Source organism: Dermacentor albipictus, chromosome 2 (genome assembly GCF_038994185.2).
Source record: "Dermacentor albipictus isolate Rhodes 1998 colony chromosome 2, USDA_Dalb.pri_finalv2, whole genome shotgun sequence".
Taxonomy (NCBI): Eukaryota; Metazoa; Arthropoda; class Arachnida; order Ixodida; family Ixodidae; genus Dermacentor; species Dermacentor albipictus.
In genome coordinates this window covers 31851865-32080084 of record NC_091822.1, presented here as the reverse complement: position 1 = coordinate 32080084, position 228220 = coordinate 31851865, and the positions used below count along the sequence as shown (strand labels likewise).

Sequence of the window (228220 nt, the reverse complement as noted above, 5' to 3'; positions counted from 1 at the left end):
CAGGCCCTCCACGTGGCGCATACCTTGTCTTACATTCTGTACAAAGTTATTCGCTGAAATCTTGAGAATGACAGCTCATAAGCAAATGTCATGAAACAAAACGCCGACAACGCATGAATTTTATGTTTTTGTGACATAGCCACGTCTGAACTACATCCCGACGCCGCCTTTAGCCAATTCCGACTGTCTCTCCAAGAGACAGCCCACAGTACAATCTGACAGACCGCCGGCCTTTATAACAAAATATTATAATGCACTCCCAAACATAAACAACATCCTAAGAAAATACCACCCAATATTATCAAGTAACGAGCGTCTGCGAAAAGCATTCCCGGATGTACCCAGGGTTACCTATCGCCGAAACAAGAACTTTAAGGACACGTTAGTGCACGCAAAAGTCAGCCAACAGCATTCCCCCGTAATAAAAGCATGTTGTCGCCCTAGGTGCGAAACCTGCAGGCACCTTCAAAGTGACATTAAAATTAAAAGCACCGCAAATAGTTATATACATGAAGTCAAATCTAGCTTCACTTGTACAAGTTCGGATGTGATTTATATGCTTGAATGTTCCTTCTGTAAGAAACAATATATCGGTGAAACAGGACAATCAATGAACGTCAGATTGAACGGACATCGCGCGGACACAGCTAAAAAGCTTCCCAAAGCCGTCGCCGAGCATTTCAACCAACCAGGTCATAACTTTGATGAACTTAAACTCTACATCTTACCGTCAAATTTCCGTTCTGAACGAGAAAGAAAATACAGAGAATCATACCTTATCCATAAGATCAAGACATTGCAACCAATAGGCATAAACGTTTCAAAGGGAGCTTTAGAATCTACTCGCTATGCCAAACTTCAAGCTATAGGCAACAGCACTTAGTTTGATTTCTTGGCGTATCCCCCCTCCGCTTTTCGTTTTCTTTCCTTTTTCTTCTTTTTTTTGGTCAGCTGGCGTGTCAGACGCCCTTGACACGCCGGCTAACGCGCGTGCGTTGACAGACCGGGGTGAGTGGGAGGGGGGGGGGGGGGGGCTTTGACCTTGTACACAGCGTCGCCTTGACGAAGACAAGTCCACTTGTCGAAACGTTGGCTCCAGCATTCACCTTGTTCCCGTTCTGTTCAAGGTAGTGAGAGGGGGCACGTGGAACATGTCTGATGTGCGTTCTCATGGATTCCACCGTAATGGGAGTTTGCATTAGATGGTCCCGAGCAATCGCAATAGTTGCCTCTGTTATTATTTTTTTATTATTTAACATACTGTTAGTCCCACTGGGACTGTTACAGGAGTGGATCTATCAGAAAGATACAAGAATACAGTACAGTACAGTAATAGACCAGTTACACATCAAGCGGGCAACAATACAAACAGTATACAGTACAGTACAGTAATACGCGAGTTACACACCGTGTGGGCAACACAATATCAATACGGTCTGAACATGATCGTCAGGTGTGGATTGTTGACAAGACTGACGAGGCTGCGAGCTCAGCGAACTTTTTTAAGGAATCCTGCGCAGTTATAGATTTATCTAGCCCGTTCCTTTCTCTTATGGCTCGAGGGAAAAAGGAAAAGTAATATGTGTTGTTAGCACAAGAGTATTCATTAATCGTAAAGTCATGCTTGTGACGTGTTTCTCTAGAACGATTAAAACTAATGTAAGTAGCAGGATCCATGTTAAATGCGTTATGAATTAATTGATAAAGAAACTTGAGTCTATGGAGCGTGGCGCGGCTTGATAAGGTGTCTAGGCTTGCGTAGGAAAGCAGCTCTGTGGGAGAATCAGTGCGCCGGTATTTATGGTAGATAAAACGAACAGCTTTTCGTTGAACTGATTCGAGCATGCGTACATCTTTTTGCATATATGGAAACCAGACGACGTTTGCATATTCTAAGATTGGACGGATAAGGACTTTATAAGCGAGTAACTTGGTATCTGGAGTCGCAAAGCGCAAGGTGCGCTTAAGGAAGTATAAACTGTTCATTGCTTTTTTTGTAATGTTTTGTACTTGGGTTTTAGAGCTGAGATTATCAGAAATAATCACACCAAGGTATTTCTTTTCAGTTACTGTTCTAAGAACGCCGTTGCAGGTACCGTAAGAGAAATTAAGTTTTGTTTTCTTATTTGTGACAGACATCACTACAGTTTTTTCCATATTGATTGACATTTGCCATGTATTGCACAACTTTATGACGTTGCCCAAAGCTGTGTTTAACCTTATTTGGTCTGCATGAGTGTTTATTTTTTGGTAGAGCACGCAGTCATCCGCAAAGAGACGCACCTTCACATCAACGTGATATGTTATGTCGTTTATGTATAAAATGAACAAAAATGCTGCTAGCACAGAGCCCTGCGGCACGCCAGAAATGACCGGAACGATATCACAACCATGGTCATTGTATTGCACATATTGTCGGCGTTCTGATAAGTAGCTGGCTATCCACCTCGTAACGGGACCATCGCCAAGTATTTTGTTTAGTTTGAAATTCAGTTTAGCATGTGCCACACGATCAAAAGCCTTTGAGTAATCAAGGAAAATTATATCAGTTTGACTTAGATGATCGATTCCCTCTGCGAGGTCATGAAAGATTTTTGCCAGTTGGGTAACAGTGGACAACCCTGCTCTGAAGCCCTGCTGGTTTTGGTGAATGATGTTTTTAGTCTCAGTATGTTCTTTAAGAAATTTTAATAAGATGTGCTTAAGAATTTTACAACAGGTACATGTGAGGGATATAGGCCGGTAATTGGACGGGCTCGTTACGTCGTCTGATTTGTGAATGGGCACAATTTTTGCTACCTTCCATTCAGCGGGCAGACAGCTGTCCTGAAGTGACTTAGAAAATATGAGGTAGAGATATTCACTGATTGGTTCGGCATAGCGCCTATGAAAGCAGTTTGGAATTCCGTCAGGACCACAACTCTTTCTTTCATCAAGGTTCAACAACAGAGAAAGAATCCCAGGTACACTTATGACCGGGGCGCCAGAAAGTTGTGTAGACTCATTACTATAGCACGCTAATGGTCCTAAAACACCGTTATCGGCGGTGAATATCGACTGGAAGTAATTGTTAAATGAGTCAGCTTGCTGCTTTCCACGTGTAGGCGAACTAGCAGTAACATTCTTTCTGTTTAAATACCTCCAGAACTTGGCCGGCGAATTTTTAATGAAGTTGTTAAGTGTAGTGCCACAAAATCGTTTCCTAGCTTCGAGTATTTTATTCTTTAATTGTTTTGTTAGTGAAATTATGTTTACCTTTAGTTCTAAGTTTGGTCGTTGCCTATTTCGTTGCCTTAACCTATTAATTTTTCGTTTCATGTGGATTATTTCTCGAGTAATCCACGGATTGTGCTTGCATGTTGCCTTCTTTTTCAAAGGAATAAAATTTGTGATGCAATGCATGACGTGCTCTTTAAATTGTACCCACAAGGCGTCAACAGTAACGATACTCTGAGCATACAAATCATAAAAATCATTAAATTCATGAATAAGATACGTCATAACAGCCGCGTCGTTCGCTCTGTTAAATGCGCGCACATATTTCGTCGGACCGCGCTGGCGACCCAAGTTTGGCAAGAACAGCGTACACAGTACCGTTTCATGGTCAGAAATTCCTTTTGACACTTCAACTTTACAATCATCTATTCTGAAGTAGTTACTAACAAACACCAAGTCTAGTATAGAATTGGATGATCCTTGCGCACGAGTAGGCTCTCTAACAATTTGTACAAGTTCTAAAGTGAATAGGATACGATACATGGCATTACTTGTTGCATCAGTTGAGCTTAATGTATTCCAGTCAACTAGCGGACAATTAAAGTCGCCAGCTAGTATGATCATAGAGCCATAGACATATTTATACATGTAATCAAACAGAAGATCCAAATACACAGTTTCAGCATTTGGTGGCCTGTAGACCGCGCCCACATTAACAGATTTACATTTCAAGTGAACTTTGCACCAAACGGCTTCTACACCAGGAATGTCAGGCATTTGCGTAAAGGGTAGATCACGTTTTAAGACTGTTGACGTGCATCTCGGCTAACCAAGGCAAACTCTGAGTGCTTGAGCTTGTGCTGCCTGCATAACACGAATGTTTGTTTTGCAGGTGTTGTTCAGTACAGGTAGACTATATCTTAAGAAACCGAGAAAGAGAGCTCTGTAGAGTTTCAGCATTGCGTCTACTGAGATCCCCCACCTCTTTCCTGTCAACAACTGGGAAGTAGCTGTCAGGCGCCGTTTCATGTAGGCTACGTGCGGGCTCCAGCAGAGGTCTCGGTCAATAATTACGCCAAGAAATGTGTGGGTTCTGACATTGAAAATGGTGCGCCCATTGATTTAATTGACATTAGGCGTCATCGGTTTGCGAGTAAATGCCATTAGCGCGCATTTTTCTGGGGATATGCTGAGACCTTGTTCACACGAGTAGTTCGCTGTCAAAGTTGCCGCTCTTTGAAGCCGCGCATGTGCCTGAGGACATGTGACTGCCGAAGACCAGACACAGATGTCGTCATCGTATATTGAAATTTTGATGGTAGTTGGCAAGTATTCAGAAACTCCAACAAGAGCGAGGTTGAATAGCGTCGGGCTAAAAGCACCGCCTTGAGGAACGCCCCTGCTGGTATAGCGTCGCGTAGTTGGGCCGTCGTCACTAACACATAGAATGATCTTGCAGATAGCTAACTTGCAATCCACAAAAAGACTCGACCGCCTAGGTCAACTGTCGCAAGAGCATCGAGAATGGCATCATGCAATACGTTATCGTATGCCCCTTTCACATCCAAGAATAAAGCTGCAAATAAACCCTTTCGGGACCTTTCGTGCTGGACATATGAAACGAGATCAACTACATTGTCGATGGAAGAGCGGTCACCTCGGAAACTAGCCATGAAATTCGGATACATCTTGTAGTATTCAAGGTACCATTCCAGGCGGCCAAGGTTCATCCGTTCCATTGTCTTTCCTACACAGCTGGCCAGCGCTATTGGGCGTTAAGAGGTGAGCTCCAGTGGGGATTTGCCCTGCTTTAAGAGTGGCACCAGGCGGCTTACTATCCATTCGTCCGGAACATTTCCCTCCTGCCATGTGAAGTGGTAAAGACTCAACAGTTCTATCCATGCGGATTCTCCGATATCGCACAAGGCTCGGTATGATATACCATCTGGACCCTGAGATGATGAGCGCCTGCAGAGAGCTAGTACCGCTTCGAGCGCCTCTATTGTAAAAGGAAGGTCCATGCGGCAATCACGGGAATGGGGTACGTCAGCTCGGGCTGCAGGATCTGGATGAGTCGCTTGGTCTGCGATCCGCGCACAACAGCGTTACGCGACATCGATGTCTTGCTAGGAAAACCGCTAGCGACTTGAATGGATAACGCCATTCCGGAAGGCAAAGCCGACCTTGCACTGTTTTCCAAATGCGAGACAGTGGCTTGGGGGGTTCGAGTGTCTGGCAAAACGTTGCGCTACGTTCCGACGCTAATCTATCTATATGACCCTGAATCTTCTTTTGCATCCTCCTGGCTGTCCTAAAGTCATGGATTGATTTTGTACGCCGATATCAACGTTCTGCCGGGCGACGAAGTGCTCTAAGTCGCTGTAATCCTATGTCGAAGTCGTTTGCCGAGTAAGAGACAGTCAGTATGCGAGTGGCGTTTTGCATCGTATTTTTAATTGTTTACTCTAACCCCGAGGGTAGGCCCTCGCGGCAGGCATCTTCCATCTCAGATTTGAAGTTGGCCCATTGAATCGTCCGAATGGTATTCTGTCGGCCTGATCTAGACGACAAGCTTTTGATGTTCAGATAGGTGGGAATGTGATCACTCCCATGTGTCTCAATGTCTGGAAACCGCTTCACACATCTGGGGAGAGAGTTGGAGACGAAAGCAAAGTCGAGGCAGCTGCCGTATGTCACGTCTCGAAGAAAGGTGGGGCTACCATCGTTCAGGAGAGTAAGGCCATAGTTGTAGGCGATGCTTGCTATTATTCGCCCTATTGCATTTGTCCTGGTACTTCCCCATGCTGGATGGTGTGCATTGAAATCTCCTATGATGACCCATGGGGCGGGACAAACACTCAAGGTATCCGCTAATCTTTTAGCATCAAAATTGCTTGAAGGCGATATATACACGCTTATGAGAGAAAACAAGAGTTTGTTCTTTTTAACTGCGATGCATATATATTGATTGTCGTCGTGCAGCAGAATTGGTTGCAAAACATAGGTGAGTTCACGACGAACAAAAACGATGATTTTGCTGCATGCACCATTTGTTCATGACATGATAAATTCGTACCCTGACAGTATTTTTGGTTTCGACAAGTTGGGCACACAAATGACGATGTGTGGAAACACATTGGCGTACACAAAGTGACGAGAATCTACAAGAAATAGTAGCTAGCTTGTTGGAATCAATGCGTCGTAAGATTTTTTTTTATTGTCGCTTTCCTATTCTCTGGTGTCTTCACGCAACTGCAAGTTCAGTGAAGACTCCGTAAACCAAGCTACACGCAGATACTTAAGGACATTTTTGGCGCTTATGGCTTTCTTTTAACTGTAGTTTTAAAGCAGGCCCTTACCAAAGTCAACCTTGCAGATAGCTTATTCTTTTTCCAGCGTGACCTCGTTAGGAAATTTCTTGTTTCGCGAGAAGCGCTTATTTTAATAAAGAGAAATGTGCAGCTCGAAATCCCAGTGACATTTCTCCCGAAGCTTCATTTTACGAACTGTTTTCTCCGCGCAGGCGCTTTATGGCTAGGTCCACGTAAAACTTTAATTTCGTAATGGAGAGAACAGTGCGCCATGGCCCGATATCGCGGCTCCTAGCCTGTCCACTCCAGGCCGTAACGATAGCCAATTCCGTCTGATTAACACCCTTCACTGGAAGCGAATAGGGTTACACTTTCGCTCGCCTGAATCTCACCGTGGCACAAATGTTTGTGTGTTATCTCTGTGGACTTCTTGAGGTTGGCTCTCCAAATCGGGGTATAAAACGTAGCCTGCCTAGCTTATGGTAGCAGATGCAGCTCGCCATGTCACATGATTGGATTCGTTTGGCTTCAGGCCACATATATTAGCTTCAGGCCACATACTCTTAGTTCCGAGCCGCTCACACTTTGAAACGACTGAAACGCTAATTTGTGCACGCAAAGGGGTCAAAGCGCTTAATTCCTTCCTGTTCAATGATATCTGCAGAACCAAAGTTTCACTGCAGGCCAGATGCAAGAAAAGAAAACGTCTAGCCTGAAACGAGCTTCAACGTCAAAGCATTACTAAGCACTATTTCTTTATATTATCGACATATTGCAGCAACAAAATTGTTTTCTTTGCTTATCGTAGCCACTACTTATCCCGTTTCCTATTGTTAAAACTACCGTTCCACTCTCTCGCCCTGCTGTCTTCAGTTTGTGGGAACTTAGGGCACAGGGTAGGCCGTGTAGCTCTAATGTATTTAGAAGCATATATACGACCCGCTTTCTCAGCAACTAACGCACTTACTTCATTTGCGGTTCGTTCATTTCACTCTCCATTATGTATTCCTTTCACTGAATCAGAATCCAGATTTACTGACTTGGTAACAGTTTTGCAATCATTTTTTTTTCAGAGCAGCCTTCCTTTTTCAAAGCGAAAGCGTTGAAAAAAAAGTGACACACTGACTTTTCAGCAGCGAGTTTCTCTGCGCAGAGCAAGACACTGCAATGGCCTGCCCGTCAAAGTTGCCGCCATCATCCACCCCCTTACCCTCAAGCGGCTCATCGAATGCATCACAGTGTGACTTGTATTAACTTTGTTTCCCATTAGCCGCCCAGTGCCTCATGTAATGTCTCAACAATATACCTTTCAGGAAATAAATAAACGAACAAATGAGATGACCCATTACGCGAACATTACACGACGTAGTCGACGTGGCCAAAATATGGTCCAAAAGTGGCTGGCAGCACAGAGTAAGAACAACTAAAAATTCTCAACTTGATGCCAAATTTCGCAGGGAGGTTCCTGAAAACAATGTAAATTACATTCTCTTCAAACAGAAATATGGGTACATACATATAGAAAAATGTCCATATAGGTAAGTATACCTGGTACCGAAGCTTTCACAAAATCCCATACTTTCAAAACATGGCGGTTCATCGGTGGTTCATGGGGCCTAGCGCTATCTGTGTGAGGAGGGAACATTTCCGGCGGAAGGAAGATATTGTGACTCCGTATCCGTTAAAAACAAAAGTGACTCCATTTTGTTCTCGAAGGCGCCAAATTTGTTTTGATGGCCTGGTATTAGAGCTGTATATTCAAAGCCTGGCATTCGACTTGATGGACGTTTCCAGGATTCAGCAAGGCAAGCGATGCAGGATAACGCCAGCCGTACGGCTGTTGACATCTCAGCCCTGCACAGAGCATAATTTCTTCAGAAGCCGACGAAAGTTTTATGTGTAGAATGCTGCTCCCATCGTTTAACGCCAAGCCCCTCTGCCAGAGAAGTCGCAAGAAAACAACTAAACAACTGTCTGGCGGTCATAACTCACTACTTTTGACTGAACAGTTAAAGAAACGATGTAGCTACTTGCGTCACAAAATGCAGATTAACGTCGTCAAGAAAAGCAACACAGCTTATGACTGGGGCGTATTCTAGCAGATGAACATTACGAGCCTTCCTATCTGCACACTGCATTGCATTGCAAGTGATAGCGACGTCAAAACACCTTCGCGCCTTACAATGGGTGCTGAAAAAATGGTATTTATCGATAATAACAAAATAATCTAGAATAATCTCTTCTTTACTCGTCACACACGTAATGATTATTGACTAGGAACTATAGTTTCGTTGAGCGAATCTAACTCTGTCTCGCTTTAATTAAAAACGAATTTTTTTCTTTCCCAATGTTTGTTGCCTCCAAACATAGTCACGCTTCGATCACAGCTCCCATAACCATCCTTGCTGATATCGGTAACTATTTGTGCTGAACCGCTTTTCGCTAGAAACCTCGCGACCCATTTGAATCGAGCTTGCACAGCCAATAAAAGCACTGAGGATCCTGCTTGAATACAGCATTTCATGACCAGAAATTGCATGTGCTGAGCATTGAAATGTTACAACAAATGCTTTTAAAGTATTTCGTCACGTTTCAGCGCAGTATTTATTCGCATTGGTGGGGCAAGCCAGATGCCAATGGGTGGGATGAGTGCGGCAAGATGGCAAGATGATTACGGCAGTAAGATTGTTGCTGGCTGAAACTTCAGTTGATTTTACGTTTTAAGCGTCAAAGAACGTTGGTTCTATTGAGCCTATATACTGAATATCAGCATGTGTGGTCCCCTGTGTCTTCGGTAGGTGGAAATGTTGGTGACTGGTTTAGCGTGTGATCTCATTTATTTTCAATCTGTCTTCTTGCGGCTTTATGTAGTCGCAGTACGTTCTGGTAATAAACTTTTCCTTTCGTTTAGGGAGACGTATCACTGTGTTGCTCTTTTTCACATTGCTGTGCTCATATCTGGTGTTCATTGCGGAATGAAAGCGTGTTTTAGTGTCAAACATTAAGCACTACTTAGTCCGCACGCAGGGAGTAATCACAGACAGAATGCTCAGGTTTCTTTAGGAAACTTATGACTTAGCCTAAATGTCAGCAATGATAATTTACAAGCATGTTAGAAAGTATACCAAAGCTTTCATAGAGAGTGTTTTGTCTTTTCATTTCCCGCGTGATCACTATCTATATCTCTCTGCATAACAACAATGGTATCAGTTATTGCTAACGCTGCCGTGTCTCTTCCATACCGTTTCCTGATCTCGCAAATCACGACCTACCTGATGTACATTACGTTGTTGATAACGCATTGCAGTAATTGCGCCATTGTGCGTCTGTATGTAGAAGGTTGGATCCTTCAACGTTCGGCATATACCACAAGTCAAAAATTTCTGTTTCGCTGCAACTTTCATAGAGTAAGTGATAACGCCCAGAAAGCAATACGCAGTATGCCAGACCAGAAGCATATTCTAGGTCTTGCTTCATTATGATAGCTACACTCGCTTCCACCTGTGAGGTGCGATGTAACAAAAGTAATGCACGCGTGCATGACAATGCAAGAATAAGAAATTTTAAAATTGACAGCGAACCGAGATTTTAAGTTTCCGCTCTCTACCATAGCGTGCCTCTACGTCTCCCGACACAAAAATTGGAGGACGCTTAAGCTTCGCCTTCAAGAGTGGAACGCGACAGCGTTCCCGTCGACCCGCCAAGGGGTGTAAGACAATGGGCTACGGCGCAGTGACTACGCGCCCCGCGTCAGACGCGGTGAGCGTCGAGCAACGCAGCGTTCGGCGCGGCAACGAAATGTGCGCCTGAGCAAGCGACGCACGCCTCAGCCTTAGAAACAGCTCGTTGCTAAGGCAACATCGCATTCACTAGAGACTTTTTTGTACCGCTTTGAAGCATCGTACTCGTGGCTCAGTGGTAGCGTCTCCGTCTCACACTCCGGAGACCCTGGTTCGATTCCCACCCAGCCCATCTTGCAAGTTGTTTTTATTCATGAAGTGCCTGCTGGTATTTATCGCTCACGGCCAACGCCGCCGACACCGACGACACCGGCTTTTCTGCGACACGAGCTCCTTAACGCTGTCGCGTTAATAAGCAGGCGCAACCTGACGTGTCACCACCCGGCATGAAATGGCGCGGATTGGGGCGCACCATGTTTTCTCGCGAAGCGTAATTATAAAGATTTTTCTCTCGCCAACGGGGATTTGTGATATGTTCCTCGCATTTCGCTGCGACCGCTGAATGCAAATTATTATTCCATGTTGAGTTCTTTGTGGTTATTCTATTAACATATAATTTTGCGCACCCCTTTCTTTAAGTGCGCTACGCTTAATGCGGCCTATCTAATTTTTGGCCTAATTATGATTCCTGCTGGCCCTATTGGACTACCATGGTTCATTCGTGAATATTCAGCGGGACGTTATTGAAGTCCAGCTGCTCATTGTTTCTCGCCATAAAGTTTCGGACTTTTTTGTGGCTAAAGTAAGTGATACCGAGGAAGATGATCGACATCATACAGAACCTAGCGTAATTGATTATCGGCTCATTTACTGCCGCCTGAGACATTGCAGGATTCTTTAGTACTGCCACCCGGGTTCTGGGCCACACGATGAGCCGGTGACAAGTTATCGCAGTGACACCGAGCTGTCGTAGTGCTCTGAGTTCAATGGAGCTGTCTCAAGCAGTGATCGCAGAGGGAAAGAACTAAAAGATCAGCGAAGACGTCTTTTAGAAAAATAAGCAAGCCACGCGCATCATCCTCTTAAAACAGTTGCACCCTTTGGGAGGTATACTTGCCTCACAACAATAATACTCATCTGTCTTTCCCGCATTTCCATTCTTTAACTCTGCGAGCTCGGTAGTCGCGACTCACGAAGGGCATGCGCGTTATCAACATGAAAGAGCGTTCTCGACCGGAAAGTAGCGAGCGCAGTGTTTTAAAGAAAGGGAAAAAAAGCAAGGCAGATAACGCTTCTTGTTATGTGGTGAATGTACAACCCAAAGGGTGGAACGGTTTTATGAGTGCATCTCAGATGAAGTAGCCACTCCCACTTGTTCATAAGCGGAACATTTCCGCAATCTCCAGGACAAGCACTAAACTTTTTTTCACTGACAGTATCTCTTTTTGGGTGAGAGATGTGTGTCGTTTGACAGAAGAGACAGCCTTTTACTCACTACAGAAAAGTAGGGAAATTTATTGGCACAAACGTGGACGTGATGAAGCAGCTGGTTTGGTTCCTGTTGACGTCATCTCTGACTACCTTTCACCAGGGCCATACATACTCGAACGGAAGACTGTACTTTGCTCCTGTTCCTTACATAACAATAAAAAACCGATTTACACAATTACGAAGATCTTTGCATGGAAATGCAACAGCAGATTGCTCTCAAGAAAGTGCTTAAATGTGTTCGTTAGTTTCTTCACACATCGCAAAAAAAAATCGACTTCGTAGCCATTGCATGGGAAGAGCAGAGCGCCGACAACCAGATCGCCCATTCCTAAGGGAAGTCACGCTTCTGTGCCTGAAAGGTAAGGCTCACAAGTCGGGCTCCAGGATTTTCATTCGTGCTGGTGTTTTAGTTAGTACATTAGTTTTCAGTGTCCGCAGGTACCACATTTAAATATAGCGAGCATTACGAGCTCCGTTTATGTGGCAATGTTGTCAAGGCATTTCGTGATTAGTGCAAAGTGACAAAAACTACAAGGTAACGTGTACAAACTGGTTCTGATCAGTGGAGCTAATTGAAGCATTTAAAAAGCAGTATGTATCATTATGGTGCAATTCATTCCAATAAAACAAGACGCTCCGTCTAGAAAGCCGAAATATAACTTGCCAATGATAGACGAGGATGATTGGACTGAAGCTCTGGACGCCTGATTGCGCCACGACGGCTGGACATTGATCACTCTCACGAGGGAGTTCAGCCAAAAGACAAATTGAAATGATTCAGTGAATATAAAAAAAAATCGACCAGCCAGCAATTCTTCAGCCATATAAAGGCACGCAAAGAAACATTGTCAAGGGGGAGAGAAAGCGTACAAGGGTACCAGTTTATTGTGTACCCAGAAACACTTTCAAAGTGTTGCAAGAAGTATTCTGTTCCCATCATGAAGCACATGACATTGCTCGGTTTATTACTTGAAGGGCTTGATAGCCTAGAAATAAATGTGACCCATTTCTCACCCACTGGCCATGAAATGTCACACAATACGGACAAATAGGCCGCCAACATTTAAAAAAAAGAGCAGCCAACATGTTTGAATTTCACCGCAAACAAAACGGATCTGCACCATGTGCGAAGGGAGTCTTTGGCAAAGAAACAGCAAACACTGATCATTAAAATTCCGCAACACATAAGCCCAGTCGATCAACAACTCTTATTGGTCCGTACGTTCCAGGGAACTCGTAATACAAGAAAGTAATTTAATGTGTAAAAAAATGATTTGCAACCTTTCATTATTGATGTGCTTTTTCGAATTCACGCAACAATTTTCTTTCAATAGCAATTAGAGGCACACTCCAGGCGACCTTTACCACCGCGGTGTTCCGTAAAAAGTCGCAGTTTCGCCGGAAAGTCGAAGCATCCATTGCGATAGCAAATAGACTGCTATACGAACTGAGAATAGTAGCTATATTGGCCGTGTAAACTTGTGAATTGCAGGAGGGTTGCAATCCGGACCAGCCGTTCGTTGAACGAAAAAAAGCAGTCCCAAAAGACAGAAGACAAGAAGAGAGGTTCACAGCCTCTATTCTTGGCTTTTGTCTTTTGTGGCTGGTTATTTTTCCTTCAAACTTGTGAACATTCACGTGCTATGTAAACTAACAAGCATGGTGCCGCGCGTGCACGTAAACATGAATACATCTCACTCGATCACCGTGGACACTCGCTCGCAAAACGCTGGGGTGAGGAAGAGTGACTGGAGCAGCGTGCCAATTGACCTTCGTGCTGCTTTTCGCTTCAACGCCTACTAAGCGGCGAGAACCCTGTGCACACGAAACCATCATCCCTCGGCGCACTTAGACTCTGCATCGACCGCAGATCGCTTTCCACATATGGCCCCCGGGGCCGCGCTCAACCGTGCCGTACGCAGTCGCCGTCGGGTTAGAACGCCGCCGGTGGCTTGCGCGCGCTGTGAGACGCCACGTCTCACTTCGCCTTCCTGCCTTGCAAGCGCGAGATCGAGCCGCCATGTTCGGCTTACACTACCACGCTTTCCCTCGCACCCAGAGCGCACGGCGCGTGGACACGCTGTTATCGCACTTGGAATTTATAAGTAACATCACGGCGATGCTGATGGCGACGGCGGAAGTGCGCTTGAGAGTATTGGTATAAATACTATCGCAATAAAGTTCCACATGCGATAAGACCACACCACTCACATCTGCGTCGTTTGCTGTAGGGCGAGGGAGAGCGTGCGAGGGAGAAACTATAGAAGAATGGTGGCTTGCCGAGGGCCCAGTTGTGTAAGCGAAAAGGAGGCGGGCTGATCGAGCGCAGGCTAAGGGGTACGAAAGGAGGCAGGTGAGCACGCTGGCCCTGCTGCTCGGGGTGCCCGTGGCTCGGCTGTGCACAGAGGCACTGCCATGCTTCATCAAGGGCAGCAGAAAATGGCGCCCATTCTTCTTCCCAATCTCTGTCCGCGCGCGGCCATGCGCGGCCTATCGGAGGTGATTTGGGGACAAACAAGGCTTGTGGCGTCGTGCGCGCAGCCTTCTCGCGCGCCTGTCCAGCTAGGTAGCGTGATCGCAAGTTTCCAAGACGCGTACAAATTACGTCAGCACGAAGCATCGAGCTTTGTGCTGCGGCCACTCTACATCACGCAAGTGATGTCACAATGAGTATCCGCTGCCATTTTGCAAAACCTGTGCCCGCGACACCATGCTTCGTATTTGGCTTGTAAGCGACTGCGTACTACAACTTATGCAGCCGAGAGTACTACTAACCTTATATCGAACAGCTGTCTAACAATTTCCTATCGAAATTGATCCCTCAACTTTAGGCGAAGCGGTCATTGTTTTGTCTTGGAATCAAAGAGTTGTGTACCAAACACTCTATTTAACCAGATGCAATTGAGCGATATAAACAATGAAAGGTGCTGGAAATAACGCACACTTGCTACCGTTACGCACACTCATAATACCGTTCAGAAATAAACGTCCGTACTCACTCTGGAGCCTGTAAATGATAAATCTCTTTTGAAATAATCTGGTCCACAATTACAATAAAGATAACGAGAAAGTATGTTACAGCACCTCACGAGGAAAACATTAAATTGTTACAGTGTTCAATTGGCTGACCAAGATGCCTGTAATTCTTCAGCGCCGTACATTCGGGTAAAGGTATGCCAAAACCTTGACGAGTTACAAGCTGCCTAAATAAACTTTATTTATAGGTTACGTCAATTCTAAGCTGCTGTAAACAAAGACAGGATACTCGTGGACACTCGAAAAGTGGCGAATTCATATTGAATGCTGCGAAACTGTTGAGCGTAAGTTAATGACACTGTGCGTTTCTTTGAAATGCATAGCGTGTGCATGGCGCAATAAAATAAGCCTATTAATCCGCACGTACAATAACTGCTCAGGAAAAGTTCCCTTGTTAAATTTATAAATTTCGATGCTTGTCCACAACAAAACGGTTATGGGGCTCTAGAACCAACCAGAAATGACCTCTTTTTCATGACGATTTTCCAATGCGAACTCTAGTAATTTGTTCCTCCTTGTAGTTGAGCAGAAACCAATATTGGACAATTTAGAATATCGAACTAGAGAGTACAAATCAATTAGAAATTAATTAGCATGCAATGTTTGACTGGTATTCGTATTTTTCAATTATTCCAACAACCCTAGTAAGAATTCAAACGAAGCAATAAAAGGTCAGGAAATGATAAGCAAATCTTTATAAACATAACTCTGTCACTTGGTAATTTTGTTTACGAGCATGTGTAGCTATAAGCTACCAAACTGTCAGGTACATTGCTTGAGCACCTTTCTTGCCCCTTAAAAGTACCGCTATACGTCCTTAAAACTTCCTTCAATGAATAAAGATATCTGTGCAGGCATCGCTTCTATACCGGCTCTGGTTGGGAGTGGCTTTCAAGAAGGCGTACACTATATTGATTGGAATGACCGACAGTGCTGCATGGGACGCCTGCGGCGTGGAAAAGAACATAGAACATTTATTTTAATGCAAAGAAGGGGTAAGGCGTGCAGACACGGACACAAGAGAAGTGGACAAGACTTCTCTTTTGTCCGTGTCTTAACGCTTCTTTGCATTATGAATCCTTACCGACTAGCTCAGCTTTCTGTCGTTTAAAGAACAATTATTGTGCCATTGTCATCGATTTCAGTCGGAAAGACAAACATTGTATATAGCATTGCGACGACTAGACGATCGGCCGCTGTCGTTGCAGGTGCTACTTGAGGACCGTCCCCACCGTTCGTCGGCCCACAAAGTTAGGAGGGCACGTCTGTCTTTATCGAGGGCAACTGGCCTATCACTCAGGCCCTCCGGGTGCGCGCGCTAGCCCTCACCGCGGCTTTCCTCTCTCTCCCTATCTCTCTATTCCTTCTTTCCCGCCCCCAGAATACGCTAGCCAATAAAATTTTCCCTACACAGTATGAGGCTAAGTGCCCATGGCGCGGAGAGAAACCAGATCTATACCACATATCATGGGCCTGTCAAAATATTGAGTCCCCAACTACCTATAAAATTAAAAACCTGAGTGCGGAACAGTGGGAGAGTATGCTTTCCAGCGTAAGCTTGAGCGGCCAAAAGCGCCTAGTAGAGCGAGCTCGCGGGTAGACCATACTCAGTGGAGCCTTGGACCAGGGCACCAACCCTGTGATTGCAGACAGAAGAATCAATCAGAAGAGGGAAGAGGCCGTCTGAAGCCGCGAAGATCTCTTTTCTAGAGCCAAATAAATGTTTTCCGATCCGACGCTAGCCAACCAGACGCATTTTTGGCTAACATCCCTGCCTTCTCTCTTTATTTCCTCCTCCTCCATTCAAGCATAAAACTCCCACGTTACGGCTGCGTGCTTCACGATTCGACATACTTGAAAGGTAGTTCCATCGAAGGGTGACATGTCTTTTTTTACTCTCAAGGTAATGTCTCCTCAAATCAAAAGATAAATATTGGCTGGGCTGTATTTGTAAATTACGCATGCATATCACTAAAACGACTCTATTATCGTGAAAAGATATTTCGTAATGCAGAAAAGGCGCCAAGACGAAAGTGATGAGCCCAACGAGAAATTTCCAGCTTTCGCACGCCCTGAGGTCATCAATGTTTGCGACGTGTGTTCGCGGCTAGTCAATTTTTGACGATAAAAATGCACATGATTGCATTTTAAGTGAGCGACAGACTCAATATACCAAGCTTTAACAACATTTAGAGTCACAAAATGTCCCAAGCACTAAACAAAAGAAGATTGAATTATAGGACACCGCAATTACGTTGCGCGCCTTGGTATCGGCACCGAATTAAAAAACTTCCAATTTGACCTTCGATTTCACTCCTTCTAAACAACCTACTACCACGAAAGTAGTAAGTATAGATTTTTGGATCACCACTTTATTCGCAATATATACTTTATTTCTTGTCTTTAGGGCCCCTTTAGCGCAACGTACTTGTGAGATTCAGAAGTACGCTGTAATATGACGTGGTGCAGTATAGCTTCCTCATTTCCATTTTTGGAAGCATTCAATTAGGCATCCGCAGCAAAGGCTTAAGGCTAGAAGTGGGCAGGCATTCTCAAAACATTTTTGCTTTGTGTGCGTGTGTTTGTGAAAGTAGCCTTATTGTCTTTTGTTTGCACACCCGCCACTTGTTATAGCGATCACTGTGATGACGAAAAAAAAATCGCAGTGGTTAGAGACAATACCAAAAGGCATTGGGTAGGAGAAGGAGGAGATCCTTACACATGTGTTTCGCTGTATATGTAGTGTAGGAACATTCATATAAGAAGGAAAGGGCTAGAAACGTTCGTCTTGCAAAAATTAAAGTTTTCTTTTCATGGCAAGGCAGTATGCCACCATTGTGGGATTATCTGTTATGAAATTTACTGCATGCGATATTTTTAGGGTCCACTTCATAAATCCTTGCTACTGTTGTCCATAAGCTGTATTTAAGCTGTCTATCTGACTCTGGTATTTTCGCTCAATTCCTGCAGCCCATTGATGGTCAGTTGCCGGATCTCCTGCACGGATAGCGTCAGGCCGATGTGCCGCTCGATTGCCTGCCTCACTTCGACGGCCATAAGAGAGTCCATGCCAAGTTCGGTGAAACAAATGGCGGGGTTCAGGCTTGCTGGCTCCCTGACACCTGCAAAGCCAGTAGAGAAACAATAGTGCACTCTTCATCTGGTAACCCTTACTGCTAATTTTAGCGCCAAATACCTTATATTTATTTGAAGATCCCTTGGTAATGTATTCTGCATAACAACAGGCTGATGATTATTATGAACATATATTTTAAAGGTTACATGACACGTTATTTTAGCTTAGTTTAGGAGCTTAGTAGTTTAGTTTTAGTTTAGGACCTTAGAAGTTTCGAGGTGCTCCAAAGAGGTCACGAGAAAAACATACAAATTTCTTATATGATACTTAGGTGGGTGACCACTGCGCTGTCAAAACTTTTATATTTTATTCTATAAGATACGGATGAAGGCAAGAAAGGGCTCAGTATGGTAAGATAGTTAAGCAAAATGACACACAACGAGTTCGTCAGCGCCTCACTTGTCGCAAGGTTCATTTGGCAGTTATGTTGGGAACGCGGAGTACGCTGTATTCCAGTTATCCCTAAGACGTAGAATAATTGTGACATACAGACATGCGTGAGACATTCTGCTCGGCTGTTGCCGCATGAGCGATGCGATTGCAGGTAGTATCTTTTCGTGTACTCAGAATATTAGACTATGGCGCACATAATGGATGACAACTGCGATCAAAATCCCAGCCGCCACAACAGGATCCGCCAACTCGGCCAGCCAAGTTTTCTTATAGAAAAGTAGCCTCCTTCTGAAAAGGATGAGCCAAAAAAATAGCTGTTGCGTGTAATATTAGAAACCGAAGTTCTCCGAAGCGACAGCCTTAACATTTTCTCAGTTTCTTCGTGGTTTGGACTGTTCTATCGCTTATCTTCAGGATCGCTCAAGAAGATCCCGTGACTGCAATTTGTTGTCTTTTGAGAGCTCAGTTGCCTATGGCAACAAAGAATGGAGGGGGGGGGAGCGAGAATAGTGTTCCAGGCGATTAACGCTCGCTTCGTACTATACCTCCGACCGCCAAAAATTATGGTTTAGAACGTCATAACTGCTCAATCGTCTACAGCCTTATTATAAAATATGGCAGCAGAACCAATCACACGATGACCGTCGACGATGATTCCGGATATTGATTGGCTCTTCAACCGCCCGAGTAGTGGCAACCACAGAAATTATCATATCTGGTGCATATTAAAACCGATCAGTACACGGCAACAGGAAACAATAGCCCTAAAAGCGAACGATAGAAAAGTACAAATGAATAACAAGTTGTATATGAAGCCAGCTTGCGGTGATGTTGCTTTGTCACCCTTCGTCTTGTCTAAGTGAGGTTGATTGAGCACTTCAAGCGCAAGTTCTCTTCACATTCTAAGGGAGATATATGTTCTGAATCATCTTGGATTGATTGCGCCTATCTTATCGGATAAGCTATAATCAGGAGTGATTGGCATGCGCGCCGCCACAAGTGCTTTGTCACCACAATCTTTTGTTGCAGAAGGTCATGGAGAATAATTGTCTGGCTGCGCCCACAATGTGGACAGATCTTACTCATAAAGAAGGAAGACGCCAAGCCATTAGATAATTGAACATTCATGTACATATTTATGTTAAAAATTCATTCATTCTCATAGAGTCACGGTCATAAAATATCCCTTTTGAAGTAATTATGCCCCGATGTATTACAGTTCCTCGACTTGATTTCATGAGAGATGTTTCACTTTATCATGACCTGCGTTTTTGCTGTTCAGTATAATGCATGCTAAATCGTTCTTCCTGAACATGCGGAAAAACACAATTTTTAGTTAAAGCTGCGTGTTACGATTTGCCTTGTCATGTACACGTCAGCTTGACGCGCAGATATGACTTTTCATGTGACCATAGTGCATTGCTTGGAGGTTACGGAAAATATTGCTGTGTATTTTTATTGCATAAGGGGCTTGGAAATGTCGACCACCTGCTGTGTCACTGTCCACGATATGCCCCAGAAAGACAAGAACGTGCTAACGCCCTCCAAAAACTGGACAATCGGCCGCCGCTTTCTGTGCAGTTGCTGGTGGAACACCGCCCCCATCGTCCGTCGGCGAATAAAGCGGTGAAGGCGCTTTTGTGCTTCTTGAGAACGACGGGCTTGTGCGAACGTCTGTGACTAGTACTGCAATTTCTACAAGACCACACGCGTCAGCGAACTCACCGCTAATTTCCTTCTCTCCTTCCATCCTCTCTCTTCCTGCCATCTTTGTTTCCCCTTTCCCATTTCCCCGGTGTGGGGCAACCAACCGGACATTATTGCGGTTAACTTCCCAGCTTCTGCTCTTCTCTTTCACCCGCTCCCTCGAAATATTGAAGCATAGCAAAATATTACATATTTGTAATAAATGGTACATTATCAAACGCTTCTGAGTACCCTCTACTGCAGCAATTACGTTGTAACGATGACAACTAACTCTACACCTTTACTAGAACTTACAATAAATAAAGGTCACAATGATTCCGTTCGTTTAGAAGCGCACGATGAAACCGAAAATCTGAAGGTAATAATGGCTGCGACATTAAGAGGTTGTCCGTGTCTTGCACCATACTCACTAAGAAGATTCCTAGTCTCGTCGCTTGATTTTTTTTATTTATTTACTTTTATTTTTGTTGCGCTGTACTCAAACTTCCGAAATCAGAAACGGAAATTCTGCTATCAGGGGGCGAGCTAGTGCGCTTTGGTTTGGGTGCAATCCGGAAGCACTTTTTCATTCGTATTTCAACCTTAGCATGGGGACGTTCAGAAAAGGGGCACAATTTCACAGTTTTGTAAGCGTGCAAATGAGCAGTTATTTGGTAAGGTTTACAATAGTGGTGCTTTGTAAAGGAGCAACACTTAGCAATATTTTCAGCCGTAAGCATTTACTTGGGAATCTTCACTGAAGTAACCTGTAGCAGATAACACGTACCCTCATTTAACTTAGATATTAGTCAACCCTTTTGGCAACCATGCGCACAAATTGTTGGCATTGGCCACTTAGCCATTTGTTAGATTTAACCGCAACTTACTAGCGTCACTGAATGGGCAACATGAAGGCGGATACTTGTGAAGGGAGCCGTATTTTAAACATTTGGTTGGCGACGTGAAGCAGGTAACGTCCACGTTGGCGGCACTTACTCGTAAATTTTCTGCTGCGTTCTGCCATTGTTTTGGTGAGGGTTAAGACGCTTCCGTGGGTAATGTGTCGCAGCCACACCAAACAAATCCGCGCTGCATGGCGTGGCGCGTGCATTACATCCACGGAACTTCATGCAGTAATTACCAGGGGGAACTCTGGCGTACGTGTCTACGGGAGCTGCAATGGGGGCGGATCAGCCAGCATGGGCATTATAGGAAATAAATGGATTTTCCTAAAGTTCGTCCTTCTGGTTTCAAACGGCTTCATGATTTTGGAAGCTCGTCATTTTCGCGAAAGTTCTGCATAACAAATCATTAAATAAACATTATTAAAACTTTCCGACGGCAGCATTTGAAAACAATACCGCAAGCACAGAACCTCGATAATGAAACCATTACGGCATGGAAGCAGGCATCGATAAGTGACAAGTGGCAAGTGCCCTTATGAATTCATCGCGGGCAAACCAATGCCTTCAGTCGCTTGACGCGTTTCGATTTGGCCACGTCGACAAGCTGAACCGCTTCAATTAAAAGCTATTGTACGTGTTCGCGGCGTCCTCTGCACTTGGAAAAGTATAGATTGCTCCGAAATCTTCAACAGTGAAGGCACATAAAGTGTAATAAACAAAGCCAGAAGAACGCATGAATGAACAAGGCAAAATCCACGCACTTTTCCTCATTCCCATGGGGGTTGAACGATTTCAGCACAGAGTTCACTCTAGTAATTATTGCAGGAAACTCTACGGATGCAGTGACTCGCGCCCCGATAGGAGTCATTTTCGTAACTGTGTTGATGCCTCAAAAGCGGCGCGCACACACACACAACACACACTTAGCAAGCACATACGGTCACTTCGCCGAGCGTAACATCGCGGTTAGAGTGATGAAACAAAGCGCAACTCAATTGCAATAGAAACGAGTGCCAGGGCGACTCCCACACTTCCGGGCAAGAGTATCGAGCTGAGCAACGCAGAAATGCCTTTGCACACGCATGGCTGGAGCTGTACAGCAGCGGTACTCTTTCACAAAGCGTAGCCAAATATATTTTAACACTATTGATGACACATTTATACGAAGCTCGATGCCTTCAGAGTGACCAACTCAACAAGTCAGTCTGCCTTACCGAGGATTCGTGCGATCACCTCGATGAGGTCGCACTTGTTGCTGTCGTCCTCGGTGGATAGGTCTGCCTTAGCGCAGCTCGAAACGACAGGATGATTCTGGTTCAAAAATCGGTCCATCAACTTGATGCACGAGCTGATTCGCTGAGGCGTGGTACCGCCGATAGTGGCGTCGTCGCCCATTGCCTCGTGGAACGCGCCCACATCAGCGATGGCGCCCCACTGGATAGCCAGCCCTGCAGTATTCAACGTCGCTTAGATGCCGCAGTTCCAAGATAGTCTTAGCCACTTAAAAAGAAAGGTCAAGACAGGCACGATTGTTACGCGACACATACAGACTTCTCCGGAGACAGATGTTGCAGGTGATGGAGAGAGATAAGTAATGCAGCGGGGTATTTTCCGTAAATCTATAGTAATGGCAGGGCAAAAATTCTGTTTTGTATTTACTGGTAACAATTACCACACTTCATACTTCTTACCAAGGTTTCGCAATTGTGTATTCACTGGATCACTGCTAATAATAGTGGTGAGGAGTAGTCATGAAAAAGAGTCAACGACAAAATTGTAGACCAACATGCAAATCTCCCGATACAGCTTTCTGTTGCTCGATACATGCGACATAAGTTTTTCCGAGCGTGAAAGTAACCAGCAAATGCACGCAAAATTGCAGTGTGACTGGCCGCTCAAGGCCCTTTGGTTGCATTTGCGGGCTTCTTTCACGCTCGCAAAAAAAAAAATATGTAGCACGCATTGAGTAACAGAAAGCTGTATGGGGAAGTTTTCATTTCGTTGTACAATTTTCTTAGTAATACTTTTCATCTAATTTTATGTTTGAGAATATAATTATTTTGGCATTATCTAATAAGGCGGAATCAAAAAAGTATTTGGAGTATCTCGAAGCGACAGTAGACAACATTAGCTTGGTTCTGTCCAGCTACGTGGCATTCCCGTAATTTTAAACTCTGGCTAAAGTTAGCTGGGATACCCCGTATAAACTCGTCTGCGACAAGAGCTCTCAAGGAAGAAAGATAGCTTGTTGTTTAGATTGTAAATATTTGTGTGGGATATTGTTAAGAGGATGTTGGGAGTATAGATACATTGTATTTACAACGTATATAAAAGCAGAGTCAATGGGGTTAAGATAGATGACCAGCAACAGCACGCAGCAGCCAGCGTCTCACGATCATCTTCTTCCTTTCTTTTCTTTTATCCTTCCCTAACAATATAAAAAATGTGTGCTCGAGTCATCACTACATTGAAATAACTGAAGTATTTGATGTATAAAATCATTTGACTCCTCTTAATCCTGCTCAGTAGAATTATTTTTACGCCGTCTTTAGCTGAAGCGCCGTCGCTTCAGTGCGACTGCAGCAGTGTGTTCCTAGTCAGCTTGGCTTTAAAGGCAATTTTTTTTTTCACACGCTGTTTTTATGCGGCGGCATTGCTTTGAGACAGCTCTCAAACGACTTCACTAGCCTAGCTGGAGTGATGAAGAGGCGTTCCAGTAAAACACGACAAAAATACCGGTAAGCTATCAAGGAACGAAACCGTTATTCATTCAATGCCTGCTTCTTCTTTCTATTTCAGAATTAAGAAACGTTCAGTAATTTGTAGACCTTCCACTGGTAATATATGGCTTAGCGCTCTCCTTCAATCTAGGCTCTTTGCGGACCGAAGGGATCAACTATAGCTTGCCGTCAGCTGAGAGCAAACGAGACATGCTTTCTATCCTGATATGTGCTGCACCCTGAGCATAGGGTTGATTTTACAGAGTTGTGTAAACGTTACTCACAACTATGTCAATGACCTTTGCTCGCCTATTACTCAATTTGATTGACAATGCTTCTCGATTTGGTTGCATAACTTGCACTTTTCTGTTAACTATCTCCACTTATCGCCTGTGGCGTACCAGCCAGTTCTCGAGGGGGGGGGGGGGCGAACTGCGCACCATGTGACCTTTCTCTCATATATATATATATATATATATATATATATATATATATATATATATATATATATATATATCGAATTACTACTGCAAAATGTCGCAGTTTAGCCCGAGAGGCGAAGCATTGATTGCGATAGCAAATTACAAATTAGTAGAAAGTAAGCAAAGTAGTTTTATCGGCCATATGAACTTTTAAACACTCGCTGTGAAAGCGCTGGAGTAAGGAAGCGCGGCGGAAGCAGCAGCGAGCAAAGTGACCTTTGTGCTGTCTATTGGTTCAACGCAAACTGAGCGGCGAGAACACAGCACATTCAAAGCTGCGAGCCATCGACCCACTCAAGGTGTGCCCCCAAAGCTGATCGTTTTCAAGACAAAGCCCACGCGTTTGCCCGGGCTTTGTCTTGAAAGCAGTTGCTGCCGAACTACGACGCCCCCCCCCCCTTACCTCCCCCACCCCAGTTCCTTGCGCGCGACAGAAGATGGCGCGCTTCCTCCCCGCTTTGCGCCCTTGCGCACGCGAGATGGAGCGGCGATCGTCGGCTCAGCCTTGCGCACTTTCACTTGAACACACAGCACCCAACGCGCGGCGACGGTGTTATTGCCCTTGGACTTTAAGCGGAACAACACGGCGGCGGCGAAAGCGAAAACGCGCCTGGAATCATATCAGAATAGTAAGGGAAAGAGCCTGGAAATGCTCCTGCCAGTTATATCTATATTTAAAAGAAAGAGACCCATTTATCAATCACACGTGGTGGCCCGAAAAATTATTTGAATCTGCATTTGCTTCTTGCAAGTATATAAAATCTCAAGAACATGAAGGAACAAAAGTAAATGAGTGCCTCACAGAGGTCCCGGTTCCCGCCCAGTAGCAGCAGTGCAGCTCACATTAAACGCACATTTGCGACAAACAAATTTAATAATTAGGCAAATAATCGTACTTGTCTAATGTTACAGCATAAATGCATCGCCAGTTTAGGTAATGGTATTTTCGAGGTTATACGCAACGAAGTATTATCAACAAAAATCAATTGCAATATTCATAACAAAAGACAGTAGATGTCGGCGACCTTGGAGAATTACAACCCTATTTCCAGTAAAGCCGTTTCATTCCAACAGCTGCAATAAAAGGTTCCGTTTCTTAAAATTATATCGCATACCCTCTTGTTGGAAATATTTCAAAAGCCAGTAACTCATCAACACCTATGTTACCTCACTGTGACATTTACCATCGTTCACAAACTTAGATGGGCTAATTCGTTGCTGGCTTGATGATTTAGTATAGTGTCCTCCCGCTCTGCCCCAACGCCACTCAATTCCCGCTAGATTTGTTATCAGTTGAGTTCAAAGTTTCTCAAGGGAACAGCAGAATTATTCGTTCGTAGAACACATTGGTAAAGTTCCAGATCGCTTGAATGTGTATTTACTGAAAAGTGTCATAATTAGACCCATGTTTTCGAAGTTTACCCACAGATTGCCCATAAGGTCCCCTTTATTTTTGCCTAATATAAACGAAACGTCTTGTTTAGTTCCTCTAGGACATCGCTGAAACCAAGCTGTAATGTGTTATGATGCCTGAAAAATAGGAAAATAAAAACAACGGCTCAGTAAGTATTGGCTATACTTCAAACTGTACCAGGAACGCAACAATTTATTTGCACATTGCACTTACCATGACTCCCCCTCCCTTTTCCACAAAATGTAAACCTGTTGTAACCTACACCTCTCAGCACACTGAGGCGCATAGCTGATAGCGGCCATATCATACGCTCTAAGACTTGAATAAGACATTTTCACAAATGCTGTGCTTCATAAAACCGCATTAACCTTCACACAGATAGTTTCCTTAGCGTACCACCATGTTTTGCTGAATTTCGTCTTGGTGGTTTTTATAGCTCTGCCAGAGCAGTGGGTCCAATTGTTCCTGGCTCGTTAGACACGCTCTCGTACGTTATTTATTGCGAAAGCTCCAATTAGCCATCTATTTTGAACCTCACCTGCACATCACCCATTAACTTGACCTTACAGTCACCGAACTTAACGAAGTGGCCTCCTTTAGTTCAATGAGGACACCAGACGAAACTAATGCATCACGCATGAAAAAGTAAAAAGATGAATGCTCAGTAGTAGTTGGTACCGCTTCTAAATGTGCCAGAAACGGTAAAACTATGCGACACATTGCACTTAAAACGCTGACAATTCAATAATTAAATTGTGGGGTTTTACGTGCCAAAATACCGATTTCATTATGAGGCACAACGTAATGCGCAACTCCGGAAATTTGGACCACCTGGGGTTCTTGGACGTGCATCAAGTTTTACACCTTTCGTAAAGCAGACGTAACGCTATAGACCACTTGCATACACATCGTACGAGAAAATACGCATTTAACTCGCGCATTTGGAACATTGCCTAAGCATTGCCATACCATGCCCCTAATTTTCCTCCGATGTAAACAATAGGCAATTTTTAGCTGACCGAGGATACTGGGGAAACAAACTACCCATTTCGTATGATACACGAAATCACGAGGAACAACGGGGGTTTAGTAATTATGTGCAATATTTGAATTAACAGCAGGAAAATGAAAGTTTCGCAACGCATTGCGCTTAGAATTCTCTTGATAAACGCGATACCATTAAGGGCTCCGTGTCTCAGAAAATCCGGCGTAGGCATCCCGCGTCCAGCGTCGACCGTCTTTTCGCGAACATTCCAACCACGCACACCCAATCACTATCATATCACCAAAGCTGCTCATAGCTTCTGTTTCATTCCTTACAAGGTTATTCCTCAGCATTTTGAGAATGACAGCCCATAAACAAATGCAATGAAAAAAAATGGCTGTGGCTTAGCTAAGGTTAAGGCCAGGATGCGAAGCATACTAGCCTTTATTTTAGTTGTTGAACCACTGTTTAGCCTGGTGAACTGCTGTTGCTTGGCTATATTTGGTTCGGCTAGACGAAGAAACAACTCATGCAGGCGAGCGCACGAGCTGAGACCCGGCTATGTAGCTACGCGGCCGCAAGCGAGCGCACGAGTTGAGCCTCCACTTTTGCAGCTGTTATGACGTCATATGGTAGCTACGCGGCCACACGCGGCGCAGCAAGGAAGAGCGTGGTTCTGCGGCTAGTATGCTTCGCATAAAAAAGAAACACCGACAACACATACATTTTATGTTAGATCTTCGCAGAATGAAAGATTAAATGTGCGAAGCCAATAACAGGAGATGTGCCCACGCAAAAGACCGCGTTTCTGCCAGAAAGCTCGCTTTCGTGCATATCGTTCGCCGCCAGCGTTTCCCGGTAAACATTACGGTTACGTAAGCTGCAGTTGCCCGGAAGCTTGAAAAGCAGTCAGGGATCTTTGCTGTTGCGTTCCACCCTTAATGGCAAAGTTTAAGCGTCTTCCAACTTCTTTCATGAGAATTCAACCATCTCTCGTGCTCTTGTTTTAGGAGTCTGGGAAACATTTCGATAAGCGGCAGTATGACAACCTGGAAGGCTTGAATGAGTAACTTGCTACAAGGACTGTAACGAACCTACACTGAATGACTATATGTCGCGGGTCACTCACAACATTGCATCATATTTCGAATAAATATATGCACCGTGCCCCGCATATTTTACCGAGGATACCGGGGCGAGAAAGCTAAATGGCATGTATAACGCATAAAAATTGGTAGAATGTGACTGTTCCGTAACTGTTTTCAGTGCACATAAGCAACCTACACAATGCAAATTTTCAGTAAATTTCACCAAAAAGAGGGCTTCCTTTTTTTTCAAAATACGAAATATATGCTGTTTTTCGTACTGCCGGTAAACACGTAATAGTGTAGCTCTTACTTAGAAACAGCCTGAAAATGAAATTGTCAAATTCAGAAGTGATATGTGCCGTTAGAAAACATTCAAGTTAGTGTTCTATTGGTATCTAAATGGCAATGCACGTTAGACCAAGCTCATTTGCAGGAACATATCTACGATACGTCGTGACAACAAAATGAAATTCGACAGCTATACCTGTAAGACGTTGATTAGATTGTTGATTATGATAAGATACTGGGACTGCAACGTTACGTAGGCTGTCTCTGAACGAAGATACATGCTTCCAGCATCTCATAATTCACTTATTTCGTGCCGTCAAGGACAGAATCGCTGGGCGTCGTTGATTGTAATATTTTATGCTTACCACACCCTCACCCGCAGGTTAAATGTAGCAAGCTGATTCGAATATGGATATAGTGGTGAAGAAACTGTGGGCGATACAAGTTGCGCAAGCTGATATTTGTTACGGCGGGAGCTGCCCAGCGCCAGGCATTCCCCACAATGCGAGCGTGCACGGTGGATCTCGCGCGTCGTCCGCAAACAGGGTGTCCCGAAAAGACACAAAAGACAATCCTCGCTGACCAAGCAGAGGACACGTGATAAAGAAAAGCATTACTCATCTGGTGAAACTGCCTTTCCCTAATGCCTTCCCTTTCTCTATCTTTATCTCGCTCTCTATCTCTCTGTCTGTTTCTCTATTAAGAAAGAATATTTTGCTTCAGCTGTACATTTGTTCGACTTTCCAGCATGCAGCCTACAGTGGCCGCTCTCAAAGGGGGGAGGGCAAATTACATACTTTGCCCCCCCCCTTCCCACTTATGACAGTGGGGGGGAGGGGGCATGTGCACCCCTTGGCTCCCCAGTAGAGACGCTTATGCTTACCGCCCCTCTCGTTTGGTCTTTCGACTGCATAATACGTTAAGTACAAAAATAACTAAAGAAATCAAGCGTCAGCTAACAAATGAAATACGCAGTTCAACGTTAGCCTTCTGCTACGATAAATTTTGCAACATTTTAATGGTCGCCACGTAAACTTACGGTACTATGCGATCTTGCATATCGCCAAAGCTCTAAAGGCAGGTTAATTTTTTCTTTGATTAAACAGAAGTTGGATATTGGAGTGCACCAAGTCTGAGGAAGTTACATCATCTGCGTTGTCACAAGCTACAACACGAATATTCTACTACACCTCCTACTACACGAACGTAAGCTAACCTATCATTACAGTGAAGCGTCAAGCAGCGACGTATTTTCGGCTACTTTAAGAGCACACGTCACATTCTTAAAATTCACGGGACCAATTCATTCCATCTAGGCCTAAAGCCATGGCGGGGATGCGTCGTTAAGGTAATAATTTCGCGAATGATATAGGTCTCAGCGTGGCACTCATATAGTGCGTTTTATTGGGCTATTCTTTTGCTTCGCCAGCAAATAGGTGTCAGAAATGCGGATGACTTACCGGGTAGCCCACGTGCAGCACGCCGCTCGCAAATGCGTTCCATTGCTGAATTAGCGTAGCCGTAGTTTGTCTGTCCGACGTTGCCGACACCGGCAGACAGGGATGAGAAAGCGACGAAATGGTCCAGTTCAGGGCACGCCTGGCGCGAGATTTCATCCAGGTGTCGGGTCCCATCAATCTTTATTCTGAAGACTGTCTCAAAGGCCTCGGCTGTCTGGTTTTCAAGGAGCCCGTCGCGGAGCAGCTGCAGAGAATGCGACACTTTGCAGGCATGTGAACGAGGAAGGGGGGGGGGGGAGGGGGGCATTATTTGTTGAATTAGGTTTCGGTGTATCAGGAGAGAAATAGAACTTCTCTTCCGTAATAAATATATAATAAACGCTCTGCGAATATTCGCTACCATTGGCGGGTTCAACCAGCACCTGTCCTCGTGTCTTTATCAGATCTGTAAAGCAATAATATTCTCATTGACTAATTTGTTCTCCTTCAGTTGCATTACTTCATGTCTTTGGTTAAACAATGACAATGGCACTTTGCACAAAATACAGCGATATGTAACAAAGACTGGAAAATCCCAGTCGCATGCACAGCTTCTCCAGCTGCTGCAATTAGATAAAGCAAGAGAAAACCATAATGTACTTGTCTTCCTGGTAAACGTGTGGGCCGTAAAAGAGAACAGAGCAGTACGTCTCAGCGTGAAGCCTTCCTGCAATGTTTATGAACACATTCCACTTTTTGGGCCATTTCTCGCTTTTTCGTAGCACAGTGCCAATCAATATTGATCGCCAACGAATCGGGCCGCATTACAGTGAACATCTCTGTAACATTGTTCATGACGTATGAATGTCGAAAAAAATAAGCAATGAGATGCTATTTTCCTTAAACTCGTACATGTACTACATGCAATATTTTGGTGGGTCATTCACATTTAGCGGCTTCAGAAGTACCTTATTCTGCAGGCGTTTCTGTTCTTTTAGAATATACGCAAACAAACTTTTAGCTGTACGCACGCGAGTATTTCAAATGATCAAACTGCCAAGAGAAAGCGGTGAAAAAACTACTTTCAAAATATTAATAGCTGAAGAAAAGTATGCCCACACATATTATTACCGTGAAATACACCAGACCAATAGAAGCATTTCGACCTTGTTTCAGTGCCATAAAGCAATGAAACTACTTCTTTCTGGAGCACCCACCCGTGGCGAAATTCACTAAGCTGTGCTATACGAACTCAATTTCTAAAGGTGCAACAGAAGTGGTAGTGCCTTTAACTTATTACGTTGTATAAGAACGAAGAGGAATCAAAGCTCCGATTAAACGACAAGAAATGAAATAGGTGTGGCCAACTGATAGCTTCATCGGACGTCATGCACATGTAGTTGAGCCTATATTCTTACGGCAAATCACTGCACATCCCCATTCGACAGCTTCCGCGTCCTGGATGTCTGCTACAACGCCGACAAGCGCAAGAACTGTCGCCTGTCACCGCGCTGTCGTCGGAGCAATTGCAGCGGAAGTGTCACACATTCTTCCCACATCTCGGCTAGATACAGGACTGATGGTCACATGGTGACATATTTTGCGCAGGAAGGGACGCTCAGTCGGAGCAATCGCCGGCCATGTCTGTGAGGCTAACCCCACCTGCACACATCCCCACCAGCACCGTATTACAAAGCTACTAAATGTCTTTCTTTCGATACTCATTATGGAAATGAAAAAAAAAAGATCCATAATATATAGTACTATGGCCTCAAAGCAAGACGCCCAGCACCCGTACGTTCGTGGCTGCGCTATGTGATTGCGCTGCCCACGGTTGCAGGCGCAGTTCTAACGCCGCGCGTAGGCACAATATCCGCTCTGTCGGCAGCCAGTACCGCTGAAGGTGTTGGACGACGATATCGTCCACCGCCAACCGACAATGAAACACGCGCTGTCTTCGCATGGGATCACTGTCGAGGGCATGGATAGCTGTAGAAGCAGCCCTAAAGACATGCACAACGAATCCGTGGCTACCTACAAGCGCAAATTATGACAGAAAACTTCAATACGTAATATCCACAACAGCAAGTTTCGCCGCCTGTCAAACCTTGACATCGTATCAGCATTCATCGCTTATTCTTGGCTTCTCCTCAGCTGAGAAAGCACGATGATGCCTCGCACCAAGTCAAGAGCTTGTTTTGCAGATACAGGCCGCCGCATTACGACAGAGGCGAAATGCACAAGGCGCGTTCTCGTACATTTTGGAGACCGGTAATAAATCAATGGTTGGTGACTTCAGGGCATGGAGCCCCTAACTACGATGTCTGCCATAACCAAAGTGGCGCCTCATAGAAGCCAAGGTTAATCAGTCAACATCATCCAGATGCTGAAGCACCCGTCAGAACACTGTATAGCACCACACACGAAGCAAACAGTGGTTCAAAGTCCCAGCTGCCTTCGGGTCAAATCGGTTTCAGTCGTCGATCTTGCGACAATAACACACTTTGTTCAAAGCAGTGACTGCACGTATAGTATGATGCCAAGGTGGAGGTGGTGGTATCCAAGCGGTGCCCGAAGCCTCTCTCTAAACATGTGAATGCACCCTCGCCGTACCAAGTCAACTGCAGCTCTAGCGTAACAGTCCGTTAAGGTTCCGGAGGAGTAATGGATGTTGTAAAACATCATCAACGCATTTTTATGTCCTCTACAGGATGAAGTTCTCTCCCAGCGGTCTCTAATTACCTCTAACCTTCACTACGTGATTCCAAATTATGTCTGCAAATTTCCCGATTTCGCAACCCAACCTTATTTACCGCCGTCCTCGACAGTGCTTCATTTCCCCTAGCACCCACTCCGTATTTTTAATGGACTAGCTACTATCTACCCTATGAATTACGTGGCATGCCCAGCTCCTATTCTTCCTCAATTTCCACTACCACTACCCCCGTGTGCTCTCTGATCCACACCGCTCTCTTCCTCTCTCTTAGCGTTAGGCCTAAAATTTCTCGTTCCATTGCTTGCTTCAGTGCTTCCTGTTTTGGAGCTTCATTGCTAACATCCAAGTTTCCACAGCTTATGCTATTGCTTGAAGAATGGAATGCTTGTACACTTTTCTTTTCAATACAACAGCGGTGAGCTCTCTATCAAGTTTTGTTAATGCCGGCCATATGCACTCCAACCTGTTTTCATTCCTCTGTAAATTTCCGTCTCATGATCAGCGTTCTTTGTTAGTAATTGACCTAGATAATCTTCCTCCTGCACACACACTAGAGCTGACTGCCGATCATGAATTCTTGTTTGTTTGACAGGTTATTCAACAATAGATTTGCCTTCTGCCCCCCCCCCTCCCCATATTATTCTTCAGCCTACTCTTATCCTTTCGGTCAAGGTCTTCAATCAATTGTTCCAACGTCTTCCCAGCGTTACTGAACATGACAATGTCATCGGCAAGCTGCAGGTTGATCAGATATTCGCTTTTCTTCATCGCCCTTAATCCTTCCCAAACAAACACCTTGAACACTTCTCCTAACCACACAATTATTATAATTGGAGAGATTGTGTCTTATTGCAGGACCGATTTCTCGATAAATATTTTTCCACTTTTCTCGCGTGTTGAAGCGGCAACTATCTCTGAGGCTGACTCGAAGCCTGAGACGATGTGGATACGTGTGCTGTGGCTGAACGCAAATACGGAAGTTACACATGAAAAATAATTAGAGTTGTGAGCTGTATGCTACAAGCACCACGGCCTTGATGGGAAGTTCGTTCAGGGCTACAGCACAATTCATGCCATATTCTCTTACACCACTAATTGCACACAAATGGGATGCTGATGATTGGAGGTTAGTGGCGCAAGGGCCAGGAGGGGCTGAAGAGCGCTGAGGCAATGATCAAGACTGCCATTAATAAATTCATAATAATCATGGAGACGTGAATGAAACACAGCTGTATATGGGCCTAAAGAGAAAGAGAGAGATAGCAAAGAGAGGAAAGGCAGGGAGGTCAACCAGACGAGCACCCGGTTTGCTACCCTACACTGGGGGAAGGGAAAGGGGGAACAGAAAGAAAGAAAGCGGGATAGAGGGAACACTGTCTGCGCACGCAGCAAAGTGCTTGGAAATCAGTCCAAGTCAAAGCAAGTGCTCCGTCGATACGTTAGGCTGCCGTCAATCTTGGTGGTTCATAGCTGATGATGCACGTTGAAGTTACCAGTGATGACCAAGGATCCGGTGGGCGTCAGCAGTACGTTGCAGTACGTGGCAGTATATTTTTAAATATTCGTTGGAAAGTGAGTAAGTATATTCTTATTAAAGCTATAGACAATGATACATGACATATGCTATGAGAAACGGAGACTATGAAAAGGTTACCTGCTAAAATATGTTGCTACAGGTGGAACTACTGCCTCACCAAGGCCTTTAAGCACAAGGGCCCGGAGGCATGTGCCATACAGGTGGCTATTATCGCAGCGACAGTTCATCGTAGCTTCGTCCGAACGCACTAATTAAGTGATCAAACTGTTCGCCGCCGGGAAAGCGCACGAGGCAGCATAATTTGAGCGACGTAAATTCTGACATTGCTGGTAGATAGCCCGAGTTTTAGTGACCGCGCTTAGCGTCAACCATGCTTCACATTCTTCATGTCGCAATGCTAGGCCACTGTTGCCGGCTTTTAGAGCGTAGCATTCAGGCGTCATTTCCTGCGTTGGGCGTCGACATGCCTCGGCGTCGTTCCTCGGCGTAAGTGGGTGAACGAGCCCAGCGAAAGATGAAAGGGAACGCGGAGTGCAGCAGCAGATCAAAGTAGAGAGTTCGAGGAGGAAAGTGGAGGAGGAGGCTACAAGGCTACCATGAGGAGGAAAGTGAAAGAGGATAGTATGGCGAAAGGGTGAACAGGAAAGCTGAAATAACGTACGTTTGGGCATGTTGGAGTTCCATTACTGCACCTAGCGCACAACGCAACACCACAACAGAGTTAAGACCGACGAAGATATCGTCTGTCTTCATCGGTTTTCACTCTGTCCTTGTGTTGTGCGCTAGATGCAGTAGTGGAAAGCAGCGTGCCACACACGACTACGATACGGCGCCATAGTATTTTTAATTTGTTTGTATGGGCGACGCGAATTGTGTAGTACTTTATGGAAGATATAGGCAGGCGCCAGCGATTGCACTGGAACCGTCGACAAGGCATGTATAAAACCCGACGCACTTGTCCTCCACATGAAATTTTCGACGATCGGCGACTTTGCTCGCTGCTATAGTTGTGCTTGAGTGTTACTTGTTTCGTAACGCTTCGTTCCGTTTTCAACGTCCCGCACGAGGCACATTGTCCGCGCCAGCCAATATATCGCCAATTGAAAACACCTATACAGCTATGCTTTAATTCCGCATTAAGGAGTATCGTAATCGTCGGTGAATATTTTCTTACCACCATGTTGACGTGACTACTATGCAACACGCACGGACCACCGTAAATATCTATCGCAGGCTGCAAGAAAATTATTTCCCTGAATTCACAAGAGTCTATGAAAAGTTTCTTAAATAAGAGGAGGAAACTAAGGAAAGTACATTTCGCGAAGCGACTGAAAGTTGTTAGTGATGTCTTTTCAACCGGGACTGATGTTAGTCTAGTGTTTGAAATAAGTATATTCAGCGAATCATAACACGACGATGGTTGTCGTCTGCTGTCGCTTTTCTTTGCTGTCTGGTCTTCTCATAGGCTGCTGCCTCTTACTGGCGTTGTGCATGCGAAACAATTTACCGACATCTTCATGAGCTGTGTGTGTGTGTGTGCGTGTGTGTGTGTGTGTGTGTGTGTGTGTGCGAGCGCGTGTGTGTGTGCGTGTGTGCGTGCGTGCGTGTGTGTGTGTGTGTGTGCGTGCGTGCGGGTGTGTGCGTGCGTGCGTGTGTGTGTGTGTGTGCGTGCGTGCGGGTGTGTGTGTGCGTGCGTGTGTGTGTGTGTGTGTGTGTGTGTGTGTGTGTGTGTGTGTGTGTGTGTGTGTGTGTGTGTGTGTGTGTGTGTGTGGTCAATGGTGATACATTTTATTCCACATTTGTCGCTTTATATGACATCGTATTGACATACCGCTTCATGTCACAGTCAGTATTGGTATCCGTCGTACGCATACGTTGGTTCACACCGTAGGCCACACAACGGGGAATACCGTGGGCACAGACACTACGTGGCTTCGACTTAGGGCTGAATTGAAACTATGAGCTATATAATAGAAGGCTGAGGCTAACAGCAGGGAACACGACAGCAAATAGTTCAACAGCGACAAGTATTGATAATAAATTATAGCATCGAAGCATTGGAAAAAATAATCATCCACAGCCCTATGAGCAAGACTACGACCAAACTAGAAAAAAGCACGATAAAAATGCTCAAAACACATAAATGACAAACTTTACGTCTATCAGGGATCGACACTACACTTCTATTTGCTTACATCCAATACAGTGTCATGACGAGTAAGAAAATTCAGGCTGTTGGCGGGCATACAGAAACACAGCCTCTCAGGCATTTGACAAAAGTTCGCCGCACACCAATAATGTTGCTGCTTTCCACATCGGCGCACACTCAATACAATTACACAATTAGGCAATTAGACAACTCAACGCACTTTGACACAACGAATCAAAGCGCTCCACAAAGATAGAAGCGCGCGCCATTGTTGGCTACCAATTGTGGCCTCTGGCCAATCGCAAACGCGCCTTCCAACGCGTACCTGCGTCCGCTCGAGCCGCACAGTCAGATACAATTATGTTCGTAACACTGCTACATTCCCATCGTAGAAATTTGTCCTTAAGTTGTCATCTGCGACAGCTGTTTAGGTGTTGTGAATCGACTTACGCTTAAGATTGGCTGAAGTACTTAAGTTCGCAACTGTACTTACCTACGTATACGCATTTTTTTCGACTACCGAACTCGTCTTTGCTGCGGCAGGCATCACAAGCTTGTTGATGTTACGAACACTCTCAGCTTTGTAAATACGATTTTTCTGTAAAAGCTTTCTTACGCAAAATTTGTTCATAAGTTCGCTTTACGGAATTCCGCCCCAGGAAATTAACCAGCGTTGAAGCGCAATGAGAAAGACTGCATAATAAAGTGGTCCTCAGTATACTTGTAGCACCTCATGATCATTGTTTAAAATGCAACTTCACTTTCGGTGGTATCAAATAATTATGACCGGCGGCTTTCAAGAACGATATTTACTTATTCCCTATAACGAGAATGATGCACTTTCTGTATGAATGCTACCAGCAGATAATATTTTCTTAGCGCAAGCTTTATTGTTGCAGAACGTACCAATCGCTATTCCTCTTGAGATACATGACTTTCCTGAATCGGTGGTCTCTTGAAAACGAAACAACTCGGTGCTCATTTTATGTGGAAAATTCTGCTTATCTTCTGCTTAAATTACTCTAATGTGACTTTTCACAACGAAAAATTTCCAGTTCTTCCTCCGCGCCCGAAGAACACCACCGTTTTGATGTATGGGTGCAAATTATGGGTTAAGTAATAGTGTGCAACTGATTTTACATAGCCTGTCAATATTTTTCTTTGATTCTCTGAGCCCACATATCCCTTTTTTCGCTTTTAGCACCTGCAATCGCTATTTTGTGGTGCTAGTTTATGTTTCAAAGGACCGTTTCTTTATTCTCTGCACAAGAACTTGCTGCATTGGCAGACGTTATTGTTAACTGCATTGAGCTGGCAATATGATGTAGTGAACAAGTACTTGCATTGTCAACATTAGTGGAGCTTTTCAGCTCCTCTCACCATGTGCGTGACACTGGCAGCAACACCAGATAAAGTGATCACCGAAAGTATCGTTCGTCGGCATTTTACGACCAACTCCTTGTCACACCGCAGACGAGGACTCAAGACAGCAAGGTGCAGAATTTTCAGAAACGCGTACTGCATACTCCAGCATGAAAATACTTTTGGCTGTAGATTGCGCTAAGCATGCCTTAGGCGGAAGGTAGAAGCGTCTGCTGCGAGTTCTGTTCACTGTGGTCACCGTGGTCCTTTCTCGGCGTCTGCGCTAGTTTTGTAGCTGTACATACTCACCAGCATTTCATGTCTCTTGTAAAGGCTGAAATAAATGAACAGCAATGCGTTCTGCGCCTCGGAAACGAACTACACCCCTCATATAAACATCACTCGCTCTCTTTAATAGATCTCGTTAAGTATTTAACAGCTTGCCTGGCGTATTTTGTGCTTTTCTTTGTTTATCCGCTATATGCACCATAGTAATATTGTAAGCCGGAAGGTGAAATCTGGCTAGGAAATATATGGCGCATGTGCTCATAGAGACAGAAAAAAATGAAATAAGCGTGTTGACTTAGGTCTGCGAATCGGCAAGAAGGTAACCTTTCTATTTTCTAGCAAGCTATTGCGAAAATGTGGCTTCTACAATATGGTAGTTTTCTTTCGGAGTTGACAAGTGAATGCTACGTCAGTTCGTAATTATCAAAATGGGCAAGAGACATTCTATACTTAAAACAGTTGGTGATTTGCGAAATTATTGTGCCTATTCCAGCCACCATCGCGTGTAAAATCAGGCTTTAACTGTCTGTTTTAGTTCCCAAAAAGTTCTTCCTCCCTTCTCTCTCTCTCTTCTCCCAAAAGTAACTTGTGTTGAGACATAAGTCCTGTCTCTAACAATAAGATGGCTCTTAGTCATTTGTGCCTTTGTTAGAGTAAAAGTAAAGACTAGGAGGAAAGACTCCAACGCGGAAAACCTAACTTAGCTGTCTGGGTGTGCATGATCAAGTGTAGGAATGATTCTGCACTTGCCAAATTACGCTGCTTCGCGCCAATTATTACCAAATAAAAGCCACAATAAATGTGCGGCAGTGCCTCACGAATATGAGTTATGCGCTCAGGATCTCATTCTGCAGGTTCATTTAGGTGTCAAGTTACTTTGCGGAGCCGTTCTTGCTATTGCGATTGACTTACATTTTGTGAAGCAAGAAGAACGCAAAACGAAAAAGAATGATTGCCCAACTCACAACACGCTCTCGGAATACAATATTGCACCAAGAAGGTTTCACAATAAAGTGGGTCTCTGGCACCTCAGTGTACAACATAATGTCGTGACAAGGATAGAGACTCTCCGATTTGACACAACGTAAACAAAAGCTCTACTTCTGAGGAGGTCATTCCGGTAGCAGTTGAAGCAAATTGGAGATATCGCAGTGAACATCACGGGACCAACACCATTTAGACATTCTCCGATTCCTACTGTTCGCAGGAAGACTACGAGGATAAACGTTAGGAGAGAACTGAGTGCCACAGAATAGCTTTTACAGTGTGATGTTGCCTGAAACTATTAGGCATGACATCAGGCGTGAGGAGTCGAACATAGAAAACACAGTTTAGAAACAAAAACAAGAAATCACAGGTCTGCATGGCATACGCAGCACAGTCACAGCGCAAGCTGGAGGTGCGGCTCGATCGTAACTTCATTTTCGACAGCACGCCCGAGAGAGTCTTCCCGTCAACGTCTGTACGCGTCGTTTTCACGAGAAGGACCTAAACTGCCCGCTTGACGCGGATGGTGAGCCGCGGCTTGTGCTGCTCTCTGCAAAACAGCCTACTGAGCCCGAAGTTGCCTGGCTGCAGCCGCGCCCATACCGCCACGATTCTCTTCTTCAGCTGCGGTTCGTACCTTGCGAGGAGGCGCCATAACGTTTACTGAATACGAAACACAGGCATTAATACTACAAGGCGCACATGACTCATCCCTTGATCTGTGGCAAGACACGATGATGTTGATGATAGTGATGATTTATTAGCATCCCTTTTGAAAAGGGGCGGTGACACAGTCACCTAGCCCGCTTGAGTTAACCGTGTCCCGCTACATGAAGCGTGCAGCTGCTACGTGCAACTGCTACATGTCCGGACACCTGGTGGATTACATCGCAATGTTTGCACGTATCGACTCTACGCGGCGTGCATGTGACATCGCATAAGGAATGGAACGATACGGTGCTAATGATAATAATTATGATTTGTTGGCATTCCCTTTGAAACAGGATTGTCACAATAAGTCACCTAGCCTGCTTGATTTTATCTGTTATGCTGTGCATGTTTTTCACTCACGCATTTTTTGTATACACCTTCTTATTCGTCTTTTTTTCTTCCTGAAACTTTATCTATCTTGTACCATTATCCATAAAATTGCAAGATGACGTGCCGCCTGCTACAATAATGTGCAGATTCGCCCGAAAGGCGAAGTGTTGATTGCGATAGCAAATTAATAGACAGCTATACGAAGTGAGCATGGTAGTTTTATCGGCCGTATAAAGTTGGAAACAGCAAACTGAATTAACAAGTATGGTCTCAGTGTGCACAAGCAAACATGAACACATCACACTCGATGAGCGCCGACACTCGCTGTCAAAACACCCGCCATTGTTGCTTAGTGGCTATGTTGTACGGCTGCTAAGCAAGAGGTCGCGGGATTGGATCCCGGCCACGGCGGCCGCATTTCAATGGGGGCAAAATCCGAAATCACCAGTGTACGTAGGTTTAGGTGCGCGTTAAATAACCCCGGTAGTCCAAATTTGCGGAGTCCCCCACTATAGCGTGCCTCAAATCAGATCGTGGTTTTGGCATGTAAAGGCCCAAATTTTAATTTTTTAACGCGACAACGTGAAGGAGTTACTGTCGCAGAAAAGCCAGTGTCGTCGGCGTCAGCGGTGTTGGCCGTGAGCGATAAATCCTGGAAGGCACCTAATAAATAAAACACATCTTGCAAGATGGGCTGGTGGGAACCGAACCAGGGTCTGCGGAGTGTGAGCCGAGAGACGCTACCACGCAGCCACGAGTTCGATCGTTCAAAGCGGTACAAAATCGCCTCTAGTGAATGCGGTGTTCCCTCAGAAACGTGCCGTAGAAAGTTACACTGCGGTGTATATTGGTAATTATGACCATGTAAATTACAGAAGTCGCAGTTTCACGAGTAGCGAAGTAGGTTTCCGCTACATTTCTTTTGCGCTCTGCGCACAAGCAAAGCCATCTTGCGGCAAAGCATCTGCGCAATGTACGGCGCTGCCCCGACACGTGGCGCGCCACTCGTCCCATGATCGTGTCCGCCTTCATGGCGCGTCGCGGCCCGGCTCTCCATGCCGATCGCGACGAGTAGGCGGTGCGAACGGGGTGCGATAACGCTATCGCGTTCCGCTCTTGAACGCGAAGCTTAAGCGTCCTCCAATTTTTTTATTTGCCAAAACGCTGGTGTGAGCAAGCGCAGCAGCAGCAGCGAGCAAAGTGACCTTCGTGTCGTCTATTGCTTCAGCTCAAGAGCGGCGAGAACACAGCGCGCACAAAAGTAAGAGCCATCTGCAGATCCCTTTCAAAATGCGGCGGGCACGACCGCGCGCGGTTGTGCAAAGCACGCACTTGTTGGAGGAGTCGAAGCCGCCGCCCCTATCCCCCCCCCCCTCCCTTCTGCGCTGCCTACCCGCTTTCCTCTGGAGGGCGAGATTTAACGGGAATCGTCAGTTCCCCTGGCGCCCGGTCACGAAATGCGCAGTTGCTGTCGGAGCGCAACGCCGCCCCCCCCCCCTACCTTCCATTCCCCTCATGGTTTTTAGCACGACGGAAGACGACGCTTGCTCTCTGCTTTCTTTCTTCGCACGCGCCAGATTGCGCCGCAATTGCGGCTTCTGTCGCTCACTTTCGCTCGCACATACAGCACACGACGCGCGGCGACGCTGTTATCGCCCTCGGCCTTTATACGGAACATCATGGCTACGGCGACGACAAAAATGTGGCTGTAGTATACATATAATTGCTATCCCAATAATATGCAACTGCAATAGAAATTTTGCACGTATCTACGCTAAGTGGCGCGCATCTCACGTCACGTGGCAATTGCAAGAATGCGATGCTAATGATGATGAGGAGGAGGAGATGAAGAAGGAGGGTTTATTGACGACCACTTTGAAATTTGGCAGTGATTACCAGTCCCCAAGCCTGCTTTATTTAATTGGGTATACCGTACACGTTTTTGATTATAGCAATTCGTATAGATCTCGACAATCTCTTATTCCTCAAGATGTGTCTATGTACCTTGTACCGCAAGGTAGGAAATTGTGACATAGCGTGCCACCTGGTATAATAATATGCAATTGCACTGCAAAGTGCGCGTGTATCGAAGGTACGCGGCGCGCATGTCACATCGCGCGTAGTGTTCCTGTATATGCTCCCGCAGGGTGCATATACATGGGAGAGATTGTTACATGCGAAAGCTGTCGACGATCTGGTCATACGTAGCTTTGGTTGGAACTGATAATGATAGCTATGGTACAAACTGTGGGTGACTGCGGCGACCCAGTTGCAATGTCTCCCGCTGTTGGATCGAGGAGGGTGTCTGCGGCATGCACTTTAAATCGACTGATCATGTTTTCATCGATTTTATCACACCATTAATTGTTATCAAACATGTGCATTAAATAGAAGCGATATGGCTCATCGGTGACGTAATCATTGAAGTTGGAGACCATATCTCTTTCCAATCATGATGCAGCGGACGCGTGGAGCTCGAAGAGGCGAAACCAGTCTTCCACGGGCCCGCCGTCTGCTGATCCGGTGTATCTAAAAGGCTCGCGGTGATGTGGTCGTGATGCGGGTGGGTGTCGGTGGTGGAGCAGTGTACTCGGTGTTCACGGCGCGGCGTGGAAGTCTTCCCTGTGGATGCGCGGTGGATGAGGGGGCATCCAGGTCTTCATCCTGTCGGCTTGTGTGACGCGAGCAGGAGGTTGCGGACGAAGACAACGACAGTCGCCCGAACATTGCCTTTATTCCTCGTCTTCCATTCCTTCCCCTACTGTCATTCTGTCTGCCATTACATACATACACATATATGAAACATACGAACAATTATTAGGCACACATTGTAGGAACGATTGCTAATCTTATAACATCGCCAATGATCGACAAGGAATCGATTCGACGCCCATTATTAAAGTTCAGTTCGAAGAAATATTTTGCAGATATAGGGGACAGGTTCGCTAAACGCAGGAAATTGCTAGCTTGTATCAAAATTGCGAACCTTATAGGATAGGTCATGGCCATAAATATGATCCCGAAAATTTCTATACCGCGATGGATAGAAGATCTTTCATGGCATAACCCCACTCGAGACGCACAACACACGAAATAAACAATCGGATGTAAGGAGGCCAGTTGATGGAGGCTTTTCCATGGCTAACATAGAATGCTTAACTAGTATGGAGATGCACATAATTTATTGTGCGAGGATGGATACCGTGCGGGACAGTTATGTATATGGCATTAGCCCATGATAAAGGAACGAAGGCAGTGACATGGCGGAAACCAAGTTATCGTCGATTACTACTGCTAGTAAAGCGTGCAAGGTGTCTAGTTGATGACCCATGATGGAAATTCGCAGAGCGGAGGCAAGACAAGCACAATAATGGCGGAGCCACGAAAAGCGCTGTCCTCGCGAGTTTTTCTGGTCCTTGTCTTGCACCTGCGTTGTGAATTGGCGCACGACTACTACCGCGACAAGCGAAATGCTTCTCGGATAACGCCTTCAGTGAGATTTTAACGAATATTAGTTCTTCTACATGATATTCTCAGCCTGTCAAACAAGTATCTGAATGATTCGACGGTAGAATGTAACTGAATCACAAACGTTGTCCGCCCTTTCGATACTGTCAAAAGGCTTCCAAAGATTACTACTTGTATCAAAAGCTCCCTTGTACACTTCGCATATTACACGACTTCCAGTACATCTTTAGATAAAACAACATCCACCGAGAGCGACCTCAAAGTGATGAAAACGATAACTTAGGGAATTAGTAAAAAAGATTTCTCACCTTAGGATTGTATTTAGACCTCCGAAAGCACTTGACCGTGTTGACCATGTATAATCACTCTTAAAATGAACAAAATCATGGTCTTATGGATTGGCACTTGAGCTTGTTCGGCTCTATTTAGGAACACGCTGCTGGTTTGTTGATATTATGTAGAAAGAACCGTCGAGAAAGAGTGATAACCGGTATGTCACACGGTAGCGATCTCAAAAGTGCTATTTCGTTATGTTGTTATTATAATCATCATCAGCCTATTTTATGTACACTGCAGGAAGAAGGCTTCTGCCAGCTATCTCCAGTCACCCCAGTCTTGCGCTAGCTGATTCCAAGTTGCACGTGGAAACTTCCCATTTTCAACAACCCGGCTCTTTTTTTTTTGCAGCCCCTGACTGCGCTTCCCTTTCCGTGGTATTCATTCTGTAACTATAACGGCTACGGCACAGCTTTCATGGAAGGAATGAACTTGGCCGGGCCATTTATTGCCCTATGCATTACATAGCCGGCCCAGTTCCATTTTTTGCTAATAATCTCAGCTGGAATATCGGCTACCCTCTTTTGGTGTCTGATCCACACGGCTATCTTCCAGTCACATAAATTTACGCCTAACAGTTTTTGTTCTACCTTCCTTTGCGCGGTCCTTAACCTCTCGCAGGCTGCTTTGCTCACCTACGAATTTCTTCCTCATATGTTAGTACAGGTAGTGTGCCACAATCGTACGCTTTTCTTATCAACGACGGCGATAAACTCCCGCTTATAATTTTGTAATGCCTCCTACATGCACTCTGACGCAGTTTAATAAACCTTAAATGCTTTTCAGTCCGCTTGTCGGTAACGTTCAAGTGACCTTGAGTGAAAAGCCACAGTCGTTATCGGGGCAAGTTGCGAGAACAAAACTAGATTATCCGAGCAACCAGTCAAAACGAGAAAATGGAGTCTCTGGCCCCCAACCATTTCTACACGACCGCATGACATACGCTATTCCCTGTCCAAACATGTTGCAAAAGATATTGCTTCCGAGTTTTTCGTAATGCTTCTTAACAATATCACTCAAGCTCCAACTTCTAGTGCGCTGAAGCTTGATTGGTTATTTCCAACAGAGACGTTGAAAAGGCAGATACGGGGCACCACACACTTAATTGTCATCTTTTGGCGCTGAGACAGGGTTGCCTGCCTGTGCTCTTTTAAACACCCGCGATCCGTGAGTTCCGCGGCGAAGGTTTGTCGTCACATCGAAAGATGGCACCACGCTGCGTGGCGTCTCCTTCAGGTACTTCTACCCTCCGCGGTGGCTTAGTGGTTATGGCGTTCCGCTGCTAATCACAAGGTCACGGGATCAAATCCCGGCTGGTGCGGCCGCATTTCGATGGAGGCGAAATGCGAAAACGCCCGTGCCCCGTCCATTGGGGGCATGTTAAGATCCCCTGGTTGTCAAAATTATTCCGGAGCCCTCACTACGGAGTGCCCCATAATCAAATTGCGGTTTTGGCGCGTAACACTCCAGAATTCAATTGATTATTCTTCTACAGGTGAAGTGCGCTGCGTCTCCGTGGCGTGTATCGCCGCGTTTTGTGCCGCATTCAGCCGGTTTTCCTCTTCTATCCGAGCGGCGTCCATATGGACCAGTGTACAGCATGGCGTAGTGCGGTGTGGTTCGGTGTGGTGTGGTGCCGTGTGCCGTTGTTAACATGAACTACACCCATTTTAGTATAGTGACTAATATCATCTCCAACCGATCTGGTTTGCCGGTTGCCATTTCATGCTTACATATACTCTCGATTACAGGAGAGCCACCAATTTCTTTTCTTCTGTAAATTTTCTTCCGATGCTCAGGGTTGCCTCTGAGTGCGCGACCCAGACAACCGTACTCCTAAAGATATTCGACAGTCTGACTGTCGATAAATAATTCTCGTTTTCTTACAAGCATAATATACACTGCATTTGTCTTCTGCAAGTTAAACTTCCACCCCACATTGGTAAACATTTCTTTTCTGTAAAGGTCCTCAATAATTTCTTGCAATTCATCCTAAGCATTGCTGAACAGAACCATGTCATCTGCAAACAGAAGGCTGTGAGGATATTTGAAATTAATTCTGATCTATAATTATTGACAGCCATAAGGTGAATGGCACTGGTGATATTTTCTCTCCTGGCCTGACCTCTTTTTTGATAGGTACTTTTCCCCTGTAATTGTGGAGAATTATTGCAGCTGTAGAATCTTTGTGGGTATATGCCAAGATATTCTTGCATGATTCCGGTACTCATTGGCTGCGCAATACTTCCATGATGCTTACATCTACGGAATTAAATGCCTTTTCACACCCTTTAAAACCTATAGAGAGGCACATAGAGAGGTTCATTGTACTCCGCAGATTTCTCGATTGCGTGATTCATGATATGGATGTGATCCATTGTACAACAGCTCCAGTTGATCAATCAATATTACAATAACAACGCTAGCCAACTCCTGGCTTATGTACGAATCGACCTGGATTGGTACACAAGCCATAAGCGTAAACCTACCTGGACAGCAACACTTTATAATGTCCACACCTAATAATAATGACACATGAGAAGTTCTTTTTTTGTCATACGCATTATTCCGTTTCTTGTAGTGTAATTCAGGATTATTTTCCTAGAAAACGTAATTATCTATACCAAGAAATTTTAGTGGTTGTGAAATTTACTTTGTCATTGTCCCTTACAGTGCTTTATGTACACGCGTATGTGTCTTCTGGTTAGTAGCACCAGCCTGTCGTTGTCGTTTCATGCGACCACAGTCACGTCAAAATGCTACAAAACGACTTTAAGTGCAAGAAAACCTGCCTAGCAACCTAGATTTCGCCTCTCTCTATGAGAAGCCTCGTCACGCGGGTATCGGGTGAGCAACGTCTTCCTTTCATACATGCGACCGCGTGCGTATATGGGAAACAAATATGGAATTTCACTGGCGATTGTCGTCTGAAATGTCTTAAAAGAGATTCTTCGCGCCATGCGCAGCCAACGACAAAGAGCTCGGCGACAAAGGCGGCGGGAGTCGAACCGACGAAGATGTGGCCAAGTGATCGCGACTGCAGCAAGAAAGAAAATAACTCATGGCATTGAAACGTGCCAACGAGACTGCCGAAGAACAACAGAAGCGATTGTAGAACGACATATTTCACAAGTGTGCCACGTGCGTGGCCAAAATGACTGAACAGTGAGGACCTCGACCAGCTGCGGACGTTGCAACCAGCATGGCAAGGCCGAGGAACGTCTGTCTTTGACATTGCTGCGGCGGCCATCTTGAAACAAGACTTCATCGACGACCAGTTTGGCTTTGTATTTTCTGTGTATGTGAAGCTATCGCACAAGCAGGACTTGGGCTGCGTCATGTCCCCCGTGTACGCGACCTTCGCTTTTGCGTTTTTCGACGTTGAAGAATTCTCGTCGGGTTCGGTGTGTAGAATGTGTAGGACTTTACTTGCGCAAACTAAAGTACCGTTGTACCCTGCGCGCAATGGGCATTAACACACGCCCACGCCTACACAACTACGTCCGCTCAACTGTATACTGAAGCTTAAGATTTATCCTCACATATCCTTCGTGTAAGTGCGAAAGCTGCTCTACAGCACCGGCCAGTGTGGCGGGAAATCCACGAAACAGTCTTTGAGCAAATCTGCAATCCTCCTGCTCGCTCCTGTGTCCACCGAGTAACCCTGTATGCTTTCTGCAACCCAGTGTAAACGACTACGCGTATCATGTCTGCAATAAAACAACATTCTATCAGCGACATCGTGCCTGCAAACGATTAAATTAAGAACCGGTCAAATAATGGCGTAGCAATGCCTAACTTAACTGGTACAAGATAATGACTATTATGATCATTGAAAATGTGCTGTCTCACGATATTTCGTGCTTGGCGCAGCCAATTGGTCTAATTTTTGCAGCGAAACTGTATATGTTTGTACAAAACTATCAGCAAAGTTTCGGCGTCTGTGCGTGCAAACCTTCACGTCAAGAAAGCTAGTGTAAAAGTAGAGTCTAGCCTTGTAGGTTCATTACCACAAGTGTCAAAGTCGAGTTATTCATGACCCATTGTTCTCGGCGCGGCACTCGTTCGCCGCCGCTAGGGAGCGCGCCGCTATAGCAACCGTGTGTGTGTAAAAGCCGTAATAAACATACACGTACAGGCATGTATCGTCCAATGCGTGTTCGTCTATAAAGTGACGACAGTGTCGCCCGGCGATTTTATCGGCAGTTCTTCAGCGGTTCCATGGGGCGGACGCGTGTCGTACGCACGGAAGAGGAGCAACGTGTCCCTCTAGAACGACAAAAGCAGTGACAGCGAGAATGGGTGGGCCGGCGTGGGGAAGCCGCTAAGGCCGAACGTGCATCCGTCGATGAGCCTGGACCATCTTGCGTTTCCGACCTCCGAAGACCCACAGCGTGCACATCAAGAACAGCGGCGTTAGCAAAGCTGAGAATCTCCGCAGCGGGACGCCGCTAAGGACTTTTTACGCTCGAGCCGCCCATCGCCACAAGCCGCACCGCACGCGGGCGGTGCGGCATCATAACCGCTGCCAACTACAGATTAAGTGTCCGCAAAACCTTTATGGTGGAACCCTCCTCTCAATGTTGGATCTTTATCAAGCATATCAACAACTGAAAGTTGATGAAGAAACTGCAGCATTGCTCACAGTGAACACCATAAAACGGCTATTCAGGGTGGAATGCCTCCCGTTCTGAATTTCCGCTGCCCCAGCTATCTTTCAGTGCGTGAGCGAGACAAAGATACCTAGAATTCCAGGGGTGAGTGTTCACATTGGCGACATCGTTGTCAACGGCAATAGTGCAAATGAGCACGCACAGCGTCTGAATCAGGTTCTGTCGAGGCTAAGTGAGAAAGGCTTACGCCTCAAGAAAGATAAGTGCAGGTTCAGAATTACGTCAATTGAGCTTCGGGACATGGAATTGACAGCAATGGTGTTCGTAACACCGAGAAAAAGGTTGAGGCTATACTTCAAGCACCCAAACCATCTGACAAGAGATCCCTAAGGGCTTTTCTGGGCCTTATTTGATTTGACGACTGCGTTTTGAAGAACAGAGCGATGGTTGTGGTGGAATTCGATAGGCCCCTTGAGAAAAACACGCCCTTGAAGTGGAAGAGCAAGCATCAAGCCGATTTCGAGGCGTTTAAGGAGATGATGGAGCGACGATGAGGTCAAAGAAGAGGTGAAACGCTTCCTCAATCGGTTGGTGGCGGTGTTCTACGACATTGGGACACAGAAATTGGAGCACCGTCTACAAAAATACGTAAAAAAGATGGCAAATATGTAGGAAAATAAAGCAAGGCATCATCTTCCCAGTGATGTAAATTTATATGAGAATAAACAATGTTGCAATGTTGTCTATTTTTAAAATTGATGGAAACCTTATTTCTGGATCAACCATCGTAGTTTGGTTGACTTGATCAACGAAAGGAGGGGGGGGGGGCTCTTACTAAAAGCGTCCATAAAATATGAAGCGTGCGTCTGTACGAACAAAATTACTTTCTGAAACCTAACAAAACTCCATAGGAACGCATGCGCCTTTCTTAGGAATGACGCCTCCGTACAGAAAAAGCGGTTGTTAATTGTGCAGTTCTGTGTCTTCTCTGCTTATCACAAAAACACGTAGGTTTCGTTTGTCTTGAATCTTACCCTCAGGCTTACATACAAGAATGATTACTTACCACAGCTAGGATGAATATGCCTCCTATGGGTCCCATAGCTGTCGCTTCTTCAATAATCTTTCGGGCACCGTCTTCCTCGGATGCGTCAATCTTGCTCACAATGACCTTGGCTCCAGCCTCTTGCCAGCGATGCAGACAAAGTCGCTGGTACCCTGTACGCACTCCTGACCGGCCGGTGAGGAGAAGCTTCCGACATCCGCGGTTCACCATCCACTCGGCCAACTCAAGGCCGAAACCGCCCAGGCCACCAGTGATGACGTACGACTTGTGCCCGTAGAACCAGGTGCGTGTGGTGGCCTCGACGATGAGCGGTCTGGGCACTTCATTTTTCTGAAGGGTTTTCTCCGGCAGAATCTGCGTGCATTTGACACTTTCTTTATTTTAGATTGCCGAAGCTGGAGGAAGCCGTACGGGTAAGCTCCGATCTCTTTTAAGAAAAGAGCCGTGAAGTACACACATCATAAACCGTACGAAAACTATTGCTTCGAATGCAGGACATTATGAGGGGCGAATAATATTAAAGTGTCCCCGATGGAGCAAGGACCTACTGTCACTTGTACGTTATGCATATGCGCGCATCCACCTTCTTAATAAAGGAGTTTTTTTTTAGCTCTTCCAAAAAACAGTGCAATTATGCTACGAAGCATACCGAAGCTCACGCAAGTAATGGTGGTTTTACTGCGACACTATGTGATCAAACTTTATATGAAGTCCTCCATAACACCAGGTGGACCTTCCACAAGACGAAGTTTGTTCAAGTCTGATATTCGAAGTCTGATATTCATAGTAGCGTGAACAACATCTCCTGACGCCATAGCCCAACTCCTTGCCTTCAAGTAGTGCTAGGATACCTAAAAAATTATTAGTTTGCGCTCTATGATGGTAATACGGCGCCGGCAGTTATGCGAGGGCTCAATTACGCTTACCTCCGGCGCAATCTTATTAGAGCCAACAATATAGTGTGTGGCACCAGTTGTCATGATAACTAACCTGTGGCGCGACAATTTATGTCTCAAGTGCATTTTAATAATACTGGTGTTACCTCCCGGCCTTATAAAAATAACGAGAACATGCTAGCCCACGCAGATTTGCCTCGTAGTAAGGAGCGCCTGTTGCGGCTAAAAATGACGTTGATCACGTCAAAGTGTTAACTGACAAGGTATAAGGAGCGCCCCTTTTTAATTAACTATACAATGCATTTCAATAATATTTGCACTAATTGAGAGAAAACATCAAGATATCTTGGCTGAATAAAAACTCCACTCACCTCGAGCACAATTTTGCCTACTTGTTTTCCTGAAGCCATAAACCGGAAGGCCTCCTCCGCTTGGTCATGTGGGAACACGACGGCATCAAGTGGCCTCACGGCACCCGACGCGATTCCACCGCGGATGAGTTCTGCGACGCGATGCCTTTCTTCAACTGCAATGGCGTCATCGCCGTTTAGAAGTTCCACCAAGACCCCGTGGAAACTGACGCCTTTCAGGAACACAGACATATTTAATGAGGAGCCATTAGACATGTCGACTTTTCCAATCACCAGGAAGCGGCCGTGTGTTGCGAGGCAGCGAACACTGGCCTGGAGCTTGTCTTCTGCCAGTGAGTTGAGCACGAGGTCCACACCTGGTGAAAAGGTGGGGCACAGGGTACGGCCCAGTGGTTACCACGACATGAAAGTTTAAACAACGTTGTGCTCCCCGTGCCCGAATCTGAACACTCAGCGATTCCTAGAGATTTGACTGCATTTGCTGTCGCATCCTTAATTCTGCCAGAAACATAAGTTATCCCCGGTTAGTGAACATGCTACAATCCTATACAAGATCGCCCACCTGAATGCGACGAACGTTGGCATGGCGATAATTAGAATACACTCTCCGGTAAGTTATTTCGTGATCCCCAAGATGCAGCGCAGCAATACCGGAAAACGGAGAGAACGCGCATTCCTTAGGCGTATCGCTGCATATGTGCGCACGTTTGGGCACTTTTCGTGCACCTGAACAGTGTGCCGACGAATACGCGAGAAAAGTAAAAAGACTATGATATGCGGACATCAATAGCACGATAAATACGATGACACAAGAAAAACCACAACAACAATGGTGACCGGCTGAAAGTGGTGCTCGCTGGCAACATCTCCTGACTCAATATCTTCATTTTTGCTAGAACAAACAGCGGTATCCTTCCCGGCCATAGGAAATTACGTAATCCAGATTACTCTGTCGCATCCCACAATTGAATGTTCATTTGCGTATGGCGCTGACAATGTCCCATGTATGTCATAATTGTAAGAAAATTGAATGAATAAACTGCTTCTTTTCATCCTTCCAACGATATCCAAACTCGAGAAGAAAATTGCTACGCGCACTTACACACTAAATGTATGAGCATTCTTAGAGCGACCTGAGCAAAGCGACATCACAGCCGATCGGACCCTCGTGCTATTGGCCTCAAATGGAGAGCAAAGGATGCTCGGCCTTATATGCAAAGCAGCATTTCAAGACGCACAAAATGTCATGGCTAATTATGCAGTTCTATGATTTGCTTTTCCGGGCACAAGGCATTTATTGATAATTCGGGCACAAGTCGCGTACGATAACATTTAAAGTGTTGTGCCTTTCTTTTTACTAGCTCCTTCGTTTTGCACTGTATTGTCGCTTTGATCACCTAAAGAAATAGCGAGATACAGGCCAATTACTTAGTTGACGGAGAGAAGAATGCTTCGCTATAAAAAAAATTAGGCGAAGCAGTGTAAAATATTGAGTTGCTATTCCTGATTAATTTCTTCCTGCCAGTTGTGCAGTCTCACGACTCATAATAAACACGATGAATTCTGGTAACTTAAAGAAAAATTGTACCTTACCTCTTCCTTTAGTTTCTCGAAGTACTTGTTTTTCAAAGGACAGATTCTGTGAACTTGCGATGTTTCTTGCTTCCAGTTTTGGGTAGCGGTGAATTAGATATTCTCTCTTCTCATTAGAACCTAAGCGGACAGACAAAAAACGACTTTTTATTCACTTTTTATGAAAAAGAAGAAAAAGAATACTGCGGTAACTGCAGCACTCTTTAAGTGTTTCCACCTTGGCTGGGAAAATCTACGCTTCTGCAGCCGAAATGCGACCTTATTAGCGCTTATTACGTTGCAAATAATTAAAAAGCTTCGCCAGTAGTGTAAGTGTCATTCGTAATAAAGAAGCCTGCTGTGACGCCACAGCGTCAGCGAAAATTATGTAGTCGTGAACGTGACTGTCTTCGGATTACTGTGTTCTCTATCATAAAAATTCTAATTCTTCCGGTTCCCAAGAGCTGCAGGACGACCTTAACCACGTAACTGAGTGGCGTTCTAATTGGTGCATGCAACTAAATTCAAATAAATGCAAGGTCATGCGAATAGCTCGCAACACTGCCACGCACACGTACTTTATTAATGGTGCATCTGCGACGTCAGTTACCTCTTACAAGTATCTCGGCCTTCACATATCAAATAACCTCTTATGGCACTCGCATATTGACTATGTTAATAATAATGCTAACCGCATGCTTGGTTACTTGCGCCGAAATTTTAGCTCTGCCCCTTCTTTCCTGAAGCGAACTCTTTACAAAATTTTAGTTTTCTCCAAATTGGAGTATGCTTCAGCCATTTGGGATCCGACTCAGTCTTCATTAGTTTCTACTGTAGAAAGTATTGAGAAGCGCGATGCACTCTTTGTCTTATCTAATTATTCTCGCTATGCAAGTATCTCTTCAATAAAACGAACTCTTATCCTACCTGATCTTTCGTCACGCCGCAAATGTTCCTGTCTCTCCCTTTTTCACAAAGTTTTTCACTTGAGCCCCCGTTTGAAAGGAACCCTTCTTGTCCCTCCGTCTTATATTTCGGCCCGCACTGACCACAGCCTTAAACCGGGGTGCTATTGTGCCGTACAAACCGGTACAGTGACTCATTCATCCCTAGGACAAGCACGGACTGGAATCGCCGTCATGCATCAATCGTACTCATCACCGACTCTATCAACTTCAAGACCATTGTTCAGAAAACCTTTTGTTAATAATTTTTGTAATACTTTCTTGTTTCTATTTTTACTGCATTACTTTTGTTTTTGATTCTACTCCTTTCTGTAACGCCTTCGGGCCTTGAAAGTACGTGAAATAAATAAATAAATAGTGTCGGATAACATTAGCAGTGCAGTCCAGCCTGTCAGATCACACACTTATTGCGGCTGCATCTACGGAAAGCTTATAAAATGCTAGTATAAGACGTGTCCTTTCCAAAACAAAAGAACACTTACTAGACTATATAAAACACCAAGCATTCCTGCACTGGCTGTTTTCTGTTCAGAACATGTTATGCTGTATTCGAGCAAGTGCTCTCTGCTATAATTGCAGCAAGTATGGTCGACAATGCGCAACACTTTCAACGCCGCTACGTCAAGGCGAGACCATTGTAAACTTAGAAAGTACCACTAAGAATATTCATACCTTTCTGAAAATAAACTGGGCAGATTACAGAATGAGTGTTTTAGAAGGCCTAATAGTATTGCATCTCCTTCTAGCTGCACCTGAACAGATGTGCGTCGCTAAGCATTTTTTGCCTGTGCAGCATCCACGCATTCCAAAATGCTTGCCGACGTGCACATACGTTCAGGTAAAAAACCCTCTAACATACCGACGGTCGTGAAGACGATGCATCCCATAGAAAGTGCGATGGAAATGGCTGCCTGTCCGATGCATCCACTTCCTGAATGAATGAGCACCGATTCTCCAGGACGCATGTGCCCACGCACGAGGAGGGCGTAGTAGGCTGTGGCATAGGCCATCGGTATGGTGGCTGCCTGCTGAAGGCTCCACGCTTCGGGCACTTCCCACAAGACGCTTGGGTCCACCGCCACGGCAGTGGCCAAGCCCTGCGCTGCCAGAAGGCCCATGACTCTGCGCCCCCGGTGGTCGAGGCCAGAGAATTCCATGCCAAAGAGCAAGTCACCAGTGGCGAGATCACCTACGAAAACCAATGTTGGAACTTGGGCGAATGAATCAGCATTCTGGAGCCGTGAATAGCGCTGACAATAATTAATTTAGTGCTGTATGTAGTGTATAGACATAGTGGCACTAAACTGACGTGGCCGACATTGTTCATTGCAACTATACGCCCATGAACATATTTCTGAACAAACGAACGGAGTAATCCGCTACGGTGGCTTCGCGGCTCTGGTGTTGCGCTGCCAAGCACGAAGTCGTGGGATCAAAGCCCGGGCGCTGCGGCCGCATTTAGATGGGAGCGAAATGCAAATACATCCGTATCCCGTACATTGGGCGCACGTTAAAGATCCCCTGGTGCTAAAAATGAACTCGAAGTACTCCACTAGGGCGTGCCCCATAATCAAGTCGTTGTTTTGACACGTAAATCTTTAGAAGTAAATTTAGTGGATGGAGTGAAAACAATAATTATTGTCTATTTGCATCAGTCACAATATAATCCATTACCATGTTGAAAGTTTGCTTTAGCAGGGGCAAGTAATACACGTTTTGCCACATCGAGAACGGGGAGTGGACTGGCTTTATTCTAAAGTAAGAGCAGGTTTGCCGAGTGGGTGTGGTGGCGCCCCAGTCGAGCAGCCACCTCGCCTACACGAAAGAGAAAACGGCGGAATCAACCCTCCTTGGAGGCCAGGTGAGGTAGCTGTATTTCCCAGAAGTTGGGACAACATATAGTGCGAGACGATCGCTGCAAGTCCCCACCCCACTTTATAGAATGCCGTAGGCTTAGGTGTGAATGCTGGAAGCAATGACGAGATAATACTCGAGTTAGGCTGGTTTCCCGCAGTCACATGACACTGGCTCTTTGCCGCGTACGCCGGGTGTCTTCCAACCGGGAAAATCGGGAATGCTCAGGAATCTTGAATAGTCTGGAATTACTCAGAAAAACCTGAGTGAACTTCATTCAACTGGAATGGAAGTCGCCCTAATGCGGGCTCGAGTAAAAGAAAGAAATCGCAACGAATTCTCTTTGACGCCATGTCGATGGCTGGAGGAGTTACCACTGCAGTCAACGATCGATTTTCTGGACGCCTAATTTTTGGGGCATGCTCTATTAATGCGGAAGGCTTCGCGGCACCACTACGTACGCCGCAGAGTGTATAAGAATGTCAGAAATTTCGCACGCAAGAACCCTTCGCCGTTGAACTTTCCGGACTTTTTTTCCCGCGACGGCAGGTCCGAAACGGCATTATCCAAATCCAATGTCATGGTTTTGATAATCTCGCCGCCTCGAACCCGAGCTCTCGCGCGTAGATCCGCTGGAAACTGTAGCCACCACCGCGGCAACACAAGGCCTAGCTGCTTCAATGTTCGCTATTAAGATTCTTGCCGTGCGGTGCGGTATTTTTATTTAAAGAATTTGCCGCTGCCAGCAATGGCACCGACTCCGCTTCTCTAATCCTCGCGATTGGCTTCGAATCTTAGAAAGCGCGGCACGATGCATAATGCCAGTCCCGGAACGGCAGCTTCGCCTGAGAACAGCAATGTTACTTGGTGAAGCATACGTAAAATACTGCAGTGCAACTTAACTAGCGTGGTAAAGGGAAGTTGTCACGGGACACAATACACATTCCCTAATTATCTGCGCAAGCACCTGCCGTCTCCTGTCCCAGTACGAGCACTGATATGCCTAACAAGTATACTGGCAGGCCTTCAGAGCTTTTTCGGAGGGGTCTGTGGCGATTTCAGCCCTTAAGGGCAGTAAAAGCATGCATCCATTTTTTCAGACTGCCCGAATTTTCGGATGTTTTCGCGGCCCCTAAGGAGTCCGACAAATCGCACGTTGACTGCACAACTTACCAAGAGGATGATTCAAATTGTCCTTGGGGTGAACGCGCGGCGAAACGAGGACGAGAACAGAAAGGACTATCACATTGAGGAATTACTGGGAAAGTAACTGTGCTGCCTCTTTTTTAAAGGAGCTTCAGCTCAAAATGCAGATTGTTCGCTGACACCAAGATACAGGCGACCCTCCATCAAACCAAGATAAACTCTTTGAAGTAGCGAAACGCAACACTGAGCAATTGTGCGCGTGTTGGAAGTATGTCAGGTCAGTTGAGGTTGACTTTCCTGCAGCTGCGAGAATCTCAGTTGTGACCAAGTTCGACCTTAATACCAATGAGCTTGCTGCGGTTTATTAGAAATGGCTCATCTCTGAAAATATTTGCTTCTGTATGCATCCTTTTATTCGTATTTGACAATGTTCGACTCAATTTGCAATGTGCTTCACGATTTCCTTAAAAGATTGGTTATTCGCTGTGCACTTCCCTAACTCCTCCATTCAGTTTTCTTTATTTAGTAAAATAAACAGTACTCCTTACTATTCAAATTGAATTAATTTGTGTTTTTTTATTCGTAACATACTATAGAGTGGCAGCATCGACCTACGTGGTGTCAACCCGTCTTGACATAAAACAATGCCATGTGTCACTCATAGAATTTCGCAAAGGAATTCTGGGGATAACCTGGTAACTTCTGTAATTTTAAAATGCCAACTTGGTAGACACCCTGGTACGTCAGTCTTCAAGGTTTTCTCTGAACGCAAAACCACACGAAAGGGGCCTTGGTAGGTAGGAGTCATGGTGGCTTGATTGAGTCCCGCCGCAGAAAGACGTGCGTGGTTGTGTCCATTGTCGGGGAACTAAACACAAACTGCCCGCGTGCAATACGTGGGATTGTAATTCGAAGTTGGTCGAGCCATGAACGTAGGATAAGTGCTGCGTGGGCGCTGGAGGAGTGCCTTGCTGGGTGCCGATAAACTGGCCTGAAACGCGGATTACTGACCCATAGAGAATCTCGGCTGCGCTGACTCAAGGTCACACTTGCTTGTTCGCAGCCCCAGTAGTACTAGGGGTAGCCTTTCCACCGAGTGCTGTCCGTCGACCATCCACGCCATTGCTCCATGGACGGCAAGCCGGGATGTTATCAAGAAGCGTGCCGAGCAGTCTCACCAGGGCAGAAAACGAGCTTTGGAATTGTCTTCCATGGTCAGTAGTTATTTGCAAAGGACAACCATACCGTGGCACCCGCGTAGCAACACATTCGGCAGTGATGTATTGTAGAGGCGTCGCCTCGGGCCACTTCGAGTACGGTGGACACACGTGAGGAGGTACCTGAAACCTCGGCTGGGTGGAAGAGGCCCCACGAGGTCTAAATAGACGTGATCTAAACGGCTCCCTCATGGTTGAAACAGCTGCATGGCTGAACGCGTGTGCCGAGCCACATTCGCGGCTAGACAGGCTCGACTGCTTTTTGCCCAGCTTCGAATATTTTCGTTGATGTTCCTAGCCAGATGAAGCGGTCTGTGATAAGCCTCTGTGTTGCTCTGATGCTGGGATGGCTTAGCCCGTGCTGTGAATCAAATATCGGCCGCCAAAACTGATGGGTCACGAACGGGCGAGGCGCTGCCTGCGATGTGTCGCACGTGACGAATATTGTGTAGGGAAGCAGTACCTCTGCAAGCTGGAGTGAAGAGCCTGTTTCCCGCAATTACCTCAGCACGGGGTACTTTCGCGGGGTGGAGGTTATAGCATGGAAATCCACAGGGCCAGCAGGCCACAGCACCGATCCGCGATAGTGCCTCAGCAGCCTGATTTTCGTTCTCAGAGATATGGCGGATGGCCGTAGAAAATTCGGAGAGAAAAGAAACTTGCCGAAGCTCATGTTCTGAGTACGAGGAACTATTGTTCCTGAAAAGGGAGGTTAACGGCTTGTGGTCAGTCAGAATGTAAAAGCTATAGCCTTCAAGAAAAAAAATAGAAATCCTTGACAGCGCAATAGATAGCCAACATCTCCTTTCCGAAGGTGCTGTAGCGAGCCTTTGTGGGTTTGATGTGCTTTTAAAAGAAACCCAGCGGCCTCCAGTATTTGCCAGCATGCTCTTGTAGTACTGCACCCACCGCCGTGGTTGACGCAATACCATAAGGTGAGTTGGGGCGTCGGGCAACGGATGAATCAGCAACACTGCAGTAGCCAACCGCATTTCGGTTTCCTGAAAGGAGCCTTCGTGCTCCGAGGACCAGTCAGTCAGTCGGTATTTTATTTTCACTTAAGAAAAACATCTGTGAAAAAGGAAAGACGGCGAAAAAGCTGTGGATACTACAGCTTGCCTCACCAGTGTGAGGCAGGCTGTTTTTTTAGAGTCATGACGAAGCAGGTCGGTAAGCGGCTGAAGAACTTGCGCGCAGAATGGTATGAAGCGCCTATGAAAATTTATGAGCCCCGGAAACTCGCCCAACATTCGGGAGTGGGCTGGAGGGGGAATTTCTCGTTTGCTCCCACCTGTGATTTCAATGGCTTGATGTCATGGGGTGAAATGCGATGGCCTAGGAAATCATTGCGTGCAACTCCAAAAATGCATTTCTGGGGCTTTACGACCAGGTCATGTTCATCCAGTCACTCAAAGAGAAGGCAAAGGTGCTCTCTATGCTCTTGTGCTCTTCGTTTGCAGGACTAGCGACGAGAATGTCGTCAAGGAAGACGAAAATTTACTGGAGTCTGCGCGTAACCTCGTCCATGAACATGTGAAAAGCTTGCGTGGCATCCTTCAAACCGTAAGGCATGCGGGCAAACTCAAATAGGCCAACTGGAGCAGTGATTGCTGTCTTCAGAATGTGACTGGGTTCAACAGAAATTTCGTGGTACGCGCTCATCAAATCGATCTTGCAGTGTATTTTGGTCTCTGCGAGACGAGCGCCGGAGTTATGTGTGTTGGAAAGGGATATTGACCCGGAGTACCGACGGCATTCAAAGTTCGGTAATCACCACCAGGGCGCCAGTTCCCACAGTTCTGTTTTAGAACTAGATTAAGAGGTGAAGACCAACTCCTGTAGGAAGCACAAATAACGCCCAGCTGAAGCATGCGTTCAATTTCACGGCGGGCGGCTTCCAACCTCAGTTCAGCGAGCCTCCATGGCTGGGCGGCGACAGGTGGGCCTGTGGTGGTGATATGATGCGTCACCTTGTGTTTTACGGACAGCGCATCGCTTTGGGGCTTCGTGGGTTGCGGGCGCTCAGCAATTATCTTGTCGTACGCTGAGACTGGTCGAAACGTACCTATTTCATGTAAGGTGAGGTTGAACTGCAGGCCAAGTACACTGAGCGGTGTGACGTTATACTGCAGGCGTCTATTCCGAACAATAAGATATAAATTGAAATGGCGGAAGACGTCCGCTCCCAGTAGGGCGAAGCTCACCTCGGCGATAACAAGCACCCATCTGTGCAAGCGCCGGAGTCCCATGTCTAGCATTATTGACCGGACCCCATACGTCGCGATGCCTGTGCTGTTCCCTGCGTGGAGCGTGGGTATGTATTTTCCGATCTGCTCCCGTGGCGGCAACGATGGACTGCTGGGCTCCGCTGTCGACGAGGAGGAGGGTGCCGGTAATGCGGTCGACTACGATGAATAGGCGGCTCGCGCGAGGGCCGATGTCGCTTGCCGCCGTTACCAACTGCTGGTGCGTTTCCCGTCAATGATCAGGGCCGGGTGCTGCGACTTGCTTGCTGGCGAAAGCCATGATGGCACCTGCACAACTGCCGCTTCGCGTTTCTAGATGCGCTGCCGGACTGTGAAGGCGAATGGTTGCGTCAATGTTGGTCGCCAACGTTGCCACCCATTGTGAGCTTCTCCAGTGCGCTGTTAAGGCGGTCGACTGTTTCTTCAAGGCACGACAGTGGGTCTCCTGGCTCTGAGACTGTCGCAGCGGGGATAGGTAGCTGTGCCGCAGATAAGCAGTCGCATATGCGGTCAGCGAGTTCATACAGGCGGTCAACGCTCGTCTTGTCGCAACCCGCCAGAACCATGAGTGCGGACTCTGGGAGGCACCGTAAAAAGAGCAAGCAACGGTAATTGGTCGCCGAGTTCCTCGAAGAGGAGCCTATTCTGTAGCGATGGCTCAAGGCACTACAGAACCGTGTGTTTGAGGTCTTCATATTATGTGGCAGAAGGTGTACCCGCTAGCAAGTCGTCTATGGCATCGGCAATGTCGGAGAGTAACGCGGTCTGTGAAGGGATGCACCGGATTAGAAAACGGGCTTCGACTTGCATAAACAAATCTCGAGGATTCTCGGGTCAAAAGCTGGGACGCTGAAGCTCTGTGGCGATGACAAAAGATGTAATCGTGACATCATCTTAGTCAGCAGGAGTTGGAGCACCGTCGTCTTTGACTAGTGGTATGGTATGGTATGAAAATCTTTATTCGGGTCCTTCAGGTCGCGCTAGTTTCCTAGCCCGAAGCGGGCCGCTCCAACGCCGGCACCGAAAGGCCTAAATCCTCGGCCGCATCGCGGCCCGATAGACTGCCCATATCGGTTCTTCCTATTCAGGACTACGGAGAACCGCGTCCCAAAGCTCTTTGGTGTTACCCTTGTCGTTGCGTAACCCAGAGCACCGGCAGAGCAAATGTGCTAACTCTGCTACGCTACCGCATCGCTGGCGAGTGTATGAACCCATGGGTTCGGGAACTATTTTGTTTATTATTAGGGGATTGGGATATGTCCCCGTCTGCAAGAGCCTCAGGGTGAGAGCATGGGGTCTGCTTAGCTTTCTATGCGGATACGGATATGGTCGCGAAGTAAAATTGATTCGTGAGTTCGTTGTATGATAGAAGATGATCCATTTAGTACCTACTCTCCAAGCCTGGCTGTCCAGTTACCACGCGGTCTACAAGGCCTCGCGCAGCGCCGTGAGCCAATTTGACATTAGGCGGGTCTCCATCAATTTCTCCCATGTGAGCGGGAAACCAGACGATCGTATGCGGGTTAACTTCCTTGCTGCGGAGGATCACCAGGGCCTGTATGGGAACGGTGCCTTCGGCAAAGGCTCCCACGGCAACCCTCGAGTCACTGTGTATTCTGGTTCTCTTACCATACAGGAGTACCAGGGCGATGGTGTTTAAAAAGAAAGCGTACGTGTCATGGGTCACCACTTGTTGGGAGCTCGGTTCAGCAGAGGCGAGAGCGGTGAGTAAACTGTCTTTATTCTAAAGTAAAAGCTGGTTTGCCTTGTACCTGTGGTGGCGCCCCAGTAGGGCAGCCACCTCACTTCCAAGAAAGAGCAGGTGGCAATGACCGCCACGTGGAGGCAAGGCCAGGTAAAATGAATTCTGTTTATTATTAGGGGATTGGGATATGTCCCCGTCTGCAAGAGCCTCAGTGTGAGAGCATGGGGTCTGCTTGACGAACGGTCACTACAACCTTCTACGAGACCTGCACTGGACTCCAGAAATGAAACATGTAGCATTAGGTGAGCAGGGAGTATCGCCCTACCGATAAAGAGAAAATTTGTGCACGCATTCAATATTTAGCATTTTCAGCGATAGATATTCATGTAAGACCTCGTAATGTTGACCCGTGTACTTATTTACCCTGTCTATGGGGGCTGCACTTTCCCCGCCAACAGTTTTGTGTTACCACTCAGCTTAAGACGTGCCGGCATGATACGGAACTTGCTAGAATGTTATCGTTCATACTGTGTATGTCCTCTTCGAACTTAGTGCAATCAGGACGATGAGCAAAACGAGAATAAGTTAAAAGCGAGAGGCAACGTTTCGACAAGAGGACTTGTCATGTGACTTCCTTTGACTGACAAGTGACTTGTCTTGTTACTTGGCGACACGTTACTTGCCTTGAAAAAGACAAGACCACTTGTCGAAACGTTTGCTCCCGCTTTTACCGTGTTCTGGTTTCGCCCATAGTCTTGATTTGTCATCTACCGCTTTCCCCGCGTTTTCCACAGTGCAATCAGATTGTTGCGCCACACGAATTGCGTAGTTTTCTCAAAGGCACCAGGGCACTCGCAATGACGCTGAAACTTCCGGCAGGTCATGTATAAAAGCCCACACGCTTGACCCGCACATCCTATTTTTGACGATGGATGGCCGACTGCTCTCGCCGCTATCGTGGTGCTTTGACTGTAACCTCTTTTTCTCGGCACAGGTTCGCTCCATAAAGAGTTAGTTTCGTGATTTAGTTTTATTACATTAGAAATTATATGGGCATTCCAGGCGCATTTTTGCCGTCGTCATGTTCCGTATAGAGTCCAAGGGCGATAACACCTTGGCCGCGCGCCGTATACTGTTTGTGCGAGTGAAAGACTGCCAGGGTGAACCGACGAGCGCGGCTCAATTTCACGTGCTTAAGAGAGGAAGCGCGCCGTCTTCCGTCGCGCGCAAATAACCCGAGAGGGGGGGGAGGGGGAGGAGATAAAGCCTGCGGGCTTTATCTTGAAAGCGATCTGCTTCGTGGTCAGAGTCTACGGAAGCCGACGGCTCGTAGTTTTGCGTGTGTTCTGTTCTCACTACAAAGTTTGCATTGAAGCGATCGACAGCACGAAGGTCACTTCGCTCGCTGCTGGTGCCGTGCTTCCCCACGCCGGCGTTTTGACATCCAGTGTACGCGGTCACCTATGGTGATGCGCGCCTGTTTGCCTGTACGCGCTGACACCACGCTTGCTAATTTAGTCAGCAAGCTACTCTTTATAAATTTATACGGCCGATAAAGCTACTATCATTACTTCATATGGCTGTCTACTAATTTGCTATTGCAAATCAATGTTCTCCCTTTAGGGTGGAACTGGAACTTTTTGGTTAATGTGTGTTTCACCGTCACTCAAACTTGGCAATATTTTTACTTTTCTCCAGCAAGCTATCCTGCCACTTTCATCGCATGTTCATCAGTTCGTGGCACATTACATATGAAGAACAACACTTTCGCGACAATAAAGGACATGACCAAAATAAAAGACACTGACGGAGCGCTGCGTCATGTCATTTCTGCTTCCATGCCGTACTTTTTAATGTTTGATTGTCACGCTACCCTATACCAGAAAGCTCAGATTGCAGCACTATTGCTCAACGGCTTCAACAAATTTGGTAAAAGCTGTTTCATTTGCGATCGGAGATGGAAGAGCTTCTAAATGAATTTTTATTGCGATAGGAGATCGCCCACCACGCCCCAGACGCTGTGGGGGCGAGGCAAAGTTTTAGAGGGTGAGCAAAGGGCAATGACTTGATGCTCGCCGTCTTTCCGCGCGCCATCTGTTGCATGTGACCTAACCATGCTAGGCGAAGAGAGCACACGTCCAACCCTCTAGCCCACCGTAGCTACGCTAGCTGGTCAGGACGGTTGAGAGCCATGCTAGCCATCAGACAGGCAATCTGCGGCGGCTGCAAGGCCTGAGCGTGAGACGAGATGTCTATTGGCTTCGTGCATGCTGTCGAGTGCTGCAGGTCGCGTAATATCATGTTTCCGAGACATAGGGAAGCGACAGTCAGCACGAAGCGTTAGCTTCCTGACGCCGGCGTTCTTGATTATCTGTTGTTATGGCAGCGAGCGTTCGTGGTTATTTTGTTAGATGTATTCATGTTTTCCTGTACCCGCGTGACTCCATGCTGGTCAATGTACTTCGCGAATGCTTGCTGCAATTTATCCGATTTCGTGTGCTTGTACAATACTTAGCAATCGCTATCAATGCATCGCGTTTCGGGTAAAATTTCGATTTTCTTGCTGCAACAAGTGAGTGTACGTATAAGTCCACCCCACTCTGAAATGGAAAGACTTACCGGGAAGAGCATCAGCTGAAAGTTTACCAGTGGCGAGCATGACGTCACGATAGTTGAGGGCAGCGTAGTAAACTGTGCAGATGGTCTTAGTAGTTGAAGTGGAGGAGAGAGCGTATCGCAGCGGTGACACGTACCAATGTAAACTGGACAAGTCACCACGCATTTCCATGTCGAGGTAAGCAAGCTCTGTGAGAACTTTTGGATCACCACCTAGAATAGGCAATAGAATTACCTAGACAGCACCGTCTATTTTCATGGCTCAGTAAATACCAATGTAGATGCAGGAAAATCATGGTATAGAATGCAGAAAGCATTTAACTTTCTCACTAAATTTGGGCAGGTAAAAAAAACATAGAGAATCTATATCGTTTTCATGAGCAAGGACCTGACAACTATTGTGCGAACCAGATTGTCGCAGAGGGAGTTTTTCACTAGCGGTCTACAAAAATTTGTCAACACCGTACTTACGGAAGACAGAAAAGAATTGTTTTTGAGTTCCACGTCGCACAGCCATATCCTGGTTGCGGGAGACGCCATAGTGGTGGAGGTTTGCAATTATTCCCATCTTCCGCAGAATTTTGCGTTAACGCAAACTTAGCACCTGATCATTTTCGTCGAAGCAGAATGCGGCGGTTAGATCAGGTAAGCTCACCATAAGCTTAGCTGAAGCCACCATGAAAAGCAGAAGTACAGCGCGAAAACGGAGCAAGAAAATTACAGCAGAAACCAGCTCAGCATAGTTTTCTATATTAGCATGGTTATCATTGAAGCAAGCTTGCGGCCACCGTATTGTTAACACTCAAACGCGTCGCGTATACGACGTGTACTGCAGTACACGTCTTATACTAATACTTATACACGCACTGCAATACACGCCAAGCTCATCTTATTTTTATTTACTTATTTAGTGATACTGCAATCCCAGGAAGGGATTTTCGCAGGGTGGGGCAACAGATACAGATCAGAGATCATCGCTTCTGCTTTCGTATAATGACGACGACGATGATGATGATGATGATGACTTATTGGCATCCCTTCTGAAACTGGCCGGTGACAAAAAGTCGCCTAGCCTACATGACTTATGCTATGTTCAGACTACGTTCGTAAGGCGCCGATTTTTCGTAACATGCGTAAGCGGAAGCGCAACAAGCGTATGCGTCTAGTTCAGACTGCGGACGTAAAGGTACCAACGTGCGCAATTCACGCAAAAATCGTGGATGAGAGTGTTAAAGTGTCGGCAACATTTACGACTGTGATATTACGACCGTTGCGACACAGCCAATGACCGATAAGCGTTCAGTTTTCAACAACCGGTGACGACATTTCCGTCCTCCCGTCTGCAGACAGCTCCGGGCGCGGGAAGTGCCATTCCGCCATTCCGTGCGCACGATTAGGCTGGCTGTGTTCGTGAAAACTTGTGCAGTGCGCCTCGCGAGACTGCTTTTGGGGAACCAGCGCTGGCCAGGAGGCGCTACGACATTTTTCATGCGTTACTAAAATATGCTGAAACCGTCCGATAGGGAGGCTACGAAGATGGCACGACATATTTAGCGATAAGAAACGTGCGCCTGTATCAATGTTTGTCTAGCCCGATGCGGCCAGCCAAGTTCTGTCCACGGCCATGCGCGCTGCGTAGAGCGCATGCGCTGCTACGTCCTAGCACGTCGGTTCCCTGCCGTTTGAGGAGCCGTGAAAAGTGTGACTCAAGACAATCGGTGAATTTGCCGACACGAAATCACTGCGTGTGCTACTGGAAACTGTGTCTACCGCTCGCTAGACTGTGTGTTACGGCGCTGCTGTCGGCACGCGAAGCTTCAGCGCTGGTTGCCCTTAGATCATCTGGTTTATCCGCCGAGGAAATCGATGGCCGCAGATGCGTGCTCCGAACTTCGATGAGTGGTCTCACTAGGTTTTCAAGGAAGCGGAACTGCTGGGGCGACATGCGCATGAAGTTACGAAACATCACAGCGTCACCAACTCGGAGCTTGGCGAAAAGGTTGTGAAAATCGCCGTCCACGGCCCTGTCGAGAAATACTTCCCGCTCCCAAACCCTTCTGCGTCACCTTCGTCGTCTTTGTGCGATTGAATACGTGACTATAAGTTTGTTTTGAGCGTGAATTTCTTCGATCTCCGCCAGCGCTCGCATGTTGACAGGAGCCATATTGGACTGCTGGTCACGTCGATTCTGCAGCTCCAAATTTGATTGGCCTGTTGTAAAAGCCGTAATTTACGCAGCATTAAATGTGAACAAAGGTGTCGGCTTAACTGCCGTAACTTTTTTCACAGCGGTTACTTTCGATACGCCGAAAGAGTTGTTACGCGCGTTACGACCGTAGTGTGAACATAGCTTTACTCAGATACCCTATACATGCTTTTCAATTTAGCATTTTTGTATACATCTCTTCAACCTTTCTTTCTCTTCCTTAAAACGCCTGTCTCTATCTTGCGCCGCTACCTATGCTTGTTACGGATCCGACCGCATCAGTCTCTTCACTGCCTTTTTCCCACCAATACTTCTGAACACGCAGTGCCATCTCGCGACTCAAGCGTGAAGTGCACGCGTGGTGCATGTCTAAATATGCGTTTAGACATGATCGTCTGAGTATATATATTTTGCTCGTTCGATTTACACAAAAGAAATTGTAAATGCCCGTATTTTATCATATCAATAGCGACACATGCGCAATAACACATACCCAATTACCGAAGTTGGCATGAAAAAGGTTCAGTTAAGACCGGAACATATCCACTATCAGATATCAAGGGATCAATGTTTCTCCAATGGTTGGTGTGCAACCCGGTTTCCTTAGTATAGCAGCCTGACACTCTTCTATAGACTGCTCAGTTGCCCAAGTAGGTGTGAAGGAGGTTAGACGTAGATAGCTTGACAAGCACATAAGGAGACGTACCTTCAACTAGATGAAGTCTCCAAAGAGTGCTAATCACAATAAAAGACATAGCGGAAGCGCTCGTTCATATTATTTCTTTTTTTTTTATTTAAGGCCGTTAGCATTCTTAGGGTACTTCGCGAACTTTCGGGAGCTTACTATTCATGTTTGCTTCTATCTAACCATTTCCCGCAACCTGGCTCACTATGTGGTACATGGCTGAATGATTAGAGCATCACACTGCTCAACTTAAGGCAGGGTTCGAACCCTGCCGTCGGGCGAACTTGAGTCACTGAGTATGTGGCAATGTGTGCATTTGTGCTGCTCTTCAACCAACTCTTTTATCGCCGACATCGGTTACTGTAGACGTGAGACTAGGTACGTGCCGCGAGTAAGTAAATGTACTGTGTGAAATTAAACACAAAGGCGTAGTAAGGGACACGGACGAGCGCTTGCCTGCATCCCTTAGTACGTTCTTGTGTTGAAGATGGCGCAGCAGATATATTTCCTCACAGTAAGAACCAGCTCGCCCCACAGAAAGTCTTATTGGATTTATTGGAAAGTGAACAGGATTTAAAACAAGTAAAGCGCAGAAATGCCAACTAGCTATATATATATATATATATAGTCACATCATGAGGAGCCATACGTTTGTTGGCGCCTTATGATATGACTAATAAAAATCGGGCCCCTCGGTTACTCCCCTTTCTTCTCCTTTACAAATAGATATAGTGTTCTCGTACAACGGTGAAATTATGTGGCTCGATTTCAATACAAGATACAAAACTTATTTTACGAAGGTGACGGAGTGTCTGAAGCCTTCTTTATGGATTTAAAAACTTTATTTAATAGATAGGAAAGACAACGGAGCGGGAAGGGTGGGTACCTAGTCGAGGACTCCAGTAGCTGGTGCTGTACGCTCTGCCGAGTCTAAGAGACCCTTCTGGGTCTCCTTCCGCTTCGCCACGGGTCGGCCCGATATTTCACTTTCTCCGGGATCCCACCACAGTTTCATTTCCACGGGCCGTGATACGGACGTAAGCCGGCCAGGCTACCCCTCTGGGAATATGCTCAAGTAAAACGCTTCCTTGGGCTAGTTGGTTCATGCTTGAATGTGTAAAGAGCAGGGCGCAAAGATCAGGGCAGAAGAAGAACACGAACGCGTGCCGGGGGTGCATACGGGGGCTAAGGGTAAACAGCTTCAATGTAGAAAGTTCGTTTACATTTCTCCGATTCTAAGGGGAATCGAACCCAATATCGACATCTTTGCACAGCGCGAACGACGAGGACTGCAGGAAGAACACAACACAAAGGCTTCCTTCATTCCTCGTCTTTTGCGCTGTGCAAACATGTTGATATTGAATCACCAACTCGCCCAAGCTTCCACCTTATGGAATCGAACCCACGCCACACGGCCGCCACAAATGCACTGGGTATGCGCCGCTGTTCAATGCACTTCTCGCCAAATTGAGGAATTGTGTATATGCCACGGGGGTGTGTGGCAAGCGAGAGAGAGAGAGAGAGAGAAAGAGAAGTAAACTTTTTTACAGGCGTATTAGTTATTGAGACCGCGGTAGAGGAGCTAGCATCGACGCCACGTGGCCGCGACGCGGTAGGCCCCCTCTGCCAGCATGACTCAGCATCTTGAGTCATCAGTCTTACTAGTACGCTCCTAGGCGTCCTGCTTTGGAGCTTGCCAAGAAGTCGTTCTTGTTGGGGGGTTACAAGGGCACCCCTAAAGTATGCGGTTTTGTCTATGGTTAGGGCTGCAGTGTCTGCAGTTAGGTTTAAAGTCTTGCTTGGAAACTTCAGCCAACCTTTCAGGGCTTAGCATGGAATCAAGTCTGTACCCGCTGTACACTTGCGGCCTGCTCCCGGGAGAAAATAGTGCTCGGGAATGGATACACTTTGCGCGAATTATTATACAATTGAGTTAATTCGTGATACATGAGGATAGGTTCAAGCCATCCATCCAGGTCTAGCGATCCCACCTCCCGGTTATTTGCTGCTCGGGCAGCTACGTGACCTTCTTCTCAAATAGCTACATGCGCTGGCACCCATATTAGATGGGCAGTGTCCCGAGTTTGAGACGTCTCCGGGAAGTGGGGCCGATTCCTCAATAGGGTTGCTCCCTATGGCCACTTTTGAGTCGGACACAAGAAATTTAACATGAGGTACAGACGCGCCCATGGGAATTGCGGCCTCTTCCGCCTCCACAGTAGAGGGAGTTTTACCGTGGTGGAGAGAAACATTTTTATTGGGTGAATGTAGTTTTGGAGAGGCGTCCTCATTCCAGAATGCCTTGAGCTCGGGGCGCGTCCTGGGCCCTCACAATCAGCCGTTGCTGATCCTCGAGGTCGGAGCTCGCCAAGGCTCTCTCCCAAAGCTCGTTTGTGTGGTAAGGGTTTGGAGGATTTGATGATGCCGCTCTGCAGCCCCCTACTATGTGCCTGAGCTAATGGTCTGACTGCAGCCATGAACGGCAGCGATTGTGCAACGGCAATCACCGGCGCAAGCGGCGTCCACGTATGTGGTCGGTCTCGCCAGAGAACGTCCGCCCTGGCTTTAGGTCGATCCGTGTTGTCCTTTCCCATGTTTTGGAGAGAGGGCTAGTGGCAATTTTGGCGCGGATGTTACTAGGAATTCGGCAGTGACATGGGATGTCTAAAACGGGATTGTATCCTAGGGCGCAGGGTATTTCCTTTCCTGCGGCAGTTACGGATAGTCTTATCATCTGTTACCATTTCTGTGCTTCAATAATTTCCACTGCCGCGTTGTGAATGCCAAGAGCTAGCAGCCGATTACTGTTGGTCCATTTTGGCAATCCAAAAGCCTGTTTATAGACTGTGCGCATGAGGATGTTGATCTTGTCTAAGTCAGCTTTCCTAAGATGCAGATATGGACACACGTTAGCTATCCCGCATATTAGGAAGGCCTGTATTGGTTGGTGCGCTTCTTTTTCTTTTACACCATGCCGCCTACTGTACACCCTTCTGAAGAGGTCATTTAGCTGCCTGGATGTCGTCTGAAGCCGACTAATGATTTCGTGATTTTGCGTGTTTTGTTGAACACATAGTCAAAGTATCCGAATGCTGGGTACTGGTGGGACCGGATTTCCGCCTACTTGTACGCGAATGTGAGAAGGCATGTCGGAGTCTGAGCCCGTCTTACTTTTATTCCGAATCATGAGCAAATGGGGCTTTTTCGGCGAGCAGGTTAAGCCATTTCGGCGTGCGTGCTCTTGGATAATACACTCCGCCGCCTGCAACCACTCAGTGATTTCACCGTCTGACTCAGTGAACGCCCAGACCGTGACATCATCGGCGTATATTGCATGTTTGATGCGGAGGATCGTGTCAAGGCGGGTGGATAGATCTCTTATAGTGACATTGAAAACAAACGGAGAAAGCAGGGCGCCTTGTGGTGTGCCCCGTGTTCTTAGTTCCACGGTGTCGCTTTTGATCTCCCTCGTATGTAGAGTAACGATGTGCCCCTTGAGGACAGCAAATACCTATCTATAGGGCCTATTGCCAATGTCCATTCCAGAAAGGTTTTCGAGCACCACCTTATGCAAAGCGTTATCGAGGTATTTCGAGTATTCTCCTCGTCCCACGGATGGGTGCCCGATTGACAATGTATTTTTGAATTTGCCAGAATGAATGAATGTATGGTGTTTATTTGTGCAAGGACCGGGTACGGCGAAAAAGCGCCAGGTCCATGGTGATGAGTTCGCAGTGTAGTTATGAATTCTACGAGGTTGATGTGACGTGGCTGTAAAGGGGCGTTATAAATAGTCGCTCTAGAGTGCGTAAAATCTCTCTGTGATAAGATTATGTCGATGTCAAATGATATGTTCGATGTGCAATAAAATCCATCATGAAAGAATGATGCAATATAAAAATATGTTAGATGGTAAAATTACCTGGAGCACTACTGCCTCGCCAGAGCCCTTGAAACACGAGGGCCTAGAGGCATGTGCTATACGAAACAGCTGTCACAGCGGCATCCTCTGAAGAGAGGAGACGCTACGAATGTGTAGGGCTAATAACATGTAATACAACATCTTTCAGGAAACCTAGAACTGCATTGGTGTCAAAGAGCGGGCCTGCGCCGAGTAATATTACAGGATAAAGGGGGATGTGCTGCCTGTATGCTAGGAAAAATGTTTCTTTCTCTCAGACTCGGCTTCACGACACTCCAGGAAGACGTGGAGGACGGTCATCCTCTCCCCGCATCTACCACAGGTTGGAGGATCATTTCCAGTGAGTAACAAGTTATGTGTGCCAAATGTGTGTCCTATCCTGACACGACAGAATAGGACATCTGTTCGCCATGATTTTGTTACAGAGGGTCAAGAACCTAACTGTGGCTTGATCACGTGCAGTTTGTTATTTATTTCTGCGTCCCACATGTGTTGCCAGTGGTTTTGTAGTTTCCTTCTTAAGAAGGGCTTCAGGTCTGTGACAGGGACGGAAGCAGGAGGATTAACTGCATGCAAGGAAATTGATGTGGCCAATTCGTCCGCTAGAACGTTACCCTATATGCCCCTATGGCCAGGCACCCAGCATATAATCACATATTGGTTAGGTATATATGGTTTACACAGGACGAAATAGAGTTCATTAATTACTGGATTTTTGTGCGCACAGAATGAAACCAAGGCCTTCACAACACTTAGGGAGTCCGAATATATAACTGATTTTTGGAGTTTCGATTTCCTTGTATGCTTCACTGCCGGCAATAGTGCGCGGGCCTCAGCCGTAAAGATACTTGTTTCTGGATGTAGTACATCGGATTCCGAGAACGATGGACCGACGGTTGCACAGGATACTTCGGCATGCGACTTGGAAACATCTGTGTAGAACTCTGTGCACGAGTGCTTGTACTGAAGTTCTAGGACATGCATTCGAATTTCGACCTTTGGAGCGTGCTTTGTAACTTTCAGAAAAGAAACGTCACATTCTACCACCTGCGACTCCCAAGGAGGTAAGAGCTTGGTTAGGTGCTCGAGGTGTGGAACATGGATTTCATCGCTAGGCTCCTTCACACGCGGCGAGAAAGGCTCTCTTATAGAAGGACGAATGCGGAAAAGTGCAGCACACGTCATATCGGTAACGGTATTAAAACATGGATGTTGAAGATGAGCGTGCACTTTAAGGAATTATGTAAAGCTGATGTATATCTCTGTAGGTGGAGCGATAACTCATTCGATTCGCCATATAAGCTTTCGCCCGGGCTTGTTCTGAAAGCGCCAGTGGCTAAGCGGATACCTAGATGGTGGACAGGATCCAGCATGCTTAGCTTGCTCGAGTCGGCAGAATTATACACTACGGCAGCATAAGCCAATCGTGACCGAAATAGGCTCTTGTAGAGATTCACCAGACACTTCCTGTCACTACCCCATGTAGTCTGGGTTAGAAGTTTCATTATATTCATTCTTTTTAGACATTTTCCTTTCAGATATCTAATGTGCGGAATGAAAGTGAGTCTATAGTCAACTATAATAGCTAGGAATTTGTGCTCTTCGTTGATAAGCATTTATTGTCCACACAGAAGTAAGCAAGGATCCGGGACCAGGCTTCTCTTTTTTGTAAAAAGAACACAATAACTTTTGTTACGATTGATCTTAAATTCATTTCTCTCTGCCCGCATTGACACTGTGTTCAAGCCATGCTGTACCTGTCTCTCGCGCACTGCGAGATTACAGGATTTGAAAGCTATTTGAATGTCGTCCACGTAGACAGAATAAGAGATGGCCGGTGGTAATGGAGCACGAAGCGTGTTCATCTTCACGGTAATGAGCGTGCAGCTGAGCACCCCTCCGTGGGATACACCAGTTTTTTGTGTAAATGAACGTGCCAGTACATTGCCGACTTTTACCCGGAATGTACGATTGGATAAATAGCTTTCTATTGGGTTTAGCATATTACCATGGATGCCCATTCTGGCAAGTCTCTCAAACTTCCGTAACGCCACGTTGTGTCGTACGCTTTCTCCATATCGATGAATATGGGTAAGAAAAACTGTTTGTGCACAAATGCTTGACGGATATTTCCTTGAATACGTACAAGATGACCAGTTGTGGAGTGCCCTTCTCGGAAGCCACATTCATAGGGGTCAAGCATTTTGCTCAATTCAAAGAAATAAATGAGGCACCAATTAATCATTTTTTTCTACTACCTTGCAAAGGCAACTTGTGAGGACTATCGCGCGGCAACTAGCCACTGAGGAAAGGTCTTGGCCTTGTTTCGAAACAGGGACCACAATGGCCTCTTTCCATGCAGTTGGAAGGTATCCTACAGCCCAAATGGTGTTGAAAATTGCGAGTAGCGTAACTTGGGTGCCATTGTGTGAGTTTTTGATAATTTCATACATGATTCTGTCAGATCCCGGTGCAGAGCTCTTGCATGCGCTCAGGACAGCTCTCAACTCGGCAATACTAAAAGGACGGTTGTCTGGTTCATTCTGTCGACATATTGTTATGAGTGGCTTACATTCTTCTATTTGTTAATATTTGAGAAAGGATTGCGAATAATGGGTTGAACTTGACACGCTCCCAAAGTGCTCCCCAAGTGAGTCTGCCTGGTCTTGCAGCGTATCGCCCTGTGTGCTTACCAAAGAGAGTTAATAGGTTTGTCGCCTTTTTATCCTATCTACCCTGTTCCACACTTTGGCCTCATCCGTGAACGAGTTGATACTCGACAGAACTTCTGCCAACTTTCTCTTCTGGCCTGTCGGCGGGTTCTTCTGCCTTGGGACTTTACTTTCTTAAAGTTGATAAGATTCTCTGCAGTGAGAAAAGCGCGCAGCAACCCCCACGCTTTGATCTGTTTCTTACGAGCGATCCTATATTCGTCGTTCCACTACAGGACACGCCATCTGCATGCCAAGCTACTTACATCAAATGTGCATTTAGATGTGGAATCTATAATGAAGGCTGTAAAATACTGCACAGCAGCATCAACTCCTAAAGACGACATGTCATTCCATGAGATACTAGTTCAGAATTTCTCCCAGTCGGCTGTATCAATCTTCCACTTAGGAGCCTATGGTGGATATTCATTTTCTTTATATGTTCTTAGCAGTATGGGGAAGTGGTCGCTCCCATAAGAATTTAACATAACTTCCCATTCGAGTTCCGGCAGAATAGACGAGGAAACTATGCTGAGATAAATTGAAGAATAGGTTCTGTTTGCGAGACGGTAATATGTGGACTCCTTCTTATTCAGAAGGCAGGCACCACAAGGAAAAAATGAAATGTTCAACAAGACGACCTCGCGCATCTATACGAGAGTCGCCCCACAGGCAGCTGTGCACATTGAAATCGACAAGCGCAACATAAGGTTCTGGCAATTCATCATAAAAGACTGAAATTCATGTTTGTTTAATTTGTAATAGGGAGGTATGTAAAGCGAGGAAATGGTGATGAGTTTGTTTAGGAGAAGAGCTCGAACCGCCACTGCTTCGAGAGGCGTTTGTAGCTGTAAAAGCTGACAAGCAATGCTTTTATGGATAACAATGGCAACACCGCCCGATGATGCGAGAGCATCATCGCGATCTTTGCGAAACGTTATATACTGTCAAAGAAAGCTTGTGTTTTGATTTTAGACGTGTTTCCCGTAAACACAGCACTTTTGGATTGTGTTCGTGGATGAGTTCTTGCACATCATCAAGGTTTCTAAGACCTCTGACGTTCCACTGAATAATTTGTGTATCCGTATTGGAAATAAATATGTGCTGTGTGTACAAAAACAGAAGTATTAATTAAAAGAGATTACAGAGATTAGATTACATAGCTCTTTCAAAGCCCCATGATGGGGGTTTTGCCCTTTCTGGTGCGTTCGAGCGAGCCTCACTGCTGCATAGGCGCTTGGTGCGCCGTGAGGATAGGTGTAGTGTCCATTGCCTCTTGTGATGTGCCAGACACGCACTCTTGCGAGTGAGAAGCTTTCCGAGAAAGTCCTGTCTCGGAAGGCAAGACCACTACACCCACTACCCCGGAGGTCGATGGGGCTCCCTGAGGGATTTGGCTGCGCCAGCTGTTGCCAGCGCTGGAAGGGGCCGGGGAGGTTGGGGCAGCCTTGGCTGCGCCCACCTTCGGGGTCGATGGTCCCTTCTGCTGGGTTGGCGGAGCAGCGCGAGCTGCAACCGCCACGGGGGCAGGTGGCGTAACTGCCGATACGCTGCTTGTGGGTCGGACAGCCACTGGAGGCCGTCGTCACGCTGCCCCCTGACGCGCCACTTCGTCAAAGCTGTTATTTGGCAGGTGTGCTAGCCGCCTGCGTGCCTCTTTGAACGATATGTTTTCCTTAACTTTGATTGTGACTATTTCTTTTACTTTTTTCCATGATGGACAGGATCGCGAGTACGCGGCGTGATCCCCATCACAGTTCACGCAGTGGGGAGCATTCTCGCAATTGTCAGATAGGTGCTCTTGGGCACTATATTTAGCGTACGTCTGGCGGCCTCGGCAGTTCTGTGAACTCTGGCCAAATCTTTCACACTTAAAGCATAGGAGAGGATGTACGGTCCGACTCAAATCTTGCCATCTCCTTACCATCTCGCCTGATCTTTATTCTCCTGACATTGATCACATTTTGATCACTCCAGCCCTCCAGTAGTTCAGCTTCAGTCAGTTCCATGAGATCAGCATCGTAAATGACTCCACGGGTGGTGTTCACTGTGCGGTGCGGTGTGACCGTCACAGAAGACTCCCGAAAGATACTAGGTTATAGAGTTTTTCGTGCTGTTTCTTATCACGAGGTTCTAAGAGGAGGTCGCCACTTGCTAACCTGGAGACTTTATAACCTGAGCCATAAGCTTCACTAAGCGTCTTTGCAACCAGAAAAGGTGGGATCATTCTCGCTGCCTTTTCTTTTTTCTCTGAATGTATTACATGAAATCTTAGAAAATCGTCAATGTTTCGGCCAAAAAACATGAAAACTTCTTCAGTGCGCCCTCGTTTATGAGGGCGATCAATACATGCAAAAATTCGGCAGCGCCGCCAGCCACACACCATGGAGCGCAACAAGGGGACGCTGCAGGACCGTGAAAAGACGGCCTGCATGCGTCAGCTATACGACACTACTATAACCAAATCTGTTATAACCAAAGTTGGCTCTCCCACACAAGGTGAACCCTTGCCGCCAAGGAGAAAGGAACTAAATAGAAGAGAGAAGAGACAGGGAAGCCCAGAAAGTGAGAGAAAAAGACGAAGATTCGAGGAGGGAGAGACAGGAAGAGGCGACTGCCTATTTCCCCCGGGTGGGTCAGTCCGGGGGTGCCGTCTATGTGAAGCAGAGGCCAAAGAGGTGTGTTACCTCCACTGGGGGCCCTTAAAGGTGCAAACAACCAGAATCGACTCAACCTCCAGGATCCCCCTTTCCCCACACACGGCTAAGCCGCGCACGGCTACACGCGGGATGGTCCAACGCTCGTGTGCTCGGGTACGTGGTGTCGCAACACACTTGAATTTGCCAGAGGATGCCCAGCTTAAATAATTTAGGCTGAAATCCAATCATGGTCGCCAAAAGAGCTGGTTAATTTCTGCGTGATTGACTAGTGTGTTGACGACCACATGTTCCATTGTCTTCTTTAAACCGGAGGTCAATGAAAGTGCATCAAGCTTTCCAGGTTCAGTTCTTTCCTGGGTTTCGGTATGATTACCTTGGCATCCTTCCATTCTTGTGGGAGGATGCTTTCCTGCCAATGTTTGCTGAATACTTCGGTGATGTTTGTAATTGGTTGATCTTCCAGAGATTTGAGCATGTTGTTTGTAATTTTGTCCTTCCTGGCGGCTGATGTGCGTAGTAGGTAGAATGCAGGGCGATCCTCCGCCTCCATGAATTCCTCGTATAAAGCTACATTTCCCTCTCAGTTATGTTCTATGTACACCAGGCACGCAACGAGGGAGGGAGGGGGCGGGCTCCCCGCCCGCCTACCGAGATTAAGTGGCGCACCCCCCCCCCCCCCTCACTGCCCACGTCACCACTCCTCACACACACTCCTAAAGTGCCGACAACTCAGTCTATTCGGTGGTCAACCTTTTGCTGCCTTTTGCAGCGAACGCTGTATGTGACTTGCCTTCTGTAGTTTTTTCGGCGTCCGTCAACAGAAAAAATCATCATGTGGGCCGATCCTGACGATGTGCAAGAAGGGTCCAAGCTCAATAGCACATACCCCTGTGGGCTCCAGAACCTGAACTAGCCCTTCAAAATTTTCGGCGTGGGCCCACCCGAAAATGCTTAACGCATGCTTCACCTCCACCGCGGGTCCACCCGGCATTGCACTACCGTCGGTATGCGCCCACGCATGGGGAGTGCTTAACGCCTGCTTCACCTTCACTGCGCCCGGCATTGCACTACCTTCGGGATCAGCCCACGTAAGGGGAGTACTCAACGCCTGCTTCACCACCACTGCGCGTCAGCCCGGCATTGCACTACCTTCGGAATCAACCCACGTATAGGGAGTGCTTAACGCCTGCTTCACCCCCACTGTGGGTCGGCCCGGCGTTGCACTATCTTCGGGATAGACCCACGTAAGGGGAGTTCCTAACTCCTGCTTCACCTCTACCGCGGGTGGGCTCGGCATTGCACTACCGTCGGAATTGGCCAACGTATAGGGAGTGCTTAACGCCTGCTTCACCTCCACCGGGGGTCGGCCCGGCGTTGCACTATCTTCGGGATCAGCCCACGTAAGGAGAGTACTGAACGCCTGCTTCACCTCTGCCGTGGGTCGGCCCGGCATTGCACTGCCATCGGGCCGACCCGCGGCGGAGGTGAAGCACTTTGCTTTTAATTTGAGAGCTTTGACTGTCGTCAGCTCTCACTGCGATTCCATCTTCACAGAGTCGAATGGTCGGCAATTTTTTTCACTCCTTTTTGAATGGTGGTAGTTATCGGCATCTCCTGGGGTGGGAAGGGCGGTTTTCTCATCGATTCGGTGTCCGCGCGACTAACTCGTGATGAGTTCAGTTGTCCCCATCTATTTCCTGCGATACATTAGTGGATCAGGGAGGCACTTGTAGCCTCACCCACATACTGTCACCATCTGTTCAACAATCATGCGCATCGCTGTTCGTTAGTTCAACCTTCTTTGTTTAGAGTGATCCAGGGACGAGGAAAGGGATTCGGTTCGTAGTCAGCAGGTGTGTACACTCGTGGAACGAGTGGCGGCAGGAGAAAACGCCAGTTGCACTTAACTGTTTCTTTTGCTCCATTATTTCCTCTATTAACGGTTCACCGCGACGCTGGCAGACCCGCGATATGGATTACATAAGGTGGAAAACAAAATAATGCGAAACAGCGTCCATCATAAGGCCCTGCAATAACCGTTAAACCCATAAGCAATAGGACTGTCACTTATCACCTCGTATGGCTTTTCCCTAATTGTATAGCACTTTTCGTGCAAAATTGGCAACTGCAAACAAGAGTCGCAAGGAGTATTTTTTTTTCTCCAGATATCTATCGCCTTCGTTTAACCATACACGAAAGTATTTGTATTCGTTTACATGAGCTGTAACCTTACTCGAGGACGCTACGAGCAGCGCCGCTCGCGGCAGCAAATGAAAATGTTGCCAGGCAGGGCGTTTGCGTACGTGATTAAGTCTCAGTTTATTGTTCATTGAATATACATATTTCGTTGTTAGCAGTATACAGGCGAGAGTTCCCAAAGTCTGCTGCGGGACCCTCGGTTGACAAATTAAGCGATGTGCTGAGGGAAAGAGCCAAGGCAACAAACAGCCAAACAGGAAGTAGAAGCAAAAACTAACAAATTTAACCATTGTTTGTGAAAATATTTATGGATCAACATTTTTTTATTTAAAAAGGAAGTAGAGAAAATGCCGCCGAAAGCGGAGAATAATTCCACGTATTTTGAGTGACGCTTCTACCGTTATCAGTCGAGCCGCCTCATGTAGTCATTTCTCTGCTGTGCTAACGTGGACGTTTTTGCAACTTTCCGCGGTGGGCAGAGTACGTCTAGAACCGCAGTGTCCTGCTCTCTACGCGGTTTTACGGGACGGGTGACCACGCATCGTTAAGCAACTTCCTAAATAAGAACACTAGTTCGAAAATCGGAAGAGCAGTAAGTGAGGGATCCAAAATAACTGTGATTGTTCCGCAAATATACATATTTCTTTGTAAATCTGCCAGAGTTAATTCATCAAACGCTAATACAAATCTTTATTTTACCTTTTCGCTTGCTTAGTTGTTCTTGGCGGTGTTATTCCGGCGCTTCTGTAATGTGCGAGTCCATTTTGTGAGGTTCCTTGTTTGCCAATAAATGAGAGGCGTACCTGTGAGGTACACCTTATTTCAATTCTATTTTGTGGGTTTACGCGTCTCTATAGCGAATAGTGGATATTATTAACCTTTGTACTATTAAAGGAACCTCTCCTTTCATTTGCATGGAATAGTTACCTTGGGTTGCCCCCCCCCCCCCCCCCCGAAAAAAATCCTGGGTACGTGCCTGATATACACGTTGTCCTGCTTATCCCTGTTGAGATAGCGTGCTGCGAAAAGATCGATTAATGCTGCGCCATTTTCAGGTAAAGTGAGCAGAATTTTCTTGATTTTTTTTCCGAAAGGAGCGTTTTGGGTGATCCGGGTTAAGCATGTGCTTAAGGAGGGTCCATGGGTCCTTCTTTCCCAGGTTACCACTGATGTTATCTCAAAGCTGTCGATATTGCATGTTGCTTACTTGTTCCCATAGGCCTGTATTTCTTTCTCCAATTCTGCAAGTTGTTTCTTAAGACCGTGGTTGAATTTGTCGCCCATCCGCCTACTCAGAAGGTCCTAGTGTTTCTCCCATAATTTTGAGCCCTGCTCCTCAAGAAGTGCCTCCACCGTTGAATTTTCGGCATCTTGCGTGAGCTCCTCGGTCTATACGCAAGGACGTCTAAGATGACTGTGAGTGACTTGCGATTACGCACGTATCGGAAGACATCCCACTTGGTGTGCCTAACCAGTTGTGTTTTCCTGTTATATCCTTCGGAGGACACGGTGATGGTAATCGCGGAAACGAGCCTCGGCGCTCGCACACGCAGGCGCGAAGCACTTTTCGTCTCAGAGGCCGCACGCGGACTTCTGGGTGGCGCCACTGTATTGCGCAGCTGTTTAAAAAGAAGCGCGAAGGAGGCGCCCAACTGCTGCATGGCGCATTTCTAAGCATACGCACGCACCGGGCGGCTGTGCATTTCGGAGGCCATGGTTTGTGGTGGCGCCTCTAGGTGGCGCCGAGTTCTCTTAGGGGCGCGCGAAAGAGGAGCGCTGGTGCATACACGTCTCATTAATAACTCGTTTCGGTGGCTGCAATAAGTTGTGTTGTTATATTGATTTTTTTGCTAAACGCATCGCCATTGAGGGTCATGGTGAGATGGATTCTGCCGAATGGCTTTGTTTTTTCGACTATCTATCGCAGGAGACTTAACGCACTTTTCAGTGTCTATCTATCGGAGTACATAACCATTCGCCTGCCAAGTGGAGATGTTGAGCTGAGGGAACCGGGTTCAAAACAAACCGCCGGACCAACACGTTATGTGGCACTTTGTATGTGTCACTGGCTATGTGCCACTTAGCAATGAGTCTCTTTGGTGTCATCTTGGGTCATTGGGTACCGGTCATTGATTATGTAACGCTGTTCAATGACAATCAAAAAATACCTAAATATTCCTCTGGTGCTGGACGGAATCAAACCTACGTAACTAATTTTGAGAATATCTTGTCTGGGTGTATATTCAGGCGCTCTCCACATGCGAAATTTCAGGCAGTGCCGCTAGTTAGCGCGATGTGTCCGGCGCAAATGACACTACGCAATTTAGCGACACTACAGCATGTCGCTGGAGTGCTTCAATGCTAATCACCATTCATCGTTAGCTTGGTTCTGCCAGAATTTGTTTTATTTTTTTGCGATCACACACAAAGTCGACGCCACTAATCATCTAACAAATCCTCTAACTTTGGCATGCCAATTTAATAAACACCCTATTCAGTGGAAAAATTCGCGTAGCGCTCCCCGAACCTTACCGTACGCAGAATATGAGTCAAATAAAGTTAACCTTACCATTTTAATCGATTTATGGACGGCTGTACTCTCCGCACATATCAAAAAACCATTTCCCTCCACTCCTCCACTCATGGCATTGTATTTCGCTCATGACACAACTGAACATTAGCACGGTTAAAGGGGAAGGCATCTACATAGAAAAACTAAGGAACATTCTAGTAGGTACTTCTCTGGGCCATGTGTGTGCGTTTTTTTCGACGGATAGTTGCCGCTATATTCTTGAACTCCATCCGACTAGAAATATCGAGTGGAGGTGAATACTTTCATCCAACCGGAGGACTCTCGGGTGGACGACCCAGGGATAATCGGCTGCCGGTCACGACACCGCAAAATCGCACGCAAGTTTTCCACAAACTAATTGTAAAGGTTACCTCGTCATTCGCAGTGGCCTTTCATGGATGATTCCTGCTAGCCCCCCTGTAGTTGTTTTTGCTGATGGTAGTACGACACCAGCATCGCTGGTGTGCAGATATTGGGAAAGCTTCTTTAAACAGTGTCTGCAGGTTTTTTTTTTCAATTGGCAACTTCATTATTTGTAACCATCGCGATACAAATATTTTTATCTTCCATGAAGGAAATGCCACATGAAATTGAAATGCTAAAGATTCATTGTAGTTTGGGAGACCGAATTATTTTAAAATATCGGAGTCCCAAGGAAACGCTCTAACGTCGCCTCTGAAGTCACGACAAGCAGTTCATCCGGCTGTCTGGTGCAGAGTTTCGTGTTAAATGTCGCTGAGATGAAAGCTTGAGGTAGTTGTTTATACTTTTGTCATTGTAAATCACTCTGAAAGGCATGGACTGTATTAACCTGCAAGACACACATAAGCACTGATGCGTTCGATGTAGGTTCTTTTTTTTTCCTAATAAATAATACATCTATGCTTCTGTGTATACTATACTATGTTACCTGCGACAACCAAAAAAGAGAAATAGAATAATATCCATTACATTGAAGGAAATCCGATATCTATTCTCCTAATTTCACTGAAATATTGCCAAGAAAGTTAGAAACTGACAAAGAGCATGTTATGTCCATTGTACACTATCCAACAAAAATATCGGCAAGAGAGTAGTGTTAAAAAACGCTACGACAACGCTTTTTTTTTTTGCTGAAGGCGGCAGAGTACAAAACATACGTGATCAGAAAGCTTCAGGTGGGGCAGTTTGCCTGGCGCTTGAAAATTAAGGACAATACCAGTGAGAATACCTATGCTTGACTTGTAATTGTAGACAGCTGAACTTGTACACTTTATACATTCTGTTTTCCGCTTGGTGTCTTTTTTTCTATTTTTTCTAGGTGAATTACCCCGTAAGACATCGAAAACTCATCAACCTTTAATTGTGGTTTAATAATGGCCAAACTTATTGGCACGCGTACTTGTTTATCCTATTCCTGCGACGATTTCTGACAGGCGATTACAATGTTATCACATCAGCACAATAATCGGTCTTGTGCATCGGAGCTCTCTCGAATGTTTTTTTTCCCGATTCTATAGCAAGATAGACTCACGTTTCTGTTGAGGTCGCTTGTGCCGCGCGAAGAATGTTGTACATTCCCGAGCGTACGTGAGGATCACCAATAAAGCTAGAATGTGCGATAAGTCACTTATGAATACATAGGCTCGTATGAATACAACGCTTGACCCGTAGATCCCGTTTCGACGACCATCGACTGCGCCCGCCGCTATCAATGCGTTGATTATCACTCGTTTTCTTTCGTTTTTTTTTCTCTTCACAAGCATGCGCAAAAAAAGATAAATGTGGGATTCACAGTTTTTCTACTTTTTAATACTTCACTGTCCCTACAACGTGACAATATCGAAGTACATTTTAGGGGCATTCTTCTAAATACCCATGTCAAGAAACAGGTGTAATCATTTCTTCAGAAACGTTGCTCACGTTTAGTTTCTGTGATAATAAAATCTATGGTGAAATAGCCAGTTTAACGCAGAATGTATTGCAGAAGTAATCATTCAATTACTTGCAGAAACGATTTAGGCAAAGTATTACCCAACTTGAACTAAAACACAAGCGACATGTCTGAGGTCGCTGTCGCTCTTGTCTTTCGCCTGTGAATGAACGGTACACGAATGATGTCCACTGGCGAAGCGACAAGCAGACCGCGATACGCTTGGTGATCTGTCTCGGCTAGCAAATGTCGCTAATAATGGTGGTGTAACATCTAATGAACACTTCAATTTACCTGGTAATGCGGTAAGTGTCGTGCAGACGACATGTCACATGGCACTTGTGTCTAGGAACCAGAGTTTCAAATACAACTTGTTCCCGATGCGAGAATTTTTGGACCTAGTATGTTTTGTGGACCTGTACTGTTAAACATAGGCGGGGAAAGTGACTTAAGTCTCCTAAGGCTCCTAAGCAATCTTCAAAGAGCACTGACCAGAACAGTGGAGTAGCCATCAATTTGGGGGGAGGGGGGGAATGTTGTCGCACGCCGTTTTCTGCCAGGTATCCCTGGTAAACAGAAATTTTTGAAGGAAGGCGAGAGTAGGATATGACTACAGCCCTTGAAAGTGCCGCAGATGAGTTTAAACAGCCGTAGACAGTTTTCTTTTATACTGCAGCACGCTCACCTCCACTGTGAAACAACTACCGCGCTTACCTAACTACAATATCATACCTTTCTACGCTCTTGGTTAACAGCAGCCTCTAGCGGGTGGTAAGGTTCACTAATAATAAAACGTAAGGCGTGCTTGAAAGCTTTCCTAGCGTTTACAACCTCACGATAGTGGAAAAATGACGAATAGTACCACTTACGTTTGAGTGGGCTTCCCTGTCTGAAGGATCCCCACTGCCCGTGACGGTAGATGTTCATGACAAGGTCCTTCACCAGTATATCATTGTAGTCTGGGTTTCTCGGGCTGAAGTCAATTTCTTCTGAATCATTGAAGCTTGCGTTGAACAGGCATCTGCGAGAAAATACCGAATTAGCAGCGCAATGTTATGCTTGGCTAGACAGCTTCACAACTGACACAGTACGATACTTTGACGATGATACAATAATTCGAGGAAGTCGCGATGGAAACCAGTCAGCTTTTGTAAGCAGCCCCCGTATGTATTGTTCGTACTTATTTGGCACTGTCGACCATCGGTGGACTGACTTTTCTAAAAAAGGAAATGTGGTATTCGAGAGTAAAGTTGTTGAGAAAATTTATTTCTATAAGGCGATGCTTCCTTTAAGGGCCTGCTTCCTCTTCCGAAATATACTGTCAGCTAGCAGGACGCATAATAAGCTCATTGACACTTAACTAACCGAAGCGCGGATCAATCCCCATTCGCACACTCACCAACAAAAACTGTTAGCACGGGACGGGTAAGAATAACAGAAGTTAGCAAGGATGATACGTGCGTCTCGTAATGATCGGTTTACTATACTTAGCTTCGCCGCAGCAGAGTAAGGTTCTGTGGTGAATTGTACAGATGGTCTGGAGAAGAAGCGTAGTGGCCGTCCAATGACGCATGCCGAGAGCTAAAAGGGGGCAGAGTCACCAGTAGCAGTGCCTAAAATTTTTTTGTGCTCTGACAGGAGACTTCTAATACGTGTACTTGGAGGCATTTAGACCAGGCTCTGACGTAATTGTAGTAATTTGATTCCCTGATTCACCCACCACGCGCGCCATGCGCGCCATGTGTTCGAGACCGTAACGCAGCCTAGCCCGCGTTTCTGCAACTTGCACGCTCGCACGCGCCGTTTCCTTTCACAACTGAAGGACCTCGGCCTCTAATAAGTGCGCTGACAAGCTTTCAAACCTGTGGCTATGGTGATACAAGCTTCTGTATTGGAACCATGGCCACGCTTTTTTACACAGCGCGAAAAGAGAGGCATCACGCTCGGAGAGCTTGGCACGAGCCTTCCCCATGCATCAATTTGATGGGCCCAAGAAGGATGATTGCTCAACGAAAAGAACCGAATGGCAGCCGCGCAGGAAAGCGCTATCTGACCTTGCTGGCAGTCACAGAACATCATTGAGCGCTGAAGATGCAACAGGTACAGTGGAGCTTATCCTTGCATTGTTCGCATCTCACGAGCACCATTATTTTGCTGAATGTGATAGAGAACAAAAATTCAGACCAGGTACTTTGCTGGGGCATATTCACGCACTCACTTGGAGGGGTATTCGCCATTAAATTCTTGACCGCTGTCCGACTATACACAGCAAGCAGACACTAATGCTTCCTTTAACCGGCTTCGGGAAGTGATAGATATGGATCACGGCACCGTTATGATCGTTAATAGAAAACCGCAAAATCCAGGTGAGAAGTGCTGCCTGCAGCCCTTCTGGAGCTTTTTGACCATTTCTCGCAAGATGTTGTTTCATTTTCTGAAACATGGTTTTACTTTTCTTAATGTTGCTGGCTACAATATTGAAATTATATGTGCGTGCTTGTGCATTTAAGGAAATCGTGCCAGATCCCATTAAGGTCCCACACACAGGGCCCACAAGGTGGTGGAATCAAAGGCTCACGTTGCAACAGCCGAATCAAAAATAGCTTTAAAGGCCGGCCAATACACCTATTAGACATCTAGGCGCTATATCTGTGATCGGAGACAGTGCGTGTAATTATGGAACATGTTCTAGACCCCGTGACATTGCAAATACTACAGGACACTTGACTTATCCTACGTGACATGCGCTTCCCTGCACTTAAAGAATGATTCACCGCAATACTTCGCGAATGTTTCTTCTCAAAACAGCAATGTATTGCGGCAAACTTGCGTGTAAGAAGCTTTTATTGCTCCTTCAGTGTGTGTACATCTTGTATCTTTTATCCAAGTTGCATCCCCTGCAATGGCCGTGTATGCAACGGTGGCATGTCCGCCCAAGCACGCGCTCGCGTTTTATCTTTTGCGGCTTGCACTGTGAGGTCACAATGATAAACTACTTACATTCTTTAAGCGTCAAGTTGGACCTGCAGTAAACTATGGATATAAAGAATAAGCGCGCAGCAACCTATTTACGATGCCTACCTAAGGCGGCTTCCACCGGTCTCCATGCGAAGGCAGTTTGTCAAACCAACCACACCACTGATACCGCCGTCCTCGGCAAGCAGCCAAAGGTTATGGCCTGCTGGCTTTTGTTCCACTTCTGCAGCCTTGGCCTTAAGTACCTCCACCCAGTCGTATTTGGCATTGCTTACCCTGAGGAGGAATGGGTTAGCTGTCTCAGCTGTCACGACCGTTCTTCTAAACAAGAGTAGTGCAGATATGCTGTTCGACTTTTGGCCAATCAATTGGAATCCATGAGACCGGAACAGTGACTTAATTATTTCAATCGAGTGCACTGTGAAATTGCACTTTCCAATGGACGACATGAGTTTTTCTGCCACCGTCATAGCGGTACGGTGGAACACAATGGCAAAGCCTTGCTTTTTGCACAGTTTCGAGAACTTCTCAATCAATATATCGATGCTGTATGAACTCCAGGGGTAGAGGCAGGTGACAATCAGGTCAGCGTCGTGCAGTCGTTCATTCGAGGCTGAGATGTGATCCCACATTACTATTTTGGTGCCTTGTGGGACATTCTCTGGCATAACCTTATCCATGGTATGGCGAGCCACAGTGTAGTCGATATTTAGGAGCATATTGCTCATGACCAACAACGAAGACACTCGGGGGGCCAAAATGCAGTGAGTTCCCGGGGCTGTCGTCTCAAGAACCTGAATCGACTTCAGGCTAGTGTTCTCCACGACGACGTCAAGGAGGTGCCTAAATGGATCCTCTTCAGAGAGTGCTGTCGTCAGAAGGTCAGTTTCAAGTTCCTTTCTGTAGGCCTCCACTGCAGATTGGATGATATCCTCCGGTGAGGAAGCGGAAATCTTCACCTGTTCCTCTACGGTGGCAAGGACTCTCAAAAGGCCGTGGTTTCCAGCGTCATTATCCAGAAGCCTTCGAAGGATTTCTTCGGGAACATGGTTGTTCTGTTCCTTAAGTTCAGAGATATCATACTCATTGCTGCTGAAGTTCTTGAGAGCACGTGCGGCCCGGTCATTGCATATGTTCATGTATTCTTCAATGCATGCTTGCCTGTTTTGCTGGCTCAACTCATCGTCTATGTATGGTACAAACTTGTACTCGTTTATGATTGGCGTATTGTCTACGATGCGCTTTATTGGGATGCTTGTCTTTAATCCTTGCACAGCTACACCTCCAGCTTGACACGTGTTGAAGGAGACGTCGTAAACAACGTCGATGCCTGCACAAGAAAGCGTCCAAGTGCTACGTTCATTGTTTTTCCAGCTCTAGAATTTCGCACACAATTAAAGACAGTTATTTCCATGAAAAAAAACTACTTGACCAAGACTGCAGTAGCAAGCACAACAATTTTTACTGACACATTTTCTCCTATCAGGGAGGCTTTGCCGGCGCCACATATTTACAAACCAAATAACTTTGGGGGGCTGATCAGTACGCATTGTTCCTAAGCCACTTCACAAATGACGTTAATGGAATGTCATGCGATATTCTGAAAAAGAGACAACTAGCAGATAAGCGTTCCATGAGATGGCACAGTAGCCGGAGCATAGTGAAAACTAAAGGAGTAGTCGTAATTAGCGCGTGGTCATTTAGACGAGCAAGATTACACTTGGGCGAAGTGATGGTATAGGTGGTATGTAGAATCTATTGCAAGGGAAACATACAGAATAAGAGAAAGTCGGGAACGTGTCGTTACTGTCAACTGAAGTTCTATTGCATGTCACTGAAATATACATCACCGTGCAATATAAAATGAGAAAAAGGCGCCTGCCTTCGTTTGATAGTAGCGCTGTGTCACCTTCTCTTTATTGCCTTGTTTTTTTTCGTTTACGCCTAACTGTGCGTAAGAGTGCAGTACGTTACACGACGTAGCACCTCATTCATTGTCCCTCTGATGGCATATTCGTCGTGAGATCAAACGAATTTTCAAACAAACGGGAATATAGCGCTTCAGCCGTTTTTGTAGCAAACTATGAAGACCATCACGGTCTGGCGGACATTACTGTTATCGCGGTGTTCTGAGCTTCCGTGGAGCTTTTGAGTACGAGCCGTTATATCCGCTTTATAAATGCGTCTACGTTTATTGTTACGGTTATGGGAATCACTGTATGTTCTTTCGGCCTCTTAGACATTCCATGCATTTCGTGGCAATCGTGCGTGAATCAATAGAGGGATTCGGCGTGCGCACTGCCGATGTCGCATTGCGCTTTTCGACTGTCTATTCATTCACCTGCTCACAGCGAAGGCGTCCAATTTCGGCTATCCCGCTTGCGGAAAAAGGTATTCATTATCCGCATAATCTTCTGTCCCGGAAACTCTGCTAATAACTCTCCCCTGCTATTCCTAGAGCCTATGCCATATTTCAACACTGACTTGTCCCCAGCCTGCTTCTTGTCTACCCTGGCATTGAAGTCGCCCATCAGTAGAGTCTATTTTGTTATGACTTTACCCATCGTCGATTCCACGTCTTCATAGAAGCTTCCTACTTCTTGGTCATCATGACTGGATGTAGGGGCATAGACCTGTACGACCTTCAGTTTGTACCTCTTATTAAGTTTCACAACAAGACCTGACACCCTCTCGTTAATGCTATAGTATTCCTCTGTGTTACCAGCTATATCCTTATTATTCAGGAATCGGACTCCTACTTCTCGTCTCTCCGCTAAGCCCCTGTAGCACAGGACGTGCCCGCTTTTTAGCACTGTATATGCTTCATTTGTCCTCCTAACTTCACTTCGCCCTATTATATCCCATTTACTGCGCTCTAATTCCTCCAATAGCACTGATAGACTCGCCTCGCTAGATAACATTCTAGTCTTAACCGTTGCCAGGTTCAGATTCCAATGGCGGCCTGTTCGGATCGCTCAGAAAAGCGCCGATTCGATAAGCGAGAGAGGCGGGCGTACGAAGGTCTTCGGCGCGGCGGCAGAGTTCAAAGAGTGGCGGTACTTTCAAATTATCAAGGGATTTTACTCCGGCCTTGTCGACAGCACCACCGAGTTGCACCGGCACATTGTGGGTCGTTGCTCTAGCGAACGCTTTTCATTCTAGCCACACACTACTCCACGAGAAGCGGCCGCGGACATCGCAGTCGCAAAAGCTGGCTGTGCTGAAAAGGGCAGCGATCGCGTAGGAGCAGCAGCACAAAGTTTCAAGGCAGCAGCACTCCTTAGACTGTGCGGCGGCACGTCATTTAGCGGAGGCGATCGAAAGATCGAACGCATCTCAACCTGCCCGCCAAGTTCGTCGACGGCTGCGCTGGTACGCGAGTTGGCTGTTCGATTTCCAGCGCGGCGTTGGCTTGTGAAGTGCTGTGCTCGGTGGTTTTGTCGAACGTAGGGTGCCCTTACCAATTCCAGCTTAGAAGGTGGGGCACTCTCTCTGCCACTGCAATAGTGGCTCTCACATCGGCCACGCTGCCTTTGAGAGTGTACGAAAGCCGTCGTGGTTTTTTCGAAGTCATCCGCATTTCCCGGGGAGAGGTGAGTCAGGAGCAATAACTTTGTACATAGAAGAGATGGCTTTATGACGTATGCGCAAGAAAAAAATTTCAAACAAAATTAACATGTTATAGGGTGGTTTATTTAGGAGCGCCTCTTTAAATAGATGTGAAGGGAGAAATATTTGCCTGCAATAACTGTACCATATATGAAGAGGTTTCTTAGATGTAAAACTCTACTGACCATAAGTAACACATCTGCGCGCACACATACGCAATGATACATAATAACACGTACACATACGCGCAAAAAAAGCACGTACAAACGGATGCAACTACACCGGTGCGCACACATCACACGAATGAGTGGGTGAGCGAGCACTTGGTAGATGGTGCTTCAATGGCCGCACACCACTGAATACCGACACGTTGTTACGGCGAATTAGTTTTATTGTAAAATATTATTTTGCAGGTTACACTCAAGTTTTTCTTCAAGGCTGGGTGTTGTATACGCAGAGTGTGCCCATATGGCACGTACTTTCCCGTCACCGAGGACCATGGCAATGGCAGATCGAGCACCCGAAGAAGCACTTCGAACTGAAAAAACTGCTGTGTGCACTACAGTGACACGGGCCAGCCACTGACAACGAGCGGCTGCCCTTTGGCAGAGCCTGCATCGGCAGTTTCGATCCCGTTCAGACAGAAGTTTAAGCGGCGCTTTCACGGGAGAGTGAAGTGTGCCTTCTTCGGTAGTACCTATGCAAACGCACGTTACGAAAAAAAGAGCCCCAACAAAAAGGACTCACATCTCACAAAACTGTCCTGCAAAAGTCCTCGCAGGTTTTTCTCGTAACGCACGCATGCACCCGACGCTCGCGCAAATACGAGAAAGAATCTCTCATCGGCACTCGCCGTGCACTCCACCACCCGTTCCACTGGAGTTCACCGCCGCCGGTGGAAGGAAAGACGGTGGGGGTTCTTAAGATTTGACGTAATAGTTCTACGGAAACCCGCAAGGTGGAGAGAAGTAATTAATAAAGAGAGAATCAGACATCCACCCGTTTGTAGCAATTGCTACAAAGGAAACCCATACGGTTTCCTCGAAAGAAAAGACTCACAACTGAAGAAAAATTCCTCCAGCTCTGGCACTCCAACCCGAGACAACCGCCTTTCCGGGGCAGCCACTCCACCATCTGAGCTAACCAGGCAGCTAGCAGGTGGCAGGGCGAAGTCGAATTCGTCAATAACACGAAGCAAAGGCAAGTGTTTGACATAATAGTAGTGCGGAAACCCGCAAGGTGGAGAGAAGTAATTAATCAAAAGATGGACGGGTGGATGTCTGATTCTTTTTAATAATGGGTTCTTAACATGTTTGAAGCTGCTGTTAGTCGCGCCGGGACTGTGTTTTCTAGATGTCTTTAGGCTGGCTTTTCAGCCACTTATATTTTGAGAGACCAATGAGACCAAAGTTTCAGACTCGACTTATGTTGTGCCGTTCTCCTGCATACATAGGCACATCAGACGGAGTACTAACGCGAAGGTTACCTAAAGCATGTATTAGTATGGTGTTAAAGTAAGTGGTGGTGCTAATCAGTGTTGGCAGCACCTCGCGACTTCAATATGACGCGTTTTGTGGCGGCTTGCGCTCATAGAGTTAGTATATACTAAATCTAGAAGAAAAACTTAGCGAAAGAAGTCGCAACAGCAAAGCCATTGCCTTGTTGCTACGCATCATTTTTGTAACGGTAAAGATATCCGAAATAATATCCAAGAACCGGCATTAACAGGTAGCACGTGTGTACGGAGAGCGTGTAGAGTTCATTGTGTATATTTTTCAGGAATGTCGGATTGCTATTCAGAAAGTATTGGTGTGATAATTACAGTGCGCGAAAACATGCGTATTGAGCGAGGCGGGATCACGTTGAACGTCTCGTCCGAATCGCATCTCGTCGTCTACGAATGCGCGCCTGCCCTTAGCATCAACATAGCGGCACCGTTGCTAAACAAAATTAAATTATGGGGTCTTACGTGCCAAAAACACTTTCTGATTATGAGGCACGCCGTAGTGGAGGACTCCGGAAATTTCGACCACCTGGGGTACTTTAACGTGCACCTAAATCTAAGTACACGGGTGTTTTCGCATTTCGCCCCCATCGAAATGCGGCCGCAGTGGCACGGATTTGATGCCACGACCTCGTGATCAGCGGCCTAGCACCATAGCCACTGAACAACCACAGCAGATGCACCCTTGCTGCTGGAGTTTTGAACGCATGGGCTTTATGATGAGCTTTGCCTCTAGAATTGTTCATAATATCTGCGCTCGGGCTCTCGGTGATCATGTTTCCCACCCTCCTCAGACATTGTCGACACCACAGATCAGCATACGTGCGAAAAGCACGATGGGGCGCTGCTTCGTTGCTTCCATGTATGGCTGTTTGTCTGCTTGCGAGAGGCACCGTACGACACAGCGTCGCACTTTACTGCATGCCAGCGATCTCTGAGGGCTGACACGACGTGGCTTTACATCGGACGACGTACGAAGAGCCAGCTCGCGCAGACTGCGTGGGATGTGCAACCGCGCGGGGCCCGCTCCAGGACGGTTATTCTCCGGTGTCTTAGCACTGCCGAGGCGGACGTTTCTGTCACCGCTCAGAGCGACATAAAAAAACTACTGCAGTTTGTTTCTTGCATGAAATAGTAACTAATGGACTAAAGTTGTTTTGAAAGTGCGAAGCAGCGCCCGGTACTCAAACATGGGTGGGATCGGGAGATGCGATGCGAGAGCATTTCGGCCTCGGCGACAGACACCACATGCCGTTGCCAGAGCGACGTGTTTTGCACGATTTGCCCTTCAAATTGTCGGCGTCGAGAAAACTAGATGAATTTATTAAAGCACGACATAACTGTTGAAACGTTAGTCGTTTTTTTTTGCAAAAACAAGCGCACTACTGAGCAGCTGCATGGGATCGCAAGCGCTGTCGGCTGAGGCGCCAAGCTGGTGGGCCTGGCCAACACCACCTAGATAGCACAAGGCATGTTTACTCCAATCCATGACGTCACGCTATCTGGCCCAAAACTTCCATTTACAAAGCTGGCGTAATGAGAGCGGTCACGTCAAAATCACGGTTGCCTTCTCGGGAGCATCCCCTTTAGACTGTGTGACAGTCGAGCCAGGTAACATGACGTCATGGATCGGATTGAAACAGCCTTGTACTATCTAGGTATTGTTGGCCTGGCTCGAGCGAAGACTGTCTTCGGTAGCATACGTTATTAGTAAAGGCAAGGCGGAGAAGACCAGGACTCACGAAGAACACAAACGACAGGAGCGGTGCCTTGAGTCCTGGTCTTCTGCGCCTTGCCTTTACTAATTCAAGCATGAACCTACTAGCCCAAGCAAGAGTTTTACTTGTACGACATTAAACGGCGCTCCATTGTGAACTGTTTCTCGCTCGAGCGGCTTTATAGAGTATACTCCTTTAAAAGGAGCATCGCGTAAAGACTTGATTTGTACTTGCTGACGATGAAGACACCTTTGATTCTGACTCCGACGACATGGTGTAACAAGCTTGCCGCCAGCAGACGAATATTGCTACTGTGAGCTTTTCAAGGTCACCAGTTTTCGGATTCACGAGATCGCGCGTACAGTAAGTTGGGACCGTCGCGGTGCAGCGCTCGGTTCTTTTGCTTAAGGGCTCCGTGTCGCAGAAATCCTGGCGTCGGACGTCGTTTCGTAAAAACAGATTTTCGAAGCACCCATACCCAGACCCTCCATGCGGCGAATGGAAGTTTGTGATATAATTGAATTTCTCAAGCTAAAATGCGTACAAAAATCATGAAGTACGGCTTAGACTCAACCTGCAGGCTTGAGAGCGTCTGATTGTAATTTGGCCATACGAGAAAGGATAATTCCGTTATGCGATCGCTCAAAGAAACCGCTTTTCCAGCGTTTCTACCATTCATAAGCCAGCCACGGCGTACGTCATTTGCGCACGTCGGCGCCCCACTATCTTCGAGGCCATGGAGCGGCGTGCCTAATTACTTGCAACACCTCCAGCTGGCGTTCGCCTCCGTTGCATCGCGGCCCATGCAAGAAGCCACGCTTCTACCGGAAAGACCGTCTTAGTGCATAGCGTTCGCAGACAGCGTTTTCCGGTAAACGTTACGGTTACATACGCTCCAGTTGCCGGGAAGTGTGAGTAGCAGTCAGAGATATTTGAATGCTATCCTTTTCCACTCCTAAAGACGAAGCTTAAGCGCCCTCCGAATTTTGAAGTGAGGTTAAAATTTACCCTAATTAAGGGCGCCAACATTATTTCGATGTCAGGTTGGAGCAAATATGGTGTCATTCCGTGATTATCAGACGCACACCTGTTCATTAAAACAGAAAAGTCAAACAAATATTTGACTCAACCTGGAGCATGGACGAAGAAAGGGGACGGTATGAGCGCTATATACATTGTCAACAAGATTTATTTGACGGTGGAAGCCTATGTATATATATATATATATATATATATATATATATATATATATATATATATATATATATATATATATATATATATATATATATATATATATATATATATATATATACCCACAGAAAGACCCACTGAAATCGACACGTGCTTAACGGCAAGAATCGAGCACCTGTCTTTTTGTTTGTATACGAACTGCTGAGTAGTGATAATAAAGTACAGTTTTTTAATGTCAGCCTAACCAGTCACCCTTCAAATGTTTGTTGGAGGTACAGTCCATGAGGATAGAAATACTTTCTGCCCTATAATTCTATCCACTCAGAGACTGTCAAACGACTATCGCGTCTCGGAGAATTCGGTGTGCACTAGCGAAGTCCTGTCACCCTATGCACTCAAGCTTTGCGTCGTAAATGTCGCGGCTCTAAAAGGCATGTTTTCTTACGTCGTCGCTAGTACTCGGCGTGAGGGAGAGGCTTGTCGAAAATCTGAAGGATAGCGAACAAACCGTTACGAAAAACGAAGGAAGAAAGTTTAAATGCCGAACGCAATACCATATATGTATAAAACCTCCCACAACGTGAAGGAGGTGGCCAATAATTACGGGACAGACATGGTATTCTCGATTCCTCGAAAGCTAGCTAGCCTCAGCGCTCGAATCGGTAGAAAAAAAAGGTTCCGTAACGTGGAAAAGTTTTGCAGCCTGTTACATTCTTGTAACACGTGAAGGGGCAAGCCTGCTTCAAGCGTGCTTCAAGCATTAAGGTATGCGACCGGAGGAGTCAAACTTCTTGCAAGACATAACGAGCCGCACTGTGAAGGAGGCTATGGCGCTGTAGGTCGACCTGCTCAAGAACGTATGCACGCACCTCATGCACTACTTAACGGTTATTTCGGTTTTTTTTTTCTCGTTTCTTCATTCATACTCAGCCATTGCATCTTTGCTTGAGCCATGAGCTCGAACTATGACCCATTCTTGATGATGATATTTTTCGCTTCAATGGGCTAGACGCCGCTTTTATTTTTTGCGTATGAGCCACTGCAACGAACCGCTTAAGGCTCGTTGCAATGACTTAAAAAAGCACAAAGCATCCAACATATACAGTATAACCGTAGTAGTTTATGAAATCCTACTGACATACGGCGAAGTCTACCGAAAGCAGACGGGACCATGCTTTAAGGAGTGCCTCGGTGAGCATAAGTGCTTTTTAAGACAAAAAGGCATCTTTTTGTTTGCTGCGAAGCGTTCTCAAAGAAACCATGTCATGCCTGTGAGCCAAGATCAAACGAATTCAAAGTGCTACTGAAGAGTCGCGATAAAGCAGCCCGAGAGCCTACAGAAGCATTTTATACTCAGAAAAAAGGACATATGTGCATCTGTGATAGATCAGTGGTTCTACGCCGAAGTTAAGATGCACTTTCTAGGTTCTTGTCCTTAAACAAGTGTTGATTTGAGTGGGTGCCGTTGCGCATGAGTAAAGACACATGTATGTAAGTGCCTATCATCAAGTAAATATTGTTCACAGTACAGCGCTCGTCCCGTCCTCTTGCTTTGTCCATGTTTTATGTTGCTCTTGTTTGTATTTACAGCATATACACCAACAAGCCCAGCTACAAGTGCTGCAGAAAGAATTTGGTTGTCACTGGTCCTCTCAGATTTCAAAGCCCGTAGTAATCCGCGCTATATATTGTTGACGAGCGGGCCATGCCTTGTGAGAAAGGCGTCGGTATTGTGCGGAACGCGGTGCCGAACGGCAGCGTCGGTGGCAACCGATGTGAGACTTCAAAGCCGGGCGTGTCGCTGTTTACCGCCTTAGAAGCAGCATGTCTTTGTTGTCCAGCTGGATCTTCAGCAGAGCTTCGGGGTTCCATAGATATTTTCGGATATTTCAGCGGCATAAGAATGCTTAAACTGGTTTAGTTGCTCATGTTCGATGGTTTAAGCATAAAATATTTAGTCAAGGTATAGCTCGTTGCCAACCGAAACCTACATCTACATTTTGTAAAAACGATGTTTCAGTATTTTCATAAGTGCTCGCGGTAGAACAACTTTCTATACCGCATGTATGCAGAAGCACGCGCAATGTTGGCAGCTTTGTAACGCTGGATAACGTTCTGTAGCTATTCTCAGGGTTCTCATCATTTCAGATTGAGCGTGGTTAATCTGCGCTAATCATATATAGTAAACGTAATCTCCCTTGAACTTAGATAAAAGCCGAAGCTAGAACTCAATACGAGACAGTCACTCCCGGAAGCAGAGATGCTGAGCAGTGCATTTAATCTTATACTACTCTAGCGGGGATGTTTAACATACCAAAAAAAAGGCTAAAATTGCGCATGGGCATACTCACCGCTTCCTTGAGCTTTCTCAACGGCAGCGGAATGAACATTGGGGTCGATGCGGCATGACTGGATCTTCGCCGGCAGCTTGAAGATTCTCTTTGAGCTGGAAAGGAGAGTCATCTGGAGCATGGTGTCAATAAATGACACCCAGTTACCGTCCCACTTGAGCTTGCCGCATGGTCCTGAAAAATAAAATTACGACAGCCCCGGGCTTTATGGGAATATAATGCGAAGCATTTGCCTCACAACGCGTGTGACGAGATGTTCGAGCGTTTCAGTTTGCGTATACCTCACTTCCGCTATTCGTACTCGCTAAAAAGCTATCGGAAGAAGTGCCACGCATAGACTCTAAGAATCCGGTCTTATATAGCAAGATTATGACGTGAACTTCCCCAAGACCGTGTATTGTAGAACACGTAAAGCCATCTCAATTACTACGCATAAAACATCAGTGCAATGACACGGCCGATCTGGAGTACTTCCGTGCGCTCTTTCTTTACCATCGGAACAGGCATTGACAGTACGGTGTGTTGGCAGCGAGAGCTACCCGCCGTGGTTGCTCAGTGGCTATGGTGTTGGGGTACTGAGCACGAGGTCGCAGGATCGAATCCCGGCCACGGCGGCCGCATTTCGATGGGGGCGAAATGCGAAAACACTCGTGTGCTTAGATTTAGGTGCACGTTAAAGAACCCCAGGTGGTCAAAATTTCCGGAGTCCTCCACTACGGCGTGCCTCATAATCAGAAAGTGGTTCTGGCACGTAAAACCCCAAATATTATTATGGCAGCGAGAGCCAACTCTATGTGGCAGCACTGTCGCCATGATGGTGAAGGTAGATGGCCACCGGTATGCATTGAAATGTGTGCCTTACGACGCTTCGCTGCTGGCAGTTTCAGCCGAATTATTGTAGTACGAGGCTCTAACTGCGGTGAACTGATAATATATTGCCTTCCAGGGACACATTTTTGCATGAAACTAATGGGCAGAGCATTCATATTTTACGTGAATGGCGCACAAAATGTCATTCAACAAAGAACTGGTACTCAGTCACACAGTCTCTGTTTTGATACGTCTTTTTTATCGTTGGGTGCGTTTCCCTTTCATTACGCCGACTCTCTCGGCATTGGCGTTGCGGTGCTCAACTAATGCGTCGTTAATGTGTACCACATTAATAGTTATATGTCATTACAAGCACCATATAGCGTTATAAATTTTAATGAGGAATGAAAATATCCCCAATAAACTGCCCACATTTACCGGATGGTGCATGTTGCCTAAAAAGTAAGTAAGAGCGCTGTCATCAACCAGGAAGAAACGCGATTTACTTGGGGAGCAGCGATATCGACGGCACGAGCGCGAGTGTGACGTCGACAACGCTCCTCACGACGGTACCACTGTTCGCATTACCGTTGGCAGTGATCGTGAGATTGGTTTTGTAGGAAATCATCTTTAGTGTCACGTTGGTAGCTTAGCGTGAGGCAGCGTGCATTAGGTTGTACTTATCTTTATTTTATTTATTTCGTGCCCACAGCGCCCATTCAGGCATTACCGAGGAGGGGTGCACAGAAGAAAAACAAGCACAAAAATTGCAGGTTTGCATAAATTCGTGGAAGCGAAAAACAGAAGTGAATAAAAATATTCCGACTCTAAAATAACCCGGACCTTCTCGTATCAGTTTCATTCACTAAACATGCCATGACAGTATTCTGCTTCACCGCAGTGCTTTTGCTGTTAATGGCAATAAAAACTGTGGCTTGTGAAGCAGCATGGTGATCTTCCGAACGCGGTGGCGCTTGGTGGCGTAGTGTATTTTCTTTAGTTTTTTTGCTATAGTAACCGTCCCGAATTTAAAAAGGAAGAAAGAAAAAATGGGGCTTATGAACTGCAGTTTGTAAGCCCCAACGCCCTCTTCTGTAAGAAGAAGACTGTGTTGGCCTGGATAGTGAATGAAAGTGATGCGAAAAAGCCTAAATTATTTTAGAGTCGCAACACTGTTGTTTACTTTAGAACCTAACGCGCGCTACCTCACATTAAGCTACCAAAGTGACACTAAAGATAACTTCCTGCAAGACCGATATCACGGTCCCTGCGAATGGTAATGCGAACAGCGTTACCATGGAGAGGAGCATTGTCGACGTCACACTGACGCACGTGCCGTCGATATCGCTTCTCACCAAGTAAATTGCGTTTCTCGCGAATTGATGACAGCGCTCTTACTTACTTTTTCTGCAACGTGTACCAGTCTGTCCACATTGGCACTTTATTTGTGATATTTTCATTCTTCATTAAAGTTCCTAACGCTATATTGTGGTTGTAACGACATATGCTTGGCACGACTCCGGTTCTATCAATCGCATCCCACTTGAGAGAACTCCTAACGGAACGTGGAGTTCAGAACACGATATATCAGTGTAAAGGGAGCGAAGAACTAGTTGAATACGCGGATTGCCACTGAAGTAGTGTTGCCTATCGGCCGCACTGGGCCTATCCCTAAGGTGGTCGCCACATCACGTCTCAACTAGTTAGTTCCTAGCATTGAAGAAGAGGGAAACTACATAGGTAAACTAGCGTTCTCACTGTTGAACAAATATCGGGAAATTATTCCGCAAAATGTCACCAGGTAGCTGAAGCTGCCCGTGTAAGGCGGTATCATTGGGCGACCCGACCATGTGTGTGACATCAATGGTATGTCCGGTGGCAGTACGAGTGATTTGATCAAGCGAAGCTTTCTTTGCTTCTTGCTCTCACTTTGCAGGAGTAGACAGCTGCTGTCTCGTCAATTATACAGCTAGGGCAACTGAATCCTGCAACTCGGCATATGCCACTAGGTTCGTGTCCGAATTGAGAACTTGGACCGCCAGCTATGTGCTACAGGACATGTGAATGTTCTTGGCCATTCCTAAAAAAATGGATATGTGCCACTAAATAGGTGCACGAATTGATAAGCACAACTAGCAAAAAAAAAGTGAGCAAGTCGGCATGGAAAACAGCCGAGTGTAACGAGGAAAGTCGGCTACACCGAAATGAAGACGTTGACAAGACAGCAGAGAGAAGTTAGGAGAGCAAATTGTCTCGTGCACCAGCTTATAAATTACGCTGTTTTGTTCTGCTGGAGCGGAAGGCGCTGCGACTATAAAACATGTTGAAGAATTTTCTTGTCATCAGTAAATGAAAATGTGCACGAAATTGAGGCCAACATTACCTCTTCCTGTAGTGCATCATTGGAAACAAATTTTGGTAATTTGCAGCGCACATTCTGCGGAGTACCTGAGGATATGCTGCGTTGTTACCTTGTGGTAACACCGCGCAACGCCATAGCTGCTATGTCACCGCCGGCAGGTCACACCCTATAAAGTCCAAGTTCAATAAGACGACGGATGCCAAGGAAAGGTTGCGAGAGTGAGCCGAGAAGCGGGATGTCTTAATGCGCGATGTCTTCCCGCGCACTCAATGTTGCACGCTACGTACTGAAGCACTCGCAAGTTAAGCTTGGTCGTTTCTTTACATGGGTGTCCTTATCGCTGAGTGTTCAATTTACACATCAGGGCCAGGTTAGCCCACTTTCATTTATGGCAGAATAAATATGCGACCCTACTATTCGAGCTATATACAAACATGTGCGGGCGTGTGCGTGTGTGTGTGTGCGTGCGTGCGTGCGTGTGTGTGTGTGTGTGTGTATGTGTGTGTGTGTGTGTGTTTGTGTGTGTAATATAAGGAGTGCATCGCCGCTAGTAATACAGTTTTGAAAGGTACCGTTTCCGGAAGTTTAAACAAAACTGGCTCTCTGCCCTCATCGTACCAAACCTGATATTTTCAAACCCTTAAAAGACAATTTGCAGAAATGCAGACGGCTAAAAATTGGCACGTATACTTGTTTATCTTTATCGGGTGGCAGCGTTCTATCGTCTATTTAATATTATCGATCAGCGCTGGGCGCACCTGTACCTATCGGAAGTTTCTCGAATGTTATCGATGGGTTTACCCCTTGTCTGTTGTAACGGAACTTTGTATAATCTGATTGCATGTATGCGCGAAGCGAATTGTGTAGCACTTTCTGGAAGACACGCAGGCACCAGCGATTACCCTGGAACTTTCAAAGACGTATGTATAAAAGCCGACGCGCTTGACCCGCCGATGAGATTTCGGCGATTGCCGACCGCTTTCGCCGCTATTGCTGTGCTTTGAGTGTAACTCGCTTTTGTGGGCACAAGTCCGAGCAATAGAAAGTTAGTTTAGCCATTCATAGTTTTACCGCTGTATTGTTCACCGTCGCTACTGCGTTACAATATAGACAACAGCGCAATACTTACTATGTATTTCAGCTTTTGTTGTGCCCTGAAATACGCCGTGGTACTCGTAGCCCCGTAGCCGGAACTCCTTGTAGATGTCTTCAGCTTCGAGCTCGTAGGCCAGCGTGTCGGTTGGCGTGGCCAGCGCTTCTTCGTCGAGGAGCTTCTCGTTCTCCGCAGCCAGACGAATGGAGCCGCTCGCGACCACCGTTCCTGCCTCGGAGATCTCGAACTCCCCGGATGTTCGAATGATGTTCACGAGATACCGCACGGTACCTTCAGTCAAGCGTGAAAGCGGATTCAGCTTTACGAATCATGCTAGCATCTTGAAGAACATTCATGTCGACACGCAACCGATGGTTTTGCAAATGTCTGTTTGTTGTCCTTTCGGCTTTTAATTACTTTTTCACACTGTGATTTTGCAACTTTCCAGCCATAATGATGCTATTATCATTTTCCCACCGAGTGAAGCAACGAAACGGAGTAGATTTTGCATTGGTGAGATATTATCTAAGCCGCATAAGAAAGGATAAAACTACAAGCTGCTTTTAAAGTGACAACTTTCTTTAGCGACTTCGCCCTATTTTGATGGACGTTGCCCTATCTCACATGCTAAAATCCAGGAGGGGGCAAAAAGCAGACGAAGAAATAGCAGGTGCACTAGTGGAGTAGGAGAGCAAGTTGCCTAATTGGTAGGATCACGCACTACACTCTTAAAATTTTCACACCCTTATGGGTGTAATGCGGGTGTATTCATCTTTTCACCCCTTGCAAACACCCTTGAAACACCCTTTTTCAGCGCAAAAGGGCGTTCAACAAGAAAACACCCTTGGAACACCCACAGTCTTTCTAATTTACACCCTAATTATAAGGGAGTAAGTGAACAAGCTTACAGTATATGATAAATGAACATTGCCAGTTAAGGCGTTGATATTGGCTGTACATGAAACGCGCGCTACCTGCGCTTGAATCAGGTAGCTGGAATGATTAGATCGGGGCACCTAGGCAGCAGCGCACTGGCTCCGAACAGTGGTCAAAAACGAAGTTTCCCACGAATGTTGATATCGAACGGATGACACTAACGCGCAGACTTTGCATAGCCAGATATCTGCAAAAGGCTTCATATGACCAATAGCAAAATATTTACAATGCTATCACTCAATGCTTAAAGGTGTGCAACCAGTTAGACTGGGAATGGTTAGAAGTGAGGGCTAACGGTAAATAGCTCACCAACTTACGGTTTGTAGATGACATTGGCATACTCAGCAACACTGCAGACTATTTGCAACAAACGTTTGAGGAACATGTCGAAGAAAGTGTAAGTCTGACTGAGAGTTAGTATGCAGAAGAGAAAAGTAATGTTCCGCAGCGTGGCGAGAGAACGAATGTCATGGTCGGCAGTCAGCCTCTAGAACCTGCGCAGAAATACGTTTATTGAGCTTAATTAGTCGCAGGGGCCTCTGATCAAGGAAATTAACAAAAATAAAATATTAGCTGGAGAGCTTACGGCAGGCATTACTAAATCATGACCAGGGAGCTTACTGCTAACCATTGCTTTCTACCGTTAGTTACGTATGGGGCCGAAACTTGGAAGTTACCAAAGAAGCTTTGGAAGACGTTGAGGACCGCGCAACGAGCGATGCAATGAAAATTATTAGGCATGATGATAATAGACTGGAAGACAGCGATGTGGATTAGAGAGCGAACGGGGATAGCTGATATTCTGGTTGACATTATGAGGAAGAAGTCGTGCTGGGCAGACATTGCAATGCGTAAGGGAGAGAACTGCTGGTCTATTGGAGTTGCAGAATGGGTGCTAAGGGAAGGGAAGCACAGTCGAGGACGGCAGAGAATAATGTGGACGTGATGGAATTGGGAAACTTGAAGACACGTGGAACCAGTTAGCACAAGACAGGGGTATTGGAGATCGCTGGAGAAGATTTCGTCCTGCGATGGACGTCAGAATAAGCTGATGATGATGATGACGTGACGACATCCATGCTAGCTTCGCGGCATGTCATTCATGTTATGTCATGCATGTGTGTCATGCACGTTCTGATAGCTCGATTTGCGTCGATTGCGCGGGGGGGAGGGAGGGGGGCTAGTAGCGGCGTAGCCAAGTGGGGCACGCCGGGCACTTGTAACGCTCACTAACAGTAAAATTTTTGCTGCTATGGCAATGGCCCCGCTCCTTCCCCCTCCACGGCCAATTGGGACCCCCCCCCCTCACACGAAAAAATTTTCTGGTTACGCCACTGTCGGGAGAGGGTGTAAGATTGCTCTAGACCCCTCCCTGTAACTTGTCAACGGAAACGGGGGACGGGAGGGCAGCTGCCGCCGGGCCGCAAACCTTAGGCAGCCCAATTACCGGCTGCATTTCCCTTTGCACGTGAATACTGCTCTAATGCCATTACACTGTAGGATCTGTGGCGGTTCGAGGGCATGCGACAATAAAAAAAACCCATACAGCCATCAGCAAGTCTTAGCTTGAGCAGATCTTTGGGAGCTGGGCAAGACTCTCACAAAAAAAAAAGCTTGGCACCCCTCTTACAGGCATTGTCAACTCTGGGTCCCACCGCTCACTGTACATTTCCGGTAAAAAAAAAAATCACACCGGAACTCCTCTCGGATTTGTCTAAGTGTGCGTAAGCATTGTGACTCTTCCTCATCTACACGCAGTCCATGTCGTTATCAATGTTATGAGACTTGAGCCGACAAGTATAAGTGACAGCGCTGCGGCGACACGAGCTGCTCTGGTCGGCGGCGCAAGCAAAGTACTGCAGGTGGCGGGGCCAGGCGCGCTGGTGACGTTCCGTTCGTTTTGAGCTGTTATCGCTCTTTAGCCCTCCTCATCCGCGCCGAAACATTATCAACCGTTCTCCGGCGGCGGCTGCTTGTGGCACGGCCGCGCGAACCGTATCTTGAAAGCGAACTGCATTGTGGACAGAGTGTGCCCACTGCTGAAACCTTCCCGCGCTGTGTTCGCACCGTTTACTTCGCTTTGAAAACAGACGCGCGTACACCTATCTTGAAAGTGTTCTGCGAAAAGCGCATAGTGCGGCATGGGCTGAGAGCTTCGTGAGCGCAGTGTTCTCGCCGCTTCGGTCGCGTTGAAGCGAGAGCTAGCACGAAGGTGAATTCACTCGCTGTTGCGGGTTCTATTTTGAAACGTATCGTGTGGTACGGACTGACGGACGGATGTTTTTTCTTGTTGGAGAAGTATAGAAATGCTTACGTTATAAAAAAAATTGCAGGGTTCGCGAATTTCGCGATAAGAACCAACACCAACCCACTCCTCGGCGCCCCGCGGAGCGATGCCGTCTTGATCGCCCCCTCCCAACCCCGGGAAAAGGGACACTACCTATCTCAGTTGAAGAAACGATGATGAAACGTTAACGACAAGAACGGCATCTCCTAACGAGTTCTCTTATGGCCTCTGAGATTTGCGCGCGCAGCTGGCGCGCGCGAACCTGGGAGGCCCTAATTGGCCGCTTAATAGCATAAAAAGACAAAGATAATGCCAAATGACACAGTTAAAAATTCAAACAAATAACTGATCTTAATTATACTGTTTGGGAAAAAGAAATAAAAAATTAGACAGCCGCAACACACGCCACTAAAGCCACCACCGCCGGCATAACGCGGAACCAACAGTTGGCAACCAAGGCCGATTCAAATAGGTCGCGAAGCTTCGGGCGAAAAGCGGTTCAGTACAGATTGTCACCGACATCAGCATGGGGGCTTATGGGAGTAGCGATCGAAGCGCGACTATGTTTGGAGGGAACAAACATTTGGAAAGAAAAACGCCTTTTTTAATTCAAACGAGACACGTTAGATTCATTCAACGAAAATAAAATTCCTAGTCAATTTTATATGTTCGTGATGAGTTAAAAAAATACGTTTAATTTTATTATTATTATTAAATGCATTTTTTTTCAGCGCCCATCGCTACAGGGGGCGTTGACGCCACTATCACTCGCAGTGCAATGCACGTCTTGAAATGGGCAGAAAGGCGCACTCGTATCACCTGCTGAAATACGCCCCCCTCACAATTTGTGCTTTCTTGCTTGTCGAAGTTTGTCTGAACTTGGTGACGCGGGTAGCTTCATTGCTTCTTAATCTGTTCAGTCAAAAGTAGTGAGTTGCGACCGCCAGATAATTGTGTAGTTGTTTTCGTGCGACTGCGCTGGCCGACGGACTTGGCATCCGACAATAGGATCAGCACTCTACACCTAGAGCTTTCGTCGGCCTCCAAAGAAAGTATGTTCTGCGCAGGGATGCGATTTCGACAACCGTACGGCTGGCCTTTTCCTGCATCGCTTTCCACGCTGAAAGCTCGAAACGCCCATCAAGTCGAATGGCGGGGTATTTGAATATATAGCTCCAAAGGAAGAACAACAAAACAAATTTCGCGCCTTCGAAAACAAAATGACGTCACTTCTGCTTTTAACGGACATGGCGTCGCGTTATTTTTTCTTCCGCCGGAAGTGTTCCCACCACATACAGATGGCGCTAAGCCCCATGAACCGGCGATGGACCGCCATGTTTTGAACGTATGGGCTCCTATGGAAGCTTCGCTACCAGGTACATTTACCTTGTTGGCAACATTCATTCGCGCGTCATTGCTTCGTTCGCTTCGTCTTCGCAACGAGAGCCGCCATCTTCTCGCGCCTAACGTTTTGTATGGCTTTGTTCTCTGCAATCCGCGCACGCAGCTCATCGGTGGATGCACGTCTGCTCGGCGTCGCAATGCGGCCTGCGTCATTTTTTGGTGTTCGTGCAATCGGTGTGAAGCATGTCGCATGTGAAATGTTTGGTAGAAGTGCCTCACGTCCAAGTCAAGCCGCCGTACGGGTGTATGGCTGTGCGCCCTGTTCTCGGAAGCGTCAACGGCTTTCCGGCATGCGGATTTCAGGTACGTGCAAATGCGTTTCGCCCTCCTATTGAGCTCCGGCGCAAAGCGTGCAATATTTCATGTGAAAGATGCAGTGCCCGTCGTCATGGTGTGAATTTCGAGCGGCAAACGAGAACTTTGGCATTTAGAGCACACCGCGGCTGCTAAGTTAGCGTGGAAATTGTTTTACGTTACCGTAATATGTTGCTGTCAGTCTAATCTGCGGCTTGTGGACAGCTAGCCCATTGACTTTTGCTTGTGGCAGCGATAAGTATATAAATGGAAGCGGTAATAATTTTCGAGAGCAGAGAGTTGTTTCGCTCGATGTTTGGTCGTGTTCATGGCGTTATGAAAGCTAGAAAACTAACTGGCTTTATCGTGCTTAGTTCCAACTCCAAGGGGCGTAGCGTTGGCGCTGTATATGCTTGTTTTCGGTGTCACGAGTACCACTTTCATGCTTTTGTTGCATGAGAGGTAGCTGCTACATGCCGTCTGGGCAGAATACAACAAAAGCAATTTCCTCACTTTCATACGTATGCAATGTGACGTAACAAAATTTCCAGCGTTTTATTCGGAGCGTAAATATCCAGTATAGTTTAGTAAGAAACTCGAATTCTGTCTTAGCTTAGTAGGCGTGAAACAAGTGAAACTCTTTCCTTTTTGAATTCGCCCGCAGATGCGTCATCGGGTAATTGACAGTAGCTTCGCTACGTGAGTTGTTTTATGCGCCAATATTGCCTGGTTAAGTATCCTGTTAATTTATGCCGACGCTCGTTCATCTTGATTTTAAGCGGTTACTATCCCCGAGTACCGGACGATGCCAAACTTGTGAGGTGTAGCAAACGCAGGAAATTCAATGTGGCGTGGCTGCAAGTTCCTGTTTTTACGTTTCTTGCATTCAAAGCCAACAGAGTATCACTGATTTATTTTCCATTTCTGCTGTACTTGATCAATCTAATGTGACAACTGCATTTGCTCTTTAATGTTCTCCATTTACTGTGTATTCAGCTTGGCTGCCGTCCTCTCTTCAGAGGATGCTGCTGTGATAGCTCTTTCGTATAGCACATGCCTCTAGGCCCTTGTGTTTCAAGGGCTCTGGCGAGGCAGCAGTGCTCCAAGTAATTTTACCATCCTGTATATTTTCTATTTTGCATCATTCTTCCACGATGGATTTTAATGTTCATACTATTTGTCATTAGTCATCGCCAGAATTTTATAGCACGTAGATTTTACGCACTTTACAGCGACAATTTTTAGGCTAGTTTACAGCCAAGTTACATCTTCCATAATACATCGTCAACATTACCACTTGTCATGGCCCTCTTTGGCCAAACGTGGCCCTTGCGCCATAAAACACCACACATCATCATCATCAGCTTGGCTGCCAGAAAGAAAATGCTTGAATTTCTTTCAGTATCCAAGTGACGAAATATTCCACTGACGGCCGTGTGTGAAACACGCAAGATGACAAAACTGATAGCAAAATGATATTTCTTTTATAGCGTTTGGACTCGACTTTTGGTGAGGCTGTCGATCGACCTTGGGCCTGGTGACAGCACACCCGACATCGCCAAAGTGCAGCCTCTCAGTTGAGTGCCCCCGAATGGACCATCAACATCGGAAACTGAAGCAGAGCCAGGTAGGGCCAATTTTTACTTTGGAACAGAATACTGACAGCTGCCTCTTTTTTTAAGAACTAAATAACATATTTACAAACCAATCCTTTCTCTTTGTGCAGCCTACATAGAATTGTTTTTTGTTCTTATACAGACCTTCAGAAAGCAGTTCTTCTGAACCCTTTTTGCATGCACAAATAAATAAAGAGGAGTTCACTTTCTGAAGAAATTGATGCACTGAAATGTGCGTTCGACACACAATGAGATGCAAGGTAACCAACAACTTTAAAGCGGTAAAAAAACAAGTTTGAAACAAGTTCTAACATCATAACCCGCCTTGGCATACGGATCTAAATATAACAGCAACAGAGGTGCATGCAGAGAAGTGTTTGTAAATGTTTTCAAGATATGTACATTGTCTATGAAATTGTTTTATTTACTTAGAGCTTCTTGGTGCCATGGCAGTGCAGTAAAAGCTCAAAATGATGCCCCTGCTCCTAATAAAGCACCTTTAGATATTAAAATTAAATTATGGGCTTTTACATACCAAAGTCACAGCCTGAAGTTTTGGGAACCTGGCCTTCTTTAATGTACACCTGAATATAAGTGCATAAGCGTTATTGCATTTTAGCCTCATTGGAGGGCAGCTGTCATGGCCTAGATTGAAGCTGGGACCAGCATGACTGAGCAGCATGGCATCATAGTAAGTGGGCTATAACACTAGGTCAAAATGAGAAATACTGCTTAGAACTACCAACTTCTTGGCTCACAAGCACTTTGCACTAAGTTAAAGGAGTATGGAGTACTGACAGCGACTGTTTATGTACCAATTTCTTTTTAACCTGACTCCATTATTAAAGTGCGAAGCTTCAATTAGTCAAAACCAGCCTAAATTACAGAACCAGCTCAAAACACGCACCATGTATAGCTGGATTTGGACATGAAATGGAGTCAATTCATGTCGCCGAAAATGGAGGTGGCAGTCACACTATTTCATGCATTTTGCCTAAAACATAGTCAATAATTAATCAATTTCTAAAATATTCTTTTCAAAAAGTTTTTTTTCAAGCATGAAAGGAGGAGCCAAATGGTGTTCAGGTGCACGAGCGGTTAGTTGCACGGCACTTGCATGTGTTCACTGGCTTCTTTCAAGCTTGAAAGAAACATTTGTTGCACCTATTGAGCAGTAGAAAGCTGGATTGGGAATTTTTCAGGGTGCTCTACAATTTTCGCACTGACACTTTTGCTTTGAATATAATATTTGAGCAGTTAAGTAATCGTTGCTAACTAATTACCTAATTACGAAAAATGCAAGAATTGGTTTCACTTTCTCAAAACGATGGCAAACGACATTACCTTGGTGCTGTCCAGCTACGTTGCAGTTGTACATATTTAAAGCTTGCATGTGTTATACAGACCACCTGGTAATTACAAGGCATATATAGAAGTGGCTAAGTTGTGTAAGCCAGCCATGTGTAGCGAATCATGAGAAACAGCCATGTTTCTTTGACTTAAGGGCATGATAAGATTGACATGCTCGACACCTTGTATCAGTGTGTTCTAGGCCTGTTCGTAGTTTAGCTACTACATAAACAATATTTCTCCACGTGTAAGCTCATATGCATCTTTCAAGTATATTGCCTCGTGTGTCCAAAATAAACCATCCTCGCGCTTCCTTCATTATGTCTTTATCTGTTGCTGTGCTAAATTTTTAACATGCAACTGCACAAATTTTCATCTAGTTTTCATGTTTCCTCGTTGTTTGGTGGCTTTATTTCTGAACAAGTTGTTTTCGTTAAACCCTGTTGCACACAGCAGTACACAGCATTTCTGCCTAGAGTGGAAATATTTTTTTTTTCAGATTGACATAAATACACCTTGCCTGGGCAATGTAAGGCATTCTACATAACACTGCCATGCAATAATGTTTATATTGTATTCTAGCATCATGCAGAACTGTTTACTTACCAGATTAGAATATGTATAAGTGTTGGAAGTAACAGAACTGGAAGAAGCCAGCAGATAATGAGGCCAAGGAAAGCATACAGGAACATGTGTTAAGTTTTTTTATATGAAGTATAGAAATGATAAATTCTGGGTAAGTGAAAGTGGATTAAAAGATATCCACCTGTGGGTGGAGAACGGACCCATAACCTTCACATTACACATGTGATATACTAACCACTGTGGTACTACTGCCGTGTTCGAGCGTCGACAATCTTAGGGGCCATTGTGGACGGTTGAATGCTGCCTTGGTGGCACAGTGGTTAGTGCATCGCATGCCTAATGCAAAGGCTGTAGGTTCGTTCTCCCCCCATGCCTGGTTGTTTTGTTTTTTTTACCATTTTCATTTCCCTTTATCATTTCTACATTTAAATAGAAAATTACAAATAAGTTTCCACGTGCCTTCCCTGGCATCTTCCAGCTGTGATTCAGAAAAATTTTGACCCTCAGTATCCTTTCTTCTCCTTTGGAAGAACAGGAGCTTCATTTTAAAAATAATGAATTCACCTTGTTCAGTATCTCAATGTGGTCTCAAATCTTATCATAGCATGTGTATTACTAAGTGAAGTTTTTGTTAAGATGATATAGCATGGGACCTAATTAGTAGCCTTTGTGTACAGATATATGACTAGTCTAATAAATAGGAGGATTTTAAGAAGCACTTCTAACATGGTCTGAGCATGTGTTTAAAAAAACTAATCTAGCATGATTTCAGGCATAACTGTTGCCCCTGAAAAATATTTGGATAATATGCATTGGCATTGTTTTTAGAGAGCACCAATACTGCTTTGATAGAGGTAGCCTCGTGGAACATGAAGCATCGCTTCTTGCTGAGTCAAGGAAATATTTGCATATCTGAGGTGCATGTGTCATAAGCTCGAATGCTGTTTAGAGGCTGCTAATAAGAAAATTACTTGACTTGCCTTCCAGAGATTGCTTCAGTAGTCTATGCTACTCCATCATAAACAATTTACCAGGGTGAACATTCACCACAGTTGGCTTTGCAATGTTTATGCAAAATACCACAATTGGTTACTAGACATGTGACTGCACTAAAACTTGGAATTAATGACCAGTAAGATTTATGGGACCAGCAAAACTTAGTTTATTACTCCAGAACAAAATGCGAGGCACTTCGGTTATTTCTGCCATAGAGTTTCTTACAGTAATTACTAGAGGGAACTCTGGCGCTGCAGTCGTACCACCATGGGAATGATGGGAAGCACATGGATTTGTCGGATAATCGTGCTTGTGAATTCAGACGTTCTTGTGGCTTCGTATATTATACGCTATATAAATATCATTGCCGTAAATTTCAGCGCAGTCTATACTCTTCGAAGTGCAGAAGACGGCATCAACACGCACAATTGCTATTAATTGCAACAATTGAGCTTGTCCAGGTAGCCAAATCGAAGGGCGCCAAGCGTCTCAAGGCACTGGTATGCCCGCGATAAATTCATCAGGGCGTTGCACTCGCTTGTCGTTACATGCCTCCGTGGCTTAATGGTTTCAATATCAGACTTCTGTTCTAGAGTTCCTGTGTCTGAATCCTGTCGTCGGACGATTTTCATGTTTATTTATTTATTACACAGTATATTGTTGAGAATGACTAGTTTACAAAGTCACAAAGCCGTTTGAAGCCAAACAGATGAAGTTTAGGCAAATCCATGTACTTCCCATAATTTCCATGCTGCTACAGCCGTTCTTGTTTGATCTCCTGTGGACACTAACGTCAGAGTTCCCTCTAGTAATTATTGTATGAAACTCTGATTTCTGCGCCTCACTCGTGCAGAAGCGGCACCACACCTGCTGCGTAAACATGCACTACCTTTCGGCCAAGTGCAGGGAATGCTGTGAACTCGCCCTGTACAAAGCCTGCACTAAGTAAAACGAATCACAACGTGCAGGTGCTGCCACGTTGAACTGGTGGAATGAGGAGTGAAATTCAGCACCTCCTGAACTAGTTCAGAAAGTGCAGGTTAATCTAGTGGAGATTATATAGTAACAGAAGTTGAGTGATTCTGCGTTACATTCACGAAATATACTTCATGATACTTTTCCATTTATTTCATCAGTTATTAAGAATCCCTTTTGCATTGTTGGACAAAACTACAGAATGCCAACATATTTTCTAGCATTCACTGGTAACAAACATGTCAAAACTTGTTCTAGTGTCTGGATTGCCGCTTTAGCCGTTAACCCCCAAGTTAATTCCGGAAAAATGCACCAAATTTTTTACGTACTCAATTTTTCGGCGTCATTCTCATTCTAAAAATATATTACTTCATTGGTCTCTGGTTAGAAATAACACAAAAATAAGAGCTGCTCTTGAGGGCAGCTTTCCCTCAATGCCGACTGTAACTCATCTTTGACAATACGAGCAGCATAACATCGGGCAGAAAGAGTGCAACTCGTCATTGGCGATATTGGTACTACCTCCAGTCACTAGTACAGCTTGGGATCAATGGTTAAATGTTGCGACTTTGTTGATGCCCAATTTTAATTCTGCAGCTGTTACACTTGGGTGTAGCATGTGTATGTACGTGTGCATGCATTAAAATGACTTCACGCTAGAGCAAAGCAACTGTAGTGCAGAGAGGCATTAGTCATCTTTATATATTTGCTTTGTAAAGATGCACTAAGTTTATTTTTTGCAGTATAGGCTTGGCGCTAATTGGCCAAAGATGCCCTTGTGCTACTAAAACCTATCAATTAATTCGCTTTTTGCAGTAGCAGGTGCTTATTCCTTTTTCAGGATCGATCTGTGAGTTTTAATTTGTTTTTCTTGAACTGTGCAATTTCCACTCACAGGACTGCATGTCATGTGAAGTGTTCCTTTTTCAATCAAGAATGTTGAGGTTGTGTTTGTGAAACTCGATTTCTTGCCTCAAACGAGCTTGTACAAACTGACCAAGCTGATAATTCTACCTGCTTATATATTAAATGTGTTGCGGTTATGAACCCTCATAATGAATGACACATAGTATAAAAATTTTATCTAATAAAACGATTTAATGAAATTTTTCATGTTTTTCGCGTTCGTGTTCACTTCTCTACTCTCGTGTCCTGTCTGCATGTCTCGCCTCTTTTTTTTGCATATTAAATATCGTATAAACTTAACCATGCTTTTTTACCACAATGCAGGGGGAAAAAGCTCCGGTAACACCATGCATTCAGTATGGTGGCCCAGACGTGTATGCAAGCAACCTCCTTCATGTGGACCAAGAACTACTCTGCAGTGTCTCACAGACTTCCATGCGAAGCCCTCAACATTCTCGTCTCAGTGGAATGGCTGCCCATCTATCTGCGTGTCCATCACCAAGACGGCTAGTTGTAAAGCTCCTGTACCCATTTAAGAAAGCTTAATGATTTTTTTTATTTAGTTTTCACGGTTGGCCGTAGAATCTTAACATTTTTGATGTTTCTAACGTTTTTACCTGGCACAAAGTGGCGCAATATCTTTAAACCAGTGTAATGTATTTAAGTGATGCTCACTCTAATGCCTATCTGGTTTTGTTTGTGTTTAAGAAATTTGAATGTCTGATGAGGTAACAGCATTTAAATTTGTCATCGTGGCTTGGTTCAATGAGCTGCTAGGAAATAAGATGCAAAACTTATCACATGCCAGTTGTAGCATTTTTGTATTCATGACTAAAGTATACACATTTCAAAAGATGGAAAGTGGGGAAAAAAAGCCTCAAGAACATAATCATCCTAGGATTGTCATGTCCTTACAACTCTGCAATGACTAATGCCTCATGCATCTTGGGAGCACAATGGTTGCAATGCCTACAGGTATACTTGATAAGAGACTAGCTTGCAAAAATTTAGTTGAGAGTTAGCGCTCATCCTGTCTGCTTCTAGTCTGTGTCCATGCCACTTCGCGCTACAATCCAAGGTCATGTTACTGTACCAACTCGCCCAACTTTTTATCCTTGTGTTAAAGACACACTCAGACTTGTTCTTACTTATGTGACCTGTTATTTTTGTGCTTTATAATAAGATGCAGTGCTTTTCGAATGAAAACGTGATATTTAGTAGTGAGGTTATTTGAAAAAACTGTTCTGCTTAAAATTTAATTGAGCAAGCCTGTGCCATTATTCGGTGCTTATGTCTTTGTATTGGTATGGTTTTACTCATTTTACTTTTAAAATGTGCAAACATTATTATGTAACCATTTCTCTTGAATGAAATAAATACTTCTGACATTTCGTCACAAATTTTACAATGATGTTGTTCAATTACGTAACCTTAGACTAGCTGATTGTTGTTCTGGTAGCTTAACTTACAATGCCTTTGCAATATTCAATGCAAGCACATGGTGAAAAATAAACTAAGTTATTGGGTATAAGCAGGTATCTTTCAGTAAATGGAGCATACATATATTTCAGGAAATAGTGCATGCTTATATATTGAACAGCAAGGACAGCTACACATGCTGTTTTGTTCGTAAATGCTGAAACATGATTCGACGTGGAAGCACTTTGTTCTTTGGCTTTGAGTGCTACCTTTAAGTCATGTGTCAAAGTAGTAGTAGAAGCATCCCGTGGCGATAAATGACAACTTTGATGAATAGAGGTGTAAAATGTGTGCTTAAAACGGCAAAAAACTGTTTGACAGGCAAACATATGCTTCTGTAGTACTGTACTTGTTACCGTCGCCAATCCATGCATTGCTTGTGCTCTATTGCATTCAATATGAGCTACAACAACGAGCTGTGGTGTCTTTCCCTCCTGGTTGAGCTGGTGTTGCGAAAATGTTTGACCAAGAAAAGTGGAGGTTTTTAATTATTTCTGAAATGCATGTAACTATGCTTTTGGCTGTGTGCTGTTTCCACGGGGTTATAAGTACTGGTGCACCAAGGTGCGGGAGATCCTGTGTCCTTAGTGCAGCGCGCATTGTTATTGCGCTCTGCATCCGACCGGCAGTGTACTATCACTGCAGAGGAAGATTACGAAAAGCATGGTCTGTGTGCCTTGCTGCAATGGTGAAACCTTCAATTGTTTGCCTGAAAGGGTCGCACGTTATGCTACCACATGACGGACCAGAAGCGCAATATGACGACGCCTCACAGATTCTGGCTCATACTGAACAAGGTAGTACCGTAGCTAAGGCTAGGCAGCATTCACAACAGCTAATCTGCCCATTAACTACATGGCTGTAGTGAACGCTAAAATACTTGCAGGGATAACACCCTTTTGGAAGCGTGTTGTCCATGCTACACCCATATTGAAAGGGTGGTGTCTCTGCTACACCCCATATAGAAAGGGTGTTGTTAGCTTTACACCCATGGGCGAGGTGACGTCATATTAACACCCCTTCTCTTGTAGGGTGTTAATTTGCACCCTTTGCTTGAGGTGTAGCAATACACCCAAAAAGGGTGTCACCCATGGGACAAGTCATTTACACCCTTAAGGGTGTTAAAATTTTTAGAGTGTAGGGAAGGAGGAGGTGAAGAGGGCCGCGCGTCAGCGGCTAGTACCCCATCCGCAACATAGCCGCGTCGATGATCAGTGTTCAAATTGGGGCGCGTTGTTGAGTTATCGTTAAAGCTCGACAGTATAGCCCAACTAGTACATGGACGCAAAGGAGCCTTATGGTGCAATCCAGATGATGCTACAAACGACGCACGATAAAATGAGCATCGAACTAAGATTGTTGATTGCACAACGTTTGTCACATACGGAATACCGTCATCTCGTGGGAGAAGCTACAGTGGGCAGTTTCGCAGGTGCGTGACTCAGCAGCTCTAACCAAGTGGGCGCATCGTCGCCGGATGTTTTTTTTTGTTATTGTTGTTGTTTTTTGTTTTTTAGGGAGGGGGGGGGCTTCGTTTTCAAAAGTTTCCTCACTTTGAAGATGCACTTATCCTCGAGAAAGAAATAATGTGTTGCCCACTACATACTGATGCCAAGAATGCAAAATAATTAACCTGCCTTAATACTCAAAGTGACAACATTGAGACATTTACCAAAATATGCGAGGAAAGGGGCTTCGTTAGTTCCAGAAAAAGAAACAAATTTTGCACGCATGCATTGCGGTAGTAGGGACCATTTGTTTTGTTTTACCGTGTTTTAAGAATTACCGTTTCTGTTTTAATACTGCGGACGGACCATGTATGAGATGTGAAGCAAGGGAGATGAAGCGTCATTCTGGTATCGGAAGGAAAATGTCTGTTACGAGTTAGCGCTGCCTGTTCGCGTCTTGTTCTTCCAGTGCGTAATTTACAAGTCGCGCTTCGCCGAAAAGCGTTCGTGCTGATTATAATAGCCATTGAAATCAAGTCGCAGCCATGATACTAGCTACAGGGGCCTTTGCAGTGGTGTTTCAACTGGGCTGCTGTAATCCCAAGGAGTTATGCTATGTTCTGGTATTTTACATTCTCGTTGGCAAGATTGCCACGTAATGTCTCTGCTGATATGGCTATCAGGTTTTGAGATTTCCGGATGCCATGGGGTTATGCAGCATGTTGCACAAGAAAGCTACCGCTGAATTTGACAACCAATTTCAGTGGTTTCTGCCGCAATTGGTTTCTGTGTATTCGAGCTACCTTCTTCTGAAATGTAAGACAAGGCCGTAGCGTTATTAGAGTAGTGTAGATGGAGCGTACATTGATAACACGCTGTCATTGTGCTAGCAAAAAACATCTAGATTATTTCTAGGCAAATAAATTACGCCAGCGTAACGCTTTCTCTCTTGAGCAATATGTTCAATGCTGAATTTAGGATATGCATAAAGAAACGGTGGAACTGCTGTTATCGAAACAGCGTGAACCAGTTATTCGTACGAAAGGTAGATACGAGTATTTGCAAAGCTCACTCCGTGCAATGAAAGCCATTTGTATGTTTTGTACTGAAGGCACTGGGCAGTGTACATGGTACTGGCGCAAGAGAAGAAGACGGCGAGAAGTGCTGGCTTCCCCGTTTTGATATAGAGCCGACCTGTTTAAGCCTACCGCTACAAAATAGAGCTAGTGCTGCTAGGCGAACACCCCCGTTGTAGTTTACATATTAAAAACGTATCAGTGTCGCCAACGTACATATCTCGTCTCGCATATGTCCTCGACGTGCAGAAGTTAAGGTATCAGTTTTATTTTGACATCTCACGAAGCACTCAGTAAAGCGCTTTTTTTACAGCAGTAATCATGCTGCTCACGATTCATCAATTTTAATTGATAAAGCAGCAATCTGCAATGATAAGTCACACTTTGTTGCACATTCGCGCATAGCTATTGTTGTGTTACCATTGCTGAAGCCATTGCGTGTACTGAGAGCTACGTAGCATATTTGCTGTAATTTTATTTGCTCTAGCCGCTCTTGACAACTGTACTTGTTCATGTTATAATATAAAGTTATTACATCAAACATTGCGTATCAATCTGCAATCTAGGGTTTGGCGCACTGACGTTTTTTTGTCTTTGTGAGTAGTACTGAGCACTACTAAGTTCACGTTCCGGGAAATATTGGATGCCGCATTACATAAAATCCGCACATGCGTGAAGTACTGGCCAATCTATAAAATGCAAGAAGGTTAAACTGAGCTATGAAGCTATTTAGCTGTGCGTAAATTAAAAGATAAGTACTTATGTGTCATTCTATGTCCAGACATAAGCACATGGTAGACAGAAGGTTTCTCAATGTGAACGAAGCTTCCAGACAGCTACAGCACGAAAAACCACGAGAACCGCGACTGACACAACATTCACAGTGATTAAAAAATGGATGATGAGTCAGAGACACATTAACACGAATGACCTCGGAACTGAGATTTCCATCAGACTCGCCCTGACACATCGGTCTCCATTATTGTTATACATATACGTATGCATATATATATATATATATATATATATATATATATATATATATATATATATATATATATATATCATAGAAGCCAACAAACAATGACACCAAGGACAACATACGGAAAATTACTTGCGCTTAATAAATGAGATTGAGAAACGATAAATTAGTGGAAATTAAAGTGGACGAAAAAACAACTTGCCGCAGGTGGGTACTGAACCCACAACCTTCGCATTTCGCATGCGATGCTCTACCAATTGAGCTACCGCGGCGCTATTTCCCCATCCACTTTCTTGGGTATTTATTTGTCCTAGTAGAACCCTGGGAGTGTTAGCCAGCGCCACCACTCACAGACCTTGGCGGTGGACGTGAAACTTCCTTTTTGCCGCAGGCATCACGAAAACGTGACGCCTGCGACAAATCAAGTTGCTTTTTCATCCACTTTAATTTCCATTTATTTATCGTTTCTCAATTTCATTTATTAAGCTCAAGTAATTTCCCCTATGTTGTCCTTGGTGTCAGTGTTTGTTGGCTTCTTATGATATGACTAATAAAAATCGGGCCCCTCGGTTAACATCCTCTCTTCTCGTGTATATATTTAAATATATATATATATATATATATATATATATATATATATATATATATATATATATATATTATTGGTCATGCAAACAAACGTTATGATGGGGTTCGTAAAAATACATGTATATGAAAAAACTTCAAGGGGGGAGGGGCATGCCAGTAACTAAAGCTGGCTTATGAACGTGCAAGACAGGTGTAACTACGAATTTCGCTTGCTAGCTGCAACTCTGTACCATGTGTTTTGTCACTGCTCTCTTCTCGTTTAGCACTTTGAAGTACTGAAAGGGAGTCATTACAGAACGTTGCTATTTTGGGAACATGGTATGAGCATTTGCAGAACACATGATAGGACTCAACTATTTAGCGAGACCACTCAATTAGGTGGTTAGATCTCAGCCCAATCATCTTTCATCATTCATTCTTACTCTTTTCATCTTTCTCATGGGGAGAGTAGAAGCTAGAACACACAAGCTCAGGCCACCTTCCCTAGCTTTTCTACAAAAAATCATTTATCTCTTCTACACGAACCACTGCATGGATCCACTCTTTGTGAATAATGTTAGTATAGGACACCGTAAAAAATGCAAGACCATGCTGAGATGTAAGAAACGGTTAGTGCGAGTGTGAATAATTCAGCCCCAGTTCTTTCGCGTTACCTGGTCGTCGCTTTCATACCACATTTCTGCATCTAGTATATTTGGTCCTGGTTCTCTTCGCATGAATGAACTATATCAATCTTCACCCTCGCGCTAAAAGAGAAAAATTCCCAGACTCACCTGTCTTAGGCAGAATGACGACACGGTGAAATGTCAAATCTTCTAGTACTACTGAAAGCTTCTCAAACGGCTTTCCGTAGCGCTTTGCCAGGGACTTCCAGACCATCAATATGTAGCCGCTCGCAGGAAACAGAATGCGGCCTTGAAGTTGATGTCCAGCCAAGTATGCGTCCCGTTCAGAGTCGTCGATGTCAACCTCTATGACTTCTTCGGAAAGCTGCACGGGCGATATGGGGCGTACCCTATTATATTTACACAAATCTTGTTCTAAAAAACTTGTTTTTCTTGTTGTCTTTAACAGAAAGTATGGCAATTAATATGAATATATCTTTTCAGTGAAATATCACCGACTTTATTAGGTGTACAAATTTACTCGTCGCGTACGTTTAAGAGGAAGCTTTAGCTCTGGCGCAACTCCAACGCGGCCTATTCAAATACATGTAAAACGCAAAAATGTTTTTCTGAGATAACCCCTCGACCAATCTTAACAAAATTGGTTGCATTTGAGAGAGAAAGTTGTATTCTAGTGACCATTCCAAGTGAAATTTCGATTTAGGGCCTTAATTATGTTAAAACGGTTTACGAAAATTCGCAAGTTTGAAAATAATAGAAGCACGAAGTGTACAAGTTAATAGCTCTGCATCAAGAACAGATATCGCGGTTCTGTAAACGGCAACGATTAGATAATTAAAACTAGACAAATTGATTATGTCGTTTCATATTTTACGTGAATTTGTTACGTCGTGTACAGGGGCTCTGCAAAAGCTGTAGTTTCATATTACTAAATTTTTGGTGATTCATGTATGACATACCAATTTTGTCCGCTTTAGATGTGCTGTTAGATGCAATTCATGGAATTGTGATATAATTTTTATTGCTCAGTTGCAGAGCTGTAAATTTGAAAGTTTCGTATTCTGAATATTTTCTGTTTTCGCCAGTTTTTAATAAAAATTGACGTCCTAAATCAAACATTTGAAACCAACAGACACCAGATTTTAAGGTTTCGTTTTAAGTGCAACAAACCTCGTCAATTTGGTGCAGTGGTTGCCGACAAAACCTAATTCTCCTTTTACATGTATTTAGATAGGAGCGCCCGACCTAAAGCTTCGTCTTGAGGTTTTTTATAGTTATGGTGTTGAAGCGTGCGTGGATAACTTTATCTGGAATCCGGTGATTGGGAGGCCTGGGCGTTGGGCCGCCTAGATGGCCACTGGGAGCTGCTGCCCCCGTACAAGTTTTACAAATTATTTAGGAAGGAAGCTTTGCTGCATGACTGCACGCTCTGCCCTTCAACACTGTGGCTCTACCAAACACAGTATAACAAAGTTTTCGAAAAACAGTCTAGCAAGGCCTCAATCTCAAGGCACTAGGCGCCATGAAGAATTAGGAATGAGCGCATTAAATATCAGAATATGAACGGAGAAACAAAAGTATTTGTTGTAATCGTTTGCAGGAGCAAAGTTCAATATGATGCAGACCAAAAAAATTGGAGGACGCTTAAGCTTCGCCTTCAAGAGTGGAACGCGACAGCGTTCCCGTCGACCCGCCAAGGGGTGTAAGACAATGGGCTACAGGACAGCCATCACTTACAAGGCGCCCCGCATCGGACGCGGTGAGCGTCGAGCCATATGGTCGAGCAACGCGGCGTTCGGCGCAGCAACGAAACGTGCGCCTGAGCAAGCGGAACGAACCGAAGAACTCGGTATCTCGTAGGGGGAAATGAATGAGGCACGCCAGCCAAACGTCGTGATCGGCACGGGCAGAGAGATAGACAGATAGCGATCTAAAGAAAGGAAGGACGCTGGATTCTGCCGAGGGAGCAAGGCGAAGCGTTGTCAGGGGAGAGAGAGTCCGGGCAACGACCTCCCTCGCACCGGTCCTTCCACAGCTCCAATGCGGGCGTGGCGCGCCATCTGTCGAGGCAGCGCCCTACATGGAGAGGAGGGGGTCTTCTGTGTTTGCCGCAAGATGGCTCTACGTGTGCGGAAAGCGCAGAAGAAATGCAGCGGAAACGCACTTCGCTACTCTTGTAATTGCGACTTCTGTAAGTTACATGTTCATAATTACCTGTATACACTGCAGTATAACTTTCCACGGCTCGTTTCGAAGGCAACACCGCATTCACTACAGGCGCGTTTGTACCGCTTGGAAGCATCAAATTCGTGGCTGAGTGGTAGCGTCTCCGTCTCACACTCCGGAGACCCTGGTTCGATTCCCACCCAGCCCATCTTGGAAGTTGCTTTTTATTTATGAAGTACCTGCCGTTATTTATCGCTCACGGTCAACGCCGCGGACGCCGACACCGACGCCGACACCCGACGCCGACGACACCGGCTTTTCAGCGACACGAGCTCCTTAACGCTATCGCGTTAAAACCTGCAGTACCCATCTCACGATGGCTTTTGGCCTTACTGAGACTAGCAATCAATCGATGTAGTGACATACCGTATTGCTTCATGCACTTTTATTGGCGATCTGTAGCAATCAATCGGAGACTTCTGTTGCTTAGATTTCGTTCACACTTGCGTGAACCCTGCAAATCCTAGAGGTGGCCCAACACATGACCTCTTGCATCGAGATCACGGAGCAAGAATCGAAATTTGCTGAGACGTTTTGTTCCTAGTAGCTATGCCAGTACTTTTTATTCGGTGCGCGCTTCTTCGGCTTCCCTGCCGTGGCTCTGCCTGCAGGGCGGCAACACTAAAAGCTACCGCGCAGTTTGACATGCGATCACGTGTTGGGCCGACAGGTTTGGCTACCAATCACGTTGCGGCATGCTCCCTCCTATCTTCTTCCTTCCTCCATGAATTAAAATCATGCACATTCTGCGTGAAATGCGAAGAACATTATCAAGTGAGCAACGACAAGAAAGTGTTTGTTGTTTACTGCAGAGCCGGAATTTGTGACTACATGAACTTTCGTGGCGTGCGTAGCAGAGAACATTCGGGCACTTGCTATAGGCAGATATAATCTAGAATAAAAGAAAAAAGGTTTGACCTGGGCCGACGTAGCAAAATCCTTCCATTTGGCAACGGTCCATTGCTGAGAGTGGTCCCAGCTGACGAGGTGCGCGATGTTCGGGGTGCCACGTGGTACAGGCAGGGGCACAGGCGGGTACAGCGGAGACGGGTCAAACTGCGCGCCCAGCGAGTGCAGCTGGCCCAAAGAGTTCAGGAAGAAGCTCAGGTTGTCCGCGTCCCGCTTCATCAGGCCAAGGCAAGTGGCGTCCGCGCCAACAGAGCGTCTCAAAACCGACTGCAAGAAAGGAAAGCTGGGTCGAATATTCCGAGGCACCTGGTAACAACCGAGCCTCAGCTGTAGAGGGCGTCCATGACGTTTTTCGCGCAAATATAAAAGACTTTGTCTCAACTTCGCGAATGCACTGCTCTAGTGAACACAAGGTGTTTTTTGGGCATGCGGATTTTCTTACCGACGACCAATGTATGCTGGAGGTACACAAACCCGCCGTGGTTGCTCTGTGGCTATGGTGTTAGGCTGCTGAGCACGAGGTCGCGGGATCGAATCCGGGTCATGGCGGCCGCGTTTCGATGGGGGCGAAATACGAAAACACCCATGTACTTAGATTTAGGTGCACGTTAAAGAACCCCAGGTGGTCGAAATTTCCGGAGTCCTCCACTACGGCGTGTCTCATAATCAGAAAGTGGATTTGGCACGCAAAACCCCTTAATTTATTTTTTTTGGAGGTACACAACACGCACTGTCACAAGCCTTAAGCCACTTTAATCAGCCCATTTAAGGCTAGTCAACAGAGGTATCGTGAAAGCCGTTCTCAACAATGCTCTTCACAGATGATGGCCAAACGGGATTGAAGCGAATGAACAGATGGATCGCCAAAGCTGTCCTAATGAAAGTGCTTTAAAAGTGATGGCCACACAATGTGAGAACTAGTGATAAGATGAATCGCGAAAGCAGTCTTCACCAGTGTGCTTCAAAGGTAACGGCCACACGAGATTGGAAAAAGCTTTGAAGCCTATTGGGGGCGAGCTCCTCCACTGGAAAAGCTGGCACTACCCTCGGCGTGACGTGCCTTTAGGGATCACGTGGAGACAGCGGCCGCGTCGGCGGCTTCGCAAGCGCTGAAGCGACCTAAAAGCGAAAGTTTAAAGTCCCACCTGCGCTGCGGTTCTGATTAAGTGGTGAGGTTTTACCGCCTTGGGTGTCTGCTTGACAACATTTGAAAGTACTATAAAGTACTATAATACGTAGTGGCTACTTTTGGAGGCGTGCAGCATGGTAGGCTACTCTTCGGTGCCGCGGTGCCGGACGTACGCATCGGAGCCCGGTGTCAGCCCTTATTCACAGGCAGCCGCAAAGCAAGGAGCTGCGTGAGGCTTGGCTGACGAAACTTAGAACCGGCAGACAGCCATCAGCTACAACTCAGGTATGCAGCAAGCACACACGCGAAGAAAATTTCTGCTGCGGCGCTGGGACTGCGCGATGTTCTGTGTGTAGAAGAAAACATGCACTGAGACGCTCGCCGGCACCCGCTGCCCGGCTAATGTCATGATGGTTTGGTCTACTAACTTGTTGATGCTAGATACTGGCAAGTTCACTGGAACGGGTAGGGAGCGGTAAGACGTACATTAAAGAAAGGCATGGCATATGATCATGTTTGTGTTATGAATTAATGCACTGGATTACGAAAAAGAAGCAGAAGGAAATTGTACGCTGAAAAGACGGATAAACATACAGTGCGACGCAACTTGAGAAATAATATTGAAATGTGCGTGAATTTAGAAGACAGAAAAAAAATTGAATTGTCGCGACGGCACATCACAGTCGTCGTAGGCGTCGAAGTCTCTATAACGAAATTATTTTTCAACAGTTCTGATAGTGCCCACGCAATAATGGTTGCTAGTGTGCTGTCAAATGCTCGTATGCTGCGGCCTAAAGCTCACGGCACGGTGCGACAACGCGCTCACAGCGAGAGCCAAACATTGTGCGCGGACGTGCATGCAGACGCGCGGTCCGTCCCTGCGAACGAACTCGTGCATTCGCTGCATTGAGGCTTCATTCTGTAATGCCCCATTTTGTTATACACACAGCCCACTATAAAAACATATTTCACATAGTTTACTCTCAGCGTTTGCCCACCTTTCATGCAAGAAGCCGGTTCGGGAGACTCCATCGCTGCGACCACGCGCAGTGGCGTTCACTGTACGTATTCGGTAAAGAAAAAGCGTCTCTAAACGATTCTGTGTTTTAAGTTTGCCCAAGATTATTATATCCACAGTAAAAACTTCCCTCGTGTTGAGAGTACCTACATAAATGTCCAGGAGGACTGCCGCGTGGTGTTCTTATTGAGTGCCGTAGGCGAAACCTATGGGGAGCACACCGCGTGATCCCTCATACTACGCAAGGGAGGCGCTTCCGACAGATGGCGACTCCGTAACTCCTCGCCGCCAATATTCAAAAGTTGGTATGAGCAGGATTCCCTGGGTGCATTTTTGTACTGCTTAGGCCACATTATCTCATATGTACCAAGAAAAAATGCCCCGCAATATCGACATCGAAACAACGAAACTAGCTATCATGCCTTATTTGTGCGGGGTGTGCCTTACACTCTAAAATAAAGTTGTATATTTAAAGAAAATTGGCAGATATGTTCTTTACGGCAAAATTATTTTTAATGCTCTCTGACAGAAGCCTGTTAAAAGAAAAAAAACTAATTTTCTGTTCTTCGTCTGCAGCCTATAAATCGAGTCAAACGCCAAATGGAACCGTTATAAATTATTGTAAATGCATCAAAAATTATAAAGTACCATTTTAGAGTTGTTGCTTCCATATGGAGAGTTTTTTGCATACCTCATGCACGACGCGCTATCTGCGGTACGGTTTTCATGCCTCACGCTGTATTCACGATGACTGTCCTTCGAGTGAAAGCATGGCTTCACCGCTCCGTATGTCCTTTCACGAACCTTAAGAGGAAGCTTTAGCTCGGGCTCAACTCCGACGCTGCCTATTGAAACACATGTAAAATGCAGAGACACTTCTCTGAGACAACCCCTGGGCCTATTTTAGCAATATTTCTTGCATTTGAGAGAGAAAGTTAAATTGTAGTGACTGTTGGAAGCTTAATTTCGATTTAGGGCCTGAAATTTCTTAAAAGTATTTTCGTAAATTCGAAAGTTCGAAAAGCGTAGAAGCATGAAGTTTACAAAAATAATAGCTCTGCATCAAGAAAAGATATCGCCGTTCTGTCAACGGCAACCATTAGTTCATTCACAGTGGACAAATTTGATATGTCAATTTATATGTTACGTGAATTCCTTACGTTGTGTACGAGGGTTCTGCAAAAGCTGTATTTCCATATTACTGATTTATTTAGATTCATGTATAACATAGATATTTTGTACGCTTTTCATATACTAGTAGATGCAATACAGCGAATTGTGATATCATTTCCCATCGCTGACTTAAGAGCTGTAAGCAGGATAGTTTCGTTTTCTGAAAAGTTGCAATTCTGCAAACTTATAATTACAAATTGGCCATCTAAATGAAAAATTGGAAACCAGCAGTCATTCTATTTAATAATTTTGTTCTAGATACAAAATTCGTCATATTTGGTGCAGTGGTTGCCCAGAAAACGATTTCTCCTTTTACATATATTTAGATAGGAGCCCCCCACCTAAAGCTTTCTCTTAAGAGGTGAGTGGTTTCATGCACATTAAAGAGAGCACACGATCTATTATATTGGTCGATACTTTCAGCGTGCTCGTGACGTAGAAAAAGACTGCATTGCGCAGAAGATGCTAGTACCGGAGCTGCGAAGATACGTTGTTATCACACTGGTGGCCGCAAATAATTGCTCGCCTGTCGTCTGTTAATCTGGGTTCCCGGCTCTGACAAAGTATGAGTAACTGTGTGAGTGATGGATCGCAAAAATCAGAAAGCAATGAACAAAAGTTTGCATAAACTGCACTGCAACAGAGCGTTTAGTAAAAGAAAAGAATGCGGCCTGTTCCATTGTTTCACGTAAACTAATACTGTACAGTTGACGTGGTGGGTCCACCACTTCACATTATCAGGACTATTTTCTACCTGTGCCATGTTCCTTGATGTTGTTGGAAAATTAGTTAAGTGTTATTTATTCGCAAGTTACCATGCAATAGAAGGGTCGCGTAATTGTTGTATGTGGTAAACGAGGTAAATATGTGGTACTCAAATACAAGGTGAATTTTTTCTCGGTTCCTGCTGTTCACCATTACAGTACACGAGACGCATATCACACGACACACGAGATCTCGAATCACAAGGTGGTCACGTTGAGTATAGTTTTGCCTTTAATGCCCTGTGTGCCTGCGCGGCATTTTCAGCGCTGATAGTAAAGGTGGTTCAGAAAACGCAATGATAGCACAGGCGTCCATAGGTTAAGAGATTTTGTTCAAGACTCCATGAGCTCTTTCATTCAAGAAGCGAATGAAAGGATATACGCCATTATCAACCACGATTTCCAGAATATCGCTATGTAATGCACCCGCGCACTAAATTCCGGAAAGCAAATGATTACTTATACGTTGCCTGTCCTACTTAACACATTGATCACAGATGATCTTCATGCTGCACATCATTCGTTAACTAGTCTGTGTAATTATTATTGCTGCTAGTGCTGGTCTTAGGCTGAATAATTTGTAGTTGATCATAATACTACCTTTACTGCATCATCTCTGTTATTATCACATATCTCATAAATGATCGAAGTGCCGTATTCTTTCCATACTGCTGATTTTCTGATATTACGTAACCTAAGTAACTTGCTATGCTTGTTAGTTTTTCGTCTGTGTGTTTCTTTAGTTTCTTTTGCCTTCTTTTTAGTTCAGCTTTATTGTTACTATTTCTCATGTACTGTTGTTCCTCCTGCTACTGCCATAAAACGGGTTTTAGGACATTGTCAAGCTGCTCTGGCTGCTTTTTTCTTCAAAACCTGTCCATATTCAAATCTATGCTGTTTATAAGAAATAAAGTACTTTTCTAACTTACTTACTTACTTACTTACTTACTTACTTACTTACTTACTTACTTACTTACTTACTTACTTACTTACTTACTTACTTACTTACTTACTTACTTACTTACTTACTTACTTACTTTACTTTACTTACCTTACTTACTTACTTTACTTACTTTACCTTACTTACCTTACTTACTTACATGCTTGCTTGCTTGCTTGTTCACCACTTACTTTACTTTACTTACTTACTTTACTTACTTTACTTTAAAGTTATAAGAAACAAAGTCATGAAAGGATGTGGATATTTGTTCTTAATATCACATTCTAGCTGGCTGCGTACTTAAAAAAATGGTACAACGAAAGTTGCGCAAGAATATTGTGAATAGGTGACATGTATATAAACAATAGCAACAAAACAGCCAAGACGGGGGGGGGGGGGGGGTTACACGTGCATTTAAATGTGTGGAGTCCCACATGGGATATTTCGTTTTCTTTGTCTTTATCGGTTGTTAGCTCCTTCAAAATGAAGCAATAGTCATTCTGAATGTGTTCTTTTCGATGACTAAGCGTATTTAAAAAAGAGCACCACAGACGCCTCACTACCCTGAGTTTCACACACCATCTAGCTTAGTGAACACTTACGACAATAACATGAAGCTTGTCAGTGCATTGTTGTAAGTATGCTTCTGCATTTTTTAAACAAAGGGCGACTACCAGCATGGAGCAGGGTGTGCGTCGTATGTACGTATATGTATGTTGCGTGTGTGTTGTATGTCTATGTGTGTGTGCGTGTACATTTTCTCCTACGACGAGCGCTGTTTGTTTCAAATTGCACGTGGTGCCTCTGACTGGCTACGTACTAATATTATGCAGTTACCTCAAAATAAATACTAGTTCGGCTGGAAAAATAAAACGTATCTGTAAGTGCCGCACTCAGATATGCACACACTACGTGGGTTCACTGAATGCACTTCAGGAAGAACCTCTTGTGCTACTGTGCCTGAATGAGGTATGTACGATCAGGCTGCTGCCATATGCATAATAAAGCACCACTCTTGATATTCAGGTGAGTCGCAGTATGACACCTTGAAAAAAAAGGTAGAGTTCAAACAAGCAGCACGGTCTTGCACCAAAAGTTGTCTCCATATTCGGGTGTCTTCAAGATTCAATTTTCGAGCAAATGTCTTCGCAGTATGACACCTTGAAACAAGAAACAAGGTAGAGTTGAAACAAGAAGCATGGTCTTGCACCAAAAGTTGTCTTCATATTCAGGTGTGTTCAAGATTCAGTTTCGAGCAAATGTCTTCAACAACGTACTGTCGAGGCTATTTTGAGCTATTCTGCATCCCGATTGTCGTATGATATGTCAGCTAATTTTCTTGTAGAGTAATAAGAAATTTGCGGTTGCTATTGTGTTTTCAGGTGACTTATTTAGCTATCAGATTCTTTTGCTTTCTAATAAAGGACTTTTATATTTTCGTACGAAGCCAGCTGTAGCCCGGCTCTTCTTTGTTGCATTATTTGCTATAGTGTTAGAGAGCTGCTGACTGCTCTTTGTCCCACGTGGATCCATCAAATATCTGGTTCCTTCGTTTATAGAAAGAACAAGCATTAAAACGAAACTTAAAAAAATAACTTTAAGGTGAGAACAGTTTTGCTATTTTGCCAGGCAGCGACGGCACACTTAAACCACTATCTGACTTTCCACAGAACCTTCCTTTTATACCAAAAAATGATTTGATTGTATTTGCATCACGAAAATGCGAACATCTCCTCAATGTGCACTTCACAATATGCGGACGCTTTGACATAATATATACGGTGCATCTAATATAATGGCTAAATAAAGCCGCGCACCGAGCTTGATGCTATTGTGTGTCGCAAAATTCTGCATGAATACATACGGTCACTAATTCAAGAACATTTAGCTGGCAGGGTCAGGACAGCTCAGTAAGTTCGCTATCAGTGCCTATTAAACGCAAAGCTGTGCGTACTTATTTACTTCATTTACCTTGGTTCGAAAGAGCATGCACGTTGTTCTGTTCTTCTTTCTTCACGTAGACTTGCGATCCATGGCAAGCGGTAGCTTATCTATAGCCTAGGAATTTGACTTTTAAGCTGTAATAACCACTGGAGGGAAGCCGATGCTGCTTTGCTTTCTAAACAGAAAGCGCATAAGCAGTTGAACCAGTAATTCTGTTGTCATATTTACCTGTCAAAAGATCTTTTGGTGTAAAATGAAACAAAAGTGCATTTTCTTCTACAATGTCCTAAATTACAACTTGTTTCTTACAGCTGCTGAGAGAAAAAGTACTGACCATATTAAACAGCAGTGCAAGAGACTGAGTAATATCAACAAAACGGACACACACACGAGCATTACGCCTTCCATAGTCTAATCTTTTTTTTTTTATGCGTAAGCATTGCTATGCCTACCCAACGAGCAAACCCATCCGTCTGTGTGTCCATCCGCCACGTAAGACGATCGCTTTCACGATAACGCAGGCAGCAGCGAGCGAATCAACCTTCGTGCTGCCTCTCGCTTCATCGCGAACTAAGCGGCGAAAACACAGCGCACACGAATCTATCAGCACACTCTGTCCCCACCGCACGTCGTTTTCATGATATGGCCCGCGCGGCCACTCCATACGCAGACGCCGCCAGAGGACGGTCGATGACGGTTGTTAATGGTTCGCGTCGAGAGAAGGCAGCGTCACCGACCACGTCTGTGTACGACGTCTATCAAACGTGACACTGTTAAATTACGTCACGTACTAGAGCACGCATCGGCCAGGGCTCATCCTCCACGAACCAGCGGCATCACCCAGAGCACCATCATTCAATTCGAAGATAAAAAATAAACGCAATAACCGGAACCAAACAAGGCACACTGTACGTAATAAATGTTTTATATATTTGCTTCATTTACAGAATCCCTCTTGTCATTTCATCCCACATCCACGTCCTCTGGCAGTTATCTACACATTAGGAAAGATTGCCCCAGTCGCTTCTTACTCGTCGTCTCATACTCGTGTCGGTGAACATTTCGGTGTTACACCCACGCTTCTCAGTTTCGCAATTATTCTGCGCTGTTGCCCGCAATCATACAAAATACAGCAGAATACGATGACTGAACAGCAGGTGATTAGTAGAAAATGTTTACGCAACATTTAGATATCACCCACGAGATTCTGTGCGTAATTGTTTTCAGTTCAGCTGCTGAAAACTCGTCATCATACGTGTGTCCTTTGTCTTTTTGCTCTATATGTTCAGCTTTTACCACAAAGAATAAATTTCGTTTTGAGACAAACTGCATATTTAGAAGATATCTGTTATATTGTAATGGTGCTGGGATGCACAACAGAAAATTCAAACAGGGCGGAAGTTCCCAGGAAAGGGAGGCTGGAAGTGGTAAACAGTGCTAAAAGAAGGAATGTCGGCTGCTGCCAACGTTTCGACAAAGAAAATAATTGTAGTCAGCGTGGTGACTGCCCTCACACAGAAAATCGCCCTTGGCAAAACGTTGGCTTCAGCGACATACCTAGTTTGGCCGCTGTTCACCACGGTAGAAGATTGTGTTTGCACATCAAATTTATGTACAGCGACACAAAAAAAGAGAAATAACAGGAAATTATAAACAGCAAACAGAATTTTTTTTTCTAACTCAAAATGAGTAATCGTATGTACCTATGCATTTTCTTTAAAATAAAGAAGACCATAATAATGAATAACAGGAGAACTCAGAACAAGAAACAAAACGTTTTTTCGCCATACAGAACATGTAACTGTCTTTAAAGGCGAAATTTCGTGAACGTAAAACAGAAAAAGCATGATAAAAACCTCAAAGATCAAAAATAGAAAACAGACTCAAACAGAAATTTTATGGCAAGGCAGCTGCAAGAAAATTGCTGTTCCAGGAAATATTTTTACAGCGCCGGCTCAACAAGGCAGCGGGAAGGGCGAGAGTGCCGGTAGTTTTCTCCGCCCCAAAGGAGGTCAACCTTTTATGTGGTATGGTCAACCAGAATTGCCTTCCCATAATCCGGGGATGCGAAATGAAGCATTCGGCACCTTTCACTAGCAGCATCGCAAGGGTCGTCTACAACGTTCTTTTGGGGGGCAACTGATCCAACGTAGGGTACACCAGGCCTTTCCTCATTGACTGCATCCGGGAGCATGCCAACAGAACTGTTTGTTGTCCCAGCTGGTATTTGTTGAAGGACGTGATTTTTGCCGCAAATTAAGACACACACACAAAGAAAGAAACAGAGAAACATAGCCACGCGTGCCGTCTTCTGTTTCTCCCTCTTTTGTGTGTGTCTTACTCTGCGGCAAAAAACCATGTCCGAGAGCAGGCCAACCGTGTGAAACAGAAATATTGCAACAACCTGGTTCTGCACTGCCAGTCACGTGGGTGCAGCCGACAGCTCAAGGAAATAATCATCCTCAAGAGGCACCCAGATCGGCTCACACGCTGGATCATCGAGACCCTCACCGTTGAGAAGCGAGGTGCCTCGCCGTGAATGCAGCTCCCATTGAATTGCCAGACAAGGAACTCGCGTATATGTGAGCACGCACTCCTCCTATCGAGACATTACTGGACCAATAGATGGCTCACGGGTTTTTGAAAAAAAGTCAAGTGGTCACTCACCTGAAGTAGGCAGTGGGGTGCAACCTCAACCAAGATGGCATCCTTGGGAACGTGTTGCACAGCTTCGAAGAAAAACACCGGTGATACGAGATTGTTTGCACAGTATTCTGGTGTGCATCTCTGAGCAAGAGACTCGTGCCAGCGGTGCGGTGGCAGTGAAGTGCTCAACCAACTCTTGCTGCGTAGTTTCGGTTCCGTAATAATCTGTAAGAGAACCCGAAAGAAAAATGAAGGCCATGACAGACATCGGACACTTCCTTCCTCCTTTATCAAACGGGCAGCTACATGCAAAATGCATGGCTAGTACTAGACTTAGATTGGGGAAGCTACAAGTATTGCATACATGTATCACTTGTCCGTAAGCCTAAAAGAGGTCTGGCTAAGTTGTCACGTTTAGTTGGTGCATTCCAGCTCTCCGGCCTGCATTATGTGACTAGTGACGAGCATTGCACTTGCTACTTGGAACCCTTCATACGTTCTCGAACTTCTGACGTTTATTCGTTCACTCTCAAAACCATTATGCCCTTTCGGCTGTATATTTGTCCCACAACAATAACTGTTACCTGCCTTGCTTGCGTTTCCTTTCTAGAAAACTCAGCGCTCGCTCCATTCCTGTCAAGAATGCTATGTCATGCGGATAACGCGCAAGCCGTTCGTGACTTGGAAGTAGCGGGCTCACAGCGCTAAAGAAATGAAATATGGGCAAGACAGATGACAGTTATTGTTGTGGGCTAAGATAAGCCTCAAGGGTGTAAATTTTTAACACTCTTTACTGGAATACCCAGTAAAAGAAGTAGTCAATATTCAGACGCCTATTCTTTATTCGAGCATGAATTTGTTGAATGTCTACGCCACTGACGGGTGCATGAGGAGACTGCAAGAGTGACCGTTTTTGTAGCCCAAATATCACAAATTTTGTTAGTTTAGGAAGACTAGCTCTGAAGACACAGAGCTAGCAGACTTCTAAACAATTGAATTCTCTCGACGCAGTCATCTGAGGTATGAAATCGGGCATTCATCAGCTGCATTTTACTAGGTATAGTCTTACTGACAAATCATTTTCAGTTCATAAACAACAGCATATTTCTGTCAAATTGATCACAAAAATTTTTAGCTGAGGAGGATTCAAACATGAAATTTTATCAAAAGCAAAATAAATTCTGCATTGAAGCATTTCACTTTGACCTGAAGAAACCATTTCCTGTTGACGTCCGTACTATGTCGTTTTACAATTAATCCAATGGCCGAAAGCAAATTGTCCTGACGTAATATCATGACAATGCTCATCACTATAAAAGCCCATACGTTCAAGAAATGTCGGTTCAACGGCGATTTAGGGTGCTTAGCGCCATCTGTATGACGAGCGATTCAATTCCGGTAGAATTTAAAAATAATAATTCAGTGACGCCGTAATCTGTTAAAAGAAGAAGTGGTGTCTTTTTTTGTGAAAGGGTCGAATCTTTTTTTTTGGCTACCCATCAGTAAAGCAACATTTTCGAATAATGCATACTCTGTTTCGATGGGGGACTGGAACTTGTGGTACGGAAAGCTGTACTATGAAATGCCAGTCGTAGGTGTGTCGCAGTCCCACCAATGCAAGGAATATCGCTTATTTGCCAGCCAAATAAAGATTTGCACGCTCTATTGGCCACATTGTCGGACTGCGATGCCCATCAGCCAGTGCAGCAGCATGAAGGTAGCTAAGTGAACAGTCATCTGTCATCTGGCGGTCCTAACTCACAACTTTCGACTTTACAAGTTGACCCATGATAATACACACCTCTCCTGCATAACGCCACCAGATATCAGACAAATGTTCACAAGCAGAAGAACACAACATGCGAAGTGGGCGTATATTATCCGATGAACTTGAGGAGCGCGTCTTTCTGCATTGCAGAAGGGTGTCATTGCATTGCAATTTATCACGGCGTGAATGCCCCTTCTTCAGCGGACGCTGAAAAGGGGCTATTTATTGTTAATGAAAAAGTAAAACAGACTGGCATTTTCGTTCCTTGCCACATGTATACAAAGTTGATTGTGAATTTATATTTATTTCAATGTAACAAAGTTGTATCTTTTTTTCATTACAAAATGTTTTTCTTTAACACTGTTTATTTCCTTCACTGCTAATTGCTCTTCGATTGCGGCTCCACCCATCACCAGCATTACTGCTGTCAGTGAGAATTGATTTTGGATTCTTCTTCACTTGGAGATTTGCGAGCCATTTTAATGTAGTGTACATCCCCGTCATTATCGTCATCATCAGCCTATATTTAAGTCCACTCCCTGCAATGTTCAATTACGCTGGGATGCGCTAGCTGATTCCTAATTACACCTGCAAATTTCCTAATTTCATCAGCCCACCTAGTTTTCCAACGTCTTCAACTGCGCTTCCCTTATCTTGGCACCCACCTTATAAATCTAATACTCCATTGGTTATCCAACCTACACTTTACATGGCCTGCCCAGCTTCATATCTTTCTCCGAATGTCAACTAGAATATCGGCTATGCCCGTTTGCTCTCTGAGAGGATGAAGAACATAGCCTGCGTTCTTCATATCCGCTCTTATCCTGTATTTTCGCACGACCTACGTATGACGAAAGTGTACTCTAATTACTCAAAATTACTCAAAATTAGGGTATACAAGAGCGGTAACGTTTATTTGGATACCTGAAACGCGAATCACCAATGGAACCAAGCCTGGTAACGAAAACCGCCGATACTGCGACGATCCTTGAATAAGCATTTGACTGGGGCTAGTTGGTATTACATTGTTCTGTTTACTTCACTATGCTTGATATGTGTGCCAGTATCTATCTGTCCTTTGTTTAACAGTATAGCGCAGTAAACAGAACGATTATCCTTCAACTGACTGATAGGATTTACGGCACTACGGCAACATTGTGGGCTATGAATCACGCCGTAGTGGGGGACTCCTGAATAATTTTACCAGCTGCGAATAATTCACGTGGACCCAATGCACGGAACATGGGCGTCCCTTCATTTCGACCGAAACGAAATGCCGCCATCGCGGCTGGGGTTTGATCCCGGGCCCTTTTGCTTATCGACGCAGTGGCGTAGCCACTAAGCTACCGAGGGTGGTGAGGGCTATAATTGATTGATTCTGGCGAGAGTTCTTGGTTTTCGCCTCCATATGAATGCAGCCGCGCTGCCGGGGAACGAACCCGCGACCTCGTTCTTTACGCCAGCGGCAGGCCGACGAAAAGTAACCTTGGAGAGATTCCATTGCACTGATGAATTCTTCACCCTTCCGTGCCTGTTTAGTAGTCTGCGACCATGCTTTCGCGTTGCTGTCGCATTGTCATTGCTTAGTGCTGGGCGTTTGACTCTGTCGTAAGGAAATTATTCACAAGTGAAATCACACTTTGTTGTCAACGTGAAACTAGCATTCGACACCCGTTCTCAACTGAACGGCAATTATCCTTTAATCTCTAAAACTCGCTGGCGGTCATAAATTTCTTGGAGCTTAACCTTTACTTTAGCGCTAATTTTCTTGTGCAAGTGAATCTAAAAACGTCTTCATCGAAAAAAATTGTGTTGCACCAAGCATACAAAGGGCGTCAATTTCTCAGCGGACTTACAGCAGCACGTCTTCATTCCTCGACATCCCTTTCTAAGACTATGCAATAAGACGGTTGCCAATCCATCCTAATAGAGACGAGAACTAAGCAGGTTGGCAACAAAATATGGCATTGTAAAATTTACCTGTGACTGCGTTCGCTCTTGTTCGATTATTGTTTTTGCCGCTGCCCAAATAATGGCCTGCTTTAAGTGATGCTATATGCCTAAGCAGCATCGGGGCTGTTGAGCCCTTCGTGGAGACGTCACCATGAAACAACCAATGTACTTGCGCCAAGGTATTCAACTTATGCGAAACGGTCATAGTGCTCGCCAGCACAACATTCACTTGCTTCAGTTACTACACAGTGAACTCCATCATGCATTTTCGAGGTACTAAACGCTGTTGACATTAATAGGTTACGTAATTAGAAAATACACGGGCTTGAGGACAATGAAAATTGATTCCAGTGACTATCGTAAGAGACGTTGGCCTAAAATGGCAAGCTGCTGCTAAGCTTGCTGACACACAGAAGCAAGAGGAAGCTGCGACGTGGCCAATTTGATAAGAAATAGTCATAAAACAAGAGCGTAACCACCATGGCATACATTTCAAGAAGACTACCTCAATATCTAGGGTACAAATATACAAGTACCAAGCGTGAAAGCTTTTTGAGCTGACTTGTATATAGGCAAATAAACTGGTGGAAGTATTAGAGAGTTAAGGTAAGTTCTTAAATAATTAAACAGAAGTGCGAGTGCGAGATAATTTGACAAAATAACGAGAGTTCCGTTAGTCGACTTGACTTTTAGAAGTCTACATTATTTTGGTAATTCCTGCAGGTCTTCGCTACAGTTGGTAAAGAAAGTTTGCCGATTAGGAGATGCATGGTAACAGCGAACCGTGCCTAATGAGTACAAATATGTTTTATTTTGGTTCATTTCACGTTACTCTTCAAATGTTGCATGAACCGTAAACAGCGCGCAGCCGAGATTATGATCACTGCAGGGAAAAAAGGCTCAATTCATACGGACTGCACCTTTTGCAGGACTTCCGTGAAGGCCGGTCTGATGCTCTCCATGCACTTGCTGTGAAAGGCCACGCCTGAGCTGTTCACCTCTCGGACGGTAACGTTTTCAGCCATAAGGTCTTCGACGAATTTGGCTACTTCTTCGGCTGCTCCGGATATAGTAACAGAGCCCTCTGCGTTGTGGCAAGCTGGCTGTACGCCATCTGGGCAGCGTCTTGTAGCCTCCTCCCACGATAGACCTGACGAAGCAGAGAACACGAAGAAGCGATCACGCACTTTCACGATCACGATCACGCAAGAAGCGATCACGCATGTCGGTGCCCATAGCATTCAAGTTCATAGAAGCGACATGAATTCGATCATTTTTTCTCTGATGAGCCGTAATTATGAACTCCTTGAGTGTTGTCTTCTAGTTACCTGTCTCATCTACAAAATCTAAGTTTGGTAATAATAAGGTCACCTTTACATACACTGTAAGCCATAGCTCTAACGCAATTACCAAGACAGGAGTTAATGTTGCTCTACGTAGCACTCAGTTAAAAGCGTAGGTGAGCTCAAATTACCGCAATGAGGGGCAGAGTAAACTACCACAGTCTGGAGGTTTGAAACACGTACTAACTTCGGCAAACGGAACGTGAACAAGATGGACTAAACTGGAATACATTATTTCGTTTTTGCTATGAAGGATTCGCGTGATGTCAGAATCGCTTTGGCTGGTTCTTTCAGCTGAGATAATCACCTCAAACACAATAGCTACGCGAATACGCTAATGAAAATGTGTCATTGGCATCTGTATTCCAATGACCGCACGTCCGCTAATAAAAGCACATATTATTCCCTCACTGTGGCAGGCTTACATTGTTGTTGTTTATTACTACTTATAATCATGGGGCAAACACATACGCTGTACATGGACAACCATTCCAACGTCTTGAAAACCGGGCAATAACACTAATGAATTTTAGCTGATTCATTCTCGCCTCATTTTTCACCTCTTTATTAACAACTCTGCAGATTACCGTATCTTCTTCTGTTTAATAGTAAGCTATCGTTTAATGCATTTTGTTTCTTTCATTGTTCCACATATTAGGGCAGCCTTCCTTTCGAATGCCTTCTTGCGCAAAACAATACAAAAATATCTCAGCGCATTAACCTTGTCTTAGCAAACTTATAGCGCAAACAAAACGAGAGACGAATAAAGCGACACAAAACACAGGTGCTCACAAGCGCTCGCAACAAAAGCGTCTCTCGCCTTTACTGCGTTAAATTTCATACGAAAATTAGGTAGCAAGCCAGCCCCCACCTTTCTAGCCGTGTCTTCTCTAAACTCCCGCACAATTCTGCAAAGTTTACACATCGCTTCCATGGCATTTCGCTTTGGTATTGCATCACCGTTAACGTTAGCTAGCCTGCTCGATTACATCCCACTGAACGCAATATAAAAAAATATTGAGAAGAATTACAATTTCACCTTTCATAAATTTGGCGTTCCTGTATCTCAATATTTCTTGTGCTTTCCTTCATTATCGTCCTATTAAGCTATCATGGCTGCTTATAAATTTGCATATCTATAGTTGGATGTATAATGTGTTTTTCCCTGCACGAAATTTCATATCGCACATGTGCATTTGTGCTGTTTATGCATCACCATGTCACTTGCCCTTGTTGGTAATATGCAGCACGATAAGTCCTTTTGTTCGCTACTAGGTAGTTCTACCTTCTTAAACTTGTTTATTTTGTTCCCTATGTCAGCGTAACATTTTGCTTGTTATCGCTATTTTCGTAATTTATTCACTTCTTTTCCCATTTCTTTCGTCCAGGTTGCAATTTTGTCTTTTTATGTTCATGCTATTACTGCGTGTTGCAATAATACTCATGTGTACGCAATAATAACAGCAGGTCCCCTTGAATGTTTTCACTTTGGGACCTCCTGATGCTTCATGAAATACGTCCGCGCGTTTATGCTTGTGCGAAACGTGAGTGTAAACTCGAACGTGTCACCTGCGCCGTCAATTACGGCAAGGCACTAGCGGAACGAAATTGCCCTCTCTGTGATATTATTCCTGAAGCGTTATTCTGGTTGATTATTTCTATTTCATGATCCAAGTACTTACGACAGTAATTGAAACAAAGTTCCATTTATTAGGGGCGACATGACAGTATCGAAATTTTGACGGCACCCGTCAGAAGCTCCGACGGCTGAAGCTTGTGATCGCGTGACGCAGCTGCAGTTCTTTGCAGCTGCCGTGACGCGGAAGTGTTGCCTATGGCAACGCCGCCTTTGCCTGTGCGAATTGAGAGGGAAGAGAATTGAGGGAGGCCACTCCTGTTCAAATGACATGGCGTAGAATTCGCGCACCCCAGTCGTGATCTTCTTTTGCCGGCAGTGGAGCTCAAAAACATACTCCATAATTGTACCGTAATAGATCGAACTATACTATGCAAAGCAAATGTACTCCATAATTGTACCGTAATAGATCGAACTATACGATGCAAAGCAAATGTAATTGACATATACATGTAAGATAGCAGCGGATTATACCTATTCAATACAACATTCACTTTTCTTGGCTATGTTGTTCCATTACCCCATTCGGTATGCATTAAAAACACATCAGGCCCTGCGATTCCCCTAATTATCCTCGCTCAATACTCGCTACTTGAACTTTAAGCCCCTGCGGCATGGCGTATGGCAAATGATACACTTAGCGCAAGTTCTCTAAAGCTGTGCTCGTGCTAGGTCTACCATTGCTGGAACGTTACGTGCTTTGCTTTGTAAATATATCTTCTCTATATAGATACTCCTAGTAACATCTTTGCTAGCAGTGGGGGTCAGCTCACTATAACACCGGGAACTGAATCTTCGCAGCGGACAGAACACCCCAAAGACCGACGTGTGTCAGCTCCAGATTGGGCTGTCATACAACAGGAAGACAGGAAGTGGATAAAATGCTTGGCAGAGGCATAAGTGAGCCCTAGTGCCAGCCTTGGGCTCACTCCGTACAATAGCTTGAGATTCTGCGCAGACTACCACATCTCAACCAGTTTACCAAGAAGGATGTGTATCTTCTAAAGTGTATTGATGACGATCTAGGCTGCTTGCATGGCACCAAATAGTTATCTTCATTTGACCTGCTCTCAGGATGCTGGCGGATGAATGTGGACCACCAAGACCGAGAGAATACGGGTTTCGTGACTGCTGATGGCCTCTACCAAGGTGAAGTGATGCATTTTGGCCTATGTAACGCCCCTGCCACTTTCTATAGCGCATCATGGACGGTTTTCTTCGAGGCTTCAAGTTAGCTACATGAACGTTGTTGTTTTTTTTACTGCTTCTGAAAACCCTCTCTCGTACGCCCACCGGTGCTTGATGTTTTTCGCTGTGCTCAGCTTTAGCTTAGCTTGTAGAAATGTCTCTTTGACCATGAAATCGCCGTACACGGGCACCTTGTTGACGGTGCTGGCGTGCAACCAGACCCTGACAAAGTCAACGCAGTATAGTCAGTTTCCTACTCCACGTACGGACAACGTGTGTGGGAAGTGATTTTTTGAAAAGGAGACGGAAGAGACGAGTGCTGCGCCGTAACTGTCTCTAACGTAACGTAACGTCGCCTGCAGTCTTCTTGGCCTATGCTCGTATTTCCCTCGTTTTGCCTAGAACTTCCCGGAAGCAGCCCGCGCTTTCACTGGAACTACTAAAGAAGGACGTCGTTCTCAATTGGAGTCGGGAACAAGCGCACGCATTTTTTTCGCTCGTTTCCATCCTAACCAACCCAACCCATTTCGACCCGTCAGGCCGCACAGATGTTCGCACGATGCCAGTGGCCACAGTAAAGGCGCTGTCTTTGCACAACAACAGTACGTAGTTTCCTACGCAAGTCGAAGGATAATTACTCCATTAAATAGCGCAAGTGTTTTGCTCTCGTCTAGGCCATCGCAATATTCTGACTGTACCTGCCTGGCGGGGACTTCTCTGTTATTACAGACCACCATGCACTTTGCTGTTTTTCCTCGCTCATATACCCCACTGGTCGCCTTGGCCACTAGGCACTACGCTTGCAAGAATACAAATTTTCGTTGTTCTACAAATCTGGGCGGCTTCACCAAGACGCCCACTGCTTGTTTTCATATCTAGTCGATCCTCCTCATACACCCGGAAACCAGTATCCTTCGTAATTTCTCTCACAGACTTTATACACATAGCTGACAAACAGCACCGTGACTCATCTTATTGGTCTATTAGAGACAGTTTCAATTTTCCACTTACTCTTCCCTACGATAAAACTTCGGTTGGGGCTAATTGGTACGTGGTATTTTGAAGGTGAAAAATTCAGAGCAAAACGCCGAAAAACCCACAAAAAACAGACGAGACAAGCAGCGGCGCTGACTAAGAACTCATTTATTCTGCTCGCGAGAACGCATATAAATACCTTTCACCACTTGACCACGCATGCTTGCTCAATGAAGGACACATAAATTCATATCCCGCTAATGCCGGTTACCGAAGACATGCGCGCAGGAAATTATATTCGGCTGAGTACAGAGACAAGGAGGTATGGCTGATACAGTGGTCTGCTTTTTCCTTTCTGTGGAAAACCCCCAAGGCCAGCCTCGCATGTTCATTTGTAATTCTGCTGAGAATCCTTCCCTACGTATGTTTGTGCTTCGCAATGACACCTTAGACCACGGCAACTGAAAAGAATAAAATTGCTACATTATTGCATCACAAAAGTCCCAGCAGAGATTCCGGGTTCAAAATTTCACGTCAAGGCATTGATTTCACATCAAAGCGTGAAGATCGGCATTTCTGTCAATCTGTGTCTGATTCATTTCCACTTGGAGCGTCAATGCTTCGAAGTACAGTGGAAGAAGCCTTCCGAGCATTGAGATTCGAGTGCACGTGCACAAGTTTTGGCACGCGATCCCGTGCGAGCCTCGTGCGTTACTTGGTGTCAACATTACCAAACTCGGACCAGTTTCTTTCACATGCCGCGGAAGAAGGGGGAATCTGGAGTACGCGGCAGGTGAGGGGAGATCAAGGGTTGATTGAAACAAAGTCCTTGCTACCACGTGGATGGATTCAGCTTCTTCGCAGACTACCAAACTCCTTTTTTACAGCGGATCATAAGAAGCCAACAAACACTGACACCAAGGACAACATAGGGGAAATTACTTGAGCTTAACAAATCAAATGAAGAAACGATAAATTAATGGACATAAAAGTGGATGAAAAAACAACTTGCCGCAGGTGGGGAACGATCCCAGAACGTTAGCATTTCGCGTGCGATGCTCTACCAATCGAGCTACCACGGCCCCGTTTGCCCACCCACTTTCTTGGGTATTTATGTTTCCTAGAATAACACGGGGAGTGTTAGCCAGTGCCACTACTCACAGACCTTGGTGGTGGATGTGGGACATCCTTTCTGTGCTGGCACTTCTTGCTCCAGCAAGAACCACCGGCAGCCACGTCAATCGTCAAACCAATCCAACAAATAGTCAAAACAATTGCAGCGCCCGTATCTCCAGCGGTGGGCCTTGCGTCCAATATACGGAGCTTTGGATGAGTGGTTCCGCACATTCCATCCCGGCTACAACTATGAGAAGACCACGAGTAGTGCGTAGTCCTGAGGAAGAAGCTGCCTACCACGAGCATCAGCGAGAGTTGGCTCGTCAACGGGCTCGTCGTCGTAGGGCCGACACCGAGCTGCGCGCCACACATGCCGAGTTTAAACGCCAGCGCTCCTAAAGCATGCTCACCACACGAAGCATGCAACATTGAAAATGAGGTGATAGAATGGCAAAAAAAATTTACAATGTAGGCTGATTACAAAGTTTCACGCGCGTGATGTAGCACTTTGTGTAACTAACACTGCAGCTTCGCTGTTCGACCATCTTCACGGACTGGAAGGGCGCTGTTTTTTGACCAAACTTATAGATACGTCGAAATATGTCGCATCGCAACAAAATAATTTTGCGGGGAAGTTCTTTTGTTTTTCAGAAGCGTACTGTTGGGCCACTTGGTGCATCGTGTAGTGTCGTTGAGCGTAAATACGGGCGGGAAGAAACGGAGTGGACAGGACAGACGCTGTCTGTCCTATCTAATTCGTTTTTTCCCGCCCGTACTTCCGCTCAACGACACTACGTGACTGTTTTGTTTTTTGTCTTAATTTTATCCTAGTGAAAAAACGATAAAGGCCGGTTTTTTTCCTAAATTTTCAATGTCTTTTTGAACCGCTTACATCTCTAATCCTGACTACGCCCGGTCACACTTATCGAGAAGTGCAAGCCTACAGAGACAATTCGAGGTGACTGCGTCGCCGAGCATCACATCGCACCGCGAAATTTTCTTCAATGAGGATTCGTTTTAGGTGCACTTTTACCTTTGGACTACACACCGCGGTGGTTTTCTACTAGGCACTCAAAGCTAAATAAGAAGAAGCGCACCAATCGCAAACGCCAGCACAGCCCTCTTCATCAGCTTATCTACACAAATTGCGCTAGCCCGGCGGCGCCGAAGTAATCTTCATTTCTGAGTGCTTTTCACCTCTGGTCAGGCAATTAGATAACAAGAACTTGTCAAGTAAGGCAATGCTATTCGCTTTGAGAACAAACAAAAGTGACCTCCTATAAACGAGCAGAGCGTTTCATTGACGTGTTCAAACAAAGCTACGAGACACCGTCCGATGCTTGCGTCGACGGTTGGCTTAATTTGGCGCCAGATTGGAATGACAGCAGATTGGAACAGTTTTATGCTATAGGTCCCTGCTGTCTTCCACCTGTGGCTGTTTAGGCATATGTCTTGCCACTAATCATTTCACCCCGTGCTTGCCATACGTAGCCCAATTGTGGTACGACGCATCCCCAGACAAACACAGGGCCATCGTTGATTTGGGGAAGTCACGCGCTCGTGGTCCAATGAAGAATAAACCCGTGCGCATTTCGTCTTCGTCGGCGTCGTTTTATTTCACTCATGACGTGCGTTTATTTTTTACATAATAGTTCTTCCTTAACTATCCACGCCTTTTTTTCCTTTCTCCCTTCTGATTTTCGTCTGTTACCATTCACTCCGACCTGGATGTTGCTTGCAGATCTAGTGCCAATCGTGGATATATGTGGGGATGCACAAGGCCTGCTTTGGATTGGTTTCTTTTGCTGAGTTTTATGTAGAAACTATAGACAGACATGCCAGTCCTGCAGAACTCACTAAAAACATGAAAACACAAAATGGCACAGACTGAGCTGATTATTCAAAGAAAATTTGTCACAACCCATCTCACAATGACTGACGACGGTGGCGCGCTTAGCATTAAAGCAATATAGCGCAAAAAAACGTGTTGCTTCGGTCGAAAGATGTTATGTGTGCGCCGCGCACTGACAGCGGGACTCTTCTTTCCTGTGAACACTGCGTCTTCTAGAGGCGCCGCCGTGAAGCCTCCAGTGGGTTCTGAAATGAATGGCGCGCTGCTTTATGCGCTGAGAGGCGCATCATGCGGGAGCCTGTTTCACCTCGCCGGCTTTTTAAAGCGCAGCTCTTAGGCGCCCGTTTCTGCGTTGAGCGTCGCCCTCCCTCGGCGTCCCTCGGAGTAACCGAGCGAACGAGCTCAGGTTGACAGAGCGAACGCGGAGCGCAGCGAGGGACGAAAGACGGCGATAGCGAAGAGAACGCGATGAGGAAACAGGAGAAGGCAGGTGCACCAGAACAATGAGGCAGCTAGTGGAAGTGGAGGGCATGGCGAAACCGTGAGAAGAAAAGCGTAGTGCCGCGCAAGACGTGCTCTGCAGCGACGACCGCTACTAGATGGCGCTAGAGTAGCGTGTCATCTTCCCTTTACTGATGATGCCACTGATAAAGCATGCGGCGAGTGCGCTCACCGATACCATATATGGAAACAAAAGCGCTGCATGCGCGGAGGTCTGTCTGCGGCGGCTACTGTTAATCGCGCTTACGCGTGGCTCACGCGCTGTCTTACGCGATCTCCCGATTATCGAGGCACTCGTGCCACACTTCGGTCCGTTTGTAATGTGCCGAGCGAGACAGATTGTCCGCGCCAGTGAATATATCGCGAAATGAAAACACGTACACAGCTCCGCTCAAATTTGGCTTTAAAGGGACACTAAAACGAAACAATAAATGTGTTTAGACTAATAAAGCATTGTTTAGGAACACTGCAGGCAGTCATTTCAATATAATAGTTTGACAATTAAACGAGGAAATAAAGGTCGAAATATCAGTATTTTAATTTCCCGCCTGAACCCCCGACGCCGGTACGTCGGTGTAATGTCAGGGATTCCGCAGTATGTTTCCGGATTTGAGCTGCATTGGCTGAGTAAAGATTTCCGAAACTTGCAATTTTGAATTTTTGGTTCATTTAGAACACAATGTAGTCAATTTGTACCGCTGTATAAGTAAGTAGGCTCTAGAAGATGCCATCAAAATGCATGACGTCACAGCGACCAGGCGGGGGAGCTTCAAGGGGGCGTCACCAGCCGTGTTTCGTTCTGGCGCTTTTTCTGGCTTACCAAGCGTCTTGTCGTGGTAAGAGTGGTGTTTTTGTTGTAGTAGAGAGGCAATCTACTGATCCAGAAGAAATCATTTTTCTCTTTAGTGTCCCTTTAAGGAGTATTGTAATCGTCTGTGAATTGTTTTTAATGTGCTTACACTCTTTCCGCACCTTCCGATGGGCCAGTAATCTATGTATGTATGTATGTAAGTATGTATGTATGTATGTATGTATGTATGTATGTATGTATGTATGTATGTATGTATGTATGTATGTAAGTATGTACGTATGTATGTACAGGGTGGTCCTTTATGAAATTGAACACGCGAGCGAGTGAGCTGTGCTCTGTAAAGGCTCCTTAGAGGCGCCACTTGGTGGCGCCTTTAAGGAGCCATTGGCGTCCAGAATTGGCGTCCAGAACCATTGGCGTCCAGAATAACGAGACAAGGTTCATAGGCAAGCGCCTACTGGACTCCCTCCTACGCCAGATGGATGCGCAAGGAACGGGCCTACAGCGCAGGGTCTGCTGCTAGCAAACCGCGGTCGGTGTGCTGGCGCGCTGGAAAGGTGGAAGAACCAAGATATGCCCACTATGTAATAGGTAATGCCAGCGTATTTTAATGCGTGGGAATTCTGGTGATATACGCAACAATTCCTATCCATTACGCTAAAGGTACAATGCCCTGTATATGCACAAAAGTGCGTAATTTGCAAAGTTACGGCATTTGTTCGTTATAGTAGTGCAAATGTAAATGTAAGGGCTAAGGAACAATTGAAACAAAAAATATGCAAATCCCACCCACTGTGGGAATCGATGCAAGCGAAGCTTTCTGTACTGGCTGCTTTGATTAACGATAATTAGCGGTGATGTTGACGGCGAAAGCTTAACTTCTTAAACGTTTAGCCCAACACAAGATTGGTGAGTTGATGTTAAATGTTATCTTGCTTGCACCACTGCTGTTTGTCTGCGTAGTACACAGAACACACAGGTAGGGGTGTTTACTTGAGGCGTTGTTGTGCGCTATATTTCGCAACGTCCGAGAGGGTTGGGCATTGTCATTACCTGCCATGAAACGTCGCATCGTCGCAAAAGTATGATGCTTGTTTTTGATTATGGAGCTGTACGTCCCAAAATCACAATCGGATTATGAGGTGGTGGACTCCGAATTATTTTTGGCACTGTGGTGTTATTTAACGTGTTCCAAAATGCACGTGCGTTTTTTGTTTCGCCCCCGTCGAAATGCGGCTGCCACGGTCGGGATCAAGTCCGCGACCTGGAGCAATGCCATAGCCGCAAAGCTACCGCGGCGGCCACAGAAGTGTTCATTAGACGTGCAACCACTTCCGTACAGTATCCTGGACTCGCACGTTAGTAGAAAGGTAAGCGCTGCAGTTTCTTCCGTGCTTTTGAGGGGGTCACGCATAATAACAGTTGACAAGAGGCTAATGTGGCGACACCCAGTTCCAGAGGGCATTGTGCACATTCGACGCGGTGGGCTCCAAACGAGATTCTGGCGTCGCCTTTCCTTCTCTGCATCGGCACTGTCATCTATACACACGCTCTAAGCCACTCCCCGACGCCGTGTGTCAGATAGCAGAAGCAGCAGCAGCCGCAGAAGCAGCAGTGAGAAAGACAAAGAAAACTTCACTGTAAGAAAACTTTAGGCCGAACCATTCATACGGTAGCGGATTAGCCAGCAAAGCTGTTCCGAGCAACTATGGCCAAACTGCGCGTACAGAAACATTCTCCTGAATTTGAAATTTGCCGCCGTGGAACTCGAAGGAGATGGCAACTCACGGTTCTGCCACTTGGATGCAGACTCGAGCGAGCTAGCTTGACGCTTACGAGTGGCCTCCATTGCGCGGTCTTCATCGGTAGCTTGCGCCCGACGCCGACGATTAGAATCCCAAGTTTGTTCTCACTGACGTCCTTCGGAAGCAAAATCACTGACCGCAATCTCCACAATCGCACGGGCGCGTTGTCGTTGGTTGTAGTCACGTCTCTGCTGTCGACGCCTCTCTTCATACTCGGCTTGTTCTTCAGCCGTGCGCACGATGCATGGTCTTCCCTTTTTCCACATTTTTGTTAGAGTTGCAACTGTTGCAATGGTCTACATATGCAACACACATTCCCGTTCTTACACACCGCGGCAGCTGCTGGGGCGCACAGGCCCGTGTTTTCCCGCCAAAACTGCCCCGCCTTGGCATGCACTCCCCCACTCTGCAGGTGCGGCGCGCGGTGAAATCAAGTGCCCTTTCTTCCTTCTCCGCAGTACTATCGTTCGTTCTCGCCTATTCGGCGCTCGCGCCACCGTCTTTTTGATTGACTTTAAGGACGTTAGCCAGCACAGATACCCCCTACAAGACCACGCATACGGCTCATTCATGCAGCTCCGTCATGTAAACAGCTTCGGTGTAAAACTGTCATCAGAGAATACCCATAGGGGTACATAGGGCTCCATAGAAGATGCAAAAGGTGCAAAACAGAAGTTTTCGGATGGTACAAGTGAAATTTGGGTGTGGGCCAACTGATATTTAGGGATGGGCCAACTTACTATATGGGGCTGGGCAAACTTGAAATTCGGGGTGGGCCAAATTGAAATCTGATGGTGGGCTAACAAGAAATTTGGGGGTTGGCCAACCTAAATGTGACGGTGGGCCTAAGCTCGGTAGTGGGCCAACTAGGAATTTCGGAGTGGGCTAGCTTGAAATTTGGGGGTTGGAGAGCTTGAAATTTGGGCTTATGCCAACTTGAAATTTTGCAATGGTCCAACTGAAATTTGGGTTTGTCCCAACCTGGAATTGGAGGGGGGGGGGGGGCAACTTAAATTTGGGTGTGGGTGAACTTCAAATTTGTGGATGGGCCAACTGAAATTTGAGGTTATGTATATACATACTTAGCCAACTCCAGTGGATGTATCTGCGTACTTTTTTGCAGTATAGAGCTCTGGCTGCCCACTTCGCTGCATGGCATTGATAAACCGCACCTGATACGGAGCAGCTTAGAAGACAACAATGCACTTGGGCTTAGGTAATGAAACCTAATAAGTTCAGTAATAGTTAGACTTAGACTTAGACTACGGCTACTTCCCCTTCTGAGGGAAGTAGCCGTAGGGAGGCTTACGCATTATTACAGACTGGGAGTACCTAAAAACTATAGGAAGGATGTTGGCGCCTCCACGTTTCCAGCGTGCTTCCGTACCCAGCGCGGTTTGGTAACAGCATACGCTGAGCTTCAGGCCCGCTCTTTGCACAGCAGGCTTGCGGAAGGGCGTCCAGATAATTCGAGCATGCGCTCGCCTGTCGGTCATGCTTGGTTATTCTGGCCGCCAATAGATGATGCAACAAGCGGACGGGCCTCCCCTTCCTGCCACTTCATCATCGTCGTCATCAGCCTGGTTACGCTCACTGCAAGGCAAAGGCCTCTCCCATACTTCTCCAACTACCCCGGTCATGTACTAATTGTGGCCATGTCGTCCCTGCAAACTTCTTAATCTCATCCGCCCACCTAACTTTCCACCGCCCCTGCTACGCTTCCCTTCCCTTGGAATCCTGTCCGTCTTCGTAACCCTTAATGACCATTGGTTATCTTTCCTCCTCATTACATATCCTGCCCATGCCCATTTCTTTTTCTTGATTTCAACTAAGATGTCATTAACTCGCGTTTGTTCCCTCACCGAATCTGCTCTTTTCTTATCCCTTAACGTTACACCCATTATTCTTCTTCCCATAGCTCGTTGCGTCGTCCTCAATTTAAGTAGAACCATTTTCGTAAGCCTCCAGGTTTCTGCCCCGTACGTGAGTACTGGTAAGACACAGCTGACGTAAACTTTTCTCTTGAGGGATAATGGCAACCTGCTGTTCATGATCTGAGAATGCCTGCCAAATGCACCCCAGCCCATTTTTATACTTCTGATTATTTCCGTCTCATGATCCGGATCCGCGGTCACTACCTGCCCTAAGTAGATATATTCCCTTACCACTTCCAGTGCCTCGCTACCTATCGCAAACTGCTGCTCTTTTACGAGACTGTTAAACATTACTTTAGTTTCTGCAGATTAATTTTAGACCCACCCTTCTGCTTTGCTTCTCCAGGTCAGTGAGCATGCATTGCAATTGGTCCCATGATTACTAAGCAAGGCAATATCATCAGCGAATCGCAAGTTTCTAAGGTATTCTCCATTAACTTTTATCCCCATTTCTTCCCAATCCAGGTCTCTGAATACCTCCTGTAAACACGCTGTGAATAGCATTGGAGAGATCGTGTCTCCCTGCCTGACGCCTTTCTTTATTGGGATTTTGCTGCTTTCTTTATTGAGGACTACGGTGGCTGTGGAGCCGCTATAGATATCTTTCAGTATTTTTACATACGGCTCGTCTACACCCTGCTTCCGTAATGCCTCCATGACTGCTGAGGTCTCGACTGAATCAAACGCTTTCTCGTAATCAATGAAAGCTATATAAAAGATTTGGTTATATTCCGCACATTTCTCTATCACCTGATGGACAGTGTTATTATGGTCAATTGTTGAGTAGCTTCTACGGAATCCTGCCTGGTCCTTTGGTTGACAGAAGTCTAAGGTGTTCCTGATTCTATTTGCGATTACCTTAGTAAATATTTTATGAGCTTTCTAAGCAGCCTCCGCAGAACACAAGTCACGCGCTCGCGTGTTGCCTTTCATGTGTGTATGTATGTATGTATGTATGTATGTATGTATGTATGTATGTATGTATGTATGTATGTATGTATGTATGTATGTATGTATGTATGTATGTATGTATGTATGTATGTATGTATGTATGTATGTTTTCACGCCTACCTTGGTCCATGGTCGAATGGGTAACGGATCGGGCTGCTGTGCTGAAGGAACAGTGTCAGAAACGAACCATCGGACTAACTTGGGTCAATGAGTAAAGGGCATATATGCCACTCTTCAGCGAACCTCTTTCACGCTAACATCGGTTGCTGCAGATCTGGTAGTGGGTAGGTACCGCTTTTCATTGAAACTCCGATGCCGAAGTGGACCTCCGGGTATGTGCCACGCGGTCGGTGCTTGTCTTCAAAGAACCTTGTTGATGCCAACTTGGGCTTCTGGGTATGTGCCAGTAGGCGTGCGTCACTCTTCAATGGAAACCTTTGAAGCCATTTTAGGCAACTAGGTACAGTGAAAGCTCGTTAATTCGAACTTCAATAATTCGAATTTATGGATAATTCGAACTGTACGATTTGGTCCGGCCAAGCTCCACAAAAGTCTATGTATAAAAAAGTCCGTTAATTCGAACGCGAGAAGGTTCCCTCACGGATAATTCGAACTACGCTCGCCTGGCACACAGCCAGAGAAACGCGCCTACTGCCTACACACAAGGCTGTATTGCCTCCGAAACGGAGAGAACGGCGAGAGAAGGCAAAATCGGAAAAAAATCTAACCGACGCAGGGTCAGCCAGAAGGCAGCGGCGGCTGCCGCCTCTCCGTTCTACGTAACTAACCTCCGAGACTTCCTGCCCGTTGCGAATCTCGGAGGCTTTGCAAATCTTGTACAGCTGCTAATGTTGTGCGGAGATGGCACGGCAAGCGTCAAAACACGGCGAATCAAGTACGTCGCAGTTGCGCTTGCAATCAAGAACCAACGAATCAGGGCCTTCGCCACCTTCACATGTTCAGCGTCTTTGTCTCGGCAGTCTTCATCGGTTGTGCACCTGTTTTCAGCTTAGGAGGTATCGGCCGTCGCGATTCATTGTGATGGTGTTAAGCCTCGGCTAACGTTCGTTTCGGTGGACATCGGTGGTGTGGCACAGTCGGACCCGGAGCTTCGACTTGAAGATGGCGTGTGCCTGCGGCACACGCCATCATTTTCTGACACGCCAAATTTCTGACATGCCCTACTACTTCCAAATCGCAGTGTAATGTTGCTCTCCTTCACTTTCGTTAGTTCGAACTTTCGTTAATTCGAACTGAAGCGGCTTCCCCTTGCGGTTCGAATTAAAGAGCTTTTACTGTATAAGCTACTGGGAATGTGCCAATGACGAAAAAGAGGCTTTAAATTTCTGCGATGCTGGGCGGAATCAAATCCACGTCAAACGTGTTGCCCAAGGACAGCAACCGGAGGCTGTTGCAGGCTGCGCCTCAAATGCGCCTGGTATGTACCATTTTTCTGTAAATGTCTGTCACGCCAGTGACTTAGCGATCAGCGCGATGATTGCACCAGGTTCGTGCCGCTCTTCAATGTACCACTCGACAACTTGGGTCGTTGAGCACGTGCCACTGGGTGTCCGGCGAGCCAGTGAACAGTTCTCAGCTTTCGCAAGCACCTGCGCGCCACGGTTCTCGTATCGTAGGCCACGCGCGGACTTAGCAGTGCGTCTCTATAAGAGGCTGGGAAGGGGTCGTGACCACACGAAGCCAACAGACAATGAAACCAAAGAAAGCGTCGGGGAAATTAGCTGTAGAGGAAACGGATATGTGAACCATAGTGAAGAAAAGGGAATTAAAGTAGAGGAAAAAGATAACTTGTTGCCGATGGGAGTCGTACCCACAACGTCCGCATGACGCGTGCGTTACTAGGGTAACTTTGTTTACTAGGTCTTGCCCTGTGAGCGTTTGCTAGTGCCACTCAGAGCCATGATGGACGGATGTGAAACGTCCTTTTCTGTATGATGGCATCACGTGAGACGTCATTTTAGGTGAGAAGGCACAAGGATAATAACCTCTCGCACGCTCCCTACTGACATCAAGGCTGCCAGATTCGAAGCCCTCGATATGAATCAGCAAGAAGGGGAACCGAGGGGCTCGATCTTGTTAATAATGGCCACATAAAGCTAACAGGCATTGAAACCAAGGAAACAATTTTGGAAATTAGCTGCAGTTTAAATTGAAATGCAGAAAGTAATGAGTGCTTCTTTATTTTACGCGAGGATTAATCGATCGCAGAAATTTGCCCTAGTGAAGGGGCAGAATCCCGAGGCGATCGTGTTTTCATAGGCATTTTTTTGTCATGTTCGAATCATCTGTGTTTGTAAAGCATATTCTTTTAAAATATTGGTATACCCACCCATTTCGCTCAGCTACATCGCCTTTTTGTTTCAAGAAATACCGGCATGGCTAGGTGTCCACTAGAAGGCGATTTAATGCCCAGCAATGTCGACATGGTGGTGGAATCACAAACTTTGCAGATCACCTGGTTATTACATCGATGCGGCTAATCCACATACTTTGTAGGACTGCTGTCGAATCCGTGAACATCATCCAGCTTTTTGGCGGCTGCCGTTGGAGTACATTCATAAGCACCTCCTCAATGTCTTATAGCTCAGCTGACATAGATGATGTCCCTCACTATAGACGAAACGAGAATAGCTGTCCTGTAAAGGATACAAAAATCCGCACAGTTAGCAGCATTGAGTTGTAGAGACATCCTTGAAAATGTGTGTTGCCGGCTGCGTATTGTACATATATTTCAGAGCAGTCTGGTGGGTCGCTGCTGGAGGCATTTTATTTTTTGCACTCATTCCAGGGTAATACAGCACTACTTTCAGTGTTGGAGGCACCCATGGCGATACGTTTCGTGGCACGATGGGCGTCACGTCAGCAGTAATCGAGATATATATGCTCCTGACGACCTGTTCAAAGCAAGATGTAACGGTAGTGCTAGAAATGTGCTTTCACAAACTGTCTCCTACAAGCAAGAAAAAAAATTGAGGCCTGAATAAAAAACTTGAGGCAGCAAGAAACAACTGCCTTCGAGCATTTCTTCGCCTTCCTAACAGGTGCTGCCCCTTAGTAGTAGTAGCATGAGCTGGATGGCTGCATCTTCACATGCTGTCTTCGCAGGAGACGCTTCTGATTCAGCTACGACACTCAAACTTTCAGCATGTAGACAGACCTGTCGCGACAGTATATATATATATATATATATATATATATATATATATATATATATATATATATATATATATATATATATATATATATATATATATATATATATATATATATATAAATATATATATATATATATATATATATATATATATATATATATATATATATATATATATATATATATATATATATATACTGGCGACAACACGCAGCAGCCAGCGTCTCGCGATCTTCTTCCTCTCTCTTCTTTTATCTCTCCGTAACAATATGAATGCGCAGTGCATGTCAAGCCACGTACGGTGCACATTGTATACGTAGCCGCATAAGCCCATAAAAAAATAGATTATTCACATGTTTTAGGCGAAGTTGAAAGATGCACTACCAAATGGTGTAAATTTGAACGGAGAGGGAAATGCAGATATGCCAGAAACGGTAGGCGACTAGACGAAGAACAATACACTCTCATTAAAACGTGCGGTGTTTTAAAAGAATTTTGTAAGGAATTTAAAGCACAAATTTATGCTGATCTCCCACTATCTGCGAGTGCAGTCGGTTCCGGTGCCGGAAGTATTTCCACTGGAGTTAAAACGAATGCTAGGCGGGTGTACCTGCTAAACATTTTGTGTAACTCTCAGTGTCGATGTCTCTAATGTTTGTTTCATTTTAAAAGCATGTTCTAAAACACCCTAAAATCATTTGGTCCAACAAAGGCATCTCCGTATCAATAACTATTATTTTTTGTCTTTTCTGTAGTCAGCGCATGCTGCCAAAGTGCCTTCATGCAAAATGCGCCTGGCTTCTTTTCGTTGTTTTTATGTAAAATTTGCGAATTGACCGCCCCCCGCCCTTACACTGCCCAGCTGCGCCCCCTGAACGCTGCAATACAATTGGGGAGCGCGCAACACTTCCAGGGGCTACTGTGAAAGCACTAAAGGGGACACGTTGGGGGACTACAAAGGGGACTACTTTGTGAAAATACGCTCTGAAAAAAAAATGAATCATAATAGTGTACGAATGTAGTCCCCAGTGTGGTCCACCAATGTGCTCATTTTAGTGCTTTCACAGTTGCCTCCGGAAGTGTTGCGGGCTCCCCAATTTTTTTTTTCTGCAATCAGCGCATACTGCCACTGTGTCCCCTAGCGGAATGCACGTACAGGTGTTTTCGCTTCTTTGACGACTCGTTCTGTGCGATTTCACCAACCTCCCTTTCACTGCCTGTCTGCACCACCCTGAGCGCCGTAACCAAGGTACACCGCACTTCCACCTCCCTTTACAGACGCCACTGCTTGGCATCGCTAAACTATTGTATCGGGCCCATTTCTGAGTGCAGTAAAAATTCAAGCGTATACTCTAAATAGCAGTCAACTCATGTTTGAACACCCGACTTTGCCGCTCTCATTCTATGCATCAGAAAATTGCACGAGCACATAGCAACCACATCAATACTTGAGCACCAGCGCTCGATACGGTGACGTGGCGGCAGGTTCTGCAAATAATTTTCAAAACACTTTGACAGAACTGAGAACAATTCGTTAACAATGTCAGCACCAAAGGAAGCGCCACTTTAAACGTCGTCGCGACAATTACGCGTCAAGTGACAGCATGAAGTTGAGGAGGTGATTAGAAGCATGCGGCGACGACGAGAAGCGGTTCTTCTGTTCTCTCATTACTTTATGGTACGTAAAAGTACAAAAACGCAGGTTTATATCTTATATGTATGGTAATTGATATTAATATCTCGGGCAGAGCGATACATTCTTAATTTGCTTCGAAGATGCACCCACGCTGTGCAACACGTCCTGAGGCATATCTACTGTGCGAGGCAATCGCCACTTTTGGCGGGAAGAAAGGCGTTGTTAAACTAGAAAAAAAAATGGCTGTGGCTTAGCTAAGGTTAAGCCCAGTATGCGAAGCATACTAGCCTTTATTTTAGTTGTTGAACCACTGTTTAGCCTGGTGAACTGCTGTTGCTTGGCTATATTTGGTTCGGCTAGACGAAGAAACAACTCATGCAGGCGAGCGCACGAGCTGAGACCCGGCTATGCAGCTATGCGGCCGCAAGCGAGCGCACGAGTTGAGCCTCCGCTTTTGCAGCTGTTATGACGTCATATGGTGGCTACGCAGCCGCGCGCAGCGCAGCAAGGAAGAGCGTGGTTGTGCGGCTAGTATGCTTCGCATAAAAAATACGTTAGTCACCTGTGTGTGAAGAGCAGTCTCGATGCACTTACCGACGGCGGCCATCGCTCCCCTAGGCAGGTCACCCTCGTCCACGCAGCGTCCTCGCCAGTAGGCCGACAGTACGGTCTGTTCGGCTGTGAGGCATCCGTCGGCATAGGCGCAGCCCATCTCTCCCAGCGAGTGGCCTACCACGCCGTCTGGCCTGATTCCCAAGGCGAACAGCACATCCACAAGTGCCACCTGTTGTCCAAATAAGAACACAGTCTACAAACCTTATCTTTCGCCTCAAGCCAATTGATCGCAATGAACAAATGCCCACGTAGCCTTGCTTTTCTGCAAAGAATGATCGATAATTACGCCAGCGCTTTGATTTGGCACGCAAAAGAGGCATTCGTAGTACTGCCCCCGAATCAGGCAAGGTATTATTTGATTATATTTAGAATGAGGGTAATAATCCACAAGCTTTCTTTTACGAAATGTTCACTTGCTCGTTAGTCTTAGATATTTCCGGATGCACATTGGCATCAGTCTACAATTACCTTGGCCCTATTCGTCCAAACAGGCATTCATCGGAACAGGTGAGAGCCTTAAGTGGCTCATTGCAATAGCTCATACCCGAAAAAAGCGGCGTCTAGTCCAGTGAGACAAAAAAATGTATTATGAGAAATGGCTCATACCCTCGTAAGCAAGCAAAGATGCAATGACTGGATATGAATGAAGAAACTAAAGTAAGAAAAAAAGAAGGAACGAAAGAACAAAAGTAAGAAAGATCAAATAAAGAAAGGACAAAGAAAAAACAAGGAAGGAAAGAAAGAAAGCAAAACAGAAAAAGAGAGAACGAAAGAACCTTCAGGTAGTGCATTAGGTGCTCCCATTTCTCGCTCAAGAGGCCGACATACAGCGCCGCACGTTTACATCACACTGCGGCTCGTTGTGTCTTCCAAGAAGGCTGATCCCTCAGATGATATTACTTAATACATTACCACGTGTGCAGCAGGTTTTCTCCTTCGCGTGTTACAGGAGTGTGACATGCTTCCGAACTATTTTTTTTGCAAGAAATATCATTGGATGACATAGTGTGAATGTGTCGTCCAACACCTCGTGCATGTAACCATGTTTCTCTTTTCTTTAATATTTTATTCCTGGCAATATGTCCCCTTAAATAGAATTTCTAGTCGTAGCTTTTTTGGATTAACACCACTGTAGCTCACCAATGCTCTTCTGCTTTTTGTGAATGATAACTCCTACCAGCCGAGGATTACAAATCCAAATATGTGCGTCAAGCTCTTGTATGTTTTAATTGTAAAAACGCATACACCGACGATTGACTTGCACTTAACAAAGCGCTCAGAATGCGCTTCTGCAATTTAGGCATTTCTTATTGCAACTTCTTCATCATTTGCGGTAGGTTGGAAATAAAAATTCAAGGCACAACGAACCTGAACAGCAGCAATACATCCATAGAGTGATGCCACGGACTTATCCTCCTTCTTGCCAGTTAGCAGGTCTATGAGGTCAATGTCAAATTGCTTAAGGAGCTCGTGTGACTTCTGGATGGAGCGCGCAAACAAGTCAAAATGCATCATCTGCTTCGCCATGCTATTCCACTGGCACCCAACTCCAGTGAAAACAAACCACAGCGGCTGCTTCGTCGACTGAGCTTCCATCGCGGCTTTGATGACCTCTTTTCCAGAACCATCCACAGGAACCAGCACGTGGCCTCGGAAGGGAAACTGCGTGACACATGGTTGGCCGACAATGTTGAGGAGAGCGTACGCGGAATCCTGGTAGGGTCCCTCGGTAACCAGCCGGTCCATAGTTTGCTGTAATACGAAAAAAAAATTATGAAGAGAGAGCACCTCAAAATTTCCGAATTCGAGGTGCAATAATTTTCTTTTCCACCAATTTTAGTATACTCATTGATGGTCTCAGCTCTACAACGTATTGGGGCCGGGAGCCACGCCTGAAAAGACTGGGGCTCCGGATGGCATGACGTGTCAAGAGCTCACGTGTCGCATCAGCCGCATCGAAAATATGGGAGCGGTCCCAAAGCGATTATTCAGCAATGGCAGGGAAGCCTTAGACACGTCGTTTTCCGCTCACTTTTGCTTCCTAATTACATATCATAAAAATTCAGAGAAGAAAAGATGGACTCATTGCGAAATGCCTTCGCATGGCTCCATAGACGAGGAAGTATTTAAGTCCATAGAGTTTTCAGAAAGTTCGGGTAGCGTTTCGCAGCACGATGCTTGCTTTCAGTTTTCATCCAAATGCTTATATTTAACCACATAAAGCATACGGCATCATGCAAATGCGGGTGCTACCCAGTTACGACAAAAATAAAACAAAAGAAAACTGCGCGCAAAACGGACAGAAGTGAACGGAATGGGGCCTTGTCCTGTCCTCTCTTTATTGTGCAAAGTTGTTTTTCGTGCCTGAAACCGCAGACTAACCATAGATATAGGTGTTTTAGTAATCCGGCGTGTTTAATTTGCTGACTTGTTGTTCAATCAAAAAATTACACTGTGGCGTTTTACGTGCCAAAACCACTTTCTGATTATGAGGCACGCCGTAGTGGAAGACTTCGGAAATTTCAAGCACCCGGAGTTCTTTAATGTGCACCTAAATCTAAGCACACGGGTGTTTTCGCATTTCGCCCCCATTGAAATGCCGCCGCCGTGGCCGGGAGCTGATCTTTTGTAACAGGCAAATATTTTTATTCTCCTTAGCAGCATCAATCGCTATGTGTAAATGGCTTATGTGAAGATGCGGACATTGCTTGCACGGCAAATCGCAATGTCCAGGCAGATATATTTTACAATATTCTTAACAACTAGAGTCACTGAGCATATGTCACTTCGTATGTACTGCTCCCGAACGGCAAACTTCTATTAATTCCTTCAGGGTTGGCCGAATCAAACTCAGCGAATTCAGGTAAGACCGTCGTAATGGAGATGCGTATTCTGAAACGCGCCACGTGCAGGCCCCAATTCGGCCCGGAGGAAAGTGCGAGAGAAGAGGCCACCTATAGCAGCAGACGCCTCAATACAAGACGCGTTAGAGCGGTGGCAGTACGCTGTGTTACGACATTGCATCAATGCTAATCGTATAAACTGTGGAAGTCATCCGAGACAGTTTCTAAAGGAAGATTCAATTTTATCCGCGTGTCTTTTAGTTTGCATGATGTTAATCCAACATTTATAGCCTTTCGTCGACTAGGTCACGGAGGTTTTGCCATTTTGCTTGACCTACACTGAAAATCTCCTTGACGCTAAGTGGTTCGCAAGATGCGCAAACAGTTGATCTCTCAACTGCTTGCTCGTGTACGTGACGACTTTATCGTCAATGCTGCTGGTTGTAAGTTCGGAGTATCCGACATCGATATAATGGGCCATCATATAGCAAAACAATCATGTATAGGCGACTGGGCTGTATCTACCACAGATTTCTAAGGATGTCGTGCACAATTTTCTCGATCTTGTCAGCGTTTATTCATTTATTCAGTTAGTTAGTTGGTTGGTTAGTTAGTTGATTCGTTAGTGGTTTATTTGTTTGATTGTTTATTTCTTTGTTTTTTTATTAGTTTATTTACTTACTTATGTATTCGTAATTCCTAGCTTTTTGCGCGCCAAAACCACGATATGTTTATCAGGCACGCCGTAGTGGGGAACCACCCGTGGTTCATTAACGCGCACCCAATGCACGACACAGAGGTGTTTTTGCATATGTTCTGATCAATTATTATGGGGAACGCTTTCTACATTACATCCATGCCACCCAGGTAAGCGACGACTTCAAGCTTCCCAAGAAGAGTACCCTGACGCCCCAAGCAGCCTATGACCTTGCCAAAAGCGGGGAACTCGCTTGCAACGAAACAAGGAAAATTCACCCTAAAATGTCGGCGAGGGGAATCTGGTCAAGCAACCCCATCGAAGAAAGCCCGAGGCGACCACCTCTACGAGACGGGCTGTGAGCAAAACTCGGAGTGGCAAGCAGAATCAAAGGAGTGTTTTCGTTGCGGATCAACGCATGCCTCCGTAACCAGCCCCTTTCGCAAATATCGATGCCGTGCCTGCAAAAAGATGGGACACCTGGCAAGAGTCTGTAGAACGATGCCACGTGCGGCACACGCCCCTGAAGAGAGCACTGCATTAGAAGGCTCAGTTCAAAATGATTTTCATTAAGTCAACTAGTAGTGAAAAGACAATAAAAAATTGACTGTCCTTTCCCTGCTATGAAGAGGGGTACAAGCGAAGCTCGGTATCCGCGGCTCTTCATTAGCGCAACGCTTCGGCTTCGCGCTCCCTCACGACGAGGTCGGCACGTCGACGACGAACCCTTTCTCGAGCGAGTTCCCGGCGGCGTTCATCGAACGTTGCGTGTTCTTTAGGCGAAGGCACGACGTGCAGCCCGCACCCGCTGCCATCCCTTCATCGCCGCTTGCTATTCGGCAGTATGAACCAAACGCGGCCTCCCCATTTGACTGCCGGTCGTGAACTGGAGGGAAATGGCGGGAAACAGTGGGCGAGGGGCGAGGGAACAAGTGAACGCACCCTTTCCCTCCTCCTGAAAAAGGGGGCCCCTGTAATTGGCTCGCGCCTTGCGCAGCGTCTACGTCTTCATGCATATAAAACTCCGCTTAGAGGGCACGTATGATAAGCCTCGACAGTGGCTGAATAAAGCAATTCAGCCACTGTCGGTTCATCATATGCGTCCTTTAATGTGGGGCTTTATATGACGCATTTAATTTTTGGGACATTTTACAAAGAACTATCAAAAAAGACCTTCCTCTCTCATCTTATGGTATCCGGTTCCTTCTTTCAAAAAGACAGCCAATAACACACCATGTGTAATACACCTTATGTTATTAGGACTTCATTCACTATCGAGAAGCCGAATGATCGACAGACATGCCGAGCCATCCGCTCGACAAGGTCTGTATTTCGAGAAGAGGCTGCTCAACTGTGTGGTGTGGTTGCTACCTTTTATCCCGTTCCTGAATGGATTTCGCGCCTGGGTGTTTGCGTTTCTTTGCCCGAATTTTGAACTTTCATCCAATTGCGTACCATGTGTGCATTATTTACATATATGGTAAAATGTAATGTAACAATTTTGGATTGACACTACTCAAAATTCTGTGCAATAAAGAAAAAGAGCGGCAGTGGCTGAATCGGTTAGCGTGGTGATCTTATAACCTCAAGGTTGGAGATCCGCAGCCCGACAAGCAATCTTTCTTTTGGTGCAGCTTGAGTTTCTTTCGTGCGGCAACACTAACACCAACGCCGACATGAGTGAGGCAATACAAGCTTCGCAAGTAAACTGCGTACAGTATTTGTCACGTACGGATTACCGGAAGAAGATGTAACGGTCAATGGCTCACAATTTTCATCGGCCCTTTTCAAGACATTCATGAGACGGAATGGCATTCGGCATACTTAATCGTCTCCTTATCACTGAGCATCGAATGGCAGCACAGAGCGCTGCGTACAGACTGTAAGGAAAAAATCTTTTGCAGCAGGTCATAATGAACAAAGACATAGGCAGATGAAGTGCCTCCAACAATGCATCCACCAGTTTCTATTCAACCATAGGAACACGACAACGGGTGTGACTGAATATATACCCGCGCACTTATTTTATTGTGGAAACCTAGTACAACGTTGCGTGTTCTCCATGCGAATATCGAGTAAAGGATGAAAGAAAAACTTGAAAGAAAAAAGCTGTCGGCAAGTCAGCGACGAGGTACTTGGAGGGACTTTGAGGAAGAAGGCGTCCTTGTGAAGGGACTACGCACCGGGGAAGGGGAGTGGTCACAAACGTGTGACTTTGAGCACTTATGTGGTCGGGCAAGGGAAGGAAGAGCGGTACGTTCATGTTGATAATACGCGGCCGTGAACATTCCAGGAGTACTTCCCGAAATTGGCTCATACGCCGTCTCCAACCACCGCACTGCGAGCATTCTAGGATTGCTTCCGGCAGCGGGCTCATGTGCCATCTCCAAATTCGGAACTACCGGCATTTAGCCAAGACATATTGTCTCGCAGGACTCTAGGAACACACCATACAAATGACGATGGTGTGCGAAAGACGCCCGACACCGATCAAATCGATGAGCAGGCAAAAGCTACAAATAAAGTGCATGCCATGTTTCCACACCCATCGTCTGCAGGCGGGGATTCCGGCGGTGGCGCGTCGCCATCATCACAACCGGAGCTTCGACGCAGCATCCGGCAAAGGCGACCGCCCGAGCGCCACTAAGAACACTTGATGGGAAAGGGAATGTTGTATCATCACCCCTTAGTTAGAACGTGTGTTAGTCGTACTCTGACGCCACTGAGGCCTTGGATTGTTGCATCTAACGTAGAATACACACGCATGTGTGTTGCTCTCTGCTGTCACTGACAAGTTGCTCTGCATAGCTATATCAGGCGGCCACGTAAGGCCCTAGCGGTTCTTTCCTTTGTAGTGAAAGGCGCTAAAAACATGTGTCCCGGCCACAAGCCTACAGGGTACTTGAAGATACAACAGGTCCCTGGCCAGGCGATGCGCTCTGTGATAAGCCTCTGTGTCACTCTGAAGCCGGCATGGCTTAGCCCGTGCCGCGAATTGAATGTTGGCCGCCGAACCTGATGGGGCGCGAACTAGCGAGGGCCTGTCTGCGATGTATCGCATGTGACAATGTTGCTGTGGCGGAAAGTGGCGCCTCCGCAAGCTTGATCGAGGAGCCTTTTTCCCGCAATTAGAACAACTCGGGGTCGTTTCCCAGGGTGGAGGCTAGAGTTTGGAAATCCACAGGGCCATGAGGCACAGCGCCGATCCACGACAGTGCGTCAGCAGCCTGATTTTCGGTCCCAGAGATATCGTGTATTTATGTAGAAAACTTGGAGATAAATGATGGTTGTCGATTGTCAAGTTCTGAGTACGAGGAACTGTTGTTATTGAAAACGACGGTTAAATGACTTGTGCTTGGTCATAATGTAAAAGCTACAGCCTTCAAGAAAAAACTGAAATGCTTTACAGCGCAGCAGATGGCCAACATTCTCCTCCAGAAAGTACTGTAGCGAGCTACAATGCGTTTGAGGCGCATCAAGAAGAATCTCAGTGGCCTCAAGTCTGTGCCATCCCACTGCGGCAGTACTGCACCCACTGTCGAGGTCGCTGCGTCTACCATAAGGCGAATTGGCGTTTTGGGCAACGGAAGAATCAGCAACACTGTGGTCGACAACCGTGTTTTGCCTTCGTGGAAGGAGTACCCATAATCCGAGGACCAGTGGAAGGTAGGATGATATTTCGCATCGCGACGCAGCAAGTCCGTAAGCGGCTGAAGAACATGCGCACAGGATGTTATAAAGCCCCTGTGAAAACTTATGAGCACCAGAAATTCACGCAACTTTTGGAAGGAGGTTAGAAAAGGGAAGTCCCCGTTTGCCCGCACATCTCATTCTAGGGGCTTGACGCCTTGGGGTGAAATGCGATCACCAAGAAAATCCACGGCTTCAACTCCATAAATGTATTTTTGGGGCTTTAGGAACAGGCCGTGTACATCCAGCCGCTCAAATAGAAAGCCAAGGGGCTCTTTATGTCCTTCGTCTGTGCGACTTGCAGCGAGAATGTCGTCAAGGTAGACGGAAATTAACGGGAGCCACATCTCAAAAAGAAGTAAAAAACCAGATTGTAAAAAGAACCACGTGAAGGTTGTAGATTGAAGCGTTAGTGGGGTATATCGGATTTCGTTGTCATGTGGCAAAGTGTATGTAGGGCAGTCAGGCCGCTGCGTAAACGAGCGCCTTAGAGAACATGAGCGATCCTTACCGACAGGTACAGGTTCTAATTTAGCTCAACATTCTATTATATGCAAGTGCAAAGCTATGTTTCATAATACTACGATTTTGAAGAAGAGCCGTGGTACCACCGCCGAGAATTATCGGAGTTTTTTTTTTCATACAGTCACTGGGTTCGCAGTGCATTAGTGTTCCTTCTTTGACCTTGTACAGCGCTGAATATGATTTTTTTTAATTCTGTCGCATGAGTACACTCTGGTGATGAGATGTTGGTGGTTCCTGCACATGGTGCTCACTGCGCATGTTCCTCTAGATTCTGCTCTCTATAAAGGAGTGACGCAATAAAATGATGTAAGTTCAGAGTAGCGCCTTGCCCTGGTCGTCTCTCGTGTCCGTTGTTTCGCGGTAAACAAAGTAATTACTGATCATGCTTATTCTCTCTCTCTCTCTCTTTCTGCGCGCGTGACATTCTGCTTGTTAATTTATTTAGGATCGAAATGTTTACCGCAATTCATGTGACCGATCAAACTATAAACCTTACTACGCGTAGTGTACGAATACTGTACTATCGCTATACATGATTCGCCTTTCGGGCGAATTTGCGACATCTTTTTATCTTTATTTATGATACCCCAGGACCGAAGGCATTACAAAGGGGAGTTGTGTTAATATACAAGCAAAACGTACAAGAAAAATACAAAGCTTTACTAGTTTTTTACAATGATCTAGCGATCAGCTTTTTATTTAAGTTCTGTATTATGCAGCACTCTTATATGTTGGGCTGCTGAAGCTGAATTTATTACAGAGGAAAATACAGCCCCTATGTTTCTCTAGTTTTGATTCTGCCTTCGATATCAAAAAGCAAACAATATAGTCATATTAGGTGCACCTCAGAGAATGGTTGTTTAGTAAACCAGCGAAGAGGAATTATACTAACAAGAATGTTTAGGTAACTATTTTTTCTGCCTATTACCAGCGTGAAAACTTACCTCAAGCGAATTTTTTGTTCTACCGGCCACAAGAACAAGTCTTGGCAGCTCTGGCTTATCACGTGCAATGTCATTCACGTGAGGCCCTGGAATAGATTCCAGAATCACGTGCGCATTGGCACCTCCAAGACCAAAGGAATTGACGCCAACTGGGCCTCCTGGGAAAGGTGTCGGCTTGTCCACAACTTCAATGCTACCGTTTTGCAGAGATGGAATGTCAGGGTTCGGCTCATTAAAGTGCAAATTGCCAGCGATGGTGCCAGTCTCCATTGCAAAAATAACTTTGGCCAAGGAACAAACGCCTGCAAAAAAAAGCATCAGTGGTAAAAGCAAATGTGGGCAGGCACCAGAAGTAATATCGGAAGTATTAATAGAATATCCATCAATGAAGATGTGCAGCAGGACAATTGTCGGATCCACAAGGGGAAGCATATATTTTAAAAAAGGGAGACCGTGGCTTCACCTTCCATAAAATGCGGCGGCACACAAATATTTAGCAGATGTTCAACGTGGTATAACAGCAGGGACCAAACCAAACCAAACAAGCAGAGCTTTTTTTCATTAGGAAACAAAAGGTCTATGCCTCAGCACGGAATTGCTAACTTTAGACGATAAAGAATATCATTTAGTTCATAAATCACTGTAGACAGCCTAAGCCGTTCGACAAAGTTCGTAATGTGATTTTCTTGCCTGTGTATGCTGCATTGTGGCTATGTTTTTTGTTATTCCCGTGCTTTCTTGGTTTCCTTTTCTTGTTCAATTAATTGTTTTTGTATCTGTGTATATCCGGGTAGATCTATCCGGGTAAAACTATTACCGCAGCAGATATCTTTCACCATAGGGGGCGCTGCAATTTTTTTTTGGCTAATAACATGTAACGACACAAATAAATAAATCAAGGACTGCTTTGGCATTAAGAAATGGTCCTGCACCAGGAGAGATGGGGTGGAGAGGAATATGATGACGATATGCAAGTGGAAAATGTCTCTTTCTCACAGCTTCTGCTTCTCGACATTACAGGAGCGCGTGGCGGATGGTCGCATCTGACATGTAGCACAATTTGAAGGCTCTTTACCAGTAAGCAGAAAATTATGCGCAGTGCATGTACTATCCTGAGTCGGCAAAATAAGACATCAGTCCGTCGTGTTTGTTGCACAGGGCCACAAAGCTAACTGTGGCTTAATCACGTGAAGCTTACTTGTTTCAGCGTCCCACGAGCGTTACCAGTGGCTTAAGCAGTTTTTTCGTAAGAAGGGCTTCAGTTCTGTGGCAGGGACAGCAGCGGTAGTATTATTACCTGGCGAAGTAATTAATGTGGCACTGTGATATGCTGGAATATTACCCTCGATTCCTGTATGGCCAGATATCCTGCATATACCGACATGCTGGTTATATGTGTACGCTGTGCAAAGAACAGAATACAGCTCTGTAAGTATAGGATTTTGGGGTTTACTGAGTGACATTAGGGCTTTTACGAAGCTTAGTGTGTCTGTAAATATAATTGTTTTTTAAAGTTTTTATTTCCTTATATTTCACAGCCGTTCAGGTCATTTGATTACAAAAAAATTGACCGACTGCTGCATAAAACGCGCTGACATGTGACTTTGAAGAGTCAGTGTAAAACTCGGTGCACGAGTATTTTGACTGGATTTTCAGGTAAGGCTTTGTAATATGTGCCTCTGGGAGCGTGTTTTGTCATCTCTAGAAATGATTTATCACATTCTGTTACCTTCCACTGCCATGGTAGAAATAGTTTTGGTGAGTCTATCAAGCTGTGTTCAAGTTGTGGAACATCCATTACCTAACTGAGTGTTCTGACAAGCAAAGAGGAAGGGTTTTTTTGCTGTTCGCAAATTAATTAACGGCGTGACATTGCACCCGACGTTTACCGTTGCATAAGACGGATGCTCTAAGTTGCGATTCACTTTCAGAAAATATCAGCAGCTCAAGTATGAACATTGCAGATGGCGCGACCACTCATTAGCTTCTACAAAGGCTTGCTATAGGACTTGTCCTGAAGGTGCCAGTTACCAGGGGAACACCTAGATTGGGAACAGGGTCCATCATATTCAAGGCACCTGCAATAGCAGTCGCAGTAGCACTGTGACGTTGTAATCTAAGCATACATGTATGCGGATTTGTAGAGGTTCATGAGACATTTCTCATCATAAGCCCATGTTTTTTGCAACAAAGTTTTTTAAATGTTCATTGTCTTCAGACATTTGTTTTTAAGATACCTTATGCGTCCACTAAACTAAACTTTGTGTCTACTATGATCTCCAATATATGTGTTCTCTGTTTCCAGGTATGTGCCGTCGACGAAGTCCTATATAAATATTTGCAATCAGGCCTCTGATTCGTGTGAAAAGAACACAGGTGATGTTGTTATGATTGAACTGAAAGCCATTTCCATCGACCCGCTTAGACAATTCCTTCAAATCGAGCTGGACTTGCCAAGTCAAGCCACCTGGGAGAGACAGAAAAATTGAGAAGAGAAGATCTGACAGAATAGGTAAGTTGATAGGAAAGCAAAAGATTAGGAAGAGGGATAGGAAAAGGTGACCACCGATTGCCCCCGGATCGAAAAGTCCGGGGAAGCCGTCTACGTGAAGCCGAGGCCAAAGGGGCGTGTTGCCTCTGCCGGGGGCCTTAAAGGTTAAAACATTTAGCATCGACTCAACCCCCAGGGTCTCCTTTTCCCCAGACACGGCTAAGCCGCGCAAACCCTCGTGTGCTCGGGTACGTGGTGTCGCAGTACACCAAGCGCCTGCTCACGCAGGCACCCCTGTGGGAAAGGTTACATCGAACAAGCAGGAATGCGTATTAAAGCGAGGTTAAGGGAGCGCTGCGCGTCTTTAAAATGTACTTCCACCTTGCCCTTGGCTTCCCATTACAACGAATGCATGTGCACATTAGAAGTTAACAGATGCTCAAATTTGTATAAGAGCGGGAAGCAAAGTACGTGTGTACTAGCCGATACTTCTTTTCATTAAAAACATAAAGGCGCATGCTTCAGCCAGGAATCGCTAACGTTACATGATAAAGAACATTATTACATTACTAACGCTTTATAGACAGTGCCCGCCCATTCAATTCTTTTAGTGTTAACTTTTATCATTCTACGCTGTGTTGAAGCCAGGATTTTGGTAGTCTAGGTGGTTTTGGTGCGTGCCTAATCTTGCCTAATCTTTCTTACTTATCTGGGCGTATTTCGCGGTGATCTCAATAAAATTTCAGTTGCCAGACAACGCGCTTATCATCTGCTTTCTTCGTTCTTTGTGTCAACGCAGACTTTTTTTTCATTTACAACCATGAAACACATCCAACTAGACCAACTTTCAGCTATAGCTAACAAATGTTTTTACTTTGTAAATGCGTTTATTAGTCGCCGGCGTTTGGGACCAACCGTTAGATCAGGGCATGGGCTCTCAGCGAGAGCGACATTTCCCGGGAACAGCGCTGGAAAACTTGGTCCACTAGAAGGTGCCGAAGAGGATGGCCCACTATAGCGTTCCCGTTCTTCGCGACCATTTAATTATTTGCTCATTTTTTACAGAAACTGCCCACGTGGTAAAGCATTACTGTAAGGATTGGGAAAACGGCAGTTTTCCAATAAAATATATTAGCCTTAACAGAAGCTAACAGGGACGCAGACTTGAAATGTTACATGCTTTATTGATAGCTTCCACGTGACGTCATGACCCAGCTGATCACCGTGCCGGTGCACGACCATGGCGGCTATGATGACGTCAGAGCAAGCCATCTTATTGATAGCGTTAACTTGACGGAACGAACCCATTTTATCACCATGCCGGCGCATGAGCATGGCGGCTGCGATGATGTCAGTTCAAGGCGCCTTTATATTCACTTTTTGATCAAGGCATTGCATCTATGCACTAATAAAACTATGATTCTTAAACTATGTTTGAGGCTACAGGCTAACATAGTCTTTAGAGAATGGCATTCACGGTATGCACATATGCAAGCAATATTGAATGAGAATCAGTCTTCTTACCCGCAGCAGCTTCACTGTGACCCATATTGCTCTTCACCGATCCTATCTTCAGGGGTCCAGCTCGTTCTGGTTTGCAGAAAACACTGCTCACGGCAGCTAACTCGGTAGGGTCACCCACCTTAGTTCCTGTGCCGTGAGCCTCAAGGTACAGCACACACCTCGGGTCAACGTTGGCTTCAGCGTAGACTTCACGCAAAAGCTTTTCCTGCAGCTTTGCTGATGGAACCATTATTCCTGTAACGTAGTGCAAACAACGCTAACAACAGGCGTACAGTGAGGTAGACTGCTATGAGCATTTGAGATTATACAAAGGCACTTAACAGTGATGCTACTAGTGAACGGTGATCCGCGCAATTAAGAATATCAGGCTGCGCATGTTTATTATCAGGTCGCGCTGTCTGAACCAAGCTGTCATCGCAATGTTTCACTCGCGTGCTGCGCAGCAGTTGCGCGGAATTCTCTCTACAAAATGTTTCTCACAGCGAATGATTTGCACGTTTCCGCTATGCTTTCGGAAAACTGGCAACAAAAAAACCATACCTCAGCAACTTATCAGCCTTCACACTCGGGAAATACATCCGACTCAGCATAGTGGGCCCACAGTTGTGCTAAACTCTAGCGATCATGCGCAAATTCCTCAACTATGGAAGGACTACAACATGGCGAAATAATCAGCGACAGCATAACAGCAACATTTTGATGAGCACATTAAATGTACTGTAGGGTTATAACGACTACTACGAAGTGAAACATACGGACAGTCAACCTCAGTTTTGTAGTCATAACTGCTGTTTCAGTCACCGGCATCGTGGTATCACCTGCATCCTCCAAAATGAAGAAGTTCTGTATAAATTACTGTCTGACGACGAGCGCAGTGGCATAATGTAACAGATGGAGGACAAAATAAGCAGTTTTTATCTCTTACCGCCATTTCGGGAAAATTTGCTATGTGAAGTGCGTTGCTATTATCACATCTTTCTTTTTTTCTTGGGGGGGGGGGGGGGGGTTACGTGACAAAACCATTTTCTGATTATGAGGCGCGCCGCAGTGAGGGACTCCGGAAATTTCGAGATAATGAATGCTAGCTAATACATTCAATTTTGTGTAGATGGCACCACAAATTCCCTTTTACATTTTTTTTACCAGGTCGGTGTCTTTATCAAACGTTCTGTGAAGAATATAGCTGTACAGGATAGGACTATGTTGATTTTTTGGTGTGCAATTGATTTACTTATATTTTTATGGCTCAGCATTTAAAAAAAATATATTATATCGCACAGTGCTCAGTAGCTTACCATATTTTTAGCATTGATTCTTGCGCTAACGATGGCGCAAGCATTTTATGCTTGACTAAAACTTTAGTATATCCAACTACAGTACGAATACCTGCCAGCGTATGTAAGAAACGGGCTGTTGGAACCCACAGATCGCGTGTTTCAGAGAACGCGGTGGCTCAGGCTTATCCGCCACGTACGCAAATGGTCTACTGAATTCTTACGCAAAGTGCGCTAGCACTCCGTAAATTTTGTGCAATGTCTACAAAGCCCTGATGTAAAGATCGAAAGAGTGTAAAGCAGCAAGAAAACTGCGAACTGCCAGAAAGCACCTGAAAGCAGGTGCATGTATGACTCACTGTCTTCGTGGGTTTTGTGCCACAGGATAATCTCACCTGCATTTTGGTGACCACCGGCGTTTATCTTGACATGGTTTACTTTGCAGTAGATTCGGCGAGCCTGGTGGGCTTGTTGAACGAAAAAGGCACCCACAGTTTCACATCGAACGAAGCCATTGCCTGGATTTGGAAAGGTACTGTTGTCAGTGCTACGTGATGTGCGAACAAATAGATTGTTTTGTGTAAGTTTAATTTCCAGCACGCGCTGTTGCAAAAGAAATAGTTGCGTCATGCCAAGGCTCAGTGCAAAATATTGTACACGTAGACTATGGAACAGGAGAATATGAAACCACCACTTCACAAGTGCTCACTATTTGCTTGTATATTGCTACGGAACAGTGCGATCACGAAGAGGCGAGCAGTGTGAAGACGACGGTGACGATTAGAGGCTAGCGCGGGCTGTTGCCTCTTGGCCAAGCGCGGCGTATTGCCTTGTAAATATGCATGTATATAGCTTTTCATCTGCGTCTGCCTACGTAACATATCTGATGGAGGTGGACGTTCCCTGTACCCCGTCACGGAGATTCGCAGTGGACGGTACGTCGAGCCTTCCTTCATAGCTCCCGGTGACGACAACTCGACTCCACTGGCTCCGACACGTGCTGCCACTTCGACGACCTACATCACTCTCCCCGCTGCCCGTGATCCTGGCATATTCTCGGGCAAAGATGGGGAAGACGTCGATGACTGGATCAGCCTGTACGAACACGTCAGCCACAATAACCGGTGGGACCCTACTATCATGCTCGCAAACGTAGTCTTTTACCTCGGTGGCACACCTCGAGTTTGGTTTCGGACACACGAAGATGAGCTCATCAGTTGGGATTCACTTAAGCAAAAGCTTCGAGACTTGTTTGTTAACCCCTACGGTCACCAACTTGTCGCGCAGAAGGCGCTTTCCGGTCGTGTGCAGACGTCAACAGAGCCCTATGTAACGTACATTCAGCACATCTTGGCTCTGTGCCGCAAAGCTGACGCACACATGATTGAGTCAGACAAGGTTTCCCACATCCTCAAAGGCATTGCCGATCACGCCTTCAACTTACTCGCTTGCAACAACGTGGCGATGGTGGATGCAGTTGTAAAAGAGTATCGCCGCCTGGAACTCGCTAAAAGCCGACATATTGACCAGCAGTTTGCCCGTCTGCTAAACACTACAGTGACATCTTCTTGTGCTGACGCTCATCGTCCCAACAACACTGCCAATGTTACCAGGATTGTCCGGCGTGAGATCGAGGCCGCCTATCCGGCTGCCTGCGACTCCAGTCCCACCAATGCATCTGCAGTCACAGTTTCCCTGATCCAGGCAGTTGTCCGCCAGGAGTTCGAAAACATGGGTCTTCACACCATCTGCTCGGCCCATCGCCCTGATACCCGCCCGGCTTCATCGATTTCGCCCTGTCCCGCATCTTCTTACCCACCACGTTTCCGCAACCCATCTGAATGGCGCACTGCTGACGACAAGCCCATTTGTTTTCACTGCCATCGAATCGGACACATTTCTCGGCACTGTCGCAGTCGCTGGAGTTCCCCGACCCGGTCTACTTATGCTGCCTACTCTCACCCCCTAGGTGGTCCTTCTCGTCCCTATGCCGCACGCTCCGATAATGCCGCCGCTGATTCTCCTGCACCGAACCGCCCTTATTCTCGTTCGCCTTCGCCCCAACGGCGACAATCTCGCTCTCCCCAGCCCCGTCGCTCCTATTCACCGGCTCCCTTCGGACACTGCTTCCAGCCGGAAAACTAGACGGCGCAGCGCCTCGAAGTGACACTGCATTGGTCCCTATGCCGCCAAATACTCTACTGACTCTGCCCACTCATCTGAACCTTCTTGACGTGCAAGTCGACGGTTTTTCTGTGTCTGCACCTATAGACACTGGGGCGCATTTGTGGGTAATGAGCGCTGACCTTCGTGACCGGCTCAAGAAAATTATCACGCCCGCCACGACACCTGTTGTCCGTGTCGCCGATGGCGGAACAGCCCCCGTAATTGGTATGTGTACCGCCCGCGTCTCCTTCGCCGATTGCTCCACTATCGTGCTATTCACAGTCATCGCCCACTGTCCCCACGAAATCATCCTCGGCTTAGACTTCATCTCCGCACATTCTGCTCTCATCAATTGCTCCGCCAGTACTCTCCGCCTTGACCTGCCTATTCTGGATCCTGCTGAACCACACTCCAGTCACTCAGTTCCGTCGACTTCGTTCGCTTGCCACCTTGGGTATTTTAAGCACTTCACAAATGCGATGCACGAATGCGTTAGAAAACAGCTTCCACTGGGCTTTACTAAAAGAGTTTATGTGATTGTCAAACCAAACTTCCCATTTTTCGTCGTGGAACTCACTTCTTCGAAATACGTTTCTCAGAGTGAAATTAACAGAAATTACGCTCTTTGTGCCATATTCATTTGGTTTGGCTTATATCTGACTGTGATAAACGCAATTTGCCTATTCTTTAACGGCTGTCCGCGTACGCAGGCACTGACCTTTGTAAAAAAACTTGAATGAGACAATAAAACAGGTTCCTTCGATATTAGCAGGCTTTCCTTTTCATGACCATGGTGGTGACTGTTCCTAGCATTCTCGTTTGTGAGCCCAACATGTCCGCGCCTAGTATCACGCATGTCTGTACAGGCACAGGTAAAGTCCGATTCTATTTTCCTTGAAGAGATGACTGTCCCCGTGACTAGACAGCCATGCACGCACAAACACACACGCAAGTATATAAACACGCACATACACACACACGCACACATATGCCCGTACGTGTGCCTGTTGGAGGGAGAATGCGTGGGCTCAGAATGTTCAATCGGAACTCTTTTTCGTCCCGTTCTGCAAAACGGGTTCGGTTCCAGTTAGAATCCGGGCTGTCAACCAACGGGTCAAACCAGTTTATGTCTGCTTGCCTAGAGTGAGTTTAGTTACCTGAAAACCACCTTTTTATATTGTGATTAAACTTGTCAGTGCTACCGAGCCGCTGGAAAAGACAAAAAAAGAAGTGCAGATCCCACGCACTGTGGGAATCGCTGTAAGCGCAGCTTCGTCTGCTGGTTGTGTTCATTGACGTTATTTGGCGGTCATATCGACTGCTTACGACAGTCGGGACAGGATGTGAAATGTAGCTTGCCTGCACCACTCGTGTTTGTTGTTCTTGCTCCTCTTGACGCTCTTGCGAACCTCCGTATCCTCGGCACTAAGTGTGCGCTTCGGCGCCATTCTGAGTCGTAGCGTTGTAGCTCACTGAGCTGCCCTCTCTCTCTCTCTCTCTATTCCCTCTCTGACATTCTTCGCACCTCCTCCCTCTACTGTCGTTGCTGCTGCTGGTGAGTGGGGAGACAAGCGCGGCAGATCCTGCACTGCATTTGTGGGGGTTCACGAATAATGACGGCGTCCAGAGGGCATTGTGCACACGCGATGCGGTGTAAATGCTGACGCGAGCTTCTCGGGTCGTCTTTCCTTTTTGCCACACTCCTTTCGTGCATTATCGCGATAGCGTTAAGGTGCCCCGTGTCACAGAAATTCCGCAGAAATCATTCTGAACCGTGGCTCATACCTTGTGTTACATTCTTTACAAAGGTACTCCTCGCAATTTTGAAATGTCATGAAAGAAAACACCGACAGCCCATGTCTTTTATGTTTTTGTGACAAGACCACGTCTCAACCACGTCCCGACGCGGCCAGCGTTAGCGGCGTTCAGGACAGCAGCAGCTGCGGGAAAGTCGAATAAAGAGGCAATGAAAGCTTCGCTTGAAGAAGGCGCACGTCCCATGTTCTCTAGGTAACACTTGCTTACGTTGTCGGACACAGCACCAAGGTGCTATTAATACTTTGTTGCCAGCGCGTATGCACAAGTCACGTTGTCAAAGCTCACCTGTGAAACGCCTTTCAAGTCGTACATAACTCCAAATACACATACATACCCTCCTCTGGATAAGTATTTGACAGTTACCGTCTTTGTTCAAACACTCATAAGGTCTTTACTAAGCTGCCTGCCTCCCGACGCGCCACGTTGAAAAGCCACATTAACGGTGCTGACACTTCTAAAGTGACAAAAAATTTCGTTATGTTTGATTCCCACGTGGTCCGGGGCACCAGTGACAAAACAATGCACGGTGGCACCGGTGCATAGTACACGCGTTGCCCCGGGTGCTGGTGCCAGACGTAGAACTCGCATTTCAATTGAACGCTGACGTCCAGATAGTTCCGTCCGCTTGGTCGAACCCCTTAGTGCCATCGCGCGATTGGTCGCTCTTTCAAATCAATGAATCTTTGGTCTATTCCTAAAACATTTCCATGGCACTGCTCAATGAACCATGGTGCTTCGCTAGAACTGGAAACACGGATGTTCAATGCAATCCGGCAGAACCTGTAAAATAAACTGCTACAATATGACCTGCAGCAAATTTCGACGTGCTGAAGACTTCTGGCGGTATATTTTATGCGTTAGCATTCATAGGGTATTTCACGCCCTTTCCTGGTTTATGTTCCCGCACTTGCCGGGTTATGTTCGTATTTAGCCGTTTTCGCGCCTGCCACGGCTACTGGACAGTCTGTGGTCGAATGGGTAGCGCTGCTGCTGTTATGGGGGAAGAGAGTTCGAAACCAATCGTCGGACCAACTTGGGTCACTGAGTATGTGACAATGCGTACATATGTACCGCTCTTCAAAAAACCTATCTGAGGCCGATATGGATGCCCGTAGATGCGACACTAGGTATGTACAGTTTTGGTCAAAGGTTCCGAAGCCGCAGCGACCGCGCCCGGAGCAGCCACGCTCCGCTGTCGCGGCGCTGCCACAACGGCGCTCGCAGACGTTCGCTGGTCGCGGGAATAAAAGCGAGCGAAAAGGAATGTCGTTCTCGCTGCCATGCGGTGCGCCAAGAACTAGTGAGCAGTTCCGTATGCCCCTTTGCAAGTCTTGCACCCGTTGAATGTGCTCCGCGCGTTAGAGAGTGGTGATCCGGGAATGGGGGCGCTACGCCAGGAGTGTTTTCTCGATATGTCCGTGCTCCCGACGAAGCGCTCCAATGCTTTCTCGCACCACTTGTGTCGCCTCGCCCAGCCCACGTCTTGGGTTTGGCTTTGAGGCATAAAATGTCGTTATCTCGAAAATCGTAGAGTGACTTCATAACATGCAGCGATATCAACTTCAACATCTTTGGTGTGCGGTTGGTGGAATGCTGAGGTTGGTTCCCATTACAACTGCTATCGCGTTATGAGCGCGACACTTTACCTCGCCAGAACACCCCGATCGTGCGGTTAAGCCTCGTCCTACCATACATTAGGCTACGGAGCATTGCGGCATTACACTCTAAGAACAGTTTACACCCTTTGGCGTGCCCCTTGTGCCACACAACGATAATCATCATCTGCCTTGATGTGTTTCCTTTCTTTAACGCTGCGAGCCCGGAACTTTCCAGTAACGAACGGCACGCACGTTATCAGAAGGGGCACTCCAAAGGGTGTAAATTGTTCTATGCTGATAACGCGCGTGCCGTTCGTTACTGGAAAGTTGCGGGCTCGCCGCGTTAAAGAAAGGAAATGCATCAAGGCAGATGATGATTATCGTTGTGTGGCACAAGGGGCACGCCAAAGGGTGTAAACTGTTCTTAGAGTGTACCTTGGTGGAAGCCCTTTCTTGTCCGCAGCGCATTCGTGCAGCGGCAACACGAAAGGTAAAAGCGCTGCTGAATGCCACGCTAGCTGACGGGCAACTTTATGATCACTGAGCGTACGACAGCGGTAAAGCGAGAAGGATGTTCCTTCTCGCTCTCTTTTATCCCCGCAACCAGCGAGCATCTGCGAGTTCCATTGATGGCAGTGCCGCGATAACGGAGCGTGGCTGCCCTGGGCACGGTCGCTGCGGCTTCGGAACTTTTGACCAAGCTGTACCATTCTTGAATTAATCTTCTTTCTCCGAGTCAAGCCATTTTTCGGTGTCTCGTTGTCTACGTTCAACGAGCACAGCCTCAACGCATTCTGTCTCCGCTCGGAGATGAAGAGCGCATCAGTATTCTACTCTGGACATTCTGACATTTTCATCGAGGCGTGGCGTACAAAATGGCGCTGATGGCTCCGTTTTGCTTCCGTAACGTGACGCAAATTTGAGGCTCCGCCTAAGAAGCTGAATTGAAGGCATTGAACATAACGTTCTTGATGATACAAAACAGTTTACCTACTAAGTAAAAATAAACGAGCCACCTACCAGAACAAATCTCCGCATTCCACGTGGCTTTCTCGATAAATATATAAAGAATAGCGTTTCCGCATCTATTCGCATTATCGCAACAACACTTCAGCGTCGCCTTAGACAGTTATCTCTATTGAACAGGGGAACAGGACCAAATTATAGCGCTGCCACTTCCACTTGCTGTGTTTGACTTACCTTCTGCGTCGAACGTCTTGCACTTTCCATCCGGTGACAGCATACCGAGACGCAGGTACGCTAGCGACGTAGCAGGTTTGAGGGCAATCATACTTCCACCGACAATGGCTGCCTCGCACTGCCCAGAACGCATTGCCAACACGGCATGATTAAGGGCCGATAGTGTTGATGAGCACGCGGTGTCCACGGTAACGCTCGGACCTAGAAACGTCCCAAAACATTTTGAAATCACCCATTCATGCAACACTGTTGGCTCAGAATTTCGGTTTACAAAAACTAGATTGTTGGTTACAACTCTTAACTAGGTGAACGAAAGGACAGGTAAAACCTCCCTCAAGCTTGTGTACTTGGGCACATGGGGCCTCGTGGGCCAGTTTACCGCGAGTCCCTCACCTTTCTTCCTTTATTTCTACTCCCAGCAACGAAAACGAAACCCAAGAGTGGCATTAAATAAACAAGATCAGCAACAGATTAAGCCTGAAGGCGTTCCTCGCACCCTGACTACAGGCGCCGCGGCGGCAGTCTGTTCGCCTCCAACGATGTTATACGTTATGTACTCGTCTTGATGCAACATGGGCAATATATCGTAAAACTATTCCAAACTTTTCTATTCCAATTCTGCAATCAGCCTTCCGCGATTCGCCAAAAAGATTTTTGGACCACCCCCACTTCACCTGCCTGTCACGCGACGTCACAAAAACCCCGATAGCTCCCCATCTGATATGACGTGTACACGCTGATTATGCATAATTTGGCCGAAAACCGAAAAATAGTTATTTTTGATTCGATGCCTTTTCGCCATTAGCCCCCGGCCATTGGTCACATGTTTTCGGGCTGCACCCACTTTACCTGCCAGTCACACGACGTCACAAAACCGCCAGAACTCACGCGTCAAAGTGACGCGTACGCATGAAAGATGCGTTAATATACCGAACAAAACTGAATTTTCTTCTGAATAGCCGCAGGCTGCCCCGTTCCGAAATGAATAAAAGACGGCGGCCGCCGCTCGCTCAGGCGCTGGCTGCTGGCATCTGCCGGAGAGCATGGGTTTATTTGCGTATAATAAAACTTCTTGCGTGGCCGTGTAACCTTTTCGAGCACTTTTGGCACGTTTAAGACCTCTCTCTGCCAACTCTTCATTGCTGAGGATCCGTTTTATCCTCATTCTTAAGCTTCCGTTGCATGCCGCCGCGATTTTCGACGAGCCACCACAAGCTCGTAAGGGGAAGCGGACCAATCGCAGACGCCGGCACCACCTTCTTCATCCGGTTATCAACTTTCAGTGCAGTGGCTCGGCCCTATCGAAGCCCTCTCCACTTGAGAGTGCTCTTCGCCTCTTGTCAGCCAATTAGACAAGACAAGCCGCTCGTGTAGGCACTGCTATTCGCGATTTTCCAAGCAAACAAAAGCAACCTCCTATGAACGAGGAGGGCGTTTGATTGGTCTGTTCAGAAAACCGTGCGGGTGACCACCCGGTGCTTGCGTCGGCGTTTATGCAAATTTGACGTCAGGAGACTTGAATAAAAAAATATTGGAATAGTTTTACGTTATAGGGCCCATAATTAATGGGATGCGCGTGAAGGCGATAAATGGACCGCAGGGTCTCCATACGTAGAGTACAGCTGGGTACTCTGGAAGGAACTGCAGCAGTAATGGACAGGTTGCGCGAAAGAACTGTCCCGAACAAAAATGACCTTGCAAGAAATGGTCCCCCGTGTAAAGCAGAAAATATGGGCTCAGCGGCCAGATGACAGCAGTGCTGCAATCACACGTCACCTGACAATAATTGAATTGTCGGTGGTGATGATGATGATGATGATGTCAACGGGCGCACAGCATGAGATGACAGCGCGGCGATGAAAGGATCATGACAGCTCGACGACAGTGGCATGAACAAGGCGAAATGTCGACGACTATATTGTTACGCTTCAGACTTTGGTCAAGTTCGGAATTCGACTAAACATTGCTAATACACGTCGCATTTTCAGCGCCTAGAAAGCATGGAAGAGGCATATTATATGAGACAAGGTGCGCAGGCCTTTCTTTGATATGAGAGAATTCAAGACATCTTCAGCGATGCCTTCAGGAGCTTTCCAACCTTCAATTTCCCTCGGCAAATGGGCTCTTGGTGAAAGCATATCCTCAGCCTTCTTTCTTTTTAAAAGCGAGTCACCGTAGTAGCTCTTGATGTTTTTCGCGAACCTTTGGCAAGTGGCCATGATGCCCTTGTTACTTTCACGCCCGAAAAGTTTGGTTGCGGTGTGTAAGAAAGCGACGTTGACAAGTTGCACCCTTGAGTTCCACCTTTTGTGACCGCGTACCTTTCGAAAAAACCTCAGCCAGTCATCCACAAGCTCTTCAGCGTTACCAGAAAAGGTACGTGGTTCTCTCGGATCAATCCAGCAGAATATTTGCCTTGGGCGCTTGCTCTCATCTTCCATACTTGTATCATGGCTGCCGCTACCTTCTTGCAGGTCGTTCACGTCTGTGCCTTCAGGTGGTCGCCTGACAACCAAGCACCGGTTTCGTCGGAGGGTAGGTAGAAGAGGACGGCCCAAAGCGATTACGAAAAACTTTTCTACGAGATGGACGAGGGGGCTTAGAGACGAGACTGCTGCTGGGTGGACATTCCCTACACCGCGCGCCTGCGGCCATGCTGAAAAAGATTGTGTGCGTGTGTGCGTGTGCGGCGTGCGTGCGTGCGTGCGTGCGTGCGTGCGTGCGTGCGTGTCCATACCGGTGCTACAGTTTAAGAAATGAGTGTTTGTTTACAAATGCTCTTGTACACAAGGTTATGTTACCATGTGACCAAAACACTATTTTCTGGGAGTTGGCGATGAAACTCTGCAGCCTGTTGGTGTTTGTTCTGCTACAGTAAGCGTTGGCAGATAACATTTTCCAACTGAATTTGTTATTTTCAACATGCTACTCACAGCAGCATTTGAAATTGATTTTCTTCGCGTAAGTTATGCAATGTTAGATTTTAAGGCTGGTCAAATTTACCCTCGAAATAATATGCTAACACCAGTGCAAGAAGATTCTGATGTGGCCAAGCAGGAGGTATTTTCCGTGCTCATGATATCCTCCTGCCACTTCAGACGACGCCACTTATTTTTGTTACTGCCATCCGCATGACCTTCGTGGTTTACTTCAGCCGCACTTTAATGCCATGTATAAGAAAAATTTACTCGTTGCTCGGTCCATTAGAGAATCTGTCGGTCTATTATAGGTCCATTATAGAATTATAGAAAAGCGTTGTTCAGGAGTTTTTTATCCTTGAACAACTTCAGTTGTAATAGCTCAGAAAAAGGACCATTTGTGGAGATTCTGTGTAAATTATATAAGACTTAACGCAGCCACAAAGAAGGACGTATACTTACTGCCACGCATCGAAGATTCTATTGATTGCCTTCATGCAAGCTCCAGCACCTCCTTCGTAGGATTACGATGGGGATATTATCACATACTCATTCATGGCCTTTACTGCCCCTGTTGGAGTCTTGAAGTCTAATGCCATGTCTTTCAGCTTATGCAACACGTCAGCTACTTCTCTTAAGGTTTAGGTACACAATACGCAGGCTGAAATAGGACATCTGAACGAGCTATCTTGATGAAGTAACCATTTATGGACAAATATTTCTGGAGCACAATCAGCTAATGTGTCGTACTGGACCGCTACAATACGCTGGACTACTTTTGAACTCATAAAACTGTAACTTAGGTAAGCGCCAAACTCTCGTGCTCCGTTATCTTTTCGAAAAAAATGGCGTACAATCTTACCCTGAAATATTGATATTGTGCGCAGTTTTGGCCAGCCGATGTCAGCGAAAGGCCTCCGAAGTGTTTTGAAACTGTGAACACCGAGGACCACCAAGGACCACCAAGTGAACACCAAGGCTCAAAGACCGTGGAAATCATGGGAGAAACGTCACCCTTCTCTTTCACTTCTCCCTCTTCCTGCGTTTTCCACTGGCAGTGACCCTTTGTAGCATTCCTCCTCTCCTAGACAAAGCCCTCCGTCTGAGTCACTCCTGCTTCCTGAATGTGAACGGCTTCAGACGGGCAACATGCATCACTTCAATCTTGCGTGAACAGCGGTCATCGGAAGTGAGATGTGCAATTTGTGTATTTCATCTCGCTTAGACGATCGAGGATAACAAACGGCCCGGCATAGTGGACAAGCAGCTTTTGGTGGAAACCACGTCTGGTATTGGAGTCCACAGCCACACGAGGTCACCGGAAACACAGCTAACATGCTGGTGTTGACTGTCGTGACGTGTTTTAGTGTGGCCTTGCGCGGCCAATGTACTTAAGTGAGCCAGTCAACGAGCCTCTTCTGAACGACACAAAGTCTCCACTTTATACACATCGCCGAGAATGTTAAATGATAGGGCACAGCATATGCCGAGGTGGGCACGCAAAAAGAAAGAATAAAGGGCTTAAACAGGTCGTTTCGTGTTTCCCTCAGTTGAAAGCGTACGTCGCGAACGGTAATACTTCCTCCGCGTTCTTATGGTCCGAAGCGACGTACATTGATAACATGTTGATCAATGTTCAGTTTGTGCGCTTGGTGAGGCCAATCGTTTGTGAATGATAAGCCGCTGAGTGTTGGAACGTGGAGGCACACGAATGCATTAATTATTCCACAATATAGGCAATAAATTGCAGACCGCGTTCCCTTATTTTCACGCGAGGCGGCCAGTGTCGGAGTATGATTGAATGCAGCAAAGACTGGAAAACCTGGGTTGCAGTGGCGGACGATAGAGCTGCCGTCTCACAATACTGCGTCAGGTAGTCAGCAGACACAATTATACATCGGTTGCCTCTTGACTAACGCGGAAGCGGTCCGATCGGGACTTTTTCAAAAGGCGAACTGGGTGCTTTACTGGTTGCAGGAGACCAACTGGAGCTGGGGTAGGTCGCTTGTGGTTCTGGCACTGTGTACAACCGGCAACACAGGCGTCAATTGTTTTGCGCACTTGGAGTGAGTAGAATCGTTCTTTTGTGCAACTTAATGTTCACACGGTCCTTGGGTGACCAGAGGTCGGGTCATCGTGCGTAACGCGCAGATCAGGTGTGTAAGGAGACTCCGGAACCACCAATAGAAAGCGGGCGCCCGTCATTGATAAGTTCCTCTTGCAACGAAGACCATCTCGGACACAAAGTCAGCCTGAGGTTATAGGCCTTTCTGTGGCACAAGAAAGAGTGTTGAAACTTGGGTCTTTGCACTGCTCTGCAGCGAATGCCAAGGCGTCGGGAAAGTCAGGCGACAGGGAAGCAACAAGATGGTCAAATTTGTAGGCTTCACAATCCATCGTACGTAGTGGCATCCTAGAAAGGCAATCTGCCTCAGCGTGTCGATGGCCACACTTGTACAAAAATACTGAACGCATATTCCTGTAGACGAAGGGCCCATCGCGCGAGGCCACCGGATGGGTCACGAAGATTGATTTACCAGCCAGCACAGAGAATGGCGATCTGTGACGATGGTGAACGGGCGAACACAGACAAAGCAACAAAACCACTGCACGGCAAATGCTACCGCTAGGCTTTCTTGTTCGGTCAAAGTGTAGTTCCGTTCAGGCCAGCTTAAAGAACGGCTTGCGTATGCGACGACATGTTCGTTGTTCCTAGAGCGCTGAAGGAGAACGGCACCGATGCCAACGCCACTTGCGTCTGCGTGAATCTCCGTTGGTAATGAAGGATCGAAGTACCGGAGTATTGCCTGTCAGTTAACAAAACCTTCAGCTGGGGAAAAGCGGCTTCACACTGAGGGGTCCACTGAAACGGAGTGTCCTTACGCAGAAGATTCGTCATAGGGTGAGCGGCACCCGCGAAACCGGGTATGAACCACCGGAAATATCAGCAGGGCCCTACGAAGCTACGAAGCTGTTTGACAGATTTAGGCTGCTCAAATGATTCAACGGCTACCGTCTTCTGTGGGTCGGGTCTAATGCCATCTTTATCGACGAGATGCCCTGACACCGCAGTTTGGCGCTCGCCAAAAGGGTGTTAAATTCTATTAAATTCTTCTGTTAAATTCAGCTCAAGGCCAACCTTTTGATGCAGTCGAGTACAATAGCGAGATGAGTGTTGTTGCTCCTCTTCTTCTTGTTGCTCTTGTTGTTGTTGTTGTTGTTGTTGCTCCTCTTCTTGTTGCTTCTCTTCTTCTTCTTGTTGTTGCTCTTCTTATTTTTGTTGCTCTTCTTGTTGCTGTGCTTCTTCTTTTTGTTCTTGTCGTTGTTGTTCTTGTCGTTGTTGCTCTTCTTCTTCTTGTTCTCGTAGTTGTCGTCGTCCTCTTTGTTCTTGTCCTCGTTGTCGTCGTCGTCGTCGTTGTTCTTGTCATCGTTGTCGTCATCGTCGTCGCTGTCGTTGTTGTTGTTGTTGCTTCAAAACTTGGTACGCGGAACTCCTAGGAGCCATGTCGTCTTTCTGTGCGCCCGCTTCCCGCGTTTTCCCTGGCAGTGACCCTTTGTAACAGTACATTACGGGCTGTTAATTTATTAGTGATTCTCGCTTTTCCTTTAGTGATTAGTAAGTCTTCCTTTTGTGTGTGCTATAAAGCACTATTAGAGACAACTGTGCTCGCATAAGCTCTCATTTATAGGCCATGTTGTTCTCTCGCGGAGACGCGAATGCCTTCACTGACACACTTGCTATAGCTGAGCGATGCGGTTGTTTACGCTGCTTCACTGAATGCGCCGTCACTTGTTTCCCGTTGGACGGAGAGGTACACAGTGCATATCTATAATTAAGAAATGTATCAATATAACAACATGTACAAACCCCACCCAAGTATGTGTAGCGAATGTGACAGGCAGCCTACGGGAAAAGTCACGTCAACGGTGGCAAAGCGATGTCGCCGCTTGCCGCTTATTCTGTATGCAGCGTGTGAAGTAAAGATTAGTTGATAGAAAATCGCTGAGGCCAGAACTGAACTATCAAAGCAGTTTCCTTCGTCCTAACTGCTTTCTTTTCAGTTCAGGTCCGCCAGTCACGAGTGCACGAACTCGAAGGCACCAGGCCTAACATTCGCTGAACAGGATCAACACTGTCTCAAACTTGTGAAGCTTGTGAAGGTTGAAGCTTGAGCATTTCAGCTTTGTAGGCATGTTTTGACCCACCTTCAGTGCGCTTGATTATACAGGATGTCCCTCGCAACTTTAGCCGAACTTTAAGCAGTACAAATGCGACGTAGCTGGACAGAACAAAGGTAATGTTGTTTGCCGCCGCTTGGAGATACTCAGATAAATTCTTTTTTGCATTCCGGCTAATTACATAAACACTGCTAGTTAGTCAGTTTCTCAAATATTATACTTAGACGAAAAGTGTCAATAAAATGATTGCAGCGCAACATGAAAAACTCCCGATACAGCTTCCTGTTGCTAAATACGTATTACATAAAAGTGCTTTTCTGAGCATGAAAGAAGCCCGCAAGGTGCCTCGAGTGGCCAGTCGCGCAACAATTTTGCATTTATGCGCGGTCTTTTTCACTCTCGGAAGAACACTTTCATGGAGCGCGCATTGAGCAGCAGAAAGTTGCATCAGCAGTTTTTCCTGTTGCTCTACAATTTTCTCTTTTATACTTTTAATATATATTATTTGAGAGGTTGATTAATTAATTAGGGCAGTGTTCGCAAAACGTCGTTGTCTGCATGCATTTCCTGAACCATCATGGCACAATCCTTGACCTGAAGTCGAAGTCAGTAACGCTGTCTGAAGATCAAGGGATACCACTGGAGAACTCTCGTAGTCACCACGCCTTGAGTGTGCTCGAAGACCAAATAAGCATCCCACCTTGCTCCAACATTGTTGTTTCCGTCGGCACCCAAACACCCGCAGACTAGAAAAGCGTCATCGAGGGTGATCAACGCTTATACTGCTCGAAATTTGCGTCGCAAGCTAGATCGCTTGACTGCTTGGAGGAAAAGAGAAAGTGACGTTGACCAACTTCAGCCAGCATTTCAAGATCGCACGCATACAGAAAATTGTAGAAACCAGCAATGCGTTGGCCTTTCTGAATCTGCCGCATCTACCCCTGCGACCACAGTTCCCGAACCAGACTGCAACATCAATCCAAGTCTCCCCGTGAGTAAGCAGCAACAGCTCAGAAGTTTTTTTCCTGCGATACAAAGACTGCTTGTCCACGTAGTCGAGAATTTGACGAGCACCAGTTGCAAAGCATCCCATAATAACTGAGGAGTGCGCTCGATCATTCCACCAGAGCCCTTACCGACGAAATGCTGCGCGACAACATCATCCAGCCGTCGTAATGTCCGTGGGCATCTCCTGTAGTCTTGGTGAAGAAAAAGGACCGAACCCTGCGTTTCTGCGTCATTTATCGTAGACTGAGCAAGATCACGAAGAATGACGTATGGCCCCTCCCACGGACAGACGAGGCATTGGATCGGCTCTGCAATGCTGAATACTTCTCGCTCATGGGTCTCAAGACTGGCTACTGGCAAATAGAAGTCGATAAGGGGGATCGCGAAAAGACCGCCTTCCTCACGCCAGACAGCCTCCACGAGTTCCAGGTCATGCCATTCGGACTGGGCTCGGCGCCTGCAACGTTCCAGCGCGTCCTGGACACGATGTTAGTAGGATTAAAGTGGCAGACCTATCTTGTTTACTTGTATGGTGTCGTCGTCTTCGGCGGAAATTTCGACGATCCTCTTAGGCTGCTTGCGAGAGTTCTTGCGATTTCGATTGCGATTTCAAGAACTCAAACGACACATCCAGTCTCCATCGATGCTTGCCTACTTCGACGAGGACGCCGATACAGAAATCTGCACTGACGCCGGTAGCCTAGGCCTCGCTGTCGTCCTAGTCCAGTGAAAACACGGACTTGAACGGGTGATAGCTTACGCTATTGCCGGTCGCAGTCAAAAGCGGAAGGCAATTATTCCACAACCGAAAAGGAATGCCTCGCCATCATTTGGGCTACAGCAAAATTGCGTCTTTACCTATATGGCTAGCCCTTCATGTCGTCAGCTACCGTCACGCACTGTGCTGGCTAGCAAATTTAACGGACCGTTCAGACGTCTGGCACAGTGGAGCCTCAGAGTGCAAGAATGCATCACTGTAAACTACAAGTCCGCACGAAAACACTTTGATGCTGATTGCCTGTTCCACGCTTTCGTACACCCACCGCCCCAACATTTATTTATTTATTTATTTATTTATTTATTTATTTATTTATTTATTTATTTATTTATTTATTTATTTATTTATTCATTCATTCACACTGCAGCCCGTTAGGGCTATAGCAGGAGTGAGTGCACATGCGAGTAAAACTAATTATAATATGCAGAACAGGAACATAGAAATAGAAAAATATAAATGAGCTATACATCAGCAATAGCATTTAAAAATTGTGAAATGGGTAACAAACGATTTTCGGCAGGTAACAAAATCCACTGTTCAATCATGCGGGGGGAAAACTGTATTTGAAAGTGTTTTTGCGTGGATGGAGTAGTGTGATATTAGAGGCATGATAAGCTCTATTTGAAGTCTGGCAAGTGGGCGTTAAAAGGGACGGATCTGATAGGTGACAAAGAGAGTTCTTATAAGAATAGAAAATCATCAGAGATTCTATGTGTCGACGTCCAGAAAGAAACTGGAGGCTTATTTCACCAAGAGCAGCGGACGGTGAATAGTCTCGGTCGAAGCGACGGTAAACAAAACGAATAGGCTTCGTCTGGACTGTCTCAATACAATTAATTTCGCATTGTTTATATGGTTTCCATACGGAGGAAGCATATTCTAAAATTGCACGAATCAGTGTTTTGTATGCTACTAATTTAGTGTCCCGTGGTGCAGCAGACAAAGTCCGGCGGATGTAACTGAGTTTTACTAACGCTTTACTACAATGTAATCTATATGTTTGGACCAAGACAGGGTGGGTGTAAAAATGACGCCTAAATATTTATATTGAGAAACTCTTGTTAGTGGTACACTGTTGCAAATATAATCAAAACATACGGGCCTGTGTCTGTTAGTAAAAGACATTATAACAGTTTTATCAAAATTGACGCTCATTTTCCAGGTAGCACACCAGTTACAAAATGAAACAAAGGCATCCTTAAGGCGCTGATGATCAGCGAGTCAGTCAACTGGGTTTTACATAACTCAGTCACCTGCATAGAGGCGTATTTTAGAAGTAGAGGGCCAAGTACAGACCCCTGTGGGATCCCTGAGGTGACGTCCACTACAGACGAATCCGCAGAATCATAACATACGAATTAAGAGCGCAAAGAAAGGAAACTGGAAATCGAAGACTCCAACTGAGGGTTCTTTAGAATATGATGGAGCTTCAAAAGCAATTTAGAGTGTAGTACAGTGTCGAAAGCTTTGCTAAAGTCAATGAAGATGCTGTCAGTCTGATTACCTAAGTCGATGTAATGAGAAAGGTCATGAGTGATCTCCGTAAGTTGGGTTACAGCCTGAAACCGTGCTGAAAGCTGTTCAATAGGTTATTATTTGCAAGCAACATTATTATGTGCCTATAGATTGCGTTCTAGTATTTTACATGAGGTTGGAGTTAAAGAAATAGGCTTATAGTTAGATAAGAGCTGCCTGTCACCAGATTTCTTTAAATGTAGTACTTTAGCTCTTTTCCAGGAAGAAGGGACAACGCAACTATTAAGGGACGCCTGACATATAATGAACAGATATTTAGATGTCCATAGCGAGAATCGTACTAAAAAGGAATTCGGAATTCCATCAGGGCCGGCTGGTTTTTCAGTATCTAAGTTCAGTACGAGATTCAAAACACCTTCGAGGCTAATGTTGATATCATCAATTGCATAAGAATTGTTAGTTGTAAGTTTTGAAAGACTGGAATCATCCGAGGCGAACACTCACTGAAAATATGTATTAAACGCTTTTGAAATCTCTAATGGATCGTTAACAACACCGTTGTTGATTTTAAAACATAGGGATGAAGAAGAGCCAGGAGATATGAAGGACCAGAATTTACGGGGGTTATACTTGACCAGTTTCGGCAACCGAACATTATAGAAGAAATTTTTGGCGGAGGTGGGTTTTTTTCTGGAGTTCATTTTTTACCTGAGCGTACAAAATGCATGCCGAACATTAACCGTTTAGTGCGAAGTCTGCCAGCATGTCGCGACAAGTGTAGCGATTCTCGGTTCATCCAGGGAAGATTATTGTTCTTTTTCTTAGTTTTCAAAGGAACAAATCGATGTATACATCATTTTACAAATGCTTTCAAAACACGCCACGAGCACATCAACGTCACTAGATAGTCCAACTGCCGAAAATGCATCGAAATTATCGGATAGTTCATCTATGATGCGGACGTCATCAGCTCTGTAAAAGTCTCGACAGCGTAAAACTTTGGTTATCGATCGGCCGGTTTACAGATAGAAAAACAGCGTTTTGATCCGAGATACCATCAATTATTTCGTCCTTGTAACCTTCTTTGGCTAAATCAGGGCTGAGAAAAATCAAATCCAGTACTTCGTCACCACTGGTGAAACTGTGAACGACCTTCTTTAAGCCAAGAGATTACGGGAACTCAAAAAATTTCCTGTTTAGTGCATTACCATGATTGAAAATTGAGAGAGACGACCAGTCAAGTCCGGGAGCATTGAAATCACCCTGTAAGACGAAATTTCAAGAAGCTAAATTCTCTCAAGAGCAACCACCTCGGTGGTCCGAATAAATGTTTTCTCTCTCCCTCTCTCTCTCTCTTGTAGTAAAAGTTGCTCCAGGTTGTCAAGAGTTTCCCATGAACTATTAGGGGGCCGATAGAAAGTGCATATGTTTAATTGTTTACCGTAGTAAAGTCTACAGTAGACTGATTCTATGTCTAATGGAGAGAAGAGGACTTTGAATTTGAAATTTGAGCGAAAAAGCAATGCAACACCACCTCCTCTTTGATTATGACGATCATTTCGCACGGCGACGTAACCTGGCGCTGTAAACTCCGAGTCATGAATACCCGCATGTAACCAAGCTTTGGTGATGCCAATAATGTCAGGTGAATAGGACAGAATAAGGGCAAGAAAAAGAGGAAATTTATCAGCTATGCTTCTAGCGTTTATGTTCATAATAGTAAGAGGGTCAGTAAGAGGGTTGTAGAAGAGGGTCAGCCTGTTGTTGACTGTGATGTGGAACCTACTGTCTCAGAAAAGTTGCGACGACCAGATAGTTTTACAAGAGAGTTGGTGGAAACGCACCAGTTATACCAAATGTTGTCAATGAAAATGCGGTCAAATCTAATCTTAACAGAAGACCCATTGTTGCGATGCTGACTGGTAGCCTCCCAAAGTTTCTTCCCAATACCACGAACTCTGGGAGAAAAGTCCTCAGAAAGCCTAAGTCCGGAATCTGCAAGCTTAAAACCATTCTTCAGCAAAGCAAGCTTGTCATTAAAATCAAGCATTTTCTAAATTGCCGGAGGCACCCGGACGCCCAGTTCTGGATCTACTTTTCAACTACCTGTCAGAAATCGATGTAATTGGAAAGCTTTAAAGTTTCACCATTTGATATAGAAAAGCTTATGTTTGCGCGCCATGTCCCCTGTAAATATTAGTACCATGTTCACTTGTGCATTTCCTATTTAGTTATTTTTTTCACTCTCCTCTAGAATCATTTATTCTCATTCCCCATGCCTATGCAGAGTAGCATGTCAGTGGTTGTATATCGCTGGCACAAATATCTGCTTCTCTAATAAACAATCTCTCTCTCTCTCTCTCTCTCTCTCTCACTCTCCTTCTCTGCAACCTCAAAAGCCAGCGAGCTAATCGGCCTGAGGGTTCCTTCAACGTGGACAGCCAACAAAGCGCATAGTGGTAATTAACTACGTTGAAAGTACAGTCATAGAGGCAAGGTCTAAAGTTACCAAATGCCCGGATAATGGCCAATCATTCCTTTTCTGTAACCGAATAATTGATCTCTGCTTTGCTCAGGGTGCGGTTTGCCTATGCAGCAACGTACTCGTCGAAGCCAGATTCGAGTTGCGCGAGCATAGAGCCGAGACCAACACTGCTGGCCTGGGTGTGTTCTTCGATGGGCGCTGTAAGGTCGAAGGGACGCAGTGGTCGCTGAGTCGTGCTCATTCCACCGTCATCATTCCAACTTGTCGATTTGACTGTCATCACGCCATCATCGCCCCGCTGTCTACGCCGACCCACAGGCTCAAGCGGTCTGGTAGCGTTGGCCACTACGTATGTGCTTTTGGCCATGGTGTTCTTGTGGTCGTTCCATCGTTGTCATTTTAGTTTCGTCATCAGCCTCTCATCATGTCATCGTCTCTTCTCCATCGTCTTCTTACAGTCGTCATGCATCTGTTATCAGACTGCCGTCGTGTCGCCGTCAAGGGAGCTCTATCGTTGTCAATGAAGCTTTGGTTTCCGACTTTCACTATGCCATTGTATTTAACCCAATCATCAGTATACAGCCCTCGTGGTACAGTCTTCGTGATAGTCTTCGAAACGCCATCGTCGCCATGCACTCGTCGTCATCTTATTGTCCTCATGCCAATGACATTTCACAATGGTCATTGTGTCGTCCTCATACAGTCTTTGTCATGGATCCGTTGTGCAAGGCAGGCAGGTGAAATAGGCAGGCAGGTACAGGCAGGTGAAATAGGTGCAACCCCAAGACTTTTGACTAATAGCCCTAGTCTAATGGCGAAAAGGCGTCGAATCAGAAATAACTATTTTTCTTTTGTTCGGTCCAATCATGCATAATCAGTGTGTAACGTCATATCAGATGGAGAGCTATCGCGGTTTTTGTGACGTCGTGTTACAGACAGGCGACGTAAGCGTAATCCAAAAAAAAGTTTTTGACCAATCGCGGAGGACTGGTTGCAGCAATGGAATAGAAAATTTTGGAATAGCTTTACGTTATAGCGCCCCAGGGCGCTGCGGCGAGAAGTAGTGGCCTAGCGATGGCAAACGGGGTGGCCGTCGAGGTCCCCACTGAATGTCGGGTGTGTAGTCGGCGATGTCACGAAGTCGTTCCCCTTGCTGACGACGCGAAGCGTTGCCGGCGACCCCTCGTAGTCCCATTTCGCGGCGTGGACAACCAGGGTAGGCGTGCCTCGCTTCTCCATAGTGATGGCAGAACTGCGGTGGTATAGAGCACGTCATACGCCTGTCCTCCGTGGGAAGTTGCACTTGCGACGCAATAGCAGCGTTGCGAGCGCCTGACGCAGCTGCCTATGGAGAAAGTGAGGGCGAGCGGCAGCGGCATTGCTCCCAGCTGAGGCTCCGGCAGCAGGCTGCAGTTCTGGTACTCCAGGAAACTGCTCAATATTTCGGCGCGCGATTTCAGAAATCGATAGAACCAGGCCTGTGACCTTAGGAACATCTTTTGCAGTTCTTCACGTACGACAGCCTTGATCGTGACTTGTAGCCTGACGCAGCCAAGTTATTGGACCTCGTGCTTCAGTGTAATAACCTAGCGATCATATTGCCTAGCGCGCATTACCAGCTTCTTTTCCATGGCCATGGCTTCCGTTGAAAATTAAGTGATGGTCTTTGCTAGATTGCGAATTAGTCCGGTGAAGAAGTCTTGGTCTACAGCCCTTGTCTCGAAACTAGATTTCTCTTCTTCTTGCTTACCGCGGTCAGAATGACGAAACTGGCTGGTCACCTCTTCAGCGAAGATATAGCATATTTTTCATTGCGTAGCTGCATTCGAGGTCATAGCAGGACTTCAGCTCTCTATCTCCGTATGACACTCGTACAACTCTGTAGGAAGCTGCGGCGAGACAGCTCCAATGCGGTTAAGCTCGACTCTCGATTCTTTAGCCAAGTCCGAGCAGTATGTTACAAAGACATACATGGTGTACATGGTTATACATGGTGCAACTTGTAGCAGTTCCACTTCGTAATTGGTTCGACCTTTTCGTAAGTGTCCAACCAGGTTTCCGGATTCAAAGTCGGTAACCAGCGGATATATAGTCAGTTACTCCCAAGGTGGGTTACAACACTGCAGGATAGGCGACGCTAGAGTTGTCATTGTGGTCATTGACTTAGCCCTGACTTTCCCTATCTTCTTAGGTAGGAATCGTAACTGCGGCAACAATGCTTGCAACCTGTAGCTTGCTCGTTCACGGCCTGAACTTTCTAAGGCTCCACGGCTTGCAAGGGGTCAGCAGTACACAAGGAAGTACCTTCACCAGAAGTATTGTAGTGGGGCTAAAAACCACACTGCCCACTACGGCGAGTCAGAAACAATCTATTGGCCGCACTTGGGCCCCGCAAAACAAGTACCCCGATGGTTGAGCTTACTGGCTGCAATCGTCGAAATGTGATCTGCGGGTCGAGCAAGTTGGCTATTCATACATGTTTGGTCGAATTACTGGTGCTCGCATGACTTCCATAATGCACAACACTATTGGCATGGCACATGCAATGTGATTACACAAGGTACATCGACAACGTACAGTCTTGGTCAAAAAACTCGAACCCGCTGTGAACGGCCGGGGAGCGCATGCGCTCCGCTATCGCAGCGCTTGCGCCGAGAATAACGAGGGCGAGGGAAGCATGTCCCTTCCTCTCAGACATCCTTTCATAACTAAGTGCCGCGTTCGTTCTGCCACCTGCGAGGTCTTCTTGTGGCCGCCATGGTACGGCGCTTGGTGCGAGTGAATGCGCTCGCCTGGGCAAGACTTCCCGGCTTTCATGCAGCGCATTATACTATAAAAATTGCCCTGATCATGGAAATTACCTATTTTAATTTTATCCTACACATTCAAAGGCGAGAGCCTTCGCATTATGCTTTTAGATAAACATTTTGAATGTGTTTGGGAGTGCTATGAAAACAAAAGATAACATATCAACTGACACCTCTCAGAGCTGTCTAGCGTTGTTTCAGGTTTTATTGTAATATGCGGGAAATTCAATCAACGTTCGTTTAGAAAAGACCAGAAGCAGTAATTTCGACTACAAAGGCTCTCTTCGAAAAGAGCCTGTGACCACCGTCACTATATTTCAAATACGTTGACCACACTTCTCCACTAAGGAACAGCCACACGAGTGCGTTTGGAGTTGAAGTTCGTTAATTAAACCCACAATGAAATTATGAAACCTTTTCGGGACTAGAAGACGTTTGCCTTGCCTGAGTAGCTGATTGAGTTAGACCTGTTCCCTCGGCATTTTGGTAAGTGCCCACTACCTCGCTTTTCTTTATATCTTCGTGCACAATCCCTCATTGTCGTTAGGGTCCACTTTCATGCACACATGAGGCCAGTGTAAGTTCATCCCGTTTGCACTGGGAATCACGCGTTTGAATCGCGTAAAGTAAACAAAGGCCACTAGATTATAGGATTCTCGCATAGTGACGGCGTCACACCGGTGGTGCTGTCGCTGTCGCGGGTTCACTGGAAGAAGCACTGTGGATATAGTTTACTGAGGTATCGTTCGTCGCTGCGAGAAAGGGCTTCACAGGCAGTTTAAAAAAATTGGTTATACGTAGCGTCATTTGAACCACAGACCTTGGCTAGCTTACAATCAAACATATGGGCAAGCTGTAATTGTTCGAGGCAACCACACACCAAGCCACATTCCATGCCTTGAAAGCATGCTCCCTCTGTGATTTCGTCGAGGGATGCAGGTGCCACCCTGAAGCTTATGCTTTCCTGATTAATTTGCTACTTTTGACTTTCATGATTACAAATACGAGATGCCATTGTGGAACATTACTATATTATTAACTGGTGAAGTCAGATCTTAGCTACGATCCTCGCAAAGTGCCCGCATTCGAGCAAGCGCAGGACTATTCATAGCGTTGTTCCTTTAATTTGGGCCCGAAAAATATTAACTGATGATTACGATACTCCGAATTGCGAAATTTGAGCGTATCGCCTTTGACAGAGGTCACCAGAGACCCCCGCCCACTCATCTAGCATACGCTGCAAACGGCATGCTAGCCGTTTGGGTGGCTTCCGCTTCGCCGCCATCGCGTTCGCGCCACGTTCGCCGCACTAGTTTTTCACGAGCGCTGTTATAAGAGACATGCTTCCCTCGCCCTCTTTATCCTCGACACAAGCGAGCAGCGGCGCGCACTGACGTTGGAAGCGTCACTGGCGCCATGATAGCGGAGCCCAGCTGCTCCCCGGCCGTTCACAGCGGGTTCAAGTTTTTTGACCCAGACTCTACATAACAGGCATAATGGACGACAATAATCGATCATGCTCTGATACATGCAGGCGTTTCTTGTGGCGAATGATTACTTGAACAGTTTTTAGAACGTGAAGGAGCAGTCACCACAACAACAATGTACGCACAAACAATGCAGGTGCCTCAATGCACAGCCACTGTGTGGTGCCGCGGCAGCGTCAACAACGTTCAACAATCTATTCAGCAGCCTGCTGCTTGCTACCTTTTACCCGTTCACTTCTTCTGGTATTTCAATGTTGTCGCGCAAGACACGAACTTAAATGCTAAGTGAAGGCAGGCGCGCGCGTTGCGCGCGACAGCATCGTTCTCCAAATGGGTTCCAAGCAATAACGCTACTGAATGGCTGAACTCGTGGCCACCAAAACGCCACAAGACCGTGCGTTGCTGCTGGCTTCTGCCGCAAGCAAGCAGCCGCGTTAAGTTGCTTGCCAGGGCCTTGCGCGTCCGCTCGTGGTTAGTAAAACGGCAAAAAAAAAACAATAGTAATGACAGCGAAAAGTGAAGCACGACACGTACCATTGAAATCAAATGCGTAGGTAATGCGGTTGGAAAAAAAGGCTCGGTTGCTGCCGACCAGTCCGTATCCGTCTATTCTGTCCGTGTTCAAGCTGAATGCTTCGTCTGACTCAGAGGCGGTACAGCCTATGAAGACTCCCACATTTCGACCCCGCAGTGTCTTGGGATCATAGCCTGCGTCCACGATGGCCTCGTACGAGGTCTCCAACAGGAGTCTAACTTGAGGGTCCATCAGGTGCGCCTGTTTCGGGTTGACACCGAACAGCTGGGCGTCGAACCGGGTCAGGTCTCGGATGGTTCCCATTCTTGGCGGCAATCCCAGAAATCCTTGAAATATAAACAGAATGGGAAGATTAGGTGGGAATACTGCTGCTAATGTGTGTAAGGTATTGTTATCCCACTGTTAGCTGCTACCATATCCATTTATTCAGAGTAAATGATGCACAGGCCATATTTCGACAACGCTGGAGTTGTCAGGTATTTCTTTTTGTGAGTGATTTCACGTTATAACAATGTATTTGTGCAGCTTTACGTCAGAAAAAATTTGGGATAACTGTGATTCCTCGCTCCACCACCAAAAGGTGCATCGTGATGTTTACCAACAACCAACCTTCGACTCGCTGGCCGGAATTTCAAGTTTTGACGCAAGCAGCAACACAAGTCACCGCCTTTGCCTATTATGCTATTATGTAAAAATAATCAGCCACAGAGCAAAAACAAAGAAGCTGCAGATGATCACAGAGCTGGTCGGCGTCTGTTTGAGCACGCAGTTTTCACTGTCTATAGAAGCTAACCTGCAAATTGGTTTGCAAAGTATTTTTTGGAGAATGCGTTCCAGGCACGAGCTCTGTGCGCAATAGTGGCTGTGCCTTCTAAGGAAATGAACCTGAATCCATGCAATAGATATAGCCTCTGTTTTTGTGGCTGTACTTACGTTGGGCACTCAGAGTGCTGTGTTGACAGGTGTGAAAGTGAGCATCAAAACATGTTTCTAAAAAGTGCAGACAGAGTCTAAGTGGTCCACTGCCAAGTTTCCGGGTGCCGAATACGCAGCTCTTCCCACCGCACTCCACAAAAGTGTTTACCTGATTCAGTTGCATCGAGCGCATTGGCAGACAAATACAAGAGATGTCGTAAGGTACTGCTAAACTTAGGGGAATGAAGTTTCTAAAGCTCATCGTTGCTTAATTTTTCAATGTTTTGCCATACCAAAACCTTTAAAAAATACATTACATTGTTCAATTTGTCCCTTGCACACTTTCGCGAAAACCAAGTAGCAAGGACAGTTTTGTTGCACCTCCCTTTTGCGTAGCTTTAGTAAACATATTTTTTCTGAGTGCCTTGCAAAATACTCATTAAGCAGTAAAAGCATTCTAAATCAAACTGTGGAGTTTACCTTCCACATATTTCCAACTGAAATATGTTGTAAAAATTCTAGTCCGCCACAAAGTGGCTTGGTGCAGCTGTTCCCAGCTGCGTGACAACTTTTTCCTTCTATAATTTATTTGTTTAAACGTCACGCTGAATCACATCGCCTCACCGTGTTCATATGGCTATAAAGAAAGAAATATTAGCGTCAGGACTAATTATCTTGTCACGATAAATTGTGCAGTTCTCGGACGTGTAACGGTTAGAGTACGACTTGAAAAACGTCAAAATGTTTGGGTCCTTTGTCATAAAGGATAATTGAATCCGCCAAGTTCGTAAATACATTTATCTGCGCGATGCTTGCTTTGTTACAGCACATCCAAACACGTAAACAAGCAATGAGCAACATGTCCACTTTCCGTCAGATCTGCGCTGCTACACTCAGATAAAAAAAATCCTTCATTTGGTAGGTCAATATAGCAATTGCGCATGAAAAAGAAACGAAGACAGAGTAAACTTCATACAACGTACATTCGTAGGTGCGTAGAACATCACAGCTTCGCACGACTAACCATCTTAACAGCCAGCAGTATTCTGCAAGTACAACGGAGCAGTTAACCTACATATTTTGAGCATCGGCGAAAACATTGTTCGTTCCTCGACAAATCAATGCGAACTGTCAGGCTCTCGGTACTAAACACTGGCTACTGCAGTAGCATTAGCGGATAACACGCGAGCTACGTAGATTCAAAGACTCAAGTTATTATATATATATATATTGACACGACTATATTTGGCAGAACCATAATTCAGCGGGTATGCGCCAGTGGGGACAACGCTGAAGTAGCGCGGGTTTTTAGGTGAAGCAGGGGAAACGAAGAAGACGTTGTTGTTGTTCCCTTGGACGACTGATAAAGTGCGTTTCTTGGCGGTGCTGCTACGCATACTCGTCGATCCCACGTCGTTACACTGGTGGAGGTGCGGGGTATTCTTCATGCTTGGCACCCCTTCGCGGAGCCGACGATCGAGCCCGGAATCACCATCGCGCATCGAAACACCTGTCCACCGCTTCAGTCGTCGCCTGCTAGGCTTAGCGCCCGAGTCCAGTACCCTGCAAGAAACTTCGAGAAATCGTTTGCCTCCTACAAATAACATGGCCACCGCAGCTCCATCGCAAGTAACACTACAGAATCCTATGGTCCCGGAGAGCTTTCATGGTGATGCCTTTGAAGACGTCCAAGATTGGCTAGACCAGTTCGAGCGCGTCGCCCAGTATAACCATAAGACCAGCTCGGCGGACAAACTCTCGAGTGTATATTTCTATTTGAAGGACAATGCTCGTACGTGGTACGTAAACCGGGAGAGGAGCTTTGCCACGTGGGACGACTTCCGCGCACAGCTGCTGGATACCTTTTCAAGCATCGACAGGAGGGAAAACGCGCAGCGTCTCCTCGAAATCCGCGTTCAAAAGCCCAATGAGAGCGTTGCTATGTTCTCGGAAGACATGGCCCGTCTTTTCCGAAGGGCAGACCCAGACATGCCAGAGGAAAGAAAGCTGCGATATCTGCTGCGAGGAGTGAAGGAGCAACTGTTTGCTGGCCTTGTGAGAAATCCACCGACAACAGTGGCACAGTTCACAAAAGAAGCTACAGCCATTGAACGGGCCCTGCATCAACGATACCGCCAGCATGACATGGGCAACTCGACGGCGAACACTTCCGTACTGGCTGCGAGTAACGACATGTCTCTGCGTGAAGTTGTCCGAGAAGTGGTGCGAGAAGAGCTTCGGCAGCTCGGCTTTGTGGTTGCGCCTACGGAACCGACGCCAGCGTTATCTTTTGTTGCTGATGTTGTCCGGGAGGAAGTCCGGCAAGCTTTTTCAGCGCCAGACTGCGGCAACGTTCCGCGGCGCCTCACTTATGCGGAAGCTGTTCGCCGTCCACTCAACGCAACTTCAACGCCGTTGACACCGATAACTACAACACCACCTACGCCACAAGTAGAGCCGACATCGTCACCCTCGTCGACTCTACCGACCCCGCCGATCATGCCAGCACAAACAACGCCGTATTTTGGACATGCGCACGCCACTCCTTGGCTCCATGGAGAGTTACCGCCGAACTACCAGCGTCGGAAAACCGATTTGTGGCGCACCGTCGATCGTCGACCAGTGTGCTACCATTGTGGTGAAGCTGGACATGTCTATAGAGTTTGCCGCAAATGGAACAACTATCGCGCCGCTCAACACCCAAGCTTTCCTGCCAACTATGCTTACTCTCCGTGCGACGGTCGACGCGCTTACAACGACGCCCCTGTGAACAGTCAGCCACCAAATACGACGACGCCCCGACCACGTTCTCCTTCTCCATCTCCGGCGCGCTACAATTCGCCGACTCGTCGCAGTTTTGCCGACGTCACTAGGGGCAGGTCGCCTAGCCCTCGACGGGGAAACTAGCCGCTGCGACCTCCGGGGGTGAGGTTGCCAATACTCTAACTGCTCCACATCCCCCGTTATCGACGAACGACGACGTGAAGACTACATTGACGAAAAAGACGCCCAGCACAACGACGAATACGACGAATGGAAGTACGAAAGACGTAACTGACATCGTCAGCGCCGAGCTCATCGTTTACATTGACGGCCACGAAATAGCCGCTCTGGTTGACACTGGCTCCCATTTTTCTATCCTTAGCTTACAGGTCGCTGACAAACTGAGGAAGGTGAAGACACCATGGCACGGGCCCAACATAAGAACCGCCGGAGGTCAGTTGATGACACCTGTCGGGAAATGCACGGCCCGACTCTTAATCGCCGGTTCAACCTTCGTCGTCACCCTCGTCATCCTTACTGAGTGTTGTAAAGAACTTATACTGGGCATGGATTTCCTACGGGAGTACGGCGCCGTGATTAACATCCGTGACAGAAGCGTCACATTTGCCACGAGTTCGGATAATGTCACCGATGAGAAGCCACAACAACCTCGCTTACGTATTGCCGCGGACGACGTCATACTTTTGCCGCGGAGTTGCTCTCTCGTACAGGTGCGCTGTGACAGCCTGCAAAGTGGGACTGGAGTAGCTGAATACATCAGTGCGCTAGCACTGAATTGCGGTGTGTCCATTGCCAGAGCCCTTATCAATGTAATCGACGGAAGCGCCGCACTCTTGCTGACAAATTTTAGTAGAGAGCGCCGACACATCGTTAGAGGCACTGCTGTCGCCTATTTCGACGAAGTGACAGAAATACAAGACTGCCACTTAGCACAGGAGTCGGCCTCTACAATCCACACAGCTGCACCTATTGTAGACGTTAATCCGACGTTAACGGCCGTTGAGCGGAACCGTCTGTTTGAGCTCATCAAGCAGTACCAGGGCTGTTTCTCCTCTGCGTCAAGAGTTGGTCAAACGCCACTTACCAAACACCGCATCATTACTGATGTCGACGCCAGACCCATCCGACAAAACCCTTATCGTGTGGCCCCAAAGGAACGCGAAGCAATACAAAAACAAGTGAAGACGATGCTAGAAGATGGCGTTATTCGACCATCTAATAGTCCGTGGGCATCACCTGTGGTTTTAGTGAAGAAGAAGGACGGTAGCCTGCGCTTCTGCGTCGACTATCGGAAGCTCAATCAGGTCACAAAGAAGGACGTTTATCCACTGCCACGTATTGATGATTCCTTGGATAGGTTGCGAAACTCGTGCTACTTTTCCTCAATGGACTTGAAAAGCGGTTATTGGCAGATCGAAGTGGATGAGAGAGACCGTGAGAAAACAGCCTTTGTGACGCCTGATGGACTTTATGAATTTCAGGTACTTCCTTTCGGTTTGTGTTCGGCGCCAGCAACATTTCAGCGTCTAATGGACACTGTGCTCTCCGGACTCAAATGGCAAACATGCCTGGTGTACTTGGATGACGTGATTGTCTTTTCCGCAACGTTCGACGAACACTTACGAAGGCTGAAAACTGTTTTTGAAGCGATACGCTCTGCCGGTCTTACTTTGAAGCCTGAGAAGTGCCATTTTGCTTTTCATGAGCTTCAGTTCCTCGGTCACGTCGTCAGTAGCCAAGGAGTCCGACCTGATCCGGATAAAATTGCCGCCGTCGCTAATTTCCCGATTCCATCAGACAAAAAAGCCGTGCGACGTTTTCTGGGACTCTGTGCATATTACCGGCGATTTATTGCGAATTTCTCGCGTATCGCATGGCCGTTAACACAGCTCACCCGCGAAGATATGCCTTTTACTTGGGGCGAAGACCAGGAGCGGGCATTCCACGAGCTCCGGCAACGCATGCAATCGCCTCCCGTATTAGCACACTTCGATGAGGAAGCCCCGACGATATTGCATACAGACGCTAGCAATGTCGGTCTAGGGGCGGTGCTAGTACAATGGCAGGGCGACAGCGAAAAAGTGATTGCTTACGCCAGTAGGACACTATCCCGAGCCGAAGCTAACTACTCCACCACTGAAAAAGAATGCCTCGCAATGGTATGGGCAGTTCTGAAATTTCGTCCGTATTTGTATGGTCGGTCTTTCACCGTCGTAAGTGACCACCATTCCCTCTGCTGGCTCATTAATTTGAAAGATCCTTCCGGCCGCCTCGCACGCTGGAGTCTTCGACTCCAAGAGTTCGACTTTGTTGTTACATACAAGTCGGGAAAACGGCACGCAGACGCCGACTGCCTTTCTCGGTCTCCTGTTGAGCCGGCAGCACAAGACGATGACGACACCGTTTTTCTGGGACTCGTGGATACTGCCGATCTTTCACGCCAGCAACGGGATGACATTGAATTGCTGCCGCTTATTGATTACCTCGAAGGACGAACCAACAGCGTGCCGAGGCTCTTTGCAAGAGGGGTGGCATCATACTGCTTGCGTCGCAACGTCCTCTACAAGAAGAACTTCTCGCCTAGTGGCAGCAACTACTTACTTGTTGTTCCATCACCGCTTCGACGTGAAATCTTACACGCCTGCCACAACGAGCCGACTGCTGGGCACTTGGGCTATACTCGCACATTGGCACGGATTCGGCAGAATTACTACTGGCCGAGACTTACTGCGGGCGTTAAACGTTACGTTCAGACATGTCTGGATTGCCAACGTCGTAAACCGCCATCCGTCAAACCAGCCGGCTTACTGCACCCTGTTGACGTACCAGCCACACCATTTGCGCAAGTAGGCATGGACTTTCTGGGCCCCTTCCCTACGTCTACTACTGGTAATAGGTGGATAATCGTTGCCACGGATTATCTCACTAGATATGCCGAGACAAGTGCCCTGCAACGGGCAACAGCAGATGAAGCGGCACGATTTTTTCTGGAATCCATCGTTTTAAGGCATGGCGCTCCCGCCGTAGTCGTCACCGACAGAGGTACTGCGTTCATGGCCCAGTTTTTAGATATCGTTCTACGTCTAAGTGGTACCGCCCACCGGAAGACAACAGCGTATCACCCCCAAACGAATGGACTGACAGAACGACTCAATAGGACATTGGCTGATATGATAAGCATGTACGTAGATGTAGAGCATAGGAACTGGGACGAGGTTTTACCTTATGTCACCTTCGCGTACAATACGGCTCGTCAAGAGACCACTCGCAAGACGCCCTTCAGTCTCGTATACGGCCGTGAGGTTACAACAACATTAGATGCAATGCTCCCTCATGAATTTGACGACAACGAGACGGGTGCTGAAGAGATAATACACCGAGCAGAGGCAGCTAGGCAGCTTGCGCGTCTGCGAATCCACGAGCAACAGGACATTGACGCCCGACGCTACAATCTTCGGCACAAAGCCGTAACATACAACATCGGCGACAAAGTGTGGGTGTGGACACCTATTCGACAGCGTGGGCTCTCTGAAAAGCTCCTACGCAAATACTTCGGGCCCTACATAGTTCTCCGACGCATCAGTGACGTCAACTACGAAGTCGTTCCAGACAGCTCGCACTGTTCAAAGCGCCGACGGCATTTACCCGAGGTGGTTCACGTGCTGCGTATGAAGCCGTACTATGAGGACTGCCAAGACTGCGCAGTTCTTTACCGCTGCTTTCCAAGCGTCTATCATCGGGACGATGATCTTTTCTAAAGGGGGACCAAGTGACACGACTATATTTGGCAGAACCATAATTCAGCGGGTATGCGCCAGTGGGGACAACGCTGAAGTAGCGCGGGTTTTTAGGTGAAGCAGGGGAAACGAAGAAGACGTTGTTGTTGTTCCCTTGGACGACTGATAAAGTGCGTTTCTTGGCGGTGCTGCTACGCATACTCGTCGATCCCACGTCGTTACAATATATATATATATATATATATATATATATATATATATATATATATATATATATATATATATATATATATATATATATATATATATATATATATATATATATATATTGTTACGTCCAAGCGCGTCAAAGGGACGCGGGGATCAAGAAGAGAGGGGAAGAGGAGAACGAAGACTGTGCAGCGGCCATTCCTGTTGTTCGTAGCCTGCCGTTCCTGCTCTCGCACGCCTCAATAAACCCCTTTTCCCCGTGCTTGTAACAAATTGGTGGACGGTTCGGGGTACACCTCGTAACCACGGAGCCTACGCTGCTACAACTTCGCCGAAGCCGTCGACTTGCCGGACTTCCGCCACCCTCACCTGACATGCCTGAATACGCCTGCCAGACTCCCGAAGGATCTGACGCGGCTTCTAGGCCAGCACCTGGTGTTCCGTGGCAATACTACCGCGTGCCACTCACTTTCGGAGGAAAAGCCGGAGAAGATGTCGACGAGTGGCTCACGAACTACCGAAGGGTGAGCCGGTCTAACGGTTGGAACTCGACCGCACAGTTGTCCAATGTTGTATTTTCCCTTACCGACACTGCACTCGTCTGGTACGAGAATCACGAAGACACGCTCACTTCGTGGGAGCTTTTCGTCGAGGAGCTCAGAGCGTGTTTTGGAGATTCTAGCGCAAAAAAGAAACGCGCTGAACAGACGCTTTCGCAACGAGCTCAGATTCCCGGCGAGACCTGTACGACTTATATAGAAGAAGTGCTGAAACTGTGTAAAATAGTCAACTCTCAAATGTCTGAAGATGACAAAGTTGGACATTTGTTGAAAGGAATAGCCGAAGACGTCTACAATTTTTTGATCGGCAAGGAAAGCTTGGATTCCGTGTCTGACGTCATTCGCCACTGCCGAACCTTCGAGACGCTGAAGATGCGACGGATAATACCGAAGTTTGGTCGCCTGGCTAATGTCACGACGGTGGCGAGTGTAGACCCAAGCTCGTGTGTTGACCTTCCATCCACTATACGGCAGATTGTTCGCGAAGAGTTGCTCCATCAGGAAGAGATGTACCGTTGCACACCCGGCATCACTGGCGCGTACTCAGCACACGAGATGAGAAACACGGCCGTTTCGACGACATGGCAACCCACGGTGAACTCAGCGACCATCGAGTATAGGTCTACCCCACAAACGAGAGGGACCATGAGCTATCAAGGTCATGACTACGACCAATGCCCACGCCGCACACACGCCTCCCAGCGGCCGATGCCTAGCCATGATGAATGTCACCCACCTGCTGTCTATGCAGTCGACAGCAACATGCGCGACTACATGGAAGAACATCGCAATTTGAGGCATCTGCCGGTGTGTTTCCAATGCGGTGTCGCGGGCCACATAGCGAGGTTTTGCAATCGTCGCCCAACAACGTGGAATGGTCGATCCGGATCTTCAAGAAGGCCCACACCTCCTACGAGGACTACTCAACAGCCGTACACCGCCTCTTGGTCAGCTGGCGTCCCTTCTGGCAACGATTACTGGCAGAGAAGCTTCCGGAGCCGCTCGCCCGCATCTGACAGGAGTTTGACGCCACCGCCGACTTCTCGTGCACCGCGTTTACGTCAATCTCCATCGCCAGTGCGCCGCTCAGCCTCGCCTTCACAACCGGAAAACTAGCTAGCGCGGCCGATGGGGGTGAGGTCGCTCGACACGTGCTATCGACAGAAATGCCCCCTGCAGTTGCTATGATTAAGAACAAAGTGCATGTACTTGTTGATGGTGTTGCTACAATGGCTTTAGTGGATACCGGAGCAACTGTATCCGTAATGAGTCTCGGTTTTAAAGGTCGGTTGGGGCGTAAAGTTGTATTTCGGTGGGACCAGGCTGCAACGTTTTGTGGAGTGAGCGGCGAGTCGTTGCGCCCTGTTTGTGTGTGCACTGCTGACGTATCCTTGGCTGGTGGAGTTTTCGCGACGGAATTTGTAGTTATTCCCCGATCGACGCACGAAGTGATTTTGGGCATCGACTTTTTGCGACAGTGTGGTGCGACCGTCGACTGTCGCACGGGGGAAGTTTGCGTCGATGGCCATGTTTCGTCCGGGCTCTTAGAGGAGACTTGCAGTCAAGGTGAACTTTGTGTATCTGCAGATACTGTTGTGCCTGCGTCCACCTCTGTGTGCGTGCCGGTTGTGTGTCGCGGTGAAGTGCCAGACAGTTTCGATGCCTCCGTAGAGCCAATGCATCTAAATTGTATGAAGAAGAACATTTTTGTCCCTCATTGTGTGGTATCCATCGGCAAGGGGCGTGCTGGCTTGTGGACGGCCAACTGCTCGGCAGAACCCATCCTGCTTCCAGACGGCCTGAAACTCGCCTACTTTACAGAATACTCGTCCTCGTCCGTAGCCGTACTAACAGATCCGCCGTGTGAACCTGCTGACCTTCGCCACGTCTCAGACAAAAAGCTTCTGTCTATGGTAAACAAGTCACTCAGCACGAGGGAGCGCCATACCTTGGTGGATACGCTTTCTAAGCATCTGTCAGTGTTTGACTTTGCGCAGCCGGACAAAGCGTTCTCGATTCCCGAGTCACGAACACGCCATACTATAGATACGGGATCTGCGCGCCCGATCAGGCAAAAGCCTTATCGCGTGTCGCCTAACGAGCGGAAGATAATCGGGGAACAAATGAGTGACATGATGAAAAATGGAATAATACAAGAGTCCTCGAGTCCTTGGGCAGCTCCGGTCATACTTGTCAGAAAGAAAGACGGTAACTGGAGATTTTGCGTAGATTATCGAAGATTAAACGCCGTGACTAAGAAGGATGTCTACCCCCTGCCCCGGATTGATGATGCAATTGATTGCCTGCATTCGGCCTCTTATTTTTCTTCAGTGGACCTGCGCTCAGGATATTGGCAAATCCCTATACACCCGGCAGACAAGGAGAAAACAGCCTTCATAACCCCGGATGGATTATTCGAATTCAATGTGATGCCATTTGGGTTGTGCAACGCTCCAGCAACCTTTGAAAGGTTCATGGACACCATTCTGCGTGGGTTAAAGTGGAACATCTGTATGTGCTATCTTGACGACGTTGTTATATTTGGGCGCACATTCAATGAGCACAATACGCGCCTGGATATTGTCCTCGACTGCATCAAAAACGCTGGCCTGGTTCTGAACTCCAAGAAATGTCACTTTGGTGACCGTCAAACCCTTGTGCTGGGTCACCTTGTTGACAAAGACGGTATCCGGCCTGATCCCCTCAAGACGGCAGCTGTCGAGGCATTCAGTGCACCGCAGTCAGTGAAGCAACTTCTTAGTTTTCTGGGCCTTTGCTCTTACTTTCGCCGATTTATTCCTGGTTTTGCTGACGTCGCTTATCCTCTGACAAATCTGCTACATAAAGACGCACGGTTTGACTGGACACCCGAGTGCGATTCTGCATTTCGTCAGCTGAAGTTCCTGTTAACCTCCCGACCTATCCTTCGCCACTTCAATCCTACTGCGCCGACAGAAATCCACACAGATGCTAGTGGCGTTGGTCTGGGTGCCGTATTGGTCCAACGCTATGACGACCGTCAGCACGTGATTGCTTACGCAAGCCGCTCATTAAGCAAACCTGAACGGAATTACACGGTGACAGAGCAAGAATGCCTCGCTGTAATCTTTGCGGTTCAGCGATTTCGCTCGTACTTGTACGGACGCCCATTCCAAGTCGTCACAGACCACCATTCCCTGTGCTGGCTCGTGAACCTTCGCGACCCTTGTGGTCGCCTTGCGCGCTGGGCTTTGAGGTTGCAGGAATATAACTTCACTGTTTCCTACAAGAGTGGCCGAAAACACGCTGACGCAGACTGCCTTTCCCGTATGCCGCTTGCCACGACGGACTGCGACGCAGACGATTTTGATCATCTCGTCGCTTCTGTGACACCCGCTTTTCCGGATATCGATGCGTTCAAAGCAGAACAACGGACAGACACTAAATTGGAGCCACTCTTTACTTCTGCCCATTCAAGTGCAACAAGCAGCTACTGTGTACGTGACGGGCTCCTGTACAAAAGGAACTACTCAAGCACGGGTGCACGCTTCCTTCTAGTGGTGCCGGAGCGTCTCCGGCCAGCAATCCTTCAGGCTATGCACGATGACCCTACCTCCGGTCACTTAGGCACTGTGCGCACACTTTATCGCATTCAAGAACGCTTTTACTGGCCCCGGATGCGACATTCGGTTGAGTTTTATGTCGCCAGCTGCATACAGTGCCAACGTCGGAAACGCCCAACCACTGCCCCATCTGGTCTCCTTCAACCTGTGCCGCCTTCCAGCTCACCCTTTCGGCAAGTTGGAATTGATCTGTTGGGCCCTTTTCCAAAGTCATCTAAGGGGAACCGCTGGATAATTGTCTGCGCCGACTATTTCACACGCTATTGCGAGACGGCGGCTATACCATCAGCAACTGCCACCGAAGTGTCGCTTTTCTTACTTTACGCTATTGTTCTACGGCATGGACCGCCTGGTGTTATCATAAGTGACCGGGGACGTCAATTCACGGCGGATATCGTGGAAGAACTTGTGCGTTTATGTAACTCGCACCTCCGGCACTCGACGCCGTATCATCCCCAAACGAACGGCCTCACTGAGCGCACTAATCGAACAATCACCAACATGCTTTCCATGTATGTTGCGTCCGATCACAAGAATTGGGATGAAGTTCTACCGTTTATTACTTACGCCTACAACACCGCCAAGCACGAGACAACCAGCTACAGCCCCTTCTTCCTTCTATATGCTCGGCCGCCCCGGTATACGCTCGACACTGTCCTCCCTTTTTACGACCACGACAATCCTACGGTCGCCGATGCGCTATGCCTCGCTGAAGAGGCTCGGCGACTTGCGCGTCTTCGGACTTTGGCATCACAAGAAAACTCCAAAGCCCGCTACGACGCACGACATCGGCCTGTTACATATCACCCTGGTGATCTCGTTTGGCTTTGGACTCCCACAAGGAAGCGCGGTTTGTGTCAAAAGCTGCTGGCAAACTACGATGGACCGTATGTTGTCATCGACAAGTCAGCGAAGTTAACTATACTCTCGCGCGCCTCACGAACACTGGTAGACGTTCTGCTAGGAAACAAGTCGCACATGTCGCACGGTTGAAATCATGCACGCCACGACAAGCTAGTTGACTCGCCCAGGGGGCTTTGTCTGCGAGGGGAGGCATGTTACGTCCAAGCGCGTCAAAGGGACGCGGGGATCAAGAAGAGAGGGGAAGAGGAGAACGAAGACTGTGCAGCGGCCATTCCTGTTGTTCGTAGCCTGCCGTTCCTGCTCTCGCACGCCTCAATAAACCCCTTTTCCCCGTGCTTGTAACAATATATATATATATATATATATATATATATATATATATATATATATTCTAAGTTATTACAAAATGATAACAGATTCTTGACCGCCCGATTCATGGTCGATCCCCCAGAAGAGGTTGTGCCATTTCACTAGGGAACAAGAACAATCCCTTGAGACATCTACATATATATATATATATATATATATATATATATATATATATATATATATATATATATATATATATATATATATATATATATATGTCTCAAGTGATTGTTCTTATATATATATATAAGACACCATATATATATATATATGGTGTCCCACCTATCAGGCAGTCGTCGGCGAGCGCTCGGCACACGCTTACGCTTGTCTTTGCTGCAGGTGAGGTGTAGTATTCACTACTCTTGTTCGCAATAGTTCACGCTTGCCGCCGACTGCTGCCTTTTTTATTTGTGTGATAACAATGGTACCGATCTGTGTTAGATGTAAGAAAGTGTTGCCGACTGAGGGCAAATTTCTAACCTGCGTTGAATGCCAACATGGTTTTCACTTTGGAAAAAAAAAATGTGCTGGCGTCGCTGAGTCGCTGCCATGTCGGGCAAAGGAGCTGATAAACGAGACAATTGGCGATGCTGAGCTTGTCTAGCGGACAACCAGGCATCGACGGAAGACAAATCAGTGCCTGTTTCGGCATCAGTATCTGAGTAAGCAGCAAAGCCTCACTTCCGCTGAAATACGCCATCAACTCCCTTGCCCTAAAGCAGGTGAGCTTCTTGCTCTGAGAACTACGGTGGATGCGCTTCACAAATCGGTCCAGAACGTCGAATCTTCCGTTGCTTTCCTGTCGGAAAGGTATGAAGATTTGCGCGCTTCGGACGCAAAGTGCCAGGTCATCATTGAAAAACTGGAGTCAGAATTAGCAACACTGCGCTCTGCTGCCTCTAAACAGACAGAAGAAATTGTACAACTGTGAAAGGAAGCGAACGAGGTTGAGCAGTCCAGCGGGTTGCCAAATTCACAGTTTACCGCAGAAATCGAGGGAGGAACTTTTTGGGGTAATCGGTGACTTGGAGCAAAAGGTGGAAGTGCCATTGGTGATTCTGATGTGGAAGCCATCCATCGAATGCCAGCGAAGCGTGAAGGGGCGCCTCTCGTGCTGATCAGGTTTGTGAATTACGAAATTACGTGCTAAATTAAGGTCCCTCGGTAAAAGCCAAGACATGCCTCCCATGTTTTTCTGCGACAATCTAACGGGCTTCAACAAACGACTGTTCTGGGCTGCGCGGCAAAAGGGAACAGAAATGGACTCCTAATTTGTGTGGTCAGGAAATGGAAAAAAAATTGTCAGGAGATCAGAAGGCGCACATTTAATGCGCATCAATGGTTTGGTCAACCTTGATAGGCTTGTTCGGCAATGAACACTGTCTTTCACGAATGCACCAATTTAGCTGCCTTCTGCAGCTTATCGCTTCAAGGGGACAGAGCGTTTTCGGCTGTACACATGAACATTCGTAGCATTCGTCGTCACTGGCATAAGGTTCTTGCTCTTTTCCATAACACTGATCACATATTAGATGCAAGCGTCCTGACGGAAATCAACATCCATGCCGATTTTGTTGCTGTATTTTCGCGTAAGCAGTATTCCAGCTATTCTTTCATATGGCAGATAGGGAGAGGAGGTGGCGTCATGTTAAAGGTTTTATCTTTTGCCACAAAATTCATCTCTGCCGAGTATGTTGCACTGAAAATTTCAGTGCCTGATGCCGATATCAGCCTAATCTCTATTTACAGGTCTCCCTCAGAAAATGCAAATTTATTTTTACCAGAATTAAACGATCTTCTTCACTCCTTATCCCCAACTAGTCTACTTTGTCTGATTGGGGACATTAATATTGACACCCTATCACCATCTAGGCCAGTGGTTTGCGAGTACCTTAATACTCTATCAAAATGGGGAGCCAGTCCAACCATGAATGCCTACACGCGACAGAAATATACTGGAAGCGAAATGGTGTCATCTTGCTTTGGCCACGTGGATGTAAGAGCCCCATTGGCTAGCACCGTTTCAGCGGTAATAAAGTGCAAACTGGCCGATCATTATATTAGAGGCTGTCATGTTGCGTTTCAATTTCCCTTCAGATCCCGCCCTAACCTTCATCGCCTAAACATTTTTGATATCGCTAAATTTGACAATATTCTGGCCAATTATGATCGGAGCAAATTTTTACATAATCTCACGACTTCCTCCACTTATACGCGTTATACCACTTATACGCATCATCTTGCTTTGGCCACGTGGATGTAAGAGCCCCATTGGCTAGCACCGTTTCAGCGGCAATAAAGTGCAAACTGGCCCATCATTATATTATAGGCTGTCATGTTGCGTTTCAAGTTCCCTTTACATCCCGCCCTAACCTTCATCGCCTAAACATTTTTGATATCGCTAAATTTGACAATATTCTGGCCAATTATGATCGGAGCAAATTTTTACATAATCTCACGACTTCCACCACTTATACGCGTTATACCACTTATACGCATCATCTTGCTTTGGCCACGTGGATGTAAGAGCCCCATTGGGTAGCACCGTTTCAGCGGTAATAAAGTGCAAACTGGCCCATCATTATATTATAGGCTGTCATGTTGCGTTTCAAGTTCCCTTTTGATCCCGCCCTAACCTTCATCGCCTAAACATCTTTGATATCGCTGAAGTTGACAATCTTCTGGCCAATCATGATCGGACCAAATTTTTACATAATGTCACGACTTCCACCACTTATACGCGTTTTCTTGATGCAGTCCGTTCTTTAAAAATTACCGCCCAGAAAACAATCACCGTGAAAAAACGCAACCACAAATTTCTATGGCTAACGTGCGATATACTTAAGCCTATTAAAGAAAAAGATGCCCTTTGGGCACCTTGTAAGGGTTCCCCAAACAATACACACCTAATAAATCTGTACAGATCACTCCGCAACAGGGTGAACGCCATGATTTGGTCAGCAAGGCATCAGTATTATACTAAGACCTTTTATTTTTATGAAAGCAAGCACTCCACCAGAAAGACATGGTCAGCTATTAATGAAGTTTGATCTTGGATTGTAGCGCAAAGTGACACGGACAGATACTATGAGCAGACAGGATGAGCGCTAACTCTCAACTAAATTTTTATTGAAACTAACAACATAGAGATACAGGTGATTGCAAATACCGCAGCATATGAACATAATAAGGTCTAAAAACATCAATTCAACATATCAAAAGGTAGGGAAGCCAGAAAGCAAACTATAAAAAGACACTACTGCACATTAACACACGTTCTGTGAAGATACTGAAATTAGCATATATACTAACAGAGACCGTACCAACTCGCCCAACTTTATATCCTGTTGCATTGTATTAATGAAGTATTTGGACGAAACACCAATCAACCTTTAGAAGATGTATTCGCAAACCATTTCAGCAATCTCACGTCAGCCGTTCAAGAATTTAATTACTTTCTTTTCTAAAGCTTCTTCACATCTTCATCCTTTTGTTCCAGATGGGTCAAGCGCTGTTCCCACTATACGATTACTGCAGGAGCCTTGCAGGAGGCTGCAGACTTGCAAGTTACTGGAGGAGATTTGCTTTCGACCTAAGAAACCACCCGGTGTAGACGGTATCTGCATACATGATATTCAATGCAATGCTTCTGTGCTTGAATCCGTCCTTCTCTTCATTATTAACGGGTATGTGGATCATTGAGTTATTCCCGATGATATAAAAGTGGCTGTGGTTAAGCCGCTCTATAAGAGTGGTTCTCATAGCAAAGTAGAGAACTACAGACCGATTTCCATTCTGCCTGCAATCAGTCAAATAATTGAAAAACACCTGCTCGTAACGATGACCAAGTTCCTCAACAAAAATATTGTTCTGTCGCAAGCGCATTTTGGTTTCATCCAGGGAAGAAGCACTATTTCCCTACTAGAAGAATTTACGGACACTATCTATTCCGCTTTTGATAATAACGAATTCGTATGGGCTCTTTTTTTTTTGACGCAAGTAAGGCTTTTGATATCGTTATTCACACATTGCTTCTTGATAAGCTAGAAAGAATTGGTTTCAGGGGTCCATTTAGAAAGTCATTGTCTAGTTATTTTATTAATCACTCTCAGGAGGTCTCAGGACGCGTTTTCAGGAAACTTTTGAATCATACGGGTGTTCAAATGTCATCAACGTGCCTACTCGCATCACACCTACAAGCCAGACAACACTTCACCTCTGTGTGACGAGTTTTTCTGCTGAATATGTAAGAGCAGGAGTCTTGATGTGCGATCTTAGTGATCACATGCCTATATACTGTCTGCTACCTCATAGACAGCCATCCAATATATGCCCTGAAAGCTTAAAAAGAATTTATTCAGAACAATGTGTTAAGACATTTGTTGAACTAGTCTCTGGTTATCGGTGGGACGAAGTGACCGCGGAAACTGATGTAAACAATGCTTATGATGTTTTTTATATCTACCTTCGCGTTGTTATACAACAGATGTTTTCCACTTAAGAAGTTTAAAAAACACAACAAAGCTAGAAAGCCTTGGATAACTCGTGACCTCTATAACAGGATAAAATGTCGTAACAAGCTCTTCCAAATATTTTTGAGTAGCAGAAGCGAAGATGACTTTCGGTCTTTCAAATTTGAGCGTAACAAATTAAATTCTGATATTAAATGCTCTAAACAATAATATTACGCGAACAAGCTTTTTGCTATCATGGGAAATTCAAATCTCATGTGGAAAGCGATCAATGAAATAATTAACAAAGGCGCTATCGCAAGAAAAGTTGCATTTCAGCATAGTGAATTGTCAGATATTGAGGCTGCAAATACTTTTAATTCTCATTTTATTGATGCTGGTGCGTCCTCACAAAGTGATACACCGGTCTCTTGCACAAAATATATATTAAATCGATGTTCTTCTACGCTGTTCTTGGCGCCTACTGAGCAGCACGAGATACAGACAATAATTTTATCGTTAAAAGACAGTTGTGCTTCAGGTGAAGATGATATAAAAGTGAAGCCGTTGAAAGCCGTCAGTGAAATTGTAAGCACGCCTCTTGCACATATCTGTAACTTAATTCTTTCTAACGGTGTGTTTCCAGATAAGATGAAGCTAGCCCGAGTGACTGACATTCATAAAAGTGGCCCAGTTAACGACATGAATAACTACAGGCCAATATCCGTTCTTTCTGTCTTCGAGAAAATTGCTGAGCATGTAATTAATAGAAGACTTTGTGAGTTTCTCTAAACACGTATAAAATAATAGCTCAGGAGCAATATGGTTTCTGTAAGGCTAAATCTTCAGAAACCGCTTTACTTGAAATAAAGGAACAAATCCTTGACAACATAGAAAACCGAATGTTAACTCTAGGTATCTTTCTAGATTTTAGGAAGGCCTTCGATTGCGTGCAACATGATGTCCTTTTGAAAACGCTACCTCTTTATGGAATTCGTGGTGTCGCATTATCCTTAATAAAGAGCTATCTCACCTCTAGAACACAGTACACAATAATAAATGGAGTTAGTTCCGAAATTCAGCACATTAAGTACGGCATGCCGCAAGGATCTGTCTTGGGGCCTGTCATATTTTTACTCTATATTAATGATATTTTCAATATTCAAGGCTCTTCCAATATTATATTATACGCGGATGATACTAACGTGTTCTTCTCAGGAAGGGAAATAAGAAATTTTTTGGAGCAAGCTAACATCTAGTTACAGCAACTAAGCTTGTGGCTAAATGCGAATAAACTCCAATTAAACATAACTAAAACTAAGTATCTAGTGTTTAAATCAAAAGGAACAATAATCCACCCTCAGATAACACTCAAATTTCAGAAGGTCAACCTCGAACAGGCACCAACAGCCAGATTTTTAGGAATTACATTCCATAAAAATATTGCCTGATCACCGCACGTAGATGTTCTTAGAAAAAATATTGCTCGTGCTGTCGGTGTGCTAAATTGGTTGCGACATTTGCTACCGCTAAATGTGAAGCGAATATTTACAACACGCTTATACACTCTCGATTAACCTATTGTTTTCTAGTTTGGTCAACCACTACACAAACTAACTTAAAATCAATTCAAACACTCCAAAACCGCGCACTGCGCGCGATAGGTAACTTAGAACATACTGATACCACTAAACCATACTATAACAAATATAAAATATTAACAGCATCAAAACTTCAGACTTACAAATTATTCCTCGAAATTTCACGGCGATTCTGGGAAGACAAATGTTCCTTCCAAAGTATATACCATGGCAGAATGACAAGCTATAATCTCAGAAAATCTCTGATAGGAAAACCGCGTTGCAGAACGAAATACGGAGATCAAAAACTAGCAGTTCAACTTCCTAACCTTCTAAACAACTACCCCTTGGTATTGGAACTGCTAAATTCTGGAATTTCAAAGCAAAGCTTTAAGAAAACGGTAAAAGAATTGTTACTATCCGAAGACTAATAGAAATGTTCAACTACAGGTATAGAAACTTTTGTACATGTTTCTTGTTGTTGTTTTTAGAAAACTGTGTAAACTTTAACCTTTAAGCTACAGGTATGGAAAATTTGGTACATGCTTTTTTTTCTGTCGTTGTAGTGCTTCAGTTGATTAGAAAACTGTATAAACCATAACCTTTTTTTATTTCTTCTTACGCGAATTGTGTACTCAAGTGTTGAAAATGTGTAATGCTTTAATTTCATGTGTGACCTCCTGAAAGCCTGCCACTGCCATGTTGCTGCCAATGTACGGGTGGCACGGCCTAGTCAGGCAAATGTTTGCCTTTAGCCGTGTCCCCTAAGACAATCTGTTCATTGTCTTAAATAAATCATTAAAGAAAGAAAGAAAGGTGGTGACTATTCCAGCACAAAAACAATGTTAAAATTGGGCGTTCACCAGGGGTCTGTTTTATCTCCACTTTTTTATCTGTTTAACAATCATTTACCTCAATTTGTATAAAAATGCCGCATATTCTGGTACGCCAGCGACACTGTCCTGTCAACTACATGCGTTCATAACCTTGAAGCTGATGCCATGTCTGTAATGAACTGGTGTACAAGTAATAAAATAAGAATTAATAGACCAAAGACTAAAGTAGTTTGCTTTCATCATCCTCTTAAAAAAATTTATTGTCTCGTGCCATTTTTTGTTCGTGACTCTTAATTGTATAAATTGCAAATGCATGCCATTAGAGTTCTCAACCAATGTAAAATATTTAGGCATCATGTTTCATTCTGATATGACATGGAACACTCATTTTAAAGGTATTAGCAAAACGCTTCGTACAAAATTCTGTCTTCTGTGTAACTCTAGATACCTGTTCCTGTTTTCTGTACGGAAAGTCATTGTTCACGCACATATGCACTATATGTACGCATGTGCGTGAACAGGGATAAATATGGTAATTTCGTATCTTAGATACGGAATTACCATATTTGATCACTGTTCATTTACATGGCGCGCAAAATCGAATTCTATCCTGAAATGTGTTCTTCAAAATGTTGCATACAAGGAGATCGTTCCCCCTAATAATAATCTATTTTCCTTTTTGCAGTTGTCCTCATTCGACGCATTATTTTTTTAAACTGTAATAATAAAACATCTTTAGAACAGTGATTTTCTTTTTCCTTTGGTTCCTGTCAGACCACTGAGACACTGTAATACGTTCACTACCCCGTGGTATCATACCCGTTTTGGTCGTTATAGCAGAAAATTATATGTTCCTAACGTTTTTTAATTCTTTACTCACTGAACTGTACTCAATCTCATCAAAACGGGCACTCTAAGTATATCTTACAACCAATTATTCTTCTGGTTAGTTGTCATTAGAGCCGGTGCCATAGTTTCGCATAGTTTCGTTTGGTCTAGATTGGTATGTATCCTTGTTTGTTTCACTTTACATCTTTTGTATCTTCCCATCGCTAGTGGCTCACTTTTGTTATTGGTAGTTTGCGTTGGTATTTGTCGCCTCCTTTTGTGTTGTATTCTTTTGTTTTGTAACTTGCTTCAGTTTATAGCTTGTTAATCTTGCTTTTTTTAGTACTTTCCGCTAAATGCCGGGTACAGCCCGACAAGCCTTCGTGGCTTGGGCTGACCTTTTCATGAATTTCTACTATTTTCATGAAATAAAGGATATTATTATTATTATTATTATTATTATTATTATTATTATTATTATTATTATTATGCACGAAGACTTAAAATATGCAAATGCCACGTAGCTGGACAGAACCAAGGTAATGTTCGCCGTCGCGTCGAATTACTCAGATTGTTTTTTTTGCATCCCGCCTAACTACATAATTAGCCCTAATTAATTAATGAAGTTCCCAAATATTATAGTTATATGAAAAGTGTCAATGAGAAAATTCTATAGCAACATGAAAACTCTCAATACAGCTTTCTGTTGCTCAATACGTGCTACATAAAAGTCTTTTTCAGAGTGTCAAATAAGCCCGCGAATACACGCAAAACTTACGCGCTACTGGCGGCTCGAGGCACTTCGTGTGTATTCGTGGGCTTCTTTCACGCTCAGAGAAACACTTATATGTATTGAGCAACAAAATGCTGTATCGGGAGTTTTTCATGCTGCCCTACAATTTTCTCATTTACACTTTTTATCTACTTATAGCATTTCAAAAGTTGATTTAATAATTTAAACTAATTTTGTGATAAGGCGCATTCCAAAAATAATCTGAGTATATCAAGCGACGATAAACAATATTACCTTGGTTCTGTTCATCTACGCGGCACGTGCATATTTTTAAATCTCGGTGCACGATATTTGGGATAGCCTGTATATATATATATAGCTACCGTCGACAGTCATCATTATGAATCCTGGCGATCTTTTTCTGTACCTGAATTCCCCCAGGCCAACTTGACTATCTGGGTATGCGCCATTAGGTAAGTGCGATTTGTCCATTTGAAATAAAAGAGCCATTTTTTATTACTCAGCAGGCTTCAAGCAAGCAACCAATACTGTTCAAAAGATGAACGTCAAGGATTCATAGACAACATAAAGGCTCCTATTTGCAAATAGGAAGAGGCGTTCTACTTATTCTTAGACTTCATAGTGTGTCTACACTATAAATAAAAGGTGCAAGGCTCGTCCATTAAGCTAAAGTGGCATCAGTGCTAAACTTTATGAAATTATAGAAATGATCTTCTTTACTGTCAGAGGGCACAGTGAGGCTTATTTGTATTTTTTTTCTCATTCAACGATGCCATTGTTGCTAAGACATCACCATGCTTCGAATCGCTTGCAAACACTCTGAAATCTAGATAGCCCTTTAGTTTGGGGTGACATTATATCAGTGCTATCAGAAGGAGAATTCATTATTCGCTAAACACTGTGTCGTGCCCTAAAGCTTTGCTCAGACAGGGAAGGTCTGTGGTAGCTGTAGCAGCGTTGCAATAGCCTCAGGGCGATATTCTGGCCGTATGCTTACAAACCATACGGGGAGGCTAATATGACAAGCCCCAACATTAACGCAATTCCAAGTGTGCTCCCGCAAGTCGACGTAGCAGTCGCCTCTTCTAAAGTTGGTTTCATACCTCGGCACCACAGCAATAACAGCAAAACAGTGCCTGGTCCCGTGGTAGAACTTTATTATGTCGGAATGCAGCTCGGAAACTCTTTTTGAAGTGTACGGTAAGATTTCGGCTGCGCAGTTTTTCCTATGGCATTGAACACACGCGACACCTTAACACGTCGTTTTGTTGGGAATATTATGGCTGCTGAATTGCTATGATTTGAAGTAGAAGCTTAGCGCAAATAAAACCACGAACACAAGGGAGACAGACAAGGACAAGCGCTACTCACAACTGTTTATTAAGAATTTAACTTCTTGCGCGATCGCCTTTGATGTGCATGTTCCGGCTTCACTTCTGCTTGGTAGGCGCATGCGTGACAAGAGGATATATATATATATATATATATGCACCATCCTTCCTTTCCAATAAACAGTTGTGAGTAGCGCTTGTCCTTGTCTGTCTCCCTTGTGTTCGTGGTTTTATTTGCGCTAAGCTTCTACTTCAAATTATGGACGACCAACTAGCCCAACAGTCAACCCTACTAGAATTGCTATGGTCTGAATAATCATGGATATATCATCTGAGGACGTCAAGGCAACCCTCTGTTGAAGCCCGCTTGACAAATTCTTTAGAAGACAGAGAAGCAAAGTACAGAACTTGACGCAGAAACTCACCTGTTGTGTTTAAAAGGAGGTCGACAGCAGTACTTCTCTTAACTTGATAGCTCTTTTATAACACTATCCCGTTGCTGCCGTCGATCGAATGAATGGGGCATATTTTCGCTACACTTGACGCCAGGTCCAAATTAGGTAATAAACCCACGCATAATACTAGAGAAATCATGCTTCATATGGATGTGTATACCTTCGTCAGTCTCCCTACGAACCCTGATGTTTCGTGTTTTCTAACTTCATCAGAGTGAAAGATGCTTCAAAACATTACGCACTTTCTTGCGCTACATTCGTCATATTTTCGTAGTTACCGTTTATCTCTTATTCGTAGCAATAAATCTATCAGTCAATCAATCGATGCCCTCAATATTCAAATTTTTCTTCTAATTAGTTAACCCCATGTTCAAGAGCCTTTTTCGAGATAGCGGCAGCACGAGATGTACACTGTGCTGGTATGAGATTTATTCTATCGTTTCATGCACAAAAAAATGCCAGCTGTATTTTTTGCAACACTACGGTAATAGTATGGCATCCACTCATGGGCAGACATACCTCGAGGCCAACGAGCCTCGTCATCTGTAACGAGGTCGACATTCGCGTAGAGTTTTTTCTTGAACTCGTCCGGGTGATCAGCTTGCGGGAAGTGTCCAGAGAAACCGCTTATCACAATAGCGTCTTCTCTCATGGCTGGCTGAAAATGAGAAAAACAGCAATGAAGTAACATTTATCATGTGCTTGCTACGAAAGCTCAGTGGAAGGGTAAATGGCGGGATATCGCCAGCAACATTATCCGGCTACTTAAAAACACGGCGTAGAAAATTTAGAAAGCAGAGGTACGAACGCTGGATTGAACGGCAGCCTCTTCCATTCTCAAAAGCGAGTTAGGTGACGCGCTGCTAGGTACGAAGTGTCGCACAGCAGCGGCCACAACAGCGAACTATGTCCGGGCTCACTGGCGACAAGGCATTTGGGCATGTGACAGCATGCGAATATCCGGCGCTCGCAAAATAAAAATTAAAAAAATGAAACTTGCGTGCGACAGGATGTCTGACTGCCAGATGTGAGAGTTTCAGACTGACGAAGCCTTTTGAAATGAAATCGGTTACAGGCTTGCAAACGTGAGCCAGGCAGAGTTGGACTAGATTGTAGAAGGGCGGAGCCGCCTGCGATTGGCTGCCTTTCGATGGCTCAATAAAAGCTCGAAGAACCAATTGGAACATATTATTTTCAATAACATGATTATTATTTCATCCAAAGCTTACTAAAACACAGAGAACTGATTTATTGAAATAATTTTTATAGTGCGATTAATAACCTGTCGAAAAAACTAACACGCTCCAGGCTTCCAACATTCAAAAGTTACGCATTCTTTAAAAAAACGATATGTTTCCATTATTTAATAGAATACCTATCTTTCATTATTGAGTCGGCATGGTATGTAAGCGTAGTATTAGTTTTTACAAGTTTAGGTTATAGTATTGGGTTTCCGAAAGATTAATGGTAAAATTGGCAGTGGTGAAAAAAATCTCAGCGCAGGCTATCTTATATTTGTGTCTCTCGCTATTACAGACGTAAAGCTCAAAATTACACTTTAACAAAACCACCGTTAAATTGTGTTTAAAGCGGCTCAAAACAGTGAAGCTTCTACTTTGACCAGAACGCAATGTTTCCTAAATTTTTGAGAAGCAGTAAAATTTTTACATTCACCATTTTTATCTCACTACCCGTAACGCCCTCTTTTACAGAGCAGCATAAGATACATTTTCGCGCCGTGAGGGTTTCATTATTGATAGCAGTCTTTATTTTAAAATTTCATGGCTTTGATTTAGGTTACAATTTCAACCAATATTTTATTCCGTTGGTTGGCTGTCGTTGTTCGTCACCTTCGCATGGGAAAAGGGGTGTGACACTTGTGCGTGGCTCAATTTATAAAACCGTAGGGTGTGTCGATTGGAATAAAGAGTTGGTAGTAGCGCTTGTCCGCGTCTCTCATGTCTTCTTTATGTGTATGCGTATTTTTGCGTTGTATTTTTATTCTACTATGTTAGGCCAACTAGCCCAACAGACGGTTCTTCTGAGTTAGTAACGACGATTTGAGCATAGTGATATGCATATTCTTTTTTTTCTACTTCGGTAACGTCATTGAAGCCACGGCGCATACTTCCTGATGCCCATTTTAAGACGTACCAGGCAACCAAGATTCAGTCAGCGGTCATCGTGGCATGCGCACGAAGTCAGGCCTTCTTAATTCCGTTAAGTAACTACACAATGTCCAAGAGGTGCTATTGTGGGTTTACATAACAGCCTTTAAATGATGACGTTGAATGGTGAGGTCCAACGTACCGAAACATTATTGTGTTCGAATATTCCGGTTGAAAACTCATTTGGAAGCAGCTACGCTGCCGCATGTTCACCAGTTATGAGAAACTGGAGCGAAGTCCACAACGGCAACGTAGACATGCATTGGTGGTTCAACGGCTATGGCATGGCGCTTGTAAGCGCGAGGGTGCGGTGTCCAATCGTGGACACGCGTTTCCATTGCGGCGAAGTGCGAAAAGCGCCGCTGTACCGTTCATTGGATGCACGCTGCACAACCCCAGGGGCGAAAAATTATTGCGGATTTGCCCACCATGGGGTGCCTCACAAACGGATTGGGGTTCTTACACGCCAAACCCCACAATATATTGCAATTGGTTAAGTCATCGTAAGAACAGATTTTGGCATAAGGAAAACTCTTACAAAAAAGGCGTATTTACGATGCTTAAGACGTTCCTTAGATGATCAGGCTCACGATGCCCGCCACGGCAATAACGAATGATGTATTCAACAACAGGCATGAAGGCAAAGGTAGCGTAAGGGCAAACTCCGTACTTGCACATTAAACTCGGGTGCTCCTATAAATACGTGTAAAAGGACAATTCGTTTTCCTCGGCAACCACGGCTCCAACTTTGATGACGTTTGTTGCACTTCAAAGAAAAACTTAAAATCTAGTGATAGTTGGTTTCGAATGTTTTATTTAGGTCGCAAATTTTTTATTATAAATTGGCGAAAACCGAAAATTTTCAGGAAACGAAACTTTCAAGTTTACAACTCTGTCACTGAGCAATAAAAATGATATCACAATTCTGCTTATTGCATCTGTTACTACATCTAAAGCGGAGAAAATTTATTTGTTATGCATGAATCCTAAAGAAAAATAGTAATATGTAAATAGGGTTTTGCAGAACCCTTGTAAACAATCTAGTAAAATCACCTAAAGTATAAATTAAGGTGTCAAATTCGTTAGCTTTGAATGATCTCTTGGATGCTGTTTACAGAACCGCGATATCTGTTTTTGAAGCAGAGTTATTAATTCGTAAACTTCGTGCTTTCATGTTTCTTTTTCAAACTTCCAAACTTTTTTTAAAATTCTTTTAACAAAATTCAGGCCCTAAATCAAAATTCCGCTTCCAGAAGTCACTAGAATTTAACTTTCCCTCTCAGAAGTAACAACTTTTATTAAAATCGGTCAAAGGTTATTTTAGAAAAGCGCTTTTGCGTTTTAGGTGTGTTTGCATAGGCCGTGTCGGAGTTGGGCCCGAGCTAAAGCTTCCTCATTAAGGGACAGTAAATGCAAATACTGAGTCGACGTGGATTGTTTAAATACCTTTACAGAAGCCACGTAACGCTTGTTTCGTGCGAAGAAAAGACCTAATTCAAGTAATACAATGATAACAAAAGCACTTGTTGAAATGCGTTAAAGTGGGTAGTACATATAGTGGCTATTAGCCGCGTAATAGCGCTCTTGTAGCACCAGTTAAGGTGCAGAATTTTGGAGAAGTGAAGACTGCAGTGCATTTCACCTTCACCTTGAACACTGCCAATACGTAACAGCAACACTCAGTAGCAAATCACTTAGGCTCTCAGTTTTTCGAGAAGGCGACACATCAGAGGAAAAATGCCTACCAGTGTTGTAGCAGAACGTTTGTTTTTCATGTAATGGGCAAGCTCCAAAGCATCACCTTTTCGAGAGCATCCAGCCAATGTTCAAGCAGCAATTTTTTTTTTTTTTACATTTTGGGCTAGCTTCTTTTAAGGGCAGCCTACACACTCTATCTTTGCTTTTCTGATATCTTGCGTCGTGTGGTTTTTGTACCATCTTTCTTTCTCTGTGCATTATTTCGGTTAACCACAGTCGTGACTAGCGACTTAAGTGCTGTGTGCATGTTGCGCCTTCCTGCATCAGTTTTGTGCGCCGCGTTTGTTCCATGGATTCTTGCCTACTGGGCGCTGATCAGCGCTCCATACTTCACCAGCTTGCCGGCTTCTGCCAACACTTGTGTTTTCTGTTTATTTGTTGCAATATTTGTTAACTTTGTAAGCAAAGATGCAGGTATATTTCTACACCTTGCATTTCTGTACGATGCTCTTCTCATTTTGTGCTCTTTCTCTGCTCAGCCTCTATGTTGCCTTGGAATAAAAACATTGCGGGAACTCTGTCTCTTTGATACATATGACCGCCTGTATGGAAAAGCCGTAGTGAATTATGATTACCTTTATCTCCATCTTCTATACCTTAATAGAAATAAAAATTGCGTCACGATCTCACTTCACACCAACAATTGAACTCGACAAAATAGTGAATCGCTAAACCAAAACGACAAATAAAATCGTTGCCATTTGGGTGACGAAAAGTGGTCTGAAATGACAAGCTTCCGTTGCAGCCTAACGTCGGTTACGCGCGGTAATCCAAATTTCGCGCCAGCGAAACCGAAACAGGAAGTGCAGGCAAGTTGCTCTCACCAACCGCCAGGCGCGCTTGGGTCGATTGGGCCGCTGGGGGTGTATGGGAGTGTCCGCTCTTAACTTTTTTTTCTTTCTCTATGGTTGCACTTCATGAATAAACCGTTGTCGCGCCGAACGCTGCGTTGCTCGACGCTCACCGCATTCGATGCGGGGGGCGACGCCGCGAGCGACGGTGCGAGTTGGAGCCCCGTTTCTCCTCTGTCGTGACGTCACGGTGTCACGTTGTATTGAAGGCGACACCGCCGCGCCTGAGGAGCTGGGTTGAGCTCTCGAGCGACGGCGCGAGTTAGAGCCCCGTTTCTCCTCTGTCGTGACGTCACGGTGTCACGTGGTATTGAAGGCGACACCGCCGCGCCTGAGGAGCTGGGTTGAGCTCTAGTAATATGCTTCGCATAAAAACAATACATGAAATTTTGAATAGAGGTGCACGTGACAGCGCCATGCTTGATGTCTTAGTTAACAACATACCACTGGGTGAAAAATTATTAGCCGAAATATTAAATGATTTTTTCGTGTCTCTGGCAGATAGCAATAGTGCCCCCCGAATGTCAAATGCCTTGACTCGCGAGTTCATTCCACTGCATTCTTGATGCCAACAGACACCAGCGAAATCGAAGCTTGCCTCTTGGCCCTCCGGAACAGTAGCTCACGGGACATAGATGAACTTAAGTTTCAGCCAGTAAAATATGTAGCCGATATAATAAGCCCAATCCTAGAACACATCTTTAATTGTTACCTCGAACATGCAGTGTTCCCTAAACGAATGCAGATTGCTAAAATAACCGTTGTTCATAAGGGTGGAGACAAAAACGACCTATCAAATTATTGCCCAATTTCTATTCCGATTTTCTCAAAGTGTTTTGAAAAGATACTGTATACGCGAATGTCTACTTTCTGTGGAAAATTTATTATACTGACACGTGTACTTGTCTTCATCGGGCGACACGTTTCACCGCCTAACAAATGTTATCGCACAGCGCAGGACACGCTTGCATGTGTCGGAAGTTTCTGGAATGTTATCATCGATGGTTCCATCCACTGTCTGTGACCGAACCTTGTGTAATGTGATTGCATGTGTCCGCGAAGTGAATAATGTAGAACTTTGTGGAAGGCGCGCCGGTCCCAGCGATTAGTCTGGAAAATTCGACGATTGATGTATAAAAAGCCGACGCGCTTGACCCGTTGATCAGATTTTCGACGATCGCTGACCGGGTTCGCCGCTATCGTTTTGCTATAAATGTAGCCTGTTTTTGTGGGCACAGGTTCGCCCAATAAAAGTTAGTTTTGGCTTTCACAGTATTGCTACTGCGTTCTTCAACGTCACTACCACGTGACATCTGGTGGAGGTGCTTGTGCGTTCATGTACCGAACGCCCCCGCAAAGCCGCGATCCAAGCCCGAAGCCCGAGGACAAAACCAACATCGCCCAAGACCAGCGTGCTAGCCGCCGACTGCAAGGACTGCCCCCAGAGCACGAACCTGAGACGAACAGGAAGATTGCCACCAAGTCCACCCCAATGGCAGCCCCAGCGTCCCCCATCGTGCTGCAGCAGCCCAGGGAGCCTCGGACGTTCCGCGGTTCAACATTTGAGGACCCGGAAAGCTGGCTTGAGACGTATGAGAGAGTCGCTACATTTAACAACTGGAACAGCGACGACAAACTGCGACATGTCTTCTTCGCATTGGAAGACGCTGCCAGGACGTGGTTTGAGAACAGAGAAGCCACCTTAACGACCTGGGACCTATTCCGAAGCGGCTTCTTGCAGACATTCACAAGCGTCGTACGCCGAGAACGAGACCAAGCACTACTAGAAACCCGAGTGCAGCTGCATAATGAGACCACCACGATTTTTACAGAAGAAATCAGCCGCCTATTCCGCCACGCCGACCCGGAAATGTCCAAGGAAAAGAAAGTCCGGCTAATGATGCGTGGTGTAAAGGAGGAAATTTTCGCCGGTATGGTACGAAGCCCACCGAAGACTGTCGACGAGTTTCTTCGCGAGGCCACTAGCATCGAGAAGACACTGGAAATGCGGAACCGGCAATTCAACCGCTGCTCTAACTCGACAAACTACGCCGCAGTTCAGTCACTGGCCACCGACGACCTGCGCGAGACTATCCGAGTGGTCGTGCGGGAGGAGCTGCAGAAGCTGTTCCCGTCATCACAGCCTCAAGTGGCCTCGATTGCCGACGTCGTACGTGAGGAGCTCTAACAACAACTCGGAGTATCCCCTGAATCGCCGCAGGCTCAGCCGCAAGCAATCACATACGCCGCTGTAGCCCGCCGTCACGTTCCCCCTCCGCGCCCACGGCAGGGCCCAGTGATGAAACAGTTCCGTCGTACACCACCACACCCGCCGCCAGCATGCCAACCCGTCACCCCACGCAGCATTCCAAGAAAGACTGACGTTTGGCGCGCCCCCAACCACCGTCCGTATTGCTATCACTGCGAAGAAGCCGGGCCCATCTACCTCCGATGCCCATACCGGGAGATGAGACTCCGAGGGTTCGCCGTTAACGCGCCCCGACCTCAGATTGGCGAAAGACCTCGCGATATCGCCGACTACCTCGCCGCCACTCAGTGGAGCCCTCGACGACCGTCCCGTTCGCCGTCACCAGGCCGCTTCCTGTCGCCGCAGCGCCGACCATACACCGGCCCAGCCCGGGGCCGCTCTACGAGCCCATATCCGGAAAACTAAAACCAGCAACCGATGGAGGTGCGGTTGCTGTTCGTCGAACTGACGAAGATCCTCCGCCGTCAACGAAGACGACGAAGAGACCATCTCGACGACATAATAACGACACGCCGCCGCCCCGACAAAGTTAGGAAGCCAAGACTACACCGACGAAAGACGACTTCACGACGCGACGGTCCAGCTTCAGTTCAACATGACGCAGCCGTGATCCGACGCCAAGACTTAACTGCAACGCCAGACAAAGAACCACCTACCTCGACATGCTTCTCGACGGCCACGCAGTTACCGCCTTAGTGGACACAGGGGCTGATTACGCCGTCATGAGTGGACACATCGCCGCCCAGTTGAAGAAAGTTAAGACTACATGGGAATGCCCTCAAATTCGAACCGCTGGAGGACACCTCAAACGCCGACTGGAATGTGCCCGACAAGAATTACCATTCACGACCGGACTTACCCTGCCACCTTCGTTATCCTCCAACAGTGTTCACGAGACGTCATTCTCGGCATGGGCTTCCTGAATCAACACGGGGCAATCGTCGACCTGAAGTCGAAGTCAATAACGCTGTCAGAAGATCAAGCGATACCGCCGGATAGCCTTCCTAGTCAGCGCGCCCTGAGTGTGCTTGAAGATCAAGTGAGCATCCCGCCTCGCTCCAGCATTATTATTTCGGTCGGCCCCGAAGCATCTGCTGACGTAGAAGGCGTCATCGAAGGCGACCAACGTCTACTGCTCGATCGCGAAATTTGCGTCGCAAGAGGAATCGCTCGACTGCATGGAGGGAAAACTGAAGTGTTTCTCATAAACTTCAGCAGTTCAAGCACAACAAGGGCACGACGATCGCGTACATCGAGGATATTCAGGAAACCAGTAATCCGTTTGTCCTCTCGGATTCCGCCGCATCTACCCCGACGACCATGGTTCCCGAACCAGACTACGACATTAATCCAAGTCTCCCCATGATTAAGCAACAGCTCAGAAGTCTGCTCCGACGATACAAAGGCTGCTTTTCGACGTCATCGAGGATTCGACAAACACCAGTCGCAAAGCATCGCATAATAACCGAGGAGTGCACTCGACCACTTCGACCACTCCACCAGAGCCCTTACCGAGTTTCGCCGCGAGAACGTGAAGCTATAAGAGAACAAGTCGACGAAATGCTGCGCGATGACACCGCCCAGTCGTCGAAGAGGGGCATACCCTGTTGTCTTGGTGAATAAAAAGGACAGAATCTTACGTTTCTGCGTCGATTATCGTCGACTGAACAAGATCACAAAGAAGGATGTATACCCCCTACCACGGATAGACGACGCATTAGATCGGCTCTTCAACGCAAAATACTTCTCGTCGATGGATCTCAAGTCTGGATACTGGCAAATAGAACTCGACGAGAGAGATAGCGAAAAGACCGCCTTCATCACGCCAGACGGCCTCTACGAGTTCAAGGTCATGCCATTCGGACTGTGCTCGGCGCCTGCAATGTTCCAAAGTGTGATGGACACGCGTGATGGACACGGATGACGTCGTCGTCGTCGCCGGAAATTTCGACGATCACCTTAGGCGGCTTGCGACAGTACTAGAGGCCATCAAGTCATCAGGGCTCACTCTGAAGCCAGAAAAGTGCCGCTTCGCGTGACTGATTTTGACTTTTCACGCATCGCTGAGCCGCTGACACAGCTAACTAAATGTGACGTCGAGTTCAAGTGGGAAACGCCGCAGGCCGACGCATTTCAAGAACTCAAACGACGCATGCAGTCGCCGCCCGTACTTGCGCACTTCGACGAGCTCGCCGATACCAAAATCCACACTGACGCCAGTAACCTATAGACCTCGTCGCAGTCCTAGTCCAGAGAAAAGATGCACATGAACAAGTGATAGCTTACGCTAGCCGGTCGTTGTCGAAAGCTGAAGGCAATTATTCAACCACCGAAAAGGAATGCCTCGCCATCGTTTGGGCTACAGCGAAATTTCGCCCTTACCTATATGGCAGGCCATTCAAAGTCGTCAGCGACCATCACGCCTTGTGTTGGCCAGCGAATTTAAAGGATCCTTCAGGACGGCTGGCGCGGTGGAGCCTCAGACTACAAGATCTACGACATAACTGTAACCTACAAGTCCGGACGAAAGCACTCGGATGCCGATTGCCTATCACGCACTCCATTGACCCGCGCCAAGGAGGTTAATGAAAAACCTTTTAGCACCATTTTCGCAGCGCCCTCTGGGCAATGCAAGAGCCCCATAGCTGCAGTTCGTCGCTCTGGGTAAGCGAAACCTCACGCCATGCTGACTGCTTCGCGTGTCTTGAAGCTTGCTTAGTTATCTGAGTTCTAAAATTCGGTCTTTTGCACCTACAGTCCCGACGGCAGACCGACATAGCAGCAGGCACGGCTGGTGATTCACGATTCGAGACCCGGCCACAGCGACAATTAACAATTCGACCGATCCGAAGTGGTGAAGTGACTGCAGGTCTGATCAAATGAGCACAAATGGTCGGGCTGATTCGGTGACAATTCACTACCCCACAACGAGCAGCACAGTATTGCTTGCAGCACATCGATGTTCGAGCGCTGTTATTAAAAGCTACATCAAGCGAGCAGCGCACGAGCTCGCGCTGCAGTGCGATTCGCACGTACGTTTTACTGCGAGCTCATATGCATTACATCAGTTATTTATCAGTTGCTAAAAGGACAGATGGCCGCTACTACAGTGCAGGCATAACTGCTTGTCTAGCGGCATGCAGTCAACAAAAATTGCAGGAGGCCCGCCGTTTCGTGGCGTGCTGAAAGACCGCTGTCGTCGCAGCGCGTACCGTCGTGCGCTCGAGCTGTTCCGTACGCGTGATGTCTGCTTATCGCTGCTGTGAATTCATTTATAGCAAGCATTTCCTCGCGTTTGTGCGCCTGAATCTAGCAGCACGTAAACCTTACCTGAACATCAACTTCGTACGCAACTAGCTTCACTTGCGATTGACACCGCGCTAAAACTTCGCCGCTTATTTCTTGAACGGCGTACACGTATTCGGCGTTGCATAATTTATTGCCTTTACGCAGCGTGCCACCCCTGAAAAAGTCTTCGGCGCCCGATATTCGCTGCAAGCCGTGGTACAACAAAACCGAAAGTGGCGGGTCCATATTGTAAACGTGCTTTCCGAAGCAGACGACCGAGTTTGGTACTACCCACGACCTACTGGAAATCCAGACCTGCACAGATATCCTGTTTCTATTAGCGTCCTCGATCACCTTGCCCCGGGGTTGCCCCGAAACCAGAATGGTGCGCTTTGCACCGCCGTGGTGGCGCACTGCGGAGGGTCAAAATCGAAGACAAAACTGCACCCCTTGCAGAGTGCTTGCATGCAGCGCTACTTTGCCCCTGGCGCGCAAGACGTGCGCGAACACGCGCGCGCGCACATTTTGTTGTTTGCAGATGCTGAGCATCTGCGGCAAGCCTTCGAACCTTGTCAAACTGCCTGCTCCGACATACCTGGTTGCAAGCAAACACCAATGGATTTTATAATTATTCCTGACGACCCGTTCCTGACGACCCTTTCAACGAACCTGTCCACTTTCGGCCGCTCTTCATCACATTGTTTTTGCACGAGGTCGATCAGCATGCCGTCTTTGCTGTCAGACGAACTTGAAGAAAGCTCATCGATTGCGGCAATTAGCAGCGCTTCCTTTCTCATTGCCGACATCTCCACTGGCTAACTCCGTCAACTCCGTTGCAACCGCAGCTATCGGGCCAGAGCATCCGCGGTTCTGCAGACGGCAGTGCGCGCGCGCGTCCCGCAGTGCTTGCTGGGATTGCACCCAGGCGCACCGCCGATTTTCTGGGTGCGACACGGGGCAACGGAAAAACGCTCCAACAGGGTGCGCTTCCGGTGATCGAGGATGGCCGGTGCGCACCGGTGCGGGTGATCGAGGACGCTATATGGGAGCCACTTGCGCCCACTCTCGTTCAACCATTGGCCGTTGGTGTCGCTTTTATAACCTTTTTGTCTGCTATTCAATGGTTGACTGGTGCGGCGTTAGTACGGCGGCTGTTGTGTTGTGACGAACTGCTTCTCTAGTTGGTGATTTTTGCTAACACAGTGACAGTGATGTCACAAGGCTTTGATCGGCCACTTGGCTCCAAAAGTTGACTGCCCGAACCTAAAAAATGTCGGAGCGTGTAGTCCACTGCTCTCTAAAATAGCGCTAATTAAATAGCCACTCCTATTGCCTTTTTCAAGCAAATTATTATAAATCACATTGTGTATAGAGTTCGCAACGTACATAACAGTTTCGTTGTGTACATTGTAAAATTCGCTTCTGCGCTCTCATTTTAACTCTTAAAAGTGGTCCGTCAATGCGTCGTGAGTTCAAAAAAACTGGCTGTGGCTTAGCTAAGGTTAAGCCCAGGATGCGAAGCATACTAGCCTTTATTTTAACGCGACAGCGTTAAGGAGCTCGTGTCGCAGAAAAGCCGGTGTCGTCGGCGTCGGCTCAGGCGTGCGGCGCTTGCTCAGGCGCACATTTCGTTGTCGCGCCGAACGCTGCGTTGCTCGATGCTCACCGCGTCCGATGCGGGGCGCGTAGTCGCTGCGCCGTAGCAAAGCCACCTAGAAACAGTCTCTGTAGCACGCCGCTACCTTCGCTTCTCATTCCAACGAGCAGCTCTCTCTCCAGGAGGCATCTCACCTCGTGAGTGTCTAGCAGAGGCAAGCGCAGCTGCGTATATACCGCCGCGACGCCGCGAGCGACGGCGCGAGTTGGAGCCCCGTTTCTCCTCTGTCGTGACGTCATGGTGTCACGTGGTCAGCCTTGAAGGCGACGGCGCGAGTTGGAGCCCCGTTTCTCCTCTGTCGTGACGTCACGGTGTCACGTGGTCAGCCTTAAAGGCGACGCCGCGAGCGATGGCGCGAGTTGGAGCCCCGTTTCTCCTCTGTCGTGACGTCATGGTGTCACGTGGTATTGAAGGCGACACCTCAGCCCCTGAGGAGCTGGGTTGAGCTCTAGTAATATGCTTCGCATAAAATTAATTACGAACACAGCTTCACTGCGTACGCACCACCGTTATGCTGCCGCCGTACCACGCAGAAAAGCTATAGCTTTACAGTTTGGAAAGAGTTCCGTGACATTATTTAAGGCCTGCAGTGCAGCACGTTTTAAAGCACTGCGATCGCTTTTTCAAGCTTTCTAGGGTGCTAGACATCCAACGACATTAGAAACAAGATATGCTCACCTTTCCTTAAAACAGAATCGATCAAAACCTATTGCACATATCGGGCGGAGGACTTACTCGTGAATACTTTTACTATACTTTTACCAGATCATCTGCCTTTCACTACGGCACACAGCAGTAAATCCTAATATCATCTACGACATTAGGCTATCTGTAATCAACTCAATAAAGCTATATTACCCTATGAATCTTTTAAAACAATTTTTCCAGTCTCTTACGGAGGCTAGGAAAGGGAAATTTATGCCGTCGATCTAACATTGCAGCTGCCACCTGTGCTCGTTGTTTATATTTCTTGCACCGCTCCTCCTCTTCTAGTTTCACTATTCAAACGCAAAGCATTCGCAAATATCTGTTTTCTTTTGTATATTTGT

General features: G+C 46.0%; 1 protein-coding gene and 1 long non-coding RNA gene across 2 annotated transcripts; one reads left to right on the top strand and one right to left on the bottom strand.

Annotated features, from left to right (window-relative positions):
- Nucleotides 1-16789: 16789 nt before the first annotated feature.
- LOC135916603 (fatty acid synthase-like) lies at nt 16790-187316 on the bottom strand. Its single transcript, XM_065450033.2, has 26 exons — nt 187195-187316; nt 180289-180618; nt 179687-179709; nt 178012-178128; nt 174232-174432; nt 167845-167967; nt 166176-166409; nt 162161-162462; nt 154830-155213; nt 153441-153630; nt 134844-135073; nt 130224-130427; nt 120598-120855; nt 117601-117817; nt 99942-100196; nt 95641-95814; nt 85370-86594; nt 83158-83309; nt 63425-63634; nt 53497-53826; nt 51694-51813; nt 50101-50456; nt 48834-49187; nt 29292-29535; nt 22069-22302; nt 16790-17856 (listed from the first exon to the last, which is right to left on the bottom strand). The coding sequence occupies exons 1-26, from the start codon at nt 187314-187316 to the stop codon at nt 17669-17671; spliced, it is 6777 nt and encodes a 2258-aa protein (XP_065306105.2). The 3' UTR covers nt 16790-17668.
- LOC135916604 (uncharacterized) lies at nt 104556-112473 on the top strand. Its single transcript, XR_010568982.2, has 3 exons — nt 104556-104835; nt 106317-106453; nt 111579-112473. It is a non-coding gene; the product is annotated as an uncharacterized lncRNA (long non-coding RNA).
- Nucleotides 187317-228220: the final 40904 nt, after the last annotated feature.

Bases quoted from the DNA above. Each gene is read 5' to 3' on its own strand.
- LOC135916603 (XM_065450033.2), bottom strand. From the start codon at position 187,316: ATGAGCACGACTCAGCGACCACTGCGTCCCTTCGACCTTACAGCGCCC. The intron at 100,197-117,600 runs GTGAGTCTGGGA...GCTTGACTGAAG, and splicing joins CGTCATTCTGCCTAAGACAG to GTACCGTGCGGTATCTCGTG. The intron at 95,815-99,941 runs GTAAGTATTGCG...TTTATTTTTCAG, and splicing joins AACAAAAGCTGAAATACATA to GACCATGCGGCAAGCTCAAG.